This window comes from Euleptes europaea, chromosome 7, assembly GCF_029931775.1.
Source record: "Euleptes europaea isolate rEulEur1 chromosome 7, rEulEur1.hap1, whole genome shotgun sequence".
NCBI classification, from domain to species: domain Eukaryota; kingdom Metazoa; phylum Chordata; class Lepidosauria; order Squamata; family Sphaerodactylidae; genus Euleptes; species Euleptes europaea.
In genome coordinates this window covers 20,296,719-20,585,076 of record NC_079318.1, presented here as the reverse complement: position 1 = coordinate 20,585,076, position 288,358 = coordinate 20,296,719, and the positions used below count along the sequence as shown (strand labels likewise).

The 288,358-nt window shown below is 42.4% G+C and overlaps 4 protein-coding genes and 1 pseudogene across 5 annotated transcripts; all 5 read left to right on the top strand.

The window, feature by feature from the left end:
- The first annotated feature begins 66,688 nt into the window (after positions 1-66,688).
- On the top strand, positions 66,689-67,177 carry LOC130480692 (mediator of RNA polymerase II transcription subunit 20-like; annotated as a pseudogene).
- A 23,162-nt stretch (positions 67,178-90,339) lies between these two features.
- Positions 90,340-220,943, top strand: RPS6KA2 (ribosomal protein S6 kinase A2). The gene is made up of 21 exons (XM_056852341.1): positions 90,340-90,438; positions 130,578-130,694; positions 135,948-136,029; positions 152,565-152,645; positions 155,857-155,936; positions 161,786-161,892; positions 164,043-164,080; positions 165,547-165,689; positions 180,220-180,290; positions 183,678-183,766; positions 190,888-190,952; positions 199,743-199,845; positions 202,273-202,403; positions 204,926-205,051; positions 208,095-208,184; positions 211,229-211,387; positions 212,555-212,716; positions 214,660-214,736; positions 218,200-218,317; positions 219,872-220,009; positions 220,818-220,943. The coding sequence occupies exons 1-21, from the start codon at positions 90,340-90,342 to the stop codon at positions 220,941-220,943; spliced, it is 2,202 nt and encodes a 733-aa protein (XP_056708319.1).
- An 11,690-nt stretch (positions 220,944-232,633) lies between these two features.
- Positions 232,634-243,408, top strand: MPC1 (mitochondrial pyruvate carrier 1). 2 transcript variants are annotated; one of them, XM_056853123.1, is made up of 4 exons: positions 232,634-232,704; positions 233,715-233,718; positions 240,929-241,025; positions 243,272-243,408. In XM_056853123.1, exons 1-4 carry the CDS (start codon positions 232,634-232,636, stop codon positions 243,406-243,408), a joined length of 309 nt encoding a protein of 102 aa, XP_056709101.1. The 2 variants fall into 2 exon arrangements, with proteins under 2 accessions (XP_056709101.1, XP_056709100.1); XM_056853122.1 differs by lacking the exons at positions 232,634-232,704; positions 233,715-233,718 and adding an exon at positions 239,852-239,870.
- Positions 243,409-250,089: 6,681 nt separating this feature from the next.
- On the top strand, positions 250,090-265,943 carry SFT2D1 (SFT2 domain containing 1). Its single transcript, XM_056852947.1, has 8 exons — positions 250,090-250,176; positions 256,387-256,473; positions 259,081-259,166; positions 259,736-259,817; positions 263,388-263,423; positions 264,627-264,685; positions 265,134-265,163; positions 265,838-265,943. Exons 1-8 carry the CDS (start codon positions 250,114-250,116, stop codon positions 265,875-265,877), a joined length of 483 nt encoding a protein of 160 aa, XP_056708925.1. The 5' UTR covers positions 250,090-250,113; the 3' UTR covers positions 265,878-265,943.
- A 5,582-nt stretch (positions 265,944-271,525) lies between these two features.
- Positions 271,526-272,086, top strand: PRR18 (proline rich 18). Its single transcript, XM_056853316.1, has one exon. The coding sequence runs from the start codon at positions 271,526-271,528 to the stop codon at positions 272,084-272,086; it is 561 nt and encodes a 186-aa protein (XP_056709294.1).
- Positions 272,087-288,358: the final 16,272 nt, after the last annotated feature.

Sequence of the window (288,358 nt, the reverse complement as noted above, 5' to 3'; positions counted from 1 at the left end):
GTGGTCATAAGAACTGTGTTTATTTGAACATAACAGCCAACTAACAGAACAGCCAACTAAAAGAACAGGTCACAACTAGGCCTCAGTAACTCTAACTCCTCCTCCAGTTATGGTCATAAGACCTGATCCTCTCCTTTCTAGAGAGCCTCTGGGAGTTGTCCTTAAATCAATAATACCAATATACCACAATCATGAAGGGATGAGAATGGAGTACAAGAGAAATAGCCCCTGGCTTTTTGGCTGTCTTAGCCAAGTGGGACAGCAGCAATCCATCTTACATGGATTTTAAGCAAAGTCTTTGCTCCTAAAAGTGGCAGGCAGGAGATGGGGGGTGGGGGTTGAAGAAGGCTGAAAACCGTCCACTTGTATTAGGGGTGCCAGCTCTGGGTTGGGAAACACCTGGAGATTTTGGGGGTGGAGCCTGGGGAGGGCAGGGTTTGGGGAGGGCAGGGAACTCAACATGGTATAATGCCACTGAGCCCACCTTCCAAAGCAGCCATTTTCTCCAGGTGAACTGATCTCTGTCTCCTGGAGATCAGTTGTAAAAGTGGGAGATCTCCAGCCACTACCTGGAGGTTTGCAACCATAACTAGTATCCATCCATTCTACCTCTTCTCACAGAGGGAACAATCAAAGCATTCGCCAGTTCCTGCAATAAGGCTTGCATATAATGGTTGAAATGCCTCAGGCAAGCTTATAAAGAGTGATAAGCTCTCCTAGGGTTTCCAACTCTTGAGTTGGGAAATTCCTGGGTACTTGTGGGTGGAGACTGGGGAGTGGAGGGAGCTCAGCAACAGTGTGAAGTAGGGTTGCCAGGTCCTTCTTCACTACCGGCGGGTGGTTTTTTGGGTGGAGCCTGAGGAGGGCAGGGTTTGGGGAGGGGAGGGACTTCAATGCCATAGAGTCCAATTGCCAAAGCGGCCATTTTCCCCAGGTGAACTGATCTCTATAGGCTGGAGATCAATTGTAATAGCAGGAGATCTCCTGCTACTACCTGGAGGTTGGCAACCCTAGTGTGAAGCCATAGAGTCTATCCTCCGAATCTTCCATATCCTCCAGGGAAGCGGATCTCTGAAGTCTGGTGATCTTAAGTGCCCTCAAGCCAGTGAACTGGCAAAGTGATTAGAGGAAATGCTGTGTACAGAAATTCCAGTAAGGGATGATAATGTCAGTGCAAGCATTGGCTAGTGTTCTCGTTGGGTGACATACTTGTCAGACACATTTCCAGTGGATAAATTTCTCCCTTCGCCATTCTTTCCCTATACCTTGCTACCCCTGGGAAATGGAAATTTAAATACACTGCAGTGAAATGGAAAGAGGAGTGTAAGTGACTGCATCATGGCTCCTTTAGAAGAATGGCCAGATCTAGCCTTGTTGGTTCAGATCAAAAAGTTGGAGAAAATTTCATGAAAGATTAATTGCCCTTTTGAAAGTAGTAAAAATGGTATGTTCATCTTAGACTCTGATTACTTGCGTTCCAAATTCCCATTCTTTGAATTTGAGGCAATTTTGTGCTGGTGCTGATCAAGTATACAAGTGAATACACGAGGGAGGATCAAAATCCCACCATTAGGCCTAATGCCCACGAATTGAAGGTCCCATATGCACTAGGGTTGCCAACTGCCAGGTAGTTGCAGGAGATCTCCTGCTAATTCAACTGATCTCCAGCCGATAGAGATCAGATCACCTGGAGAAAAATGAACTCTATGGCATTGAAGTCCCTCCCCTCCCCAAACCCCGCCCTCCTCAGGCTCCCCCCCAAAAATCTCCCGCCGGTGGCAAAGAGGGACCTGGCAACGCTACATATGCACATATACTTAAACATATATAGGATCCCAAGGCATGTTCCATACCCTGAAAAACATTGTGTGCATAGGCCTCTCTGCAAATTGGGGGTGGGGTTTGAACACTTGGCGGTTCCGTTTATTCTTACCATGGATGACCAATTTCAGAAGATCAATACAAATATATAATGGGAACAACAAAGGGCAGAACAATAAATTATTTTTTAAAAACTTCCTTGAATGCATTAAAAATCAATTTTATATAAGTAGTAGATGAAATAGGAGTTCAGAATGGATCCTGATTGTAAAATAAATGTCCCTCTCTTATGAACAAAGGCCTAACCACTGACTTCTCATTCCTGTTGTCATGCCAACAATCATCTATCCAAAACAATTCTGTGCTTGTGTAATACTAAACTCACATAATAGAAATATCCTTGTGTAAAACTTAAGTTTTTTTTCATTTGTAAGAATAAGAAATCAACAAAAGCATATGCCTGCTCAGTTAAAATTGCCAATATCAAAGTATAATTACGCTTACCATAATGATAGTTTGATATTGGCATTTTTAAAATGCCTTAGGGATTAAACATGATAAACAGAATTGGTGTCCCGTAATCATTGTCCCTGCCCCCTTCCATGCTCACCACAAATAGTGGATATAGGTCAGGATATATTGAGTGCCTTCTAACTTATTGCCTACATACATTGTAATGTCAGATGTGGACATTTCCATTCAGTTCTCCATTGTTTTTTTGTGTGCTAAGATTACTTGGTGGTCTTGATTTGACATGTTGGAGTTTGTGCATTAATGTCATTTTGAACTGAATGGGCTTTTAATGCACATCCTGGTAAAAGTTGATCATACCTTTATCTCTCTGACTTCTACCCCTTGCTTTCTGCTTCTCATCCTGGTTTTAGCAGTTTTGGACCAAATTTCATTTTATAATCTATTCTTATTATTGTATCATGAATAATAGGACATGTCAGTTTTGTTTCAATTTAAGAAGGTTTTTTATTTAGCTGTGTGGTCTCTCTGCCAGCTCCTTCAACAACCACTTGTATGCAGGAGCCTTCAGGGCCAAAACTAAAAGACATGCAAGGCAGAAACTCGCCCCTAGAGGCTACTTGTATACATTACAGCAATTATCAATAAAAATGAAAACTGCAAATTGGACTAGTGACGTTGTATATTACTGTCAAGGAAGTGGTTCCTTTAAGCAGTTTCTTGTTCAATTCAAACAATGGTTCAGGCTAAGGCCTAGAAAAGAAGGAAGTTTATTTTCATGAAAACTTAGGTGAAGCTGCTTGTAGCTTCAAAGACTCAGATAGGGGAGATGGGAAGAAACCCAGGTGCCGGTTGCACCATTAGGCATCATAGTTTCAAGGCTGCAGAAGCCTGGGAGGGTACATTCCATCTCATTAACATGTGAACTCAGGGGTGGGAGAAGGTGTTTGAGTTGAAGATCATTTTCCACCAGCAGTAGGGCACTTTTTTTTGTTTGTTTTTTTACCAATTCTCTCTCCCATTGCTGAACTCCCACTTTGCTCCACCTGCTAATCCTGGGGTTCCTTGGTCACCCAAAAGCAGCATTTCTGGAAGCTTGATGGGCTGCAGTGAGAGAGGGGAAGCGTGAAATTTCCATTCCACTGGCAGAAGTCCGTGTCTACTGTTGTTGGGAAATAACTGTTGGATCAAGCCCAATTACCAGCTTAATAGTATGAGTTCTAATGTTGTGAGGAGAATATTAACGTAATTTAAAGCAGTTCATTAATTTCTCCAAAAAGACATTACAGTTGTGGGATGGTGGGAGAGACATGCCAGACAATTCAGAATATTTATATGAGCAGCTTCTGCTTCTACAAATGCTAGTGGGTGTGTTTTCCCCCTCCTCTTCTAGTGCACAGAAGAGAGTCATATTGGGTTAACTTTCGGTTGTATTGGCTTAGGAGTAGATAACATATGTCTTTGCTTCCATACATTGTGCTATTGTGAATATATATTAATTTGTAAATCCAGCATTGATGCAATTTTCAGAGGTCAAATAATATATATCACAAATTTTGTTATCTGTGGAGCGCTACATATAAATACTGAGCCTTATTATTATATACTGCAAGCTGATAGTGGCACTTTGCTATGAGATTTCATTTTCTTTATTACATTTTATTCTCTTGAATATTACTTTAAATGATCAAGATGAAATTAATGTTATTCTCAGTTAATAATTTATTTAAAAGCTTGAATTACATAAAGAGTTTGAAATTTTATGATATCATTGCGGTTTACCAATCCTAAATTGCATTTGAAATGATACTTTATAATGTTTTTCCTATTAATTTCCTTTGGGTTTTTTTTAATCATTTATTTTTTCTTGTTAGAGCAATTTTGAACTGTAACTTAGTTTATGAAGGTGTGACGAATAGCAGAGATATTGGTAAATAAAAAGGAACTAGTCATAGTTGTGGTTAAGCCACTGTAGAATCTGATGGTTATCTCAGCCAAACTAAACAGTGGCCTGGGTAGCTAAGAAAGAAATCAGGTATCATAGAGGCATGGGTACATCTTAGTTGTTTGTAACCTTAAATACTGATTTAATTTGTTTTTTCTTTCACTAATTAAATCTAGGTTTTGAACTACTTTTAATGGAGCAAGAGGCATTCCTAATCAATATAGAAATCCTGGAGTTGATTACATTCCTTCCCCTTTTAAGTACTGTATATGTTGTTCATTTATTGGCCATGGGAATGTCAATGTTATGGTAACATAGCACTTTCTAATTAGATACCTGCTAAATCAAATTCATTTTATCAGTAGTGAGTTGTTTATATTGCAGTGGTAACAACATATGCAGAAAACTCTGTTTTTAGTGTGCAAATAAATGGAAAGAGCATGAATATGGGTCCGGTTAACTTTTGTATGGAGTTTACATTACATTTTAAACACAAAAATTGTCTTCATTCTTGCAGATAATGGCAAGGGGGGCTTTTTCCAGGGCCCCTTTGGCCTCCCTGTCCACCCCTGCCTATTTCCCTGATACATGCTTGCCTTGTGCAGGGTGGTGCTGCTGATTCACACAGGTAGGGGACCGTTGGCTTGTGCTGCGAGCTACCCACAATTTTCACCAATTCTATGCTCCTGCTGCTGACCTCTGACCTTATGATGTTCTTGGGATAGCCCTATTCTCCTGGATCAGCATTTTGAGTGGGGCATTTTGGCCTGCAGCAAGATGATGAAGAAGAAGAATTGGTTTTTATATGCCGATTTTCTCTACCTTTTAAGGAGAATCAAACCGGTTTATAATCTCCTTCCCTTCCTCTCCCCACAACAGACACCCTGTGAGGTAGGTGAGGCTGAGAGAGCTCAGAGAACTGTGACTAGCCCAAGGTCGCCCAGCTGGCCTCATGTGTAGGAGTGGGGAAACCAACCTGGCTCAACAGATTAGAGTCCTCTGCTCATGTGGAGGAGTGGGGATTCAAACCTGGTCCTCCAGATTAGAGTCCACCGCTCCTAACCACTACACTGGCTCTCCAAGGAAGGTCTGCTCCACTGATTAAATCCAAGCTATTAAGTGGCTATGATCACTTCAATGGAATATAAAGAGTATTTGCTGGCAAACATGTATGTTGGATTTTAGTAGAGCTGATTTCAGCTGGCTTTGTGTGTAGGAGTGGGGACACCAACCCAGTTCACCAGATTAGCCTCCGCTGCTCACGTGGAGGAGTGGGGAATCAAACCCGGTTCTCCAGATCAGAGTCCACCGCTCCAAACCACCACTCTTAACCACTACACCACGCTGGCTCTCTTGAAGTCCCTCCCCTCCCCAAACCCCGCCCTTCTCAAGTTCCGCCCCAAAAACCTCCTGCCGGTAGCGAAGAGGGACCTGGCAACCCTGCAGGACAGGCATGGGTGAATCAAAGGGGGAGGTGGGAAGGAGTTCTTGCTTAGGCCCCAGGACAGGACAGTAAAAGAGCAGGAAGAGTATGGTAGTACCAGGCAGGGGCAGTGCCTGGTCCTCTTCCTTTGGTCACCTTGGGAAGGGATGATAGTGGGGCAGGATTGGCCCTAAAGCCAGAGGGGTGGGATCAGGGGTCATTAAAAGAGGCATCTCTGAACTGGCTGGGGAGGAACAGTGGACTGTGCTATAGTGGTGGCCAAGAGAGAGAGAGCCAGGAGATAACCAGCCCTGGGAAAGAAGAGGATTTGGGTGGCAGAACCCTCTCTCTTTCCCATTCTGCGGCCCATGGGGAAGTCTGCCCAACCCTGTACAGGAAGCCCACGGTGGGGCAGGAGGAGGCTCACACCATCTTAAGCCATGTGGAAAGGAGGGATAAAAATATTTTAATAAGTAAGTGAAATATAGCTACTTCCCTGCCTGTTAATATGTACATGCTAAATCATTTTTTCTTATGGTAACAAGCATGTTTCACTTAACTTGAAAAGTAGTGTCTGCTAGATAAGAAAGACCACTGGGCATTTAGTACCCAAGAAGAAAATCATTAACCTGTTTTTCCCCCGCTCAGCTCTTGTTCGTAAATGCAGCAAACACTGCCATCTAATGGAGTTTATTTTAGCTTTCACAAAAAATTCACAAATTGTTTACAACTATGCTGGTTCAAAAGTAAGATCCAAAAAGCCCAGAACATAATCCATGTTAACACCTTTTATTAGGGCCAGACCGGTGACACATAGCAGCGTAGAAGCTTTCAAGTTCCCCAGAACCCTTCAGGCCAAATGTTATAAAATAAATAAAGAGGGGGAAAGCAGATTTTTCAGGTCATCGTGATCTTAAGATGCTCTCATACTACAATATGATGGAATTTCTGGCAGGCAAAGGAAATTTAAGTTTTAGGTTGCAGCTGGCCAGTGGCCATAAAAGCAAGAGGCAATAAATCAATTAAACTCCACAGCAACAATTCCCTCAAATTTCAGAATATGCACAAAATATTATAGCACTTTTTCCAACAAAGGGCTTAATCACTGCATCAGAAAAAAGTTTGTGGAGTTTGCAAATATTTATAACCTGTTTTGCCCCTTAACAATTCAGTGTATTCCACAAAAAGAATACCTAATGGTATCAACATCACAAAAACAGAAAAATCCAAATGGTACATATCACTTAAAACACCCCAAAAGCCAAAACACCCCACCACAGACCACAAATTCCAATTCTCTGACTACTGACCTGGAAATCATTATTGAACAGCCTTGCCAAATACCATTGCTTTATACCTCATTTGAAAGGTCAGCACTGAAACCATTTCTACCTGCTCCAGCAGGACTTTCCAGTCTCAGACAGATCCTCCTGAGGGAGGGGATAAACAGTAGCCAGTTGAAGGAATGCAATTGATGCATAGGTTCATATAGGGAGAACAAGTCTATCAAATACATGGGCCCCAGAAAGGGCTTAAAGATAAGGATGCTTGCTGAATCTAGAAGGGAAGAAAGCTAACAAGACAACAGATAGAAAGCACTAATAGTGGCTATACCAACATACCTCTCAAACAATAAGGCTGGATCCAAAAGTACTCCCTCATTCTTTACCTGGATCGACAAATGATAAGCTTACCGTACATAGATTCCCCTCCCAAACTCAGCCTAACTGGCCAGCTTCAAGTTGTTCTATTTTAGCATCTTGACCCTAGCCTCAAGGAACAAATTCAGGATCAAAATAGCAGCTTCTGGAGGCTTAAATCTAGATGATCTCATTCAGAAGCTTGATGTAAATATTAACAAGTGTTGGTCACAACACTAAAGCCCGTGGATTAGGTTCCAAGCTGCTGATTTTGCATCTCCAATGAAAGGTCTCTGCATCTAGCTGGACAAACAGGTGTGAAATCATTAGAAAGGCATCCCTTTAATCCCCATGGATTTTGTAAACAACCTGACAAAATGGAGCAGTCATCCAAAGGTGCAAATAGGTCTAATAGGACCAACCAGAATGATAAAAATCTAAAACAAAGAGAAAGAAAATCAGGGAATTTCGTGCTATGAGATTTGGAGATGGATTAACATTTTTATTTTCTGTATTTGATTTATAGCCTGCCTTACAAACCACTGATGGTATTCTAATTTCCCACAAACAATTTTCAGGAATATTGTACATACCAATTTAATATTCTTTGTTTCTGTAGAGAGACACTTAAAGGCTCTTAAATGCTTAGTATTTATATGTTAATTAGTAATTAAATTGTAATGGCCAGAAATACATTTATGTTGTGTTGCTTAATGTCAAATTATTCTTTGGGGTAACAGGAATGAATGATTAAGCATTGCAGTATCTTTATCTGACAGTAGAGGTCTATCTTGTTTATCAAAAGAGAGTTTTCCTTATTGGACAAGAAAGTACTATATCTGTTCAGTTTTAGGGTTTGGCATAATTAAATCTTCAATCTGTCATTTAGAAACCTCACGCAGTGTCTTCTGTTAGAAATGCTTTCCCTAACGGCAAGTCTACGTTTTCTAGTCTTGCAGTGGTCACTGTTCCACATAAATGGTTTGGATCCTGTCTAAATTCCATGCATGAAAGCACAACTTCCATCTCCCAAATCAGCCCCAATGCCCCCTGAAATGCTGCTTTTGGTGGACCAGGGAACCTCAGGGCAAGGTGAGGGGGGAGTTGGAGGGCTGCTGCAGGAGGGAGAAACTGCCCACTCTTAAGTGTGAAGAGCTTTTTGATGGGATACAACCCATGGCATCATAGCATATAGAGTGGTTTACTTATATGGATCCAGGCTTTCCTGAAACACGAGATGGGTGCCATATTGGGGAATTGTGCTCAGAATAACCACTGATGGCTCCCAAACCACTGAAAGAGTATCACGGATCTGGACATTCACATTTAGCCACCATGGGAAGGGATGGAGCTCAGCTCTGTCTTCCAAATGGCTGAGTTAACCCTTTAAAGGTAACCTGCCGATGGGGGATCCTGCGCAATGCACAGGCATGATAGGGAACAGTGGGTAGTGAAGGGAAGCAGCAGATCAAATGGCATGACACTGGGGCATGTGGACACTTCCTGCCCATTCCCATGCTGCTGCGGCGGCAAAGTCACATTTTCATGCTCCCTTCTGAAGTAGCCAAGTGTTGATACTTTTGATGTATACTGAGATAGAGAACCATTGATAGTTACTGCTTAGTCTAACAGACTTAAACTCCTTGAAACAAAATTTCAAATGTTGGTGGGATCTGGAATAAAAATTTCCAGCTTTCTTCCTTAAAACTGGTTGGGGATCACCCTCACTTAGATGCTATGTCCCTTAGGGAAGGAAACTCAAATCACTTCCCTCACACACAGGATCCTTCTTGATCCTTCACAGTTGTTTCCCTTTCACTCCAGATGCCAACCTCAATTGTCAGCTTCCACATCAGTTCTCAACTCTCAGTTTCTAATGGTCTATCTCAACTGCCAATTGTAGAATTCTCAGGAGTTTTTTTCCCTCTTTTTGAACCTCCTGTCACTCAAGGTTTCATGACCGGGACAACTCATCATTATGCAGCTGTCTATCACACCAGCGGTGCAGTGATCTCTAGTATTTGGGCCAAAACACTATGGTAGAAGCCATTTTTACCATAGAGATTTTTTCCTAATACCAGAGCATCACCACGATGCTGGCTATGTGATAACGTATGTTCTGGTGCACATCCAAAGCAATGTCACTGCATCATTGGCGACGAGGCTTAGGCCACCCTCCCACTCCTGGTGAGGACCCCCCCAACTGGTTGCCATGTGGGACCTGCCAACCCTAGATAAGCTCCATGTAGTAGTGTGTAGACCTTGAAAGATGAAGGCCTGTATTTGAATTCCACTTCAAATACAAACTTGGGAGAGCTGTTATGTGAGTTCACCCTGTACAAAATGCGGGAGGGTGTGGTAAAGAGTATAGAAAGGATGATACAATTCATAAAGAGTTAATTTTTGGAGGAGAACCATCTGCCTCCTGGTGGTGGGAAAATGAGTGAATATGGAGTAATTTGTTAAGATGGCTGCTGGAGTTGTATAATATATAAATAGGCCTGCTCAGTTTTTTCACAAGTGGTTGGAATATACAGTTGGCAACTCTGGATTGGGAAAAAAACTGAGTTTGTAGGTGGTGCCTGGGGACAGCAGGGTCGGTGGAAGGGAGGAACCTCAGCAGGATATAATGACATAAATTCCACCCTCCAAAGCATCTGTTTCTCCAGGGGAACTGATCTCTGTAATCTGGAGATCAGTTGTAATTCTGAGAAATCTCCAGACCCTGTCTGAAGGTTAGCAACCCTTACTTGGGGAACCTGGAGGATCTTGAACACCTGAAGCTGCCTTATACTGAATCAAACCCTTGGTCCATCAAAGTCAGTACTGTCTACTCAGACCGGCAGCAGCTCTCCAGGGTCTCATGCTGAGGTCTTTCACATCACCTACTTGCCTAGTCCCTTTAACTGGAGATGCCGGGGATTGAACCTGGGATCTTCTGCATGCCAAGCAGATGTTCTACCACTGAGCCATGGCCCCTCTTCTTAAGCAACCTTCATTATCCTGGACAAGAGAGACATTTACTGTCCTGAGATCCTGGAACAAAGAGTGGGACATAAAGGATTTGAGAAAGTAATGGATGGTGCATGTAGAGAAAGAACCAATTACTGCCCTGTGCAATCCAGGACCGGGTAGGGATTCTCTTGGTGTACTGTCCACCCCTGAGCTGGCTGAGTTGGTCTCAGGTGTGCTGGTGGAGACCCCAAGACCTGGTGGACTTCAATATCCATGCTGAGACCAAGCTGCCAGGAGTGGCTTAAGATTTCATGGCTTCCATGACGAACATGGAAATGTCCCGAGTAATTACTGGCTCAACACATTTAGCAGGGCACACAGTGGATTTGGCCTACTGTACTGATGGGGAAGGTGATCTGGAAATGGGGGAGTTAAAGCTTACTCCCTTGTCATGGACAGATCATTACCTGGACAGATCATTACACACTACTACATGGAGTTTAGACTCACCGCCGCTTCTTCCCTCCACAGGGGTGGTGGACCCAATACGATGGCCTGCCCTAGGAGCTTCCTGACTGCTGACGATTCTGTTGAGGCCCTGAATGCTCTCTGGAATAGGGAAATGGCCCAGGCTGTTGAAATAAAACCCCCAAAGTGCCCTGTCCCCCCCCCAGACAAAGCCATGCAGTCTCTGTGGTTTACAGGGGAATTAATGGGAATGAAATGGGAGGGTCAACAGCTAGAGCATCACTGGCAGAAAACTCGATGCAAGGCTTCTTTACTGATGCTGCTTTAGTAAAGAGCATGTGGAAAATAAATAATGGAATATTTCACAAACTCAATCTGCTTTGCAGAGTTAGAACTTGGGGTGTTGTTTAATTGTCCCTTAGCTTTCTCAAGGTTCCTGTGAGAATCATTTTCATTCTATATTTGTGTTGTGTATATGTCCTTTGTGTAACATTCACTAGTTAATTCAAAGAAATTGTGTTAAGTGACCAGTTTTTTATTGTGCTTGGCTGACTCACAGAGGACACTCACCATTAACAGCTGCGCTGTGACTGACAAACTGTGTAGTTTGGTACCTTTTACATCTTAGGATACTGAAATAGATCATTCTGTTGCAAGAGATTTTAAGGAGTAGCCAGATGCTGACAGACGGCTCATCTTTTTCTTTTTCTTATGCGTCTCTTTCTAACAGACAAGAATGCTGGGCTTTATAACTTTGCATTTCCTCTAGATACCGACAAACCTAGGGGACTTTTTCTGCCTTCTCCTTGTCTTTGTCGGCAAACAGAATGCCAAAGCATCATCCGAACACAACACTCTACTGCATGTCTCCCTGGCATTTTATCTGAATCAAAGATTATATCCAGCCTAGTCTTTGGTTTGGAATCTCCAGCTGTTTTTTTTGGGTGGGGAATGTCTGCTATGATGTGCAAGGTTAAGCAGCTACAGGAAGATGACTGGAGAAGATGAAAGGTGGTGATCCCCAGCAGAATGGTTTGTTTTGTTTTGAAAATCTGACCACTCCTACTTTTATAAATGCTGAATAAAAATGATAAGGCTGCCTCATAGAAAACTCCAAAAATGGTTTCTTAAAAAGGTAAGATTTTCTTTATTTCTCTCCATAGATCTGTGAATTTGTCCTGCTTATGCATTAAAAGTTTTGACATTTTTTTTTAACTTCATTAAGTCCCCCCTGTCTCATACAGGCACACACCTATTCCATTAGAATGTATTCCATTCCTGGCATTTGAAATATGTTTGTTTGTTTTTAATCAGAAAGAGGGTATAAATGCTCATATCATAGTGATAGCTACCAAATGTTAGAAGGAAAATTGTATGGAAAATCTTCACTAGAAATAGCAAAGAAGATACTATTTTTACTGTTTCCTTAGAGTATACTTCCTTTCCAGTTAATGGGAATGCGGGAAGTAAAATTTGCAGCAATTATATCTAGTTCTGACTGATAATTGCAAGTAAATTAATAGATTAAAATTTACCTTTGAATTTTGGTTCTACAATGATTGCTCTTTGAAATGCTTTAGATCTGATGAAGAGAGAGGAGCACACTATTACTGTATAAGATTGTATAGTGTGGACAATAAGTTCTTCTCACTGCTTTCTTCTTTCTGTATCTAGTTTTTCATATTTTTTTCCAAAACCAGTGATAACCATGACAAGGCAGGGAAGCTATAAGAAACTGGCAGAAGGCATGAAAGCTTGAACTAGGTTAGGGGAATGTTCAAATATATCATAGAGTAAGCAGGATAAGCAGTGGCAGATGAACAAAGGCTACCACCCTTGCCTCTATCCACCTGAGCCCATGACCTCACACTCCTTCCCTCCTTATGTATGCTGTTTTTAAAGACACTGGGAATTGCGGGGCAGGGAGGAGTGTTGGTTGATCAGACTCCTGATTCATGACAATAAGGCCAGAGCGATGGCGGTAGCAGAGAATTCACCCCTCAAAATTTACCACCCAAGGTTGCTTCATCATCTTACATTATTGTAGAATCAGTCAAGTATGGGAGCCTTGGTGGTGTTCTTCAAAATGACATTTTGTGTCCCAGTCAGGGTTGCCAATCTCCAGGTGGTAGCTGGAGATCTCCCACTATTACAACTGATCTCCAGGCGACATAGATCAGTTCTCCTGGAGAAAATGGCCCTCCTCTGGCTCCACCCCCAAAATCTCCAGGCATTTCCCAACCTGGCGCTGGCAACCCTAGTCCCAGTTGTCTGGCATCGTCTGTTATCTTAGTGTCCTCTCTTAATATCTGTTCATATCCAACTTGGGAAATTCCTGGAGATTGTGGGGCAGTGCCTGGGGAGGGTGGAATTTGGGGAGGGAAAGGAGCTTTTCAGGGATGTGATGTCACTCTAGGACAGTGATGGCGAACCTTTTAGAGACCGAGTGCCCAAACTGCAACCCAAAACCCACTTATTTATCGCCGAGGTCCAATGCGCACCACGGCAACACGGCACAGCCCTAGGCCAGTGGTCGGCAAACTCATTGGTCAACAGAGCCAAATATCAACAGTACAATGATTGAGATTTCTTTTGAGAGCCAAATTTCTTAAACTTAAACTATCGGTAAGTACACTGAATAAACTTGATATCATACTTAATAATGATCTTATTTATTGATAAAAATTAAATTGTAAGTTCGGGGAAGGTGGAAGGGGCGGGAAGCGCTTCAAACCCCCGCCGGCCAGCTGGGTGGCGGTGAGTCAGGGAAGGGGGGGCGCTGCCGGCGTGCCCACAGAGATGGCTCCGCGTGCCAAGTCCAGCACGCGTGCCATAGGTTCGCCAACACAGCTCTAGGACTTCCATTTCTTTTAACTGTATGGTATACCATAGAGTCTGCCTTCTGAAGCTGCCCCTTCATCCAGAGGAACTGATTTTCAGTCTGGATAGTAACTGTAATTCTAGGAGGACTCCAGGCCCCACCTTGAGGCTCGTAACTCTAGTTCATGCCTTCTGGAAAAGGAAGTGTGTTTCCGATTAAGTGCATAGTTGATGTATGTATGTGCGTGTGCCAAGAAATAATATGTAAGGAGGTGAGCCCAAACCACAGAAAGAAGGGGCAATGAATAAACAGAGAAATGCTAAAGACAGTGGGGCTGCACCAGTATTATCAGTCACTGAATTATTCTCCCTTGCTGTAGCTAAGATGTTGCCATTAATTATAGACTTTAACCTGCAATTGCATATTGTGTTGATCAGTCTGTATTTTTATTATAAAACTTCAAATACATATTCATATATTCTCTTGCACCAGCGTGGTGTAGTGGCTAAGAGCGGTGGTTTGGAGCGGTGGCGTCTGATCTGGAGAACTGGGTTTGATTCCCCACTCCTCCACATGAGCGGTGGAAGCTAATCTGGTGAACTGGATTTGTTTCTTCACTCTTACACACGAAGCCAGCTGGGTGACCTTAGGCAAGTTACAGCTCTGTTAGAGCTCTCTCAGCCCCACCTACATCACAGGGTGTCTGTTGTGGGGAGGGGAGGGGAAGGGAAGCCGGTTTGAGTCTCCCTTAAGTGGTAGAGAAAGTCAGCATATAAAAACCAATACTTCTTCTTCATGTTGTGAGATTTTCTTCCTAAACTAGGAGAACATTGCCCCCATAGATACATTATTATGTAAATGTATGTAATTTGTCTAGTTATTTGTTTGTATAGCTTATACTATTCCCATATCTCAAGTGGTGCAATAACTTTTTTGTTGTTCATCCGTCATCATGAGTACATGGAATATATTACTATTGCTTTCATTAATCAAAGGACCAAGACTGAGAGTAGATCATTAGCACAATTTCTTGCAGTTGGGCTGGGTCACCGAAGCCCAAGACCACCATGTTTATGGTTTGATTTGCACTGGCTTTCCATAATATGCACATGAGATCCCAAAAAAGTTTGTGCATCTTTCTCTCTTACTACTGAAAAATTTCCAAGTTTTCTTTTCAAAATCTGTTCTTTCTCCAAAAATTTCCAAATTGCTGTTAAAACTCCACCAACCTCCCACGTGTTTGGAGATCAAGTGCAAGTAGGGCTTCCAGGTTTCCACCAGGGGCGGGGGGTCCACACACACACCCACAGGCTCCCATTTCCTGTTGTCGTTCTGATGGCGGGTGGAAGAAAAACGTTTTTAAAACTGCAATTGGCCGATGGTGTTAGGTCACTGTTTGGGAAAACTAGGAAGTGATGTCAGTCTGCTCCAGGAATCATCGGAAACCCAATGGTAAAGTTTCTGGTGATTCTTAGAGTTGTGTGATGTTACTTCTGGGTTTTCCCTGGAAGTGATGTAATATCATAATCCGATGGCAAGCCCCTCCCCCCACGTCCCTGCCCCTCCAGACTCCTGCCAGTTGTCAGCCGGCAACCTTCAGTGCAAGAATAATTTTGAATGGAATTCTAAGCAGAAATATCCACACACATTTGTGGCATCTGCCACTTAAGTTGCAATGTGGCTAATCAATAGATAGCATTTGGAAAAGCAGAGAACAGTTTCATGTTCTGATGTGGGGAGGGATAGAGGTAAAACAGGGATGCAGGAAAAAAATCAACTGGATGTGCTGAACAAACATGTGCACACCTTTGGATCCAGGGCTTATCGTTAGCGTGCAAGATACGATATTCACACATTTCTGTGTTGCTATTTACAGTCTTCATCCTCCGAAATAATTTTTTCCCAGGGAAAAGGCCTGAAAGATTTAATTCTTAAAAAAAAAAAAAAAAGTGCAGTCTCAGAATATGTGCTGTTCGTGTCATTGTTGCTCGTTGATGAGCAAATGTTTTGAACTGATGAAGTTGAAGGTGGATGTAACTTCAAAAAACCTTAGCATAATTCAGAGTGGGGGGAAAACAGCCACAGCACTGGTGATGCTTGGTGTCCCATAGCAACCTGTTCTCTTGAGAAAAATACATTTCTGGGATACCTCAAAATTCTACATTCATCTCTCTGTCCTCAGTTTATGGCTTTAAAAAAAACAACCACAACAGACACTTCAGAGAAATAACAATTTTCTTTCACAAGAAAGGCTTAATTATAGGTTAGGCTAATGTGAAAAAGGTATGAATATCCTTGATAGCAACTTGTTATGATGGATTAGACTGAACATTCTCTAAACGCCAGATAATTAACTGCAGAAAAAGTTCTGCCTATTATACACACACAGAGACCGACTTTATAGTTTGTATAGACATAACATTTTAAAGAAATGTGTTCAGTACCACCCTGTTAGCTTTAGTCCCAATCTGTTTTGGAAGTAGGTAACCATACTAACTTAAGTAGAGGACCAGTTGGGAATAGCTCTGGTATGAGACACTCCAAACAAATATTTGGATCTTAGGATTTCAGTTGCCTTAATATTCAAGAAAGTTTTCTCCTATCCACAGCTGCTGCTGTCCCCAAGTATACTTGGGTTCTGGGCTAGCTCTTGTGTCAAAGAGACATGGTAGTACCAGAAATGATACACTGCATTCATAGGATCATGCCTGTGGACCTTTCCATGATTCAGAATGGTAGCTGTTTTGGACCACAGGGATGGTTCTGTACTCTTAGAAGAGTATGTGAGTATACATACAGATGAAATGAAAGCATTACTTATAAGTGAAGCTTTTTAATATAAACTATAACCTGATAATAGGGAAGTAACAAAGCTAGGGAAGTAATGAAGCTAACAAAGCCCAGAGAGTCATGACGAATAATGGAAAACTATTGAAAAAATATATTTGCATTTATGGAAAGATGTGTTTGTAAGTTACAATTTTTAGCTGCCATTTCTCTTTTACATCCATGTATTACAATTTATGAAAATGCATGTATGCATCTTTTCTCTGGGGTGAGAGAATCTGTTTTTTTAAAAAGCACTATTTGATAAGACTTGCTGGAATATCGCTTTGCAATAGCTTGTAGAAAACATCTCTCTCTGATCTGACTACTACCACCAATAGAAGTTTTTGTCCTTAGAGAACATATAATTGAGTCATGAATACAAAGGAAGGAGGAATGAAGAGAGCGATAAGATTTCAGTTTCCTTCAGCTTATACATCTGTTAGACATCGTGAGTGTTCACCCACATGCGAATTGTGTTCATGGGCAAGGTAATTCTGTAATAGTTAAACTGAACCTTATTATTTTATACAATAGCATGAATGTAGTCTAATTTTTAAAAATGTATTGATTTATGCTTGGATCTGTGATATGTTTTTCTCTTCCTTTTGCTGCTTTTCAGCATGGCCAGAGACCCCTCAATTGTCCTCATCTGCATAAAAGATGTTTATGTTTAGGAGATGGTCTTGAAACAGTTTGTAAAGTTCTTGTATGTGTGTGTGTGTGGGGGACTAATATGGAAGGTCAGAGCTTGTGTGATCCTGATGCAACAGTACAATAGGAGCAATAGGAGCAATATACAACAATACATATATAACATACACAACATATATAAAATGTAGTAAGAACTGGGTTTCAAAATTAGAGAATGCCCTGGAAAAACTGGACCAGAATTACAAAACTGAATGATGCAATTATCAATGCCAGAGTAGTTAACTCTCCAGTCTAATTCCTTGAGATCAATGTTAAGGCTCTGGGGGAGTGTTGATTTTAAGATTGAGCTCTTTACAGGGTTGCATTTCTGAGGTCACGTATATACTAAAGCTTGGACAAATGGGAATATATTGAAATATCTTTAGTTTTATGGTTAGTGTAGGATAATAAAAGTTTTCTGTTTCTTACCCACAGCATGTACGTAGCTTTTGGCTTTATGAAATCCCCTGGCCCCTTTAGGATTTGGAATGCCTCATGGCAAACATATGCTTTTTAATGCAAACATCTGTAAAGCAGGTTGCTAATTGTCCCATTAACCTAGCCATAGAGGCAAACTAGGCAGCTGCCTAGGGTACTGCAATTTGAAGAGTGCCCGCCTCAGCTGTTCAAATACCTTGCGGATCTAACCAGTACCAGTATTTCTGAGAGGCAGCATAGGAGCCAGGGCAGCTAATTCCAGGTGTGGCTGATTAAGGGGAAGAGGCTACCTGGTGGATGAACGCCTACTGTATTTCAAGATCAGACGCCTTCTAGTCTCCATTAGCTCCAAGGACAAGTATGACAAGAAGTAAAAATGTGAGCATCATTAAAAAAAAAAAAAGAAAATGGGAAAATAATATCTTGGTCACCTACCGATCATTTTTCCTTTAAACAGTCTTAAACATCATAATTAAACCACTAAAATGCTTAAAGGCCAATCTAAAATCGCAACATGCAATATATACATTAAAACAGCAGCAGTCAAAGTTCAGATCAGGATCAGACTGAAATTATGTAGCAGTCTGAAAGGCTTGGCAGAATAAACATCTTAAGTGCTTCCACAAGGTGAGCCTCTGGAGGTAGATGCCAATATTGCATCTGAGGGCTGGCTCCATAATGAGGTGAAGGCTTCAGGTGATGTATCTGAGCAGATGGCAGATTCCACTGCCATTACCATGCCTGCTTTGTTTCCCTAACTTTGTCATCCCCTCCCACCTGGGATCCAGAGCTGTAAACACTACTTCCTGTTTTGCTTCCCGAGGCATAGTTAAACACATTGCAGCAAACCATACATGCCCAATAGGGCTTCCCAGTGTTGTGAGAATTGTTGTGAGGGAAGTATTTGTTAGTCTTTCTCTGCCTTGGTCTTAGGCACCCTGTCTGTTGCCCATTGTTCAGACAAAGTCTGATTGCTCAGTGAAAATCATTGTCATTCATTACAGCAAATATACATTTAGAGACAGACTGTATGTGCACTCGTATCAATAACACAAAAAAAACTTGAGTATTGGTGTGCACTGCAAATAGTCATACTAGCATAGCAGGTGGGGACATTAACACACTTTGTATTTCAACATGTTTTATTCTGTTGATTGGAAAGTTTCCCTGTCAATTTTATTATCTCCCAACTTCCTCCACCCTCTGAACTTAGCTTGAATTCCTTAAACTGGATACTCACTAGTTCTTCCATTTGATTTTTAATACAGTCATGAATGGGGCTTCTTCATTTTCTGAATTAGTAAGTGATTGCACATTCCTATGATTTATTTTCAGAGACTAGTCTATGATCATCTGCACCCATGAAGGCAACCACATACAGCCATTATTATTGCTTTCCCACCAGTCAGCAAATATCTGATGTTCATGTGAATAGGCACTAAGAAATCAAGGAGTTTGAATCGGTTTCAGTTCCACTAATGGTAGAACCTTCTTCTGATTCGAGGAATATTCCACTGGCACAAGTAACTTGTGGTGGTGAGATGGGCCTCTTCTGCCAGTTGCATCAGAGGAAAGCTCCATCATTATCATAACCGGTTCTATTCATCCCACTATATTTGAACAGTGGATAAATAATCTTGAATGGAAATGTCATTCTTCTTGCTTTGTAGTCATGGTATCACCACTATGGAAGAAAATATAGGCCATGTATTTTGAATGTGCCAGGAAATTTTTGTTGCACACGGTTCTACTTTTTTCTGCACCTGTATCTTTCTTTCAAAGACATAATTTTGTCCCTGGCAGATTTGATCATTGGGCTATCATTTCCAACCCACCTTTGTATATGTGTGGCTTATTACATTGGGCTGAGTTCTTCAGGAAAAGGCTTCTTATTAAGAGCATCTGGTCTCCTTTGCATCATAGTATGCTTTCACACTAACTTTCCTAATGTTCTGTAGAGGTTTATGGGGAATTTATTTTAATGTGAGCAATTCAGGTTCTTTTAGATTCCTTTTAGCTAACTCCAGTGTGGCAGCCACTATTCTGCCAACAAAATGTCTCAGACATATAATACATTAGATCCATGGAACATGGTGGTCTAAGTGACAAGCACCATTAAAAAAATATTTAAAAGGTTTTGCTTTTCAACCAGACAATAATAGTAAGCGGTTGCAGTAGTTGGACGTGTCTTTTACAAATCTCAGTCTCCACAAGAGCTACAGAAAATTGAGATAGCCTTCTTTTCATCAACTCATTTTCCTGTCCGCATTTCAATGCACTTCTTTAGAATGCTGATATTTTTATGAAATATTAACACTATCAACTGTGTTCACTTGCCAGAGGAATCTTATAGAAGGCCCAGCACAGCATATCAGAGGTCATGTACAACTGCCTCAGACTGCTGTTCGTTTTGCTTAGTACTTCCCTCTCTCCAGCTGTACTTCTCCCATGTTTGGGATGTCCATATTCTTTCCACCCACCTTCAGGCCATGCAGTTATACTGCACGGTTTATCACACCACAGTGATCAGAAGGATTTCAAATCCCCTGCCCCATTTTCCCAACCCCAAATGGCCCCCAAAACAATATCGTTGGCAACCTCACAGCAGAGCAGGTATTTTATTTATTTACATTATTTATAGGCCACCTTTCTCCCAGGGACTCAAGGTGAGTTACACAGAGTGAGTCAATACAGTCAACAAAATGGGACATTCAATAAACAATGCGTCAGGATTGTAGAAGTTTGGAACCAATCAGAAATCTAAAAAAATAGAACTGAAGCATAACATAATTTTATTTATTTATTATTTATATTTAGACTTCTAGTTCACCTTCCATCCCTGGCCAAGGCCGGGCTCAGAGCAGGTTACACCAATTAAAACAATAATACATTCAATAAAAACCACAACAATTCAATCTTATTAAAATAATGATTCAATCTAAAGCAGTAGGTGTTCAGTGTTTCCCACAGAACCAGCAAGAGGAAAGTAATCCGAGTCCCCTAGAAATCCAATGAAAAGAAAAAGAAAAGGGGGGGGGGAGGCCAGACATGATGGAAACCATTGCTGCCTTCAACCATAGGTCTGGCAGAACATTTTGGTCTTACAGACCTTGTGAAACTGTATCAGATCCCGCAGAGCCCTGGTCTCATTAGAGAGGGAGTTACACCAGGTCAGAAGTATTAACATGACACATTAAGTGGTGCAAAAATTTCATAATAGGTTCCTACTTATAGTAAACTATACACAGGAAAAGAGGAAGACCCAACAAGAGATGGATTGACTCAATAAAGGAGTCTTCAATTTGCAAGATCTGAGCAAGGCTGTCAAAGATAGGACATTTTGGAGGACTTTCGTTCATAGGGTCACCATGAGTCGGAAGCGACTTGACAGCACTTAACACACACACACATACACAACCCCATTACCTGTGCAGAAAACCCTCTTGAATAATTCAGTTCTGCACAGTTTGAGGAAAGCCAGGGGAGTGAAAGCCTTCTTGACCTCCTTGGGCAGGCCATTCCATAGGGCAGGAGCTACAATAGAGAAAGCACATGTATGGGCAGTTGTTGGATTGCCAGGTCCCTCTTCACCACTGGTAGGAGTTTTTTTGGGGTGGAGCCTGAGGGCGGGGTTTGGGGAGGGGAGGGACTTCAATGCCATATAGTCCAATTGCCAAAGCGGCCATTTTCTCCAGGGGAACTGATATCTATCTGCTGGAGATCAGTTGTAATAGCAGGAGATCTCCAGCTACTACCTGGAGACTGGCAACCCTAGCTGTTGCTGATCTTGTCTGTTTGCAGGTTAGCACTCGCAGAAGGCCCTGCTGACATGAGTGAAGCTGTTGTGGCAGTGCATGGGGGAGGGGCTGTCCCACAGATATGAGGGACCATGAAGGGCTTTGTATGTGATAGCCAATAGTTTAAACTGAGCCTGGTAACAAATGGGCAGCCAATGGGGCTTCTGCAGAATCGGAGTAATGTAATATGCATGCTCCGTCTACCTCCCGATAATAGCCAAGCAGCATACTGCACCAGCTGGAGTTTCCAAATTGATTTTGAGGGGAGACCAATGTACAGTGCATTACAGTAGTCTAGTCTTGATTGTACTGTGGCATGGATCCAGGTGGCCAGATCAACCATATCTTACAAGCTAGGCAGAGTTGGTTGAAAGCATATTTATGCAGCTGCATTAACTTGTAGAAGGTAGAAGTATGCTGGTCACTGTAGGTGTTCGTTTTGCAGCAAGCCTCACTTGGGATTGGCATTGTACTGGGAATGGGGACCATCTTTGTCCCTGTACCTTTTGGAGGGCTGCCTGGAAAGAGCCAAACAAGACACAGGAACACTAGTGAATAGTAACGAGCATCTACAGTTGACTCACAGGCAATCCATAAGTGATGGTGAGAACCTATGGAGGCTTGTTGCTCATGGAAGGCGGGATGTTTTTCACTAATTTCCCCCCTCCCACTGAGGATCTCTGATTCTCATCTCATGTTGTTTGGGGAGGTACTGGGAAACATTTGAAGAAGACAGAGGTAGAGGCATGGAATATCCCCCCCCCCCATACGTTTAACATCATAGGATGCAGTGAACCTGCATGTCCAGCTGGAGCAGATGTTCCTGTAGAAGTTTGAGTTTTGGGGTAGAATACTGTAAAGGTTCTGAGAAGGCAAGCAGTGGCATACTATGATGTAAAACATCATAGAAAAAGAGCCATGCTCCTCCCCTGCCACACCCTCTTCTCCACCATGCCTTCCCCCTATAACATAAGGATTGGCTGGTAGTGGCAGCTGCAGGCAACTTACCCAGGGGCTGGGCATAGGGTTGCCAGGTCCCTCTTCGCCACTGGTGGGAGGTTTTTGGGGTGGAGCTTGAGGAGGGTGGGGTTTAGGAGGGGAGGAAGTTCAATGCCCTAGAGCCCAATTGCCAAAGTGGCCATTTTCTCCAGGGGAACTGATCTCTATCAGCTGGAGATCAGTTGTGATAGGAGGAGGTTGGCAACCCTAGCTGGAGGTTGGCAACCCTAGCTGGGCAGTGTACACAAGATGGGACTCTCCTTGCCTAGGGGGTGGGGTGGCCCAGAGCAGGCCGAGGCAGGTGTTGTCTCATGTGGAGCTGCCCTGGGCAAGGTAGGTGTCATCTTGCATGGGCTCGCTCCAGATGAGGCGTTGAGACTCATTTCACACGGGGCTACCAAACATACAACATGCTGAGGGGTAGGACTGTGGTTTGAGGGGGTTTAGGATTCCAGTGATATCCGGCCCCCTGCCATGCTCTTCCAACTGCTTCTTTCTGTCTCCTGTGCTGGCAAAGTACACCAATGTAATCAGTGCAGGACCATAGGTCTGGACTGTAAATGTTCTTTTTATTGTTTGAGTTGTGGAAGGATAGAGATTATTGGATCAGTTGGTAATAATTTCCTTCATGCCATATATAAATAATCTTACTTTATAATTTTACTTGCACGCTACTGAAATGAATGATAGCTGATTTAATACTAGGCCTTAATTTACATAATGATATGTAAATAATATCATTTTTCCTTTCCCTATTTTTTCCTTCACTCTACAAGGTGGTAGTGCTAGATATACTAAAACGGTATAATATTTATGTATTTATTTACTTTGTGATTTTCCCTACGTTTATTCCCCTACCCCTTTTTCCTTCTGTATCCCACTTATAATTTTAAATTAATAAAAATATTTATTAAAAAAAATACTAGGCCTTAATTTAAAAAAAAATGCACACACACACACTACCATTTTTTAGAAACATTTTCACTTAAAAGACAAGATTCTCATTGTGTTACTTTATTCCGATCTGCACAGCACTATGTTAGATTTTGTTATATCCACAGCACCTGTATCTACAAGGGTAGGATATTTTCTTCAGTTCTTTCAAATGAAAACGTGTCCCATTATTGTAATTAAGGTGTTCTGCCTCATTTTATCTTAGCTCACAGAATTGTATTTCATTGCTACTCTTTTTTTCTTCCATGGATTAATATTTTTTCCATTACAGAAAAGTACACTTGTCATTTTATGCAATCTAGCACAATAATGCTCTGCTGGGCTTTTACAGTAGCCAACTTCTTTTTTCAAGGACTTGTTTTTCTGGTGGCTCTTCACAATAATTTCTGGCACTTGCAAAGAATATAGCTTGCTATAAAGGTGAAGGTGTAATTAAACTCTGTTCTTCCATGTCTGTTGCACTGTAACTTGTAAACAGGGCTAGAGTTGTTCTGTGGACAGAACCTTGGTGTTAAGATTATAGCTGAAAGAAATTGGATTGGGGTGGAGATTCTCAAGTAATTTATTCCTACTCCACACCTAACCCTTTAAATTTATATTTATGGTGTGTGTGTGTGTGTGTGTGTGTGTGTGTGTGTGTAGGACTTGCCTTTTCTGTTGCCCTTGCCCATAATCATAATCAATACAAGCTCCAGCTCACAATTACTACTACTGCTAATTTATACAACACCAACAATGTCCTGTGAATAATTATTTTAATTCATAAAGGTGCAATGTGAGGTTTTGTATTGCCCCCCCCCCCAGTAAATTATGGTCACATTGTTACTGTAATTACTGAAATTACTACACATTATCTGATGCATAATCAAAACACAATGGTGCAGCCAAGTACCTCAGGAAGTCATTCTAATGACTTCAAAATAACACAAAAATTTCAAAGAATTCCCCCCCCCAGTTTCGATATGATTAGTTCTTTAGAAAGAACGTATTTATAGACATTTTAAAGGGCTACATCTCATGTTAAAGGCATAGGTGCATTACTATCGTGAGCCAGATTCATACTTGAAAGTAGAATTATAATGATGGTAATATTCACAGACTCATTGATTAACAAACTACCTTGACAAGTTCATTGAAGAATAAACACCTTGGAATAATAAACACAACTCTTCTTGTGGGTCTTCTCCCTAAGTTTTCTCAAATTCCATTTTCATTGATTCTCCAAAATATGTTATATGTAACTCCCAAGGAAATAGCTCTGTGTTTAAATGAGAAGTGAGAAGTTGTATACAAATAAAAAGAACAGGGATGGTAGCTGATCCTAATAATAATTTGCTAACCATTCTCAGGATAAATGAAGTAAGATAGACTCTTTGATGGGGGGGGGGCTGGAAATCCACCTTGGATCAGGATGTTTTTCATTGCATGAATAGGGCGCTTCTAAGATATAAAGAGTTACTTGCTTGATTAAATGTTGCTTGTCTGGCTTGATTAGTTTTATGACGTTGTCCTAAGAGATTGCCCTGACCTGGATGGCCCAGGCTAGCCTGATCTTGTCAAATCTCAGAAGATAAGCAGGGTCAGCCCTAATTAGTATTTGGATGGGATTCCACCAAGGAATTCCAGGGTCACTATGCAGAGGAAGGGAATGGCAAACCACATCTGAATGTTTCTTGCCTTGAAAACCCTACAGAGTTGCTATAAGTTGGCTGTAACTTTACACACACACACAGCTAAGAGATGTAACAGTTTTGTAGAGGTCCCTTCCGTTATTAGCAAGGAATATAACTTTATAATCAGCAGTTCTTGTGGGTTATCCGGGCTGTGTAACCGTGGTCTTGGTATTTTCTTTCCTGACGTTTCGCCAGCAGCTGTGGCAGGCATCTTCAGAGGAGTAACACTGAAGGACAGTGTCTCTCAGTGTCAAGTGTGTAGGAAGAGTAATATATACAGCTGCTGGCGAAACGTCAGGAAAGAAAATACCAAGACCACTGTTACACAGCCCGGATAACCCACAAGAACCAATGAACTCTGGCTGTGAAAGCCTTCGACAATATTTATAATCAGCATTTTCAAATTCAGGTTGTGACATATCTTTGACTTGCTGTGATACAAGGGGAGCCAATCATTATCTCAAAGGCAAATATGGCTTTATGTAATGAAAGACGATATCAGAGACTGTTAGCATAGGTCAGTAAGTTGATAAAGCCCAGCATTCAAATTTTCTGCAAAGAGATAAGACCAGCTTTAATACGTGACCCAATGAAATTATTCTGACGATTTGATTAATTTTGAGAATTGCAATGTAATTGAAACCTTGAGGGTGTAATTATTAATGTTAGTTTGTACCCCTTTTTTGGAGTGTGTTTATAACAGTTATGACAGTTGACTTGGGCTTGCCTCTATCTCCAAACTGTGAGTGATAAAATATAAGTGCTCAATGTCTATATGGTTTCTGAAGAGTATGAAAACTGTTTTACATATGTGTATTACATATTTGTGATTGTTTGGTAATACCTAAGAGCACCTTTAGAAATGTAAACTTGAAGCAATACTAGATATGGTATACAGGTAGGCAGTTTTACAGAATTATATTAACTGTGCACCAGAATGAAGATCCATCCCCAAACATCTAAAATCCCTTAATTCTCTTTAATTCAGACTAATCTATATGACTGTGGGTAATCCTTTAAATCTGCATCAGTAGAGACACATGGATTATTGTCAGCTTGATAATACTTCGTGGAGTTTTTGCTCTTCTGTTCTTTCCTATCAACCAAAACATTAAAGTGGCATTCCTTTTATTGCTGATTTTCTCATCGTTAATTGATATAAACCCAGACCTCAAAATTACTACAAAAAATGTCTAGGTTGGCAAAGATGAGAACTAAATTAAACTGTGTCCTTGTACCTGTAGCTGCCTGGCAGACAGAGGGAGAACAGGTGCAGTTTCCCCTGCATTTTTATTGCACTTTTGTGAAGGATAAAGCTGCACCTGTCTGTTGAGCAGCTTTCAATGGCACAGGAACTTTGTCAGAACAAAAAGATGGACAGCACTATACAGGAACTGCTGCCTTCTCACTGGTCTGTGCTGCAGCTCTGTAGGTTTCATTTACCATCATGTGTAGGGGACATCCTTTCCTCTGTGCATGTTGAATGGTTTCCTGGTTCCTTGCGGAGAGGTAACTGAAACATGGAAAGAGTGGGTAGGAAAAAGCTCCAGTCAGGGCAGAGGGAAACCAGCTGCTCAGCACCTCCCTCCTCTGTGCCTGAGGCCCTGAAAGAGCTTTTAGTTTAGGGGAAATGACTGTGACTCACTTGATCTATATCACCTGAGCTTTTGGTGCTGTTTGTTGTATGGTAGAGTTGTTTAGCAATTTTTACTGTTAGCTGCCCTTGGCATTGCTTTGCAGGAGAAAGGAGGAGTAAAAATAAATAAATATTTGAGAAAGGATACTATCACCTAGGTGTCTTTCCATTCTGCGTGATAGGATTCCCAGCTCCCAAAGAACTCTCATGGCAATCTCCCTGATGTTTAAATTTGGGGATTCACCTCGTCATCGAGACAGCACATCGTTGAGCCCTAACTTGTATCTAGTTATTGCAGTTCTCTGGTTCTGTTACTCCGGCTCTACTGCCATGTCTCCCGGGTGTAATCCTGCAAGAAAAAAATATGCCACAAATGTTTTGCCAGCTAGAACAATAGAAAGAGTGAAGGATTTGGTGTTCTAGAGACGATTCTTTACTGTTTGATTGAGCATTACTGTAGCTCCTTTTTAATTGGGTTTTTTAGATAGTACATAGTAAAGAGGGGGGAAAGGGTTGGGAACAATTGTCTTAACATATCATAATGGGTTAGCATTCAGAACAGGTCTTCACCATTCCCGTCTTTATCGATCCTATTTCTATTCTTGTCTACTGTCTATTTTCACTTCACTTCTCTAAAGTCGTTTATATAATTCATATAAGTCAGACAGTTACTCTAACATTTCTCATTTTCTACTATTCTAACTCATATCTTTGGTCATAACAATATTTACATTGTTTTTATCTTTAGTTCACAGTATATCTTTCATAGAATGCTTGCCATTTCTGTTTATGTTCATCCGGTGGTTTTTTCTTTGTCCAATTGGAGAGTCTTGCCATGTCTGCATATTCATACATTTTTGTAATCCACTCGTTTAGTGATGGTATTCTTTTTTCTTTCCAGTATCTAGCATAAAGTGTTCTTGCTGCAGTCATCCCATATAAAAAAAGTTCTTTGTGTAGAGGCTTTAGTTGTGTTGGAATCATTCCTAACAGGAAGTGTTTAGGTTGGAAGTCAAAGTTCAGATGTAAAATCTCTTGTAGTTCTCCGTGCATTTCTTTCCAGTATTTCTGTGCCTTTCTGCAACACCATTGATGAAAAAAGTTGCCGTCAGTCTCTGAGCATTTCTAGCAGTTGGCTTGATTTGATTTGTACATTTTTTTGAAGGTCTTTTGGGGCAAAATGCCATCTGTAGAACATCTTATACCAATTTTCTCTGTTTGAGAACTTGAAAATTTGATGTCTTGCTGCCACATTTTTTCCCATGCCTGCAATATCATTTCTCCAAAGTTCTGCATCCATTTCACCATACCAACTTTTACTTGTTCCGAGGCTGTTTCTATTGCCAATAACATTTTATAGATTTTTGATAATAAGTGATCTTGGAATTTATTTATTATGGATTCAAACTCAGTCAGTTTTCTTGTTTTCCTTTTCTGTAAATATTCAGTTCTTAATGCGTGGATGATTTGCATTTAGGGAAACCATGATATCTTGACCTTCTCATCGTTTAATTCTTGAAAGGTTTTAACATTGCCTTGTTTGTTAATGAGATCTTTAAAGGTTAGAAAGTTGTATTTTGACCTAGTTTTCTAATCCCAATAGGCTTCTGTGGGAGACATCATCTCTGGTGGTGATGGACTGATAATTTCTTTTAGTTCTTGCCAACTTTTAAGTAGTTGAAACGTCAGGTTCTCTTGGTTGTTTTCTTTTGGAATTGTCATTTTCTCTCCTGGTTGCTGGAGTAGCTCCTATATATTATTGGAGGAAGTGGTATCACTCCATTCTTCTACTTTGCAAACTGCATTCCCATCATTTTTATAGTTATATGTGAAATTTCTGCTTTTCTGTACAACCGTCCCTGAGTTGCTTTAGATATCACAGTGTAGTATAGGCTGTGATCAAAACACCACACATCTAATTGCTATCCTACTGAGGATTTGATAAAAAGCTGAATTAAGTGCCATTGAGCCAAACAGTCTTTCCTGGTTTTTACCTTTAAAGTCCTTTATGACTTGGGACCAACGTATAGAATTGCCATCCTCCAAGTTGGAGGGATGGAGATCTCCTGGGATTACAGCTGATCTCCAGATGATAGAGATCAGTTCCTCTGGAGAAAATAGCTGCTTTGAGGGGTGGGTTTTATGGCATTATACCCCACTGAGGCCCCCCCTTTCCTCAAACCCCCCTTTCCTCAGGCTCCTCCTCCAAATCTCCAGGCATTTACCAACCCTGAGCTGGCATCCCTACCAACCTACCTTAAGCACTGCCTACTCCCATATCCTACCTGACTATTGTGGTCATCCCCAGGGGCCCTCATTTGGCTGCCCTCACTGTTTGAGGCTTGATGGGTGGCAACCCAATAAAAGATCTCAGTCGTGGCTCCAAAAGTATGGAATTCCCTTCCCACAGAGATCCACCTCTATCAATGATCCCCCTCTATCATTGTCTTCCTCCGAAAGGTAAACACTTATCTGTTTCATCTGGTGTTCCCTCACTAACCCTCCTTACTTTGTATGTGTTTTAATTGTGTGTATTTTATTTTTAATTGTTTTAAAATATATATTCCAAAAGCTTGTTTTAATGTTTTTGATAGTTCACTGCCTTGGGGACTTTCAGCTGGATAGTGAGGTGACATTTAAATGTCTTAAATAAAATAAAGACATACAAACATAAATTCCTTGAGATTTACTTTTAAGATGAATAGTTAATTTTGTTTAACTGCCAGTTATAGCATTGCTATACAATCTAATTGTTCATGGGTTCATAGCCTGATTTGTTGTTGCGTACAAAATTATTGCTCTGTTTGACTGACAATGAATCTGTAAAATGTTTGTGTTGAATTTGAAAAAAACACTTAACATTTCTAAAACAAACTACTTTTTTCTCATTGCCTTCTTTTTCCACATTTACCCCTTAGCTAGTGATCATCAACACCTTCCTTGTGCTCAGCAATTCTGTGCTTTAACATTTCTATTCTCTTTGCTTGTTTTTAAGGACAGATCAAATAGGTGTTTCAAAGCCTGTTTTATTTTAGTACTATGTGTGATGTCCTTCAGCCATCAAAGACAGATTTAGCAGGTGGTCCTATTTTAAGATATGATTTGTAACACAATTAGAAAGGATAATCACTCTGTGTCTCTCTCCTCTTTTCTCCTCTCCCCCCACACTCCCATTGCCTACTGCTGCTCAGAGCGGTGGTGGGAGAATTAATAAAAATGACACCAGCTGCACCGTCATGTCTCTTCCAGTTTTTAAAAAAAGTGACATGTGGTAGCTCTAGGAATCGTCAGAAACTCTATGGTAAAACCTCAGTTAGTGTTGCAGCTCCCCCTCCCAATTGTTTCAAGCATTTGTACTTTTACTATAGATATCAAGTTGGCTAAGGGCATATCTGCACTACAGGTTTAAACTAGTTTAATAATCACTCTCTCTCCCCAAGGATCCTTTAATGATGTTAGCAGGAGACCTGTAACAGAAAATTGTCAGCATTCTCACCAAACAGCATTTCCAGGTTCTTGTGGGTTATCCGGGCTGTGTAACCGTGGTCTTGGTATTTTAATACCAAGCCCGGATAACCCACAAGAACCAAGAACTCTGACCGTGAAAGCCTTCGACAGCATTTCCAGGATTCTTTGGAAGAAGCCCTGATGTGGCACTTAGTTTACTGTATTGTAAGTTATTTTTTGCATTTTTTGTGGCATGGAGAAAACCACCAAATCCACAACACATGAATGATTCACCAATTCAATTCAATAACATTTAATAGGCATAGTACAAAAGACAGTTCATACAGATTCTCATGATCAAAAGCAGATCACACAAATCGCTGATGATCAAACCAGGGCCCCTACAGAGTATACAATACAATTAAGTATGAAATATATAAAATGTACCATATTTTGGGATTAAACAAAAGGTTAAAATAAAGGATTAAAATAATCTAACCATCCAGCCAGACTGTGATATACTAAACAATGATAATCATAATCATTGACCAGTCTCTAGATAAACATCACAGCAGCAACTTGAAATATTAGGCAGGCTTCAAAGATCCCCGTCTCAGTAACGTTACCAATTTTTTTGCAATTGAGGCAGTTGTTTCAGGCTTGACATCGGACAGTAGAGCAGTTAACATTTGGCTTTTATTATTTACTAAATCAGTATCAAGCAAATCTAATAGACAGTCATTACGAAGGCCCTCACCCAGGCGACATTCCAACATAATATGCATAAGCGAGTCTGGAGATCCTGAACCACAGGGGCAGAGTCTCAATGATTCACCAAGTCACATGATAACAGCTGCCACATGGAGCAATTTAAAATATAATGTGTATATAAAGCCTTAATATAGTATATCAAGTAATTTAGGCCCCTGTTCTGTTGTGGTAACTTATTTTCCTGGTCTTAGGTGATCAAAAAAATTAAGTGAAAGACTGCAATCCCATGCAGAGTTGGTGTAACTCTGCATAGGATTGCAGTATCTGATTTAGTTCTCATGAAGGTAGTAAACCTGTATGTGACCCATACCACTAATATGTTTGACAATCAAACTTACCATGTTTGAATGTGACAATCAGACATGAGCTGATCACCCAGTCTGTTTAGTTTACATTGAATGACTCAAATTCCAGCTGAACAAATTTGCACTTTTTTTTCCAAAACTGAGCTGCTGATCCAAACAAATGAGTATCCATTAACGTTGCTAAGGACTACCTAAACATCAAAGAGTATTTTTTTTTTAGAACATAGCATTTATGGCTGAATTATAAGATTTTTGAACTAATTTAACAGTCAATGGCTGCATCCAAAACAGCAAGCCACCATTTCCCCTTCATTCCCCCCCTGCCATGCTACCAGGTTTTTTTTAAAAATGATAACTGCTATTGGAAATATGCATGCTAACGTTATAAACCCCCCTCAAGCTCTCAGGTTGCACAGCAGGGAAAATGGCAGCCATGGCTACAGAAAAAGCTGATTGTGCTGTACTGGACTATTAGGAAAGAACAATGAGGCAACCCACTGGATAGATAAAAATGATTCAACAAACAGTCAAATTAATAATCACAGAATTAGCTCCCTGTTCACGACTGGCAGACAGGAAGTGAGGCAAACTGGGAGAGGTGTTCAATAGTGTTGGCAACCTTCAGGTACTAGCTGGAGATCCCCTGCTATTACAAGTGATCTCCAGCAGATAGAGATCAGTTCACCTGGAGAAAATGGCTGCTTTGGCAATTGGATTCTATGACATTGAAGTCCCTCCCCTCCCCACACCCTGCCCTCCTCAGGCTCCGCCCCAAAAACCTCCCGCCAGTGGCAAAGAGGGACCTGGCAGCCCTAGTGTTCAAGGATCCCTATACCACTTCAGACTGCAGTTGAGGGCTGCCATGACTGATTGCTCTTCCACATCACAACATTCTCTCCATGCCACACATCTTTTTGCTGTGTTTTTTTTTTGTGTGTGTGTGGGGGGGGGTTCTTTTTGGGGAGAAACATTCAACAATGTGACCCCCCCCCCAACTGCAGTCTGAAGCAAATAAAAAAAAACCCTATTTTTCTCTGATGAAAAGTATTTGTCAAAGGAATTGAGCTGTCCCCCCCTCCTACTGCGGTCCACTGCGCCCCATGAGATACTGCTCCTAGGAGATAAAAACAGCTTGGGGGAATTGGGAGTCTATTTTGGAAGAATTGGCAAAAAATCTCCTCCTTCTGCTGCTGGAAAATGATCTTTGCTTATTATTATTATTTAATTGCCCTGTATGGATCAGAAGTAAACCCATTGTGTCAAATGGAGCTAACTGACAAGTAGATATTCATAGAGTTTATTTGGATAAGATTATTATATGTAGACATTTTCTGTTTTGCATATGGTGGTATGTTCCATTGATCTCCCCACAATGATGCTCCTGTGGGACAGGAACCCTCAAGAGTAGCATGTGGTGCAAATTAGGGGCCTGCAGTAGGAATGGGAAATCGGTGGAAGTTACACCTCCCTTATTGTTAGTGGAAAATGTAGTCTGGTTCCAACCAAATATTTAAAAATAAAAGTCTTCAGGTGTTTTTGAAATCCTTCTGCATAAGCTGCAGCATACTAATCATATTCATTTCATCTTCCAGTCGCATAAAATATTCTTCATAAACTAAAGAGATGCGCACGTTGCTTGCTAACGAAGGATGGGTGATAATTGCCTTGTACTGCTAGAGTGGCTTATAATTAAGTTTGTTGCAGTTTTTAGCAATTTTCCAAAGTACTGCACTTGGGATTGCTGGTGCAGAATGTGCACTTCTCCGGAATGGATGTTTCATGGTTTAAAATACTTGCTATCCTTTTCCTTATGGAAGTAGACGGTTTCTCCCCATGTCAGTGCTTACTAGGTACAAACAAATGTGCAGCCATTTCAGTACAGAGTGGCAGAAAAGATTTCTGCTCCTGTAAGAAAAATGCTCCCACATAGAGCACCCACACACTGAATTTTCAAAAATATCTTTTGTTTGCTTTTATGCTGTGACTTGGTCAGAAACCATAACAATTATTTCTAGTACTCCACCACCATTAAAGAAAAAATGCTAATGGAGGAGTGTTTATCCTATTAGGAGTGTTATTATCCTGTTATCACTGATACACAATTTCAGGGAATAAACCATTTCACTCTCATACCAAGAGTATGTAAAAGACTTTGATTTTAGGATTAATGCTTTAATTCTGTTCACCAGGAAAGTTTAATGAATATTGCTTTATTAAACAAAATGGGTTTGATTTGATGTTGCCAACTCTGGGTTGGAATATCACCATTTATTTATTTATTTTTATTTATTTATTTAGTTAGTTATTGCTACCCCACTCTCCCCAACTTGAAGGTCGGGCTCAGAGCAGCTGAGATTTGGGAGTGGAGCCTGGAGAGCATGGGGTTTGGGGAGGGGAGAGATTACATTAGGGTATAATGCCTTAGAGTTCACTCTCCAAAGCTGCTATTTTCTACAGGGGAAGCTGTAGTCTGGAGATCAGTTTTAATTCCAGGAGATGTCCAGGCCTCACCTGGAAGTTGGCAAGCTTAGTTGTAGTATTCCATAGAAATATATTTCTCAAGTAGAATTAATTTTTATTTACTAAGGCCAAAGGAACCAAGAAGACATCTCAAATCAGACATTTCTATAGCTTCTGCTCGATGTTGTAAGGAAAACAAAAGCAACACAATCCTACGCCAAGAAAGAAAACATATGTTAGGATGGAGAAAAATAAAATTGACTGATCAAGAGAGGCCAGAACCAACCTAGAATATCTCAACATGGTTCAGTTGTCTTGGCAAGCGTTATGAACTAAGTTGGAACAACATGTTACATGTTATTCTGTCATCTATCTTTTCAGTGGACTCTATACAGTGCAGCGGCTGAGGCTTCAGTTTAAAGGAGGAGACCAATATAAGAAGAAGAGGTGTGGTTTGACTGTTCACCCATAACCCTGCTTTTCCTTTGAAAATTTCTCCTCAGATGCTTTCTCCTACTGGAGAAAGTTTGAGTACACCTAACAATCCCTTAAGTGTGGTACTTTTCACCACATCCCCATACTGCAGTCCCCAAACCCATGTGGCTATCACTCCTTGCTACCTAAGGATAAACTTTCCCAGGGTCAAAAATGGCTGTTGAAGGGAAGATCCAGGAAGACCTGCTACCATCAATACTTTCCACCAGTGGATCTCTGGATCAAACCTATTTTTAAGTCAACCCCTACATAGAGCGCGCAAGTATATTAATTACCACACTACATTAATATCTGCCAAGGAGAACCTCCAGGGGTTACAGACCTTGTTACAGGGGTGGTGGCTTTAGGCAACACCCCTTTTTGAACCACCACTGGATATTTCCACCAGAGAATTTGGATTAAAGTGTTTTTTTAAAAGGGAGCAGAAGAGAAAGTTAGTGAAGCATATTCTATAGCAGGGGTGGGGAACCTCAGGCCCGGGGGCCGTATGCGGCCCCTGAGGACATTTTTTGTGGCCCTCGGGAGCTCCGTGGCCCTGCTGCAGAGGCGGGGCGCAGGGCGGCCCTCCCAGAGGGTGTTCCTGGCACCACGGCTCACAGCGGCGCTGCGGTGCCCTTTGGACCTCCTCTCGCCGACTGTCGGCTGTTGAGCAGCGAGAGGGAGGGGGAAAGAGGCTGGCAGCTCCTGGCAGCAGAGCATGCATGCAGGAGCCAATCGGGCTTCAGGGGGGCCCATTTGTGGACTCTGGGGAGGAGAGGGCATGGAGACTGGGGCCCGGTTGCGTGGGGCTCTGTGCGCCGCCGTGTGTGTGTGTGTGTGTGGGCAGGGGAGGCTGGGGCCCGGTCGCACGGGGCCAGCGTGCGCGGGTGTGTGTGTGTGGGGGGAGGCTTTTCTCTCTTTTCTTCCTCTTTTTCTGTCACTCTCCCTCTTTCTTTGTCTCCCTCCGTCCTTTTCTTTGTCTCCCTCCATCCTTTCCTTTCTTTCTCCCTTTCTCTCCTTTCCTCCTTCCCTCCCTTTTCCTCTTTCTCTGTTTTCCTTCCTCCCTTGCCGATTGACTGTGGGATGCACCCCCCTGGGCACCTCGTTTCCTCGGGCCCACTGCTGGCTGCGCTTCCGCCTGGGAGTGGGGAGTGGGGGCACCCTGCAGGCCTTCTCTGTGTGGCCTCCCCTGGGTTGCCAACCTCCAGGTGGTGGCTGGAGACCTGGCAACCCTAGCCTCTTCCCCCCCCCCCCACCGGGAGATCTACACCTGGTATGGCCCCTGAATGATGTCATAAATGTGCAAATGGCCCTTGGCAGGAAAAAGGTTCCCCACCCCTGTTCTATAGGATTTAAGCCACACGTGGCTGAACATCTGACAACAGTTTGAACAGACAATTAATTGCTTTCTTTTTGGATGACATTTGCAAGCGGTGCTGTTTATTTACCACTTGACATGTAGGAGACTTTTGGGCAGAAGATGCTGGCAAAACTACTGCTTCAGTAAATGTTATGCAAAATGTACAAGTTTACATGAGCAATAATCCTAAACTTGAATTGTGAGGTGAAAAATCATTCCCTATCATTGCTGCAGACTATTTAAAATTATTCACGATTTCTGCGTAAAATAAATGTGCATACATTTTCAGTTTGCTAGTGTGCTGTCATAATCTATTTAGAAAATAAAAAGAAAACACTTTCAAAGGGTAAGTTTCCTTTGGAATGCATAGTAGAAAAAGATACAGACATGTGATGGGCTTTCCACTCCAAGCAGCAAGCATTTTTAATGATGTGTTGATAAAATCCATTGTATTTAGTCTAACTTGAAAGCCACCATCAAGACACAGTCCAGTGCCGAGATGTCAGTTGTACCCATTTGATACTTCTCCTTGGATCACTTTCAGGTCCAAACCAGATGAGATGCTGGAAGATCCACAAATGGATCTCTAGCTAATTTTGTTCTTGGTAAAAAAGCAAGGCCCTGAGGGCCTTGATTCAGATCAATGCTATGGTACCCGTGTTTAGCACCCACCCACGCCACTTTCCTCACCTTAGATATTCCCCCCCTCACTTCTGCTAGCTCTGTTATGTGAAATGTACAAGCAACATAACACAGCCTGGGCTGATTCCACATGAGTGTGGTTTTCCATGCTGGTGTTGCTGCCAGTGTGATTGCTGGTCAGTTTGCACTTGCAATGGAGATTCCAGACAGCACAGAGTAATCTGTTTTCCCCCCACCATTATTAGCCTTGGTTTCCTTTTTACACCAGATGTGCATCCCCCTCCGCTGTTATCATGGTACCGTCATGATTCTCCACCCCCTCTTTTTAAACATTTTTGTACATGCATACCACTGCTCAAGAATAGTGTGATTTTAAACCACTTAAAAAAAAAAAGACTGCATTTGCTTAGTTGCAGTACTGAACAGGACACTGGGGCAGATCCCCCCCCCCCAATCGCACTTTGTAGTGAATTTGTTTCTCCTATAAATTTGGGCTCTATTGCAGTGCTGAACAGTGCTGGTTCCTCCCCCCCCCCCCCGTCTCTCCATATTTGGGCTCCATTTTGGCTCTGGGCTAAACAAAACACTGGCGCTGCTTCTCTCCACTGCAATTTCCCTGGTTTTGTATTGTGGTATATTAGTAACTGTGCTATGATGTCCCCCCGCCAATAAAAAAAGCTGGTAGTTTGCAAAGGAAGGGGATATTTCCTCCCATTCAAAATACAAGATCTACCTTCTTTTTCAGACACATGAAAAAGATTGCCCTGACAACATCAAGCTGGAAAACATCTTTTTAAAAAATCATGTTTAAAAATAGTGGAGAATGGGGTGTTCACTTGTGTAAAAATGCAGGATGAAGTCATGTAGGGGGGAAAAAGGCACGCAAGTTGAGTGGCTGAAATGAGGGAAGTCTTCTGTGTAGAATCTGCCCTGCACATTTCTCTTAACAGCGCAAACAGTAACTGAAAAGACATTTGAAATCGGGTTAAATCACATGGGAGAATCAGCTAATGTGCAAGAGAGGGTAATACCATCTGCAAAGTACCCACTTGGGTTGGTCCAGCCGGAGGGCTTTGGGCACTCTAAGCCTGCCAGGCATCCCCCTACTGGATGGGCTAGGTGTGTCCCACACCAGGTAGGGCACCCCCCTGCCAGGCTGAACATGTGATCGGAGCCATCAGCCTACAGCACTGAGCAGAGGATGCCATGGGGCTATTTGCCTTTGGTGCCCCTGGTGCTCCGGCCCTCTGGCACCCTAGAGCTGCCGAGTAGATGGGCCATCCCTGCACTCAGGCAAAAGGGAGGAAGTGATTGAAAGAAGGGGGAAAGACAGGGAGCTTCTAGCGGGAGACCCAGGTCAGTGAAGAGTTTAGGGCCACAGAAGAAAATCTAGTTAGCAAATAAAAACTCAGGAGAGGGGAGCAACAGAGCAGGATATCATGCACCAGATGTGGCTATGAGAGAGACCAAACACAAGCACACACTTCGTGAAAGTGTTCTTTAACTGCTTACAGGGACTTAATGGCAGCTTCATTGTCCAGCAATTCCTGGCTACCATATCATATCATACCATACCCTATCCCTTTTCTTACAACATGAAAGTATGGTTTTTGTTGGGATATGACTTTGATTCATATACATCCGCTTCCTTATTAGGGTTGCCAGGTCCCTCTTCGCCACCAGCGGGAGATTTTTGGGTTGGAGCCTGAGGAGGGCAGGGTTTGGAGAGGGGAGGGACTTCAATGCCATTGAGTCCAGTTGCCAAAGCAGCCATTTTCTCCAGGTGAACTGATCTCTACTAGCTGGAGATCAGTTGTAATAACAGGAGATCTCCAGCTAGTATTTTCATTTCATTTCATTAACCTTTATTGGCATACCAAAAGACAGAGATAGAAAAAACAATATACCTCCAAAGGGCAATACATATAAGTTACAGTCTGGTTAATAAAACTTTTCTTGTTCTTTAAGAACTCCTGTAAGAAATTCAGCCACTGTAGCCGTAATTTTAGGATCATGGTCACTCAAAAGAAATTTGCATTTCACTTCATTACTCCTGTATATCTTGTACTGAAGCAAAGTAGATAGCAGTTTATCCCGCAGAGTCACATAGAAGGGGCAATCTAAAAGGATGTGGTCAATTGTATCTAACAAGTTTAAACCGCATGTGCATAGGCGTTCATGTCTAGGGATCTGGAGGTATCGGCCTAAGAGCATCCTAGATGGGAATGCATTAACTCTAGCTAATAGAAAAGTGCGGCGTTGAGAAGGTATCTCTAGGTTATCTAGATACCTAGCCATTTTACCCGATCCATTATTAAGGCCTAGGGCCGCCGGAGAGCAGATGGGGGGAAGAGCTGGGTTAAAATTCTGCAATTCTACATCAAGGAGACGTTGCTTGATTCTTTTAAAGATGTAAGATTCATTGGCCAGAGCAAGATTATCTAAATCAATTCCAATTTGACAGAGTCTAGATCTAATCAATATGTCCCATGAGAAATAATGAAGTTCACTTTTCAAGAAATATAAAAGGGAACCTGGCTCAGTTTGAAAATATAATTTGAGCCAATATCTTATTGTTTGAATCCAGGCTTTGGTGGCAATCAAGTTTTGCCCAGTTTCATGACAAATTGTGAAATGTGAGACACATTTAGGTATCCCCAATATTTGTCTAAGAAATACGGCTTGGATGTTCTCCACTTCTTGATTAAGAGTTCCAAGCCATAAGGGAACTCCAAACAGAAGTTGGGGGAATATTTTCAAATTCAGGATTTTGATCACTGCAGGAACACACTGATTCCCCTTCGCGTAGAAAAACTGCTTGAGTTGATTTAAGGAAATCCTGGTGGTTTTAATAGTATTTTGTCGATGTATAGACCAATTGAGATTATAGTTATAAGTAATTCCCAAATACTTATAGCTTTTAACTTGTTCAATTGAATCCTTCCCAATGTGCCATTTGTATGAGGACCATTTTTTGGAAAATACCACTATTTTTGATTTGGAGGAGTTAATAGAAAGTAAATTAAAATGGCAATAATTATTAAAAGCATCTAGATATCGTTGGAGGCCTACTTTAGTGAAAGAAAGAATGACGGTGTCGTCCGCATAAAGAAGTAGAGGTAAAGACTGGGACCCTAATTTAGGTGGATGACCATTAACTGAACCCAGTGACTGCACTAGATCAGAAAGAAAAATATTAAAAAGTAGTGGAGCTAAAACACACCCTTGTTTAACGCCTCTTTGAATTAAGATTTTCTTAGTCAGTCCACCATTAGGTGAGTATTTAACTTGGCAGGTGGTATTTAAGTGTAATTTCTTTAAAAGTATTAGCAGCCTGGGGTCAATTCCTAGATTTGACAATTTTCCCCACAGTTTCTCTCTAGGAATAGAGTCAAAAGCACTTTTTAGGTCTATGAAAGCTGCAAACAATTTCCCCCCACCTATCTTCATGTATTTTTCCACAAGAAAGGATAAAACGATACAGTGATCTAAAGATGATTTGTTCTTAGTGAATCCTATTTGCTCTGGGCCAATAATGGATTTAGCTTGAGACCACTCCGAAAGGCGGGTCTCAAGGTGTCTAGCATATAACTTGCCCAGTACTGATAGCAAGCTAATAGGACGATAATTTCCCGGTAGATTGGGGTCTCCCTTTTTATAGATTGGCATTAATATTGAGTTCAGCCATGAATCAGGAAGGATACCATAATGATCAATTGATGTAAAAAGACTGGCTAGTAGTGGAGCCCACCAGTCAGCATATTTCTTAAAAAGTTCGACAGGGAGCCCATCAGGACCTGGTGCTCGACCGTTTTTTAGTTTAGAAATTAGGGTCATAATTTCTTCCCTACTTACTGCATGCCATGGAGGGATATTTGAGGGAATAATTTCCTCATTATCAGATGGAGGGACCACAGCATGGCCAAAGACGTTAGAAAAATAATCAACCCATACTTGAGGCATAATACCTGAGTCAGGAGAGGGTTTGTTGTTTAATAGACAAGAAATTGTTCTCCAAAAGATTTTACTGTCACTTGATTTCAGAGATAAAAAGAACTGGTCCCATCTTTTTTGATAATAGGCTTTCTTTTTATTAACCACTAATTCCTGATAAACTTTTTTGGACGATAAATATTGCTCCATATCAATTGTTTGGCCTCCTTTCCTAGATTTCCCAAAAACCGATCGCAAATTCCTTTTTTGAGTTAAACATTCATGATCAAACCAGGTCGATGTTTCAAAAGTAGTTTTACTTATCGGTTTGGCTATAGAGCTACATTGCTCTATAACTTGAGAAAAGGCTATTAGTGCCTCCTCATGAGAGGAAGAGCCAATTATGGACATCTTTAGTTTGGACAATAAGTCAGATTGGAGGATATTGAACAATTCAATTTCTGTAGATTCTGACCATTTAATCCTTGTCAGGATTAGAGCATCTCCAGCTAGTACCTGGAGGTTGGCAACCCTATTCCTTATATAAAATGAAATTCAGTTGGTCCGTTTTGATTTGGCTCATAAACTGATTCCTGTTCAATAATGTATTGTTATATAGGAAATGACAAGTGTGGGCCTGTAAGACTCACATGGGGAAGTCCCATCTCCCCTCCCACTTTCTTGTTGGGCCAGCTGCAGCTCCTGGGGTTTGCTGTAGCTGCCACCATGCCCACTGCAGCTCCCGGGCTTCCAGGCTTTGATGCCGCTGCCACCAGGCCCACCACAGCTCCTAGGCTCCGCCGCAGCCAGGCCCTCTGCAGCTCCCAGGCCCAACAAAGCCGCTGTTGGGCCATGACTCCCTGGCTCCAACACAGCTGCTGCTGGGCCTGCCACGGCTCCTGGACTCCAACTCAGCCTCCACAGCTCCACCACAGCTGCCACCAGGCCCAGCACCGCTCATGGCTCCATTCAGCCACCAATGATTGTGCCAGGTGCTTTCTCTGCATTTGCATAGAGAACGATCTTTTACTGGGGGTGATTTAACCCTAGGGCTGCTAGGTCCCCTCTCTCCTCCGGCGAGAGGCTCTGGGCTGTGGCCGGGTTTGTGTGCGCGCGGCACTTCCGGTTTACAACTGGAAGTGCTGCCTCGTGAGGGGCCTTTTCCTTGTAGTTTGAGTGGTAAAGCGGCCCTTTCCCACTCAAACTAAGAGGAAAAGGCCCCTTGTGCACGTTTGCCCGCCGATCCTCAGGTGGTCAGCGGGCAGAGGGGCAAATTGCTGGGGGGTTCCCCCCCCACACCGGGGACCTGGCAACCCTATTTAACCCCCCCAATGTATTTTTTTAGCATGTCAGATTTTTCTGCAAAATGAAGGGATCCCCCAAGTGTGTAGGACAATCTGTTTAGTGTCAGTGTGGCTCCAAACCACGGATGTAGGTATCTGCAGATGGGGGCCACACTTGAGAAACAGATATATGCATAGATGGTTGTCATTTAAAAATCTATTAAAAAGAATTGGAGAAAATAATTCAAAAGTTTCCATTTTGACTTATCTCTGATTTTCAATTATCCTATAAATGAAAAGATATAGGAAATTAGGAAATTTTCAGTAGTGAATGACTTCTAGGCAGAGTCAACCTCAAGAGGATGTGAGGGTGGGTGAGAGTTTTCAGTACAAATGTAAGATTCACAGCAACGTTTAAAGATTAATTTTCAAAATTCTGTTCTTTAAAATTATTTGTTATGGTGACTTTTCTGTACTGCATTTCAACCAGCATTCTTGAGGAGATTTTGGGATGGCGGTGGGGATGCCAGGTCACCTTCTATGGCAAGAAACCTCCTGGTCATCCCATTGATAGCCCACCAGTAACTCAAAGACCAGCAGGGGAAAAATGAGGGAGAATGAGGAGTACTTTGCAATGGAAGTGACATCATAATATCAGGAGCGATGATCTGGGATTTGCCAAAAACGATCTAGGATTTTACCACAGAGTTTTGGTGAACCCTAGAGCATCAACCCTGACATCATTTCTGGTTTTCTACCATCCTATTGTTTTGCCTGTCTCCACCTTCCAAATCCTCCTGGGGGCACCAGGCATGTCTGGCATCCTTAGATGGTGGTAATGATGTGACTGGCCCTCCACTTCCCATAAATCATGCCTCTGAAAGGGAAAATAGACTGCAAGAAGAATTTCTTGCCCTGTATCAACTGTATCCCTTGGGGGGGGGCTGGTGTTGAGCAGAAGCTGCAATTTCATACACAGCAGCTATTGGCTAAATGGTTGAGAAAGAGAAACAGAGTGAAAGGACATACAAACAACTTAGAAAAGAGTAGTACTGTCTCACAGCCAGCCTCCTGCTGCTAGAAAGCTCTCTAATAATCCTGAAATTGGTTGCCTTGTCTTGCTTTCATTCTGGACACACAGAATAGAACATTGTGTCTCTCAATAAAAATCCATGCCAGAAACTGTGGTTAGTCAAACTCAGCGATAGTGATATTTTTATCCTTTATTTGTATTACATCCCAGTAATTTTCTACAGCAGCATGTGGGCTTTCCTTCCAAACTATAGATAGGATTTTTTTCAGTTCATGTCATAGTGTTTGATGATTAGGACATCACTTGCTCTATTGCTGCTGTAAAATTAATATCATCTATATATTAATAGCAAAGTTGACCAAATCTGAGGATACTTAAATCTGGTGACTGGAGCTGTGAATGGGCAAGACTGATCTTTCTACAAACCTGATAAGGGCCCCAGGTTTGCAGGAAAAAATGTGACATCTAAAAAAAAATCGGGTGTTTAACAAATCCCAAAACGAAAAATGGAGCCTGTAGCTTTAAGCAATGGATTCCCTCAGGGGCATTACTAGGCAACCACAGTATTCCTAGTTTGGTTCTGTCAGAAAAACTCAGGGAGAGGGGGCAGGGCCCTTTCCAGGCATATTTTGGTCTTTGAGGGAGGACTCATTGGGGCCAGGCCTGGCTGGGGTTGCCAGCTTCAGATTGGGAAATTCCTGGCAATTTTGGGGTGGAACCTGAGGAGGGCAGGGTTTGGGGAGGGGAGCAGCCTCACCAACAACAATCCTGTGAGGTGGGTTAGGATGAAAGTATGTGACTGACTCAAAATCACCCAGTGACCTTCCACAGTAAGAAGGGATTCGAACCTGGGTAGGGTTGCCAGGTCCCTCTTCACCATTGGCAGGAGATTTTGGGGGCAGAGCCTGAGGGGGCTTGGTTTGGAGAGGGAAGGGACTTCAATGCCATAGAGTCCAATTGCCTAAGTAGCCATTTTCACCAGGGGAACTGATCTCTATCAGCTGGAGATCAGTTGTAATAGCAGGAGATCTCCAGCTAGTACCTGCTGGTTGACAATCGTAGTCCCTATATTGGATAAAGTTATTGATTTCCAACTATGTTTGAAGCAATTATTGCTGATCTCAGTTCTCCCCGGAGTTTTTTGGGTTGAGTGCAACTTACATGAGGATTATAGCAAATAATTCAAATGCAGAGTCCATGACAAAATAGATAAATAGGCTTGAAAGGGGCATAGAGTAACTGGGTCCCTTTTATTTATATCCAGAATTTATAAACCACATTATTAGCCCAAATGAACTCATAAAGAGCTTTGTATGAAAAATAAACATCACAATAAGAGAAATGTAAATTAAAACAAAACTCTAGTAAGACACTGTTTGAGAGATCTTCCTCACTCCTGGCCCTATTGACAATGGTTATGGGGTTCAAGCTGGAATTCATACTTGAAAGGGAAGAGAACATTGTTTCCATTCATTTTTACAATTATTCCAGAAAAGAAAACCCAAAGAATAACATTAGATGTATTGTGGACTGTAATTATGTAGGGAGGTTATTACTTCCATAAAATTTTCTTGTACCGTATCTATGCTCAACTGCCATCTACCTGGTTCAAATTAATGCCTTGCATATGCAATTAATGCATTTAATTTTTGTAAAGGAAACTTGTTTTACTTTTGACATCATGCATAACTGGGTATCTTCAACTGCAATAAAATTTATATAAAGGATGTTTTCCTTCATTTTCACATTTTGATAGAATCCATAGCTTTGATTCTCTGTGGTTTGATGGAGCTAAATAGAGTATGTCCTAATAAGACTGATTTTTAGAGTGTTACTATATATCACTTGGTCTCTCATCACTTGATTATGAAGTGTTTGATGACTCTCTTAATTTTCCCCTTTAAAATTGTTTGAGTTGATACTGAAGGACATGAAAGTTCTAGTGATTAATCTGCAGTGACTCATTCACACATCCAAGTTATCAGTCAATACAACAACTGCTGAACATGCATCTGTGAACTAGGCCTTGGTGAGAAATTAAAAAGTAATATAATATAAAAGATCAACTCCACCACTGATATATAAAGGTCATATGTGGCCTATATATCATGTTTGGCCTATATACTATGTAAGATTACATGGACAGTGTATGACTGACTACAAGCCTATTTTTATTGCTATCTTCCAGCTATTCTTGCTATAAGCATATTAGGTTTACTGATTTTTCATGCTGTTAATTATACCCCACTGCATCAGCTTCCATGGGTGTAAACGTCAGTAGGGACGGTAGAGATTGAGCCCCCTCTGGGTTACTAAGCAATGCCCCTGCTTTCTCTTGCTTGGGCTGAGAGAACACAAGATGTGATCCTACCATCACCTCCCATTATCATTTCCTTCTTTTGGCCAGGTCTAGAATTTTTCATTTTCTCTTTTATTCTGTCTAACCAATGTAATATAATTGTGTTCCTTTAAGCATTGCAGATTACACAAGAATTTGCTTAGGAATACTTCCTTTAAATGATTTTTTAATGTTTCCTTCCCATCTCTCATCCACACTTTCAAGAAAAAGAAGAGTTTGTTTTTATACCCCACTTTTCTCTACCTGTAAGGAGTCTCAAAGCAGCTTACAGTCACCTTCCCTTCCTTTCCCCACAACAGACACCTTGTGAGGTAGGTGAGGCTGAGAGAGTTCTGAGAGAACTGTGACTAGCTCAAGGTCAACCCAACAGGCTTAATGTGGAGGAGTGGGGAATCAAACCTGATTCTCCAGATTAGAGTCCACCACTCCTAACCACTTCATTACACTGGCTCTCAAATTCAGAACAGTTTCCTTAATTACCAGAAGCTTGTCTTCTGTTTTCTCTTGTTCTTTCTCTCAGACCCATCTGCACTCCGGTATGGCACCATTTCCTTAACAATGTCCTTTTGTTTATGCTGTTAAATGTTTTATACAACACAGTGCTGTGAATTGTAAAACTACAACTCCACAGTTGATTGCTTCCTTTTTCCTGGCTATGTCCTATGGTGGGTGAGACTTTCAGCACTAATTGGATCTTGTTTTAAACCAGCATCTCCTTCTAACACCCTCCCTTCATTTTGTTCCTATTTACCCCAGCCAGATGAGTGTGTATTTCTATGCCCTTTTTTCTGTTTTGAAAGGTGTACTCGATCACTTTTAATCTTCCTCTTGCCAGATGCCATGCTCAGTGCTTTCATGGGGCACCAAAGCTTTCTGACATCCTCATGGACTTCAGGCTTTTATAAAGGAAGAGGAGCCAAAAACACTATATATTCACTATTTAGCACATGTAGTGAACTTGGTAGTGCAAGATTAATTTTTAAAAGTTGGCATGTATAGAAAATCTCTGGGTGAAATAGCTGATCTGATCTCTGTAAAAAGTCCACCCAAATGCCTTGTTTGGGTTAAACATTTCCAACAGGGAGAGGAGAACATAACTCTGAGGCCATTTTGGCCAAAAGGTAGACCATTAGAGCAGTTTCCTTAACAGCCAGTTGCTTCTAATTAATAGGGAATTGTCTGAGTTGCTTGAGGATGTGTTATCTGAAGAGAGAGAAGATCCTGGGGACAAAGTAGATGGATACGTGCAAAACCTGCAGAGCCTTGCATCCTATTTTATACTACAATTATTGTTGCTGGTGTTCGGCTCTTTGTAACCTACAGTTCCACGAAGCAGAGCATCTTTTTTGCTTCTGCCAAGGAGAATGTAAAGCAACTGCAGAAGAACTTTGAACAGTTCTTATCAAAGACTATAATGACAGCAAAATGCTTAGATTTGGACAGTTCAAAACTTCCTAGGCAGGGAATGCCTCCAAAGCATCATGACGCTGAGTACGAACCTCACCTGTTTGATTTTCCTAAGAAATCTTTGTAATCATCGATAATATCAGCAGCAGTTCACACAGTAGCTTTTTCCTCAGATGTGTGCCAACATCTCTTCTGTCAGGGGATGGTTTACACCTCACGAGGGTAGGAAAACATGTGTTTGTTGAGAGCCTTGCAAACCTGATCAGGAGGGCTTTAAACTAAATCTTATGGGGGAGCGAGACAACAACTTAAAGCCTAGTATGCTGACAATACCTGGAGACGAGAACAATAAAGATTTGCAGGGAGTGGCATGTATGCAAGGAAACATAAAATCACAGGTAAGGACAGAAACAAAAACCATGGGGCACATAAACCATGGATTCCGATGTCTGTACACTAATGCGCAGAGTATGGGAAACAAGCAGGAAGAACTTGAAGCCCTAATACAGGAAGGGGATTTTGACCTTATAGGCATTTCTGAAACTTGGTGGGATGTCACTCATGATTGGGATATTAAGATTGAGGGGTACAACTTGTTTAAAAGGGATAGACAGATAAGGAAGGTGGGAAGAGTAGCACTGTATGTCAAAGATGTGTACACTTGTGAAGAAGTACATGAATCTGAGCATGGTAGTGCAGTTGAGACTCTATGGGTAAACATAAAAGGAATAAGAAATAATTGTGATATTCTGGTGGGGGTCTGTTATCGACCGCCAAACCAGGCAGAGGACTTGGATGGGATGCTCCTAGACCGGATCACAAAGTCCTCAAAGAGAAGGGACATGGTGGTCATGGGAGATTTTAATTTCCGGGATATCTGTTGGAAGTCCAACACTGCTAAAAATGCAAGATCCAATAAATTCCTGACTTGTCTTGCTGACGACTTCCTATTCCAGAAGGTGGACAGGGAAACAAGGGGGTCTGCTATCTTAGACTTGATTCCCACCAACGGGGAAGAAATGGTTGATGAGGTTAAAGTAGTAGGCACCCTGGGTAGTAGTGACCACGTACTCTTGGAATTTACAATCTTGGGGAAAGGAAAACCTGTATGTAGTCAGACATATATGTTAGACTTTAAAAGAGCAAATTTTAACAAACTTAACCTTATGCTAGGTAGAATCCCATGGTCGGAAATACTTAAGGAGAAGGGAGTTCAAGAAGGGTGGGCGTTTCTTAAAAATGAAATACTGAAGGCGCAATCCCAAACCATTCCTATGAGAAGGAAAAATGGGAGGAGCCTAAAGAGGCCAGGGTGGCTCCATAAACAGCTTTTTAAAGAGTTGAGAAATAAAAAAGACTCATTTAGGAAGTGGAAGGAGGGCCTTATAACCAAAGAGGAATATAAACAAATAACTAGTGCTTGTAGGGAGAGTGTTAGGAAAGCTAAAGCTCAGTATGAACTTAGGCTAGAGAGAGATGCTAAACGCAACAAAAAAAGGGTTCTTTTCCTATGTACAGAGTAGGAGTAAGAACAAGGACAAGATAAGCCCATTACGTGGAACGGAAAGTGAAATTGTAACAGGAGATGAAGAGAGGGCAGAACTCCTCAATTCCTACTTTTCCTTAGTCTTTTCTCGTGAGGGAAGTGGTGCTCAACATGGCATAAACAGAACATGTGATGAGGGAAGGGATTTGCAGCCTAGAATTGGCATTGGGGTAGTGAACAAACACCTGGTTTCTTTAAATGAAACAAAATCCTCTGGGCCAGATGAATTGCACCCAAGGGTACTCAAAGAACTTGCAGATGCAATTTCTGAACCTCTGTCCATTATTTTTGAGAAGACTTGGCAAACAGGTGAGGTACCAGAAGATTGGAGGCAGGCAAATGTTGTCCCCATCTTCAAGAAGGGGAAAAAGGAGGATCCGGGTAACTACCGACCCATCAGCTTGACTTCTATACCAGGAAAAGTGTTCGAACAAATCATCAAACAGTCAGTCCTTGAGCATTTAGAAAGGATGGATCTGATCACTAAGAGCCAGCATGGGTTTCTCAAGAATAAGTCATGTCACATGAACAATATTAGATAAGATAAGAAGAGATAAATATATATTTATTAAATAATATGGGGATTAGTTTAATCAGCAAAAGTATATACACTTTATTTGGAGGTGGAAGAGAGTGAGGGGGAAGTCACTATATACTTATTACAGATTTTTTATTACTCTTATTAACTCTTAGTGTTGAATGTTGACTTTTACATGGATGTATTAAATTAAGGAAAACAATAAAAAACAATAAAAAATTAAAAAGAATAAGTTTATCTAGATTGCAGTAATGCTTTTGATAAGGTTCCACATAGTATTCTAGTTGACAAATTGGGAAAATGTGGTTTAGATCCTATTATTGTTAGGTGGATCTGCAACTGGTTGACAGATTGTACCCAAAGAGTGCTAGTTAATGGTTCCTCGTCCACTTGGAGAGAAGTGACTAGTGGAGTTCCTCAGGGATCTGTGCTGGGCCCTGTGTTGTTCAACATCTTTATAAATGATTTGGATGAAGGAATAGAGGGGATGCTTATTAAATTTGCAGATTATACTAAATTGGGAGGGGTAGCAAATACGGTAGAAGACAGAGCCAAGATGCAGGATGATCTTGACAGGTTGGAGAAGTGGGCTAGAACTAATAAAATGTGCTTCAACAAAGACAAATGTAGAGTTCTGCATTTAGGTAGGAAAAATCAAATGCATAATTATAGGATGGGGGAGACTTGTCTGAGCAGTAGTGTGTGTGAAAAGGATCTTGGGGTCTTAGTAGACCAAACACTGAACATGAGTCAGCAGTGTGATGCGGTAGCTAAAAAGGCAAATGCAGTCTTGGGCTGCATCAACAGAAGTATAGTGTCCAGATCACGTGAAGTGATGGTATCGCTTTACTCCGCTCTAGTTAGACCTCAACTAGAGTACTGTGTTCAGTTTTGGGCACCACAATTTAAAAAAGATGTAGACAAGCTGGAACGTGTCCAGAGGAGGGCAACAAAGATGGTGAGGGGTCTGGAGACCAAGTCCTATGAGGAAAGGTTGAAGGAGCTGGGTATGTTTAGCCTGAAGAGGAGAAGACTGAGAGGGGATATGATAACCATGTTCAAGTATTTGAGGGGCTGTCATATTGAGGATGGTGCTGAGTTGTTTTCTGTTGCCCAAGAAGGTCGGACCAGAACCAACGGGTTGAAATTAAATCAAAAGAGTTTCCGTCTAGACATTAGGAAGAATTTTCTAACAGAGCGGTTCCTCAGTGGAACAGGCTTCCTCGGGAGGTGGTAAGCTCTCCTTCCCTGGAGGTTTTTAAGAAGAGGTTAGATGGCCATCTGTCAGCAATGCTGATTCTGTGACCTTAGGCAGATGATGAGAGGGAGGCCATCTTGGCCATCTTCTGGTCACTAGGTGTGGGGGGGAGGTAGTTGTGAATTTCCTGCATTGTGCAGGGAGTTGGACTAGATGACCCTGGTGGTCCCTTCCAACTCTATGATTCTATGTGAGAAAATAACGAGAAGTTCCTTATGGAAGAAGGTGATAGTGTTGGAATAAGCAATGCCTGGGGAACAAAAAGAAGGGAAGAAGACTGCAGGGGGCAGCAAGAAGAAAGGCAAGTTAGTTAGGATAGTGAGTTAACATCTATATGCTCCCTTTTGCCCAGCTGATCTGGAGTTTCAGGCTGGGTTACCATCATTTTGCTATGTTTGCTGATGGGGGACCATCTGAATGCCGCCCTGGATATTTTGGCCAGATGTCTGGATGCCGTGGTGGAGTGGTTAAAGCAGAGCCGACTGAAACTGAATCAATTGAAAACTGGGCCAGGCTGGGCCGGGGAGATGGGGGTGTGGGAGGCCAGCTCCTGGCTCTTGGCGGTGTACAATTAACATCAGCTGCATCCATCAAGAGCCTGGGGGTGACCCTGGATGCCCTATCAATTGGAGGCACAGGTCACCAATATAGCCAGGGTGGCATTTTACCAACTCCATGGACTCTAATCTGGACAACCGGGTTTGATTCCCCACTCCTCCACATGAAGCCTGCTGGGTAACTTATAGTGCAATCCTAAGGATACTTTTCCAGGAGTAAGCCGCATTGAATAAGCCTAAATAGGTTGCTGAGTAGATCTGTTTAGGATAGCTCTCTTAGGTCCAGTCACAGTTCTCTCAGAACTTTCTCAGCCCCACCTACTTACTTCAAAAAGTGCCTGTTATGGGGAGAGGAAGGGAATGTGTTTGCAAGCCACTTTGAGACTCATTAAGATACAAAAAAGTGGGATATAAAAACCTACTCTTCTTCAACAGCTGTTACTCACCAGTAAGGTGTTCTGGAAGTCAGTTCACAGATCTTCTAGCATCTCATCTACTTAAGGCTGTGTTCTTATGCAAGCTTACCAGTGCTGAATTTTGCAAGCATTTTTTTTTTTGCCATCAAGTCACAGCTGACTTATGGTGACCCCGTGGAGTTTTCAAGGCTAGAAATGTTCAGAGGTGGTTTGCCATTGTCTGCCTCTGCATCACGACCCTGATATTCCTTGGAGGTCTCCTATCCAAATACTAGCCAGGGTCAGGGCTGAGAGTGTGTGACTGGCCCGAGGTCACCCAGTAAGCTTCCATGGCATGAGTGGGGATTTGAACCAGGGTTTCCCTGGTTGTAGTCTGACACCTTAACCACTACACCATGCGGGCTCCCTTTTGCACCTGACCTCACGTGAAGCCGTTGGCCAATGAAGGAGCTCCATTGCCAGATGCCATGAAGCTTGTGCTGGTGAGAATGAGCGCACCAGCTCCTGTTGAAGGGGAGAGCAGTTTAGCGGGGCAGCATGTGGCAGCTGCAGTGCGGAGAAACCGGCGTATGTGTTTTGGAAACCGTCGTTAGCTACAGCAGGTCCTGCCGCCCTTCCTGCTCCGGTGGTGTTTTAGCCATGAGGTGGGCTGCACCTGCTTATGACGACGTCACCCTCCTGTCTCTCCAGCGCGTCTCGAGGAGGTCGCAACTCTGCTGAGGCTGATGTGTTGCTGTTGTGTTTTCGTTATAGAGTGTGTGACTGTATTCTGAGATGGATGAAATGGCTGTGTTTGCTTTTGAAGCCTTCATGGCAGAAGACTGTTATTCTAAATGAAGAACTGACCTCATGTTGGAATCCAGTAAGCAAACAGTCCAGATGTTGCTGAACAGCCCTCTATAATGAATCCTGCATCTCTCTACTAGATAAGAAAAAAAAAATGAGGAACAGCATAGGAAACCCGCGAAAGGAACGGTTTCCATAATTGTTGACCACCCCCAACCTGCCAGATAAGATTTTGCCAAAACCATTAGTATCAATAAATGTGAATGCGGAACCCCAAATGATTATAAGCACACCACAAATATTGACCAATTCAGGAAGTGTTTTGATTGGAAATTTGTATACCACAGTGCCAGCCATGGTCACTCAGCCATGGTCTGTCTCTCTGTTGATAAGGATTTTACTGCATCGAACTGTAAATGTACCATAATAACTTTTAATGCAATTCGACTCTCAGAGCAAATTCTATCAGTAATATACATTTCAAAGGCACATTTCGAATCTGAATGTGGAAACCACAGAATGCATGTAACCTTTTTGGCAATATCAAAGGGTTTTTGCCTTTGAAATAGTTATCCTACTTTTGCTAGTTATCATGGTATGGCGTTTTTGATTTTGCTTCCGTGACAGAAGCTGAAAGTCTTCCTTCATGCAACGAGTGCTGTGGGAACTAACTTTCTGATAGAAGAAATGGCAAACCCCCCTTCCGTTTAACTGACTGATGCTAGATGACACTCAGTGAACCAATGGAGAGGCTGGCAAATCCAAGTCATCCAGATCAAAATCCAGCTCTTTTTCATTCAAATAGATACAGAGTGGGAACTCACGGTAAATGATTGATTGGATTTTTTTGACATATCTTTTTGCAGTGAAAGTTTCAAAATGTAAAAATTATGGGGGAAAGTCACCTTGTGGCAGCTTTACGACATCAGTAGTCCATGTGTTCAAGGAAAATGAACTCTAAACTCTTGTTCGTTTGATAGAGTGGAGGGAGGGGATGTGCTGGATGAGGTACAGAATCCTTCCATTTCCTATGACCACCTGATGCACTGAATGCCCATGCAGGCCTTCCTGTGGGCCTGCTTTGAGAGGGAAGGGGTGGGAAACAAGGTTTATTATTTACTTCTGCTGTTCAAATAAACAATGTGTCACAGGGATCTCCTCTGCAGAGTCTTATATCATAATTTGCAATACAAGCAATACAAGCAATGTAATTTCATAAAGGTATTTAACAGGAACATTAAAAATTACTTTAAACTTAAGGAGGATTAAAATAGCTTCTTATGATACACTTTGCACTTAGCCTCTAGTACCCAAATACAAAATATATATTTATCACGTTAGTTACGGAGAATGAATGAACATATGATTCACATTTCCTCTGTAAAACACTCACAGGTAGGGGCTCCATTACTTTTCCAGTTAATACTGATGACTGTTTTCTAAGGGGAATAGGTGAATTATACATGCACATTTCCTTCACAATGGATGCAATGTGCATATATTTTGTACTCAAGCACTGAAACCAAGAACACAGTGTTTTGTAAGAAGCTGGTCTCAGCTGAGGTTTATTTCGGTCAGTTTTTGAAATAACCCTAGAACAAAAATGTGCACTTTTGTGTGGGTGTATGCATCAAACAAGAAAGAGAATAAAATATGAATGACTAGGGGTTTTTTTCTGCAGCGGTTCAGCATAAATCCAGCAAGTAAAGCTTTTTTCCACCTGTGCATTTCCTTGTCAAGAAAAGCTTAATCTGTAGCATTACTTCCTATTGTACAGTTAGAAAAGGCATAGGAACCCTGTCATAAAAAAGGCAGCAACCTTAGACATACCTTTTTCTAATTCTGTATTACTTGGCTCAAAAGAGATAATAGAATATTTTCTTTGGTGGGTGGTTATATAATGAAGTATGTCAGTTGTTGCTTTAGCAGGTAGTGGCGAAAAGTCTGTGTGGTCCATTGATTCTCTTATTCTGAGACACCCGAAGTGAGACAGAGCAAAATGAAATCAACAGTGAATCACCATGTTGCCTCATGCAAAGTTTCCTGTTGAACTTGTAAGGAGTCTTGCTGGTAGTGATAAAGTTCAAAGTACCTCTGGATGTGTAAGTCAATAACATTGACATGGCAAAGTTTAGAATAGGATGGATTAATCAAACCACCATTTTAACATTTTTGGTGATTTTACATGGGTTGCATCGCTACATTAACTGCAGGAAAGTGCTTTTTTAAAACGAAGTTTTAAAAATCCATTCCTGACACTGACTATTTTATATCTACATGCCATAGTGCCTAGGGCTCTCTGAAACCTCTTTCTTTAACCCTTCTTCCTCTTTATGCTCTCGCACTCTGTTTCTTCTCTTTGCACCTCTGCAGGACACCACCTACATCATAGGCTGCATCCATATAGTAAGGATTCTGTTTTTCATGCATCATTGATGCAGATTCAGAAGCAATGGAGCTTCTACTTGGATTTTGTCTATGTACTTTCCTCCTTCCGCTGACAGTTTCACTGCCTTTTATCTCCTTCTGATGTCCTACTGGAGGGTTTTTGAGGGCTTTTAAAAACAATAATTGTTATAGTACTGTAGCATTTTTTTTTTGCTGTCAAGTCATAGCTGTCTTATGATGACCCTGTAGGGTTTTCAAGACAAGAGACTAGAGGTGGTTTGCCATTGCTTGCCTCTGAGTCCTCCTGGTATTCCTTGGAGGCCTCCCATCCAAATACTAGTCAGGGCTGAGAGTGTGTGACTGGCCCAAGGTCACCCAACAAGCTTCCATGGCATGAGTGGGGATTCAAACCTGGTTTTCCCAGGTCCTAGTCAGACACCTTAACCACTAAACCACACTGGTTTCGTTGCTGGAGCATTTACTGATGTAAAGAAAACACCTTCAAAATATTAAAAAATGGCAGCCACAAGGGGCTTACAGAAGGAAAATGACACTGATGTGGGTGGGTCTGTGGGTCAGTGGAACTAAAACCTACTGCCTTCCACATCTTACTTTGCTCAATTTAAGTGGTTGAATAATCTTTCGCCTAGCCCAAGCCCAATACCAGAAATGTGGTTTTAGAATCGACACTTTGAATAGGTGGGATTTTACAAATACACAAAGATCCCTCTGTCACATCTAATGTTCCTTTTGTGCTAAGTAAATTTTGGGTCTTCGGAGCATTCCTCTGAGCTGTCCTACCTCTCAGGAGTGGCCTGTGGGGGGCGGACCCACCAGCTAACACTGCTATCCAAGGAGGATTCTCCTAGAGGTCAAATTACACAGCATCTCTGTCAGAGAGTGGGACTTTAAGACCCTCTCGGAGAGGGCAGGATCATGCACTGTCAGGGAATGCCCACTCCCCCACTCCACCCAGAGAGTCTCACAAGCAAGTTCACAATTAAAGCACAGTTTATTAAGTAAAAGAAAGACAGAGCACTGTTCACAAGTCCCCTGCCACCTCCCAGAGGCAAGAGAACAATGCAACAGACTCTCACTCACACAGAGAGAAGGTATACCTGACTACGCACTTAAGATGCCCCAGGGTCTTGATGATAAGCCAGCAGAAACTCCTCTTACCAAAAGGAGGGTCGACCTCGTTCTGCTTTAGTAAAGGCTCCCGTTTTATTGGACGTTCAAAATAATGGTACATTCCACCTTCATTATATCACCCTAGTCTAGGGTTGCCAGCCTCCAGGTGGTGGCTGGAGATCTCCTGCTATTACAACTGGCTTCCCCAAGTCAGTGAGTCAACAATGGGATTAGTAGAAACAACACATTGAGAAGAGGCATATTTGCACAATCCTCTTTGGTCGCAAAGATATGCATATAAATCTGTGATTGGAAAACATCTCTAGAAGTTACTTATCTGATTATCTGATGACTCACTCTCCATTTGATCTTCTTGACCATAAGCCAGACTGACAGGTGCCCAAATAACAGAATAATGCAGCCAATGTTGTTATTTTTGTTTGTTTGAGCTAGTTATAATAACTGTATTAGCTGTAACGGCATTTATCAGTTAATATTTTTATGAATTATAGCCAAATGTACAGCCCTAGGAGGTATTAATTGCTGGAGGGATTTGCAGTCAATATGGGAACACTTAAGTCTGTTAGGATTAATTGCATTACTTGTTTAATAGAAGCACAAATATCACAAGGGACTATATTAATCAGTTCAGATTGTTTGCAGATGGAAATAAATGGCCTTTAAATAACAAGTGAGGGCAATAACTGGGGATTTGCTGGCCACATTTGCAAGCTTGGAGCAGGACTGAATGTAAACTTTTAAAATGCTACATAAGACTACATTGTTTTGGCATGTGTTTTCAGCACAGCCATTCAATATGAATCCTGGGCACATGGAGAATGAATAAAGAAGAGGATGTATTTGACCATATGCAGAGGCAGGGGGACTTCTTTGGTATTACTCAGTCTGGAAGTCAAGTATTGGTGTTAGATTTAAGCAAGTGCTTTCTTTTTGAAGCTGTAATATTAGATGGCTCTGGGTAGGGATTTGGGGTTGGTCTGATTAGGTTTGCCAACTTTGGGTTGGAAAATTCCTGGAGATCTGGAGGTGGAACCTGGGGAGGGGAGAGTTTGGGGAGAAGAGGGACCCTCAGCAGGATATAATGCCACACGTCCACCCTCCAAAGCAGCCATTTTCTCCAAGGGAACTGGTCTCTGTAGTCTGCAGATCAGTTGTAATTCCGGGAGATCTCCAGGCACCACTTGAAGGCTAGCAACCATATAGTGGATTCTATCCAGCCTTGGTTCTCTACACTATGTATTGTAGAAACCCTATGGTTATTTTTGTGAAGCTAGCTTGAATTTATCTAAAGGAGGCACTATAAATGCATTTACCAGTCAATCATCTTTAGTGTATTGGATGATAGATAATGTTTGACTATGCTACTAATTTTCGTTTTGGTTTGATTTCTCATAGAGAAAAGTAGCAAATCATTGTGAGCATCGTGGTGTTAGAGCTGCATATTAGTCTGATTTGCCTCTTTCCTTGTTGATTTTAGTGTATGCATTTGAGATGTATATACATGCTGGCTGGAAACTATTTGGCTAGTTCTTTAAGAATTCATTGAAAATAACCTGTATATAACACAGTTATAGCAGCATCTGTATATAATTAGTATTCCTAGATGTGACTGGAGAAAAATGCCTTAATGAGTGTAGATCCTGGAAAGATGGTAACTGCTATCTAATTTAAATGCTTAAGAATTAAATTAAAAATGTGACCTTTCTCTCTTCATCTGGATCTAAATCTCTCTCCTCCAATCTCATTATTTGCTTAGCTAGGACATCTGTCCCCTGTATGTATATGAAGAATGGCTGAAGAGTCTGAGACTTTTCAGTTTAGAAAAGAGATTACTAAGGGGGGCATAATAAAGGTTTATAAAATTATGCACGCTTGACAGATAAATTTTTCTCCCTTTCCCAAAATACTAGAACTTGAGGGCATCCGATGAAGCTGATGGGCAGTAGATTCAGGATGGACAAAAGGAAATACTTCTTTATACAGCAAGTGATTAAAATGTGGAATTTGCTGCCAGAGGATGTAGTGATGGGTTTAGGCACAGACAGCTTTAAAAGGGGATAAGGCAGATTCATGGAGGATAGGTCTATCAGTGGATACTAGCCATGGTGACTACAGGGAACTTGCACATGCAGTAAAACCTCTCAATCAGGGGTAGGCCTCAGCCTCTATTCCCTGATGTTGCCCCTCCAGAGAAACACGTTGGTGACAGTGTGAGCAGGACGTTGGACTAGATGGACCACTGGTTTGATTCGTCAAGGCTCTTCGTATGTGGTTATTAATGTATCTTAGGGTTGCCAACCTGCAGGTACTAGCTGGATATCTCCTGCTATTACAACTGATCTCCAGCCGATAGAGATCAGTTCACCTGGAGAAAATGGCTGCTTTGGCAATTGGACTCTATGACATTGAAGTCCCTCCCCTCCCCAAACCCCGCCCTCCTCACGCTCGGCCCCAAAAACCTCCTGTTGGTGGCAAAGAGGGACCTGCAACCCTAGTTTTTTAGCATCACCAGAATCTGACAAAAGCTGGAAATTGGCAAGGAAAAAACACCGAATCTAATAAAAAGGCCACAGTAGACAACTTTTTAGCTTAAATGTTTTTGGTAATATTACTTTACTTTTATTTATATGGTAGAATACTGTGTTCTGTGATCCTAGGGAAATTAATAAGATGTTGCTGCCTGATGTGTGTGGGATCTTCTTTTCTGAAGGTCCCAGCCTCAACAATAAAAATAAAAGCTTGATACCCAATAGCATTTTTCTACATTTGAAAAATCTCACCAGCTACTCCAGAAAGATGCTGCCAAGGCCTGCTACTGCACCAGCTATTCAGCATCTTATTCTTAGTTGATATTCTGTGGTCTGTGCTACCTTGATGTTAATTTGGGGGTGGGTGGAGGGGGGAAGGGCTTTTGGTCAGTATGTTTTCTCTTATTTTTGTCCCCTTTTGTGGGCATTTGCATGCCAGTGAGGTGGGTGCTCTGACTTCCTATTATGTCACTGTTAGGGATGCCAACCTCCAGGTAATAGCTGGAGATCTCCTGCTATTACAACTGATCTCCAGCCGATAGAGATCAGTTTACCTGGAGAAAATGGCTGCTTTGGCAATTGGACTCTATGGCATTGAAGTCCCTCCCCTCCCCAAGCCCCGCCCTCCTCAGGCTCCACCCCAAAACCTCCTGCTGGTGGTGAAGAGGGACCTGGCAACCCTAGTCACTGTATTGTTTGTGTGACATTGTCACATGTGTCCACCCAGGCTGTTGTTTGGTCTTTGGCTATTGACACTTGGTACTCATGGTTGCAGCCAACATTGCAGTGGAGCGACGTGAGCTATCTCTTGAATTGCTGATAAGGATAAGATTCGGCTTAGTTTCACTATTCTTCTATCCTACCTCTGCTTTGGTCCCGTCTCTGCCCTCATCTGATGTATTCACCTCAATTGCTGTACTGGTACAGCATCCTTAATATTGCTGCACCATGACTCACCGCAATGACCTGGTACAAAAACCTGATCTTATCTTTTTTGTTTGCTTGCTTATTTTGAACAGCCAGCTTTAACATCAAAGTCAAAATACTATATCTAAACTAGATATTTCCTGCAGGACAATGTAATTTTTATGTGCCCCGAATACACTCACACTGCAGTTGTGTTCTACTGGATACCCATGCGACATTCATTCGCAATACAGTCAGTCTTTTGCTAGCAGCTCACCAACTTTATATGCATTAACCTATATAGTTCTAGAAAGAAGGCTGTACATACATTGAAGACTAAACTGTGTGCAAAAAAGTTGGATTTTAAAATCTTGAATCAACTCTGGAATGGCAGGATTAAAGGTAATTGCATTAGGAAATAATGCAAAACACATTCACAGGCATAACTTCCCAGACATCATTGGAGGTAATTCTCAGAAACTGCACCTCTCACCCAAATGATCTTCCCTTCCAATTTCTAACAGTTTAGAGATGGGGGAAATTTTCTCTTAATTAAATTTCTCACTCATTCAACAAGCCTGGGAATGCCCCTCCCTCAGTCATCTTTTTTTTAAACTGAAAAGTTCTAGTCTCTGTAGCTTTTTTATCAAAGGAAAGGGGCTCCAACCCCTTAATTATCTTTGATGCTCTCTTCCGTACATTTTCCAGCTCTGGAATGTCCTTTTTGAGATAGAGCAACCAGCACAGCACATAGTATTCCAAACCAGGCTGCACCATGGATCTCTGTGTGTGTAAAGTGCCGTCAAGTCGCAGCCGACTTATGGCGACCCCTTTTTGGGGTTTTCATGGCAAGAGACTAACAGAGGTGGTTTTTCCAGTGCCTTCCTCTGCACAGCAACCCTGGCATTCCTTGGTGGTCTCCCATCCAGTTACTAACCAGGGCTGACCCTGCTTAGTTTCTGAGATCTGACGAGATCAGGCTAGCCTGGGCCATCCAGGTCAGGGCACCATAGATCTATACAGGGGCATTATAATTCTCAACCTAAAGTTTGCCTTTTTCATTGCTGCCACACACTGAGTTGACATTTTCATCGATGTATCCGGTATCATCACACAGTCTCTTTTCCCCTCAGTTGCAGCAAGCTCAGACACCATTACCATATACTTAGAGTAGGGCTTTTTTTTGGTTCCAATATGCATCATGTATACCTTTCCTGCGTTGAACTATATTTGCCACTTTGTGCCCACTTATCCAATTTGGAGAAATCCTCCTTGAGCTCTTCACAGTCAGACTTGGTTTTCACTGTCCTCAATAATTTTATGTCATCAACAGACTTGGTCACTATGTTGTTCACCCCCCGTTCCAGATCGTTAATGAACAAATTATGCAGCACTAGACCCAGTACTAATCTTTGTAGGACCACATTGCTCACTTCCCTCCACTGAAAAAAATATTCCTATTTCCTGTCATTTAACTAGGGTTGCTAACTCTGGGTTGGAAAATTTGGGGGTGTGGCCGAGGTATATTTTATTTATTTATTTAATTTATATTAATATTAATTTCTCCACGGCCCGGATAGGAAAGGGTTAACACAGTTAACGGGTCCATAGCTAATGACTCTTCTGCAAGGGGGGAAAAGGTTCCTTTTCTCGGCAAAACAAACTCACATCTGCCTTGAATAGAGGCTATTCCTGGCTGCAGGAGGGGATGGGTCGGCAGTCTTAGATCCTTCTGAGCAAGAGATCTGCCAGGACCCACGAAGGGCCAGAACAAATGATTTCATGGGCCTTAAATGGCATCCGGGCCTGACATTCCCCACCCCTGGTGTAAGCTTTTGAGAGTCAAAGCTCCCTTCATCAGAACTGACCAAAGACTCTTTGACTCTCAAAAGCTTAAACCCTGAAAATCTTGTTGGTCGCCAGGGTGCTGCTGGACTTGAATCTTGCTATTCTATTGCAGACCAACACAACTACTCTCTGAAACGATAAAACATCATACACTGTAGCGTCTTCTCAATCTGTGCAACCTGTTTCTTGCTAGAAGACCAAGTGGTTCTCATAAAATCCATGCCTCTCTTTGCCTTCCAGACTGCCAGCTGCGAGAGAAGTTTAGAGACAAAGCATTCCACATTGCATTTCAAAGTGCGCAAGAACCTGTTCCAGGGTCTGGTGGGAGCAAACGGATAAATGCTTCAAAGAGCAGCCGTTGTGTCGGCACATGACAGTCAAAGCCCCTAAAGCAGCAGTGGGTGATCAAATGTATTGCCTAGATGGCATGAATTTAATATGACACACAGAGAGTGGTTGATGAGGAGAATGCAGCGAACGAGGTAAAAAGAGAATACACCATAGGCAGAACTTTTCAGGGTGGATGTGAGATACAGAAACAAGAATGAAGCAGTAAACAAACAAAGGAGAAATATATGGTGTCAAAGGAAAGCTAGCATATCCAGAGACAACAATACATAAGAACATAAGAAAGGCCCTGCTGGATCAGACCAAGGCCCATCATGTCCAGCAGTCTGTTCACACAGTTGCCAAACCAGGTGCCTCTAGGAAGCCACAAACAAGACGACTGCAGCAGCAGCATCCTGCCTGTGTTCCACAGCACCTAAGATAATAGGCATGCTCCTCTGATACTAGAGAGAATTAGTATGCAACATGACTAGTATCCATTTTAACTAATAGCCATGAATACCCCTTTCCTCCATGAACATGTCCCCTCTTAAAGCCTTCCAAGTTGGCAGCCATCACCACATCCTGGGGCAGGGAGATCCACAATTTAAATATACAAAAGGCAGATCTTAAACATCCTTATGCAGCAATGACAGACCTTGTTGGAGGAACGAAATCACAACAGATGGCATCCACCAGACATTTCTGCTGAGCACTAAACACAAAAAGAGCAAGCAAGTCCAACTGCAAGATTATGTCATTTCTGCTCCATATTAAATTGTCTAGAGCAATACCAAAAATTGTGCATAAACTCAAGGACAGTAATACTAAGAGGACACATACAGATGGAGAATCTCTTCTGAAATGACAAGTGAGGACCCACAAGAAACTTGTGGGAGCAGCTACCCCATTCCTCCCACCTCTGTTTCCTCCCCTCTCCCCATACTTTTCTCACTCTCACTCTTTCTCCCTCCTGCCACCCCTTTTATTTCTCTTTCCTCCATGCCTGTCACTTTCTCTCCCTTTCTTCCCCCAACCCATCACTCTTTTTTCTTCCTCCCATCACCCTCCCACCTGCTTCCTCCCTCCCACATAGCACAAGTGGCAGCAGCGGCTCTCCTGGAATCACAGCAGATCAGCCAACTACAGAGATCACTTAGGGTTGCCAGCTCCAGGTTGGGAAATTCCTGGAGATTTGGGGGTGGAGCCTGGGGAGGGCAATGTTTGGAGAGGGAAGCAACCATAGACTCCACCCTCCAAAGCAGCCATTTTCTCCAGGGGAACTGAGCTCTGTCATCTGGAGAGCAGTTGTAATTCCAGATGATCTTCAGCTCCCACCTAGAAGTTGGCAACTCTAGTTCCCCTGGAAGAAATGGCTGCTTTGGAGGGTGGTGTCTATGGTATTATACCCCTCTGAGGTCCTTCCCCTCCTCAAACCGCACCCTTCCAAGGCTCCACCACCCCCAATCTCCAGGAATTTCCTAACCTGGAGTTGGCAACCCTAGCTCCTTCCCACCCAACAGCCAACCTACCTTTATCTGTTCTTCTGTCTTAAGCTTTTGTTCTACCTCTCCCCTAGCAGCAGCTACCTAGGAAAACTATGGTCCAGTTGTGTGGAGCCAGCCACTGTGTCAGGCCTATTTGCATGGTAGAGAACCCTCAAGATTTGAGGGTTGGCATCTCGCTTTCCCCTGTATCCCATTCCCTGCACTATTTCCTCTTTCCTTTCCCCTGGCAACCCCCATATCCTCTCCCATTTCCCTGCCTCACTCACTTCTTCTCAGCCATACACCAGTCTACTTTTTATCTGCCTCCCATCTTCAGCTATATTTATTATGTATTTACTTCATTTGTACCCTATCTTTCTCCACATTGGGGAACCAAAGCAGCTTACATTATTCTCCTCTCCTTTTTTATCCTCACAATAACCCTGTGAGATAGGTTATGCTAAAAGTATATGACTGGCCTAAAATCACCCAGTGAGCTACCACAGCAATTTGGAAATTTGAACCTAGGTTTCCCAGACCCTACTCTGAAAATCTAACTGGTGCACCACACTGGCTCTTTTAGAGTGGCTGCTGTTTAAAAGTTGCAAGAAGCCAGGCCTAGTTAAGTCACGGAGGTCAGTAGTATCAAGTCACCCAATGGTTGTTTCCAGGCCTAGGTTGCCAACCTCCAAGTGTGACCTGGAGATCTTCCACCATTACAACTGAACTAGAGACAACAAAGATCTGTCCCCCTGGAGAAAAAGACAGCTTTGTGGGGGGATTCTATGGTATTATATTCAACTGAGTCCTCTCCTCTCCCCAAACCCTGCCCTCCTCAGACTCCAACACAAAATCTCCAGGAATATCCCAAACTGGATCTGGCAACCCTAGCCCCAGGCTCAGCCCCAATAAGTCATCCCTCAAAGGGCAAAATGGGCCTGGAAAAGACCCCGCCCTCTCTCCCTGCCTTTTCCCCCTCAGAAAGCCAGCCTGGAATTCTATGGTTGCCTAGCAACAGCCACTGAGGGAATCTGTTACTTAAAGCCACATGTGCTCCTTTCATCATTTTTTAATTGTTTAAAACCCATGATGTTTTGTTTTGTTTTGTTTTTAGATTTCACATTTTTCGGCAAACCTGGGGCCCTTTTCAGGTTTGTAGAAAGATCTATCTTGCCTGTTCACAAGTCCAGTCACCAGAATTAAGTATCCTCAGATTTGGCCCCCTTCACTATTAGAATATAAGATTATATTTCGATATTTATGCCTTGCTTTCCCCCCCCCCCCATTGGGGACCCAAAGCAGTTTACAAATTTATTTCTCCCTTCTCTGTCTTGGTCCCCAACGATAACCATGTAAGTTAGGTTAGACTGATGGAGAGTAACTGGCCCAAGGATACACAGTGAACTTCCTTGCATGAGAACTCAATCTGATGGGGACTGAAACCTGGATATTGCAGATCATAGTTAGACACTAAACTATGATGGCTCTTTCACGATCACCTCACATCTTTAAAAGAGTGTTGTCCCTTAGGCTGACAAAAGCTAAACAGCAGTGCTAGAAGATGAAGGTGAACTCTTGACACGCTTTTACACATCCTTAATAATGCACTTTCAATCCACTTACAATGCACTTCGGCAATCATTTGCAAGTGGATTTTGCTATTTCACACAGGGGGTTACCGCACTTGTATTCCCAGCTATGTATTAAGAGTTTGAAAACATTATAAAAAATACTCTTCGCACTTTGGCCCCTTTAGCTGTGAAGACGTCTTCCAAACATTTATAAGCCGTAACCCTCACAACAGTAAATTCCAGCAGCAAAGTGCATTAGTTGGCATGTGTGAAAGCGGCCTTGGTGTCAAAATTAACTATTAGCAGATTGTTGGAGGATGTGTGGCAGTATGGCCATAAGATGGGTTGTAGTTTCAAGAGTTGGAGAGAGCTATCAGCACTTTTCCTCCTGAACTGGCCTTTCCCCCTACCCTTCTGTTCTTTGGTCTCTAAGGGGGTTACCGTACTTTGTATTTCCAGCGATGTATTAAGAGTTTGAAAATGTTATAAAAAACATCGCTTTAAAAGGGGTTTTGGATACTACAGCTTATAAATGGTTGGAAGACGTCTTCACAGTTAAAGGGGCCAAACAAAGTGCGAACAGTATTTTTTATAACGGGTTCTTGTAGGTTATCCGGGCTGTGTAACCGTGGTCTTGGAATTTTCTTTCCTGACGTTTTGCCAGCAGCTGTGGCAGGCATCTTCAGAGGATTAACACTGAAGGACAGTGTCTCTCAGTGTCAAGTGTGCAGGAAGAGCAATATATAGTCAGAAAGGGGTTGGGTTTGAGCTGAGTACTGTCCTGCAAAAGTAATGTGCTAATCATTGTCCTGTAAGTATCAAGATAATGTGCTAATGAGGGTATGGTATGTTAATATGGAACCATTGTATCCTGAAGTGATCTGTTAATGTGTGTAATCCAAAGCTAATCTGCATGGCTACTGTTGAATGTTGTCTTTGTTAGTCTGGAGGTTTTCAGAACAGGAAGCCAAGCCTTATTCATTCTAAAACTCTCCTCTTTTCTGTTAAAGTTGTGCTGATGTTTATGAATTTCAATGGCTTCTCTGTGCAATCTGACAAAATAGTTGGTAGAATTGTCCAGTCTTTCAGTGTCTTGGAATAAGACCCTGTGTCCTGTTTGTGTCAGTCCATGTTCAGCCACTGCTGATTTCTCAGGTTGGCCAAGTCTGCAGTATCTTTCATGTTCTTTTATCCTTGTTTGTATGCTGCGTTTTGTGGTCCCGATGTAAACTTCTCCACAGCTGCAAGGTATACGATATACTCCTGCAGAGGTGAGGGGGTCTCTTTTGTCTTTTGCTGATCGTAGCATTTGTTGTATTTTCTTGGTGGGTTTAAACACTGTTTGTAGGTTATGTTTTTTCAAAAGTTTCTCCATCCTATCAGTGACTCCTTTAATAAATGGCAGGAATACCTTTCCTATTTTTTATAACGTTTTCAAACTCTTAATACATCGGTGGGAATACATAGAAAGTGCGAACAGTATTTTTTATAACATTTTCAAACTCTTAATACATTGCTGGGGATACAAGTGCAGTAACCCCCTAAGTCTTGTGTGTGTAAAGTGCCTTCAAGTCGCAGCCGACTTATGGTGACCCCTTTTGGGGTTTTCATGGCATGAGACTAACAGAGGTGGTTTGCCAGTGCCTTCCTCTGCACAACAACCCTGGTATTCCTTGATGGTCTCCCATCCAAATACTAACCAGGGCTGATCCTGCTTAGCTTCTGAGATCTGACGAGATCAGGCTAGCCTGGGCCATCCAGGTCAGGGCCTTCTGTCTGCCCATCTGTTTCTTCTGGCCCAGCTGCCTGGAGAAAAGAATGTCCTTCCCTTTAACAGAAGCTGAATGTGTTGTTATTTACAAGGTGATGTTATTTACCTTGATGCCATGAATAGGTTCAGCTGCTGATTTAAATTGCTGTTAGAGGGACAGGATATTTTTGTAACAGTATGCTAATGTTATAAAGGCACAGATACCTTTATAAGGTAGGGGAAAGTAATGATATTTCATTATGTAGTTTCTTGGGGGAAGCCTTTTGGGGGCTGTCTCCCAGGTGAAAGGTAGCAGGATTGCTAACACCTTCTCCTCTGTCTCATATGCCCCACCTATGATGACTAAGCATTTCTGAAGGAGAAAGTAAACAGGCAGAAACAGGGGCATAATTATAGAGTGTAATAATTAATATCAACATCAAATAATAGTTATATTAGGCATTTATATTAACTATGTAATTATTGTTACAATGCAGCACACTAATAAGTACTAATATTCCTGGAGTAATCATTCTTTATTTTATAGTGCATTGTGATTGATTATATTAATTATAGTTAATATAATAGTAAAACAATAGGAAAATACTGGAGATACCAAAAAAGGGTGAGATACTGAAGATAGACTATTACCAAAAAAAGAGTATGTGACCTAGCATAGTTGGGTTTTTTTAGATATTCTGTGCAAAACACATCCTAAGCAGCTGTCATTATTTTAAATTTATTCTAAAGAAGGCAGAAACACTCAAGACAGCAAAGATCAGAAATAGCCTGCAACCAATTGTACAAATTGCAGAAGTCAGGGAAATTATTTCAGTACATTGCAACCAAATATTTTTATGATGCATGAAAAATACAACATAATATAGGCACAATATCTATTACCAACATTTTAAAATTAGCCAGATTCCTTATTGAATTGCTAACAAGTATAAACTGTATAAAGCAACTGAGGAATTAAGGCTGATTGGAAATGCTGGTTGCATTATTCGTGCTTTACAATTGCTTTATTTGTGTGTTATCCATGGATTTCTTTGCTATTCTTTAATTGATATTTTATTTTTATCTGGTTTTGTAAAATCCCACTCATTTCGTTAAGGGCTCAAGATGGCATACATAGTCCCCTGCCTTATTTTATCTTCACAACAGGATACAGTACCTGGTCTCCACAGTCATAGTCTAATGCACTGTTTTTATCCCACCTGGATCCAAATACCATACTGGTATTGGGATCCCGAAAAATTGGGAATAACAATATTTTTTTACTCCCAATATACCCAAATCTGAAAAATACCATTTTTTTAATGCACACCCCTAGTTACTGATACAAATTAAGCGGTTCGTTGGAAGGCACTAGTGCACAATACAGTACAAATTCAAATTGCAAGCTGCAAGCTGAATCAGATGCTTGATACATGAATACGTATGAAAAAGGCAGGGATACAAAACCATCAGAAAGATGCACATAGCTACAGAAAATAACATGGACTATATAAACAGAGAAACAGGCAGCGACAAAGCATGAGCAAATAAAACAAAATTCTAAATCAGTTCTAAACCAGTAGGAGACTTGGAAACATGGGAGTCACCTGTGTTTCTCAGATGCCAGTGGCAGAAGGAAAGAGAGTCCAGCAGACAGTGGAAATCCTAATGAAAAAAAACTGGAACTACTTGGAGCAGAGAAACAGGGAACTTTTGGTGTGGACTGTGAAACCTACCACACGGCACCCTCCACAATGGGCAACCAAGGCTGCCAAGCTGATGTACATGATGCACAATTCTGAATATCCCCTCAGCTGTTTCGGTCTCTATGAAAATGGCCCCTGCTTCATAGCAGGTGCCAACTTCGACGTCCTTATGGTGAAACTGAAAGGCTTCTTTTAAAACGCTAAAGGGAACAAGATAGAAAGCCGGGGTACCCAGTACCAGTACTGTGAATTCTTGGTGAAGATTGGCACTGTTACCATGGGTCCCAGTGCCCAAGGAATATCTGTGGAGGTGGAATACTGTCCGACTTTTGCCCTGTCCCCTCAGTTTCCTTGCAAGCAAGTTGATTCAGTTTCATAGCAATCTATTTAAGGATCCAAGAAGGTTGAAGAGACAGGATCTTCATTGGCTTGTGGGCCTCTCAACCCTCAAACGTCTGAAAATTAGGAGGAGCTAGGGTTGCCAAGTGCCTCTTTGCCACCAGCGGGAGGTTTTGGGGGCAGATCCTGAGGAGGGTGGGGTTTGGGGAGGGGAGGGACTTCAATGCCATAATGGCCAATTGCCAAAGCGGTCATTTTCTCCAGGTGAACTGATCTCTATCAGCTGGGGATAAGTTGTAATAGCAGGCTATCTCCAGCTAGTACCTGGAGGTTGGCAACCCTAGGAGGAGAGGAGTAAGGGTGAGGATAGGCCTGTAGAGGCCTCGAGACTTCCTCAAAGCAGGTGTACCCTAAAAAGCAAAAGGCTACTACTGCTGAAAAAGAAAATGCTGTTTCTGACTTAAAAGGGAAGCTGCTGCCAATCCTCCTTCCTCCTGGTCTCTTCTACGTTTGCCTTGGGCAGGGTTGGTACCATGGTGGCAAACCACTCCTTAGAGGTGGAGACAGAAGCATGGAATTAATTTTCCCCTCATTTATTGTGTACTTTGGCACCAAATTAGGGTTGCCAGGTTCCTATTTGCCACCGACGGGAGGTTTTTGGGGTGGAGCCTGAGGAGGGCAGGGTTTGGGGGGAGGGACTTCAATGCCGTACAGTCCAATTGCCAAAGCGGCCGTTTCCTCCAGGTGAACTGATTCTCTATCAGTTGGAGATCAGTTTTAATAGCAGGAGATTGCCAGCTAGAAGCTGGAGGTTGGCAACCCTATAAAGTTACTATATCACTTTTAAGCACTTAGCTATGCTTATAGTAATACGAGGGTTCTCTCCCTCACCCCCGATACACGCCCTTGAGTAGGGATTCCTATCTCCCTCACATGCTGTTTTCTTGACCAGAATTGGGCCCCATGACACTTCTAAATTAAGTTGCCACGGAGAACTCACAGCTGGCATTCTGCTGAAAGTCCCCAGGGTTACCACGTGTTAAAAATAACATGTAGTCTGACCATTAGTGTCTGATATTATTAACGGACAACTCATTTCCATAGGGCTTACTTTCAGATAAGTATGTTTTAATTTGCAGCCTTTCTCTTACAGTGATCACTGGTATGAGTTTTCACGCATACTGTTTTAAAGAGAAACAAGGTCACAATCCAACACAGACTTTCAGCATGGGTTGAGGGAGGCACCTTTACTCATACGGATGTCTGGGTTTAAATCTGGGGTAAGTTTACATAGGATTGCTTTTTAAGTATGCTTAATTCTATGTTGGATTGTGCCACTTAAAGCATCTTTCAGCCACCTTTCTCTTTTAGGAAGCCATGTATGAAAGGCCAAAAGGCATTTCTAAAAACACATTATCGGATTCTGAACTGATTGATGCCCTGCAGGAAGGTTTATTGACTTATCAGCATTCTGTGCTATATATAGTGCACATGTAATTTCAGTCGTAGTCATGTGTCTGGAAACACTAATAAATTGCAGCAGGAAAAAAAATGCAATGAGGTAGGCTGTTACTGTTCTCAGGCAACCTTGTAGCAGAAAACCTCATTAATTACAGTTTATGCACAGATGGCTTGGAAGACATTCTGGAGTTCTAAATAGAATAGCAAGAGTATTTTCATACCACGTTCTTATCTACTAATGAGTAATGAAGCCCTCCCTTTAATTAAAAAAAAATCTAACTTTTCCTGCAACTACTAGTGCTGGGCAATGATTGCAGCAACATATTTAGTCCTATATAGTTCTGAAATTTACTGCCCTGGATGTTTGTAGTTCCATGATTTAAAAAACCTTACATTTGATATTAATTGAAACGTGATCATAAACAGAACTAAATTTTCTCATTATATTTCATTTCATTTATTGGACCTATACCCCACCCTCTATTTTGGGGCGGAGCCTGAGGAGGGCGGGGTTTGGGGAGGGGAAGGGACTTCGATGCCATAGAGTTCAATTGCCAAAGCGGCCATTTTCTCCAGGTGGACTGAACTCTATCGGCTGGAGATCAGTTGTAATAGCAGGAGATCTTCTGCTACTACCAGGAGGTTGGCAACCCTATCAATATATCTTGTTCTTAACATGACCCCACCTGTGGATACTTCAGTCTGGAGACTGGAGCCATGGACAGACAAGCCCTATCTTTCTACAAACCTAAAAAAAGCCCCAGGTTTGTGGAACAATCTGATTTTTTTTTAAAGTACACTTGGGGGTTAAAACCACCCAAAATTCTGTTCAACAGCAGCCACTGTATAAAATCCATTGTTGTGTAGTGGTTAGAATTTCAGGCTAGGTTAGCAAAGCTTCATAACAGGAATGTGGTTTGTAACAGAACAGCAGAACTGAAGAACTTATGATGGTTATATGCAAGTAATATATTGTAATTCCAAATGTATCAAGGTGGTTCACATACAAGTGTTTAAACTTATTTTTTCTACTGAGAGTGATTTTTTTTGGCAATCACTGGTTTGTTTCTTAAACTTAAGCTTCTTATATACAGTAGTTCTTTAGTTGGAGGAATTAGGAACCGTTAACATACTTCCCCAGTTTCCCTTTTAAACTGGCCTGGGATCACTCCTTTCACCAGAGCAATTTCCGATTAAACTCTTAGGGATCACTCTGTCAAACTTAGAGCAATGTCCTTAGATCATTGGTTATGGATCCTTCCTGATCCAAAACCCAAATGTTTTCTTTTTCACTCCAAAGGAGAATCCTCCACCCAACATCTTGTAGCTCACACTGCTGTCTCCAGACTGTCTGTTAACTTCCCTCTCAATCAGCTGTCAGTTCTCAGCTGTCAGAACAGCCATTCTCAGAATTCTGTTCAGATTCCCTGCCAATCACAGGGGTTCTATGATCAGGACAACTCTTTAGAATGCAACTGTCCATCACAATTAGATTAATTAATGTTTTTGGCTTCATGTATAGTAACTCTGTTAATAATTGCAGCGATTTGAACTCATATACCTAATTCAAGCATGCAAGTAGTTGTATTGAATTAACGGTGTTCTCAGCAAGCTTTACATTGTCGAGTTTAATGAAACTGCACAGTGAGCAGCAGCTTATACCCAGAAAGCAAGTGCATTATCCTAGATACTATTCAAAAGCTTCCACCCCTGTGTCTTCCTTACCTTTATCAAACAGCTGCTGTTTTCAATCCCCTTGTAATTATTTTCTCAGAAAATACTTTCATCAGGGAACTAGAGAGATCATTAGTGTTTCATGAACAGCATCTAGGGTAAAAAAAGATGCTATGAAGGTGCATGTAAAATGTCCCCAAGAGGAGGGGAGAGGAGGGACGTTGAGGCTCTGCCGCATGGGACTCAGAGGAGGGGCTGCCAGAGCAGATGTGGGAAGCTGGGCTTGGGTGAAGAAAGTTGGAGAGGGAAGGGAAAGACAATAAAGACAGATGAGCAGAGATTAATGTAGGGAAGAGGAAAGATTAATACAATGCCTAGTTCCTGTAGCATGAGCATGGCCTCAGAGTTCTGGTGGTACACCATGATGTCGCTTCCAGTATAAACCTGGAAGTGATGTCACTGTGTCAGGGTGATGCTCTAGGATTTGCTCCAAATCTATGGTTTTATCATAGAGCTTTTGGTGAATCCTAGAGCGTTGCCCCAACATGAGCTATTACTGCACTTGTATTCCCACCGATGTATTAAGAGTTTGAAAATGTTATAAAAAATACTGTTCGCGCTTTCTATGTATTCCCACCAATGTATTAAGAGTTTGAAAATGTTATAAAAATACTGTTCGCACTTTGTTTGGCCCCTTTAGCTGTGAAGACGTCTTCCAACCATTTATAAGCCGTGATATCCAAAAACCCTTTTAAAGCGATGTTTTTTATAACATTTTCAAACTCTTAATACATCGCTGGGAATACAAAATGTGGTAACCCCCATGGTGATGTCACTTCTGGGGGTGCACCAGAAGTGATATGTCTGACACTGATCTCCCCTACATTTTGCTCCCACTGCTCTATTGAGCAGCAGAAAGGGCCTGGGGGTATGGAGCAGGAGGGTTCCCATCAAAGCAGGAGACCTGGCAAGCCTAAGAACAGAACCTTTCCCCGTTGTAGTGGTGGATGAGCAGCCTGATGGTATAACTGGACTGGACCTAAAATGTGCTCCTTATATACTAAAAGCAATGTCCTTTTTTGACCTTTGTGGAGGAGCAAAACTCAGGGTACTGATGTTCCTATGAGAGGGATCTTAATAAGGTAGGAAATGAAAGTATCCTCTTGAATGAATGGCTTAATTAGCTTACTGGACTAGCTTACTCTATTGTGAAGGTTGCTCTTGATGAGAAAAAATGTATGGTTATTGCCTCACAAACACTGGTTCTGGCATGGTTGAGAGGGTTCCCACAGAGTGGAAAGCACAGAGGGTTCCCACAGAGTCGAAGTTGAGGCATGGGACAGCTTTCCTGTGAGAAGCTGGCTGGCTTATCAAGAGCTGCACTTAACTGAACAGAAGCCTGATCATGATGCCGTGGTCTGATACAAGATAAGAGTTTCTCTGTATCTCTGGGCCAAACTAGATGAGATGGCATCCATTAATTCACTCCTGGGACACACTGCCATTTTGTTGAGTGAGTTCCCAATTGGGGAACTCCTTTTAATATTGCCATAGGTGCCTGATTCTGGTTGGGAACACTATGGCATGGGGGGGAGGGGCTCCAGCCTTCCCCATGTGTCATTTTTGACATCTAAAATGGTGCCATGAAGTGTAATTTACTAATCCTTCTGGAATAATTTTGGGTTGGAAAAACAACATGCACCACAGTGGTCCAAACCAGAATTGACTCCCTGTAGTGCTGTTAAAAGAAATTTCTCAGTAGGAACTCAGTGTGCTGGCCCACCAGGGCGGGGTGCCTCTGCGGCAGGGTGGTGCTAGGAAGAGGGCTGCAGCAGGTGTGGCAGCAGGCGGGGGTCTCTGAAGCCGGGGCTTCTATAGTTGGCAGCTGTACTAGCTTGGAATGGGTGTGGCAACACAGTCCAGTACACAGTCCAAAAGTCAGTCCAGGAACAAAGTCAGTCAAGGCAAGAGGCAGGTGCGAGGTCAAGCCTGTCTGAAGTCAGGTCAGGGGTCCAGAAAGTCACAAGGTCGAGGTACAGTCCAGTTCAATACACAACAGGCCAGAGTGGCCAGGGCCGGATTTAGGTTTGATGAGGCCCTAAGCTATTGAAGATAATGGGGCCCTTTATATGTCCAGCTGTCCTTGGTCAACAACAAATTGTCGCTGTTTTTTGTGTTGAATATATGCTATATGGTAATTTATGGACCTAATAGGTATCTAAAGCCATTTGCACATAACAAAATATGTATTTTATCAAAGTAATTGTTGAACTGAAACACAATTAGGGCCCATTACTTACATCATAGGAGCCTACACAACACAAAACACTGTTGCTGTATGTAGGTTTTATTTTATTATTTTTTATCTTATATTTTGGAAATGTACATCCAGTTTTTTTTCCTTTAAATTTTTTGGGGGCCCCCAAGAGAGTGGGGCCCTAAGCTATACCTTGTTTAGCTTATACGTAAATCCGGCACTGAGAGTGGCGCTTTAGCAGGTTTGTACCGTGTTGCTTCCGCATCTTCCGACTGCCTCAGCCTTCCTTAAATACCTACAGCTGTCTGGGAGAGACCACTCCTGCAAACACTCAATCACTGTCACCAGCGTCAGCCGGGTTCCTTCTCTGCTGCTGCAGTCTAGCCGAACGCCGGCGTTGCTCTAACTGGGCCCTGCCCAATCTCCTCCGACGAGTCCCAGGAGACAGCTGTTCCTCACTGTCTTCCGGCTCTCGTGGCATCTCTCTGGATGTTCCAGGGTCGGGTGGCATCTGGTCTTCCCCCGGCTGCTCTTCAGTGCGTGCCTGTAAGGTCGGGCTAGGTAATGAATCCCCTTCAGCTGCTTCCTCTGTCAGTGCGGTGGGGGAGGCGAAACCTGACACGGGCTCTGTTCATTGTCCCTCTCTGAGTCCGTCGATGGGCCGACCCTGACACTCAGTCTACAAAATGATGGCATGTCCCCAAAGACAAACTTGGGGATGCTGTGGCCCTGGGATCTATGGAAGTTCTGGGGTGAATGGCTCTCAGCAAAGAGGGGTTTGTGGGTAAGAATACTGTGCCAGTTTCCATGAGGTGCCAACGTCAGGGTCTAATGACTGGACTATGAATAATGGAGGCAGAATTTTTGGAGGCATCTGTTCTTTATTAATATTATTATTGTTTTTACAGTATTACAGATATATTGCAGCACTGTTAATATTGCATTTCTGTTGCTTGAAGAAACAAATACTAAGGTAGCATATGGAAATATTATTGATGTTTTCGTTAAAAGTATACAGGTTCATTCTGTAACATTATCACAGTCTAATGGCTCCCATTGGGATTTTTGTTACTCTGGTGAAATTTACAAGAGTATGCTTTAATTTATTTGAAAAGTGTCAAAGGCTGTCCTGAACTCAATATGATGTGCTGTCAGTTTTGTGTGTGTGTGTGTATTAAATAGACACTTGGAAGGGTAATCAGACATCTGGATATTGTATATTCTGCCCTATACTCCTCACAAGCAATTTCTTCAGGCAGTTGGATGATGAGGCAGACATATACCATATGATAAAATGTCCTGCAGGTATTAACTGAAATGAAAATGTTCACACAACTCCATTCAATGGGTAAGAATAGGTTTTTGATAAAAGGATGATGCCTGGTTTATCACATTGGTTTAAGCAAGATGAGGATAGGTTTTGTGCCTGATTAGTTTCAAACTGGCATGATCCTATTTCATATCTCCTACCCATTTGTGAACCATTATGTCATATTTCTCCACAGTGTCTCTTTCTAAGGATGCATAGGTAAAGATGGACATTGGGTGGCTAAATATGTTATCTTAAAAGCCCCAAAGGAATACACACTTCCAAATGAAGGTATACCTTGGAAGGGTGTTTTTCTACATAAATGCTTCTAGGTCTTGGATGTGGCTATTAGCACACCCAAAATCTGTTATACATTATTTATCTTACAAATCATGCCTTAAAATAAACACTTTCAGAACTAGCATGCTGAATAGCACACATGAGAAATCCTAGGTTGTATTCAGTAGGGGCATTGGAGGGGGAAAGTCAGATATGGAATAGAGCCATATGTCATTTTAAACATTTGAGACAGATTCTTAAATATTGGAGTTAAAGCTAGTAGTATTAGGAAATCAGTCTAATAGTTTTTTTTCCTGTGGGCAATATATTTCTGAGTGCAAAACCACCACCCCCATTAATGGGGTGAAATTCTCAGGGATTTCACCCCTCACTCCTTCCTAAATTTCAGGCAGAGAAAGCCTCCCTGTTCTATAAGCAATTTTTCAGTTGCAGAGTAAGCATGAGAATTTATGAAGTGAATGTGAGGATCCTCCTTTCACAGGATCCTGAATTGGGGCTGTGGGGGTCTGTTTTTATACAAAAATGAAGTAAATGGGGTGAGATGAGCAGAGTCTGCTTTCCACTTCCCTTCACTGTACTCTACTTTGTCCAGCATTTTCCTCCCAATCTAGTTCTGGATGACAGTTGAACTAGGAAAAAATATTTTGAGCACCTAAGTAAGATGTGGGAGGAGGCAGAGTTTTGGTCATCTGACCCATGCATGCTAGTTTTGTCCAAAAATACACCCCACTCTTTGAATGGATGAGAAATGTGTGCCTCCCACCTCCAGTGCTAGTATTAGCTGGGGTGTGCATGGTGTACCTTTATGTGAAATTACAGATGAAGAGATTTCTTTTCCTACATCTGCAGTTCTTTTCCAGAAGTGATCTGATCCTTCCTCATCACTGATTGCTCACATCTCATAGATGTTGCCTCCAAATACTAGCGCAGGCATTCCTTTCAAGAATGCACTGTAAGTCTCCCAACACACATCAGGGAAATTAAAATCACCCATAGCCACTGGAACATACTGTTTGGACACATTGGACAGTTGTTCCAAGAGGAGAGCATCCATCTCTTCTCCCTGCTTAGGCAGTCTGTAACAACCTGCAGCCGCAATACCTTTCATCCATCCATTCGTTGTTTTCACTCAGATACTTTCTACAAGACCATGACATTCATCATCCAGTATTTCCTGAGAATCATACCCCTTTTCTACCACACAAAGCCACAGCTCGTCCTGTCTGACCCTTGCAGTTCTTTTTAAACAATATCCCTTCACTACCACCCTCACCTGGTTTGGGGTGTATGCCTCTCTGCCTCCCAGTATGTCTGGTGGGCGGGCAGGTTGCCTATTCCAGACAAAGCAAAGCCTGTATTCCCTTGTCTCCACAGCTCTGCTGGCCTACCAGCTAGTACAAGTAAAGTGTTTCCCTCTATCTTTTGCAGGCTATAGGCAGGTTGCCTGGCACTGCGCATTGATTTGGGAGTGGGTGGCAAGCCACAGCACCTATTCCCCCTCCCCAAGTCTGTAAACTGTATCCTCTTCCTTTATCCTACATCTCTGACTCTCCTGGCTTGTTTCTGTGCAGATTCAAGCAAAGCTTTCCTCTTCCCTGCCTACCACATGCACAGCCAAAGATAAAGAAATACATCAGGCAAATGAGATGTATTGGTGTAGAATCTAAAACCCCTCGCCGAATCACCTAAAGCTAGCAGAAAAATACAAGTGCTAATTAAAAAAATAGCCTGGGTGATCTTGTTCCAGTGACCCTCCTTGTTTGTGTGCATATGTGCTGTTGATGAGTCACTTTTTTCTTTCACTTCCCCTCTGCGTCCCAGAAAACTGAACCACACAGCATGGCTCTGGAATAATAGCCAGGTTGGAAGATTTCTGACTGCTCCTGAATGGTAGAAATAATTTCCAGTATTTACAGATAGGTATTTCTGTCAGATGTTGATTAGCAAGTTTCTGGTTCCACTTCACCAGTATTGTGATTTGGGCATGGAAATGTGCGGTGTTGGTCCAAAGAACATTGCACCTTTCCCCCTGGGATCACTTACCACATTTTCAGTTATGCAGCGTATCAAAAACCAGGATGATCCTTGGGAGGTAGGTGTCCTGTCCATCTGAGGCACAAGCCCGCAGGGTAACGGCAAAGATTTGCTAGAATAACTTAGCAGCAGCACCTTGGAAAAGTCCAAGGCTGACATCTTGACCCATCATAAGATCAGGGCCAGGGAGAACACTTAACTGAGTGAAGCAGCCCTTGACGGCACCATCTCCCCAGGCTAAAGAGTGTCTCTTTAAAGGGTCTATGCTTGTGATTGGAACCTGGTACTCCTGTTGGCACAGAGAAATCTCTCAGTGGGCCCCAGTGTATCTGGTGAGCATTACTAGGGAGCAGGCCCCACTGAGCTCAATTAAACTTACTTTTGAGTAAGGCAGTTCAAAGAAAGAAATATGCATTTCTGTTATTTGCTACAGAAATGTTCCGTCTTTGGCTTTAGGGGAAAGGGTAAACTCCCCCTCCACACACACATCAATTTAACCCATACTGATTTAGTGTGTTTTCTTTTTAATATAAGCTCAGAAAAACCAAAGAAGTAATCTGCAATAAATCTTGCTGCCTAAGAGCTTTCAACCAAGTTGATTAAATTAGGTCCTTTTTAGACTAAGAATCATCCAATAAACCAATACAGATATGTGCAATCAAAGTGCTATTTTGCTGAGGAAATATCTGGTGCAAATTTTAGACTGTTGGTGGGACTTTTCATACATTATCCCTTTTATACAGTTTCTTTTGAATAACTCCAGAGGTACTGAACTAACTTTTAAGGCCAGTTTTCCCCACAACACAAAAGGAATAATTTCCCACTATTTGATTTAAATGATTTGGTGGTTGTTCCAGGCCAGAGATTGTTTTGCACCACTAAAACTGTACTGGTATTATTATTGCATACGTCTGAGGGTTTTATGCCTTTCAGTGGGGCATGTTTGGATCTCTGCAGCCCTTGCAGTTTTTGGGAGTGGCTGAAGAGGATGAAGTTCAGTGTTGGTGTTAGCTGTGCTCTGAAACAATAAACATAGTGATATGTTCTACATTTCTTACCACTACCAGATCCAGCAGTTATGTTTGCAGAGGTTCTTCCTAACATGACCAGTGCTATCAGATGTTTTGTGAATTGGACCATTGCTTTTGGTCCTCTGTTCTATTACAGTGAAGGAACTTATGAAAGCTTTATAAATATTTTTTCTCAAGTTGTCTACATTTATTTCAGACTTTGTTACAAAAAGCAAACAAATATATTCCATATTATGCCTATCAAATGCTGTGTAGCCTCCAAGTAATTGTAAATAACAGGGCCCTCCATCCCACAAACAGATTGCAGAAACTCACACTGTTCTACTCCTGTTGTGCCCCACTTGGCAGGCTACACAAGGATGTCTGTTCAGTCTTGGACATATCCAAGAAGAGCATACTCCTGCATGTTTCTGTACTGGCTATGCCATTTTTCCTTTCCTCCACTTCCTCTGCCAGACTACTAGGTACAGCACTTAATTAATTTATGGAACTCACTATCACAGGATGCAGTGATGGGATTAGATGAGTTCACTGAGGATAGATATATCTTATACTCTAATAGTCAAGTTTGGCTAATCTGTGGATACTTAAATTTGCAGATTGGGGCCACACTGACATAAACCAAATAGTTCTGCAAACCTGGTGACTGCCCCCCACCCAGATTTGCAGAAAAATCTGAAATCATTAAAAATTATATTGTTGGAGTTGAAATCCCACCTAAAAACAAAAGCATTGTCTGTGCATGGGCATACAATGCACCTAACCTCTTCCTCTTTCAGCAGGCCTGGAAGCATAGCTGATGGTGGGGAGGGGGGTGGCCAAGAGCCACAACAGGCCCAGCAGAGTTGCTGGTGGTGGTGGGTGGCTGGGAACTGTGATGGGCCCAGCCATGTTGCCACTGGCAGTGGTGGGTGGCTGTGAGCCATGGTGGACATGGCAGCATGGCTGATAATGGGGTGGTGGTGGCTGGAAGCTATGGTGGGCTTGGCTGTGTCATCATTAGTGGTGGTGGTGGCCAGGAGCTACATCAGGTCCAGCTGTGTTGCTGTTGGTGGAGGGTGGCCAGGAGCCTTGGCAGGCCCAGCAGTGTGGCTCATGGTGATGGAGGGTGGCTGGGAAGTGCAGTGGGCCCAGAAATGTCACTGATGGTGGTGGGGACTAGCTGGGAGCCACAGGGGGCCTAGCAGTGTGGCTGATGGTGGTGGTGGGCGGCCAGGAGCTGCAGCAGGCCCTGGGGCAACAGAGGGGGAAGATAATACTAAGAAGGGAGAGAGATACCCCTGTGAGTATTGCCCCCCTTTCAATTACTATTAGCCATGATTGCTAAATTGACCTCTGTGTTCAAAGGTCACAAAAGCTGAATACCTGTTGCTGGGAGTCAACCACAGGGAAGGTTTTGACCTCTATATCCTGCTTGTGGGCTGTCTGAGACATCTGATTGGTCACTGTGAGAAACAGGATGCTGGGCTAGATGGACCATTGATCTGATCCAGCAGGGCTCTTCTTATATTGCTGACATCTAATGGTAGAATTAGAAGCCCCGTGGCGCAGAGTGGTAAGCTGCAATACTGCAGTCCAAGCTCTGCTCATGACTTAAGTTCGATCCCGATGGAAGTTGGTTTCAGGCAGCCGGCTCAAGGTTGACTCAGCCATTCATCCTTCCGAGGTCGGTAAAATGAGTACCCCGCTTGCTGAGGGTAAAGAGAAGATGACTGGGGAAGGCACTGGCAAACCACCCCGTAAACAAAGTCTGCCTCGTAAACGTTTGGATGTGACGTCACCCCATGGGTCAGGAATGACCTGGTGCCTGCACAGGGGACCTTTACCTTTTTTTAAATGGTAGAATTGGTTCTTTTTAATAATGTACCTTAGAAAAGCATTTCACTTCTTCCTTCTATTGCATTGTGTATACTGCTATGCCATTTTTTGTCTTTTTATTAATTTTGGAATAAGGAAATGAGATCTTTTTGAATTCTGGTCCACTGAAAATTGCTTATGTCCCTTCCAAGTTTTGTTCCATCTGGATGTAATTATGTTTTATTTATTGACAACATTTCTAAATGCATATTTCGCTCAGCACAGCTGGAGCCCAAGGCAAGTAACACCTAAAAGATAACAATAAAATATCTAATTGATATAACAACTAAAACATTCTAAATATAAACTGTGAAATATCCACTCTGGGAGCTTTTTACTTTTTTAGATGATGCACACTATGGTGTACAATGACTTCTGCTTTAAAGGATGTCAGATTGTAGAGAAGTATTTACAAAGTAGTGGAAACACTTTGTATTATTGTAGTGTTGTGGCTTTGTATGAGCATATGTCATTAACAGTACAGCAGCTACATGATTTGGGGAAGGGATGTGGTTTGGTGGAAGAACATCTGTTTTGCATTCAGAAGGTCCCAAATTCAATTCCCAGCATCTCTGGTTTAAAGGGTCAGGAGATAAGTTGAAGTAAAAAACAGTGGAGAGCCAGTGTCAATCAGAGTGACCTTGATAGACCGATGGTCTAACTCCGTATGTCCGTTTCATGATTCATATATAAAGGGTTTGTAGATTCTAAGGGCACTTTTGTGTAGGAAATCTGTGGTATAAATCTTAACATAGAATCTCATCTTGAACATCTCATTTATGTGTCTTGATTTAGAGTTGCCAACAGTCCTGGAGAAAAATGCCCTGTCCCTTTAATAGAGTCTTAATGTGTGGAAATAAGCAACTGACATCCTATTAAAGGGGCAGGACTTTTGTATAGGCCATTAGAATGCTCAACGCACTTCACATATGTTTAATGATGTGGCCACCACTTCATTATAAGTCTTCCTTATAATCTTTCTTGTTGAAAAAGGAGCAGTACTTAGTCCAATGAGTAAACTGTACAGGGCTTATTGTGTTAGGCTGGACTGAATTACTGTGCACTGGAGTTAATGCTGGATGCAGCTCGCTGGTCTGCAGTGAACAGTTCCATTCTCAGATTGCTAAGTGAATTACCTTCTACTGCATGATTCTGAGAAAGGCATTATTCTTCATTCTATGTTGTGTTTAAGTGCTCAGTGCAAATGTCCTGGATTCAGAAACTCACATGTGCTTACATCTTGATAATTTTGTAATCAAGAATTTCCAGCAAGGGTCAAAATGTTCTGTGGTACATTTGTTTGTGCATACACATGATTTCCAGTATATTAATTAAGATGTCATCTCTTTGTAAATTTCTGAGGCTGCATTGTCTGTGGACTTATAAAGATTTGTCCATAACTCTGTTTGCACTTGATATTGGTAGGAAATCCTTACAGCCTGAAGGGCTAAAAATGTTGTATGGTGAGCACATATAAGACAGCCCAAGAACAAGAATGGGAAAGGGGAATTTGGAGTGGGGAAGCAGCAGGAGGAAGAGGTGCTTAGCTCTTTCCCAGTTGTTGTTGTTTTTTACTCCAAATTGCTCCCCAGGTTGTTTCCCATCCTCTCAAAACAACATCAGGTTGCAGAATATGGTTGGAAGATGCATGATACAGCAATTTTGCTAAAGCTAAGCAGGTCTGAATTTGATCAAAACCTGAATGGGAGAACTCCTTGGAATCCTGTGCATGCCCCCTTGAGTACTATGGTGGAAGAAAGGCAGGATGTAAATGTAATAATTGATCAGCTCTTATATGATGCATTGTATAATTTGCTCCTGTAATATTCCAATGCTGCTGCTGCTGCTACTTGTAGGCATAGCTTCTTATTTAGCCCTGATTTTTCTTGAGTAGATCTCACCCCCTGCACAGCCATTTTGTTGATGTCTTTTCCATCAGCTTCTGCCCAGGAAATGTTCCACTGAAGGGAGTCAATGCATTATTTACTATCATGAATTCCTAATATGAGTTTTTCACATGGTAAATTGATCTGACAGCAGGACCATTTCCAATTTAATTTATTGCTTCACTGACACCATTTTATTGTAGTCACTGAGTAAATCAACTGCTGTCTATCTTAGTTGTTTTATGTTGTCAGTTCAGTCTTACATACATACATCTTTACTTGGATGGACTGTGGATTTTCTAAGGCATAAATTGGGGGGACAAGATCACCTGGTGCTGCCACAGCAACACATTTTAAACATCTAAGTTTCCTTCTAAAATGGCACCAGCTGCCATGGGTTGGACCCATGTTGGCCATTACATGTAGTTTGGCCCTCAGTTTTTTGTTTCTGGAATTTAAACATCATATGCAGTCCAATCATGTTCTTATATGCACAGACAATACAGTGACCATCATTGCATTGTAAACAACCATGACAGAACAACATTTAAGAAGAGTTGGTTTTTATACCCCGCTTTTCTCTACCGAAAGGAGTATCAAAGTAGCTTACAATTAGGGCTGTTGAAAAAAAAATTAGGTAAAATTCGGATTCGGCAAAATTTGGCCCGTTTTGATTCGAAAAATGCCGATGCCCGAACTCCCCCCGATTTGGATCCGTGGAATTCGGCGTGAGATTCGGAGTTCGGGGGAAAAATTGGCTGTTTAAAGCCATTAAAAACACATTTGTGCCTTTCCGCGGCTCGGGGGGGGGCATTTTTGAAGGTAGAGGTCCCAAAATTTCCGCGTAGCTTGAGGGGACCCTTCTTGCAAGAACCCCCAAGTTTTGTAATGATTGGGTCAGGGGGTCCCGAGATATGGGGCCCGGAAGGGGTCCCCCCCCAAAATCGCCAATTGGAATGAAGGCATTAAAAACACATTCGCACCTTTCCGTGGCTCTGGGGGGCATGTTTGGAGGTAGAGGTCCCAAAATTTCAGCGTAACTTGAGGGGACCCTTCTTGCAAGAACCCCCAAGTTTTGTAAACATTGGGTCGGGGTCCCGAGATATGGGGCCCGGAAGGGGTCACCCCCATCTGCCCATTGGAATAAAGCCATTAAAAGGGATGTACTAAAATGAATGACAAGTCAGCCCATTGGAAGCTTTACTTTTGTGTTAACTTATTTTCAGGAAAGGTTTTATGTGGGAGTACATTCAAAATGACAGCTTTCACCTTATGTCTGAAATGGCATGGGCATTCTAGTATTTCAGGATTATACTACCTCATTCTGCCGCCTTTTCAAACCAAGTTTTTTGGAAAGGCTTCTTTGGGGGTTAGCTGTGACTGTTACAACCAGTATAAAATGGATGCAGTTTTATCTTTAGCTTCTGTGTCAGTATTCTGTGAAGTGGTGCCACAACATGATGGATAGGAGGAAAAATCTAACATGGTATTTTATGAGACTATAATCTCAGTTCTATCTATCTATCTATCTATCTATCTATCTATCTATCTATCTATCTATCTATCTATCAATCATCTTTATATATACGTATATAATTGTATAATATATAATATACATATATAATCAACAACTCTTTTAAATGACAGAATAAATTGTGTTGACCTCTATGAATTGTTAAGGAATAATTGCACTTTTACATTATCTTATCTATCTATCATCTACGAATTCCTCTTAGAATGGCACCCCCCTCTGCCTGCCACCTGGGCGGCTGCCCCCTTTGACCCCCTAGATCCAGCCCTGCCTTCCACCCCCTGCCAGCCCTTTCCACTGCTCAGCTAGGTGGCAGGAGAAAAATGGGGAGAAATGGGAGCCTATTGTAATCAGTGTCACTATAATGACATCACTTCTGGAGTGACTGGAGGGGACATCATTACATCACCTGCAAGGCCCCCCCCCCCAGTGCTGGCAACCCTATTTACAGCTAGTAGAATCAAGTAATGCCCTGATCAAGTGCAAATCAGTATCAGTAGAATAGGTGGGCAGCCCATTCCTGAGCTGAGGCGTACGGGGACGGCGGGGAAGAGGCGCAGCAGCCGTTTCCCTGGTGCCGTTAAACAAAAAAAAGCCGTTTCGCAGCTTTTTTTTTGCTTAACTGGGGCTTTTTGCCCCATTGAAAACAGCGAGGCTGCGCCTGCTAAATAGCAGGCACAGCAACGCTGTTCCGTCCACCGGCACAAGTGGCCGAAAGGGGATAGGGAGAGACTAGCCACCGGCTCCTCCCCCCGGCCTCCCCCGACACACCCCTGGCATGCCCCCCTGTGCCGGCGTGGACTCACCTGCCGCCGGGACTGGCCTCGCCGCCAGCGTAAGTACGTGTAAACACGCGATTACACGTACTTACGCTGGCGGCCAAGTCATGCCGCCTCCTATTGACTTTCGGCCCAATTCTCAGCAATAATTAGTATTCGTTATATGATCTCATTAGGCTGACTGATCGGTGTCAGTGGTATCAGGTGGCCTCTGAGGACTGTCTTCAGACTGGTGTTGTCATCCTTGTCTCAAACCATCTCAGCAGAGTAATGCATAAGTCATCAGAGAGGTTCTGTTTCAGTGGAAGAGAAAGACGTTTTCATATTTATCAGCCTTTTGGGATGGAAAGGAAATGTTAGCAAAAGTGAAAAGCTTCATGGAACAAAAAAAAAAGCTTTGGGGTTTTGTGTGTATGAATCATACTAAATTCAAAAGCACTGAAGAGATTTCCCATCTAATGTAAAGAGAACTGTTCCCATGGGAAACAGCTGGAACAGATGTCACAGAGAGACTAAGTTAAGAATATTATGTGCTAACTGGAATCAATCCATCTTCCTCCATTAGTCTGTATTGGAAGTGGTCAATTTGCAACCATTTCTAAGGGACAGATTTGCATAATATGCACTGAATGTACAGGGACTGAGACTAACCCAGACTTGCCTGAGCAAGCCCAGGCCTTATATCCTGTGCTAGGAAACATTCCATTATCAGGTTATTTCTTTTCAAAAGTACTACCTTTTGCCACAAGATATAATCAAGCTGCCCATTAATATCAACCAGGGCAAGGATATATTATTTAAAAAACATTTATAACCTGAGTACCCTCAATATGGCTCAAGTCATCACAGAATCTCTGCTACAATACTTAATAGAAGCATTAAAAATACACCAATGTAGTAATAAAAACAGAGAGCCAGTGTGGCATAGTGGCTAAGAGCGGCAAACTCTAATCTAGAGAACCGGGTCTGATTTCCCCGCTCCTCCACATGCAGCATGCTGGGTGACCTTGGGCCAGTCACAGTTCTCTCAGAACTCCCTCAGCCCCACCTGCCTCACAAGGTGTTTGCTTTGTTTGTTTGTTGGATTTATACACCAGCGTGGTGCAGTGGTTTGGAGCAGTGGACTCTGATACGGAGAACCAGGTTCAATTCCCCACTCCTCCTCATGTACAGCAGAGGCTAATCTGGTGAACTGGATTTGTTTCCCCACTCCACCACATGAAGCCAGCTGGGTGACCTTGTGCTAGTCACAGTTTTCTCAACGCTCTCTCAGCCCCACCTACCTCACAAGATGTCTGTTGTGGGGAGGGGAAGGGAGGGTGATTGTAAGCCGGTTTGATCCCCCCTTAAGTGGTAGAGAAAGTCGGCAAATAAAAACCAACTCTTCTTCTTCCTGACCAGGTCAGGCTCAGAGCAGCTCACAACCGTTTAAAAACAATTTAAACCCAATCTACAAATTAAAATTAAAACATAATAAAATCCAGGGGCCTTCAAACCATAGCGCCATCAAATACAGTGATAATAGTATAACAGTAACAATAATAACAATAGCAGAAACCGTACAGAGGGAGGATAAGGAATAAATAAATTCCAATAGAAGATAAGTAAATAAAGATTCAGTAATAAAGGAAGGGAGGAGCAGGGAAGGGAAAATGGAGGGGAGGCCAGCCAGGTGGAAACTGCTGCTTCTGTTGTGGGGAGGGGAAGGGAAGGCGATTGTAAGCCGCTTTGAGACTCCTTAAAGGTAGAGAAAAGCAGGGTATAAAAACCAACTCTTTTTCTTCTGATTAGAAGACTAGATCAGCTATCAGAGATCAGAACAAAGCAAAAAGACCTGAAGAAACAGATTCCATCATCAGTCCCATCCAGCAATTAAACATTTATATGCTAACCTAAAGCTCTGCAAGTTAAAAGGGAGGGTGCCAAAGTCGACTCACACAAGACGGTGTTCCAGAGCTTCATTGCTGCCAAGGCCCTGTCATATTTTGCAATCTGCTGAACCTCCAAATAGCAGCTGTGTGCAATTGATAGGGTTGCCAACCTCCAGGTAATTATTTATAAAAAATACTCGGATTGCACAAATAGTTAGTCAAGGAGAGCAATCACTATGGCCATCTCAAACGAAACTTACCGTTTAGTCAATTGTTAAGGTTAAAAAGGAACTCAACTAAAGGAGAAGATTTTAATAATGCTGCTAACTCATTGAAAAGTGCTTTAACTCGTAGAGGGTATCCGACTCAAGTGATTGATTCTGCTAAGAAACGAGCGGACGCACAGATACGTGAACAGATGTTTTCCCGCTCTGTAAAACAAACATCCAAACTGACTGCCTCTTTTCAGTACACCCCACTGGTGGGTGGAATTCATAAAATTATTAATAAACATTGGCATATCCTTAGATCTATACCCGATTGCTCTGAACCACCCCTCTTGGGATATAGGAGAACTCGATCTCTCAAGGATGAGCTGGTGCATACAGATAGGATAGATCGACCATTTACAAGCACCAGAAGGGGACACTTTCGTTGTGGCTCTTGCATCATGTGCCCTTTTGCACTCCCTGTAAAAAGCTTTACCTAGCTTAAGACTGGCTTTACTTTTGAAATTCAATCCTGTACAGATTGTACTTCAGAAAATGTGATCTACGCCGTCCTATGTTCTTGCCAACTTCTCTACATAGGCAAAACCAATCGATCATTGAAAATACGGATCGGTGAGCACCGATCGAGGATTCGGAATTCTATTTTAGAAGCCCCGATTGTCACGCATTTTCATCAAGCTAAACATCGTGACACTGACTTGAGGTTTTTTGCCCTTTGGCAATTTCATAAGAAACGTTTCCATAGAGAAAATATAGATAAGATTCTTCTCCAAAAAGAGGCTTACTTCATCTCACTTTTCAATACGGTTGCGCCAAATGGATTGAACTCGGCATGCGATTATTCTGCCTTTTTGTAAGTTTTTGTAATGATTCATCATGAATACTTGGCGTTTTCTATAAATACTGTAGTCACCCACCCCACTGTATCCCATCATGATATAGATACCATAAGCTGTTATATCAGCTATTATTTACAAGACGTGGAAAGTAGTCTGTAAGTAATTTATTTATTTATTCATTGTATAATTTGGCAAACTATTTGTACTTGCACTTTGGTTCTATTATATATGATTTTTGGCTATAATGCTGTTTAGGTCTGTGAAACACCGTGGGATCGCCACTGTGCATTCAAATCCTCAATTTCTCCAGCAAGAAATCTGGAAACAAAAAGAAGAGGATTAAATAATTATATGAACTTATACTTACTATCTGAATACTTACCAACTGATGAAAGTATTTACATGAAACAGGACAGTTACCGGAAGCCTGTCTTGATCTATATTAATTTTGTATACTTTGAAATTTATTGTATTGACATCCAAGTTTGGATATATATTGTTTTGTGAAGAAACAAAGCACTAATAAGAAATTCATTTTGTGTAATTTTGGTCTCATATGGGTTTTGTATATAGCCATAGTGATTGCTCTCCTTGACTAACCTCCAGGTAATAGCAGACGATCTCCTGCTATTACAACTGATCTCCAGCCGATAGAGATCAGTTCACCTGGAGAAAATGGCTGCTTTGGCAATTGGACTCTATGGCATTGAAGTCCCTCCCCTCCCCAAACCCCACCCTCCTCAGGCTCCGCCCCAAAAATCTCCCCCTGAGAGCAAAGAGGGACCTGGCAACCCTAGCAATTGAGGACCCCAGCATCTGGGTAGGTCATGCTGGAAAAGGCAAGTACCCTGGTCCCAAATTATTTAGCATTTCGAAGCTGAAAACCAGCACGTTGAAATGGGTCCAAAACAAATGGAAGCCAGTTTTCTTAATATTTTTTTTATTTTTCAAGTTAATTCAAATTCAGTTACAAAAATCCATTAACATATTGTGTAATCTAATAAATTCTATCCTATCATTTAACACACATATATATCTTTGACTTCCCCTCTCCCTTCCTCTGTCCATTTGTTGTCATTGTCATTCTTTTTGTATTTATTGTCTAATTCTTTATAATAAATCACCTGTGTCTCTATCATATATATCTAGTTAACTATTGTCACCTCTTAATTATCTCAACCAATCCGAATTAGATCAAAACATATCCTTTGATATCACATTTAAATTCATTCATACAATATATTGTCCATGCCTCCCATTCTACCACAAATTCAGTGTCTTCTTTTTGATTTATTAATGCTGTGAGTTTTGCCATTTCAGGTAGTTCCATCATTTTATCTATCCAATCGGTCTTATCAGGTACCTCCGACGTTTTCCATTTCTTGGCATAAACCAATCTAGCAGCGGTAGTGGCATGTATCAAAAAAGATCTCTGAGTCACTATAGAGTCTGGCATTATACTTAACAGCATCATCTCCGGTGTTTTAGGGATATTTTGTTGTAACATCAACCTCAGTTCATTATAGATCATACCCCAAAAGTTTTTTGCCTTCTCACATAGCCACCAAATGTGATGAAAAGAACCCAGTTCAAATGGAAGCCAGTGAAGGTGAATTAAGGCTGGCATAATATGGCCACAATGACTTGCCCTGGACAGTGACTGCATGGGCTGCATTTTAATTCAGTTGAGGTTTCCAAGAACTTTTCAAACCGATCTATGTACAGCACATTACAGTAGTCAAATGTGGAAATTCCCTGAGCAGGTGTGGCTACTAGAACTATTTTGCTGCTTTTATTTCCTTTATTGCAAATTCTTGACTTGGTTAATAAACTTTTGTTTTGTTGGACAAATATGTACATTCTGATCTGGTGAAATTTGTTGAGGAGTGTACTCTAACCTAGTGGTTCCCAACCTTTCTGAGTATGAGAACCCCCTTTTAACATCAAAAAATGTCATGGACCCCCACCCCACATGATTAGTAGTTTTATCCTTGGGCTAAGAGAAAACATAATGACAAAAAGATCAAAATGACAAAACTTAGTGCTCATATGGATTTGTAGACTGGCTGTAATAACTCCATCTCTCCCCCCATGCCAGTCCCTGTCCCCCACCCCCAGGTTGGGAACTGGCACTGTATCCCTTTGGGTGAGAAGGGTACTCAGAGACTGGAAGCTGGCAGAATTGTAACTTGGTCTCTCCCCTGTAAAGAGTCCTACTGCCCTTTACCTTGTGTGTGTGTGTTAAGTGCCATCAAGTCACTTCCGACTCATGGCGACCCTATGAATGAAAGTCCTCCAAAATGTCCTATCTTTGACAGCCTTGCTCAGATCTTCCAAATTGAGGGCTGTGGCTTTCTTTATTGAATCAGTCCACCTCTTGTTGGGTCTTCCTTTACCTTAACCACTGATATATTGTATTTTAGTGTGGAGTCGTCTCAGCAGTAAATCTGGAGCTGCTAGATTTCCACCTAAATGGATTAACTCAGCTTCTTGGGGTTTCCAGGGAAGGAGAAGGGTAAAAGGACCTCAAGAACATTAGAACAGGCTTCGGGTAAATCTTAAGTCAGAATTCTTATCCAGAAGGTAAGCTCCCCAATTCAGTGGGAGTGGCCATTGGATAACAACCTGATTTAACCTGATTTACACCTTTAAAATCTTCTGACCATCCTGGTTATCAGGGGGCCAAGGAGCAAGAGAAGGATGGATTTCCCACCCCACACTGCATTTTAACGGGTGACATGAGGATTCTAATAAATTAGGGAGTGGGGGAGCAGAATCTCTTGCATGTGATAGGCATACAAAGTTCTGTTGTAGTTCTTGTAGGTTATCCAGGCTGTGTGACCGTGGTCTTGGTATTTTCTTTCCTGACGTCTCGCCAGCAGCTGTGGCAGGCATCTTCAGAGGAGTAACACTGAACCTTCAGTGTTACTCCTCTGAAGCTGCCTGCCACAGCTGCTAGCGAAACGTCAGGAAAGAAAATACCAAGACCACGGTCACACAGCCCGGATAACCTACAAGAACCTATGAACTCTGACCGTGAAAGCCTTCGACAATATTCTGTTGTAGTGCTTCACTTTATCAAAGATCTGTATCATAGAATGGATTGGTTTGATGTTGTAGAGCAGTGGTTCCCAACCTTTTTTTGACCAGGGACCACTAGGACTTTTTTGTTCGGTGCAGGGGCCCCAAGGTTCAAAATAAAAATTCCGGGAATTTGAAAATAAACTTTAATCCTAACTGTTAGTTAAACATTAAACTTAGAATTATATTTGAATATATATATATTTTATAATAGAGAACTTTTAATTGAAAATATTAATTTATTATGGGTTTATAACTTTGTTTCGCGGACCTTAATTTAGTTCTCGCGGACCCCTGGTTGGGAACCAGTGTTGTAGAGTATTCGATGTTCTTTGGGTTGGGCTCAGTTTTTTTTTAAGTGGGGGGGGGGAGAACTCTAGAAAAGTAATGGGGAGGGGGCGGCATTCACAGCAGCTCCACGAGGTGTAGTTGCAGAGGCCTGAGGTGATGGTCTGGGGCGGTGGGTGGAGCATCTCCTCTGTGCCAGCTCTTCTCTTCCCAAGTCGGACCCAGATAATTATAGCTCTCTCCGCGCCGCAGTTTCCCAAGCTGCTTAAAACCGAAGTGCAGCCGGGCGCTGGGAAGGCAGGAAATTGACCAAGACCTGCTCTCCAGAAGGGCGGGGGGAAGGACCTGCAAGAGCGGGGCATCTAATATTGATGCGAGATCTGCGGGGCTGGGAGCTGGCATGCACGGCGGCTTTTTAGGCAGGCGGGAGCCGCCGACTCCGATTGGGCACAGTGGGGCTGGAGGCGAGGGAGGGACGGAAAGAGGGCGGGGAGGGGGAGAGTTGGGCTGGCGGCGATGACCTGTAAACCCGAGCGAGGGAGACCCGGCGAGGGGGTAGGGTGGGGGGCTCCTGAGATGCGCCTTGCATGCGTTTAGCTGCTCCCTCCGAGGGCTGGATGCATGGTGAAAGGGGCCTTCCCCCCCTGCCCGGGAAGGCTGGTCCTCCGTCGCGGCCTCGGATGGATTGCGCGCCGGGGGCTGGCGGCGCGCCCTAGCGCGGCTCGGCCGCTGCGGACCCCGCGCTCCCGTCGCCCTGCCGCGCTGAACGGGGCGATGGAAACGAGCATGAAGAAGTTCACCGTGCGCCGGTTCTTCTCTTTGTATCTCCGCAAGAAGTCTCGCTCAAAGAGCTCAAGTCTAAGCAGATTTGAGGTAAACACAAGTCACTTCAGTTTTATCTAAAATAGCCGACGTGTTTGCTCCTCAAGCTGTAGAAGCTTTCTTTCTTTCTTCCTTTCTTCCTTCCTTCCTTCCTTCCTTTCTTCCTTCCTTTCTTCCTTCCTTCTTTTTCTTTCTCTTTTCTTTTTCTTTTTTTTCCTTTTTTCTTCTTTCTCTTCTTTCTTTCTCTTTTTCTTCTTTTTCTTCTTTTTTTTCTTTTTCTTTCTTTTTTCTTTTTTCTTGTTCTTTCTCCTTTATTTTTCTTTTTTCTTCTTTCTTTCTCTTCTTTCTCTACTTTCTCTACTTTCTTTTTCTTCCTTCCTTCCTTCCTTCTTTTTCTTTCTCTTTTTTCTTATTTCTTTTTTCTTTTTCTTTCTTTCTCTTTCTTTTTTCTTTTTCTTTTTTCTTCTTTCTCTTCTTTCTTTCTTTTCTTCTTTTTTCTTTTTCTTTCTTTCTTTTTTTCTTATTCTTTCTTCTTTTTTTCTCTTTCTTTTTATTTCTCCTTTCTTTTTCTTTTTTCTTCTTTTTCTTCTTTTTCTTCTTTCTCTTCTTTCTCTTTTTTCTTTTTCTTTTTCTTTTTCTTTTTCTTTTTTCCCTTCCTTCCTTCCTTCCTTCCTTCCTTCCTTCCTTCCTTCCTTCCTTCCTTCGAAAATGTGCCGTTTTAAGTTGGCATTGGCAATTCAAGAGTCCTGGGATACTGGTCCAATTGATTTGCTTAATTAAAAATTTTTTTGTACCTTTGTAACAGAAATGAATAAAAGAGGATGTAGGAGACAAATAATTTTCATAACTTTACTTTTATTTCTCCGTGTGTTAAACTCGGTGCCCCCAAATTTGACCCTGCAGGATCACATACAGACCTTGTCTCCCAAGATCCTTTTTTGCAAGACAGGGATTCTTCAAGCTTTTGTGTGACTCAGGGGTTTCTTAGGTAGTAACTGTATTATCTGAAATAAACAGCAATGTTATGGCTCCCCAAAAACTAACAAAATTTTATTCAGCATGAACTTTTGTGGACAAGAGCTGACATCCTCAGATGCAAAGTAAGCTTCAAAAGTGACCTCTTGTCTACAAAAGCTTCTGCTGGGCTAGAATTTTGTTAGTTTTTCCAGTGTAACAAGGCTCTTGTTTATTCTTTGCCGCAACAGAGTTAACATAGCCGTTCCTCTGGATTTGTTATCTAATACTCTTGCAGCTCTAGTGAATCAGGAGCCTTTTGGAGCATGTCTGTTTTTGTGGGCCTGCCTAATGTTGCAACCTGCTTGCCTCTGTTGTGAAAAGGAGTCTGATACAAGACATTGGCAAGGGTTTCTGAGAACTGCAGTATCACTTATATTAACACAAGTGATGCTAAAATGTAGTCAGCTTTCCTGTTTTGCTCTTCCACTTCCTGCTCCTATTTGCAACTTCTGCTGCTGAATTAATTGTGCAGGATCCTGAGGGGATATTCCCTGTTAGTATTTTATATTGCATTTTCCTTTACCTGTTCTGTAAGTACTGGCAGCCTTGGCCAAAATTGGCATTCAGTGGATGTGCTGCTCGCATTTTTGCCTGATCAGAAACTGTTCTTCCAAAGGGGCTGACAAGACAGTTGAAGAAATGTGTTGGACTGGACAATTAAAGCAAGAAACTGTGTGAAAATAGCATCCCCATACATCTTCCTCCCTTGTACTAATGCAATAGCTCCACTATTTCTGTATTTTAAGCAAGATTAATTAAAACAGTGTTCTGTGTTTTTGTTGCACATGAGATAAGTAGCATTTCATAATTTTTTGGTCCTCCTCCCTAAACTCTTCTCCACTTCACCACACAGAAGTAGTTCCACAGCCCTCAGTGGCATGAATTCTTGAGGATGAGAAAAGGAGGTTGTCACTTAATTGAATTTGGGGGGTAAGGACTACCAAGGTTTACAGAAAATGTTTCATGTGTCATTCTTAGACAGGAAGATGCCTGCCTGCCTGAAGTTTAATTTAAAACAGTTTCCTGAGCAAGATGTATGTATATTTTTATGGGGTGCTTCATGTCGAATTGCTGACTTATTCTACAATAAAACATGCAGATTTGAATAATCACTACCACCAGCATCTTCTTTGTCAGTCAAGGATCACAAATCCTTGCTGTATTCAACAGGGAAATCATAAGCCCTTGAAGTCGATGGTCTTAGAAGGGTATAACTCTGCACAGATTTGCACTATTTGCCCAAATTGTAAAGAAGCTTAATGCAATGGATTCTAAGTGAACAGCTTGCAGGTTTCTGAAGTGGGCTTGTTCTACTAAGAAGGTCTACTCTATGGTTTTCCAGCAAGCAAAATGGCAACTGATCAAGTATCTTAGCACCTTGTGTGTTTTTAGAGGGGCCTTTAAAAAATTAAGCTCCACAGGTGATGATTTAAGGATGCATTTTTAACAAAAGCCATGAGTATGAATTTTCCTCTTGCAGTACAAGAAACAGTTCAAACAAGTGAAGAGTTTGGGCACTGCTGTGTTGTTGTATAGGAAAAGCTTCAATGTCATGTTTCATGGCAAGATTCGACCAAAAACTAGAGTCAGGAGATACATGACTGACTGTGAGATGGCCTACATTTTGTCCATCCGTAGTACATGGAGTGTCAAAAGGCCTCTGGTGTTGTTAATCCTTACTACAATGTTCAGAATAATGAGCAAAAAAGACATTTTCAGTACTTGAAATATTAAGTACTGAAAGACAATTTTGTTATGGCCTCTCTTTCTTTACATCTTGAGTTTTTTGTTTTGGTGTACATTTCAGCCATTCTTTCAAAGCCATTTCTCCTGCAACCAGGGCCCAACGCTCTCTGAGATATGTCCAAGCCCTTCGTGGGACATGTCCCCCTAACTGCAGCTCTTTGTGTTGCATCAGCTGTTGCTCCCCAAGTTTGGATGGGCAGCGCAGGGGCTGCTTCCAGAGGAGGATGTCTCAGAGCTAAACTATATATTGTGTTGAGAGATCTGTGATTGGATTTGCCAATATTTTCTTTAACCTTTAAGAGCAGCTGCAGGGAAGGAAGGTGGGGGATCTGTTTATGATAGTGGAATGCGATCTGGGTTGGGCTTCTGTTCCTCCTGTTTCAAGGTAATGAAGCCTGGTCAAGGTAGAATTGTAATGAGAGCTGTAAAAGCTGTCACTTAAATCAAGTTAGCAAATTAACGCTGAAATTAAATGGGACTGAAGAAGACTTGAAACGATCGTATCCCTTTCTACTCATTCTTCGTTTAAAGACGTCGAACTTGGATTGATTGTTACTGTATTACTATTTTGAATTACTTGTATCTTACCTTGTACATACTTACCTTTAAGATAGTTTGTTATACACATTGTTGTTTATTCTGTGTTTAATATATTTCACTGTTAAGCCATACTAGCTTCAGTCTTTCCTGTGCTAAGTTTCTAACCCTTGACAATAGTGCAGAGGTGTTTATTTTTGGTTACTCAACCTCCAAGTACTAGCTGGAGATCTCCTGCTATTGCAGCTGATCTCCAGCCAATAGAGATCAGTTCCCCTGGAGAAAATGGCCGCTTTGGCAATTGGACTCTATGGCATTGAAGTCCCTCCCCAAACCCCGCCCTCCTCAGGCTCCTCCCCAAAAACCTCCTGCCGGTGGCAAAGAGGGACCTGGCAACTCTAAGGTAAAGGCTCTCTTGACTCTTGGCGCTCAGCCTAAGTGAACTGGGCCAGAAGGGCTCAATTTAGATCAGGACCACAGCATGGGGGAGGAGGGGCTCCTGCCTTCCCTCCTGCACAGTCTTCCCAACCCAAAATGGTCCCATGGCGCTATTTGACCCAGAAGTTTGGGAAAATGGCATGGGGGAATGCAGGAGTCCCTCCACCCCATTTGCGGTCTGGTCTTAATCAGGCTCCTCTATGCTTCTAAACTGAGCTCCCATGGGGAACTCAGAGCAGAAAACATGCTGATTGGTTGCTGGGAATCAATAACTTAGCCCTAGCAACTCTAACTGTTCAGTAGCACCAAGAAGTTACAGTTCTAATACAGTCATCATGGCTATTTATGGTATAAAATAGAACCTGTTCTCACTCTGCTTTCCCATGCAAAGGATTTTAGCATACAGATACCACTCTGCATCTACCTGTACATCAGAACAGGTTTTGTGTTATGCTGATCTTTTTCGTATTTCTTTAAGTAGCTTTTAAAGTTTTTCCTGGCCCTTTCTCACCCGTTTAGCTGCCCTCTCTCCAGAAGCTACTAATCAATATGGAAGTTTGTTTACAATCTGCAGTGGCCATTCCAATCAATGGGTGAGATTGATTACAATTTGGGCCAGGGTTTTTTGAGTTTGTGCTGCACAGAATCAGCTAACCTGTAAGGCCTGGCCTTGTAGGTCATATACCAACAATAATACACTATTGTTAAACGTAGTTTTAATGTATAGCTGATAAGTGTCTCACTATTTTGTTTAGAGTACATGCAAGGGTGGAAGCCTTCATGCGCCATGTGCAGCTTGCCAAAAATTCACTGAAAAGGGGTGGGTGGGCATGTGCTGGTGAGGGAGGAGCAGAGACATTGGGAATGTAAGAATTTTTTTAATGTAAAGAGAAGGTGTTGAAGTAGCCCTAATGTAGCACTTTAAAAACCCACGCATTTTAGAATGATTAATTTAGTTTGTCTCCATAGAAACACATGAAGTCAGTCATTAGTATATTGCTGTTTTACAGATGAGAAACTGTGGTTGAGAGAGAGAGACTTGAACAAAGTCAGCCAGAGTCCAGGATTCAACTTTCTATCCCTCACCCCTAGTATGAGTTGTCAGTATATTTATATATACACAAGGTAGAGGGAAACACTCCCTTCTGGCAGCTAGTGCCTCATGTGGAGCTGGACGATCTCTGGCCTTGAGGACAATTTTTGGAGTTGATGGGGCTGCAATCTGGAAGCAAGAGCATTTGCAAACATCCATTCATGTGCAGAATATTACATGTGGCACTTGGGAACTGAAACCCATGTTCTTCTGATCAAAGATTAATATGGCAGTTGCTAAGCTATGCTGATTCTGGGCACCAAACCACCCAGATTAGTGTAGTGCATTTTATATCTGTTTACTGAACTTTTTTCTGTTCTCGTTAATAACATGAGGGCTACTTTTCAGTTTATATATATATATATATATATATATATATATATATATATATATATATATATATATATATATTCAGTGTCAGATCAAACCAACTATACAGTGGCAAATGAAAGATCAATTGCATTTTTATTTACACAGAGAAATACGTTAAAATCAAGTTTATACTTTATTTTAAGTGCTTTTGTGCTACCACCCCCAAATTCTTGTTATTCATTTGGAAAGCTCCTCATTCAGTTTAAGTCAAAATGAAGTCCATGAGCTTTGTTTCACCCTATCTGTGTTGTAGACATGCCAATAGATTTTCCTTCCCTGTTAGCTGGCAGCAATAGCAGACTTTATGCAAAATGACTCAGTATTATAATGCAACAGGGAGCATGGGTTATTCCAGTGCAAAAGGAAAAAAACGATTCACAAAACTTGTGTTACTCTTGAAGTGCGGAAATCTTTGAGACTGTTGAAAATGTGTGCACATTCATGATTGTGAATCCTGTGTTTTCGTACCTTTCTGTGTGTAGCTGAAGAAAATTCTTCACTGAAGTATAAGCAATATAATACCTTAGTATTAAGGGAAAGTGTTTTTTCTTGAACAGAAAAAAAGTTTTAAAGGCAGTAGGCTGTCCACAAACGGGAGACATGTGTTGATGGAAGGAAAAACTATACTAGTGTAAGGAATTTATGGTGGCATTGATAGTACTAATAGCAGTCTATTGGCATTACCCCCTATGCCAATGGGACCATGCCAGCACAAGAAGAAATTCTGACTGGAATTAATATAAAAGGGAGGAATGGGGTTTAGTCAGTCCCATCCCTGAAAATGTTGCAGTTGCAAAAGAGTCAGTATAAGCAAAAAAAATCCACATTATAGTCAGTAACAAGCACAAAGAACTGTCCAAAGACCTCCTTTCTGTCCACCCGCATAGCTGCTTTAGAGGATAGGATTCTAAGGAGCCATACAAAACTCACACAAAATGGAAATACATCACTCTGCCCCAAGTATGCAAGTACAGGTGTAAAACTTCTTTCTTACAGTTAACGTAATTCAATGTTAATAACTGAATAGAAGGGAATGCTTTAATCAGTGCCGTTTTTCTTATTATACTGCTGAAAAAAGCTGCAGCTGCTAAAATTATCCCTTCTGTACAACTGTTACAATCTGTCTTGAAACAAAACTGGCAAGGAAAGTCTCACATTTGTCTTATAGTAAATTTGACAGGCCAAAATTGCTGGAAATGTAAGATGAGAAAGAACTGGAAGATGAATAGCACTGAACAGAGAGCTAAGAAATGTATCGCCTCATACTTACATGTGTCTATCTTTTTCTGTTTTCAATGTGTAGCTCAATAAATTCCTCTAAAGATATCAGTGAATAATAGACTGGATCCAGGTTACATTTCAACTAGTTCTGCGTGTCTACAGGGATTTCAGACCACATGTTCCTCAAACAGGTGCCTCTCCCTCCTCCATGACACAGTGCTTGAAATTTAAGGGATTTTCATGAGGTGTTCATGAGGTACAGGAAATGTTATATGGAAAACTTAGAACATGCCTAAACTAAGTCTTTTGTTCTGGAGAGAGAAGCCTGGTTTTCTGCCTCTGCCCCCTTCAATGTAACCCTGCCCAAGAGTAGTAGAAAAGAGCAAGAGTCCAGTAGCACCTTAAAGACTAACAAAATTTCTGGCAGGGTATTAGCTTTACCAGAAATTTTGTTAGTCTTTAAGGTGCTACTGGACTCCTGCGCTTTCTACCGCTATTGACAGACTAATATGGCTACCTGTGATGATCTATCTGCCCAAGAGTATAAGCAAAATGTTTGTCGTCCTTACAGGTTGAGCAGGCTGCCTATTGCAGGGAAGGGGAAAGCACAGCCCTGGTTGTTGGCAGCAGTTATGGGGGGGGGGGGGGAAAACACGCACACAATCTTGATCAGCTTCTTCTGCCCAATAACTGATGGAAAGTGAAAATGCTGAGCACAGAAGTACCCACTGGGATGATCCAATTCACCAGGGATATCTACTGACTATTTTATTTGGTTCTATTTGCTAGAATAATAGTCAAATACTGGATGTCAGATTTATTGCAATCAGTTGAGTTATTTTAACTGTATTAATGAATAGGTGTGAGAATCAGATCTTGATTAATTATTATTGCCTGAATCCCTAGTGTCTACAAAAAGTGGTTCACTGCTTCCTAAAACTCAGCTAAAACTGGGACTTGTGTAGACCTTCTTGTGTATGTTAAGCAGGAGATCTCCAGCTAGTACCTGGAGGTTGGCAACCCTAAGTTCACATCAGGATAAATTATTTTGCATGTGCCATGAATTATTGCAGAATGACAGCAAAACCCTATCTCAATAGCTTTAGTTAGATTCTTAGCATTGTATGACTGATATTCATACTTTGTGCTACTTGGTGCAATACTTGCATGGTTTGTCACAAATGTAACACTGAAATGTGCAGTCAGAAGTGTTGTTTCTTAAATGGCTTGTGTCTCTGCATATCCAGTTGTGAGGCTAAGCCTCTGCAGAACTGTTTATAAATAGACTTCTTTGGAAGGAAACCTCCTCTGCTAAGTCTGCTGTGATAACCATATTTAAAATGAATAACTGTGTGGGAGGTGTACGCACATCAGCAAATATTGGTAAATCACTATTCGTAGTAGATTCAGTTTTAGCTCTGGCACATGATCAGCCTGCTGATTTTGAGAACTGCTCCAACAAAGATTTATTTGTGCAGGCACGTATTTGCCGATATTATTAATGTTTAGGTTTAGCTCAGGAGTGTCGAGCTCAATTGTTACGAGGGCTGGATTTGACATAAATGTCACTTGGTCAGCCCGGGCCATGCCCCGCCAGCCCAGATTGAGAGTCGGGGGGTGGGGGGTGGCTGCCTTGTGGGCCGGATAAGAACTCACAAGGGGCCGGATCCGGCCCTTGGGCCTTATGTTTGACACCCTTGGTTTAGCTGGTCTTTCTGCTCAACAAGGCTTTCATATCTCTCCACAATCTACAGCTTTCTTGTCTATGTTCCTGCAGATTAGCCCATGTTTTAACTCTTCATAGTCTATGGAGATAGTGTGTCTCCGTCTTCTGTGCTGCTCTGCACAAAGCATAAATGGAGAAAGTACATTATAGCCCTCCCCCAGTCCTGGTGTTGGAGGCAGATTTGAGGGACAAACTACAGGTTAACTTGCAACATGCAATTTGTTTAGGATCAAGCTGTAAAACAATACATTAGACGGTCATCAATACAGGGTTTGAACTAGCATCTACAAGCCCCAGATTTTCTAACTCCCGATTTACACTGGCTGAATCTGATGATTTGTACAAGATAAGAGTCCCTCCACCTTCCCTGGATGCAGTTGCCTGGAAAGCATGCAGGAACATTGTCTGGCTTCTGACCAAGCCATGCTCTTGTAGAGGTGCTGTTTGTGTGAGTTGCCAGGTCATTGTGGGTGATAACATATGCAGCTGCCAATATTCCCATGCTGCCAGCATCATATTTTTGACACGCATGTACTCATGACCTGCTAGATTTTTATGTGTAGGTGTTGTATTTAGGATTAATCCTTTTAAGTGCTATATAAAGTAAGAACTATTATTAAGCTGTCATTCGAAAATAAATTGCTTCTTTCCTTTGTAAAATTGTGTTCCCTGAAGGCGATGGTGGCTAATTGAATCTTTAGAGTGCCAGAACAATGGCTCTGAAAGACAGTAGTTCTCAGAGATGTGATGTGTCCCAGTGATCTCAATAGACTTAACTAAATCTTCCAGCTAAGGAGGGAAGGGCTGATTAGCAAGTGAGAGCCAGAACTTCCTTAAACTGATTAGGTACAGCTAAACTGGCAGCAACTTTCCAATATCTAAGGCAGAGATTATTTTTCTAGTCTTCCTTCCAGAGATGCTAGATAGTTCTCCCACCTTACTGAAGATGCTGGGGATTGGGAGGGGCTGTGGCTCAGTGGTAGAGCATCTGCTTGGCACGCAGAAGGTCCCAGGTTCAATCCCCGATATCTTCAGTGAAAGGGACCAGACAAGTAGGTGATGTAAAAGACCTCTGCCTGAGACCCTAGAGAGGCGCTGCCGGTCTGAGTAGACAATACTGACTTTGATGGGCCATGGGTCTGATTCAGTATAAGGCAGCTTCATGGGTAAAATTGAAACCATGTATATGCAAAGAATGTGTTCAGTCACTGAGCTGCCCCATAGTATGTGTAACTGTGCAAGCAGTTCTAAAATGACATCTCACGTTTTCAAAATACTGTCCTCTCTGAATAAGGTGGGGATAAAAATGTAGTTCTGTGAATGTGTACATTTCTTGCTCTTGCTCTCTCTAATGATTGTGATAGCAGAACCAGTCCTGTAATGGCAGTAGTCCTCTGAGCTTCCATTGTCTCTTCATGCATTGGACACACCTAGGACTGGCTGCCTCTGGTTGACTCCAGGCAGTGGGACTTTATAAAAATCATGCAGACCTACCCTTGAACTGAAATGTCTTCCTTCTTCCTTCCTTCCTTCCTTCCTTCCTTCCTTCCTTCCTTCCTTCCTTCCTTCCTTCCTTCCTTCCTTCCTTCCTTCCTTCCTTCCTTCCTTCCTTCCTTCCTTCCTTTTCCTGGCTCTCCTCTTGGTTCAAATGGAATAGCTGCATTGTTCATAGCAATATGATACCACAGCCTAGTGCATGTGAAGAGCCCCATGGCGCAGAGTGTTAAACTGCAGTACTGGAGTCCAAGCTCTACTCACGACCTGAGTTTGATCCCGACGGAAGTTGGTTTCAGGTAGCCGGCTCAAGGTTGACTCAGCCTTCCATCCTTCTGAGGTCGGTAAAATAAGTACCCAGCTTGCTGGGGGTAAAGGGAAGATGACTGGGGAAGGCACTGGCAAACCACCCCATAAACAAAGTCTGCCTAGTAAACGTCAGGATGTGATGTCACCCCTTGGGTCAGGAATGACCCGGTGCTTGCACAGGGGACCTTTAGCTTACCTTTACCTAGTGCATGTATATGTTCACTATTACACCTTGTTCATCTTCGGATAGGGTTGCCAGGTCCCTCTTCCCCACAGGAAGGGTATTTTTGAGGGGGAGCCTGAGGAGGGCAGGGTTTGGGTAGGGGAGGGACTTCAGTGCCGTAGAGTCCAGTTGCCAAAGTGGCCATTTTCTCCAGGTGAACTGATCTCAGTCGGCTGAAGATCAGTTGTAATAGCAGGAGATCTCCAGCTACTACCTGGATGTTAGGAAATCAGTACAGGGGCGACAAAAATCTACAATAACAATTACTGTTAAGTGCAACCAATGTTTATCCTATGGTGTCTAAATACAACTATACATATAAACATACAGTGTTATGTACAAGCATACAAAAATAACAAGCACAACCAAACAAGTCCACATGGATGGTGACACAGACACTAACAAAATTCACAAAAATGCAAGGTCTTTGGCAAGGTGCTGCATTCTTCTATAAGTCCCATGCAGGTAAGTGTGCAATTACCATAGGATAAACATTGGTTGCACTTAACAGTAATTGTTATTGTACATTTTTGTCGCCCCTGTACTGATTTCCTAATCTCCTGATAGTAGTACAGTGGTGTCTTTTTCTCCTACTACCTGGATGTTGGCAACCCTAGCTTCAGAGTCTGGACTGGTGTCATTTCACCTGTCAGGAATTTCAGGGACCCTTGCTCTTCCTGAAAAGTAAGAGGGAACAGCAGAGGGATCACAGACAACTGGTGTGGTGTAATAGTTAAGAGTGTTGGGGTAGTATCCGAGAGACCAAGTTTTGGGTGACATTGACTCAATCACTCACTCAGTCCAACTTACCTCACATGATTATTGTGAGGTTAAAGTGAGGAATGTAATTTACAGTGGGCATAGGTTTGCCAATTCTGGGTTGGGAAATTCCTGGCTATTTGGGGGCAGAGTCTGGAGAAAGCAGGAGTTTGGATAGGAGAGGGACCTCAGAGCGGTATAATGTCATGTAGTCCACCCTCTGAAGCTGCAATTTGCTCCGGGGTACTGACCTTTTTAGTTTTCAGATCAGTTGTAATTCCAGGAGATTGCCAGACCCCACCTGGAGGTTAGCAGTGTTAAGAATGTTCAGAATACAAACATGCTTTCCTATTATTTTTTTCTCTAGGATCTTCTTACACTGTTTTTGTTTAGTAATTTAAAAATAACAAAATGGATCAACGTGGAGGATTACTAGGATGCTGTTGCAATACTGAAATTGTAAAGATGAAACAAAGAATGTTGATATTATTAAGGCTTCTTGGCCCACCTAGGTGCAGCATAATGTAACACCATTATAAGTGTAGAGGGTTTGAGGGTAAGCATTTGTTCTGTGGGTATACATGAAAGTAAGTGGGGGAAATATTGCTCAGCTGGTAAATTTTGCATAAAACAACTATAATTGCCCAAGTTGAAAAGCAGTAAGTGAAGTTTATATTCCAAATTACTGTAGCGATAGTTCACTGGACAGGATTTATGCAAATATAAAGATGTCTTATGCTGAATCAGACCCATGGTACATCTAGCTGAATATTGCATACTCTGATTGAAAGTGGCTCTCTGACAGATAAGCACCTGCTGTGCTATCTGAGATATGACTGGGTTTGAACCTGGGACCTTCTGCTTGCAAGATGTATGCTCTACTTCTGAGTTTTGTGATCCATCCAATTTGCAGCTAGGGTTACCAGGTTACCGCTGCTGGCGGGAGATTTCCCACCAGGGCTGGATCTACATTTTTAAGGGGGGGGGGCAAGAGTACAAAATGATTCCTATATATAATATGTAATATACATATATAATCTACACCTCTTTTAAATGACAGAATAAATTGTGTTGACCTCTATGAATTGTTAAGGAATAATTGCACTTTTACATTATCTTATCTCTCTATTATCTACGAATTCCTCCTAGAATGGTGCCTCCCTCTGCCTGCCACCCTGGCGGCTGCCCCCTTTGACCCCCTAGATCCAGCCCTGCCTTCCACCCCCTGCCAGCCCTTTCCACTGCTCAGCTAGGTGGCAGGAGAAAAATGGGGAGAAATGGGAGCCTATTGTAATCAGTGTCACTATAATGACATCACTTCTGGAGTGACTGGAGGGGACATCATTACATCACCTGCAAGCTTCCCCCCGCCCCTAGTGCTGGCAACCCTATTTACAGCTAGTAGAATCAAGTAATGCCCTGACCTGGATGGCCCAAGCTAGCCCAATCTCATTAGATCTCAGAAGCTAATCAGGGTTGTCCTTGGTTATTTGGCTGGGAGACCACCAAGGAATACCAGGCCGCTATGCAGAGGAAGGCCATGGCAAACTGCCTCTGTTAGTCTCCTGCCTTTAAAAATCCTTCAGGGTTGCCATAAGTCAGCTGTGTCTTGATGGCACTTTACATACCCACACACAGAATCTAGAAATGCTGAACCAAACTCTGTTCCCAAATAATTAGTATGTGATGTAGAGATGTAAAGGCCTGGGGAAGAAATTGGGGGGCATCCATTTTTTCCAGAACTTTTTTTCAGTTTTTCTGATACAAAGCTGAGAAAATTGGTGGAACACACATACACACCTCCTATGGATTGTTTTTACTTTTGGAATGAGTGAAATCCTTTTGAAGACAAGGTTTCACTCACTCAAACTGTTCAGCCTGAGCAAACTAATGTAAAATTTCCTTTACTATTAGACAGTGACAAGTAGGGGACCCACAAAGATTTACAGGACACATCTAATTTGCCCCTGAATCCTCACAATTTTTTCTTTCCCTTCCCTGAAACCCTCCATACCGTCTCCCCTTCTTGCTTCCTGGTGTCTCTCCCACCCACCAGTCAAAATGTCCTCCTTGGCCAGTTTCCCTTTGCTTCATGAAGGGGCTGGCTCGTCCTGGGGCCAGCATTTTTGGAAGCTCCATTTAGGAGTCCCAGTTGTCCAATAATGGCAGGCAATTGCCTGCCAATTCATGCAGTTGCACGCCAACCCTCAGCTGGTTGGTGGGTGGAAGTAGGCCAGGAGAAGTGGCGAAGCGATCTGCGTGCCCAGCATCATGACATCACTTCTGGGTTGATGCGGAAGCACCGGCATCGTGCCAGGGGACTCTCTAGCACTCTTCCCTATAGAGTTTTTGGTGAGCTAGAGCATCCCCTGCACGATGCTGGTGCTTCCATGTCAACCCAGAAGTGATGTCATCACACTGGGCGAACAGATCGCCACCCCCGAACCTGCCTCCGTGAAGCTCCCGCCGGTTGCCAGGAAGGACCTGGCAACCCTCGCTACACACTCTGAAACTCCCATAGGATCTGAGTAATTCCTGTGGGAAGCTGTTGCCACCCCCACATCCTAGTTATAACTCATCTCCTTGTTTCTCCACCCCTGGCTCAAGGCTGCCTCCCAGCTGATCATGAGGCAGTGGGCTGTTGAAGGGCCAGCCCTTATCAAGCAATGGAGCACCTGGGTTTGCCTTAAAGGTGCCACGTGTGTTGCCACTTTGGTGCATGGACACTGAGGGTGGGTCCTGGGGTTTGCTCAAATCCCTGACATTCACCATGGCAACAACATTCCTGAAAATTTTATATCTCTGATGTGAGTCCATAATCTAGACTACTCAGGCTTTAAAGGCATGCTCTGGAGCTGTGAAAACAGTTTACAACATAGATATTAAGCAGGTGATTGGGATGATATAACATTTCCCCATAAAATGTACATTTAGCTCAGCATTTTGGGAAGCTGCAAGGTGAAGCCTATTTGCTCCATACATAGATGTTCATTTACAGTAATAAGAGGTCACTGACGGTTTCTAGTCAATAGAATACTGGATTTTGTCTGAGCAGTAGATGCCAGAAAGGGCTATACTGGCAAGTTAACAAAACACACTGGTGTCATAGCAGCCACAATACATAATTTTGAATTATTTACGATTACTTAGTTTTGATTCTGCAGCCAAGTTATGGGGGGAAGTGATCATGGGGTTTTCCTACTGATTAATGGGATTTTCTTTTGAGCAGCATGAACCAAATTAAAAATAAGAAATTCCATAATTTTCTATCCATTAATCATCAGCCAAAGACCTTGGCTTTTAGTGAAATTGCATTGGAGAGGAAAAAGTGCCCTTTGGTGTTACTATTCTGTTGTTTATAAAGAATTCTTTAACTTTTTTTGTGTCATTAAGAAATTAAATGCCTCAGGAAATACTTTGGCCAGATTCTACACCATGCCGTGGGGTGATCTATTTTACTTAAATGTTTTGTTTAGCAAGAACAGCTACAAAAACTGCAATTGACTAAAATGAGATATTGGATGTCTTTGGGTATGCCATATTTCCCACCAGTTCACTGTGAAAAAAAATTTCACTTAGTTGCTGGAAGATTCACCAGTTGGTGAAGACTTGTTTGTTCTGTTTGGCACATCCCCACTAACTGTGACTGACCTCCTCTCTGGTTTTTGGTATTAAGTGTGTTTATATATTTTATATATTGATATATATTATATTAAGATATATTTTATATTTTATTTTTATTAATATACATTATATATTTTATTATATATTAATAATTTTTGATGACAGAGGGCAACTGCCTCAACTTCCTCCTTCCAGTGTAGCTCAAAATAAAGAACCCCCAGTAACAGGGCCTTGGAGGTCAGCAGCAGAAGAAGGGAGTCAGCAAAAACCATCCTCCTTCTGTTTGTAGAAATTCTGCAGTTGATCTATGTCACTGGGTTATGTATATTTGGAAATTGGTTTTTAAAGGGATCCTAAATTGAATTTTAAAGGGGTTTTAATTCTTTATTTTATATAAATTCCTTTTTTCCATCATGGAACTTACAGAGGCATGCATAGGGTTCCCAAGAGGCTCTTATCCAGATACTGGCAAGGACTAGATCCCCCTCAGCTTCAGCAAAGTTACTTTGTCATCTGCTGGTTCCAACTATACCATGTAATTCTGGCAAAACGTGATTTTGTATGGAGTTTTTATTGTTGTTAGCTGCCTCAGGGACACAGAAATTTTGGCCATCATGTTTCATACTCAAGAAAATGTGAGATGAGATTATTGATCCTGGAATATTAAATAAAATGCCAAATAGCTCTCAATTTCTAAGTACTTTCTGTAAACTTGTAGCACTCTTTCCATTCTTGACCTGACATCTGTATCAGTTGTGCTGTCAAAATCAGAGCCATGTATATGCATACATACCATTGACTTGTATGGAACCATAGCCAGAAATTTTATGGAGAGTAGGCATAGATACACAGAATGGGGTAGGCTTGTTAGATCCCATCATCCCAAACCTGAGACTCGTTGGGCAGGTCTGATGAAGCCATGGAATGGGATCTGGTGATCCCATGATGTATAGCAGTATTAACTGTGTATACTTCCACACACCACTAAGAAAGTTACACATGGTATCTGCGTAATCACAATGATGTAACTTTGATGAAATGCATTGTTTAGAAGATGGGGCTGGGTACAGATTTCCTGTCATATAGAAAAGTAACACGGAAATTAACTATGTGCTAAATGTGAGATGTAGTTGAGTTGTCAGTGTTGGATTAATGCCTCCCATCTCCAGTGTACATGCACAAGAATTGCCACAAGCAGGCATGCACAGAGAAATACATCTGTAATATGGTATGTCATCAGCTATCCAGATAAAAGTAATTTGCATGCCCTTTGTTGATTTGGTCAGTGTACCTATAGTCTTCTCTCAAGAGATATTGTAGGCATAAGACTGTGGAGTAGAATTCAGTACTGTTTAGGGAAAGCCAAGGGATGAGGGAGATGGCTATTAATCAGTATTTTATTTGCTATAATAAAGATTCCTAAAATACATCTTCCTGCAAATAAGTCCCATCCAACCTAGAAATTGCTCCATAATACCAGGTTAATAAATATGTGTAGTTACTGTGTACTCAGATACCAGCACATTGTACTTGTACAGTCTGTCTGCAGTGTTGACATTCATAGAAGGGGTTATTCTTGGCTTGAATTTATTTAGAACCTCTCAAAGATCTTTTCTTCTTCTTCAGTGAGAGGTGGTGAGGCTTAACACTATTATGATCCCTCAGCCCTTTAATATTTCTTTCTCTGTGGTGAACGGTTCTAGAATTTAAACCTGCCTTAGCATTTTGTCACTTCAGTCCTTAAACCTTTATCTTAAATTATGAGGGAGGTGAACACAGGAGTTTAACTATGTTGTTGTTTTGCCGTCAAGTCACAGCTGACTTACAGTGATCCCGTAGGGTTTTCATGGCAAGAGAGGTTCTGAGGTGGTTTGCCATTGCCTTCCTCTGCGTCACATAACTCTGGCTATCCATTGGTTAATAAAGAGCATTCTGCACATGCTCAGAAAGAAAGAACCTCATAGGCAAGGCAGAGCAAGGAGGCTTGCAACTAAAGATTAAAAACTAGATTGAGTGAAACTGGGAATTGATTTTTCTGCTCCTCTCCAACTTTCCAGTGGCCCCACCATTGGCCCCACCAATGGCTCCAGGCAAATTTCCAATTGCATACTGTGGAGGCAACCCAAAAAACAATATAAATCATACTTCAATTTTCTAGTGTCATTGTGGTTATTGAAAAGGAGAGAGAGAAAAAACTATAAAGAAGCAAAAGGATAGGGTTGCCAAGTCCCTCTTCTCTACTGGCGGGAGGTTTTCTGGGCAGAGCCTGAGGAGGATGGGATTTGGAGAGGGAGGGACTTCAATGTCATAGAGTCCAATGGCCAAAGTGGCCATTTTCTCCAGGTGTCTATCGGCTGGATATCAGTTGTAATAGCAGGTGATCTCCAGCTAGTACCTGGAGGTTGGCAACCCTACAAAAGGCCCTGGAGAAAAAGCTATGTGACACAGCAGATAAGAATGAATTTTATCAGGAAGGGGTTAATTACCTCAGTGCCAGCTTTCTTCACCCCATTCCTTACAGGCAAACCAGACATTTTTTTCACATTTCCTCTGTTTTACCTAGGGTTGCCAAGTCCCTCTTCGCCACCGGTGGGAGGTTTTTTGGGCGGGGCCTGAGGAGGGCGGGGTTTGGGGAGCGGAAGGACTTCAATGCCATAGAGTCCAATTGCCAAAGCAGCCATTTTCTTCAGGTGAACTGATCTCTATCTACTGGATATAAGTTGTAATAGCAGGAGATCTCCAGGTAGTACTTGGAGGTTGGCAACGCTAGTTATATCCACATTGAAAAGGACTAGAGATGTACTTTTTAAAATGAAGTCTAGGAATTCAGTGAGGTGCAGGGCATATTTCTAGGTGGCATTGCCTACTTATAACCCCTGTGGCTGTAGGCCTGTGTATAGATTTTCTGTCGTGAGTCTTAGAGATATCTGTGAAAAAGCAAAGGCAATTTCCTTGTGTCAGCTAAACCAGGGCAAGGATGGAAAGCTTGGCTGAACACAAAAGAAGCCTTTCTTGTTTTAAATCTCCACTTTATATTTTTAAGATCTCCTGCTATAACATTTTTCATGTTATTGTAATTTAAAGTACAACTGGTCCTTCTTTGAAAAACTGCCCCATCAGTCACTGATGTACAATTGAAGCACAAAATCTAAAAACACAATTCTCTTGTATTCCAAGATAAAAGTGTCATGTAGCTTCTAGTTTCAGTTCAAATTCTCATCTGGATTGCTATCAAATATAAATTGTTCCCTCTTAGCCACATGAATTCAATCTGATTAAAGACTAAATGAACCTTTAACAAAGCAACGTTATGTAGGAGGGCTATGTATTATTTGCTGCATTTTACGATCACACTTTCGTTGTTCCTTGGAAGCATGGTTCCATAAATACATTTGCAGGGAAATGTATTATTGGCTACTTTTCTTTTCGGATGCAAGTGCCTCTCTCCAACCTAGTTTGCAATACAATGATTAATGTAAATACATATGACGCACAACAGCACATGCTCTGGTCAAATAAGGTTAAATTCAGAAAGCCATGAAATGCCAACACAAGGCTTAAATTGTGCCTTTAATCCACTCTTGCGACTGTGCCTACCAAAGGTATTAAGCGGCTGCACATATAGCAATCTATAGTGGCATTTTCAGAATCAGTCTGGGAGTAGTTTTAATGTTTATATCAAAGCATTTTTGTCTGTATGAATACAGATTTTGTCTGTATGCATACCTAGCAGGGCTGCAATGTTAAATGCTTTAAAAAATACAATCAACTAATAAATTTCCCTAATCAACTGAGCAGAAGAAATTTATTTAAAAAAAATCTAGATGGCAAGAACCATTTGAAAAAGAGGTGCCTACACCAGTGACAGCTAACAATGAGGCCATGGTAATGAATTTTGTAGTGACGTTGGAATACTGGGTAAATTTAAATAGACATTATACAGATCTCAACTTGCCCTTTTCGTAGCAGCCCTTTGTCACGTGCTGTTCTGTCCGCAAAGTGCTAAAAGTGGGTTTATATGACGTGTACTCTATTGTGATGTTGCGTTTCAAATCCCTCATAATGGGGGAGGGAAAGGGATATGAAACTTGCGAGGAAAATATTGGCATATTATATTGTATCTATATTCATTACATTAAGCTGGAATCATGTAATAGAACGGCCATAGTTAGATGTGAAATTCTCTGAGGAGTTATTGTGCAGCTTTTCTTGAGGTTCTGAGTTGCAGACAAGGATAGTGATAGTTGGTTATAGATTCCTTGTGCCAAGAGGCTTGTCTAAGTGGAGAAGGAGAACCAATTACTGATTAAAGCTATTTAATTATCTCACTTCTGTACAGTTGAAATAACAGGTTCCTTGATTACTTCGGTCAAAGCAGATATACCCACAATGATGAGAGTAGCTGACTCAGCACAACTGCAAATGTGCCAGTGATGCGGACTGAAACAGCACGCGAGGATTTAAAGGGCAATCGTTTTGCATTATTTAAACTAAGCTGGCATTGTCCATTCAAACAAGTAAGGCGGATGATATTTGGCTTTACGGTCTTTGTTGTGCCTAAACTGCATGCTTGTATCCTATCCCCAAATCTTTTAACAATTTAAAGACTAAAAGATTTATTGTGGTTATCAAATGAATTGTTTCATAAACCCAACAGTTAATGCCACGATAAATCTGTTTGTTTTTAAGATGCTCTGTCAAATCTTTCTTGCTGCAGTCCAGAATGTCAGCCAAAATGCTACACCTGAGGGAGAGGAGGCCCTACAGAACATTTCAGGGGGGTATTTTTGGCTGCAGAAGGAAGGGGGAGGTGAGTAGGGTCACACACCAGTGGGTTGAAGCCATTGTCTGAGGCAACTTGGGATCATCCCATGGGTATGGAAGGAGCAACAGGATGATCCTAATTTCTGCCATGCTGAAGGATTTATGAATAATCCTCTTCCATTCAGAACACTCATTTGGTGGTAGACACTCATATTTCTCAACCACACCCCGGTATGTTTTCTGAAATAGCCAAGCAAAGAACGCAATCTGTATGAAACATGATGACAGTTTCATTTGGAATGTATCCTTACTTCATAGAGGTTGTCCTATGGGTGGAGGCTTAACAACCCAGAGTAAGGACACCTGAATTAACCTGTTTCTGATTACCAGTTTCTGTTTAAACCTTTTTCCACCCAAAGGAGAGATGTTGTGCTGTGAACATATGCCCTGCCCAGGCAGGAGCAGCTAAACACATTTCCTCTTCATTCCCCCTTGCATCTGAAGAGATAAGCTGTGTGTGCCCAATAAGGCTTCAAAATCTTTTGCAAGCAAACTCTCGTGAGAGTTCAGTAAGCTCTATTAAACACACGAGGCTCGCCATGCTGTTTAAAGGCACCTGGAGAACAAGAAAGGAAGCTGTTCTGGGTGGAAGCAGTAGGCAGAGGCAGGAAGAGGCACTGGGGTGGCAGCAGCTGGGGACATCTTCCCTTGTTGATAGGGTTGCCAACCTCCAGGTAATGCTACTGACTGCACATAATAACAATACTGTATTTACACTAATAATACGCTACAAGCCAAATGAATTACATGAAAATAGCAATTTAACATTTAAGCTGCTTCGCTGTGGAGTTCATTCACTACACCTTGTATCCTGTGTGGGAACGTTATACTGTGAACATGTCTGAGCAACTGTATGAATTGGATATCCTATTATTGGAATCATTAATGTAAAGCTATATGTGGTTGCTACTTGTATCCCGTGAAGGGACTAAGATTTGAATGAAGCAAATAATAAAAATTGAAGCTATATGAGCTTACATTGAATAATAACCAACACAGATGATTGTAAGAAAATATTTTTATTAATAGCACCTTGATATGATTGTTAAGATTAGTTGATAAGAGTTATTATGATGTATCACCTTTTACATGTTGTACAGAAACGGGACCGAGGAAGACTTCAAAGAATTGAAACGATCGTATCCCAGTTTACTTTTCTGCAAATTGAAGACTTCAACCTTGGAGTGATTGTAACTGTACTTAGAAATTGCTATTTTCATGTAATTCATTTGTCTTGTAGCATATTATTAGTGTAAATACAGTATTGTTATTATGTGCAGTCAGTAGCATTGTTCTGTACTTTCTTTCTAACCTTAGGTATAGGTACAGAGGTGTTGAATTGGATTGCTTAAGCTCCAGGTAATAGCAGAAGATCTCCTGTTATTACAACTGATCTCCAGTAGATAGAGATCAGTTCCCCTGGTGAAAATGGTCGCTTTGGCCATTGGACTCTATGGCATTGAAGCCCCTCCCCTCTCCAAACCCTGCCCTCCTCAGGCTCTGCCCCCAAAACCTCCTGCCTATGTAGGATTGCCAACCTCCAGGTCAGGGGTCTCAAAACTGCGGCTCCAGAGCCGCATGCGGCTCTTTGGAGTGTTGAGTGCGGCTCTCCGAACTTGGTTCGGAGCCCCTGCTCTTGCACCCGCTCGCGCCGGCAGCCGGGCTGCGGAGCCAGCGCGCCTGAGAGCGAGCATGCTGTCTCTCCCCTCCCCCCCCCCACCGTGGAGAATGGCCGGGTCCCCCTTTCCCTTGCCCTCAATGGTTGGGAGGCTAAAGCCTCCCCTCCCCTCTAGCCGTGTGATTGCTGGGCGGGCAGCTCGGCGGTTCCTGCCCCCCCGCCTATCAGCTGTTGGGCGGGGCGGGCTTCCTTTGGTAGACCTGGCTTCCGGCTGAGTCCTATTGGGAGGCCATGTCTACCCACTGGCTTTCTTGGCGGTAGACCTGGACTCCGAGGAGGGGAAAAAGTCCCCCTTCAGAGGCCAGGTCTACCAATTGGCTTCTATGGGCCTCCGGAGGCCAGGTCTACTGCCAAGAAAGCCAATGAGTAGACCTGGCCTCCCAATGGGACTCAGCCTGAGGCCAGGTCTACCAAAAGGCTTTTATGGCGGTAGACCAGGCCTCCAGACGAGGACTCCTAACGGGGAGGGGGAAATGGCAGGGACTTATAATTTAATTTTTATCAATAAATAAGATCACTATTAAGTATGATATCAAGTTTTATTCAGTGTACCTATAGTTTAATTAAGACTTAAAACTTAATTAAAGTTTATTAAGTTAATAAACAGTGTACCTACCTATATAGTTTAAGTTTAAGAAATTTGGCTCTCAAAAGAAATATCAATCGTTGTACTGTTGATATTTGGCTCTTTTGACTAATGAGTTTGCCGACCCCTGCTCCAGGTAATAGCAGAAGCTCTCCTGCTATTACAACTAATCTCCAGCCGACAGAGATCAGTTCACCTGGAGAAAATGGCCGCTTTGGCAATTGGACTCTATGGCATTTAAGTACTTCTCCTCCCAAACCCCGCCCTCCTCAGGCTCCGCCCCAAAAATCTTCCACCGATAGCAAAGAGGGACCTGGCAACCCTACGCTGATGGCAAAGAGGGACCTGGCAACCCTACTTGTTGAACTGCCATTGCCGTAAAATAGAACTATTGAAGAGAGCGCATGGAGCAGATAGAAGGTTATAGATGTGGGCTCTGACATATCTGTTTCAATGATGCATTTTGATGATTTTAATAGATCATTTACTGTTGTTGCCTGCTTAGAGAAAGGAAGAATATAAAAATAACTTAAATAAATAAATGCTACTCCTGAGGACTAAAAATCATAAATAAGAATCACTATTTTAAAATTATAAGTTTTTCCTCCTGAGACTAACACATATTTTTACAAAAATGTTTGTATTCTGGGATTCTAATACTAATTCTAAGTTTGGCATTTGCCTAGTATGATGTTTCACTATATCAATTTTTTTAGTTAGGAACATCTTTATGTAATCAAAGCGCTAGTTGTGCATCTTACCCAGCACTTCAAAAAGGCATTATAGCACATTGTATATTGAGTCAGAGCCTTCAGAGTAGCAAGACGCATCGCTCAGCAAATATTTGTTGCAAAATGTGTGTTGTGAACATGTTTCTGTTGGTTCTCCAGGATTTCTCAGTAGACTTTAATGCCATCAACAATTATATCCTTATGGTAGGGTTGTACAGTTGGGATGATAACTAACCCTAGGTTTGTAAATGACAGGGATACTTTCCAAGTAGTAGAATTACAGGCAGATCCTGCCATGAAGAATCTTGTGCTGATCAGTCTGTCTTTCCACACTGTTGTTTTTGCCAATAACTGGTTTGCGTGAAAGTCTGTCATTTGATTCAGTAGAAGTATAGTGCTTTTTGTTTTCTTGGTGTCGTTTCCTATTGCTGCACTTGCTAGTAGGCATGGTACTGTCAAAAACAGTTTGTTTGCACACCCCAGTGTATAGGTAGTAGTGCCAATGAGGGTAAGAGGCAAATTCTATACTGAGCCCTGGAAACAGGCAGCATTTGCATTTTGCATGCAGGCTGACAGGTGGTATAGAGGTGGAGATGTAAGCAAATGTCACATAATGCCCCATATGTACTGGGCAGCATCTTCCCTTCTGTTTTAGTATGTGTGCTGTCAGCATTAGAATCGGCACCTTACAAACCTACAGTCTGGTTCAGGTTCGTAGATGACACATTTACTATTTGGTGCCATGGTGAAGAAAAATTAGTGGACTTTCGAAACCATCTTAATAATATCCATTCAAACATTCAGTTTACCATGGAAAAGGAAATTGAGGGTAAACTCCCATTTCTTGATACCCTTGTCACCCGTAAAACAAACTTTCAGTTAGGTCACAAGGTCTACCGGAAACCAACTCACACAGATTGCTACTTACACAAAAACTCCAACCACCACCCCCGACAGAAAAGAGGAATAATCAAAACATTAATGGACCGTGCAAGACGGATCTGTGAACCACAGTTTCTCAAGGAAGAAACTAATCATCTAAATCACGCACTGCTAGCAAACGGCTACTCCAAGAATGAAATCAGAAGGGCTATTAAACCAAACAAAAATCAGAAAACTCAGGAAAAACAGTCTCCCATAGGAAAGGTATTCTTGCCATTTATTAAAGGAGTCACTGATAGGATGGAGAAACTTTTGAAAAAACATAACCTACAAACAGTGTTTAAACCCACCAAGAAAATACAACAAATGCTACGATCAGCAAAAGACAAAAGAGACCCCCTCACCTCTGCAGGAGTATATCGTATACCTTGCAGCTGTGGAGAAGCTTACATCGGGACAACAAAACGCAGCATACAAACAAGGATAAAAGAACATGAAAGATACTGCAGACTGGGCCAACCTGAGAAATCAGCAGTGGCTGAACATGGACTGACCCAAACAGGACACAGGGTCTTATTCCAAGACACTGAAAGACTGGACAATTCTACCAACTATTTTGTCAGATTGCACAGAGAAGCCATTGAAATTCATAAACATCAGCACAACTTTAACAGAAAAGAAGAGAGTTTAAGAATGAATAAGGCTTGGCTTCCTGCCCTGAAAAACCTCCAGACTAACAAAGACTACAGTCCACAATAGCCATGCAGATTAGCTTTGGATTTCACACATTAACAGATCACTTCAGGATACAATGGTTCCATATTAACATACCTCACCCTCATTAGCACATTATCTTGATACTTACAGGACAATGGTTAGCACATTACCTTGTTACTTTTTGCAGGACAATGATTCAGTTCAAACCCAACCCCTTTCTGACTATATATTACTCTTCCTACACACTTGACACTGAGAGACACTGTTCTTCAGCGTTACTCCTCTGAAGATGCCGGCCACAGCTGCTGGCGAAACGTCAGGAAAGAAAATACCAAGACCACGGTTACACAGCCCGGATAACCTACGAGAACCAATGCCTTTCTGCTATTTCCCTGAACCATGAAGGTTGGCATCCGTAGGGGTGAGGGGTCTGAGTAGATGGACAGACTATGAGGTAAGCCTTGGAGTGTTTTGGTCACTACCACTGGTGGAGAACATTCACAATCACAGGCTAGATAGTATTTATAAAACACAGGAGACTTGTTTCTTTGCTAGTGTTGATCTGGGTGGTTTTAATTACTATGTTGGGCCGAAAACAAAAACTAGTGTTTTTCTCAAACTATAAAATGTTCTAACTCCTTAGTGCAGAAGCACAGGTATATCTTCAAAATAATTACTCTCCAGTCCTCTTTAAGGTATTGCTGCAATTTATGCAATATCTACCTGGCCGTGCACATATGCTGCTCAGCTAGTGGAGAGCCAAGCTTAGAGAAAAGGAACCTTGGGCTACTTTGCGCAGCCTTTTCTCTTTTCGCTCAGTTCACTTACATAAGCCTCCCCCCTCCTTTACGCTCCTTTGCACTGAGTCCCTTATGTCTCTGCTGAATAAAACTCATTGTACGTAGTTACCCATTATGACTCACTTAACCTGTGTTTTAAGGCCTCTCAATTTGTTTCCCACCCCTCACAATCTTCCTTCAGGGACTGTTCTGTATTTATTCTAATCCAAAAGTGGATGATCTTCAACCTCATGAAGGATTAAAAAAAGAGGACAGCTTTGTCCTGCTTGTGTTCTGAGTCACTTCACAGCTGTGAACTGGTCCTTCAACAGAGATATTTGTCACTGTGCAAATGTCAAGCAGGGGGCATATGGTGAACTCGGGGGTGGGGGCTACGTGGGGTTTTTTTGTGAGAAAGGTCCCTGCATGATTCATTTCACAGATAAATATTTGTAACTCAGCAGTAGCTAATTTTTATCAGTGTGATATATTGGGTTAACATTTGCTGTCTATGAATGGTTGTGCTCTGTTTGAGTTACTCATTTGACCTGTCCAGTAATGTAGTGCAGTTCTTGAAGCAGTTTTCTACTTGTGGCTTCTTCCTCGTTTATTTTGGCTTAGTACTTTCTTTAATACCCAAAAACCCACGAAAGCAGTGTATCTGGAAATGCTATCTATATCTGTAGCTACAGTGCAAGCTGGTAACAGTTTGTGGCATTCATCTTATGTATGGCAGGTGAGGTGGCTTCTGCTCCCCTGCTCCTACAAAACCTATGAAATTCTGATGTGCCAGAGCAAACATTTATTTATATATATTTATATACTTAATTTATACTCTATCTTTCTCCCCAATGGGGTCCGAAAGCGGCTTACATTGTTCTCCTCTCCTCCATTATACCCTCACAACAACCCTTATGAGGTAGGTTAGGCTGAGAGAGTGTGACTGGCCCAAGGTCACCAAGCAAGCTTCCATGGCAGAGTGGGGTTCGCACTGGGGTCTTTGAGATCCTAGTCTGACCCTCTAACCACTATACCACACTGGCTCTGGGGAGAGGATCATGCTTGGACCTTTTTGGGTTCAGTACAAGATGCCACAGTCTGTGCAGTACACCTGCCCCTCAGACTATCTCAGATATTGCTTTGTCATTCTCCAGCAAGTGGAGGAGAAAGGCAAAAGGCAAAATCGATACGTTAGAGGATAAGAAAAGGCTGGAAATTTTAAAAGATAGCACATGCCTCAAATGCGAACTTTGCAATGTGGTTAGAAATGTCCTTCAAACATGTTTATGCTTATAGGTATGTAATTTCTGTCCTTCTCAGATTCCCCCTTCTGTATTATATTTCAGTATTTGCCTAGCTCAAAGGGCATTATGAGGCTTTTTAGTTATTTCTGTTGCTGTTATTGGGGAGGAGTGGATGTGGCTTTTCTTATTCCTAAAGGGAGAATTTTGAAAGCGCTTATAACTTAATTATAGTCTCCAAATGCAAAAGGTACATTCTGAGCAAGTCTTTTTAAATTGTGGAGCAATGCACTTAGTAACAGTTAGCAGCTAGCAAAAATGTGCATGACAGACATCTGGTGCACTTCGCCATTCTTATTTTGGTATTGTGACTAAGCCCTGTCTTCCCACTTCCTGAACTAGGTCAGAACAATGAATGCTGAGAAACTGTCCACTAGAAAACTGCAGCCACAGAGACCCTAGTTGGGAGTGGGGAATGCTATACAAAAGAGTCCCTTCTTTGGCACTGAGAAGACAAAGAACCCATCAATTTTTCATTGCTTTATTGATGTAGTAGCACTTAGTTCTAAATTATTTTGAAACCATTGCTCATATTGGTCATATCACTGCCTACACACTGTAGTCTTTCAATAATCACAAAAATATGGGGGGAGGGTAGACTGAGAAAGGAAAACTGAGCATAGAAAATCTTATTTTGTAAGGTGTATTTGGGGGTCAAATCAGCCATCACGACAGCAGGCCTGAGTGTCAGAACTGGGTCACTGCCAATTTAGTATTAATCGGGGGTGTGTGTGTGTTTAAAACAGTGCATTGGTGGATAGGCAGGAACCCTGAATCCTCTCCTGTTCGTGTATTTCCACCCCAAACACCTTAGCCTTTTCCCTCCTGGGTAAAATTGTTACAGGTATCAGAGCCCAGCAGAAGAAAAGCAACTGGAAGATCACTTTTGTGACAGGGGGATGGCTTTCAGCACCACTTGCCATCCGTGCTGTTCTTCAATTTGACCCATTTCCTGCTACCCCCCTCTTAGGGTTACCACGTCCGCCTTTGCCAACGGCGGGAGGTTTTTGAGGCAGAGCCTGAGGAGGGCGGGGTTTGGGGAGGGGAGGGACTTCAATGCCATAGAGTCCAATAGCCAAAGTGGCCATTTTCTCCAGGTGAACTGATCTCTATCGGCTGGAGATCAGTTGTAATAGCAGGAGATCTCCTGCCACTACCTGGAGGTTGGCAACCCTAACTTGGATTACAGTGCCTTACATGTTGTTGGAATATACTGTTTATAGTAATAGGTAGTGCCTTATTAACTTAGTTTATGGGGAAAACATATATTCTTTCACATATATGTATATTCATATAGCATGAGACACACACACACACATATATATATATATTCTTATGTACAGATCTAGAATCACTATGCATGATGGGTAAAGTAGCAATCTTTGGTCAAAGAGATTCACTATTGTGAGGCCTGGGTCAGGTTGACCCAGCAAGCAGTTTGCAAGTCAGCTGATCTCACTTGGTACAGGCAGGTTCCCTAATTAAGCCTGGAGCTTTGATTTAAGACAAGAAGTGTCATCCTGGAATGTAAACTTGTGTTTCCTCATTAACCATTAGGGAACGCCTTGAAGAGCATTTTCTATTGGATATGCAAATAGTTGCTTATACGTCTATAAGGGTTTATTGGGCAGTTGAGTCTTACGTGTGTATTATGCCTCTGTAACCACCCATTATCAAAGTCTATATCCATGCTTGCAACCCTTTGATGTGTGTGGAAATTGCTCTGTGCTTTAGGCAATTTTCACCAGGCTTTTTGTGTATTGGCCAATAAAAACAAACTGCTTTGAATCTTCAACTTCCAACTGTTTTATTGTGATTGAATATTGATACAATACAACAGGCTTATCAGTTCTGCTGCGTGTTGCATTTTGTGTTGAAGTTTATTCTTGTAATGTTTTACTTTTCCAGTGGTTTCGCAGTGTATAGTTAGTTGGAGCCAGCATGCTGATTAGTTTGCTTGCACAGCTTATTTGTTTCAGCATAGGGTTTGTTTGTTTGTTTGTTGTTGGCTACTACCTGGAGGTTGGCAACCCTACCCCCTCTACAGAAAACACACAGCAGCCCAGCTGTGACACAAAAGCATGCTGCTGTCTCATCTGATTTGCTCCTTAAGTTTGAGAGTTTGAAAAGTCTAATAACCTGGGTTTCCTGATGAACTAGGGTTAGGTACATTTGTTGAGACTGTTATTAGTCCAACTGTATGAATGGTATAGCCTCAGAACTGGAATCTACAAGATTAACTGGAATGTGTCAAAATTTCATGTTTTGAAAAAATCTCAAGCTGTTGCATACCATCTGTCAGGCCTTTGCCCTTTAGCTGGAGCAAAGGCTCTTGACATGAGTTAGGCCAGGTTCTGGCCACACATCAAGTCCTTGGCTCTCATGCCTATGAACATCTGTGTACAGTTTCGCTCATCCTGTTTTCTGCAGCTGCGATAATGTTTAGTCTGTCTTCCTGGGAACCCCTTATCTCGGGGTTGCCTAGCAATGTTTACCTTTTCAGTCCGTAGTGTCTTAAGCATGTAACCTGCCTGTGTTCACCATTACTAGCCTCACCTGCCTGTAGGCAGTCAGTCCTTTAATCTGTCTTTTTGCTCCTAATAAAGTATTACTGCTTCTGAGCTACCTGCCTGGATGAGTTTGCTTATGGGGTGCTAGGGACAGACCCCTGATCCTGACACCATCTGCATGAGGGTCTTGCAGGTCAAGATGACGTTAAAGTGCCTCAGCACAAGGGAAACACTTAATGTTATGCTCCCCCCTCCCCTGTTACTTCTGAAGATGATAGTATCAAGGCAGCAAGTGGGTGAGCAGGAGCTATGCTGAGGGGTGTCCTTCCTGGCACTTGGGCTGAGAAGAGGGCAGTCCTAGTACAGAGAGTTAGGGGAACTCCAGGAAAGAGATTTATAGTGCCACTGAAGATGATGGGTGCAGCTCTGCTTTGGATTGTACTGTTGGGGTCAGTAGCAACTAGAGGCCCCTGGATCAGTTCTGATTTCCTGAGAGGCAGTACTTTAGCTCAGAGGCTAAAGGAAAAGGTGCAACAGGACAGGCCACTTTACAAAAGTTGAGCTTTTAACACTGACCCCTCACTCCCTTCTCACAGTGTCCCTCCAGAAAAGCTAGTTGCCAACCTATGCCCAAAGGACCAAATGGGTATAGTGCCAGTGTCCTTCAGCTTTTACCTTACATACAACTTAATTCAGAGTCCACTAAAATCAGCCAGATATTTGTTTTTATTTCTGCTAGCTGAAATTTTTTTCCATGTTCATTGCTAAATACTCAGCAAAAACAAGTCTAGCAGCTCCATCTCTACAAAAGAGGTGACAGACAGGTTTGGATGATTAAGAGAAGAGAATTATTGCCAGCACGTTATCTCATCGTGTTGATTAGCCACAGCAGATAGCGATACCCAATTTTCACTTTAGATCTGTCAGTGCGGGCATATATTTGACATTTGCTCTTCCACTTGTGTGTCATCAACAAGCATAATGCAATAAGCACCTGCCCTTGCAATAATTAAAATATGAGGTGTTTTCATTAGTTTAATCAGTCCAGCATTCCATATAAGGTTTATTTTAATAAATGAGAAGAATGAACGTCACCAAGTAGATTGACCACAGCATCAGTCTTGGGAAGATGGCGGGGATAAGACAGGGGTGAAATCCCGCTTATCTCCCACCTTATATACGTGGATGCTGGGTATGAATAAGCAGTGGGCCAACTCAAAGCAGCCCAGTCGTGACATGAAGGCATGCTGCTATCTCATCTCTTCTTGACAAATAATTTTTTTCGAAATAATAAATAATTTGGTTGAAACAAGGGCTCTTTTACTGCCCCGTAGGCAAATGCTGGGCTAGTAAAGAGCACAAAAAAGACTCCATGGCTTAACTGAAATGAATTAAATAATTTATTGATAAAAATTTAAAAACATGAAAGTAATAAGAAGAATAAAAAGGGACTTCAAACACTTTACTGAATGTGCTGGAAATAAAACCAAAAGAAAATCCTATAGTAAGATAAAATAGAAGCAGTGAAGTAATAAAAAGCTAATGGTTATACAGTAATGCAGTTGAATTGAACCAAAAAAATTCTAGCCTTTGGCCTCCCTAAAAACACCCTCCTGCTCATTCTAGTTTAAAGCTGAGTCCCTATTGTTCTCAGCCTATAAAACATAGTTACCTATGAGAACGAATGCATAACTTGGACTTTATAAGCACCACAAAGAGAGCCTGCAGGGTACACTCCACTTTATTCTTAGGGTGGTCTTACTCAAAGGTACCCTTACCATATTTAGATTTTTAAAAAAATGTTCCTCAATATAGGAGAGCATTTATGCTTGCAAGATTAATCCCTGTCCTTTTCAAGTAATGCAGAGTCGAATGCAAAGGACTGCATACTCAGATAGACTTTGTGACTGTGCTTCTGGACAGCTAGAAACTTTGGAGCCTTACTTACTGGAATGCAGTACCTTTTGCAGTATTAGGGATTTGTGTATCACTCCTTTTCTGCAATAGAGAAGGTTGAAGGAGGTGGGTATGTTTAGCCTGGAGAGGATATGACTAAAAGGTGATATGATAGCCATCTTCAAGTATTTGACACTTTACTAAATACTTACTTCTGAGTAAACATGCTAGGGATTGGGATGACAATCTGAAATGGAAGTGTTCTACTTTCTCAACGGCATATAAAATCAATGTGCAGGTCCCGCTGAGTTCTAGTAAGGCTTCTTAAGACAGCAGCTGTGCTGCTGCTGTTTTAAAAAATAGTTAATCCTGGTTTATTCAGACATTGGAGGGGAGTTATTTTACTGGATTATTTACAGTGCCATCCTAAATAAAAATCCCACTACTCTGAGCACATTGACTTTGATGGACTTAAAAGGGTGTAACTCTATTAAGGATCACACTTTCAGTAACCCACTTACCCTAGAGATGTCCCACTGTGGAGAAATAAAATAAAATGTGGAGAAATAAAATCAGAACACCTTGTATACACATCTGCCCCCTCATCTATCCATGTATGAGGAATTAACTTCCACCATTATTTCAAAGTATCTTTTGTGCTTTCAAGCAGTTGAAAAAGTGTCTCGTCTCATGATCTCAGAGAGCCTTGTGCAGAAGGGTCATCCTTCGACAAGGAGGCAGAGTCATCAGACCCCCAGCATTTAGCAAGGACCTGTGTCGTCTCCGTTACCTGTGGGGAGCCACAAGGCATCACCATTCTCTGAGAAAGCCACCAGGGAATTGGCACTAATGGACCCTGCTAAATATTTGGTGCGTGAGGCATGATCATTGTCTCATGCTTGGATTCACTTCCACTGCATGTGACCCCCCCATAAGCACCCCATACTCCAATGTCAGAGAAGGTGGTGAGCCCATTGAAGCCCATACAGAAGTCCGAGTGGGAGGGGTGGGCATTTGTTCTGGGTCTCTAGCTGGCCTTGCTGGCTACCAGGCATGGATGCAAGAGGTGCTGTGTCCAGGGTGGCTCCTGGCCATGTGACAAGGGAAGGGTGAGAGTTGGGGGAGCAGTCCCTGGCTTACCTGCCAGCATGAATCCGCCCACGTTGAGTCCCAGCTGAGAAGCTGGAGTACCTGTAAGAGTACCTGGGGCCTTTCTATTGGTCCCTCACTTGGTCGGCATCCTAGACAGTTTTGAACAATGTGGGTGGGGCTGCTGTGGTGGGAGTCATTGAAAAATCTCTTGAGGCCTATGGGCTGTTCTGCCGTTTTTGACTGTGCAATGTTGCACTGGAAAAAGGGGGGCAACCCCAGTCCCAGTGGGCACAGGGAACTGACTGATATTGGTCCCGCCCCTTTTATACCAACGCAGCATCCTGTGCTGCAGCCATGCGCAAAAGATGCGCAGCTGCACTGGTGCTCTGTGCCGGCATCAATGGCCCTTATGCCGGCATGTCAGCTAGATATGCTGGTTTAGGGGTTAGTCCACCCCCGAAGCCCCTTTGCCCCCCCTTAGTATTGCACTGATAGCTTACAATACATGATAAGGCAATACTCTTCTCGTGGCACATTTTCAGTGGCAGAACCACCAAGTTATGGCAGTTAGCTAAGTGGTATGACAAAGAACAACCGTGTAATTCAGCTGAGTTAAATAAACACATTGAAGTATTTAGGCTTCCCCTCTTAGAATATTCATGACACTCTAGTTCTAAACTTTACACTGCACTAGATATTCTTACAAGCATACTCTTAAGCTATGCAACCTGATTTGTTCTCTAGGCTTTTCTATGGTTTTATTCCTGAATGGCCTCTGATGGCTGGTGGTTACTTTAAGCCACTAAAGACCATGTTTAGCCTTGCCTCTGGGTAAGAGCAAAAGGAAACAGTTTCTCCACTTCTGTTTATATAGAAAAGGAAAATAAATTGAATTTCTGCAGTTGGTCGCTAAAGAGTCTTGAGGGGCTACTGTGTTTGGGGGTTCGGTGCTGTTATGGGAACTAACACTGCCTGTTTGCATGCCCTCTGCTCTATATTAACATATAAAGAGATTTCAAATCAACACAAGCCTGTAGCACTTTCTCCTCATAAGAGACCTGAATCAGTAAAAGGCTCCCCCGATGCTTGTTGGAAGTGATGAATGCAAAATGATGTTTACCAACCCGTTTTAAAAGGCATCTAAAGCTGATTACTTGTACTGAAACTGGGAACTGGTATAAGCTTGGTACCCCATGCTTAAAATAGTATTTCTCTGTAGAAGATTCCACCCCCCATCCCCAAGTTTTTAAGTTTCCTGTACCACAGAAATGTACATGACTCTGCAGTCCTCTTTGATCTAAGCTGCTTAGGGCAGCATAATGTCCTGAGATACCCTTTCTTTTAAGTGTACTCAGAATAATCGTCTGTGCATAACTTTGGTTTATAAATTGACCAGTACTAGAAGTTGGCAGACCAATCTCATTGGGTATAGCAATGAGAAACAAGTATAGCGCAGATAACCTTTGGCACAGATACGGTACAATGTTGGTTCACTAGGTGAGATGTTTGAAGGATGTCCCATAAGGAAGTCCTCTTTCCACAGGGGAACATTTTCAATAAATGTGCTAAAATCTGTTGCACTGAACTATGTCTGCAAATTGAAAGTATGAACATGTTTTAGCAATGCAGATTGCATTAAGCCATAATTGCAACTGCAACAGGTCTAATATCCTGTTCTTTTTCTGTGGTGTAGATGAATGTAGTCAAAGGATGTATATGTGATCTGGGGAATGGTTTGGCATTTCTTCTCTTTATGGAAGACACTGGCCAAGAAAACTATATTACTATTTGTTACCTAGTAGGATATTATCTAGGTATTATGGATCTGCCTTGACCTGGATGGCCCAGGCTAGCCTAATCTGTCAGATCTCAGAAACTATGCAGGGTCAGCCCTGGTTAGTACTGTGATGGGAGACCGTCAAGGAATAACAGGGTCAATATGCAGAGGAAGGCAATGGTAAACCACCTCTGTTAGTCTCTTGCTTTGAAAACCCTTTGGGGTCACCATAAGGTGGCACTTTACACACATCGTGGACCTAGATATTCCTCCCTAAGGTAGCAATGCTAAACTCAAACACTGAAGCATTTTTATCCCTGCCTGGCTTCTAAATCGTATAATCTGTTCTTGGAAGGGTATGTGTGTGGAAGATGACAAAAGAGAGTGCCCGCAAGAACTTGCAGGTAAAACAGTTCGCTCAGTTCACTCACAGGCAAGGTTATTTTCATTTGATCACCACGTTGCTGGGACTTGCCAGTGAAAGTGGTGGTGCCTACTCATGCTTGGTGTTACCCTGTCTAATTTGCATCAAGCCTTACTCACTTGTGACATGATGCTTTAAGTGCAATGATATCACCAGCTCAGCCTGGCTGGAAAGATCCCCAGCTTTTCGCTGCTGCCTGTTCACTGTTCCAAAAAGCCTCCTACAATGTTTATGAGCATCAGCATGTTTTTCAGTTGTGGCATGATGACAGATGGGTTATGGACTCATGGTCCATCTGGATTGTGGGGCTGTTGGGTGCTTCTCTGTTGGCTAATCCAGGAATACTTTCCTGATGTGTAAATGTGTCATTCAGGTCTTGAAATAATCTTAAATTCTTCTTGATGAGGCTTGAGTTTCTTCTTGATGTAAATTTTGATGATTTAGATTTCAATATACATTACACATTCTGACAGAGTGGTTCCTCAGTGGAACAGCCTTCCTCAGGAGGTGGTGGGCTGTTCTTCCTTGGAGGTTTTTAAACAGATGCTAGATGGCCATCTGTCAGCAATGCTGATTCTGTGAAGTTAGGCAGATCAAGAGAGGGAGGGCAGGAAGGGTGTTCGGCTCTTGTGGCCCTTTCTTACATGATCCCCACTTTGGAGTCAGGAAGCAATTTTCCTCCAGGCCAGATTGGCCAGTGATCCTGGAGGGTTTTTTCCCCATCTTCTGGGCATGAGGTTGGGATCACTGGGAGTGTGGGGGGGGGGGCAGGTAGTTGTGAATTTCCTGCATTGTGCAGGGGGTTAGACTAGATGCCCCTGGTGGTCCCTTCCAACTCTATGATTCCATAATTCTATGATTATTAAAGGATGCACTGCAGATTTGTAGAGATAATGGAATACAAAAAAACCTCGGCTTGACTGACCATTCAACTAAGCATGTGACAGACAGGCCAGGTAGTATATAAGAGAGGAAAACTTTAATGGTGCATCATATTATGCAAATTGACACTGTTGGACTGATTCTGTACAAATTATGAATTGGCGACTTGCTTAAAAACAATGTGCTTAAATATGAAGGCTTAAAAAAGAGGTTAGATTTCTGGAGCCTTTTACAGCCAACATATTGATAAACACATTTATGTAATCTGTAAAAGAATCTTGATTTTTTTAGACAAGGTTGAAGTTGAGATTCTCTGACTCTGTACCAGATGTGCAGTTTTACCGAATTTTGCACAACGTCCCATGTGCAAACTATGAGCTTAGAACCTACTACCTCACCATGAAACAGTGCAATAACATGAGTGATCTTAGCAGTGGGGATTTAAAAAAAAAAATCTGTGAGGAACCAGCATATGTGGAAGCTCTGTATTTGGGGGCTGTGCAGTTAAAGAGAAAATGACGGCAAAGCCAATAAAGATAATTTTTTAAATAATGAGATTTTAATTTTTTAGTTAAAATTATGTTTTAAACAAATTCCTAACCCATTTCAGAAATATTCCTCTGTAAAACTATACAATACCAAGTAAATAAAATGGTGTAATATATGAATGAATAACACACTCCTCAAACCTTAAATGAGGAAACGCCTTCCGGTAGAGAAGCTGGTCTGGGAGCCACGTTCCTCGGGAGCTCCCGAGGGACCCAAGAAACGTTTGAATTTCGGGTGCAACTCTGTACCCCACCCTGTTCCTAAATTGTGGACTGGGAAGCAGGAATACCCCTGCAGCCGAGAAGAGCGGTTTGGCCCCCGCTTTCTCTGAGAGAACTCAGGAAGTCTCTCAGAAACTTGGGTGCAGTCCCGCAGGCATCGAGGGGAATACAACGCAGCGAACGTTTTCTTGGCATAAGGCTCAGATCTCCTCTATTACCATCTAAGCAACTTCATGGAAGCAAGAATGCCTACTCTTCTAAAATCTGAGTAAGTTACAAGAACTCTTTCGTTTTACCTGGATTTTGAAGTTCTGAACAATTGTTAAATACATCTATTAAATCCGCGTTTCCCCACCTAATCTATAAATGACTCTTTGAAAATAAGAAAACAATTGATAAATCGGCAGGAACCTTATCAATTTGATCGGTGGGTAGACATAACAAACAGGATCTTTTGAAAGACGCTACAACTACCAATCAGATACTACGACGCAGAAAGGGGACGGAGGAGGAGATATCCCCCCACCCCAGTGGTGATATCTTTCCAACTTAAGTAGGTCCTCCAGCCATGTTTTCCCTGGAAGCGACTCACTTTGGAGAACCGGAAGATAGTAAGAAATTCGTTGCTCTCAAAGGCGTTTAATACCATCATAGAATAATCGATCGTGGGACCGGAAGTGTGTCTCCCTTGTGCAACTGGCAAATATTTCCCAAGTTCCTGGATCAAGAGGAGGTAATGGAAGGTCCACGATCCTGCAACTTCCTGTGTATATCCTGTTTCCTGCAGTATTTCCGTTCTAGAGTGTCTTCAACTCGATGGTATTCTAATATTAAAGCACTACCCACAAAACAAGAATCCCGCCAAACTATTTACAACTTTTTTGTGTGTGTGTGTATCTGTCTGGACTCTACCAACGAAGCTTTAACAGAATTTTTAAAAGCAGCAACCATAGAACGTGTGATTAATCAGCCGGATCAACTAATTGCTATGATAAACTTTCAATATCAATCTATCAATCAAAAATAGGATATAATCATAGATGAACTTAAAGATACAAACAACCAAGCTATTACGATGAAGCCAGATGTGGGAGCAGTGGACTTTCTAACTGAGAAGACGACTGAAGAACAGAAAAGTCCTACAAAAGAACTGGAAAGCCATGATAAGCAACCAGAGGCTGCATATCTTCAAGAAGAAACTGCAATAGATCAGCTGGCTACAATGGATCTGAATGTGAAAGATTTTGATTTCTGTCTTTGCAATTTGCCTGGAGAACTCTTTAATGTTAGCATGGAGGATTTGAAGGGTGGAAAAGCTGGAGTTACTGGGATCTCTCTTTACAACCTTGGAATGGAAGAAATTACAATGCAGATTTATTATGAGAATCCCATGGCTGCAGAGGGATTTTTACGAACAAACTGAAAGGAAGCTCTTCAACGCTTAGTGTTAAAGAGGAAAAGTGGGAGACGCTGGAAATTCCGGACAAAGGGACTGGTTAAAAGAGTTTAGTCTTTCTGGAACAAAAAAGGAACTGGTTAAAGGGCTTAGCTTTAGTGGAAATGGAACAATCTACTATATTAATATACTAGAAAGAACACTTGCAATTATGGGTGATTGGGAGACATGGAGGGTTTACAGAGAAATTGATTTTTAAAAGAGGTAATAAATATTACCTATTCTAATCTATTTACTATTAATGAGATCTCTTAATTTTTTCTTTGTTAGTATCAATTAATTTTAATGAATATATTCATTGCTTTATTTTTAAAATTGCATGTGATTTAGCTTAATGAATATAATTAAAAAGATTAGGATTGGAATTATCTATACTAAAGAGTATACAGGCTTATTGATAGATGGAGGAAGATGTAGGGGAAGTCCTTTTTCTTCTTTTTCTTTCTTTTTATATTGGATGTACTTTCAACAATAATATAACATGATCTCTTTTGATGATTGTTAGCAATTGTAGAAATGTATGTGTTTATCTGACTTTAAAAAATAATTAAAAAAATATTATGAAAAAAAACCTTAAATGAGGAAACAAAACCCAGCTTATTCCCATTATAATCAAAGTTCCTGTTTTTTTAATGTACTTTTAAAAACCACAGATTTCTACAGAAATTGTGGTTTGTTAAAAAAATAAACATGAACTTAAAAAAAAGAACAAAATTACATAGAGGAAACCTCTTTAAAAGACATATGGAAATGGCAATGTTCTAGTTCACACTAAGAACTGTATCTGTACAATATGGCTAAAAAACCAAAACAAAACCCACAAATCTAAACTGAGAATGAACAACCAACTTGCTTGTAAGATCAGACACGTGTAGTTTCTCCTTCACCAGAGGAGTCGGTTGCCTTGAATAACTATGTCTGTGGCTAGCTAAGGGTCAAAACATCCATTATCAGGCCTTCCAGTATCCTTTAAAGCTCAGCTACAGCTACATGGGGTGGGAAGGAAGGAGACACCCCCACAGAGTACTACGAATTCCTGTACTTATTGTAGAGCTTCAAATAAAGGAGGGCAAAAACGAGGCACCCGTCTTTCTCCTAATAAAAAGGCTAATAGTACCAAGTGGGCAGACTTGATTAGTGAAAATGTGTGTGAATGAAAAGGTTAAATCCCTTTCCACAAATTCCTAAACTGATGGTGCTGCAATATTTCATTTTTCATATAAGTACATTTTTCCCTTCCTGATAAAACTAGTAGACTTTTTATTCGTAATCCTTTGAAATGCAATCACATTGCATTTAAATGTTTCTGTTCTTACTTATGGTGACCCTATACATTAATGACCCCCCAAAATGTCCTATCATTAGCAGACTTGCTGAGGTCTTTTTAACCCCCACATGATAGTAGTTCTGCTGGTAGTTTCAGGTGGGTAGCCTTCATTCAAGACATGGGCATTTCCAAGCTGTCAGCGAAGATGGGAGGGGATGGGCGATTAAAGCCAATGTGCCCCATCCAAGCCTCTCACAAGGTGCAGTTCTCCTCACAAGTAGGAAAGCAGCCCTTGACTAGGCCAGTGCACACTTTGGGGCCTCTGGTTGCTGCGTCCCGGAGCAAGCCACCTGGCAGATGAAGTTGAGCTGGCAGCCAGATTGACACCCCGGTGGGGTGGCCGGGATGGCTGCCCTTGAACAAGCCTGGGAGGAAGGTGGGCGAAGGCAAAAACCTGCCCAAGCTGGATGGATTCATGGACCCCTTGCAATAATTACAGATCTGTGCCCCAAAGGCTGGGAACCAGTGGTCTAATTGATGCTGGTTCTGAGCTACCTAGTCTTTAAGCAGTCTTTAAGCAGAGGCTGGACAAACAGGGATGCTTTAGTCTGATCCTGCATTGAGCAGGGGGTTGGACTAGATGGCCTGTATTGCCCCTTCCAACTCTATGATCTATGATTCTATGTATGCTTCTCCAATGTCCATGCTATCATAAATCAGGCTACAATCCCTTTCTTTTCCTTCTTCTCAACTAAACCCAGTTTGATCTTGCATGTCGTCTGTGGAACATCAGATGGATAGCCTCTAGAAGGCAAATTATAGTGTAGGATGGAGGCTTCCTTTTCGACATCATCAGATTTGGAACAATTTCTCTTCAGTTGTAAAATCTAACAATGTGGGAAGAAGCCTGTTTCTGTGTATTCCTTTGTGTGTTGTGAATGCAAGCAGAAGACAGACAGTGGTGCCCTCCTTGTTTGCCTGATGACCTATATAACGTGCACATCGCTCAGTATATAGAAGATGGCTTTAGGCAATGTCTCATTTCTCTTTCAGGACACCATTCAGAGGTATGGCAATCAGTGTTTTCTCTCCATTGCTTTCCTACAGTTAGGGGTTTTGCTGTAAAACCAGATGTATGAACGTCATGATGCTTATGGACAGACTATGTAGGGAAACGTGCTCTTAGGATATAGTAGCATATAACATAGCTATCCTTCCTTACCTTCTCTGTCTAACAGATAATAGAACAAGAGGTTAAGAATCGTCTTTGCTGGGCTAATGTGATCTGAAACAGATTGGTTTGTGGAACAGAGCAACTGTGGGAACTGACTACTGCGCTTCAATTTACAGATTTTATTTTTTTGCTAGTAATGATATATTCTTGGAATTCATAGACAGAAACAGGTCAGAATCTATTGTCTCACACTTAGGGAGGAGGAGGAAGAAGAGGAAGAAGAAGAGTTGGTTTTCATATGCCCACTTTCTCTACCACTTAAGGGAGACTCAAACCGGCTTACAATCACCTTCCCTCCCCCTCCCCACAACAGACACCCTGTGAGATAGGTGGGGCCGAGAGAGCTCTACCTGAGCTGTAACTTGCCCAAGGTCACCCAGCTGGCTTCATGTGTAGGAGTGGGGAAACAAATCCAGTTCACCAGATTAGCCTCCGCCACTCATGTGGAGGAGTAGGGAATCAAACCCGGTTTTCCAGATCAGACTCCACCGCTCCAAACCACTGCTCTTAACTACTACACCACGCTGGCTCCTGCTCCCTAGCAGCTCAGGTTCCCAATTCACTTGAGGATGCTGTTCTGATTACATGATCTAGAACCATGTTCTACGCCTCCTTTCCTCTCAATGTATCACGGCCAGTGAACTGGAACCCAGTATGTTCACAGAAGGAAAGAAAATAATGTGTGCAGTGAAGTTAATCATTCTGCGACTACAACTCATGCTTTCAAAGTGACAGATGAATATGTTAAATAAGTGTTATAATAAGTTATGTACTATTTATTTATGCTAACAAGTGTGCTTTGGTTTGTTTTCCTCTGATTCACAGGAAGAAGGAATTGTGAAGGAGATAGACATCAGTCATCATGTCAAGGAAGGTTTTGAAAAAGCAGACCCATCGCAGTTTGAGCTGCTGAAAGTGTTAGGGCAAGGCTCCTATGGAAAGGTAATATTTTACAATATGTCATCTGTATAATGGCATCTGGAACTAATACTGAATTAAAGTAGCAACTTGGTGACTAACCAAAAAGCTGTTCCTTTCAAAGAAGCAATGAACAAGGAAGACTTGAACTCCTCCCCCACACTTCGGGGTCTTTCCAAATGTGGGGAGATAAAATTTCTGACCCTGCACTTAGGGGCTATGTTTCTATCATCTCTTTCCCAATAACTAATATTCAACTGGAATCAGTAAGAGGTATAGACCCTCCACACCAATGTGATTAGGCCACTTCGGCTGGAACTGGGTGTTACAGGCAGCATGTGGCTACCCCTGAAAGTAGCATCCCTAACGCTTCCTTCTCCAAGCTCCATTGGTAACATTCAGCAAAACATTGCAAGTTTCCCTGCCCACGTAAGCAGTGCACAATGAAATGGACTGGGGCAACGAAAATCACAACGTGGTGATGATACACCACATATATTGTTATTTAATGTTGTGGAGGAGAACAGAAGGTAGAAGAGACATGTGGGTCATGAAATGTATTTCTGATCTCAGTTGCCAGTTTCAGATGGATAGCTGTGTTAGTCTAGAGAAGCAAAATTTTTATCCCAGTGGCACTACATTTGTTTAGTTTTTTAAAGTGCTACTAGACTCCCGTTTTATTTGATCTCAGCTGGGCATCTGAACAGGCATTTATATACTCATAGAATTGATAAGGACAGACTGGCTGAGATCCAGACGGTTACATACATGTTATCTCTGTGCACATCTGTTGTTTCCCCCATACAAATTTCCCATTCAAAAGCTTTGAAGGTAAGTACTCTTCAGCAGGCACACCAGTTTTCCATGTGACCTAAACTATGATCCCTAATGCCAAACTAACACACTGTGTTGGATCTGAGGTCAGTTTCCGTTAACTGATTTCCCCCTCTCATCCCAATTCCTGATTTTCTATAATTTGCATTGAATGCTGTTTTGGAGGGTCTGCAGTCTCCCAGGAGCAGTATTTTGGGAATCTCAGGGGGAGGGTAGAGGCAGAAAAGATGGAATTGAACTTTGGATCCAATCCACTGTTGTCATTTTCTTAATATCTTTTGATTTAAGAGATCAAAATTATTTCAGGGGGGCTTTCTAAAATCGACAGTTGCATATTGCTACATCAGTACATCATTATGCCAATATATTGTTGAAGGCTTTCACGGTCAGAGTTCATTGGTTCTTGTAGGTTATCCGGGCTGTGTAACCGTGGTCTTGGAATTTTCTTTCCTGACGTTTCGCCAGCAACTGTGGCAGGCATCTTCAGAGTAGTAACACTGAAGGACAGTGTCTCTCAGTGTCAAGGGTGTAGGAAGAGTAATATATAGTCAGAAAGGGGTTGGGTTTGAGCTGAGTATTGTCCTGCAAAAGTATTGTCCTGTAAGTATCAAGATAATGTGCTAATGAGGGTATGGTATGTTAATATGGAACCATTGTATCCTGAAGTGATCTGTTAATGTGTGTAATCCAAAGCTAATCTGTATGGCTATTGTTGAATGTTGTCTTTGTCTGGAGGTTTTTCAGGGCAGGAAGCCAAGCCTTATTCATTCTTAAACATTCTTAACAGAAAAGAGGAGAGTTTAAGAATGAATAAGGCTTGGCTTCCTGCCCTGAAAAACCTCCAGCATTCCCTGTTGACTCATCTGTTTTGAGGGGAATGCATCCAAATGCAATATTACTCAGTATTACATGGAATCACTGACAAATGGCTAGTAACTTAAATTGGTAGCTTTGCTGTCTGCAGCTATGTGCCCAGCAAGGCTATGAAAAACTATAAGGCATATACTGATTTCTCCCTTCCCCAGATAGCCATATAGTTCCATGTGTCATAAACACCATGTCCCATTTTTGAAACCATAGTTCCCTTTTATTAAATGCTAAAGTTGACTGTCATCCTCTTTATTTGATGTTTGAAGATCCCCCAGGCAGCTTAAAGCTTGAACATGAAACCTGCTTGATAAAAGTTTAATGTATTTCTGTCTCTATACAGTCTGCTTTTCAGTAGCATCAACTGAAGAATGAATCAAAAATACCTTGTGAATTGTTAGGGTTGCCAGCTCAGAGTTGGGAAATACCTGGAGATTTTGGGGGTAGAGCCTGGGGAAGGCGGGGTTTGGGGAGGGGAGGGACCTCAGTAAGGTATAATGCCATAGGGACCACCCTCCAAAGCAGCCATTTTCTCCAGGGGAACTGATCTTGGTCACCTGGAGATCAAATTCAATAGTGGGAGATCTCCAGGTGCCACCTGGAGGCTGGCATGCCTATGAAATATTCTCTTAAAAATCAATGACAGTGCTTATTTTAGTCTTCTTACATTTTGGGTTCAGTAGTAAGCAAAATATGAAATCAGTACTTCTTTTCTTTTGGAAATAATAGCTAGACATTGTCATTTTATTAGGGTTGCCAGCTCCCTCTTCGCCACCGGCAGGAGGTTTTTGGGGTGGAGCCTGAGGAGGGGAGGGTTTGGGGAGGGGAGGGACTTCAATGCCATAGAGTCCAATTGCCAAAGCAGCCATTTTTTCCAGGGGAACTGATCTCTGTCGGCTGGAGATCAGTTGTAATAGCAGGAGATTACCAGTTATTACCTGGAGGTTGCCAACCCTACATTTTATAAGGATTCGATACATATGCAATAAGAAGTGGAAGTAGAGCTATGTTTATTTATATCCCTGTCTTTAGTACCTTATTGGCTCCCGATGTAAGTATTTGCAATTTATCTGTGATACCAGAGGTTTATAATCTGTATATTATAGCTGGAAGAACTCCAGGCCTTAAAGATACAATTAAAATCTTTCACATACCCAAATGGCTGCCAAGCACTCCTTCTCTATTTCGGCATAACAGGTCTCCGGGTCTGTTAGTGTCCTCGAACATAATGCCACAGGTTTCAACTCTCCCTCGTGCTTCTGGAATAGCACCCCTCCTAATCCATAGCTGCTAGCATCAGATGTAACAACAGTGTGGTGTTTATCATAAAATGCCAGGTACCTTTGTCAAAAGTTGTTTTGTCTTTAGGAAGGCTTCATCTTGTTTCGAGTCTGAATGCCAAATGATGTTTGCTTGTAACAGTTTGTTCAGTGGGTGCAATGCTCTGCCAAGTTTGACAAAAATCTGCCTAAATAGTGTACCATGCCCCAAACCTTTCCAATTCTGTAATGGATCTCAAGGGGTCAGTTTCTGAAATGGCCTTTACCTTTTTTGGGTCAAGGCTTTTCACACGCTCATCTATATGATGTCCAAGGTCAGTAAGCTTTTTCTGGCAAAGGAGACACTTGCTTTCATTCAGTTTTAAGCCTGCTGCTTTTATGGTTGCTAGGACTTTGTCTGGTCCAGGGGTGGGGAACATCAGGGCCGGGGGCCATTTAAGGCCCGCAAAATCATTTGGTCTGGCCCTTTGTGGGTCCTGGCAGATCTCTAGCTCAGACGGATCTAAGAGTGGTGATCCGCCCCCTCCTGCGGACAGGAATAGCCTCTATTCAAGGCGGATGTGAGTTTGTTTTGCAGAGAAAAGGAACCTTTTCCCCCCTTTGCAGAAGAGTCATTAGCTATGGAGCTGCTAGGACCACCCAAGAAACTATGTTAACCCTTTACCACCCAGGCATGGAGAAACATATTCCCTCTGTACTACAAGAGGGCAGGGGGCAGAAGTAGCGACAATGGAAGGGTTAAAGGAGGCAGGGCCAGAATGCGAGGGGTGGCGAGTTCTTAGCCAGTGTGTCCTCATTTCATCCCTGCAGGTAGAGGTAGCAGGAGCCGGCTGTAGAATCTGGCCCCGACCATGCGGAGCAGGAGCAACTCCAGTGTGCGGCTGGATGGCTACGCCCAGCTGGTGCTACAGACCATCCTGTGCCACCAGGTGGGCAAATGCGCCACCGGTTGGATGCCTACCTGCTTGCCCGCACCAGGGGGGGTCATCTGGGGCAGCTGCCTGCTTGGGGCTTGGTCAGCTAATTTTTAAGCTGATAATTTTGTATGGCCCGCAAATGATGTTATAAATATCCAAATGGCCCTTGGCGGAAAAAAGGTTCCCCACCCCTGGTCTAGTCTTTCACTGTGTTCTTCATCAGTATAGCCATACACCTGAATGTCATCCAGAACACAAATGAGCCTTCCAGGTGTTGCAACAGTTCCATCATTACACTTTGAACAACTCCAGGGTGCTAGATATTCCAAAAGGTAACCTGTGGGAAAAAATCTCCCAAATGGAGTGTTGAATGTGGTTAATCTAGTGCTGTCTGGATCCAACTGGATCTTCCAGAATCCACTGGCAGCATCCAGCAGTGAAAACATGCAAGCATCTGCTACTCTTTGGAATGGGAAGAATGTATCTCTCTCTTTTTACTGCTTTATTAAGCTCAAGTCTACACATATACATACAATGCCATCCTTTTTTAGCTCCATTAGGGTACACCAGTCTGTAGGTTCAGTCATTGGTTCTATAACACCACATCTGACCATCCTGTCAAGTTCTGCTTTTACTTTCAGAAGTAAGAGGGTTGATACTGCTCTGGCAGTATAGACAGACTAGGGTACAGCCCCCCCCCCTTTAGCCTTATCTGTATTGGTGCATATGTGGATTTGTGCATTTTTCTTTTGGGCTGACTCAGTGGATGGCCTGTTATTCTTGCCACATTTAGAATCAGGGTGGTATATTCTTTCCCAGAAAGCAAGATTTTGCATTTAGTGTGTAATCTAGAGTTTTATTATTTAGCATAAAAATAATCTGGATTAGGTAGATTAATGGTTAAAGTAAAGTGACAGGATATGGGTTTGTACTTTTTCTTTTGGGCTGACTCAGTGGATGGCCTGTTATTCTTGCCACATTTAGAATCAGGGTGGTATATTCTTTCCCAGAAAGCAAGATTTTGCATTTAGTGTGTAATCTAGAGTTTTATTATTTAGCATAAAAATAATCTGGATTAGGTAGATTAATGGTTAAGGTAAAGTGACAGGATATGGGTTTGTACTTTTTATGTGTGTGTTTGTGAATTTAAGTATGATGGATAAATTGTTTATGCTAAAGCTGTATCATTTGAGGGAACACTTTGGGTTTTGAATGACATCTTCCCTGTCCAGGGCCTGATAAAGGGGACAAAGATAATGGAAAAACATAAATATTTACCTGAACTTTAACTAGAACTCTTGCATCATAACTGTTTATTATGCAAATGTTACAAATACCCTTAATTCAAAAGTACATTAATTGATTGCTTTGTTCTACAGGTATTTCTAGTGAGGAAAATCAAAGGATCAGATGCTGGGCAGCTATATGCAATGAAGGTACTTAAGAAAGCGACTCTGAAAGGTGAGAAATAAAATTGGAGTCAAAGTATATGATCCACTCAGTTATTATGAATAGGAAAAAGGCTTTGTTGAGTTTGATGTTGTACACATTTCAGTATATCAAGTGAGGGATTAGATTCTGCCTTAAAATATTATACTTTTTATTATATATTTTCTGAATAAAAAAATGTGTCCAGGAATAAAAGCAGACAAGCCACTGTAGCCTTCATTAGCTAGAACTAAAGGAAATGGAAATTTGAACATTTAGCATGCATTTTCCTCTTTCATCTCCCCTTTATAGTCTAAATGCTGTCCTTTTGTGCTTATCTTGCCTGCCAGGTGAACAAACACTCATTAGTGGTATGTTAATTTGTGCATTTCCTCTTTCCTGTTGAGGGTAGGTTCACTGTTTGATTCCCTTAGCCCCCTTATTGTGTTTAAGTAATTAACTGTATCCTCCATAATCCATAGAAGCACTGCTAACACTGACAGACAAACAAAGTTTGTTTATTGCAGTTGTGGAGGACAGAGCTTGACATGATGGAGAACATGGTGTTTCAGCCAAAAAAGTGTGCTTATAGAAATGTTGTCATATTGTTGTCCTATTGTCGTCTCATTCATCTCCAGCCTCCCCTCCTCAAGTAATAGAATGATGTCCCCCCCTCCCTGACTGCACCCACAATCAATAACAGAGCTGCTGCTCATTGCTCAGTTGGAAGGTTGAAGGGTGTGTGTGTAGCTGGTACAGTCGTTACTGTTCCAAAATCAGCACAGTGATTCCCAAAATCACTTCAGAGGACATTTTTGCCCCTGACAACTCATCTTTTTTTTACCGTTTATCCCCTTGCCTTCCTCCCTTCCTCTGCAATCAGCTGCAGGGTGGTCGGAGCCCTGCTCTCTAGCCTCCATCCCTCACACTTGTTGCCTCTACAGTCACACCAGTGATTCCTGCCAGAACGCCCCTGCCATTCCAACGCCAGAAGCTACAAGGGCAAAAGGTGGGGTTTGGGGAATTGCTTTGAATCATGCTGTCAGGCCTTTGCCTTTTAGCTGGAGCAAAGGCTCTTGACATGAGTTAGGCCAGGTTCTGGCCACACGTCAAGTCCTTGGTTCTCATGCCTATGAACGTCTGTGTACAGTTTCGTTCATCCTCTTTTCTGCAGCTGTGGTAATGTTTAGTCTGTCTTCCTGGGAACCGCTTATCTTGGGGTTGCCTAGCAATGTTTACCTTTTCAGTCCGTAGTGTCTTAAGCATGTAACCTGTCTGTGTTCACCATTACTAGCCTTATCTGCCTGTAGGCAGTGAGGCCTTTAATGTCTTTTTGCTCCTAATAAAGTATTACTGCTTCTGAGCTACCTGCCTGGATGAGTTTGCTTATGGGATGCTAGGGACAGACGCCTGATCCTGACACATGCGTCTTAATGGTTTAAATATTTACTTCATTTATAATCCGATTTTTGCTCCTATCTTCTCCATATTATCCTCACAACAGGAAGGTTAAAATTAGTGGGTTGGGTAGGAATAAACAGAGGGTATCCTTAACTTGTATCGAAGGCCCCAGAATCTCTAAGACTATTCTTGCTTATACGCTACCCTTCCTTTGCTCAGGGCAGCTCACCTACAGCATAAAAGAACGAATCCAATAATTCAGTAATAAAAATTACATTCAGTTTAATAATTTACTATACAATAAAATCAATAATAATAAAATTATACAGTTCAAATTCCTAAAACACCTCTCTATCTACTTTAGAGGTCAACAGCCTGTTAAAAAGGAAACTTGTCAAAGAAATGGCTTTCTGTATTAATTCCAAATATCAGTAGAGCCACAGGAAAAAAATCCTGTTCTTATAAACACTGATTCAGTTTGGTGATGGGAAGGAATTACTAGCAACACCTGATGAGATCTCTCAGTAGGCAAGTGGGCTCGTGGGGAGACTAGTGGAGTTAGAAAACAGATGGCCCACATTTATTTTATTTATTTACTTCATTTATATCTGCCTTTCTCCCCAGTGGGAACCTGAAGTGGCTTGCATCATTCTCCACTCCTCCATTTTATCTTCCCAACAAACCTGTGAACTAAGTTAGATTGAGCATAGGTGACTGGTCCAAGGTTACCCAGCAGGCTTCCATGGCAGAGAAGGGATTTGAACCTGGATCTCCTAGATCCAGCAGCCTGGATAGCCTAGCTTAACCCAAGCTAGTCAGAGCTTGGGAGCTATGAAGGGTCAGCTATGGTTAGTATTTTGATGAGAGATCATCAATGAAGCCTGGGGTTGCTACATGAAGGAAGGCAATGGAAAACCACCTTATGATGGAGGGGGTTATTTTGTATAATACGATGGTCAGAAATATTTGGCACTCGAGAGGATTTTTGAAAATACAACTTTAAAATAGTTTTATTTTATCTCTCAGAATTCCGTTTGGACTCCCTGTCAATCATGGGGTTCTATGACCGGGACAACTCTTTAGAATGCAGCTGTCCGTCACACACCTCTGTTCCCCTCTTGCCTGGAATGCGCTGGGGTTGGGGCTTCCATGAGTCAGTTGTGACTCGAGGACACATTCTTGTGTTCCCAGGTTCTAGTCTGACACTCAAACCTCTGTACTACTCTGTCTCCCCATCTACCTTCACATTATATGGCAAAGCCAGTCTGCATTGGGTTAGTCATCATTTCCCTTGTTGGGTGTACAAAAGTGTATGACAAGCCTAGAAGTATAGTTGGGGGGGGGGGGCTAAATTTTTTGCTCCAGGTGGATCCCTCTATTAACAACTGCCCACCTCTTGGAGACATCTACAATTCAGTACCAGTTGAAGAGTTTCTGTATTAATAGTCACCGTACTTCAGAAGTTGCATGTTAAAGCCTCCTTCTTTGCCTCAGCACAAAAGAAATACATTTCATGACCAGTTCAGTGTAATTCAAGGAGTTATAAGTCAGCCTTTTGTGTTGATTGCCAGGTCTGGCAGTAAAGAGAACAGCCCAGTAGTTTTCCTGCTTCCAAGGCGATGCATATCCTATACCTTTAGAAAATATATATTTATTTAGAATATGCATATACCCCACCTCCCCACACAGTTTGCAACAAAATCATAAGTAACAGTAAAACATTAATAATATCCTAAAAACATGAACAATAATGAATAATAAAATGTAGGAGATTAAAAGGAGGTCTTCTTCCTAACATCAGTATTAAAGTCAGCCTAAAACCCACAGCCTAAAATATATGTAACAAGGGAAGTGGTGAGTTCCCCCTCACCGGCAGTCTTTAAGCAGAGGATGGACAAGCTCTTGTAAGGGATACTCTAGGCTGATTAAACAGGGGGTTGGACTAGATGGCCTGTATGGCCCCTTCCAACTCTATGATACTATAAGGGCAAAACCAACTATAAAGGATCTAAAACTCTTGGGAGAATACTGAAATCTCCCATGTGTGTCTTGACTTTCTTTTCCTTTAAGATGAGAACTACAATGAGTCCAACCCCCCCATTATCATCGATCTTTGTTTCCTTTTAATTAAACCTAGATCTGCTCAAGAACTTATTTTCTTAATGAATACCAATTATTGGGAAGTGCCACGCTTTTAGCACAGTACTGGATCTGTAAATAATTGGCTCCTTGTATAAACAGATTCTAAAGTGTATGTAAATTACAGTACATGTAAATTAGCCAAGAAATACCTACATTTTTGGGGGCCATCCATAAATTGCAGTTTGAATTATTTTGGTGCTAAACTGCAAGCCTGCTGTTAAAAAACACACACAAAACACTGATTTTCTTTGATAAAAGAATAAGCATCTCATGATTTTTTGCCACTGTTGCCTCTATTGCCTGAAGATATAGTTGCTCTATGTATTAATAATAGGTAAACAACATAGCCAAGGAAAGCCACCCACTGACTGTTCTGCTGGGAAACTGAATACTGAAGAAAAATAGAGTTCGGCTGGGTTTGCAGTAGATACCGTAACTCAGTCTGAGTAACAAAGATAATAGTGTATGCCCTTAACAGAAGATAAAATGTTGTTCTGTTTCCCATTGTATTCCTCAGGTTCAGAGAAAGGTCATTAAGTTTGATTCACTCATTTTATCTTTTGTCACCATGGAACATATGAATTAAAAAAAAAAACACCAATTTGCTAACTGCTTGATTAGTGCAAAATTAATAAGATTTATTGATAGCACTAAAGAGATTAGCATGCAGCTGCAGGGGGGGAATATGTATTTCTGCACAACAAAGAAACATAGTCTGTCACTAGCATATGAACTAATCAAATGCTGTTATGTAATTTTTGCCCCCCCCCATTTACCTTTCTGTGATTTATAATATTTTTAGGAGATAGAAGTTTAGCCATAGTGGCTGCAATATTCTTTACCAATACTACATTGGCAGCCCAAGTGTGCAGTTGTTTTGACTAAGTACCTGGAGGTTGGCAACCCTAGTGCTTGTGGAACTGGGGAGTGCAGAATCAGGGCTACCAGCTAGGGTTTCCAGATCCCTCTTTGCCACTGGTGGGAGGTTTTTGGGGTGGAACCTGAGGAGGGTGGGGTTTGGGGAGGCGAGGGACTTCAATGCCATAGAGTCCAATGGCCAAAGCGGCCATTTTCTCCAGGTGAACTGATCTCTTATTGGCTGGAGATCAGTTGTAATAGCAGGAGGTCTCCAGCTAGTACCTGGAGGCTGGCAACCCTACTACCAGTGCCGGACAACATTACCAATAAAAGGCATCACTTTATAGGTAACAAAAGCTGAAGTGCAAAATACTGATACATGCATATGATAAACAGAAACTTTGTAGACCTTTTATGGGCTCTAAATTAGTCCTATTTCATTGAATTTGTTTGGAGATTCTTTTATAGTTAAAACACTTTGTCATTCATAATAGCTCTGGCACAAAGTTAGCTATAGAAGAACAACTAATGATGGATACTCATTACTCTCAAAAGTCTAAGAACAGTTGAGGGTCAGGTAAGGTGGGAAGCGGCCTTTTATTATCCCAGAGGAAGTTGTTTTGGTAGGGAGAATTTTCCAGTCCCTTATCCCTTCCTCAAGCATTTTATAGTTGGCCCCTAACCAGCCCAGTTCTATTTTAATGACATTTTGTGATATACAAAGGGTTTGTATGTAGGGCTGCCAACCTCCAGGTGGCATCTGGAGATCTCTTGCTATAACAATTGATCTCCAGACAACCAAGATGTTCACCTGGAGAAAATGGCTGCTTTGGAAGGTGCACTCTATGGCATTATACCCCATTGAAGTCCCTCTCCTCCCCAAACCCCACCCCTAAAATCTCCAGGTATTTCCCAATCCAGAGCTGGCAACCCTGATAGAGTAATCTCCAGTAATATTCTTTCAATAAATAATTTAATCAATGCAGCAATAGAATTTCTGCTATAGCTCTTTTGCTGTACCATTCAGATTGCTTGCATGCTGAATATTCCACTATTGACACTGAGAATGCTTAGCAATGAAACAGAATTTTTTTTAAAAAGCAACCATCAGATTTCATGGTTACACAGCCCGGATAACCCACAAGAACCAATGAACTCTGACCGTGAAAGCCTTCGACAAGATTTCATGTTGTTTAATTATTGGCATCATAAAGCAGCTGAAGTCAGTCTTTAAGTAAGTGTTCTGAATTGTTCACTTCTACCAGCACTAAGCTGATCTGTAAATCAGACCAGAGTTGCAAAATTAATTAACATGTCAGAAGCTCAGTGGAAATGGTTTTGTCTGCAAAACTGGCAAGAGCGCTGCTGCTTGTTCTAATCTGAGAGATTTTCCTTCCTCGGTCTCCTGCTTCCTGTAATCTGTTGGGAAAGAGTGTGGCTACGGAAAAGGCCTCCCTCTTGAGACTAGGATGAGTTCCTCCCTGACAACCTTCCGAATGGACTGTCAAGACCTACTGGAGGCTGACGTGATAAACATCTGCTCTAAAACACTCACTATTTATTCTTTAATATCTTCTTTTGGGGTTTAGTGCTGTTGTTTTTAATCTACTTCATCGGCTTTTTTCATCTGTGCCTGAAATGATTTCAGTATGACTCAATCCAGATGCACATTTCTGATGTGGATTTACTTATACCTCCAGAACATTACTAAGTGATATCATTCATAGGATGAATTAAAATGTAGATAACAACCAATTTTTAAAGTTATAATAATGCATTCTAAGCAACACATGGTTTTTGTGGGAGCTATCTTTTCCTGTGCAAGGCAGCTGGGAAGTTTCATTGTTGAAGTTTATGATAAGGCTACAAAACCTTCTCACATTTCTAAAAATATCATTGTTGAGAGCCTGTAATTGATGAGAGGCAGAAGGAATTCATACCATAAATGAATTTAATATTTGTGCATAGCTGTCAAGATGCACAATAGTAGATGTCTTACAGTCACAAACGATGGATGACAGGCTGAGTATTATACAAAGGATTTATCCTAAAGGGCAGAAGTGCTTGAGCTTTATGGTCATCAGTTTTACTTTACCCAATTCCTGGCCTACATCTTTTCCTGGCTCACAAAGTCTCACTGAATGGTTCTTGCCCTCATATTCTCTACTGTCTGTTCTTTTCACTTCCCCATAACTAGTTTCTTCGTACCCCCTCTTCGACATAATTTCTGTCCCTCACATAGGGTTCCCAACTGCCCGCTCATGGCGGGCAATCTACTGCCCATTGTTCCTGTTACCAGTCCACTCTGGTAACGCACAGGTTCAGGACTTGGAAGAGTCCCCCAAAAAAGTACTGCTAGTACCAGTGAGTATCATCTCACACACAAAAAATCCCTGTGTAGGAGGTATGTCTTACAGTAGTAAGCAGAGTTACACTTTTCTGAGCCATTGACTTTTATGGTATAACAGGTTGATCATCCCTTATCCAAAATGCTTAGGACCAGAAGTGTTTCATATTTCGGATCTTTCCATTTTTGGAATAATTGCATATAAATAATGACATATTTTGAGGAGGGGACCCAAGTCTAAACACGAAATTCATTTATGTTTTATATACACTTTATACACATAGCCTGACGGTAATTTTATACAATATTTTTAGTAATTTTGTGCATGTGGGGCATTGTGGGGAACCTGCCGTTGTGGCGACCAGCCTGCACACGTGCCATTTTATTACACTTTGTGGGCACTCAAAAAGTTTTGGATTTTGGATCATTTTGGATATTGGATTTCCAGATAAGGGATAATCAACCTGTATGTTCCCATAAGGATGTTTCTCTAAATTATAACAATCACTACATCTCCCCTCTTTTAACCCTAAAGCAATATCAAACATTCAACATAAAACCACAGTTAACAATTTATAATAAAATTGCTGCAGAGGAGAGGTTACTAGCATGTCACTCTGGCATGAGTATTTACCACTCACTTCCCTTCTCTATTCCAAGCTGTTTGCACCTTCGTCCCTGACCGCAGCTATTGATCCCTATAATCTTCAGATGGGCTTGTTCAGCCTCAGCATGGTGTATTCCTTGTCCCTGCAAAGATATCAATGGTGTTGCTTGGGAACGCACATTATCCTTATGTATCAACATATCTTACAGACTGGGAGTACTTTTAGGTCCCTATGATTATGACGAAAGGTGTTTCCCTGGTCTGTCTGAACTAGGCAGCACCTTAGGGACAAGTTTCTATACCAAATCTGCCATACTGCCAGCTTTCTTTGGGTGTAAAACATTTCCCTCTACCTCCTCTGTAATTCTGACTGTTTCCTTGGGTGATAAGCGTCAGCCTCTATGTCTGCTGTGTAACTTTGCCTCTAGTTGTAGTACTGAAAGCCTCCTTATGTGTCCACCTCTTGATGGTGCTATGTGTTTGCCTCTGCCATGCTTCAAGTGAGAATTTTAATTGCCTATAAAACTGGTATTCTTTCTCCTCTCTGCCTGAAACTTAGTAGGAAGGAACCTTTCTATGAGAGGAATAGTATCTTAAAAAATCATCCCGATGAGATGGAAAAGAGTTTAATTTAACAGTCAGTGGTAACTAATAACTATTTCTTTCTCAGTGTATACCCAGTATCTTTAGAGTAAATCAAACTGCATCACCTTTTTGAACCTATCTTTGAAAAGCAAGACAGCTTTTTCACAGTGGGACAATGCTGTGGTTTTATATAAGCTCAGTATTGCTGAAGTTAAGAGCAAATAAGCATCATAAGAATGCCACTGCTCAGGCTGTTCTGAAGAAATTTGATACTGTTGTTTAAGAAGGTTATTACAGGGGGGGAAACTACCTTTACGTGAACCTGAGTTCATAAATGATGGCCTTCAGTATATAATTGTTTTTTCTCTGAATGCCCTTTGAAGAGAGGGTATTATATGAATCTAAGTTCTTGTGAAGTTACTTCCCTGAAATTTAGTATCCTGTAATCATGATTCCCTCTAATAGCAAACTTCATGGTCTAGTGTCTATTGCGGAAGCAGCGAAAGAGGCCCACCCACAGACAAGGTCAGGAATTCTGCTTGTTCAGAGGACTCCCTAAGAATCCTAAAAGAAACATCTGCTTGGGGTAAATGTGCCCCTTATCTGTGGATTTAAGTATCCGAAGATAGAGGGCGCAGTTGGGAATTCGATATACAGATATTTCTGCAATCAATTAGATAGAATGCTGCAGCAATTGGTAGTGTATAATACAGAGGGATGACTTCAGTGCTATGAGCAGACTTTAATCTAATAATCCCAAATGAAAATTCGATTCACATGGCCTCAGCCTTTAATGCTTAATAAACAGTTAATGCTGATACATGAGGGAAACATTTTAACTCTTTTACAAGCTTTCCATCAATGTGCTGTTTTCGCTGTGAGTATTCATGAGGATTGGCCAAACTTTCTCCTCAATTAGCAGGCTTGTCGTGATTCCTGCAGAAACAACAGTCCATATATTATCATCATTCAGACAGCACAGAGAGTCCGTTCCTTTTTTTCCTTTTTAAAAATGGAAGGCATCTGGCCAGAGGGCGCATCTGCTGTTAATTAATTCTCATTTCTTGTGTAAATTCTTTCTATAAGTTGGTGTTAGGAAATCATTACAGAAACAGAGAAGTACAATTTCTTTGTGTACAGTTTTAGTGTAAACTGAACTACGTCTGCATCACCCTTCCCTGATCATCTTTCCTGGCAGAACTGCCACAGAATCTCTGAGCCATTTATTCAACTTCCACCATATTTCCTGTGTTATGCTTTCTTCCACTAAAGGTAAAGGTCCCCTGTGCAAGCACGGGGTCATTCCTGACCCATGGGGTGACGTCACATCCCGACGTTTCCTAGGCAGACTTTGTTTACGGCTTTTTTTGCCAGTGCCTTCCCCAGTCATCTTCCCTTTACCCCCAGCACGCTGGGGACTCATTTTACCGACCTTGGAAGGATGGAAGGCTGAGTCAACCTTGAGCCGGCTACCTGAAACCAACTTCCGTTGGGATCGAACGCAGGTCGTGAGCAGAGCTTGGACTGCCGTACTGCAGCTTACCACTCTGCGCCACGGGGCTCCTTTTCTTCCACTACTTAGCTGTTTTTGCCACTATCATTATGTGAAATTTTTCTATGGCCCAGTGTTCTGTTTCAGAATCCAATGGGATGAGACACTGGGATGTCTATGACTGGATCTTGCTCTCTCTCTCTCCCCCCCCCCCAGTTTAAAGCAGCTGAAGGATGGGAGGAAATCATTTTGGGGACGTTTACTCCCTCTTGATGTGGAGGTTCCCTGTAACCATCGCGGCTAGTAGCCATTGCTGGTCCTCTCCTCCATTAATTTGTCTGATTTCCTTTTAAAAGCCATCTATGCTAGTGGCCATCACTCCCATCGCTGGAAACGACGACTCAGTGTGTGGAGGCAGTGAAAAAGGCAAATGAAAATGCAACCACCAATGTTGTAAAATGTATCTATAAAACCATGGTGCAGCCTCATGTGGAATGCGTTTCTGTATTTCTATATCAGAAAGGATATTGCGGAGTTGGGAAAAAGTTGAGCAGTGCTTTGGAGAGGTGGCATAAAAATATCCTAAATAAATAAATAAAACTAGAAGAGGGCAGCCAAACTGATGAAAGGGCTGGAAAAGCTGAAGAGTTTATCCTTTCAGTTTAGAAAAAGACAAACTGGGCGGGGGGCTTGATAGAGGATTATAAAGTCCTCGGGGTAGAGAAAGTGGATAGAAAGCTTTTTCTCCCTCTCCCATGATACTAGAACTTGGGAGCACCCAATGAAATTGATGGGCAATAGTTTCAGGATGGATAAAAGGAAGTAACTTTACTCAAGAGTAATTAAATTGTGGTATTTACTGCCAGTGAGCAGTCCTCTTTCCCTGATGCTCCTCTGAGCAGTGACAGGAGAAAAAGAAAAACAGCAATGTCAGCAATATTGTTACATCGCTTCTGGGAAGAACCTGGAAGTGATATAGATAACTCTAGGAAGCACTGATTTACCATAGAGTTTCCAGTGCTTTCTAGAGCTACCCTACATAATTTCCAGGTTCTGCCTGGAAGTGACATAGTGATGCCACTGTCACTCCCCCTTTCTGGGTCTCGTAACCCTAGAAAGTAATGATGACTTTAAAAGGAGATTAGACAGATTTGTGAAGAATAAATCCAAAAATTTCCATGAATTCCACATAAAGGTGTTTAGTGGGATTCTTTATACATTTTTTGCCAAGGTAGTAGGATCAAACAATAATCTGTTGTCCTTTCCTGAAGCTCACTTGTTCTGGGTGAATGACCTTTGTTAGTCTGCTCCCACTCCTCCAGCTGATTGTGAAGGTTGGAATGAAGATCCTGCCTATTGCCCACCTGAGCCAAGGACCCAGAAAGCTGACTGTAATGAAAGTGCCAGTCTTTAGCTAAAATCTGCGCTTCCAGTAATGGTGATGCTTTATCCTTGCCAGTAGAAAGTAAATCCCAGAACCACATTTTTTTTTCTTTCTCGTACTGCTACCACTAGCTCTTGCCAATGGGTTTTGGAAAATGCTAGCTTCTTCTGCTTTAAGAGTTTCTTATAACCAGACTTTAAGGATATGAGAGAATTTGTAAATGAGTCACGCTTATGATACTGTACTTGACTAGTGTACATCATTAGCTTTTTTTCTGGCTTGTCTACATTCCTGGTCAAACCAGCCCTCAAAACGAGTCCCTTTAGGCTTTAGTGGTTTGTCCCAGATCAGGTAAGGTCTATATCCTCATTAAAATTTCAGGACTTCAGAGCCATCCTTTAAGATTTCTTGATGTAGGGACCTGAAAGTTTTGTTCTCCATAATCTGTGCTATATTTGGTAGACCACTTGATTCTCCTTTGCTCGAACTGTACACCATCTTGGTTTTGCACAGCATTGGAGAAGATTGCATCAGAAAATCCTAGCTATACAATTAGTAGGCTTTTATCGCTCTCGACTCTATCACATACCTCAAAGTGATGGATAAGAGAGATAAGTGAGGAACAAACCAAGATTTAACTGATTGTGCTGGCTCCCCTAGAGGAAAGATATGTATAAGTACCTTGGGAGGTATCAGAATTGCTACCATGAAGATTATATAGTTGGTAAAGAGATAAACATTCCATAAATTTAAGACGTGCTTTATTGATCACCAAGTCTTGGGGTATTCTATCCAGATAACTGGCTTGTAGTGCAATCTGGTTATTGACACCACCCAGGGGACGGGCAATTCCTGCTCCTATCCTTGCATTGAAATCTCCATGTAACATGACGGGACGTGGAGAATTGGTGTTCTGTCATCCAGGGTAGCAGGAGTTTGTCTCAGATATTTTTGGGGTCCTGGTGTTTAGAATTTTTTGGTGGAATCCACGTAAGTGAAAACTATGCTAAACTCCTTAGATTTCCTACAGACATGAAACAACTTGCTCACTACCACATTGAAGCCCTGTTCAGACACCCTCCCCAAACATTGATGCTGGCCGCACCCCCTGCCTTCACATGGTTGCCCGGTCATCTGCAGAATGCGACTGTGCGGAGAAAGTGGCTGTGCTCACACTTCTTCCCTGTGATCAGCAATGTTCTGGTCGTGTGGCTGATAATGGGGAGGGGGTATGTGTATGGTCACTTCCTCTTCGTAGTTGCACTCTGCAGACAACCAGGAAATTGCATGAAGGAAGGGGGTGGGCCAATGTGCTGTTCCCCTCTTCCCCTCCCTGCATGGTGAGTCAATGTCTTCACCATTACATTACAGATAGGGACCCCCCAAGGGCTTGTGGGGATCACTTCATTTCCCCCTGTATCTCCTTTCCTACATAATTTCCTCTTTCTCTTCTTCTGGAAGCCCTCTTCTCTCTTTCCCACTCACCAACCAACTTTCTTTTATCTGCTCCCCTGCCCAGTCTTCAGCATTATTTATTTACTTCATTTATACCTTTCTAACCAGTGGGACCCAATGGAGATTACATCATTCTTTTCTCATCCATTTTATCCTCACAACTACCCTGTGAGGTAGATTAGGCTGAGAGAGAATGACTGGTCCAAGGTCAGCCCACAAGCTTCCCTGCCAGAGTAGGGATCTGATGCTGAATCTCCCAGATCCCAGTCTGACACTCTAGCCACTATACTGGCTTTCAACTTTCCCTCCTTCCCTGCCCCTGGCAGCCTCTCCCTGGGAAAAAGTCTGGTCAAGTTGCAAAAGTCATGTGGTAGCAAGTCACTCAGGTGAGTAGTGTAGTTGCCACCCCAGCAGGGTGATCTGGGAGGCCCAAATAGCCCTGGAAAGAGTTCTCCCCCTCCCCCTGCTTTTAAATACAGAAACCAAGGTTTGAAGGATGACAATATTGTTGTCTGCATAGCAACCCCCACAATGGCCCCTGAGATCTCAGAGGGTGTCCATTTCTTGAAGGTACAGGCCCTGCTTCTATTTGTGGAGAGGTGGTTAACCCACCAATGTATTTTTGTTTGGATTTCAGATTTTTCTGCAAACCAGTAGCTTTTCTTAGGTTTGTAGAAAGATCTGCCTTGTCTGTTCATGGGTCTCTCTCTCTATTTAAGTACCCACTGATGGATCATGCTAACTATTAGATATATTGATGACTGAATGTGTTGTTTCTACTGACCTTACTACAATAATAGGATCTCAGGACGCAGTTATAGGATCTATTATTAGTGTTATCTGATGTGTGTGAGAGATGATACACTTTGATATGAACTTGTATGGATGATAGGTCGAACGTTTCCCTCATCTGCGCAGGAAAACGTTAAATTGCACCACTTAGTACGGTAAGTGAGTATGCAAGTCTATCCTTCGCCAAACTCTGATTAAAAGAATACATTTTTGTGGTCAAATTATATAATCTAATGACTAGAATTTCGCAAATTAGTTTGACATAAAGTTGGGCATGTGTCTTCTGTGATTTCTTAAAATTAGTTTGAACCCAACAGACATTCCCTAATTATAGTTCTTTTTTTAATCTCTGTTCATTTGATCCATATTAATCATTATGCCTGTGACATACAGTAATTACATAAAAATAAGATCAGTCTCCTCTATCTTAGTCTCTGACTTTTCTCCTTTACTGACTGTTTTCATTAGGAACACACAATGGTTTTTATCAAAACTGTATCCAGGAAGTGGTATTTAGTGAGTCATCCTTACCAGTAACATTAGATCAGCAAACTTATCGAAATGCACTTAGGACTGATCTCTGGTTGGTACCTGCTATTATGATTATATATTGTGTTGGATCCAGCAATGTGCAAGTAGAAAGAAAAATGTACTTAGTGCAGTTCTGCTTTTGCTCGCAATAGAGCAATGACTTAACAACAGATAGCGCATTAATATAATTCTAAACAAAATAATTCTAAACAAAATATGGAACAATGGAATGTGCAACAAATGGTTCACATGAATACATTTAATTTGGTTTTGAAATTGTATTAGAAGTAATGCACACATAGAAAAATCATTTTCAATTTGTGGTGAGCAGACAACATGGAGCAATTTTAGCAATTACCCTGGTTCAGGGACTGTTTTGCACGATAATATGCCATGGGATCCAGCTCATTGTTATGTGCTCTTTACTACTTTGGTGAGAAATTCTAGGGCAGGGGTCCCCAATGGGGTACTTGTGGGTGCCATGGTGCCCGCCAACACCTTTTCTGGTGCCCGCCCACTGTTTTTAGGAAGTGGGCGGGGCCAGGTAGTTCTTTTGTCCAGCAAGGCTTCTGATTGACTGTTGGAGATTTGATTGGCTGTGCAGTTTCTTTTAGATGTTGCTTTGGCAGCAGCTACCACCATAGCCCGAGTCTGCACTGTTAATGAAGTCAAGCTGTGGCAATCATTTTGTGGCCGGCTTCACCTCCTGTGGCAGCCATCTTGTGGCACCTATTTTGTTGCTATACCCATTGTGCTATGTCAAAATTCCAAATGTGTTCACAGGCTCGAAAAAGTTGGGAGCCCTTGTTCTAGGGGTAGTGCTGCAGGTTTTAGTTCCCTTGGTCTGAAATAATACTGTTGTTAGGTTGCCAATCTCCAGGTGAGTCTATCAAAAAAAGAAAACACAGCACGGTGGCTAAGTTGATTAAATTTACTATGCTAATATAAAGTCATATACATGCATAAGAATAACAAAGGTATGAACAGCAACATACAAATGCAGCTGTGATATAAATTCAAATCCCACAAAATGACAAGACACGAAATGTAATGGCATTCAAGGGGACAAATATTAAGTAGAAACAGTGCAGCACGTGCAGAAAAGGCGTGCAGTTCCAGCCATCGTATAAGTCCCACGAAATTAACAAGGCACCGTCCCAGTGTGATGGCACTTAAAGGGACAGATACAAATGAGAACAATACAGAACATTTGAAATAGCATGGGCAATTTAACCAAGGCCGCGCAAGGGCGAAGGGTCCATTACAGACGCAAAAGGGTAAGGGCCGGCTTCTAGGTCCCTTTCGAGCCACCAAGCTCCCTTCTTCAGTTGCTTGAGAAATAAGCCTTGTGCATGTTCTTATTCATAAGAACGATGTTCATAAATTTTACAATTGTAGGCACTCAATGCCAAGAGCCATTTCAACAGAGGTACTGCTAGTAACCTTTCTGTCAGCTGATTGCTAGAATGTCTTGTGAAGCCTGGAGCTCTCCTGGAATTACAATTGTTCTCCAGACTAAAGAGATCAGTTCCCGTATAGAAAATTGGCTGCCTTGGAGTGTAGATTCCATGGTATTACTCCCTGCTGAGGTCCCTCCCTTCTCCAAACCCCATCCTCCCCAGTTTCTATCATCAAATCTCCAGAAATTACCCAGCCTGTAGGTGGCAACCCTGCACTGGAAGCGTATGGTATCTCTGTAATATTTCCTTTATTGACAAATACATAGTCAAAGTATGGTGGTAGCAAGCAGATTCCTAAAAATAGGCAGCAGTTCCACAAATTGAAACTTTCATCCTATGGCTGCAGCCCGATCGCCACATCCCTACTTCCAGCTAACTCGGCTAGAAATTCTCAGATCTGTCTGCCCTGCCTCTTCATTCAAGCTGCAAATTGTTGTTGTTTGCAGTATCTCTGTTGCGTTCCCCACCCCCCCAACAGAGTTATGTCACCCAAGTTCTGATAGGTATTCCATTCTAAAAGAAAAAGAGCAGTTCCCAGCGATCAGGAGGCCATCTCTCTTATTATTTCCTACTGTGGAAACAATAACTGACTACTGTAGGTAGGGTTGCCAGCCCCGGGTTGGGAAATACCTGGAGATTTTTGGGGCAGAGCCTACAGAGGGCAGGGTTTGGGGAGGGGAGGGACTTTAATGCCATAGGGTCCAATTGCCAAAGCTGCCATTTTCTCTTGGTGAACTGATCTCTGTCATCTGGAGATCAGTTGTAATAGGAGGAGATCTCCAGCTAGTACCTGGAAGGTGGCAACCCCTAACTGTAGGCAAACATTATGAAAGGATGGTCAGCCCACACTAGGCTTGCCAGGCCCCATAGCTCCACTGGGTTTGCCCGGAAGCGACACGGATGCTCTAGCAATCTCGGCCAAAACTCTATGGGTAAACCCAAAAGTGAAGCATGCGTGTGCGGGCAGCCCGGTGGATTGGCGGGATTTTATCCGCCACCACTGGGCACTTGGCAACCATTGTCCACAGTGATGCACCAAATACACATGAAGGAGAATTCTATTCATTGTTCTACCACTGCTTCTCTAAGTACACCTAGTAAAAAAACCACCATTTATACTCCTTGTTTATCTTCTACTTAAGCATGTAGGAAAGCAGAGGCCACCACCTGGCATACAAAGAAGGGGCATGCGCCCGCAGGACAGAATAGCGTGGGCTAGCAGAGTTGTGCTTGCTGTTTTTACTGGAACAGTTCCTGCTGTTCAGTTTTAAAAGTGGCTTGGCTCTTCAGCAGAGGGAGTTGCTGCCATGAAAGCCGCAAACAAAACTCCAGCTGCGTGCACTGCACACGTCTTCCTTTGATTCCTGGTTTTTTGTGTTCTAATAAAGGACGTCAGCATACAAAAATAAAATGGGTTATGCAGGGCTATACAGCAATACAGCAGCAGATCTAACAGTGCGAAAAGGGTCTCTTGAAGCTTAGAATTTTCTTGTGTCTCATTCTGTCTTTTATAGTTCGAGATCGTGTACGATCAAAAATGGAAAGAGATATCTTGGCAGAAGTGAATCACCCTTTCATTGTAAAACTTCATTATGGTAAGATTTTTCTAACAGTTAATTTATGGAAATTCTAAATTACAATTTACAGAGGAGGTTGCATACACGAAATTACAATGCTTCGAAGAAAGCATGGGTCAAATATACCATTCTTGTGCTTCCCGAACATAATAAACAAGGCCTAAGGATGGAACTTGGCATATTTTCTTTGAAGTGTTGTACTTTGGTTGTTAAACGAACCCCTCTGTTACTTTCTAAAAGTTAATTCATGTAAAGCTATGCACATATTATACTGCATGTATCAGAACACTATCTTGCTTTTCCGATTCATTGTCCGTAGGTGGATTTAGCATATTTATTCCAGTGCTGATTATTGTTACATTTGCCTCAGTACCATGGACTTCTTTGCTTCAGAGATGGCCCGCCAAGATGGGGGGCAGTTCATTGTTCGGTTCTTACCTGTCTGACTGATAACAAAAGGTAGCACCAGAGAATAGCTGGTTGATCCTGTGGCACTAGTGCTGTAAAGCCCCACAAAGGGCCGTAACTGCGTGGGGCGGGGGGCGAGGAGGGCAGCCACCGACCCTGTGGCATGCAGAGAGGGTGGCAGAACTGCCTCTCCTACAGGAGGAGCCAGTGCCTCTGGGCCAGGTAGTTCTACTGCCCTCTCTGCATGCCGCAGAGGCGGTGGCTGCCCTCCTCGCCCCCCTCCCCAGTTACGGCCCTGGCCCCACGTCCTTCATGCTTAATATCTCACTGCTGTGAGAACGTAGTAACATTATCCTGATGGCACAAAACTTTACTTCTTCTTTTCAGCAAAGTGAGAGCGTCACCGACATGCTATATTTCCTCCTTGTTCCTTTTAAATTAATTTAAATTTTAAATTAAAGTTTGCCAAGATGTTTGTTACAGTTGCTTTATCAAGAAAGAAAAAGGGTATGGGAAGAGGGAAGCTTTAATGCTTTCCTCACCTGCCATTTTTTTGTTGGAAAAAAAAAGTCACCCCAGAATCATTGGTATATCTGCTAGGGGAAACTTACAGGTACCCATCCCCCCCCCAGTGCAATTAAAAGCATGGCTTTGCCAGTGAGAAAGTGGTAGGGGAAGGGCTTAAGTTTCCCCTTCTCCCCCTGCTCCTTGATCGAGCAATCCTCTGGGGAAGGGGAGACAGAGGCAGACAAAAATGGCCAGAGAAACAAAAAGGGAGGTAAATGACCCTCTGTCTGTGAACAAATTTCCAACATTATTTGAATAACGTCTTTGCAGAGCTCTCTCTTGTTCTGTGTCTTTTCTCAACTCAGCTCAGGCCCAACTGAAAAGAACCAGAAAATGCCTAATTCTTGACTCCTCCCAGGAACTACAGCATAACCAGTCTAAACCACATTGCTACAGTAAACATCAAACTGATACCCACATGGGGAATTATTGGTTGAAATAATATTGTGTAGTGCATTTTTAGAAAATGTAGAATGGGCAACAATGACAAGTTCTCCTCTTTCAAAGGGTGCTTCCTCAGGGCCAAAGTAGACATTACAGCAGCCACAGATCCAATCCAATGTGATCCAACAAGGCAATCTTGGGCATGGAGGAGGGGGATGACAAGATCACCTGGTGCCTCTGTGCTAAAGCCCAATCAAGACTGGACCCTCACTGCATTTTGAAATGGTCAAAATCTTTTCTAATATGGCAACGATGGCCATGGATTGGACCTGTGCCTGCCATAAGGTTTACTTTGGCCCTCAGAGGTTTAGTTCACACAGGATATTCCTCAAGGAAGTCTTAGGAACACCTTTTGAGACAGGAGAATTTGTATAATCTCTGAGGAAGACATTTTGTCAGAATATGCTGGAAATTCCTTTTCATGCAAAAAGCTGTTTGAAAACTAGCCAGTATAGGTTTGCCAGGTCGGCATTGCCCTGGGGGGATGCTCTAGCACTTTGGGGAGAGTCAACGAAGGTCCCTCCAGTGTGATGCTGGCGCTTCTGCATCGCTCTGCAAGTGATGTCATTGTGCAGGGATGCAGATCGCCCCATCCCTTTTGGCTGGCCTGCTTTCGCCCTGAGTGGCAGGAAGCACCGGGAGACTGCCCGCCATTAGTGGGCACCTAGGAACCCTAAGCACATATCATTAAGGATTTTTGCAGATTCAAGAAGTATAATTCACACCCTTGTATATCCACAAAAATGTGGTGTGCAAATAAGAAACATTTAGATTACATCTGTGGTTAGACCATATGCTCTAAGGCTCTCAACCTTTCATATCTTACATCCCACCAATCACTCTATCAAAGAACCTGAGCCCCACCATGATAGAAACAAAGAGCCCACTTTCCTAAAATGGACGTTTGTATGTTTACAGTCATTCTATCACTACTAGCATGCCAAAGGCCAGGGATGGTAATCTGTCACAGATACAATCTGCAAGTAATGGCACATCACACTTGCAAGTGGACACAGGAATTCAAGGGGAACAAATTGTTAGTAATTGTTGTGAAAACCCAGCTTCCCGTCTGGACTACTTTTGCATTCCACCTGTACAGATTCTGCTAGCTGAACACCACTGCTCTAAGGTACATTTAAAAACATTTAACAATTAACATACTTCAGTCACGGCTGTGCTTTCAAAAATTACATTTGGATGGTTCCTCAGCTGGGCAACAATTTCAAATGTTCTATATTATGTTTTTATCCGCTCTGTCCCACAAGGAGCTCAAGTGTCTTTCTTCCTCCATTTCATCCTCATAACCCTATGAAATAGATTAAGGAGAGCAAGAGAGAGAGTGGCCCAAGATCATATAGTGAGTTTCATGATGAGCAGGGATCTGAACCTCGATCTCTCCAGTCCTGGTCCATTCCTCTATACTATAGAGACTATAGGGTTGCCAACCTCCAGGTGGTGGCTGGAGATCTCCCACTATTACAACTGATCTCCAGGCAACAGAGATCAGTTCCCTGGAGAAAATGGCCACTTTGGCCATGGGACTCTATGGCATTGAACTCCCTCCCCCCTCCAAACCCCACCCTCCTCAGGCTTCACCCCCAAAATCTCCAGATTTCCCAACCCAGAGCTGGCAACACTATTCCTCTAACTACTGCTCTGGCAGTGGCCCCTATGATATAATATTAATCTTCAGAAAAGAAGAAAAGAATAACCTTATCAGAGAATGGTACAACATGGGTGGAAAAAATTAATTATTTGTGGAGATCTTTTATTATTAAAAATGCAGCATTACCATCTTTTTCTATTGCAGCGTTTCAAACAGAAGGAAAGTTATATCTTATTCTAGATTTCCTACGAGGAGGAGACCTTTTCACTAGACTTTCCAAAGAGGTAAACCCAACCAATTCATGAATTGTGTGTGAAAAACTAACCAATATATATATATTATATGTATTTAATACAGCATGTACTCTAGATTGTGAACCTTTTAGGAATTTAAATGCATCTGAAAAACTGCAGTAGGCCTTTCTCTGAATCTGCAGGATTGAGCAGGATGAAAGCAACTAAATATAATTTATCTTATTGTTTCCCATAGATTTACTGTACGCAAAGTCTGTGCTTCCATAAACCATTTTGAAAGCATTCAATAGTATTTTATTATTTACCTGAAACATCTTTAAACCTTGCTTGTCTTTTAAAAAATACTTTAAAAAAATAATATCTGATAGTTTACAGACATAATATAATCCTGTTTATGTGCTACATATAGGTTTATCATTGTGTTTATCTTCTGTATTACCGATTTTAATAAAAGCAATACAGACAGTAGCAACACACAATACTAATTATAGATGCACTAATAATGGTATCTGACACTCATTAGTCATGTTTTTGCACTTTTTTATTCTGAGTAATCAGTTTTCTGTAGAGAGACCATGTGAAAGATTTATGGTGTGCATGATGAATAAGCATTACAAGGGTACAGAAGCAAGCTTAGAGTCCAGTATTGCTAGTCCCAAAAAAGCAGCATCAGTTGCCTGAGTGCCAAAAACTGCTTTTCTTTGAGCTTTCCTTGTACATACTCCCTATGATCTGGCTGGAAACATAATTTTCAGCATCCTCCAGCTCTGCGGGTCATAGTTTCTCTAGGTGGTTTGCTGTCAAAATAGGCTGGGGTGATCTTGGCACTAATTAATGATTGCTCATTAATTAATATGGCCACACAAAGCAGTCCATCTGTTTACTTTGTACAACAAAACATCATGACTACACCAATATAATAATCTAAGACAGAACGATACCAGAATAGTCTTCCTTTGTGACATGAGTTGACAATTAATAGGACAGAATATAATAGAATTTGTTTGTTTGTGTATTTTCTCATGGATAAATGAAATGTATGAACTAGGAAATCATAGATGTAATATGATGTCCTAGTTCGTACATTTCATTTATCCATGAGAAAATACACAAGCAAACAAATTCTGTTAAGGTATATTCTATCACAAGCAAACAATTTCTGTTATATTCTGCCCTATCATAGATGTAATAAGGAGGAGGACAGGGAAGGGGAAGGATTAGGGTTTTGTTTTGTTTTTTGCTTTGTCCAATTACTGGTTTGTAGTTTTATGTTTTAAAATTAGAACTATACTTTGGGGAGTTTTTTTATTGTTTTAACAGGTTAGCAGCTTTTAAAACTAGTTTTTCATATGGAGAACTCAGCTACTATATGGAGAACTCAACTATCACATGGAGTTATGGTGTTTTACAAGATTTGTCAGTAGGGCATTTTAATAATTCTAGTTTTGTAAAGCTGTAATACAGCCAGAGCCTTCAAAAAGACTGTAATAATAATAAAGCTTATTGACTGGATTGCCTGAAGCCTAGATGAAAAGGGGGATTTTCTTCCTGTTAGAAGGGGCTGTAATTCCCGAGCCTTATGAACAGGTAGGAAAAGGGCCATCTTCTCACAGATGCACACATCCATCCATGCACACATTGGCAAAGCCACAAAATGTAGGTGATAATGTCAGACAAGGCGCGTAGGAGACAATGGCTACTTGTAACACTGCCTGCAGTATCAGAAGTACATTCTTTAATTCTAAGGCGGAATTTTACTATCGAATTAGTACTGATTTTGATCGGTACTGTATTATATTATGTTATTCCGCTCTTCTCTTTGTTTTTATGCCATTAAAGGTTTTGAAATTGAAATTGAAATTAATTCTAAGGCCATTTATGCTTGGTAATTAGCAACGTGTTCAGGGCTGCATTGCCCTGCATATTTTTTGTTTACTTTTTCACCCTGAACCCTCATTCAGGAAGTGACTGCGAAGCCGGTGCATACCTGCTTCGCATAGTTTAAGAGCCCTTTAATGCAACCTTTTGTGTTTGCTCCGCCCCTGCCATGAAGAATCCCCTCAAGGAATTATGCAAAATCACAGCCGTGTGTTAGCTATGCACATGGTGGTTGCTAATGGCTATGCAAACAGGAACGAACGAGCAGGTGAGTGTGTGTGTGGGGGGTAGAATTTCTCCTTTTGCGCCGGGACCATGAATACGCATTTTAAAGATCGCATTTTTAAAAAGTGCTTTTAGCGAGCATCAAAACTGACCCTGCATAAATGGCCTAACCCTATTCTAAATTAAACAAGCCTAAGAAATAAACTGCCCTGACCTGGATGGCCCAGGCTAGCTGGATCTCATCAGATCTCAGAAGCTAAGCAAGGTCGACTCCGGCAAGTACTTGGATGGGAGACCTCCAAGGAATACCAGGGTCATGATGCGGACGCATGCAATGGCAAGCCACCTCTGAACGTCTCTTGCCTTGAAAAGCCCACCGGGGTCGCCATAAGTCAGATGTGACTTGATGGCAACAAAAAAAGGACTAACTACACATTATATGTGGCGCCATTCCTCTTTTTAAAGATGGTTCTTATTATTGACATAATGTATTAGAACACATACAGCTATTAAAAAAACCAAAACAATAAAGCATGTTTCCACAGGCAATTATTGTATACCACATGTAGCTATTCAACATTTGTGTTGTTACACTACAAATAGCAATATGGATAAATGGTGAAGACTATGTTTCCATTAATTTTTTTCTGCTTCACATTGAATCTTAAATGAATGGTCAATTTTGCAGTTGTTAACAAATTCCAGATCTTATACAATCATTCTTGCTCAGTAGGGATTTTTAACCCTTTCCAATATTTGCCATGTACAATCCCTGCTGCAGGTACTGCATATAGAATCAATTCTTGAATTTCTGCAGGAATTACATGCTTTATATAATTCAGTAGACAAAATCTAGAGGGAGCAAGGACATCATTAATAATACCTTTAATTGTCTTCCAAAACCTAACAGCTCTTGTGCACAACCATCACATAAGACAAAACACCTCCTCTCTTTTGGTGGTAGCAGTGAGACAGATGGTGATAACTTACATTGGTGTTTATCCTACAAAGCTAAAAGAGTATTGATAACAACATTATCATTCAGCCAGTATTCTCTTCTTATTGTTTTTCTCATTTTAAGTATTGATTTCAATGAAATACTAACATGGGATACAATTGTAGGAGATGGACATTTTAATCAGGGATATAGCCCTCTCCTCACTGTTCTTCCCCTAAAAATTGATGCACCACCAGCAGCATGTTGAAAGTCCTGAGGATCATAGAGCACATAGTATATAGTACCAAACTTAGGAAGGAAGTGTGGTAGACAAGTTCTGATTTCTGGAAAAACCCCTCAGTGAGTCAGCCTCTGGTGTGAAGAATGGTTATCAAAGCACCATCTGCAGAGCAATGGAACAGCTAGAGGGAGGATTCATGCCTGTTACTAAAATATTCATTAGTAGCAGAAATGGAGCTCACGGGCCATATTTCACTCATAGCCACATCTTTATTTTAGCACTGAAATACATTTTAAACTGAAAAATACCTTGGCATCTGTTGGAGAGATAAATTGTACTTCGTTTTTCACTGCTGAAATAGAAATCCCTGGCTTCCAGGATTATTAGATAATGATACCAAAACTAGGAAGTTAGCCTCAACGTTGACTTTTGGCGCAAAAGCTTCTGCTTTGGCAGAAAAATGCTATTCAAATGACGTTTGCTTTGCTGGACCTAACAGGAGATAATTCTGTTCATTTTCAAATTGTACAAAACTAAACTTTTAGTTCCAAGCTGGATTTTAGATTACACTTTGTTCCAGCCTTAACTTCTACCTTTCTTCATCCTAGCAGTGTCTAATATCAGGGCCGTGCTGTTACTCTCTAACCCTGACTTTCTTTCCCCTCTATGTTGGGTCTGCCTCATTCTTTCTGTGGTCCCCAAGGGCTGATTGACATATTGCCCGTGGTAGTTGCTGCTGAAAACCTTTTCCCCATGCAGGTGATCCATACAGCGGGGAGTCGTATTTAAATGCCTGTAGCAAATGCTAATGTGCGAACCATATGGCTGTACACATAGGGCAGATGTTTCCAGAGGCAGCTACAAGCGGAGATTAATATGTAAACAAGCCCCTGTTAATTCTTCTTGTACCCTTGAGTAGGGAAGTTTAAGGCTGTCGTAATGACCTGAGCCCACCAGTACAAGGTGAATAAAGCGCACAGAGTTGGCACCACCCATTGCTCACAATACAGTGTCCTTTCTTGCACCTGCACACGCAGCATTTCAGAGTCTGCTGTCTGGATAAGCTGCAGCAACTGCTAAATTTTCCATTAACAGCTGTGCCAACAGCAAGTGGATGTAGCTGTTGCCTCAGAGCAGATGGGCTTTTAAGTCTCTTCTGGGGAGTAATTTCCTTGACCGCAGGTGAACTGCCTCTCAGTTCTCTTCCTGTGGCTTTCAGTGTAACTTGGGTCATAAAAGTGTTAATGCGCAGTCATCCTACCACTCTCCCCTGAACACACAAATATAATCTTTGTCTTTCTGTGTGAAAAGTCACAGGGCAAGCAGCAGATTGAAAGTGACAAGATTTCTCAAAGTACTTCAAATGTAGGTCTCTACTGATAGATAGATTGTTTATTTACGGCCCTTGGCCAGATAAAACAAAATACATGGACTAAAATAGTCTTACAGACAAAGGTTTACAGTCCAAGTCTTACATCACTTAAAAAAATAAAAAATAAATAAAAATAGTAAAATAAATAACATCCAAGTTACATCTGCCATTTGGACTAAGAATCTACTCTATGGCAACGAATTTTCATTGCTGCCGTACAAAATTTTGCTACCTGAGAGGTGATTGAAGGATATCTCCTTGTAGGAGCTTTTCGGTCTTTTCTCTTTCCCTGTCAGGTAGGTCTCTACTGGTTGCTGCTTCCTTTACATATTTAGCCATTGTTTTTAAAGTAATGAGAAAAGTAAAGAGATCCGCACTTGTTAGTGTGTAGAAGATCAATCCTCGATAAACATAAAACTGGGCCAAAAGACATTATGCATACCCTTGACGCACAGTTTCGTAAAGAACACGGTATGAGATGTAAGCTGATGTTTTGTAAGGTATGTCTCTTTCTTGTCATGGCTGTTTGAAATTGTTCCTGCTACTTGATGTTTTCCGTATTTGGTGGACAGAGAGATTACCTTGGTCCAGAGGAGAAGCCAAAATAGCACAAAATAGTGTGAAAGGTTTCAAGTGCTCCAGAACCCTTCCTCAGACTTGATACTTAAAATATTCCAAAAGCCCCACCCAGCACCATCTAACCTGTTTAAGTTCAAATATTCAGACAATAAGCCTTATGATTAAGACCCAAAGCATCCTTTTTTCTGCCTCCCCTCCCCTTGGTTTTTCTGTGATCAAAGCCTTTTTTGAGGATATAAGCTCCAGATGGAGCCTGGAGATCTCCTGGAATTACAGTTGATCTCCAGACTATACAGATCAGTTCCCCTGGAGAAAATGGCTTCTTTGGAAGATGAACTGTATAGCATTATACCCAGCTGAGGTTTCTCATCTCCTCAAAGCCTGCCCACCCCAAGCTCCACTCACCAAATCTCTAGGAATTTCTCAATCCAGAGCTGGCAACACTACAGATATAATTGGATCTCCTTTCCAGTTCTTTGGTTTTGGAGGAAATAAACTGTTAACTTCCTTGTTGTGTAAATAATAATTTGCTGTTTAGTTGTAGAGTATGCTGGGCCAATGTATCATCATTTCCAGTAGAAAAATCAATAAAAATAAACACCCGCACATTCTTACATTAAACAATCTTGTTTTCTGTTTCTTCTTAGGTAATGTTTACAGAAGAAGATGTTAAGTTCTACTTAGCTGAGCTGGCCTTGGCTTTAGATCATCTCCATGGTCTTGGTATAATTTACAGGGATTTGAAACCAGAAAAGTAAGTTTGACAAAATATACGTGCAACACTTTTAAATTAAATACCCGTGAAAGCCTCTACCAATTTCCTCCTACAGTTGATGTCTCAAGGATTATAAAATTTCATTTATTGGAATGTCTTGGGGAGCCTCTTTGAAGGTTCAGATAATGAGAAACCTTGGGTACAATTGGAAGCAAGGGAGAGGGGTACGGGAGAGTCAGGCATGCTGAACTGGGATTTTTATATTTGGAAATAAATATGTTTAGCCTGCCTTCCCAGATTAGTTTAAGAGATTATAATCAGGAGACAAAGCTCCTATTAGGAGAAGACCCTCATCTTACGCTCCAAACTGCCAAGTTCTGCGCTGTTGCTATTAAAATACACAGAGCTTTATTAGAGAATGATTGCTAGAATATTTTACAATTTTATCAATTTTAATGTGATAATTTTAACCAAGGGTTGCTTTTATTGACCTTACATCTTTATATGTACGGGCAGTCTGTGATTCTGCGGTGCAAAACTATTGTATCTGGAAATTTTGATGTGTTGGCACGTGATTGGTCAGTCGACCGTATTAATAAACTTGACTAATCAGGAGACATTAAAAAAGATAAATTAGCCAGTACTAACTGCTAATTTAGGAGCCCCGTGGCGCAGAGTGTTAAGCTGCAGTACTGCAGTCAAAAGCTCTACTCACGACCTGAGTTCAATCCCGACAGAAGTCGGTTTCAGGTAGCCTGCTCAAGGTTGACTCAGCCTTCCATCCTTCCGAGGTTGGTCAAATGAGTACCCAGCTTGCTGGAGGTAAAGGGAAGATGACTGGGGAAGGCACTGGCAAACCACCCCGTAAACAAAGTCTGCCTTGGAAATGTCAGGATGTGACGTCACCCCATGGGTCAGGAATGAGCCGGTGCTTGCACAGGGGACCTTTACCTTTACCTAACTGCTATCTGTATATGTCTGCAGGGCCAATTTTTGACAGCCCCTAGCCCATAATGTCTTCGAGAAGGGGACAAAATAAAACAAAAATCCAGTGGCACCTTAAAGACAAACAGCATTTATTCCAGCATAAGCTTTCATGAGTCAAAGCTCAGTACTTCTTCAGATGTGCACTGAGACAACATTACATTCTAGGACTTTAAAAATATTGAAAGAGAAATGACAGAGCCTTCTATACTATCTCTGGAAGCCCAGTCCTCAAAGATGGGTGCTATATTAGAGGCAGCACAAGAACGGTCGGAGGAGGAGCATGCCAGCCATCATAAAGACACACAATTGTAAGAATTGCTGGACAGAATACAAAAGGCACATGGGTTTATACTGGGAGAGGTGGTGCATCCGAGATGGATGAACACAGGATACAATAGTGTTGATTAACTGAGTTGAAATAATTGGCATCAGAGTGCAGAGACACTAGCGCTGGGGCTGCTGAGTCAACTGTATCCAGCACATAAGAAGGGAAAACCACATCTAGCATGTTGAATAAAATCATGGGTGAATGGCTCAACACAGAAGGCAACGCGGGTCAGTCCTCCTGTGTGTGTTTTTGGCATTGCTGGCGGGGAGTGTAGGTATTGCATATCCCAGCTAGCTTGGAGAGGAAGGTCAAAAGTTATTTTCAGCCTTTCCATATTGTTAGTTCTTTATGCATTAAATGTATTTCTGTTTCTGATTTGTATGCAGATTATCATCCGCATCTCTGCTCCTCCATGCTAGATACTACCAGAGGATTACAGCTTTGTTAAATGAAATCATGTTAAGAAGCAAAGATTGTATATATAAACACTGTATAGTTATTATTTTTACAAGCAAACCTCATCAGAAAGATAAGAGAGAAAGGGAAGATCCATTATTACTTAATGATAGTTGTGACGAATGTCAGAATTAATTGTTCACTTGCCACTTTAAGGAAGGCCTGTAAGACTGTGCTGTTCCAGAGGGCATTTGTTGGAGGGTAAACTGTTTGGGCTGCATTTCTAACTGCATGAACTGGTTTTCAGCTGTGCATTTTAATGACATATTGGCTTCAACGTTACTGAATATTTATGATGTTTATATCCTTGCAGCATTTGCTGTTTCCTTTGTTGTCTTGAATAAATAAATATAGTTCTGTTCTTCTTTGCTCAAAACATCTGACATTCGTCTTAAACTTTTCACTGTATTGTCTCTAGCATTCTTCTGGATGAAGAAGGACACATTAAGATTACAGGTATGTAACACGCAGAAGTTTCCCACTATTACATTCTACCCATTGTGCACTTCTGTGACAGGGATGGGACCCTAGAATCACTGTCCGCACTGGCTGCCTGTTCTCTTTTGCACACAATTCAAGGTTCTGGTTCCAAAGACCTGAATGGCTTTAACTTGACATAATGAAGAGTCTGCTCCTTCCCCTGTATCCAAAATTCCCCAAGGGTGCCACCTCAATGACATAATCTGTGAATCAGGTTCAGATAGCAGGGCCATGAATACAGACATTCTTGGGCACTGCCTCTGAATTACAGAATTCCCTCCTGTTGAAAAATCGCCAAATTTCAAACCTGAGCATTGTTGCAATACTCCTCCAGGTCCAGCTGAACTTAAAATCCTCTTCATAAGCCATGAACACATGTCACTGCCTTATACTGAGTCAGTATACTGAGTCAGACTATTGGTTTAGCAGAGTATTACCTGCTCTGACTGACAGACCCTCCCCAGGGTCTCAGGCAGAAGCCTTTCACCATCACCGACTACATTATTTTTTAAACTGGTGATGCCAGGGACTGAACCTGGTAACTTCTGCATGAAAAGCAGATGCTGTGGTACCACTGAAGCACAGCCTCTTCCTCAAGCCTCTGTAGTCAAGCCTGCAGAAGTGAGGAAGGTGGCTGGCAACTAGAGACAGAGCTTTTTCAGAGGTAGCAACTCACCTGTGGAATTCCCTCCCCCTTAAGGTTCACCTGGTGTCGACCTTACTCTTTTTTAGGCAGCAGGCTCAACATTTCTTTTCACCCAGGCTCTTAATTGGGAGTCTGATCTTTTTTACTTGTTACAATCTGCTTCTAGCCTGAGGACTGTTATGAAGACCCTGTAGTCTGCAAAATGTTTGGTTTTTTTTGTTGGCTGGGTTTTAATGGCTTGTTAATTGTTATGGTTTTACATTTTTATTATTTTATTTTGTGAGCTGCCTTCAGCAATCTCTGAAGTGTGGCATATATATGTTCGAAATAAATAATGATTGTGTTTCTGAATACGTAATCTAGAGCTGTGCATTGTTCTCATACCTATGTTTAGTAGTGCTTAACATTTTAAAAAGGGGAAAGCACTTGAATTTTAACCTCACAGATTTTCTGTGTGAGTTTTGCTTTTTAAATTCTGATATTTTTAAACATCACTTTGAACACAGTTCTTCTGGGGGGGGGAAGCTACTTATGAATTATATGTATAAACAAGCAAAAATAAATAAATAGAGCTGGGATAAGGCCTTTGTCTCCTAGCCAGAGAGTGGCTGTCACATACAGTGCAGTCCTATGCAGTGTTACTCCAGACCATTGCTATCAATAAATTGCAGTAACTACATTAGATTATACTGTTAGTTTGCTGACTGATTAGAGGACAAAATGCTGCATGGAATTCATGGTGATTCTGATGATTGTTATATTACATGTTTCATTTGTCTTCATTTGATTTATTTAGACTTTGGCCTGAGCAAGGAAGCCATTGATCATGACAAGAGAGCTTATTCGTTCTGTGGGACGATAGAGTACATGGCCCCAGAGGTGGTCAACCGGCGAGGGCATACACAAAGTGCAGACTGGTGGTCTTTTGGTGTCCTAATGGTAATAGAGGCAAATCTTTTTTAGGGTTTGATGGTGGGTGGGTGTGCTGTTTATTTGATAGCTTTGATGAGACATTCCTCATCAAGAAGTGACTGAGCTTCAAAGGAGCATGTTTATTGTTTTGGGTTTCTTGACCATTTGCATTACATCTGCTGTGAGAAACAGTTTCTACCTGAAATATGTAATCATGATGAAGCTGAGTTACAACATGTGAAGTGGCCCTGGCAGCTGATTATATTTCATATTTGAATACAGATTTTGAGTACAAAATAAACATATCTGTTGTCAAGGGTGAAGGGTGTACATGGATAAATCTGTCATATGTCCCTCAAAATACTCAGAGCTGAGGGGCAGGAAACGATCAGACCTTAGGGAATATTTACTTGCCCCACATTACATCATCCTGAATCCACACTAGCTGCACACTAACAGCCTGCCTACCAGTGCTATTGTATTTTCCGGACTTTTTCTGTTTAGTAGTTATGAAACATGATATCCCTGTGGGTTTTTTGGAGGAGGAGATTGTATATGAATGTGTAGCTCTGTGTTCCCATTCCATCACACCTGTCCTCTAAGGAGCTCAGGATGGCATACATGGTTCTCCTGTCCTCTGTTTTATCCACAAAATTGCCCTGTGAGAGCTAAGATATTTCAGGACATATCCCTCAGAGCAATCTCTAGTCTTCCAGGTGAGACTTCTTACTAGGTCTGTTCTTTCAGATATCCTTTTTTTCTGCCTTGACAAACTCATAAGAACATAAGAAAAGCCATGCTGGATCAGACCAAGGCCCATCAAGTCCAGCAGTCTGTTCACACAGTGGCCAACCAGGTGCCTCTAGGAAGCCCCCAAACAAGATGACTGCAGCATCGTCCTGCCTGTGTTCCATGGCAGCTAATATAACAGGCATGCTCCTCACCTCTATCTCAAATGATCTTGACAAGTAGACAGGGAGTGCTTTAACTGTCACTCTCTTGTGACCAGGCAATTATTCCCTGCCCCTCCTTCCAACTTCCATGAAGTTTTTCCATGGACTTCCTCAGACTTAAACTGACATGCAGTCCTAAGCAGAGTTACACCATTCTAAGCTTATTTATACTTGGAAAGGTGTAACTCTGTTTAGGATTGCACTGTCAAGGAAACCCACGCTTGAAGCACATTTTCCCATTCTGCCATCTGTTGAGTTTTTCCATCATTCCAAACCTTTACGGTTGCATACTTAATATCTGATCCATTCCAGAGGACAAGAGGGAAAATACTTCTGCTTCTGATACAGCTATAATTCATTAGATGAATGAAACCTCACAATCTATAACACGCTGTTGCTAGGAAACTAGGGAGCCTTGGTTTACAGACAGCTGAATTGGTGGGGGCAGAGAGGGCAAGAGAAAGAGGGAAATAAGTAGCCCTTGTCTCCTTCGAATTATTATTGGTTATTCTGAAATTGGTAGTTTATGTGATGGAACTGAAGACATCTGAGAAGGAAACAAGGCTTCTGAGTCTCTGGAAGAGTAAAAGTAGATGGACCACCAAGGTCAAGCTAGGAAGAAGTACAGTCTGGTGTCCACCACAGTGGTTCCAAATCTTGAAAATGTCAGCATATTTACACTGATACTTGCTCCCTTAACAGTGGTTACAGCAGCAATATCCTATAATATCATAGATCTGTTAACACTGTCATCTGTGTCACTGTTAAAAAGCAAAGAAACACACATAAAATAACATGGCTGCAAAGTAGGGTTGCCAGTTGGCAGAGAGAGAGCTCCTGCTCCTACTACTATTACCTACCATCACTCACCTGAGTGGCAGGAGGAAATTCCAGGGAGAAAGGGGGGGCAATCAGCATCCTCAGTGTGATGACACTGCTTCTGGCATACCCCAGGAGTGACATCGTATCAGGTGACGCTCTAGCAAAACTCTGTGGTTATGGTGTGATGTGACATCACTTCCAGGTCACACCGGAAGTGACGCCATTGCATTAGGGCTGCAGATCTGTATCCCTCCCAATTGTAAGTCCTCACCTCCCCTATCTTCGCCCCCTTACTGCAAGGATTGGCTTCTTTATCTTTGCCAAGGGAATTAACACATACATTTTCTGTCCTGAGTCTGCTCAGCAGGGCTACAGTTTGAGGTTATTGAAGCATCCAGCTCTGCAGAACTCATTCATCACAGAAACATATATGCCTTGTATGTCATGGCATCCATAATGCTCATGAGGGTACCAGTTCTTGCAAATGATGCTCCTGTATGAGTGTTGATTGACATCAAGCTCCTTGGCAACCACTGTGTAAGTGAATCACATCGGAGTTCTCTTTAGTGAACTCCTTCGTCCCCAGCAAATGTCACAAGGCCCTGGTTGGTTCTGATGTTGCTGGTCCCACTTTTCAGTCATGTAACTAACGAACGTGCTAGTATTTATAACATGAGCTCATTATAATAGCAAAAAGTCTTCTTTCTAATTATGTCTATTAGTGCTGTTCTGAAGTGAAACTTTTTTACATCTATTATCACCTCACCTTTTGTTCTTACATTAACCTAAAAATATGTCAGCAACTGTTTTACCAAAATTAATTTTCTGCAGTTATAATGACAGTGGGTTCCCCCTTCTTAAAAAAGGTAAAGGTCCCCTGTGCAAGCACCAAGTCATTCCTGACCCATGGGGTGACGTCACATCCTGACGTTTCCTAGGCAAGCTTTGTTTACGGGGTGGTTTGCCAGTGCCTTCCCCAGTCATCTTCCCTTTACCCCCAGCAAGCTGGGTACTCGTTTTACCGACCGCGGAAGGATGGAAGGATGAGTCGACCTTGAGCCAGCTACCTGAAACCAACTTCCGTTGGGATCGAACTCAGGTCGTGAGCAGAGCTTGGACTGCAGTACTGCAGCTTATCACTCTGTGCCACGGGGCTCTCCCTTCTTACATTTCTTTTATTTTTTCTTTGAAATTACAGAGGCAGTAATAAGTTAAATCTCACTGGGAGAAATCTTTCATCTTTTCCATGGACATTTTCATCCAGTTTTTGCTTGGATCCCTGCTGCCTTTAAATCCTTTCTTGGTTTGCAGCATTTTAAAATGTCCTTACAAAACAAAATGCTTGATGAGTTTTACTCAATAAACTGAATAAATGGTTGTATCAGATACAGAATGATAACATAAAAAAGTACATAACATAATAACTAAATGGCGACAAAGGAATGTGAGATTTGAAAAAAAATCAATCCCACTGTTCATCCAAGGAGATCAGAGGAAAGGGGGAAAACAATGGCCTTTTATGCATGGCTGTTTCCCTCGTGGTCACCGTCCCCCCCCCCAACTAGTTTGGGGCTTTGTTTTGATGATGCATGCCTTTTCCGACCATCAGAGATTGCCTCATTCTCCCCTTGCGTATCCGTGCATTTTGCCCATGTTTTCTGGATGCTGACTAAACGGCATCCAGAAAAGCCGGAGAAAATGCGCAGGGAGAGTGAGGTGACTTCTGAAGGTCGGAAAATGCATGCATGCATACAAATCCCAAAAGTAGTTGGGGGAGGTGACCGCAAGGGAAACAGCCATGCATAAAAAGCCAATGTGACAAATACAGAAAGTAAATTTTGGTAAAATAGTTGCTTACATCCTTTGTTTGACCCTCATACCTTGTGAGGTAGGCTAGACTGAGAGAGAATTACTGGCCCAGGGCTGAGTGGGAATTTGAATCTGGGCCTTCCTAATACTACTTTGACACTTGCCACTCTATCACTGGTGGTGTTTAAAAAATCATTTTGGATTCTTGTTACTGTTAGTGAACACGAGAACATATTTTAGGACGATGTGGCTCCCAGCAGTATCTCCCTTGGCATCTGCCAAGCTGTTCAGAAAGTGGACAAAGCCATTGTAAGGCAGGGCTTGTTATTGTCTGCTCTCATTCAAATGAAAAGGTTTTCAACTGGAGGATGATGGGCTTTCATTAGTCACTGTGTGGTTCCATTCGCCCCTTCAAGACTTCCTTCTTCCAAGGAGGTGGGAAGAGGGAGGTATTTCATTTGGCTCCACCTCCTGTGGCAGCCAGTTTGGGGTGCTGCTCACCACCCCCTCTCAACATTACACAGGTGCTCTCAGGCTCAAAAAGGTTAGGATGATTCATTCACTGGATCTCACAGAAAGTGCTACCGTCAACACAAATTATTTTGTGAATTGAATCCAGCAAGCTTTTCCTTCACTTTCATCCAGTTCCCCTCTTTTTCCTTGGTAATATGTACCCCACTGGACTAGTCTGGACCATACAACTTGAAAAAAATTAGCAACAAAGTTCTAGTAGTTGAGGCTGCAGCAAATGTTTTCCTGTTGTGCCTGAAGTTTTGCTTTTTTATGCAAGTCATGAAGTACCCTTTTCAAAGGACGTGGTGTTCTGACCTGTTGCCTGCAGGTTGCCGGTTCCCTCTGTGCACACACAGCTTCCTGTGGTATTTCTTTCTAGCAGAAACTTCACTCGCCTACCTGTGTGAATCCTGATGCAGCTGTCAATGACTCCCATGCCCTCAAGCCTCAAAGAACTGAACAAAGCGATCTTAAAATCAAAGTGACCTTACAAAGTATCAAACAGTACCTGGCTGGCAGCACATTTAATCAATGTGGCCATTGCTTTTGCGTTCTCTGAACATAAGGGGTAAAAAACACTGGACTGAAAAATGTCTTACATAATTTTTAAATAGACTTCTCTCCCTGCTGTATCTGAGGAGGTGTCAGTATATTCTTATTTATTGGGTTGATTTCAAAGAGGACTTCCTCTGATGCCACCAGTGAAATATGCCTCTTCTATCTAGGGATGCCAGTGATCTGTTGAGACCTGGGGATCCCCTGGAATTACAGCTCCTCTCCAGACTCAGAGATCAGTTTCCCAGAGAATATAGATGCTTTGGAGGGTGGACTCTATGGCATTGTACCTCACTGAGGCCCTTGTCCTCTCCAGGCTCCATCCCCAAATCCCCAGGAATTTCCCAACCTGGAGCTGGGAATCGTACCTTCCCATCCTCTGCCAGTGGCCAAGGGGGACGTGGCTACCCTACTTCTATCAGAGGAAGGCTCTTTGCATATGAAGAAGGTTCCATCATTAGTGGAACAGAACTAGGGTTTCCAGGTCCGTCCGTCCCTCTCGATCAATGGGAAGTTTAAGGGGCGGGGCTGGGGTGATCACATGAGCGCTCAGACACGATCATGCCTTTTCCAGGTTTACCCCCAGAAGCACTGCATCACCACAGCCACAGTGCTTCGGCTCTTCCAGGGTAAACCTGGAAGTGACATAATTGCATCTCACACGATCGTCTCTCCAGAGGAGCCAGGTGGATTGGCGGGAAATTGCCCACCAAAACCACCCACATGGCAACCCTACCGGCATCCCTTTCCCCCAGTGGTGCTGAACACAGCCTATGAATGGGAGGGCTGCCCCCATGCACCACCCACATGCCCCCCCCACATGTGAGCAGGAACACTGGTGGTGAGGGTTGCTGGTGGGAAGGGTATGTAGGGGCAGTAGACCCTGGGCCCCAGCAGCGGCTCCACTTCAGGAGACGCTGACAGTGGCCCTGACTACAAAAGCTAGGCATTTTGCAGTGAGTGGGTTTAGAAATATAAATCTTGTTTACAATCTAAAAATGGAAGACCATAAGAAAAAGGGAAGGTAACTAATGTATAAGCCAGTGAAAGACCAGTGTAACTAATGTATAAGCCAGTGTGGTGTTGTGGTGTCAGACTAGCATCTAGGAGACCCCAATTTGCATCTCCATCATACCATGGAAGCTTGCTGGGTAACCTTAGGCCACTCACACATTCTCAGCCTAATCTACACCACAGGGTTGTTGTGAAGAGAAAATGGAGGAGAATTATGTAAGCCACTTTGGGTCCCCATTGGGACTCAGATAAATAAATTAATAACCTTGCTTGGTTCTTATTGGACAAATGTCATGTTTTCCTCTAATTTTCCTGATGAAATGAATGCTTCCTTTCCATTTGTCATTCATAGTTCCATCACAGATCATATCAAACCTTTCTGGTTACCATAATCTCCTTCTCCCTCCCTCCTTGTGAATATTGTTCTTGTTCTATTGTATTTATCGATCCACAGAATTAGGCCATCTGTATTTCATACTCTGATAGGGTTCTGGTTGGCCCCTTCAGGCGTTCTACCCTGCCCTATCAGCAAGGATGGTATGTTCTCACAGTCTAGGTCTGACTCACATCCCCTAGGGCAGTGATGGCGAACCTTTTAGAGACCGAGTGCCCAAACTGCAACCAAAAACCCACTTATTTATCGCCGAGTGCCAATGCGGCAATTTAACCTGAATACCACCCCCAGAGGGGGCCCAGAGGGAGAGGCTAGGGTTGCCAAGTTCCTCTTCGCCATGAGTGGGAGGTTTTTGGGGTGGCGCCTGAGGAGGGCGGGGTTTGGGGAAGGACTTCAGTGCCATAGAGTCCAATTGCCAAAGTGGCAATTTTTTCCAGGGGAACTGATCTCTATTGGTTGGAGATCACCTGTAATAGCAGATCTCCAGCTAGTACCTGGAGATTGGCAACTAGTTCCTTAGTGTTTTCTCTCTACATATCAAGACAAATGGAAAGGTGTTTGGAGGATAGCTTGTGGGCACTTCAAAGGTGGAATAGGACTACACGCCCCTCCGCCCGCACAGACCCAGAGGGTGCCGGAGAAGCCGCTGGAGGGAAAGAAGGAAGGAAGGAAGGAAAGAAGGGAAGGGAGGGGGAAAGGGAAGGAAGGGAGGGAGAGAAAGAAAGAAAAAGAGAGAGAAAGGGAGAAAGAAATGGAGCAAGGGAGAGAAAGAAAAGGACAGAGGGAGACAGAAAAAGAAAGAGGCCATTTATGCATGGGAGGTTTTGTCTTGGATTTGCCACTCGGTGGGGCTCGGCGGCAGGCTTGTGAGAGGCGAGCAGGGTGGGGCAGAGGGCGCCTCCTTCGCACCCACCGACCAGCCATGCCCCTCCGCCCGCACAGGCCCAGAGGGCGCCGAAGAAGCCGCCGGCCATGCCGAGTGTGAGCGCTCGGCTTCTGTTCCCCGCTCTCCCACCCGCCTGGCCGGCTGCGCACGCTCCAGCGGCGGCAATGGCGGCAGCTTCTGTGGGAGAGTCTGGGGGCCACAGCCAATGATGTCGGAGGTTCCCCACCCCTGGGCTACAGCCTCCCCCATCCGGGGTGGGGCAGAGCCGGAAAGGCCAGCGGCTTGGAGGAACAGTGAGTGCCGGCAGAAAGGGCTACGCGTGCCGGAAGTGGCACCCGTGCCATAGGTTCGCCAACACGGCCCTAGGGATTCCTCCTCTTAAAAGGACCCACAAGCAGGCCAGCAAACCCTTCAGATGCTCATTGTGGTTCATAACAAAACCTGGTCAGATTCGTAAAGGCAGGCAATGAATAATGTCCCATGTTTTTGCACCATTTTATTTATAATCCTTGTGTATAGGTCAGCTGTCTAGATTATGTATTAAATTAAACACATGACCTTGCAGGAAACAGCCGTCGAATGCAAGGAACTAATAGTTATCAAATAACAAATAAAAAGCACACTATTAAGCACAAATCCAGACCCGTGTTTTTTTCTTCTTTACCTTTTCAGCTGAGGATGTAGTAGAAGGGTCTTCACCTCTTTAATAAACTGAGAGAATAAGGAAAATAGTCTGGTTTCACTGGGTATGATCGTAAAAGAAGCTTCCCCCCCCCCCCGCTTCACAATAATAACTTCAGCTAGAACAGCAATAATAATCCTCTTTAGGCAATCATTTTCCAAGCTAAAGCAGACTTTTCCCAGCTAAAGCAAGCTAGGGATCTTGTATGCAAGGCAAATACTACAACTTTAGCATTCTATAAGCCTTTTCTGACAAGCCTGGGTATTATTCATATGTAGTTAAAATTATTATTTCTCCAACACTGAAAAATCGGCAAACATTGCCAGGGAAATATTAGGCTTTGCTGGTAAGCACTGTTATCCTGTGGTGAAAGATGGCACTGTACCTTTTATGAAACTGCATTTGTAAAGAATAGTTTCTGTATTTGCTTCTACCTGTGCCATTGATTCAGTCTGGAATTGTCATGATTCATCCACTTGATTTTTTCCAGAGAATCCAAGCATCATTGTTAGCAGCCCACTGCATGTTTTCCTGGTTATCCATCCCTTATCTGAGATCTGATTTGTGACAATTTTTTTAAAAAATTAACAGTTGCAGCACCAGGGAGAAGTGGGACCTTTTCTGAACAGAACTTATTTTAACTAAACATACATATGGAATGACTAGATTTTTATGGAGACGATAGCTATAGGTTAAGTGTTGTTTGGAATTAAGTCCTGTTTGGATTCTGTTTGCAGCTGATTGTAGAAAAGTTTACAAATGAGCAGCACAAAAGTATCCTGCTGTGGAGGCAGCCTATCTTGGGTTTCCAAAATGGAAGCTGGAGCAAAGCCACAGTGTGGAAGCAATCTTTATTTTCTTCTTCCTAAAGAGATTATTGTCTTTCATTTCTGCTCTCGCTCCTAGCCATGTATCCATTTGATACTTTGACTACCTCAAAGGGGCTTCATAGTAGTGACCCACTTAGCAACAAGTTCAGTAAATGCTTTGGGGGGAACAGTCCTCCTAGCTTGCCTTCAGGGGGCTTGTCAGGGTGACTAGGCTTGAACACATGAAGCTGCCTTATACTGAATCAGACCCTTGGTCCATCAAAATCAGTATTGGCCACTCAGACCAGCAGCGGCTCTCCAGGATCTCAGGCAGGGGTCTTTCACATCACCTACCTGCCTCGTCCCTTTAACTGGAGTTGCCGGGGATTGAGCCTGGGACCTTCTGCATGCCAAGCAGAGGCTCTACCACTGAGCCACAGCCCTCCCCGAAGGGTTAGAAAGGTTTGTGTTACCTTCATGTGCAAACCTCATTGACATGAACTCTCGGCCAGCTGCTATTCATCTTAAGGGACTTGTGTAAAAAATTATAAAAAAACAAAAATTAAGGTTGTGCTTCTGATCCAGACCAATATCCTAGAGAATTTCCTTTTCTACCTTATGAAAACATTTGTCTTATTATATATATATATTTTCCCTCTGGCATTGCGAAATCCCCCTCTCAAGATTAAAAGTTAATTTTAATGTTTCTGCTAGTAATTCATAGTCTTTTAATATCAACAGATGTAGCATTAGATTCAGACTACTTGTTGTACAGAGTAAATTATATTTTGAGATCATCTCCTCTTGTTTTAAAAAAATAACAGTTCCTTTAAAACTCATGATGCTTCTTGCCAAGCATTTTTTTACTTTCGTGCTGCTTTTTAAAAATCCATTTATCTATGGAAGCAAATGTACAGCAACTCTTCCTTGGGGGGCTCATATTTCTGCTTTTATTACTTGCGCTTACCAAAATGGAACTGAGAGATGTTCTCTAAGCTATTTAAATTAAATTTAGTATCTAATTATGATTTGTTTTAATCAGAGCAGAGCAGATGTTCACACAGCACTAACAATGCTTAGACCGGCATTTAGAAAAAAGGGTTCTGAAAGAAAGAACTGGAAGAGAAAGGAAAAGAAATAGGTCAGGAAGAATGTTTGAAGGCCAATGTGGTAAATCTAACTGCATATCGCTTTATAGTGTGGAAGCCAGCAAAAGGACTCCCCAGTAAATAATAATGAGATTATACGTCATATATACCATTTTGTTAACCGTTTTAAGAAATAAATGGGTTGATATGGTATAAAGATCTCCTCTTATACATGAACTTAATAAGTGGGTCAGACAAATAGTCTTTTCAGCCAGAATTCTATCCCAAAAAGAGGTCAGATTTGGATGTTTTAAGAGTCTTCTATCTGCTCCCAGCATGCAGCAATTTACATTACTAGGAGTTTCCTGAAGTTGAGCAGTATAATGGGTTTGCTAAGCTTGCCCACGTAATCGTTGTTGATATACTTTCCTTCCATTAATTTGTACAGAACGTCTTCAATCTCAGTTATAATTTTGACAGGTGCTGTTTCAAATTACAGAGTTCTCAAAATTAACTGTCCAGAGCCACCCCCACACTCATTTAAAAATCATCTCCAAATTTTCCCTCCCAATAATATATAGTATATCATGGGAGAGGCACATGGTGAAACTGTTTCTTTAACTGTTTTCTGTTTTTTTGTTAAGCTGTCTCTGTGTTAATTTCAGCAAATACCTTTCTGAATACCTACCTTTAGGGTTGCCAGGTCCCTCTTCGCCACCGGCAGGAGATTTTTGGGGTGGAGCCTGAGGAAGGCGGGGTTTGGGAAGGGGAGGAACTTCAATGCCATAGAGTCCAATTGCCAAACTGGCCATTTTCTGCAGGTGAATTGATCTCTATCAGCTGGAGATCAGCTGTAATAGCAGGAGATCTCCAGCTAGTACCCGGAGGTTGACAATCCTACTGACCTTCATATTTTTTTTAATTAGTAACTGTAATAAAGTTTTATTGTATAGCCATAGGCCGTCACAATATTCAATACAAAACAATAAAATGATAAAACACAGATAACTTTCACCTTTAAGAAATAAAATATAAAACATTGAAACATCAATATCAGTAAAACGGACTAAAACATTAATCCATGGAGGCTCTAAATATTTGCTCTCTGTAAAACCTCTTTAAGCCTGATTTTCTTTGCTGCAAGTGCAAACTGTGCAACCCGATAGGAAATATGTGTGTCACAGTCAGACAGCAAAAATTTATTTTTTTCAATATCCGACAAAGTACTCATCCCAGCCAAAAAGGCTGCAAGAAATCTACTCCTGGGATGAGCATACAGCGAGCAAGTAAGGATATAGTGTGGTAAATCCTCCAAAACAGGGGCACCACATATACAGATCCGCTGATCTAAAGATGTTTGAGAATTGCGCCCCAGAAGCACTGCTGTTGTCATTGTTTGAAAACGTAGGGAAGTGAAATTTGCTCTAAGATTTTGATTGGTAATATTGGCTAAGTAAGGGCTTCTGCACTTACCTTCATATGGCCCATTGGTCATTTCAGCAAAAGCTGACTCTAATTAGTTATAAGAACATAAGAAGAACATCACTGGTTCATATCAGTTTAGTACAACATCCTGTTTCCAACAATGGCAGGCAGATATTTCCAGGAAGCCAGTGGCTCACCCCATCACTAAATGACAAGTAGTGGCAACTTCTGTGACTTAGGCTGCTTCCACATGGGAATTCCCCCTCCTCCATGAAATGTGGGAATCCTCTCAATTAAACGGGCATGTCTACATGACATGCTGATTTTGAGCACACCTTGTTGCCCTCCTTGGGCTTTCCTTCCCCTTTAAATCAGATAAAAGAGAAACCTCCTGTGATTTGGTTCTGGCTGGAGCCAGAGCTGGACACGGGCTCTGATACTGGTCCTGCAACCACCGCAAAGGGAGGGCGAGAGGGCCAGGCCAAGAAGGGGGCACAGGGCTTACCTACGACTCCAGAGGCATAGCTGCTAGTCAGTGTAACTGCAGAGCCAGGTTTCCTCAGGGTGGCAGAAGTGGGTGGCAGGCTGCCAATATTGTGGCTTCAAGCCCTGGCAGGCCAGAAATCAAAGACAAGCCTCTGCAACCCAGCAACAGCCTGAGTGATGGGGTCAGGCCAGGTGTAGTGGAAACTGCGGAAGATCATTGTATTACGAGGAGGTAGATGGTGATCAATGCAGCCCTTCCCCATGTGAGAGCAATCTCAGGTCATTAGGGAGTTAACTTTCACACAGCACTGTAAATGATGAGCACCTGGTGATGGGGGAAAAGGTTCGTTTTCACTCTCTGTTAAAAGAAGGAGAGGGCTTCAGATAAGGAGCCAGCCAGCCAGGAGGAGGGCGTCTGGACGGCTGCCAGAGAAGAAGCGGCTTGCTTGCCTCCCAGGAGACAACATCCCATCCTTATTTCGGATTCAGCCTGGATAAAGGGTATTTTTTGTTAAAAGATTACTTAGCCTGGGTAAAAGGCTAAGTAAGTGCATTTTTTGTTTAATAAAACTGCGTACTTTGTTTTCCCCCAACACCTGCCTGTTGGAATCATTTCCTTACCTAACCATGGGTAATACAATAGGGAAGACACCAAAGGTGGCCACAAGGGTGCGCAGAACATTCCCAAGCCATTTCCAGGGATGGAAGGCAACATTCCAGATTGTCTGGTTCCCTATGAACCAGGGGAAGAAGCAGGGACTTGCAGGGACTGTGAGGAGCTATTTAAACTCCCCCCAGCTCAGACTCTAGACCAGTGGTTCCCAAAGTGGACAGTACCACCCCCTGAGGGGGCGGTGGGATTACCTAGGGGAACACTAAGAGGCAAGGGAGCAGCAGGGGGCGCTAGAGGTGGGCCCCTTCAACTGTGTTGTTCACTAATTTTCAGTAGATCAAGCCATGGCACCATGCTGGCAAATTTGGTGGAAACAATCAGAATTGTTTTACAGACTTTGAAGAGCTGGTACCACTGGATCAAGTTCATCAGTTCTGTTGAATACATTTCAACTAAAAGGTTTTCATTTGATTTTGAATAGGTGTGCAATTAATTGTTACTGTTTTGAAATTTTATCATTATTATCTTCTTCAGTGCGTCATGCTAACCCCTTATTTTGAATAATGCTTTTTATAGGGTAGGGTAGGGGGCACTGGGGTTGAGTTTGTGGAACCAAGGGGACGGTGGCCGAAAAAGTTTGGGAACCACTGCTCTCAACTGTTGGGGCTACTTCTCTTTCCATGTTGGGGCTACTTCTCTTTCCATGTTGGGGCTACTTCTCTTTCCATGGAGCTAGCTCAGAAAGAAAGGCGGGAGAGCAAAGGGAGGGTTCTAATGGGAAGAGGTGGACCAGGGTGAAGATTCAACCCCCTCCTCTCCCAGTCCGAGGCCTCTGCAGGGGTGGCCACATCTCCAAGGAGGTGGATGTGCAACCCTTTCACTCCATGACCTTTCAGCCACGGATTATGGGACAGCCTTCCCTTCACCCCTCTAGAGCCAGCCTACCTCCTCATAAGTTCAAAGAGCAAACTGTGGCACGGCTGCAGGTGGAGTGTCCATGTGCATGCTCCACCTGCAACCACTGGGAGGAGAAGGTGGAGCTAAGCCCTGCTTCCAAAATGATAGAGTTAAGCTATACATTTCCTCCCTTCCCCTATATGACATTTTAAAAGCTATAGGGAAAGGAAATGGGGAAAGGGTGTGTATTGGGCTGCAGGCAGGCCTAGCATTATCGCTGTTGAGTCTCTGCTTTTGCACAGACATGACTGAGGAAAAGAGGAGAGGTTGGGGTGGCAGCACTAACAAATGGCATGGGTATGGAGGGTGGGGACTCCATTCTTGGGCCCCTTGCTTCTGCCGTCGTCGTGGTGGGGGTGCATTTTCACACACTCATGTGGAAGCAACCACATGAGTGGTATTTTTGTTTTTTGTTTTTACTGATTCTACTGTTAATTTCATTTAGTGACTGTTCTAGTGTGAAAGATGGAGAAGGTGCTCTCTCCCCTTGACTGATTGTTTTCTTCCTTACATACAAAATATACACGTTGAGAAGGGGCTTAACTCCTTGATCTTTTCGGTTGCCCTTTTCCTCATATTTTCTAGCTCTCTGTGTGTGTAAAGTGCCGTCAAGTCGCAGCCGAATCATGGCGACCCCTTTTGGGGTTTTCAAGGCAAGAGGCTAACAGAGATGGTTTGCCAGTGCCTTCCTCTGCACAGCAGCCCTGGTCTTCCTCGGTGGTCTCCCATCCAAATACTAACCAGGGCTGACCCCGCTTAGCTGCTGAGATCTGATGAGATCAGGCTAGCCTGGGCCATCCAGGTCAGGGCTTTCTAGCTCTACAACATCCTTATTGAGATGGAGAGAACAGAACTGTACATAGTACAAAAATTGGAGGAGAGAATGATATAAGCGGCTTTGGGTCCTCGTTGGGGAGAAAGGCAGGTTATAAATGAATTAAACAAACAAATGAACAAATGGTATTCCAATGCAATCACACCAGATATTTATAAAAAGACACCATGGAGACTGGCCATTTCATTGCCAGCCCCTTTCCGGGTAATCTGAGTTTACCTTTTTATCCAGTGCTACTGTGTACTGAATTGATGTTTTAATTAAACTGTCCAAGATTACTATGATCTATGTCCTGTGTAGTCACAGCCAGTTCACATTTATCAGTGTCTTTAAGAAGTTATATTTATGTACACAGAACTCCATTTGCCATTTTGTTGTCCATCCTGTTTATAATTAATCAAAATGGTACATTCTAGCCATTATCCCTGGCTGACGAATACCGCATTTAAAGACTTCTCTGTACTTTGTCCTTTCCCTGTGTTTTTTTGCAACGATTTATGTTTTTCTCTGATTTCCTCTGTCAAAATATATTTCTTGTGGTAACAGTTCCTGTGACTTGTCTGTGGTTGTTTGGACGTCTTTAACTTTCTTGATACAGTTTAAGTAGAGCGCTCATTTGTTTCGGGAATGAACTGAACAGAAATCATTTTAAGAAAAGAATCAGAATGCATGCTGCTGTTAGATTCATAATTGACTGTTTCTTTGTTCATTTACAGTTTGAAATGTTGACGGGATCGCTACCATTCCAGGGGAAAGACAGGAAGGAGACTATGGCTCTCATTCTCAAGTGAGTTGTAAATTCCAACTTTCTTGCTAGGTGTTCTTTTGCTCTGAATAAACTATTTGAACTAAGCATATTTACGTATATAAAATATGTAGGAGACATTCACAGAGAAATTAAGAATTTCAGATGCTCATTACACAGAGAAGTGAGTGTGAGAGGGAATGTGAAAATTCTGGCTCAGTAATTTTGAAATGTGCCAGACTCAGGACCCAGTTTTAATCCCAAAACTCAACATGGAACCCAGTTTAAGATATTTACTGTATAGTTCCATCAGTCCTGTTTGGACTGAGGATCTGTGATGTTGCCCCAATATTGTCTGCCTATTCACCAGCACCACCATAGTCTGATATGTGTGTGTGTAAAGTGCCGTCAAGTCGCAGCCGACTTATGGCGACCCCTTTTGAGGTTTTCCTGGCAAGAGGCTAACAGAGGTGGTTTGCTTGTGCCTTCCTCTGCACAGCAACCCTGGTATTTCTTGGTGGTCTCCCATCCAAATATTAACCAGGGCCTACCCTGATTAGCTTCTGAGATCTGACGAGATCATAGTCTGATATACCATATGTAAAACATAGTTTTGAAAATTAGTTCTGCAGTCTTACATAATTCTGGCCTTTTTTTCCCTTCCCTTAGTTGGAACCAGAAAAAAAGAAACTTCCAGATGTTGTGGGTGTAGTGCTTTTGCAAATTGGAGATGTGGGCCATGGAGTTGCCCCCATAGGACATTACAAAGAACCCCCCAAAAACCACTCCCCCTTCCCATGACTTTACAAGCGGTGCACCCAGAACACTCTATGAGGGTGACCATACGAAAAGAGGGCTTCGTGTGGACATGCGCCCCCTTCTCCATCCATGTCCCTACAGATTGGAATCCACACAGCCTGGCCATAGTCACCTGGACATGTTTGGGGGAGTGGGGAAGCCATGATCCATGGCACTGACTTCTTCAGCAGAATGCTGCGGCTAAGGCAGATGCCAGACGACCAGAGGGATGGCCATGTGGACCCATGGGGTCAGAGAGAGGAGCCTTCCAAGGCTCCCTTCAGAGTGTTGTGTTCTGCCTTTGACCATTGCTATGGTCCCCTGAAAAGGGGAAGGGGCTTCTTTGACTTCAGAGCTAGGAATGCCCACATCTTGTGAGTAACATATTTAATGGGCATGTAGAGGGCTCTGACCTGGATGGCCCAGGCTAGCCTGATCTCGTCAGATCTCAGAAGCTAATCAGGGTCAGCCATGGTTAGTATTTGGATGGGAGACCACCAAGGAATGCCAGGGTTGCTGTGCAGAGGAAGGCACTGGCAAACCACCTCTGTTAGTCTCTTGCCATGAAACCCCCCCAAAAAAGGGGTCGCCATAAGTCAGCTGCAACTTGAAGGCACTTTACACACACACAGAGGGAACTGTGTGTTCAGATGGTTGTTCTCTCCATGGAGCATTCCCCTGTGAACCCACCTCACTGTTAGTGGGTTCTCCTACCTTTGAGGGCACTGGGCCCTGAGATGAAAAGGAGGTGGCTGAAAACTTGCAGACCACCCATTTTATCGTTAGGGTGGCATTTTATCCAACATGGCCAGCCAGAAGCCTGGCGCGCGCAATGGGTGCAACCCTGATCCCTTTTGTAAACAACCCCCTATGAAGGCCTGTCTCCGTGGCTTTATCTCAGGTTGGCCCTTCAATAACATTCCTAGGAGCTGCTTGGCCCCTCCAGGCCTCCATATTGCTAGACCCTTTGAAATTTACTGGCGTAACTTCCCAGTGCTGAAAGACAGCCTATCAATGCTTAAGGCAACTGGGAGCCTTTCCTGGCTGGCTGCTCACTCCCCCCCCAACTCTCTGCACTTTCCTACCCGGCACCCAGGACCCATAGAGGCCATTCCCAATGTTCCCCAAGTCTGCTGGACACGTCTGTCAGCGAGTCTGACAACGTCTGACCAACCTTCATCATAGCCTTCCAATCCCTCTACACAGCGGCTCAGGCCCCTATACCACTGCGTTGTCTGTACATATAACACTCCACACCCTGCAGGAGCTCCAGGCACTGTTTGCACTTTAGGCTGAGAGCCCTCGGTTCTGTGGCAGAGAACTTGGCACCCCAAGGTCTGTCCACACAAAAGGTCCACCATCTTTTGGATGATGAGCTCCATCCGCTCTGCAGGGCTGACAGGACAGTGCAGAGCCAGCCACTTGGAAAAGCCCCCCCCCCCGCAGCTGTTCTGCCCCAGCCCCCATGCACTGAACCCCCTTGTACATGGGGGCAACGTTGGGGGGTTGTTCTAGGGCTCCTGCCGGCCCCACTGGCTTCCAGGGATGGATGCGAGAGGCGCCATGTCTGGGTGGCTTCGGCCAGGCGAGAAGGGGAGGGGGGAAGGAGGTTGGGGGTGCAGCTGCTGGCTTACCTGTCAGTGCATGTATGCCCCGTCGAGTCCCGGCTGAAAAGCTGTGGTACCTGTAAGAATTCTGAACTGGGAGAGCTGTGATACAGAGTTTGTGGAATATGCTCACCATGGGTGTTGGGGCAAAGTGCTCGCCCCCTGGTGAAAAGTGCTCTCTCTGTGCTTTTCCCACCACCTAGGTGCTGCACCACTCGCCCTAAGCCCACACGGCAGGAAGCTTCGGACAGTGTCCCGTGCTGCACACCCTACTTTCTGAGGTGTGCGCTGTCTTGTCCAGAGATTATAAAGGGTGTGGGTTCATCATTTGTTCCTGGGGAGGGGGCTTGGCCAGGACCTGAGAGCCTTTCCATTGGTCACTCCCTTAGTTGGCATCTTGAGCAGTTTTCACCCATGGTGGTGGGGCTGCGCTGGTGGGGGGCATTTTAAAAACCCTTATCATGGAGCCCTATGGGCTGCGCCGCTATTTTTGATGGCGCAACTTTGCACCATAAAAAGGGGGCATTCCCAGTCCCAAAGGGCACAGGGAACTGACTAATGTGGGTCCCACCCCTTGAACCGCCCCTTTTTATGCCGGTGCAGTGCCCTGCACTGCAGATGTGCCAGTGTGCAACAGCAGCACAGCGGCACTGTGCTCTGCACTGGCATATCTGCCAGATATGCTGGCATAGGGGTCACTCTGCCCCCTATGCCCCTTCAGCCCTTAGGATGGCGCTGTAAGCAACTTAAAACAAGTGATGGGCATTAAAAAAAACTTCATCCATTTTAATAGCTATCTTTTCTGCAAAGTGCCAATTTTATTATATTGGGTTTTGGTTTTTTGTTTGTTTTAAATTGTATACCATCTTGGTATTCTTAAATATATAATTTTAAATGAATAAATTAAAACAATATCTAATATGTTAGGAAACTCCTTTGTGATTCAGGGTATGTATGCTTGTGTATCTGTATTAATTCTCACCATCTCACAATTATCACATTTTCAAATATTATTTTCTTTCAGAGCGAAGCTAGGAATGCCTCAGTTTTTGAGTATAGAAGCCCAGAGTTTGCTGCGAGCTCTTTTCAAAAGAAACCCATCCAACAGATTAGGTATGGGGATTTGTTTTATGTCTGTTCCGCATAATGTACTGACAAATTTCAGTCAAATGTTAATATGTAGTTTGTTTTCCATGGCAGTTCATTTACGTTTGTTATAATGTATAAATAATGAAGCCAAACAGTGTGCTGGAAAGTATTGCAAGGAAATCAAGAATGAATTTATGAAGAGTTCGGCTTCCCCCCCCCCCTTTTTTTTTTTTGAAGAATAAGACTTGATTCAAAGAGAACAGGTGCATGAGGGGTTGTTAAGCTCCATGCAGCACAAATGAGTGGCCCCGGGATGGGCTGTGCGGACTCCATTCCCATGCCACTTGCTTCTGCTGTGGCAGGGATGCATTTTCACACGTCAATGTGGAAGCAACCAAGTGCATTGCATGCATCTCAAACAATCATGTGCAGAGAACAGACTACAGGAAAGACCCTCACCCTTATTTCCTGCTCATGAGTTTCTAGACGTATCTTGTTGGCCCCTGCTGGATGGACTTGGCCTGATACAGCAGATTTTTCTGTTCTTTCATAGTACCTTAATAAATGAAGCTTGCATGTTGCAAGAATAAAGATACGCTCCCTGGCTGGTACTTGAATTTCTCCTGTTCCTGAATCATAGTTTGAAACGTATGAAGATAACTTCACTAGAGCTCTCCCAACCCAATTTTTGTCCAATGTGTTTTATCCATGCATGAGATTTTGATGCTTAGAGATAAAATAACATGACAGAGGGTTTAATCTTGGATCCCCAATACAGTGTGCAGGGTGACCCAAAAGAATCCAGTGTGGTTTGGCAGAGTGATACGCTGCAGATAGTCAATCTGTTCTGCAGACTGGCTCCTCGTCTTGCAGTGCAGATGTGAACATGAATGCACAGCACTATTTTGTGCATAGGTAACTTCGTACACAGCTGAGCATGTTCAGTAACAAACACATGGCTTATGTGTAATATACACTTTATCTTAGCATAGTCCAATGTCCTTTTTAAAAGTTCATTTATATTTGTACTGCAAACAATATAGTGCTTCAGAACCTTAAAACAGAAAAGTCTCATGAAGAGAGCTTTGATTCTCGAAAGCTTATACCCTGAAAATCTGGTTGGTCTCTGAAGTGCTACTGGTCTCCAGTCTAGCTGTTCTACTGCAGACCGACACGGCTACCCTCTGAAACCAAAAACAGAAAAGAGAATACTTAACCAAGAAAAGGAAAAGTGAAACTTGGCTTTTGTTAAGATACGGCAAGGGAATAAAAATAGCTGTTTAGCATTCGTTGGATATGGAGTTAACTGGAATCAGCATCCCTGGAGATTTTGGCATCTAATTACACTTTGTTTGGAGAATCAGATGCAGGACAGTGTGACTGTGGGAAGACATGAAAATTGGCTAACATACCTAAGCCATATTACCACTTTCTGACTGAGGGGCTTACCGCAATTTGTATTTCCAGCGATGTATTAAGAGTTTGGAAATGTTGTAAACAAATCTGTTCCCACTTTCAGTGTTTTCCCACTGATTTATTAAGAGTTTGAAAGTGTTTTAAAAAATGGTGTTCGCACTTCAGCTGTGAAGACGTCTTCCAACCGTTTATTTTCCGTGGTATCCAAAAACCCTTTACAAGCGGTGTATTGGTTTGCTCCGTTTAAGTGACGTCACTAATAATGGGGTCTACTCCCACTTTTCCCATGTGCCCCGTGTAATGACCCGAGGCGCTTCTCGGCGCGGCGGCAGGACCCGCGAGTCCGGCGAGAAGCCCTCACCCCCCCCAGCCCAGCCCAGCCAGCCTCCCTTCTTTGGGGTGCTTCTTGGTGCAGCGGCGGCGGGCCCCGGGAGTCTGGCGAGAAGCCCTCCCGCACCCCCCTTCTCCGGGGCATCTGGGGGTGAGGCGGGGCAGTCTACCCCAGAGAGTATCTCCCCTTCGCCCGTCCCCCCCTCCCTGGGCTTCTTGGCGCGGCGGCGGTGGGCCCCGTGAGTCCGGCGACAAGCCCTTCCGCTGTCCAACTTTAAAAAATCCCCTGGAAGGCTGAGTGCAGTAAGGCTCTGAGAGTGGAAACAAACATGCAAAGCTACATTAAGTAGATAATGTGATCCGGTCTGAGCCAAAAGGAAAGTCAGATAGGAAAGATGATTTTTTTTTTGCTGGCTTACATCCTGTAGCTGCTTCACCACTTGAAATGGCGTGACAAAGGCCTACTACATAGCAACGTTGATCCCCACACCCACCCAACAGACCTTGCTTGAGTATGCTGGCAAACAGTTGTTAATGGGATTCTTGGCAGTCTAATTTCACTACCATCTGGCTGAGCTGTTGATCTTGCATTCCTTAATGACATGAATCCTGAGGAGCAGGAAAGCTCTCAGATTTTGGTTCCCTTTGCTCCTGCATAATTCTGTACCATTTTGTTAGAAATGACAGTGCAGAGGGGGGAAATAATAAATGTTTGTCTACAAAAATTGTTTTTATAATGTTGTTATGTTTTATATAAATTGTGTATCTCAATTTCTGAAAGTCATGAAGGCCAACATGTGGTTCTTGAATGCAAAGCTAAAATAATTTATTCTGAACTGGAGGGGTATTCAGCCACAATTAAACTGTCATTTGCCTTGATGGTTATGACTAACTCCATTGAAATTGGGTCCAGTAGAGATGACTCTACCAAGCTATTTTTAATACTGTCAATTTACCATAAACTATCTTTTTTAAAAAGACTCTCTCCTAGTATAACATCCTAGGGATGTTTATGAAAATATTCATATGAGTTCATGTAGAAAAGATTTCATGAAATTTATGATCCATGTGGATTTTGTTTAAGAAATCTCTATGAGCAAGTGTGATAAAGAACCTGGTAACTTGCTCTTCACTTTGCTTTGAAAAACATACATATCTTTCATTATCTTGTATCTGTGTCATGTATGCACACCAGGTAATAGATGAGCCCAACATGGAGGAAATTTCATGGGCCAATTTCAGATCCACTTGAGACCACTGATTGGCTAGTCAGGGGCTATTCTGGGATTTCTTTACTTATTTAAATGTTGTTACTCTGCTTTTCTCTCAAAAGGTGGATTTAACATGGCTTACAAAATGAAGCTGGTTTCTGCCAGCATGACTATTTAGCTATAATTAATGGATGTTCTCTACTGAGATGGGACCTTGCTAACATGTTATTTGATCTTTCTGGATTGGGGAAAAGACATCTTCTGGCAGCTCTTGTTCAGTACTGGCAACAGATGGAGATAGCAATGAAGCTGTTACCCCCATTTAGTATGGTTGAGCAGATTTAGGTTCTCTCAGACCTTGCTCTGTCCTTTCTCATCCCAGTGTTTGCCAGTTCAATAGAGTACTTCAGGCCATATCCATCCAACAGGGTCCTTCCTCCTCAGGTAGTCAGTTTCAGATGGTAGCCTTGTTGGTCTGCAGTAGAAGAGCTAGATTCAAGTCCAGTAACACCTCAGAGACCAACAAGATTTTCATGGCATAAGCTTTCATGAGTCAAAGCTCCCTTTGCTGGGTATTCCACAGGTAGTCAGGTGAATGAAGATGGTGAGGTGAGGTTCATTCTGAGGTACATGTATCTCTGCCCTACTTGCTACTTCAAATCTCTAATGGTGCTGCCTCCATGCAGTTGATTCTGTGCTTATATACTCTGGATCCAGTTCCAAGAGATCATGTGTAGTCTTATGAGAACCTCATGCTGATCAGGTTGCCCCATTAATGCAAGGAGCCAAGGTTTAACCCATATGTTTTAACCCATAAGCTTCCTCAGTACTGTTAATTGGAGTGTTAATTTTCATAGAAGTGTCTATGCTTAGACTATTATATAGTAAAATATGGCAATATTCTGGAATGGTGAATGCAGGATAATTACATTAACAATATAACAGAGAAGAAGTTATGGATCAAATATTTGCTTTTGCTTGCTGAGTAGGCAGCTTACTGAGCATTAAAAAAGTGCACTTTTTCTCAGTTAATTTTTTGCCTTTTCACTAGAATGATGATAGATTTTACAATGGAAAACCACTTATTCTAATTAACACTATTCTCATTTAAGGACTGTATATAATATTTTAGAAAAATACTAAAGATGAAGCCATTAAGGTACAAAAGTAATTTAACTAGAAGGTCCTATGAAAATTCCCAGATCATTTCTCTGTTCTTCCTTAGGGGAATTTGTTTACTTGTGATGTTTGGGGTCCTAGCTTTTCTGTATAAATCTTATAATATGTGTCTAATTAAATGTTAAACAATTTTTCTTGATGGAGGATGGAGATCGAGAATTTTATATGGGAATTTTAATTACGTAGCTTTTGCCCATTAATAACATCACCTTAGCATATGGGAGTATTGTGCACCCTCTTTTGATATCTAATATTTGAATCAATATTCTTTCATGAATTATTTCAATTAGATTTCAGTGCTCAACATTAAATTACTGCTAAAAGCACCAGAGCAGTTTTTGATAGGGCGGGTGTCATTTACAGTAGTCAATAGAAGTTAGGGACAGAAAAGAAATATTTTTTTCTGATTTCAGTTTTTAAAAAGCTTTGATACCTTGTGTGTGTGTGTGTTAAGTGCTGTCAAGTCACTTCCGACTCATGGCGACCCTATGAATCAATGTCCTCCAAAATGTCCTATCTTTGACAGCCTTGCTCAGATCTTGCAAATTGAGGGCTGTGGCTTCCTTTATTGAGTCCGTCCATCTCTTGTTGGGTCTTCCTCTTTTCCTGCTGCCCTCAACTTTTCCTAGCATGACTGTCTTCTCCAGTGACTCTTCTCATAATGTGACCAAAATACCTTGTAGTGTACTTAAAATAACTGTCCTGCACTGTCCTAACCATTGGTATAGTTCCACAGGGCGAGTATTGTGGTTACTGTTTCTCTACCAGCTTTATTCTGATTGGTGCTTGTTCTGGGACATGATGAGGGTTTTTTTAAACCCCACTATTCCCTGACAGAATAGAATGGACAAAGTTTCTTTCTGTATTTGGTTTTAAGTGTGGTGTGACCTCAAAGCTTAGTGTGAGCTAGTTTTAACCAGGTTCAAGACCTTGGTTACTGTAAATAAGGAATTGTTCTGGCTTTAGGAAAATGGGCTTCATTCCCTGGTTTGTGGTTAGGATTGCTAGGTCCCTCTTTGCCACCAGCGGGAAGTTTTGGGGGCAGAGCCTGAGGAGGGCGGGGTTTGGGGAGGGGAGGGACTTCAATGCCATAGAGTCCAATTGCCAAAGCGGCCATTTTCTCCAGGGGAACTGATCTCTATCTGCTTGAGATCAGCTGTAATAGCAGGAGATCTCCAGCTAGTACCTGGAGGTAGGCAACTCTATATGGTGGCAAGTAAAACTGGAATTTACATACAGGAGACAATTCAGTTGACCAGTTTGCCATGAATGTAGTTAAATCCATGAAGGGAAAGAAGCACCCATCATGATCAAAGTGATTGTTTGAACAAGCCCCTCCCTCTATTGTGCTAACAGGTTTGAGTACACACTGAACATGGAGGGTATTTAAAGTTTCCTAAGTATAAAGCTATGGACCAAAATGTCCAGTTGCGAACTCTGTTGTCTTCATTTGTATCTGTTCAGTTTACTCTGCATTTAAAATACCAAGAAACACAAAACCCAGAATTAAAACGATATATCTCACAAATCTAGCTACCATATATACACAAGACTGACAGTCAGTCACACACATAAAATAGAAACAGTATTTTTGTTTGGAGCTGGAAAATGATGAACAGATGGTGGGAAGCCGTTCCTGATCACTGCACTAGCAAACACAGCTAACATCTTATATGCGGGAAAAGCAGATGTCATCCTTTACAAAGCCGTTAGTCGACAAGACCTCTAACAAAACAGTCTGCTTCTTTTCCAGTAAGAACAAATATTACAAAGAAACCGGCTGATATTCTGAAGGGTTTCATGCCTTCTGCAAGCAGCTGGCTGTCTTTTAACTACAGTGAAGAAAGTGGAAAGTGCTGGGAAGAAACACACAGCATCTAACAGGAATGGCCCCCAAATTGCAGTGCAGCACCTTCATTTTCCAGGTGTTTCTTTCTTAGCAGGATAATGGATAACACTATTTAGTGAAAACAAATCAACCAAAATATATGGCACTCTCAATCAAATCAAAGTTGGTTAATTATTACTGATTTTCTTGACGTGCTGAAATCAAACAAGCTAAATATACTGAAAGCGACCATAAAAGGAGACGTACATGGAATACTTGTCAAATGGAATGAAAGAAGTAGATGTGCAGTGATAAACACAAACATGCCTACAGGGAAAATCAGCATATCTTATACAATACAAAGTACTTGTGTCCAACATGTACTGAGCGTGTATCTGAGCATGGAAGTTTTTTTGTGGATTTTAGATTAAGGTGGTTTTTAACAGTATAAGCCACTTTGAGTCCTGTTGAGCTGGAGAGATAGGACATACTTGGTGAGATGGATCGGTAGTCTGACTTTATATAAGACAATTTAAAGGAAGGGACACATCATATGGCCACTACTTATGATTTCTTTCTAGGGCTTTAAAATATGGCTTCAGCTTGCAGGTGACTCTTACTATGGAGCAGGGGTCCTCAATGTGGTGCCCGTGGGTGCCATAGCACCTGCTAACGCCTTTTCTGGTGCCCGCTAAATGCTTTTAGAAAGTACGCAAGGCTAGGTAGGGGTTTTGCCTAGCAGGGCTTCTGATTGGCTGTGCAGATTAAAAGGCATCCTGTTAAACAGAACTTCTGCTTGAAATGCTGAAGAGGTACGATTAGACTTATCTATAACTGCCCTCCCTTCCATTTTGTGGTTGGCTCTGCCTCTTGCAACAACCATTTTCTGATTGTGCCCACCACCCTGGGTCAGAATTGCAAAGGTCTCCTGGGCTCAAAGGGTTGGGGACTCATGCTATGGAGAGACCCCTGGACAAAAATACCTGCTGTTTTCAAAGGGCTATAATCCCATGATGGTAGGATGATGGGGTTTCTTGGAAGAAGGCAGAAAGGCATCATTTCAGTATTGGTGGTTATGGCTTCTGGTGCTGCTGCTGTTACTGTACTCTTTGTTTTAACATATATTCAGTACCAACATAGCTATTTTAACTCCACTCCTCTCTTTTTTATTGCTTTTGCAGGTGCTGGGCTTGATGGTGTTGAAGAAATTAAACGGCATCCTTTCTTTGCCACCATAGACTGGAATGTATGTAACTAAATAGAAAAAATAACTGTGTTATATAATTAGTTAGACATGAAGCCCCAAATTTAGCATTTGTCCTGGCACAGGAAAACTGATCACTAGCACAACTTTCTCAGTTTTCTGAACATTATGGGCATTGTGCCCATTCCCATCTCCAAGTGGTTTAGCAGCTGTCTATTTGAGTTGCTATTTGTGCCATCTATTTATCTGAGTTTTTCTGAAAATATCTTGATTCTCAAGATTCCATATATATTTTGCCCCCTGTTGAGTCTGTAAATTGGAGCAGCTGGAGTGCACAAAATGTGAGAGTCACACATCAGGGCTTTGATCATGATGAGCAATAGAAAAAGTGAACAGGATAGCTTATGAAAAGGAATACTTCTTCTCTGTACATATTCTTTTATGGACCATGTGGTCAGAGATACCAGGTAAATGGCGTGACAACACAAACTTTGAATTCCTGTAGTCTATCAAAACAGTGCTGTATCAGCTTGGGAGAAATGACATGTAGAGAACACTTTTAACAAGATGTGCAGAAACATGTCCTACTCACGCTGACTTACTCACTGCATATGACTTACTCACTGGGCATATGAACAGAACTCTCTCTCTCTTTCTCTCCCCCCCACCCAAAAAAAGCTTTTGATCTCCATTCTGATTGAAGAAGCTCCCATTATATTCCCTGCTTTGTAACACCCTCTCTTCTGAAACATCTGAACCATTGTCATAGAAACCTCAAGAAATAAGGGCAAAATATTCACAGAACGTTAACAGAGACACGAAGAAGCTAGCCCACACCATGTAACTCACACCAGAGTTTTTCTCCATTTTTTGCTTTAGCTGTAGATCTAGGTATTAATGAAGTTCAGCTGTAAGCAGGACAAAAAGTAGATAGAAGCTGTCATAAACTGATAACTGACAATATGGCTGGCATCCTCAGCTATCTCACAGATGTATAAAATATTCTTTATCGTTTTAATTCGGAAAAAAATCTATCCTACACTTTGATGAAATAAGAAACTATTGATCATACCCTGAACTTAAAAACATTGTGTGGACCCCTGTTTCTATGCAATTAAATGAGTTGATCTCTACATAATGAGCACAAAATCTGGAGGACATTTCTCTGAGATACATCCAGTATAATTAAGATCCTGGTCCTAACGTTGATATTTTAGCCTGGTTGTTTTTGTACTGAAGAGCAGTTTTCATTCCTACCATAGTTTGGCTATGCCATTTTTGGGGGGTCATGAATGTACCTTGCAGGGGGGAAATAACAGCAGATGTTCTGTTTGACTTTATGCTTTCCAGAATATGAATCAGCATGAGGTATAGCCCTTTGTGTTTTATTATAATGATGCATCCGGCTGTTAAACAAGACTTTGTGGATAGGGAAAGGATTAGAGAAGAAGAATTGAGCTAGCTTAGTTGCTTTGTTCTGATTGCTATTGTTACAGAAAAGGTCAGTGATGAGCTCAGTTTATTCTTTGACTGAGTATCTTGGACTTTTTCTTCCCCTCTCTCAGCAGTTAGCCTTCATCAGTACCAAAGAGCCAGGCCATGAATATTAATATATTTTTAATTAAAGAAAAGAAAGTTTTCTTGCATTCCCCATTGAATATGTTCAAAAAGTATTCAGACTGCTTTTCTTCCACAAAAGTAAGAAAAGTAATGTCTAACTATCCTGTACCATGTTGGGGAGGGGGACATAGCTTGTTGGTAGAGCACCTGCTTGACATGCAGAAGGTTTTGTGTGCAATCCTTCGCATCTCCTGTTAAAAGGATCAGGTGGTAGGTGATATGAAAGATCTCTTCCTGAGACCCTGGAGAGCCACTGCCAGACTGAGTAGCCAGTCTTGACGGACCAATGGTCTGATTCAGTATAAGGCAGTTTCATATATGTACACTCTTAATCCATGTATATGTATGTTACTTCTGAGGAGGGAAAGTGGCATGGTATAGCTGGACCTTGTCAGTTTTTGCAAGCTAAACAGGGTTGGATGGGAGATGACCACGGAAGACTCTGAAGAGGAAGGTAATGGAAAACCAGATCTCTTCCCACCTGCCTTGAAAGTCTCTTGCTGGGGTCGCCATAAGTCAGCTGCAAGTTGATAACACTTTACATACGTATGTTATTTCTGGAACATTTCATACATGATATAAATGTTGTTTCAGCACACACAAAAACATAACATACAAAATAGTAGCCAAATAAAATTCTCTTTATTAACTTAAATATGTATTTTATGGCTGCCAGCCAATTAGCAGCACAATTGTAAGCTCTGTCAACGAACAGTTTAAGATACTAAGTAAACCCTACACCAACATAATGTATGCAGCGGTTGGCTGCTTCCATGTGTGGTTGACATGAGAGTGTCTTCCACGTGCTGCTCCATGATTGTTGGGTTGCAACAGAGTGGCTATGGACTCTAGTGCAATTGCTACGCTCTCCAAACATTGGAGTTGGGGGGGTTTCTATATATTTCTCCGCTGCTAAGCAAGCATAGGATACCAACCAGTGGCACTGGTGCCTGTTCTGCATTTACAAATACAAAGCATTTAAGAAAAATATTTATTAAAATAATCATTACAGTATTTCACTTGTGGGAATATTTGGAGGATATTTAATTCAGATAACTGTTTAACTGGATTAAGTCAATCCGAGTTTGTTTGTTTTATAATTGAGAAGAATCCCCTTAAATGTTGGCTTTTATCTTGCATTACCTTGCATGATATTGGGATTGCAATGCACATCTGGACCCCTGACCATAACGCTTGCCCCACTCACATCTGTGGGAGGGGAGTGCTCAATGTGGTGCAGACTCAGAGTTCTAGATTTGGCTGGCCATCTGAAAAAAAAGAGACATCTTTAGCACATAGCACCCCCCTCAGCAATTAAAACCTTCTTGAAAGAAAGTGCTACCACTGTTTTATCTTTCCCTGCTAAATTCTTCACCCATTTCAGTTTTGACTTTGACATGCCCATGATAGAAATGGTGTTTTTAATCAAATCCCCTTGAGCTGTGCCTTGACAGTGTGGGGGCCTCTCTTGCTGCTGGTTCAGCATGTTAGCAGTAAACTAGTAGTTTTGGAGATGCCCACTGAAAAAGAAGGTATGCGGGCATTGTCCTTTGGATTGTGTGGGCACTGCATCCAAGGCAGCTTCATTTTTGGCCTTTAAAAATTGTTTATTTACCATATAGTCTTCCTTTCTCACTGAGACTCAAAATGGAGAATGCACCTTAAGTTAATACAATCAATATGATGAGACAGCTAATAAGAAATATACTAGGACTAGGATTACAGAAATCAGAATATGCAGAGGATCTTATACATGCTACAGAGTGTAGGTTAGGGTTGCCAACCTCCAAGTGATCAAAAAAAACCTCTTGTGGGACTGCTTTGACCACTGGGCGTTTTGGGGTTACGTTCACAGTTTGGTGTTGTTAGAACCTTTGTAATATTGTAACATTGTTGGAACCTTAGCAATAGTAGTAGATATAATTTGTTTTGATAGAATATATTTTTGATAATGGAATGATTTGGTCATAAGTGCTGTTTGTTTGGCTAACCTCCAAGTGATAGTTGGAGATCTCCCGCCATTACAACTAATCTCCAGGTAATAGAGATCAGTTCACTTGGAATAAATGGCTTCTTTAGAAGATGGACTCAATGGCATCATACCCCATTGACATCCCTCCCCTCCCCAAACCCCACCCTTCTCAGGCTCCACCCCCAAAGTCTCCAGGTATTTCCCAACCAGAGCTGACAACCCTGGTGCAGATACAACGCAGAACATGGTTTTACATCAGTAGAAATCAGTGATATGACAGCAGGGTGTTATGTGCAGGAAACAGAAGTCCTGTACACAGTGGTGTAGCCCACAGTCTCTTTTTCTTTACAAAGTGCCTTCCTGTTATAGTATAGTCCTATTACCTTTATAGAAACACCCTCCTGAACAACTCCTTATCCATGGTGTGGATGGGCAGGAGACCAGCACAAGTTGCATACTCATGACCGGATATGATACAGTGAAGGAGCACATCTCGTCCGGCAGACATACCCTGCTGCAAAGGAGGAAGCTTTCTTCCCAGTTTTGCTGCCTGAGAGATATAACCATCATCAATATCAACCTAGATTAAAAATAGAAATGATTTAATACGTGCTTATTAACACAGAAATGGAAAAGTGATTCATAGCTCTAAACTGATGCCATTTTTGTTGCCTGCTGACAGTAGCACTTTGTCAGTGCAGTAGTTCAGAGACGACTTTTTAGAAGTGAATTCATTGTTTTGTCTGTATTTTGGATTGGAGGGGGAACATTTGGTTCATGGAAATCCATTTGTGTGTCATTGACCTGAACAGCTTTCTTGCATCACTGGCCTGAGCACCATTTTTCCCCTATGTATCACTGGCCTGAGCACTGACCGTCTTTTAAATGCTATACATAAAGATCCCCATGAGGGCCTGGGGGCTGAATGGTCATTTGACCCCACTTTTTTCTTCTTACTGTAGTATTAGTGCCTTCTTAAATAAATTATCCATATAATATCCATATCCATTAAATAATTATCCATATAAACTTTTCAAAAGACTATATTTTAACACCAGAATATTATAAAGCACTGTATTGCGTCTCAGAAACGAAAACATCAACAACAACAAAAAATAGTAATGGATTCACTAGCAAAGTACAATACTTCTTCAGATAGGATTTTCTCATTGTTAAATGGTTGGGGAACCTTAACTTAATTTGTTTTTCAAAAACAGCTGGCAGTACTGCCTATTGTGAACTTCAGCTGAGCCAACAAGTATTCTTTGCACTATTGGTTTTAGGTAGTGGTTAGGAGTGGAGGACTCTAATCTGGAGAACGGGATTCAATTCCCCACTCCTCCACATGAAGCCTGATGGGTGACCTTGGGCTAGTCACAGTTCTTTCAGAACTCTCTCAGCCCATGCAGAGGCAGAAAACCACCTCTGAAAGTCTCTCAAAAACCGTATGGGGTTGCCATAAGTCAGCTGTGATTTGACAGTGCGCACGTGCACACACACACAATGTCTTCATCAGACACATCATCAAACAATTAAGAGCAAATCCCTCTGCTGAAGTCAGTGACCCAGTAACTGGTACATGGTGCAAATCCTAACTACTAAAATAACTCAGCCTTAGGGTTTCTATTTCCTGGTATTACGACTGATCTTCAGACTACAGAGATCAGATCCCCTGGAGGAAATGGCAGCATCAGAGGATGCACTGTATGGTATTACATGCCCGCCAAGCTGCCTCCCAAGGCACCACCCTCAAATCTCCAGGAATTTCCCAAGCTGAAGTTGGCAAGCCTACTCAGCCCTAGGGTTACTATTTCACTGAATGGTGTTATTGTCTTAGAAAGAAAAAGATTCAGGTGCTGAAATACAGAACTGTTTGTCAGTGTTGGTGTGGCCCTCTCCGTGTTTGAGGCCTGGGGCAATTACTCCCTCTTAAAAAAGGTCTTGGTGACACAGCAATTCCCTCCCCAAGAAAACTATCCCTTCTATCATTTAACTGTGCTTCACCACTATTACCATTGAATTGGGCCTTGTAGGAATATTATTCCAAAGGTAAAATGTGGTCAAAGAGCCCAGTGGCGCAGAGTGGTCAGCTGCAGTACTGTAATCCAAGCTCTGCTCACGACCTGAGTTCGATCCCAATGGAAGTTGGTTTCAGGTAGCCGGCTCAAGGTTGACTCAGCCTTCCATCCTTCCGAGGTCGGTGAATGAGTACCCAGCTTGCTGGGGGTAAAGGGAAGATGACTGGGGAAGGCACTGGCAAACCACCCCGTAAACAAAGTCTGCCTAGAAAACTTCGGGATGTGATGTCACCCCATGGGTCAGGAATGACCCGGTGCCTGCACAGGGGACCTTTACCTTTACCTTTTAAAATGTGGTCAGGCACATTTTAATTATATGAAAGACTCTTTATCCCTGTATCTATGAAACACTGGGTAAACTACTCAAATAGAACAAAATCAGCAATTATTTTTCAAAATAATTTCATATACAACTAAACAAATCAAAACTTTCTTTGACTTGTACAGTTCTGCTAAGCTCAAAGGAAAGGGGTTTTAACACTGGCTTATAAATGGCAGTCCTCTCATCTTCTCCTATGAAAAAAGAACTAAGGAACAACTTACGCAATTTATATTAGGGGTATATTCACTAGCCATGCCAAATTTCATTGTATGTTGGGGCAGTGAAATGTGGCCAAATAAAACCTGTGTTTATGGTGATCAAAATCAGTGTTGCACAACAGTCTGTTTCATACATGTATCTTTATTAATAATGTGAAGTTATTTTTTGATCCCAAGCACTTACAGTGAGGGAAAAAAGTATTTGATCCCCTGCTAAATTTGCCCGTTTGCCCTCTGACGAAGAAATGACCAGTCCATAATTTTAATGGTCGGTTTATTGTAGCTGTGAGAGACAGAATAACAACAGGAAAACCCCCAGAAACCCAGAAGACAAAAGTCAGAGATTGATGTGCATTATAATGAGTGAAATAAGTATTTGATCCCCTATCAACCAGCCAGATTAGGGTTAGGGTTCTGCTGTCGACAGAAGCAATCAATCCATCAGATTCCAAACTAGCCACCATGACCAAGACCAAAGAGCTGTCCAAGGATGTCAGGGACAAGATTGTAGACCTGCACAAAGCTGGACTGGGCTACAAGACTATTGCCAAGCAGCTTGGTGAGAAGGTGACAACCCTAACCCTAACCCTAACTGTCAGCCTCCCTCGGTCTGGGGCTCCATGCAAGATCTCATCTCTTGGAGTTGCAATGATCATGAGAATGGTGATGAAGCAGCCCAGAACTACACGGGGGGAACTTGTCAATGATCTCAGGGCAGCTGGGACCATAGTCACCATGAAAACAGTTGGTAACACACTATGCCGTGAAGGACTGAGATCTTGCAGAGCCCGCAAGGTCCCCTTGCTCAAGACAGCACATGTACAGGCCCGTCTGCAGTTTGCCAATGCACATCTGAATGACCCAGAGGAGAACTGGGTGAAAGTGTTGTGGTCAGATGAGACCAAAATCGAGCTCTTTGGCATCAACTCAACTCGCCAAGTTTGGAGGAGGAGGAATGCTGCCTACGACCCCAAGAATCCCCACTGTCAAACATGGAGGGGGACATATTATGCTTTGGGGGTGTTTTTCTGCTAAGGGGACAGGACACCTTAACCGCATCGAAGGAACGATGGACGGGACCATGTATCGTCAAATCTTGGGTGAGCACCTCCTTCCCTCAGCCAGGGCATTGAAAATGGGTCGAGGATAGGTATTCCAGCATGACAATGACCCAAAACACACGGCCAAGGCAACAAAGGAGTGGCTCAAGAAGAAGCACATTAAGGTCCTGGAGTGGCCTAGCCAGTCTCCAGACCTTAATTCCATCAAAAATCTGTGGAGGGAGCTGGTCAGCTAGGCTCTCTGTCGGCTCCAGGTAAAAACAAGATGGTTCCCCGCACAGACAAAATGGAGTTTTTGTACACTCCGTCTCCCCCCCCCCCCCGTTTTGCACTCGGTCTCCCACCCGACATCTGCACCTCAATGGAGACCCGCCCGAGTAATCGCTGATCTGATACCAGGTCCCGCGGAACAATGCCGGGAGCTCGGGAAGATCAGCCAGTTATTGCACACGTTAATTTCCTGTATGGTTGTCTTAAGTCGTTACCGGCAGTTAACTTCTATATTGTTTCTTTGTATCTAAAACCTAATCAACCCCATTGTATTTACCCTATATATGTACCGAGTTTTCCCCATGCCTGTATTCTAGCCTTAAGTTTCTATGACTTGCTGAACTCGCTGACTTTCTGAATAAAACTTTTAACTCGCTGCAACGTCTAGAATAAAGTTCCTTTACAAGAAATGCAATGTGTTGCTGAGGTCTGACAGAGCTGAAGGTTCGAGTAGCTACACATCAGCCTCGAAATCTTACTGACTTGGAGAGGATCTGCAAAGAGGAGTGGGACAAAATACCTCCTGAGATGTGTGCAAACCTGGTGGCCACCTACAAGAAACGTCTGACCTCTGTAATTGCCAACAAGGGTTTTGCCACCAAGTACTAAGTCATCTTTTGCAAAGGGATCAAATACTTATTTCACTCATATAATGCACATAAATCTCTGACTTTTGTCTTCTGGGTTTCTGGGGTTTTTCCTGTTGTTATTCTGTCTCTCACAGCTACAATAGACCTACCATTAAAATTATGGACTGGTCATTTCTTCGTCAGAGGGCAAACGGGCAAATTTAGCAGGGGATCAAATACTTTTTTCCCTCACTGTATCTGCCTGTGGTATGTTAAATGTTTTCCATTGACACCCACTTAACTGCAGCGCTTCCCTGGATCAGTTTTCCTTTGCAAAATTAATGATCCTTCTTTTTTTTAAATCCCAGTATGTTAAGGATGGTGGGGGCAATAAAGCACCCCACTAGCACACTAGTGCTTAGCTGTTATTTCATTTCCCAAGTGCTTTTCTATGTACAGAAAGAATACTGTAAGTGGTAAATGGCTGTATTTCTGGTCACTGTTTACTAATGGACAAGGGACATTATTCTGAAAGGACAAAGCTGTTGATGCCCTTCTGTATACCAAAAAAAAGCAAATCCAAGGTGACTTTTTATCTTGGAGTTGTTCTTAAGGGTTTTTATTTTCAGGATACAGTGGATATATTTAAAAGATTTTTTTTTGAGGCTTGGTTAATTTTGTGCAGGCTGTTGACCATTCTACCTTTTTTTTTTTTTGGTCAGAAGCTCTATAGGAGAGAAATCAAGCCACCATTTAAACCTGCTGTGGGAAGGCCAGAGGACACCTTTCATTTTGACCCTGAATTCACCTCAAGGACACCAACAGGTAACCACAAAATGTGACAGAAAAGGAAAGAAAAACACATTGGTAGATTCACTCAGTCTTCCCATCAAATGTGCATATAGTTTTGTGGGATATGAATGCAAACTGTGAATTTTAAGATAACTATGGAATGTCTAGATGTGTTTTGAAAACAATGGTGCCTTCCTGTCAGTCATTCATTTAAAACCAAGAGATAAAAGGAAATGCCAATCTGTTCCAAAGAGTATTATGACTTGATGACTCTGGGGTTGTTGTTTTTAAATAGTCCTTTAGGATACTGTCAAACAGTTTTTAGTTCATTCTAAACTCAAAATGACACTGGGTCTTTCTAGAACTCAAGTATCAACTCAGCAGGTATATTGTTCTTCCACAGATGCCTCAGAGACTAAATTTAGACACAGGAAACTCAGGCCCAAACTACACAGTGCGCTGGGAATACCATGTACACAGCACCCAGCATTGTTGTTTTTTGGGGGTGGAGGGTGGGGTTGGATTTTTAAACATACCATGTATGCAGGGACCCATGTCAGATTGGGTAGGGGGATTTTAATCCTTTAGCCCTACGCCATTTTTTCCAGTGCTGTTTGCCCTGCTGCAAAACTGCACGTGCACCTGATACTGATATAAGTGTATTTTTACAAGGCAAATAGCATTCCTCTGGGGCTGGTTTTGATTAGGAAAATGGTGTGGGACAAAGGTTTTAAAGCCCCCTACTCTTTCACCATGGTCCTAATCTGTACTACGCTCACACATGATTAAAAAAAAAAAGTGGCTGCTCCTTACTCAGAACTCCTAGAATATTATGTATGCCCAGTTGTGTATATTCTTTGGCTTCCTGTAATCCAAATAGTTTACACATAACTGGAAATATTAAAGTTCTAAGGAAAAATAAAACACCGGCCTGTTTTCCTCTCCAGAAGTATCCCAGGTTCAATCTCAGCATCTGCAGTTAAAAGAAGAAGGCAGTAGATAATTTGAAAGACTTCTGCCTGAAACACTGGAGAGCTGCTGCCAGTCTGAGTAGACAGTATAAGGCAGCTTCATGTGGTAATGGGGCCTTGCTTCCTCCCTCCCAATGCAGTCCACAGATCTCCATGAAATACTGCTCCTGGAGGGTAGGATGCTCTGAGAAATAACACAAGGGGGTCTGAACTTGAAGTGGGAAGGAAGTCTCAGTCGAAATTGCCAATTTAGTCTGGATACCTGTGCTCTTTTCCTGTATGGATTTCTGACATGGTGGTGGTACAAAAACATGGTGGTGGTACAAAAACCAGATTCACACATTAGGTCAGTTATACCTAAATGCAGATTTCTCAGATTTCTATGACCAGTCATCACTCCTACCACCTGAGACAACTATAGTAATAGAGGTCAAATTAAAATTTATAGAGGTTCTTATTTCACTGTACTCCCATGCTATAGAGCGGATGCCACAAACCATATTTGAGGAGCCCATGCTGTAGAATGGGACCCCACTAATATCAGCCCAACAGAAACTGGGGTAATGTTGGCATGGAGGGTGGTTCTTCGTATTTAGTACAGGGCTTATCACATTACTCTGGCATTGTAGGAAAGTGTGTGTGTGTGTGTGTGTGTGTGTGTGTGTGTGTGTGTGTGTGTGTGTGTGTAAAGTGCCGTCAAGTCGCAGCCGACTTATGGCGACCCCTTATGGGGTTTTCAAGTCAAGAGACTAACAGAGGTGGTTTGCCAGTGCCTTCCTCTGCACAGCAACCCTGGTCTTCCTTGGTGGTCTCCCATCCAAATACTAACCAGGGCTGACCCTGCTTAGCTTCTGAGATCTGACAAGATCAGGCTAGCCTGGGCAGTGCAGAGCTGCATTTGTTCACTAATTGTGAGAGTCAGAACCGACTTCTAATAGGTGACGGATCTATCACTGTTGGCTACCAGGTATCATGTGATGGCTATCACTAACACTGAACATGTAAACATCCCTAAAAGGTCCTCCCAGGGGATGAATACAGTTTACCAAGTGGTACTTTATTTACTGTGGTGGGAGTATAACCAGATAGTGAGCTTTCATCTGTGTTGTACACCCAAGTGGTGAGAAATTTCAACACATCTGCACCCATTTGGAAATCTAGGAAACCAGCGGAGTGATAGAATCCACCTCACACTCTGGAAGGATGCCAAAGATTGCCAGCTTCCAACATAATTATGTTTCTGGCAATAAAAGTTATCACAAGCTTGGGGAGTGGTGTTAGTATGGTATTATTTTAAATTACATTATTCTTTGCTTCAAAGGTGCATTTTGTACCTTCACTGCTGAGCCCACTGTTCTGTGAGAGTTGCTATTCCATGATGTGATTGCTATTCCCTAGCATGGCCTTCCAACAAAGGCAACATGGGAGTACAGCTTGTACTTTCCTTGTCCTGACTCCAGTGGCCCCCTGCTTCTCACTCTCCCTGCAGATTCCCCAGGAGTCCCCGCAAGTGCTAATGCTCATCACCTCTTCAGAGGATTCAGCTTCGTCGCCTCCGGCTTGGTGCAGGAGCCTGCTCAGCAAGAGCCGCACAAAATCACAGTCCACCCCATTGTCCAGGTAAGGGAGGTATCCAATGAACAGATAAACATAGGTGTATGGTAGTTGCATCCAATCTCAGAATTTGTCCAGCTTTTGTAAAACTACATCTCATAAAGGCATTCATTCTCTCTTTCACTCTTGCACAAACTCATACTCTAGGGTTGCCAGGTCCCTCTTCGCCACCGGTGGGAGGATTTTGGGATGGAGCCTGAGGAAGGTGAGGTTTGGGGCGGGGAGGAACTTCAGTGCCATAGAGTCCAATTGCCAAAGCGGCCAATTTCTCCAGGTGAACTGATCTCTATCAGCTGGAGATCAGTTGTAATAGCAGCTACTACCTGGAGGTTGGCAACCCTATCATACTGTTTCTCTTACTCTCTCTTATTCAGGCTTTGATTTGTTTTTGGAATGTAGTGATCCATGACTGCTTTCAATGTTATGATTGCAATATATAATCCCATTTATATAGGGTTGCCAGCCTCCAAGTACTAGCTGGAGATCTCCTGCTATTACAACTGATCTCCAGCTGATAGAGATCAGTTTGCCTGGACAAAATGGCTGCTTTGGCAATTGGACTCTAGAGCATTGAAGTCCCTCTCCTCCCCAAACTCCACCCTCCGCAGGCTTCGCCCCAAAAACCTCCCACCAGTGGCAAAGAGGGACCTGGCAACCCTACATTTGTGTCATATATTCTATATTCTATCATATATATTCTAGCAAACCCATGCATGTAAAAAGAGAGTGTATTTAATTGCAAAGTATTATGTTTCTCTGCTCAGAGCTACATCGCAACCTCCAGTAGGACCCCTGTAATTGAGGTCTGGCTGCCCAGTATCAAGAGCAATGGACAAATTTTGCCATCCACTACAGCAACACCCCCACTTGCAGGGTTTCTCCTGCCATAGGAGTGAATGGCAGCCAAACACTATTACAAGAGACAGAAAAGAGGCACTTGTGGGAGCACCTTTGTGGTAGGAGCTTAATCTGTTCCAGGCCCCGTTCCAGTCACAGGACAAAGGTGATCTGCAATACAACCGTCACCTTCACTAGAATAAACATACAAAGTAGGGCTGCTAAGCCCCTGGTGGGGGCGGGAAATCCCCTGCCCCCATGTCCCAATGCCTGCTGCCATTTGGAGCAGTGGCAGGATTTTTTTTTTTTAATGCAGCCCTGTGTACTTATCAGAAGTTCTTCTTGGAGGTGACAAAGGGTAGGTCTAGGAATCGCCGAAACTCCAAAGCAGCAATTCCTAGAAATACCATTGGTTCTTGTAGGTTATCCGGGCTGTTTCGCCAGCAGCTGTGGCAGGCATCTGAAGATGCCTGCCACAGCTGCTGGCGAAACGTCAGGAAAGAAAATACCAAGACCACGGTTACACAGCCCGGATAACCTACAAGAACCAATGAACTCTGACCGTGAAAGCCTTCGACAATACCTAGAAATACCCTTTGTCACTTCTGGTAAGTACATGAGGCTGCATTTTTTTCAAAGATATTTCTCCTGTGATGCTGTACCCCCTCCCTCAGCCCTCCTGCCGTTGCCATGCACTGCCCGGCAATCCTAATACAAGAAATAAGACAGTAGCTAAGCAATTATTCCGACACAAGGTGTAGCATCCCAATGAAAGAGATAATCACACTTTCATCTTTATTTTCTAAATTATATGTTACTGTTCGAGAATTTCAAGGCTTCTTTTCTGCTGTATGGCAGTCAAGGAAGCTTTCAAACGTAAATATAAAAGTGCACATTGCAAATGGTTGCACAGTGTGCTAAACTACTGAAAGCACATCCATATAGCAATTACTCATGTTTCTAGTTTTAATACTGTAATGTGCAAATGTCTCTGTGTAGAACCCCTTTGCCCCATAAAACCCACACAGAGACACACACACACCACTCCTACAAAGCTGATCTCCTGCATAAGAACTGTATGGACTTATGGGAAATCACTATACCACAGAATCAGTGGGACCAGAATCATATCCAAAGAGAATGCTCCAAGAGGTAGTTCATGACATTATATAGCCATTTTCTTAATTTTTTTATGGATACCTCCCAGTGTTTGTAATTAGCCACCTTTAGGGAGAGGGCCAGACTGTGGTATGCAAATTGATTCCCCAGTTTAAAGAAACTGAGGTAGCAGTACCAGAAGCTAAGTCTCTTCCATGCCTTTTATTTCTTTAATTATAGAGAAGACATAAAGCAATGATGTTTAAAAAACACCTTTATCCTAACAGACACAGTGGAAGAATGCTGATAGCCACAGAAATACGTTATTTATTTTTAAAACATTACTTCAGCAGGGCCTAATCTCAAATAAACACAACTAAGATTGTTTTAGGATGGTAGCCATGTTGGTCTGCAGTAGAAGAGCTAGATATGAGTCCTAGACTTGTTGCTAAGATTGTGGCCTAAATTTGACTAGAATAACGTGATTAATAAGTGGTGCAGTTGCCATTTAATGGTCAGTGTCCCAGAATCTTCTGATGATTGGTACCAGAAGTCCTGCCTTCTTATTGCTATTCTTTTGTTTTCCTCTATAGCAGTTACATGGGAACAATATTCACTTTACGGATGGATATGAGATCAGGGAGGACATAGGCATTGGCTCTTACTCAGTATGCAAGAGGTGTATACACAAAGCCACAGAAGCGGAGTTTGCAGTGAAGGTAAGAAATCACTGTCTCATGTGGCTGCATGTGACCGAGGCTGTTCTTTATCATCTGGTTGCAGTCTGCCAAGTTCAGTTGGGGACATTTTTGACGGTGTGATGCAGAGGTATACAATAACCAAGGATGTAAGAAGTGCAAAGTTCACCACCGCTGCCTTTTTTATTGTAAATTCTTGATCATTATAACTTGGACAGATGTAAAGAATGGGTTTTGTTAATATACTCAAAGCTCACAGCTCAAGTTTTTATTAAGGTGGGATCTTGAGATCATTTTGTTAAAATAAAGGGATCTGCCAAGGTTATTCCTTATCACCACTTCTGATGGCACTCTTTGTAGAACCATTAGCAGTAGTAATATGAGAATATCCAGGTATACATTGTGTTGATATTAGATCATTTGATATACACAATTATGATTCATCCTGATGATACAGCATTAGCATTAACGGATTCCTAGGATTCAACATTAATATAGTTGAGGTGTTAAAAACTTCCACAAAACTGTCAGGCTACAAAATAAATATCAAGAAATTTGAATTGATGGAATGCAGTCTATCCCTAAAAATAATTTAATCCATGATTTGAGTGGGATTCCCCTGGAAGACATCCATGAAATACTTAGAACAGATGGAAAATACCAATCATAAAAAGTAATTTGAAGAAGTAACAAAGTCAGGTTATTAAAATGAATTTCTTTCTTAAAATATTATTTGTATGTATAAATCTTTCTTTGACTATTAATGTATCAAAATTGAATGCCTGGAAAACATTTGTACCCAAATTCAAACAGAAAGGGCAGGGAGATCTAGGGACTCCCAACTACTTAATTATATTTTCTAGCAGACAAATTGGCTGAAATGAGGAAATGGAAAAGTGAGGACAAACACACAATAGGATCACAGAAAAGCTTAAGCCAGACCTTAACACACCTTGCTCGGAATTAGGAAAGGGAGTGGAAAAGAAAAACAGAGGATCCCTTTCCTCCTTTATGGTCTGGTATAAATGGAAATCAAGATTATCTCCTCGACTTTCTCTCTTAACCTCAGTATTTTATAATGCTGGCTGCAAGCACTGAATAACCCCACCCCCCAAGCATTCAACATAGTTAGAGTAAACGTACAATGATTTTAAACATCAAAGGAGATTTGTTTTAATTAAGCCCTGACAATTACAGCCTACTTATAAAGGTACTCTGGGCAAACCACACTAATTTAATATTTACAAAACCATTTGAGACTTGCTTACTCAACCCGTTGATAAGGTAACATCTTTGTGCAGAACCGTTATTACAGACTGCTGCCTCATGTGGTAGACAGTTATTACATGAAAAATTGTACATCCTTTCTGTCAACAGTGTAAAAGACTGAGCATGTCCTGCCTGCAAAGATCATGGCCCACTCTGTTATGATGGCTGAGCCACATTTTTACAAATCTGCCACTAATTAACAGTGCAATCATAAGCAGAACTACTCCCTTCTAAGTCCATTGAAATCAATGGGCTTAGGAAGGTGTAACTCTGCTTAGTATGTGGCACTGCAAGATTGCCTCTCCCTCCCTCCCTCCCTCTCTCTCTCATATTATAATTTAATGAAAGCTCCAACCATAGGGGGAAAGAACCACTAAATCTCATCGAGCCCAACTGTGCAGAAAATGATCCCTTGGCAACAATGACAGTTCTAATACATCTCATAAGAGACATCTTAAAAGTAGAATTATACCATGCCCTTTTTAAATAATGTTAGCAATCCTGTCATCATTTTCATGCAGCCTTGGTAATCATCATAAAAAAAAAGCTAAATTAAAACAGAAGTGAGACATAAAGAGGACCTATTTTTAGAAGGTGATGTGGCTGTAATTGAAACCTCGGTGTTTCTCAGCAGCAAAGACCTCCAGTATTTTTCCCTGGTAATTTCTCTGAATTCAAATTAATCTTGCAGTTGAAAACTGTTGGTTTCAAATTCCTGCATGCCATGGCTGTTGATGCCTGTTATTTTTTAGGGGGCTATATTTATCCTATCTATAGTTAGTGGCACTGTTCACTCTTGAGGAATGACTTGAATATGAAATGAGTCACAGAATTTATGAATGAATTAAGTTTTCTCCCTGTGATACAGAACTACAAACAATGTGTCATGGTGGCATTTAGTAACTTGTTATCACCCCAAAGACTGCAATCTAAAGCACATTATATGCAATATGTTAGTTTAAGCAGTGGCAATTATGCTTCCTTTATACCACTGACATTTCTTTAGCCTCCTCAGAAACCCCTGTGCCAGGTATAAATATTTTAAATAAACATTGGCGATAGCCAGGGGGAAGGTTTCCCCCCCGATTGCTGCTCCTTATCCCTTTCCTTTACTCATTTCTGCTATTGTACTGTGTTGTGTGTTAAGTCCCGTCAGGTCGCTTCAGGACTCATGGCGACCCTATGAATCAGTGTCCTCCAAAATGTCCTATCTTTGACAGCCTTGCTCAGATCTTGCAAATTGAGGGCTGTGGCTTCCTTTATTGAGTCCATCCATCTTTTGTCGGGTCTCCCTCTTTTCCTGCTGCCCTCAACTTTCCCTAGCATGACTGTCTTTTCTAGTGACTCTTGTCTTCTCATAATGTGACCAAAATACGATAGCCTCAGTTTAGTCAGTTTGGAGTAGTACAGTTTAGTTAATGTATTGTGTGTGTGTTAAGTGCCATCAAGTTGCAGCCGACTTATGGCGACCCCTTATGGGGTTTTCAAGGCAAGAGACTAACAAAGGTGGTTTGCCAGTGCCTTCCTCTGCACATCAACCCTGGACTTCCTTGGTGGTCTCCCATCCAAATACTAACCAGGGCTGACCCTGCTTAGCTTCTGAGATCTGACGAGATCAGGCTAGCCTGGGCCATCCAGGTCAGGGCAGCTACTGTACTACTGATCTATATATCTTGTGTATACCTCTGAAAGTTTACTTTTTTGTGAATATACATAAAAGGCTTCTGGGTGTCCGTGGCCCCTCCCCCACTTGCATGCTGTCAGCTTATTGCTGTGCTCATCATTTTTTTTCCAGATAATTGATAAGAGTAAAAGGGATCCCTCAGAAGAAATTGAGATTCTGCTGAGATATGGACAGCACCCAAACATCATCACTCTCAAAGATGTAAGTGGTCTTTAGTATATCATATATTCTGATAGGGAACTGTGGCTCCGTTGGTGGATATCTAAATCCGTGGATTGGAGCCAGTGAGAAAGAAAACAGATAGTTCTACAAACTTGCCCCCTCCCAGGTTTGCAGAAAAATCTGAAAATGTTTAAAAAATACATTGGGGCTTTTTAACTCCTCCAAAACCAAGAGCGTTGTCTGCGCACCTGCAAGCAAAGCTCTAATACTCCTCTACCCACCATGCCAATGCAACAGCACAGCTACAGGCAGATGGGGGAAGAGGTGCTGCTGCCGTTGAGGCAGTGAAGAGGCTGGTATCACAAATCACACGTTGAGATCTAACAAGAAAAATTATCAGTATGAAAAGACAGGAAAAAGAAGAAGCAAGGGGGGGGGGAAATACCATAATCAAGGAGTAGCAGAAAACTCTTCCAGATCTTGTAGAATGGATCCATCAGACAGCTTCTATGCAAATGTGCTCCCTGATTTGCAGCTGTACATGAAGAAGGTTTTGCACCTTTGCCTTGTGAAAGAAGGCAACGCAAGGCTTAAGGGGCCATACAGCACAAAGAATGTCATGTGACCCAGCCAATAGGAATGAGTAGAAGATGTTATATTTAAACATGCCCTCCACTCCCAGGAGCAGGCTTTTACTTTCCCTTCCCATTGATTCTACAGTGTAGAATCTGCTTATTTTCACTGATGCCGGAACAGGGTTTGGGATAGGGTTGCCAACCTCCAGGTAGTAGCTGGAAATCTCCTGCTATTACAGCTGATCTCCAACTGATAGAGTTCAGTTCACTTGGAATAAATGGCCACTTTGGCAATTGGACTCTATGGCATTGAAGTCTCTCCCCTCCCCAAACCCTGCCCTCCTCAGGCTCCGCCCCCAAAAATCTCCAGGTATTTCCCAGCCCGGAGCTGGCAACCCTAGTTTGGGAAGGAGGGCTTTTATTTCCAGACTGACCAATGGAGTCTTTTTCTGTTGTGTATAATCTTTTAAAGAGGCTAACCCAGAAGGCCTCAGTGCAAGCAGGCTTTGTGGAGAGTAGGAGGAAACAGCTTAAGGTTGCTGAGCTCCAGGTGGGGCCTAGAATTCTCCCAGAATGACAACTGATCTCCCAACTACAGAGATCAATTCCCTTGGAGGAATCGGCAGTTTTGGAAGGTGGACTCCATGATATCATATCCCTGCTGAGCTCCCTTCCCAGGCACTGCCCCCAAATCGACAGGAGTGAAAGTTGAGGGGTGAAAGAGTAGAGTACAATGGAGAACATTTTGGGGGATCCAAACTGATCAAGGAATACTTACCCATACCAGTTTCTCATGACTGACTACTTATGGGGAAATGGAGAGGGGACTTCCTTGGGAGCTGGCATTATCACTGAACCCCAAGGTCAGCTGGTGTGGGGAAAAATAATGCAGTTTGGTCTTCAAGCATGCAGCTATGGAAAGGTGAGGCATAGCTCATAAGCTCTGCTGAGGCTTGAGGTTGGCCAAGCAAGAGAGACTGGAGGAAACTGTAACGTCTCTGAAGGTTCTTTGCAATGTAAGCGAACGAAGGATGCTGCAGACTTAGCACCAAACATGTTCAACAAGCGAGCATTCAATTTTTGACAACCGCAATCCCTTGTGAACCAAGCTTCAAATCTTGCCTCACTGCCTTCCAAATCAAGCAGCTGCTAAACAGCTTTGAGGCTGCACAGGAGCTATGTTGGAGTTTAATTTCCTTCTGCCTGGGGGCTACTTTTGAATCTGCTCAGTAGGTGAAATCGATTGTCCCCCAAGGTCATGGATGGTTGGGTCAGATGATTAAATGATGCTGGGAGGGGGGATTGTGACTCAGTTCCCATAAGACTGTCCAAAAATACACAAGCACAAAATAACAATGATCACATGAACTTAGATGGATGACAAATGGTAAGAGTTTTTTTTTTTAAAGCCTCAGTGTTTGCTCACTATTTAAGCAGTTAGGTGCAGAGCAGCATACAGCAAAAACAGGTGTGTGTGAGAGAGAGAGGGGGGGATTAGGACTCCATCTGGTTTTGTGCACATGTGTGAAGTGCCGTTGAGCACACTGTTTGATATTGTTTGAATATATAGAAAGTAAACCCACTGAACTTGCTCACGATCAGCGAACAGAATATAAACTGACCTGGCAAGTCCTTGAGCATCCCTCCTGCAAATACCATCAAACATCAAGCTCAAGAGGACCCTGCGCCGCTGTTATTCTTCAAAAGCAATCGTCCCTGGGTTTTTTTTCTTTCTTGTAGCCACATCGGGATAATACCAGAGTGCCTTATGAATAATAACAGATTGCTAATCTCAGATATCTCATTGTCCACCTGGACTAGTAGGATAGACAAAAGATTTTCCCTCCCAATAGAGCGAAGGAAAGCTGCAAGGAATAGTATTTGGAAAGCAAGCTGTAAACAGCTGTAAAATTAGTTCTTACATGAGGATTGGTCCTTAGTGTTTAAGGATGCAAATCGTAAATGTTCACCTCTCTTCTTCCAGATACCCTTTAATTGTTCTTTTTCCTTGCCAGACTATTTCCACTGGTTAGAAATACGTAGGTTTAGATGATCTTTTTTATTGGCAAGGTGTAATGATTTAGACTCAGCCGAGATGCGAGGGAGATACAATAAAATGATTGCAGAAGAATGCAAATGCCCATTTTGTCCTGATCAAGTAGACTCCCTAGCCCACATTGTTTTAGCAGGTTCATAAAATAAAAGTGCACAAAATAAATATATTTATTTAGCTGGATAAAACAGTTTAATTAGCTGGATAAAACAGCTAATTACACTTTCTGAGACACGTATACTGCGTTATCTGCTATCAAGTAGATCAGTTAATTGCGTGTGAGATGTGGCAACTTTTCTCTTTATAGTGTCCAGAAGAAATTAATCTTCATTCCCCCCTTTTTTAAAAATTGTGAAATGGCAGATGAATAGCTAACGACTGTTAAGTCTAGGGAAAGGACAATAATAACAGAGAGCCTCATGAATAAAAGTATGATTTCTTTACTGCACTTGTAGGTCTATGATGATGGGAAATATGTATACCTTGTGATGGAGCTGATGCGAGGAGGAGAACTCTTAGACCGGATACTGCGACAAAAGTGCTTTTCTGAACAAGAAGCTAGTGATGTCCTTTGTACCATCACCAAGACAGTGGATTATTTGCATTCCCAGGGAGTGAGTACCATTTCCTGTGTATCCAGCAAACTTTCTTAAAACATTATCTTGATTTGCTTTCTTAGAAATGTTGATTGATGAGAAGCATTACCTAAAACAGATACTAAAATGCAGATAAACTTTAAGGTGATTAACTTGCTATTGAAAAACAAATGTCAATAATATGAAATGGAATTTCTTCCTATTATTTTCGAATACGCCGATCTCACTCTTACATGATATCCTCCAGACTGAAGAGTTAATTAATTAACAGTGCAGTCCTAAACAGAGTTATTCCTTTCCACTGAACTTATATACCCCTGAAGTCCACTGAAGTGAATGCGCTTAGTAGGACATTACTCTGCTTGGGACTGAACTGTAAGCCACTAACACAAGGCATTTATTTGTTAAGAAAGCTTGCTTAAACTTGTTCCTATCTGTTGGAAATTTCTCTTTCCAAGTGTTAGGGCTGGTATATATTTGGTAATTTTAGATATCCAATATACCAGAAGATACGGCTTGTCATGTCAGGGGTTCCAAGGATTGGGGAAGTTGCACCTGCCTGGGTTAGTATACACTTCATATGTTACCTGCAGTTGTGTGTCTGCTACCGTTGCAACCCATACTCCTCTGGATAAAAACTGTAGTGTATACACATTTGGTTAACACAGGTTGTATATGATATGTATATGATGCAATGTCACCAGTGTGAATCAACCTTTAACCACAAATGTAGAAGTTGCAGACCTTACTAGAAGTGGTATGGAAACAACTATAGCAGCCACACAGCTCTGAGCACCACTGAAGTGGGCCTTTATCTGGTGCTTCGAGTCCACCTCCCCTGCAGCATTAGTTATCTATAGAACAATGTTTAAAAAATAGCAGAAGTTTGGTTAATATTGCTGTTTACTGGATGTTCTTAATATTTTGGAAAGTCAGTGGTAATCAAGAATTGCCCGTTTATACCTAAAATGCATACTCATTTTCATCACTGCTTGGCAAACATCTGTATTACGCGGCTCCAAATGTCTAAAACAAGAAACAAAGTAACAAATATACTTGCTGCCATAATTTCTGCCAGTTATTAGTAAATCTTACAAATTTTTCAATTGTCATCAAAATTGTGTTTAACACTGATTATTCAGCAACAATATTATTTTATATAATAACAGTTCACTTGATTTCTAGGTTGTCCATCGAGATCTGAAGCCTAGTAATATCCTTTATATGGATGAGTCAGGAAATCCAGATTCAATCAGGATCTGTGATTTTGGATTTGCCAAACAACTGAGAGCTGAGAATGGCCTGCTGATGACTCCCTGCTATACAGCCAATTTTGTAGCACCTGAGGTAAGATGCAGGAGCCATGTTTCATAATGCACAGAGAAAGATGGTTTACCAAAAATATTTATTTATTTATGTTTTACTCTTTTCCAAATTGGAAGAAGTAAAAACACCCAGAACAACTCTGACTTCTACCTTGGCCCAAGCTCCGCTTCATTCCATGCCACTGATATTCTTATCCAGTTAAGTATGATGTTAGAAAGGCAGCCACATGTGATATACAATGGGGTTGCAGAGGTGAAATTCCACGAACGTCCATTAACATTTTATATTAGGTGGCAATGTATTAAGTTCTCTCTCTACCCATGTGGAGGCAGGCAATGGCACCTCCAGACATCCCTGGCCTAGAAAACCCTATGAGGTTGCCGTAAGTTAGCCATGACTTGATGGCACTTTGTACCACCAATGTAGTAATTGCAGCATGATACGTATTGTGCATGGTTAAAGATATCTGTAAAAAGGGGGATTTGCATGCCACCTAGTGGGAGTAATAGTCTTTGTGCCTTATATAGTGCTGGCAGGAAAACAAATTACATGTTGCAAAGGCACAGTGGTTGTGTGTCAAAGTCAATTTAATGATATAAAAACCTGTATTTTCCCAGTTTTCACCTGAGTTTAGGCATTACCATTATTTGTGCTGTTAAAGAATGCTGGGCAAGAAGTCACAGTTCTGGTGCCAAAGGACATTCATTATATTTTCAAATGGGTCAAATAACGTTTGGTTCAGTAAGCAGAAAGTATTGTGCCCTGTGCAGTCATAATAACGTGTGGTTACTGCTTCTGATGAGGAATTTCTTGTCCCTCTCATAAGAACATAAGAAGTGTCTTGCTGGATCAGACCAATGCCTGTCTACTGTAACAGCCCATCTCTCATATCAGCTGATCCAATGCCTTAGAAGGCTCACAGCAGAAGCGCGAAGCTCTAAGTGTTCCTCTGATTTCGTTCCCCCAAGACCTGTAATTCTGAGGTGTACTGCCTCCAGACGTGGATGTTCCTTCAGCTATCATTGATAAACCTCTCCTCCATGAATTTTTCTAACTCCCTTTTAAAGCCATCTAAGCCAGCAGCATTCACCACGTCTCACAGTGGTGAGTTCTTAAGTTTATTATAAATTGTAAGAAAAAGTACTTTCCTTTCCCTCTTCTGAATCTACTGCCTATCAATTTTATTGGATGCTGATAATTTGAGAAAGTTCTTTCTAACTACTTAAAAGGGTTGTGGCTCAGTGGAAGAACATCTGCTTAGCATGTAGAAGGCCCCAGGTTCAATCTCCAGCACCTCCAGTTAAGGACCAGGCAGTAGGTGATGGGAAAGACGTCTATCTGAGACCCTGGAGAGCTGCTGCCAGTCTGAGTAGACAAAAATGACCTTGACAGACCAATGGTCTGACTCAGCATTAAGGCAGCTTTATATGTTGACTTGCTCTACGCTGTGCATAATTTTATAAATATCTAGTGTGTTCCCTCTTTGCTGTTTTTTTTTCTATACAGAAAAGTCTCAAACTCTTCACCTTTCCATTATAGAGAAAGTGTCCTTGATCATTTTGGTTACCCCTTTCTGTATCTTTTTATACTCTATTACTCGATGAGTAATATTTAGTAAGACTATAAAGGGGAACATTGCTTTGTGACCAGGTCTGGTGTGTGGACCACCAGACAGCCATTCCTGATATCAGTTCCTTCCTCCTTCAGTGTATTTTCTGCCAGATGAGTCAAGCATATAGAATGAGAAAAATAGTACTTGTCAAAAACGGTTCATGCCCTCAGATAATGTTGTTAGGTCACTTTGCACAGGTACTGTATATTTTCCTATCCAAGCCAATAACCATTTCTGGTAAACTCAAGCAAATGTGAAGCAAGCAGTGTCATAAAATTTCTTTTTTATTGAGCCATTCTAGAAGCATTAGAATACAGTATCTGTTTTGTTCTTCAATGTTTCCTTCCTGCAGGTCCTAAAACGGCAAGGCTATGATGCAGCCTGTGATATTTGGAGCTTAGGGATTCTGTTGTACACCATGTTAGCAGGGTAAGTACAGGAGTTTCCCAGTATCTGTCCAGGAAAAGAGATCGAAAAGTATTAATGACAGAGAGAAAGCATAAAAAAAAACTTGGTCTTTTAATTTGAACTGAGGTTTTGCCATTGGTAACAAACTCGGCATACTTTTATTTCATGGAATCCAAAGCATATTATGTAGTTGTCATGTCTATTTAGTTCTTCCGGAGGAAAACTGGTTGCACGCTTAAATCTTTCAATGGGGCAAATAACCAGTCTGGGGAAGTAAAGCCAGCATGGTGTAGTGGTTAAGAATGGTGGTTTGGAGCGGTGGACTCTGATCTGGAGAACCAGGTTTGATTCTCCACTCCTCCACATGAGCGGCGGAGGCTAATCTGGTGAACTGGATTTGTTTCCCCATTCCTACACATGAAGCCAGCTGGGTGACCTTGGGCTAGTCACACTCTCTCGGCCCCACCTACCTCACAGGGTGTCTGTTGTGGGGAGGGGAAGGGAAGGTGATTGTAAGCTGGTTTGATTCTTCCTTAAGTGGAAGAGAAAGTCGACATATAAAAATCTTCTTCTTCCAAAGTCAGGGAAATGGCATGGGAAGGAAGGGCAAGCCAATTTGGAGCCCCATATGGCTGCTATGTAGCAATAATGTGTTGGATCTTCTTGTTTGATCGTCAGTTCCTCAGATGAGTTGACCACACCCACTAAAATGGGCAGCCACTGAGTGAGCACTTGAAGCTTTGGTCGATCGATCTAATTGTTAGAACTTGCTGACTTAGTTAATTTACACATCGTCAGAATTTGCATTACCATGGTAGATGTCAAGTTGTTGACACTCATAGAAGAGTGTTCCCTGTATTTGTTTGGTATAAGCAAATGTCTGAGGGGCTGTGGCTCAGTGGAAGAGTTTGGCATGCAGAAGGTCTCTGGTTGAATCCTCAGCATCTCCAGTTAAGGACGAGGCAGTAGGTGTTGGGAAGGACCTCAGCCTGAGACCCTGGAGAGCTGCTGCCAGTCTTAGTAGACAATTACTGTTTTAGATGCACCAAGGGTCTGATTCAGTAGAAGGCATATTCATGGGAGTTGTAGAGGGCTTATGATGCCAAACAAGCCATAAATGTGTGACTCTATGCATTTTGGGCTAATACCTTATTGAGGCTTTGTGGGTTTTGCTTCCATTAAAGCACTTCAAGCTGGTTATGCATTGGGAGAGTAGGGAAACCGTATGTTCCCAGACTAGCAAAAAAAAATTGGGCCAAGGAGACAATGAATTACATAATAGTGGTGCTGCAGTCCAAGGCATCTGACTTCACCATTCCTCTTTTCTAGTACTGTGGTGGAAACTTCTTGCAGGTTGTTTCTCCAAAAAAAACAAAAAAAAACACCTGGTTCAACATAACTGCCTATGTGGTGTTTTAAATTTTCTGTATGTGGTGGTGTTTTGGCTCATGGCTGTGGAGCTGAGATGAGGGGTGGGGGCAGAGACTGTTCTATACATGGTTTGCTAGCAGAAATTGACTTTGCTGGGTGGCTATTAAACCTATAAAGCAAAATAACAGGTGAATAAATACACAGAGACCCTGTCACATCCTCTTTGGCCCTCAGATATTTGCTTGTACTAAAAAGATACAGGAAACATTCTCCTATGAGTGACAACAACTGTGGCTTCTTATGCTATTTGTCTCTGAGGACAACTTCCTAGTTTTAATTTTCTTGTCAAGCTTTACGCTTAGTGGCATTTTCCCATATGATACTAAGGGTTCCTTTGAGCTTCTCTCAAGCTAGTTGCTTGTGTATATGAATGCTGTTAACACAGGAAAGAAGGGTAAAGGGAATACTTGTTCAATTGAGTGGCCATTCTAGCTAATAAAGATTTCACATTCACTTTACACCACCTGAAAAAGCAAAAAAAAGTTTTTTTAATGTCCTTGGTTAAGTACAGTGCTAACGCAAAGACCTTTTCCCTGGAATACAATGATCCATTCACCGTATCTGCTTCTTATAGTTTTGATGAGTATGTGCCTTCTTGTAGAAAACAGGGGTCAACTTTTTGTCTGCATTAGCCTCTTTTTGGAGACAGAATCTGCAGAGGGGTGATTCACTCATTATGGAGTTATACAGGTTGTATCTGGATCCGCCAACCTGTGTAACAGTACACAGATAAAGACTTGGATCCTATCTGGATTTTGATGAGAGCAGGGGTTTACAGTCTTCAGTGATCCCCCTCCTTTTGTGGACTACCTCTGATCCCTCCCCCAAGGTATTCTTGATGGTCCATCAGAAGGAGCATTTCAGAAGATGTTTTGGGCTCCTGGAGGAGGGGAGAACTGGTAAAAATCACCGCCCTTCTTGTGGAAATCTAGGTGGGATCCAACTCAGTATCTGTTTTCCTTTTGTTATAATTATCAGGATAGACACTTCCTTAACTATCACAATTTATTGAAGAAGCTTTCCATTTCCGGTGAATTTGGCAAGGTGGACAATATTGGGGATATGTATTGGTTAATGTAGCAAAATTGCACAGTTAGGAAAGTGTGGAACCACATGTGATTAAACACTCTTCAATCTTCAGCATTTTTGTAGCAGAAGAAACAGAATCCTAATCTAAATAATACTGTTCCCTATTACAAGTGGCTAGCTAATCCAGCGGCATGTATTTCCAAGTATGAGACCATGGGTGTGTCTTTGACTTGTTTGCACAGAAGAGACTTGCAGAAGTATCTTCCTTCCAGCAAGACCAGGAGGTAAAAGAACAAAGACGCAGAAAGAGAAGGAGGAAGTGTTAGAGAGAAGCTTCTAGCATAGACAAAGAAGGACATCACACATATACACAGTCTGGGTCTAGTGCAAAGGATATAGCACCCCCCCCCCCCAGTGTCCAGGCATGCTGAGTCGCCTTTACTCCAGCTAGGGTTGCCAGGTCCCTCTTCGCCATTGGCGGGAGATTTTTGGGGTGGAGCCTGAGGAGGGCGGGGTTTGGGTTGGGGAGGGACTTCCCCATAGACTCCAAATGCCATAGACTCCAATTGCCAAAGCGGCCATTTTTCTCCAGGTCATCTGATCTCTATTGGCTGGAGATCAGTTGCATTAGCAGATCTCCTTCTACTACCTGGCAGTTGGCAACCCTAACTCCAACAGATAAGACCTTACTATTTAAAGAAAAACAACAAAACTATTTGTATTTTTAAAGCAAAGCATTCTCCAACTACAAGGAAGGCATGGGAAAAGGGACATTTGTGGAATCAAACTCTGTGTTTTCCTTAGAGAATATTTCAAAGTGACGGATGCAATTTAAAAGACTATCAAGCAGCTGTGTTCATTAAAATGAAGGATATCATCTCCCAGTTCCTACTGTTATTTTCATCAGTCGTGCCATTATTGTTTCTGTCATGCTTATTTTCTTATGTCAGGGTACACAAAACAAATATATCTGGTAACTCTGCATGGTACAAATAAACTATTTAACATACCACTCATTTAACAGATTCACACCTTTTGCAAATGGTCCAGATGATACCCCAGAGGAAATACTGGCCAGAATTGGCAGTGGAAAATATGCACTTACAGGAGGAAACTGGGATTCAGTATCTGATGCTGCCAAGGTAAGCAGATACGTCAGAGCTTCCAGTGCTATCCTTCCATACTTTTCCAGTTATGAACATCTCTGTAAGGGTCAACCTGCATGTTTATGTGGGAAATGCATGAATGGATTGCCTGGCAATTGCATAAATGCTAAAAAGCTATGTGTGGAGGAAACATGGCACCGGTGAAAGAGAAGATTAACCCTTTCCCTTCTTGCGGTTTCCCCAATAAAAATCAGTCATACCTTCCGCTGTAACCTGCCATTCGTTCCAATTGGAAGTGGGGGGAGGTTGATACCTCCATCAGACCTGTGTGGTCCCCTGCCACTTGGAAGGAGGCCATTAGACAGCAAATGGCAAGGCATGCCCCCCTGACAACCCCCTGCTGTGGTTGTTCCTGGCAGCCCTCCATCTTGGCATGTCCCCTTCCGGCCTCTCCCAAAATCCCTTCTTGGGATCCTCCATGTTGGGGAAGGGCACACAGGCCAGCTTTCCCCCAAAACTGGATCCAGAAAATTATGCACAAAAGACAATATTCACAAAGCTCCTGTATCTCCTGTGTGATCCCAAAGCCCGAATGCTTGAGTGGTGTGGTAGTAGCTGCCCTGTGGTTAAGAACATAAGAAAGGCCCTGCTGGATCAGACCAAGGCCCATCAAGTCCAGCAGTCTGTTCACACAGTGGCCAACCAGGTGCCTCTAGGAAGCCACAAACGACTGCAGCAGCACCATCCTGCCTGTGTTCCACAGCACCCAATATAATAGGCATACTCCTCTGATCCTCGAGAGAATAGGTATGCAGCATGACTAGTATCCATTTTAACTAATAGCCGTGAATACCCCTTTCCTCCATGAATATGTTCACTCCCCTCTTAAAGCCTTCAAAGTTGGCAGCCATCACCACATCCTGGGGCAGGGAGTTCCACAATTTAACTATGCGTTGTGTGAAAAAATACTTCCTTTTATCTGTTTTGAATCTGTCACCCTCCAGCTTCAACAGATGACCTCGCGTTCTAGTATTATGGGAGAGGGAGAAAAACTTCTCCCTGTCCACTCTCTCCAAACCATGCATAATTTTATAGTCCTCTGTCATGTCTCCCCTTAGCCGCCTTCTTTCCAAGCTAAACAGCCTTAAGTGTCTTAACCGCTCCAACACTGCTCCAGTAAAATGAAATGTTTTAATCTACTTGGTTAGGATGGGATACATAGTTATTTGGGGGGGGGATGTACTTGCATGGTAGGACAGTTCCTTTGCATGCAGTGTATAAGTCAGCTCATTGATTCTCTGCTGCAGTATTTGCCTAAAATTTAACACCACATTTTCATTTCTAGAATAACACCCAAATAGGGAGTTTTTGTGTTTGGGGAGTGGGTTACTATCAAAGGTCCTTTTTGAGCTTCATCACAGTGGTGGCACATTAAAGGGATGCTTGACTATTTTTAAGATGATGGGTTCTTAATAGCATTTTCCACTTCAATGTTCTGTATTTTCACACATGGCGTTTTCGAACTGGAATTTATCCTGATGAAAACAAAAATCACATTTTCCCTTGCTTTCTGCAATCCCTTTTTCACAGGATATTGTGTCCAAGATGCTTCATGTAGACCCCCATCAGCGCTTAACAGCAGCCCAAGTTGTAAGGCACCCATGGATAGTGAACAGGGAATATCTGTCACAAAATCAGCTCAGCAGACAGGATGTTCACCTTGTTAAGGTAAGTAGAAAACCAGCTGTTTTGTATGTCTGCATTTAGAAAAGGCAGGTGATCACCTTTAGTGACTCAAAGCAAAATTCAATTAGTATGGTCGCTATTTCGTGTATCAGTTTAACAACTTTCTGTTCTGGTATAATGAATTGATAGGATGTGTGTATTTGTAACACTATTTTGTTGGAAGGGATCAGCTGAAGCAGTCTTGGGACTTAGAGGATCTAGAGAAAAGGAGACACTGATTACTTTCTCCCTTATGTGCCTGCACACATCTATGAACCAACAACTGTGCACTTGCTTACAAATCAACATATATTCACTTTCCTTAAAAGGTAAAGGTAGTCCCCTGTGCAAGCACCGGGTCATTCCTGACCCATGGGGTGATGTCACATCCCGATGTTTTCTAGGCAGACTTTGTTTACAGGGTGGTTTGCCAGCCCCTTCCCCAGTCATCTTCCCTTTACCCCCAGCAAGCTGGATACTCATTTGACTGACCTCGGAAGGATGGAAGGCTGAGTCAACCTTGAGCCGACTACCTGAAACCGACCCGTCAGGATCGAACTCAGGTCGTGAGCAGAGCGTTTGACTGCAGCACTGCAGCCTACCACTCTGCGCCACGGGGCTCTTATTCACTTTCCTTACACACATCCAAGGCCCCTAGGACAGCATTCTGAAGAAATAGATAGTAAAAAGCTTTCCCTCCCATTACTTGTTTTGTTGTAGAATGCTCCTTTTCAGTCACCTGTGGAGAACTAGGGAACGAGGATGCATAAAAGGCTAGTTTTTAAATGTCACGTGTATTTTTATTCTACAGGGCGCAATGGCAGCCACCTACTTTGCTTTAAACCGAACTCCTCAGGCACCAAGGCTGGAACCTGTGTTGTCCTCCAATTTAGCCCAGCGGAGGGGGATGAAGAGACTGACCTCAACGAGGTTGTAGTGGTCCCAAAGAATGCCAGTTTTTTTTTTTTAAAAAAAACCCACCTTATATTGATTTGAGGGGCTGATCTATATTACTAACCTTGCGGGGTAATTGACCTATAAACTGCTAGGGCTAGCAGAACTGCACCAGGGCGCAAAGGGATCCTTTGCTTTCAGTGGTTTTCTTTTTCTTTTTTTACATTACCACCAAGGTCCTGGGTTAGCAGCTACTCAAAAATGTGCCAATTTTTCACTTGCTGTATTCCTCCTTATTTATGTGTAAACTATTAAGGTATTGTTCCCACCATACCCATTCTCTTTTTCTCCAAAATGCAAATTTTGGAATCATTTAGGTGCTCTGTGTGGCCACATTTTGTAAGCATTTTTCCAACAAATAGTTTTGCGTTTAGAGGTCAGTTATACTAGGCTATGTGTCAGAGGTGTATTAGCACAGCTAGTCCATTGGTGCAGCAAAGCATCCTCAGCTGCAGGGAAGTTCATCTCCTACGAGGTGACTGCAGGGGAACCTACAATGACAGGAAATCAGTGGCCTACTAAAACTGGATTCAAGTGAAGTGAAAAAGAACTATTGTGTAGTAGCACTTGTTCTGCTTCTCAAAAAAGCCTTTTGTACATGTACGTATAGCAGTTAACACAAGAGGGAGAAATCAAGGTTGCATGTGCTGGGCCCACCCCCAGATCTCCACGTTTGTTCAGAGGCTACACACATACACCCAAATATGCATAGGCTTCTGTTCTTGCAGTCTGTATCCTGGACAAATAGAGGGTACGGATCACATACACCAGATTCTGCATGCACTCAATCGACATGCAAGAAGGTTCTGGGCAAATGGGACTCCTGAATGTGTGGAGGTTAGGGGTGTGGGCAGAGGGCTCAACCGCATTCTTCATTTCCAGGTCTACACAGATGAATGTATGAACAGGGCTGAAGACAGCATACTATATTGCAGACTCTCCAACCATCATGTAATTGAGATTCTTCTTTGCCTGTTCAGTTTTGGAATAAGAGTTCATCATGCCAGGCTATCATTTATAAGACAAAATCATCTAATCCCCAACTGGCAGCTGAGGAAGAAACTGTCACTACAGAAAGTTCAGAAAGCAAAATCTACACTATTTCCCAGTGTCAAAGAAAACCGGCATATGGTGATGTTTTCCATTGTCCATCCTGGCTTCTGTAGAGCCCAAGGGCCTGGCAAAATGGGTCAACGGCTTCCCATTGACATTGATGGCAAAATTATCGCTGGTCAGTCAACCCAACACAGACTTCAGCCCTTTGAAATCGGTGGGCTTTCAGAGCACTCCATGTTGTGCTGTGTGGTGGCAATTATTTTTAGCACTTTATTTTACTTTATTTTTTCAAAATGGATTTTGTCATCTTCTGAAACTTGACAGGAGAAACCAGCACACTACGTTCATTTCCTCTCATGAGGAAAACTTATGAAGACAGGATATCTTATCCTACAGAAGAAATTTGTCTTGCTGAGAAATTAGGCCATTCCATTGCTAACTGAAGTGAGAGGAAAGGAGTTGCATTAGCTACTGTTACGTGCTTTGGGTTTGTTTCTTCATTCACCTAAACGTTATATAACTTATTTCAGTGTATTTTGTCCTTTTTAAATTATATTTAATGTTTTGTTTTTATGTGCTGTGCACGCAAGACCGCCATAGGGCAGCTATTCTCTTGAAGTTTGATTTTTAGAATAAAACAATGCTGTGAAACTCATAAGATGAATGAAGTGGCTCAAGCATAGCAAGGGGCAAGATATGCGTATTATATCCATTACAGCTCTTGAGCACCTGGTCCTGCAACAAGATAGAGAAACGAAGATAGTGTGTGTATGCGAGAGGGTACATTCTCATCTTTCCCTTTCCCTTTCCATTCAAATAGAGCAGCCCAATGTCAAGATCTCTGGCTACATCCTACAAAAGTTAGGGCATTTTCACAAGTGACCAAAAAATTGCGTCCTCCATTTCTTGCACTTGCCTGCTGCCATAACTCCTTCTCTACCAAAGGTAAATTAGTCCTGTCTGCAAAGGACAACTGATCCACTGTAAAAAAGAAAAGAAAAAAAGACAAGATATTATGGTATTTTATGCATGGCTGTTTCATTCGCCATCACCCCTCCACTGACTTTGGGTCTTTGTTGTGACTATGCATGCCGTTTCTGACCATCAGAGGTCGCCTCACTGTCCCCCTGCGTTTCCCTGTGTTTTCAGAGACCTGTTTTATCTCGAATTTGAAAGTGCAAGCAAAACGCAGGGAAACACAGAAGGAGAGCGAGGCGACCTCTGATGGTCGGAAACAGCATGCATAATCAACGCAAAGACCTGAAGTTGTTGGAGGGGTGATGGCGAGTGAAACATCCATGCATAAAAGACCATTGTGTTTCACTAGTTCAGTTTACTTGCTGATTTAAATCTATAGACATGATGACAGTTGGGGGTAACATTGATGTGATTGGATGTAATGCATACTTTTGGAATACATGTGTCTTAATGCTGTGAAGGAGTCTTTCTTCCCCCCCCCTTCAAAGCATTGTGCAGGTCTCAGTTACTCCAATGGAATGTATTATGTGCCAGATGCTCAGCTGATGTTCAGCTCACTTGTAGCTCCTGGTCCATTGTCCATTGATATGCTGTTTCAGGGATGGGTTCTCAGAACTGCAAGGAGAGGTCTGCTGGTGGTACAGATGCTTTCCCACCCCCTCTAGTTTTCTGCACCCCCTCCTGTGCCACCCAAAAGCTGCTCCTGAAGGTCAGGGGACCTTTAGGAATAGTGCAGTGTGTAGCACACAGAGCAACGACTCAAGTGGAAAATCCTCAAAAATGATAGACGCTTCCCTTGCCTTCTGCTCAAAAGGCACCTTCAAATCAAACCCTCAGTAATCTCTGAATGTAAATTGACCAACACATTGTTGCTAGAGGGTCATCACGACTACAGATTTGAATAAAGTTACTCTTCCTTTCTTTTCGAAAATCCCCTTATTTGTACCCAAGGTATAGGAATATTGCTGGGCAACTGAATCCCCGGCACCCGAGATGCCTAAGCACACTTTTTAAAAAATTCTACCTGAACAAATATTTCAAGTGAACAGAGAATGAGAATGCATACATGGGTCTTTGTCTCCGAGTGTGTTTATTCCTTTCACAGAGGTAACTTTAGAACATGGTAAATTTAGGACTGCTGCTTTTTTGCAAGGGGAAAAATACAGTGACTGGGCCACTGCTCAGCTGCAGTTGATATGGTGCCAGCTCAGAATGTGAGTAGCATAGTTTCAAATCACTGCTCTGATTTCAAAAAATCACTGTCTTCAACCCCACTTATGGCGACCCCACTGTCTTCAACGCCGACTTATGGCGACCCCATAGGGTTTTCAAGGCAAGAGATGGTCAGAGGTGGTTTACCATTGACTGCCTCTGCATAGAAACCTTGGTATTCCTTGGTGGTCTCCCATACAAGTATTAACCAGGGCTGACCCTGCTTAGCTTCTGAGATCTGACGAGATCAGGCTAGCCTGGGCTATTCAGGTCAGGGCTTCTAAAGATTATAGAACCCTTAATAAACAAAGGTCATCCAAAGTTTACAGTTGTTGAACCAACAACCTTAAAACATACTATACCAAAACTCAGTTAAAATACAGGTCAGTAAAAATGGTTCAAAATGTTTGCAGGGAAGGTATAACTTGGATCTTAGTAAGCAATCAGTTCCAGAGGGATGAGGCCACTACAGAGAAGATCCCTTTCAGTCAGTGCTTTCAGAAGAGTAGGCGAGACCCTTGCCCAGTGGGCTTGTGCTTGGCAGATGTTTTTACCTAAAAACAGCTGCCACTTGAGGAATGGGTAACCTGCGAACCTCCCTGAAGTGCAGGCATCATTCCAGGGATGGAAATACAGGTAATACCAAATGTGGCCACAGGGTGAAAACCACTTGGCGTTGTCTATTATGGAAAGTAAAGGAGGGACCCATTCCTCCAGTGACAGCTGTTCCAAGGTGAAAACATCTGCCAGCTGGGCAAGGGCCTTGCCTCCTAACTGGGACCTGCCAGAACAATTCGAATTTTCGTGATTACAGTCTTTTCTATTCTCTTCCCTTTTTCTGTTGACAGAAATATTTTTTCTTCGCAAGTACGTTTTGGGAAGGTTAAACTCTTCTTCTTCTTTGTATTAGTTAGGGTATTTTTATCCTCCTGTTGGTTTCCCTGTAGTACTCTTGGTAGAAGCTAAAAGCCTCTACAGGTGGATCTGTTTCAAAATGTCTACCTGAGCAGAAGGAACATTCCCAGCAAGATGAATGTGCCATTTCTAGGCACAGGGTCACAACTGAAATACATCCCAACAAACCACTCTAATATAAGAAGATCCACAGATTCTGGTTGCCTGTCGTTGTACGCTTTCTTGTCAAACAGATGTGTGAGATGCCTTAAAGACTGGAACCATAAAAGTTATACAACCTGTCCCACGGTAAACAGTGGCACACATTTTTAGTGTGATGGGGCTTATTCAGGTTGTTGATGGTTACACATTAGTCTTTCCATGTCATAGTACAGTGGCTTTGAGCACCATGTTCCATGTTTAGTTTTATTTGTTTTTGGTAAGTCCTACGTTGGTGAATTGTTTGATTTGAAATGTCCATGCTGTAACGTTTCATGTTTGAAAGGGGCTGCCAGCGTACTCATATTTACTATCTGTATCTGAGTATTTTTTTAAATAACCCTGGGTTAATGAAGTGTAATTTTTATAGCACAATGATCGTTTTGGGACTTTGTACCTCGTTAGTCACAATTGTTTTTAGAGAAGCTTCTTGATCCTACGTTCTGTGCACTGTGTCTACTGCTGCTGCTGCTGCTTCTACAGCTGCTGGCTTCAGCTGCTGAGTGAATGGTGTTGTGCAATTGTCTGGACTGACCTTCAGAAGTCTACATGTCTGCGCTGAGGGATGCTGGCAGGAAAAAGCGACCATGTGTTTTTCAACAGGGCAAGAGTTTACTGTGACAGGCTCCTGGGAAGGAACCTCAGTATTGGCCTTCATCTGTACTTGTTTCTTTATAAAGAAATAAAAATGAAAATGACTGTACATTACTGGCTAAGCTGACTGATCTTCATCCTCTTCCTCCCTCCTCCTCCTTCCTCAGCCCTTGCCAGCGCTCCCTGGGTTGCCAAGAAGAAGAACAAGAGTTGGGTTTTTATGCCGACTTTCTCTACCACTTAGGGAAGACTCAAACCGGCTTACAATCACCTTCAATTTTCCTCCCCACAACAGATACCCTGTGAGGTAGGTGGGACTGAGAGAGCTCTAAGAGAGCTGTGACTAGCCCAAGGTCATCCAGCTGGCTTCATGTGTAGGAGTGGGGAAACTAATCCAGTTCACCAGATTAGCGTCTGCCACTCATGTGGAGGAGTGGGGAATCAAACCTGGTTCTCCAGATCAGACACCACCACTCCAGACCACCACTCTTAACCACTACACCACATCGGCTCCCGGCCTCTGGCTCACTGGGCTTTCATCCTAGCAGCCAGCCTCAGTCCCACAGGTCTCCTCCTCTGGCCCCTTCAAACCTTTCTGCAGGGCAGGGCATCTCATCATTTCCCATGGTCAGAGGGCCACTCCCTTCTCTGGTATTGTCCTGGCTACCCAGGATGTGTCTGGACACCTGCCTTTGTTGCCAAAATCTACAGCCACAGGAGCATCCACTAGTGCTGACTAGTGCTGACTGTGACAGCTGCCACCCATGAACCAATGGCCATAATCCAAACCCTCTGAGTGCACTGGCTCCCTCACTGCTTTGTCCTGGCCTCTGCATCTCTATCTCTTCACTGGCCTGTGCTCTCACCCGTTACACTGGAGCCTAGCGGAAATAATACACTTGCTTGAGATTGTGCTATGTCAGAAATTGATATTTTCAATCAGTTCTCACATAAGAATTTGAATTGATAAGCGGCCACACCGTGATGCTTTCCAGGATATCCACAAATTGTCAAGTGAATCAGCTCTTAAGTGGTAAGATCATGGATATGCCATATCCTGATAACATAATGTAAATGTCTGTATGATCAGTTCTTGAGGACATGCCACTTCACACGGACAACGGCTGCCCTCCAGTGTTCCTTTTTGACTCTCAAATTTCTGTTAATTGGCATTGATTGTCACAGATATAAGATAATCAAATCTAAGGTGGGGGGGGGAAGAAACACCATGGGAACTAGACAGAGGTAAGGCAATTTGGAAGCAGATGCTCTTCTTAAATAAATGTTCAAATTAGAGAGAAACAACAAGAAGGTCATAAACAGCTGCTGCAATTAACACATAATACTAAATGGATTTTGAAAGACACTGCACCACCACTCAGCAGCATTTGGCTGACCTATTACAACAACACACCTTTCTCCTCCTCCAGTAATAAAGCAGCAGGGTTTAAAGACTGGGCTATTTAAAATGGCATAGATATGGTTTGGGTAAATGATTGCTCTTAGTGCTTTAAAAAAATTGGTTAGCAGTTATTGGTTTTGTTGTTGTTGTTGTTTTTTGTAAATGCCATCCTCATCCTTGCTCTGTTTACCATCCTTATTGTGAGGATATCCCTAGAATGGAAATAATTTTCCTCCTCCGCTTCATGCATCCGTCTTCATGGAAGACTAGTGCAGGAAAACTCAAAAGCATATTTTGTTTATTTATTTACTTAATCATTTATAGTCCACTTTTTTCCCAAATGGGGACCCCAAGTAGCTTACAATATTCTTCCCTCCTCACATACGATTGCAATTATTAGGGGGAATGAGAAAAGAATTATGAAATAATACACAGGACAGGAAAAGCTAGAATACTAGAACTCAGAGGCACCCAATCAACAGTGCAAGCAGGTCAGTTGAGCTTATTCCCAGGAAGTGTTTTTAAGATCACACTGTAAGATTATTAAGTAAATTTACACTAACAAATACATGAAGCTGCCTTATACTGTGTCAGACAGACCACTAGATCTTTCAAAGTCAACATTGTCTGCTCTGAATGGCAGCATCTCTCCAGTGTATTTAAAATCACCTACCATCTGATTCTTTTAATTGGAGATGCTGGGGACTGAAGCTGAGAGCTTTGCATGTAAAGCAGATGCTCAACCACTAAACCATATCCCACCCCTTAATTCAAGAAATTAATCTTCACACAATTAATAAAAAGGGTTGCCAGCCTAAGGCTGGCCTCTGTTGGGAAATGGGGGTGGGGGAGCAGATCCACCCACCCAGCATTGTGATGTTAATACGTTGGGGCAATACTCTAGCTAAAGCATCACCCCAAAGTGTTGACATTGCTTCTAGTTTGCATAGGAATTGACATTGCGACACTGAGGGAGATGCTGATCCCCCCCCCCATTTTTCATCCTGCTTGCCTGTTGTGCCAGTGGGGAATGGGGGACCTGGCCAGGAAGGCCCTCCTAATGAGTGAGTAATTTATGGAATTCACTGACCCAGGATATAAGGGCAGCCACTACCATGGGTAATTTTAGAAAGGGAGTGGACAAATTCATGGAGAGGATGGGGCCACGATTCGCTATCTGCCATTGAATTCCAGAGGGCTATCTGTGTTAAGTTGATTGTAGCACAATAAAATTAAAGTCCTGTAGCAATTCATGTCTTCAAGGCGCCACAGCAAGGATGCAGAACCAGATACACCATTGGTCTGATCCAGCACAGCAGTTCTAATGTTCTTAAATTCCATGGAATTTCACACAGAAACTCTACCCCAGTGGTTTCAGATTGGTTACAATATATCCTTACCTCGTTTGTATCCTTACATGAACCCTGTAAATTATGACTGGCTGAGAGATTGTGGCTTGCCCAACACTTTCAGCCCAAATCTGCTTTTCGAAATCTAAATCCAGCACTCCCTCTGGTGCAGCAGGAAAGGACTAGGTAGAAGCTACACCACAGATTTGCCCCATGGTGTTATTCTTAAAATATTCATGAAGGAAGGGTTCTGTCACTGGCTGACAAATGCATACATACCCCAACTAGTCTGCACATGATCTTCAGAAAAACTTGGCAGTTCTGGCTTTACTTGATCAGCTGTCACTTTCCCTTTGACCCCACTATTTTGGAAAGGACTTTGGTGTTTACAGTTTTCAGGTCAGTTCTTCAGGGCATGAATTGTTTATTTGCTCATGGTTTATTGACCTGGAAATGGTCTTTTCAGATTGTCAAGAAAGTGGGCCAAAGGTGATGATGGGGGGGTGGAATTAGACCGAAGAGCTGTTTGCCTCTACCTTTGATTTAAATATCCAATGGAGCAGCACAGTTGCTGTGCAACTGAGATGTGCTGAGTGATCTCCAAGGAATGCCGACCCTGGATATGCTTTCTTCTTTTCTTAAAAAAAAAACCAGAAACCTATCATAGCAGGAAGAAGAAGAGTTGGCTTTTATATGCCGACTTTCTCTACCTTTTAAGGAGTCTCAAACCAGCTTCCAATCTCCTTCCTTTCCTCTCTCCACAACAAACACCTTGTGAGGTAGGTGGGGCTGAGAGCATAGAGAACTGTGACTGGGCCAAGGTCACCCAGTAGGCTCCATGTGTAGGAGTGGGGAAAACCAACCTGGTTCACCAGATTAGAGTCCACCGCTCATGTGGAGGAGAGGGGAATCAAACCTGGTTCTCCAGATTAGAGTCCACTGCTCCTAACCACTACACCACGCTGGCTCCTTTCCCTTGAATCTCCCTAGAACTCAATTCTCATAAAAAAGAACTACTACACTGGATGGAGATAGGAGCCAAGCATGAACCTGCCTATACCAAGTCATGTTTATAGCCTTCAGAATGCAATTTCCAAAGTCAAGGGGGGGAAATGCTGGTTTTCTTTATCTCTAAGCAAAGATAACAGCAGCAATCCAACTTGTTTGCCTGCTTTGTGAAAGCCTAAAAGGCAGCTTTAAAGGCAGCAGTAGCTGGGTTAGAAATAATCTTTTCAAGATAAATGCTCCCTTTATACTTTTGAAAACGAAATCTTTGAAGAGTCGTCAAGTAGCTACAGCAGACTACAGTATTTATTATCCCAATACTCTCCCAACCAAGATCATGGCAACACTACTGGAGACCACAGTGACACTACCAACATCCACCAATCATGAAGCGGTATGCCATCGACTACCGCACCGGTCAGGAGAGCATGCCTACGCACATACAACTCAATATGTGTGATTGCCATTTTGTCTGAATAAGGCAATGCACATATATTCCAGCTTCTGAACGTGCAAATGTGTACTCTGTTTCTGAGGGCATGTATCAACACCAGAACAGATGTGTTGCCCAGTTCATACAAAGTGGTGATCGTGCACAGTGAGATGATTGCATGTAGCATGCAGTCCCAGTACATGTGGTAGAAGTGCTGAAAAATTGTTTATTATTTATTTTATTCAATTGTACCCTGTCTTTCTCCCCAATGAGGACCCAAAGCAGCTTACATCATTCTTTTCTCATCCATTTTATCCTCACAACAACCCTGTGTGGTAGGTTAGGCTGAGAGAGTGTGTCAGGACTAAGGTTATCCCTCCTTAATGGCCAGGGAGGACCTGGCAACCTTATTACCCAGCAAGCTTCCATGGCATAAGTGGGGATTCAAACCTGGGTCTTGCAGATACTAGTCAGACATTCTTAACCACTACACCACACTGGCTCTTGACCCAATATACTTGTCACATGGAAGATGTTTAAAAATCCCAGTAGATTTAGATGTGATGGAATGGGGGGAAGAGAAGTGTAGTTCTCCGTGCCATTACCTATGGAGAAAAATGCAGATGTTGTAATTTGGGCAACCTGGAGACATGATTCCCTTCTAGATTTGTCCTTCCTCCCACACACTTTTCTTTAAATTCTGATGCTAAAAGTCATAAATGGACTGTTATTTCAAGTTACATTCAAATTCTAGGGTTGCAAACCTCCAGATAAGGCCTAGCATTCACCTGGAGTTACAACTGATTGCCAGACTAGAGATCAAATCCCCTGGAGGAAACGGCAGCTTTGGAAGATGGACTCTATGGCATCACATCCCTACTGAACTCCTTCCCTTCCCAAACATCTGCCCTCCCCAAGCTGTGCCCAAAAATCTTCAGGAATTTCCAACTTGGAGTTGGCAATCCTACATTCAACTGAAGGGGGGGAAACAGATTCACAAGAAAAGAGAATCTTTGTGGACAAATTTTTTTAGAGATTATTCATATTTTAAGAGATTAACTGCTTGCAACCAGCCCTTTCTGCCACATTGATCTGAAAGGTCTTGACTTGATCCCTCCAAATTGGGTGAACCAGCAACAAAATGGCAATTTCTTGAGTCAATAAATGTTAAATAGCACGCACCAGCACAAAACAATCTTCATATATACACTATTTGGATCTGAAGCAGGCAACTACCCAAGACAGAGATCTCATGGTTGTGGTGGATAGAACCAATAAATACAACATTTCACTTGACCCTGTGCTTGCACAGGGGACCTTCACCTTTTACCCCAGGCTTGGGTGTGTGCGGAAGGACAGACTAAAAATTACTTTAAAGTCTAGACTTTCTTGCTTGGGGACCTTGACCTTGAACGCTTCTAACAATTCGGAGAAGTGGGCTATTAATACTCTCAGCGCTGTTGCTTCACGCCCAATGGGGTGAGTGGAAAAAAAGCTCTGCGGGCCAAAGGCAAGTGGGAAATAAAGCCGCTTTCCAGCCGCCCCGACCTCTCCCCCTCTCCTTGCCCTTGGCAGTCACATCAAAGGCAAAGGGGGTAGGGACAATGGAACGCAAGACTATCTGCTCCGCCAATAGGGAACCAGCAGGTGCTCCCGTGCAACCAATAGCGGCTCAAGAAGCGACGCCAGCCCTTTCGTAAGAATGTTGGAACTAGCTACACTTACTGCATTAGTAAATCAAAAAGAAAATGTGGAATTTATGGGCGAATGGGAGGCATGGACAATAGACTGGGTTAATGAATTTAACTTGGCAAATATTAAACGTTGTGTTTTGATCTAATTCAAATGATTTAAGTAGAAAAAAATATTACTATTGAAATACAGTATTGAAATACTATATAAACATTACCATATAAGTATTTATATATTACTATATCCTACTGTATAAATAATATAAGTAGAAAAAATATTACTAATATTTCAACCCAGCTGGGATCACCCGACTTGTAAATATTTATATATGAAAAATTATAATGAATTAGAATTTAATTACAAAGGGAACCACGGATAGATAAAACAGACAGAGGAGGGTGGAGGGGGAAGTCAGACAGAATTGTTTGTAGCGATTAGACAAAGATTGTTGGCGTTAATTGAAAGATGAAACGAAATGCGATGTGAGTGGAAAATAATAATAATAATAAAAATTTAAAAAGAAAAGAAAAAGAAGCGACGCCAGCCTCTTCGTAAGATGCGCCGCCTGGCAGTATTTTTTTTTTTTTTTGCTTCAAGGTTTGCGACATACGTCCGCCGTCCAGCCCGCGCGCTTTACGACACACCGCCCTCCTTCCCCGCCCTCGCCAGAAGCGGTTCAGGCAGAGGGCGCGCCCGGCCGGTCGACCCAATGGGCCGCGGGGTTGCCAGGGAGACGGCGGCGCGGCCGTAAAGCGGGAGCCCGGGGCCCGGTGGTGGAGAGGCCGCTCGTCGCCGGCGGGAGTTTGTCATTGGCGGTGCCCTTGCCTTCCCTTGGCGCCATGGCGGCGGCGCTGGCTCGCAAGGCCGTGGACTATCTGCGCAGCAAGGACTTCAGGGACTACCTCATGAGGTGGGGGGACGACGGGGAGAAGCGGGGGTGGGGGGCTGCAAGAGAACCTGGTTTTCTGCCCCCCCTCCCTGTGCACGGCTTCTGCAGTGTGTGTTTGTGTGTGTGTGGGGGGGTCCTTCGTGGTCAGGAAAGGGGGCTGATGGACCTTATTGAGACGGCAAGGTAGACTTCCCCTGACTATGGAAGATCCACTGGTTTAGCAGTTTGTAATGATGTGGTAAACGGGGGTTCGTGGGGGGGGGAGAGAGAGAGAGAGACCTGAGATCGTTATTTCAAGAAAACAGTTTATTTGCAGCTGCTGACTCAGAGGCCCTAATGGGCAGAAATCTCTGAGCCCCCATTGCACTGAGGGAGAGATATTTATCCAAATTCAAGATGGGACAACCCATCGACATTCAGGGTAAAGCTGGTAGCACTACAGACATAGAGGCGGCAGCAGAGTAACAGTTTCACCCAGTAGTCAAAAAGGGCCAGAGTCCAGTAGCACCTTAAAGACTAACAAAAATATTTTCTGGTAGGGTATGAGCTTTCGTGAGCCACCCAGTTCTTGTTATGGTTTACTGTAACCCTCCATGACTCTTGCCCCAATTCCATAGCACACAGACATATACACACACAGAGATATCCTGCCCAGCAACATACTATTCCCTTGCTGTCCTAATACATTTCAATACATTTACAGAAAGGAAAAGAGATTATTGCCAATTGCTAAATCAGTGGATCTTCCATAGTCAGGGGAAGTCTACCTTGCTGTCTCAGTAATAATCTCTTTTCCTTTCTGTAAATGTATTAGGACAGCCAGGGAATAGCTTGTTGCTGGGCAGGGCATCTCTGTGTGTCTGTGTGCTAAGTAATTGGGGCAAGAGTCACGGAGGGTTACAGTAAACCATAACAAGAACTGGGGGAAGCTGTTACTTTACTGCCGCCTCTATGTCTGTAGTGCTATCAGCTTTACCCTGAATGTTGATGGGTTGTCATATCTTGAATTTGGATAAATATCTCTCCCTCAGTACAGTCAGTCGGGACAGGTCAGTTTTATTCATGGAAGGTTTTGCATTGGATTTGCCACTCTATAGATGCACTTTCCCCCCATCCATATTCTCAAAACTCAACAATAAGCTGCCATGCAGAGTTTTGAGAATTCAGTTTTGCATTGGATTTGCCACTCTATAGATGCCCTTTCCCCCCCATCCATATTCTCAAAACTCAACAATAAGCCGCCAGGCAGAGTTTTGAGAATTCAGATGGGGAAAAGGTGCATCTATAGAGTGGCAAATCCAATGCAAAACCTTCCATGAATAAATGGCCTCAGAGATTTCTGCCCATTAGGGCCTCTGGGTTGCAGCTGCTCCAAATAAATAGCTGTTTCTTGAAACAATTGTCTTTGGGTCTCTCCCCCCCCCAACCCCCGGTTTGTCACAACATTATCTCTAAGGCCGCTTATGCACGGGAGGTTTTGCTGTGGATTTGCCGCTCTCTAGATGCACATTTTCCCCATCTGAATTGTCAAAGCTCTGCATGGGAGGGGGGGCTTATTTTTGAGTTTTGAGAATCTGGATGGGGGAAATGTGCATCTGGAGAGGGGAGAAACCTCCCGAGCATAAATGGTGTAAGAGAGAGCAGAGGCTGCAGTCCTAGGGCGCTTTCACACACACCGAATAATGCACTTTCAATCCACTTTCAGTGCACTTTACCGCTGGATTTTACTGTGTGAAACGGCAAAATCCACTTGCAAACAATCGTTAAAGTGCATTGAAAGTGCATTATTTGGTGTGTGTGAAAGTGTCCCTAGGGCAGGGGTCGGCAAACTCATTAGTCAAAAGAGCCAAATATCAACAGTACAACGATTGAGATTTCTTTTGAGAGCCAAATTTCTTAAACTTAAACTATATAGGTAGGTACACTGTTTATTAACTTAATAAACTTTAATTAAAGTTTATTAAGTTAATAAACAGTGTATCTACCTATATAGTTTAAGTTTAAGAAAGTTTTAAGTTTTAATTAGTTTTAAGTTTTAATTAAACTATAGGTACACTGAATAAAACTTGATATCATACTTAATAGTGATCTTATTTATTGATAAAAATTAAATTGTAAGTCCCTGCCATTTCCCCCTCCCCGTCCAGAGTCCTCGTCTGGAGGCCTGGTCTACAGCCATAAAAGCCTATTGGTAGACCTGGACTCCGGCTGAGTCCCATTGGGAGGCCAGGTCTACCCATTGGCTTTCTTGGCAGTAGACCTGGCCTCCGGAGGCCCATAGAAGCCAATTGGTAGACCTGGCCTCTGAAGGGGGACTTTTCCCCCTCCTCGGAGTCCAGGTCTACCGCCAAGAAAGCCAGTGGGTAGACATGGCCTCCCAATGGGACTCAGCCGGAGGCCAGGTCTACCAAAGGAAGCCCACCCCGCCCAACAGCTGATAGGCGGGGGGGGGGGAGGAACCGCTGAGCCACCCAGCAATCGCGCGGCTAGAGGGGACGGGAGGCTTTAGCCTCCCAACCATTGAGGGCAAGGGAAAGGGGGACCCAGCCATTCTCCACGGCGGGTGGGGGGGAGAGACAGCGCGCCTGCTCACCCACTCTCTCTCTCTCAGGCGCGCCGGCTCCGCAGCCTGGCTGCTGACGCAAGCGGGCGCAAGAGCAGGGGCTCTGAACCAAGTTCCGAGAGCCGCACTCAACGGGCCAAAGAGCCACATGCGGCTCTGGAGCCGCAGTTTTGAGACCCCTGCCCTAGGGAGACTTGGGCGTAAGGCCCTTGAAACAGGGTTTCTCGACAAGGGGGGAATTCCCCCCCGGGGGGATTTTAGGGTTCCAAGGGGGGAATTGGGACTACTATTCAGCAAAGTGTGATGTCCTGCAGTGTAGATTATGTACAATCTGTAAAATTGTAGTTTGTTTTTTTCCGTTAGACTATCTTGGGAAGGGGGGGAATTATATTCTGAACAATGGTGAAAGGGGGACATGGAGCAAAAAAGGTTGAGAACCACTGCCTTAGAGGCTCTGGGGATCCGGCTCTCCGAAGTGTGCTGGCAGTTGAACTCCAATTTGAACTTTTCGTATAGATTAATTATGTGATGTGTAATTCTCGATGGTTATTACATATCCGTTAAGCGGTGGGAGAGGGGACTGGTTGCCCAAGGATGTAACCTGGAGAGGTTATTTACGAGGAGTAATCAGAGACACCTCTCGTCTATCGGTAGTCTGTACCCACACACAGCCACTCACTGGATCCAGGGGTGGGGGGGCGTGTTTCGTCTCCTGAAACAGCGGGATGGGACAGACTTCGATCCCTCCTTCTGACTCAGGCCTCAGAATTAATTGCTTGGGAGCTCAGAAACTCCTTGCTCACGTCAACTTTGGCCATTCATGATGACTTCAGTGTAATTACACTAAGTGAAAAGAATTGCCCTGTTTTCTGTGGGGTGGGGGGAGTTGCAAGGACTGTCCTGTAGTGGCTGCAGTAGGGGTTACCCATTCATGCACCGTTGCCCTTGTCCTCGTGTCTTCCTGGTGATGAGAGAATGGATTTGCAGGAAGGCGTTCAACCACAAAGGGATCCATTCTGCTCCTCCACCTCAAACCAGCCCAAAGGTGTAGAAACTGTACAACCTTTCACAAAATCTGTGTGTACCTGGTCAGGCTGTAGGAGGAACAGAACATCTTAACCTTTTGGAGGAACAGAGCATCTTTCCCTTTAAAACAGATTCCATAAGTGCAAACAGAGATTAAAACTGCCCCTGCTGAGTGTTGTACTGGGACCAGATGCTGGAAGTTCTGTGATTGGATTTTCCTAATGTACTTTGAGCTGTGTGGGTGGTTGATTTGGATTGGAACTGCATGGAGAAGGGAGAGATGGGGTAATGTTTTTTACTCTCTCACAATAACTAGCCAAAACTAGTTTTCCTGTGTTGCTACAGCGGTTAAAGAACAGGAGGTGGACAGAAGATTTAAAGATCTAGTATCAGCTCTGGTAGTCCAGTTTCAGCTAGCAAGACCACTTTTCCCATGGGGTCCTGATATGACCCTAAAACTGCTTATGTACCTGAGAATAAGTTCTCAGTAAGGGATTCTTTTGAAAATAGGCTGTGACTTTGGTAGTCAGATTAGAGAGTTGCTTGCTCTTTAGCAACTTATTGTTCTCCGAATAGTCCACAAAACAAACATTGCGACTTTTGGGGACTTTATTTTTGATTGGTTCTTGTAGGTTATCCGGGCTGTGTGACCGTGGTCTTGGTATTTTCTTTCCTGGCATATGCTGTGTGACCGTGGTCTTGGTATTTTCTTTCCTGACAATTGCAGGACAATGATTCAGCTCAAACCCAACCCCTTTCTGACTATATATTACTCTTCCTACACACTTGACACTGAGAGACACTGTCCTTCAGTGTTACTCCTCTGAAGATGCCTGCCACAGCTGCTGGCAAAACGTCAGGAAAGAAAATACCTAGACCACGGTCACACAGGCCGGATAACCTACAAGAACCAATGAACTCTGACCGTGAAAGCCTTCGACAATATTTTTATTTTTGATGTTTTGAAGTAACAAGTGTTCTATTTAAGAGGCAAAAACAACAATCATGTAAATACTAATAAGACATAGAAATCTATAGCAATTGTCCCAGAGGGCCAGAGAGAGGTAATTGCCATGCATATATCTCCCCCCATCCTGTAGTTGATGTTGGATAAAGCCAGTGGTAGACATGGTAGTTTATTACTGAATATTAATTTTAGACATTTGGTTCTGTTAATTGTAAGTTTGGTTTCATGCATGTAGCAACATGACAGAAAGCGCTTTATGCCAGTTTACGCAATTACCGTGTTTGTGTTGATGTTACACAAGATTGAAACAGCTTGCACAGCAGAGATCTCTTACAGTCACTTGAAATGGCATTTCACTTAGCAAACTAGCATTTCCATTCACATCAGTATTTATTTAATTGCCTTGGTTTTTCTTTCTACTATGCTACTTGATTTGTCTGTTACTAAGATACTTCCTAGCAAGGGTAATGGAAGCTTGCTTCAGCCACCTACCTCCATGTAAACATATATCTCTGGGATCTTCTATGCAGGGCTACCAATTTATTAAATCTTAGAGCTTCAGAACTGAAAAGATTCTATGGCTATTGTACAAACATCTGGTAACCATAAGGGATAGATTTTTGTAATGCTAATTGTAAGCATATTTTGTTTTTTGGCAAAAGAGGTTTGCACAAGTTTTTTAGGTCATCTGTCCTACAGGTAACTCACTTGATTCTGGTGCCTCTCAGACTTGCATTGATTAGACACTGCATTTTTTTTCAGTCAGTCCCCTCATTCCTGTTCAGTTCTTTCTTCATCTGTAGTTAGGCTGCTTTTGATGTGCTCTAGGTTTACTTTCCCCCCACCTTCCTGGATTATTCTTTCAATCTCCTAGCATTGTGCAATTGCACATTCCTGCTGTGCTGAAAGCATAATTGTAAAATAAAGCTCATGCTGTGAATCTGTATGGGTAATCCAGCACAGCCTTTACAAACATACAAATGCCTGCATTTTCAGAATCTTTCAGAATTGGCCCTGGATCCCTTCCAGTCCAGCTTCTTACCCGGCCATGGGATGGAGACGGCTCTGGTCGCCCTGACAGATGATCTCCGGCATCAGCTGGATTGAGACGGGTCAGGGCTGCTGATTTTGCTAGATCTGTCAGCAGCCTTTGACATTTTCAATCATGAGCTGTTAGACCACCGCCTCGCCGACGTGGGGATTCGGGGCACAGCCCTTCAATGGCTGCGCTCCTTTCTCCAAGGTTGGGGACAGAGTGGCGCTGGGGGAGGTGATGTCGCAGTGGCACCCCTTGGTGTGTGGGGTGCCGCAAGGAGCGATTCTCTCCCCTATGTTATTTAATATCTACATGCGCCCTCTTGCCCAGCTGGTTCGGAGTTTCGGGCTGGGGTGTCATCAGTACGCTGATGACACCCCAGCTTTATCTGCTTATGGATGGCCATCCGGACTCTTCCCCGGACACGCTGGTTGGGTGTTTGGATGCTGTGACTGGTTGGTTGAGAAAAAGTCGGCTGAAGCTGAATTCAACGAAGACGAAGGTCCTGTGGCTAGGTCGGGGCGGCTTGGGTGTGGGATGCCAGCTCCTGAATCTTGATGGTGTGCCATTAACACCTGCACCTACCGTCAAGAGCCTGGGTGTAATCTTGGATGCCTCCCTGTCTATGGAGGCCCAGGTTGCAGCCGTGGTCAAAATAGCGTTTCTTCATCTATGCCAGGCCCGGCAGCTGGCCCCCTATCTCTCCCACCCTGACCTAGCCACGGTGATCCTTGCAACGATCACCTCTAGGCTAGACTACTGTAACTCGCTCTACATAGGGCTGCCCTTGAGACTGATCCGGCGGCTCCAGCTGGTACAGAATGCGGCAGCGAGACTCCTTACAGGGGTCTCGCCCCTAGAGCATATAAAGCCAGTGCTCCGTCAACTGCACTGGCTCCAGCTGGAATACCGGATCAGGTTCAAGGTGCTGGTTTTGACCTTTAAAGCCTTACACGGCCTGGGACCTTCATATCTGTGGGACCGCCTCTCCTGGTATACCCCCCCCCCCCGAAGATATAGCTTTTCTTCGATTCTCAAAACCTTAGATATTGTGTATATTTGGGACTGAACAGTATAATTGTTTTAAGCTGCGACTTGACGGCGCTTTACACACACACATTCAGGTTATAAACCCAAATTACTGATAGATTTTTCAAAGCAGCATTGATAACACAAGAATTCTGTTTATAAATTTCATGTTATCATTTTTTGGTTACCACTCAGAGGTACTTTACCACAGTGGATTTTGCAGCTTCCTTACCTTAATGTAGTGGTCCTGCTCAGATAAAGTTAGTGACAGTAAATTCTTTTGCAGTCAATGGGCTTTAAGGAAGTTGCGGTTAATTTAAGTTTTATTGACTTCAACAGAAACATTGCTTGCTACCATTATGTGAATCAGGGATAATATTTCTTGATTACAATGGTTATGTTTTAAAATTTAAAAATCAACTCCTTTTAGCAGTTGGTGGTTTGGAGTTGAATGTATTCATCTCCTCTGATTTATCACAATTTATTTGATTAAGGCAATTGACTTTCATCTTCTCTTTCATATGTCCACTCAACTGGTGAATCATGGCCGCTCATAAAACAGTACGGTAAGAAATTCTCTGCTTTCTTTCAACATCTTATGAGTGTTCTCTAGCATAGTTATAAACAATGCTCCAAATCTACTGAAGTTAAACGACTGCTCTTCTCTAAATAAAATTAAATAAAATTTTAATCCTTTTGCTGCATTTGTATTTTGTGCACAGTCCTCTGATCTAATAAGACCTCTACAGCATGTTGCCTAAAAAATATATGGGAAGGCTTTCTTTGCAGCCATTCTGTTATGAAGAAAGCAACCTCTAAAATTGTCTGTGGCAGTCTTTCTCTGCTACCCATTGGTACAAGAAAAAGGAGCAAAAGGGTACTTTGGGCCACAGTAGAACACAATAATCTGCATTTCTGCTGTCCTTTTGTAATTCCATCCTGCTTTCCTACATATAGCAACAGTTCTGTGTAGTAAGGATTAGCACCTGGCTTTTGCATTCCTTAGCCTGAAGTCAATGATGCTGTTGTAGTTCTCCTGTGATGGTTACAAAGTCAGTCTGTGACTGCCTTCAGCAAAACAATATGGAGCCATTGTTAGGTAGAGCAATGATAGAATTGCTCTACTTTGTAACCAGCTGTGCTACATTATTGAAAACACAATATAGGAGCAAAAAGAGCTCTAGCAGAAGCAGTAAATTATTCCTTTTGTGAGTTTCAGGCTGGTAATTAATTTTTTTAAAATTAATATTGACATCCCAATGAAGACAAAAATTAGTCACGGGGCTCGGAAAGACCTCTGCCATGGGCCCTGGAGGGCTGCTTCTAGTTGGCACAAACAGTATACAACTGGATGATCAGTCATCTGACTTGGTATAGCATAGCTTTGTGTATTAACCTCTTTGTCTTGGAGGAAAATGTAATTGTACTATGTTAGTATTTGTTTAACAGTACAGGGGAAAAAGAATCCTTGCAGGCATGTCTCTTCTAGTATATAAAAAAGCCATCTTTGTTAAAGACACAAGATGGCATGGATTCAGCACTATACTTAGGAGTCCTGCTATAATAATAAATATGAATGAATGAGAGGATATATTTCCTTTTCTCTGTTTTTCTTTTGTTAAAGCACTTTTGGGGGCCGGTAGCCAACTGGGGGCTCCCTATTGCTGCTATAAATGACATGAAGAAATCGCCAGAGATCATCAGTGGTCGAATGACATTTGGTAAGTAGTAAAATGCAGTCTTAGGATAAAACTAAACAGTTCCCTAATGGGCCATCAGACTACTTAAACACATGTTCTGCATTGAGTACATCTCACACATGGTTGGATTTTGCATACAGTCAGGCCCAGACATTGGAAAGTAACTGAAGCCGCACCCAAAATATTCTTCATCACTCTTAAACGAGTGGAAACAATCTTGGGTTTTGATATAACATGTCAAGACCATGGCAGGAGTTCAGTGAAGCACTTAACGAGCTTCATGAGTGCAAGGAAGAAAGGGTGTTTGGACTTGTCTTTCATAAACAACTTCTTTACATGCTGCATGACCAACCATTTTTGGATTCAGTTCCAAAAACATGTTATTATGTGACATTGGGCTGTTCAAAGAGGGGGAATTGCACTGAGGTTGTAAACACAGGAAACCATTACACCTTTTCCTGTGCAAAAGAAATGGCAATTGAGAGTATAATTTTCAAAATATGGTTGAGTTTACTTTTTAAAAATGCTCGCTAGTAATTTTCTGGATCCCAGAATGGCCTGGATTGCAACCCATTTATCTAACACATTTGGGAAGGGATATTTGCAATCCTGTAAGGAACCTGGAGTCCTGTTTAGAAAGTATTAGAAAATAAATGGTGATATACATTGACTAACTATTATAATAAGGCTAAACATAAATTTGTTAAAATAATTTCCGGATATTAGAAAATAAGTCCATTTTTAATTGTCGCCTACTTGCTATTCATTTACACTTAAATGCGTTTTGATATTATATAGCAAAGAAACTTAAACCAATACATGAAATATATATCAATTCAGCTACTTCCTCCTACACTCCATATTTTACAGGAATAATATGAATAATATGCTTTCCATTTATCTAGACATTCTGTGGTTGGTCTATTATTCACACAGTTTGTTAATTTCACCATTACTGCATACTCTGCTTGTTTACTTTCTCAGTCTTCCTACTGTGGACAATCTTCTGCTTTCCGTTTTGTTGCAGATGTAATTCTGGCCACTGTTATCGTATATCTAAATAATTCTTCTAAGATTTTTGTAATATTTTTGGGCAAGATGTCCAATAGTATACTCACGCAGCCCAATCCTAACAGGGGGAGCATTTACGACAGGCTCAGGGACGGCCCCCCCCAAGCCCCATGAAACTTCTCCATAGAGGATGCCGACGCGAGGCCTTGCGCTGGGGAAATGCTGCCAGCGAGGCTGTGCCAGTGCTCGTGGCTCGCACTACTGCATGGCTCCCCAACACTGGCGTAAATGCTCCACCGCCGGCACAAGTGGCACTAATGCTGACAGAGGGGGTCACTCTGGCTTCTACCCCCCTCCCCTGTTGTTATTACACGGTTCGTGTCCATCACAAATTTGAATTTCTAAATACTTTTATAAAACTTTTTGTAAGTACCATCCAACTCCTTGCATTTCCAACATTTCCCTTTATAACTCTTATCCATTTTTCAATATCCTTTGGGTAATATACCATTGATAAAACATCTTGTACCAATTTTCTCTTAATGTTTGGCTTGCTATGATTTTTATATCTTTCATCCATAAAGTTTCCCATTGTTGAAGAGATATCTTTCTCAAAATTTTGCATCCATGTGATCATGCATGTGTTAACTTGTTCTGTTGCTGTTACAAATTGAAGTAATATCTTATAAATTAATATCTTATAAATTAATCTTAACAAGTGTTTTTGCTGCGATCACATTTTCAAATTCTGTCAACTCCCTTATTGTACTTCTTTCTGTGTCCTTTTTAAATCTTGAGACTAGTTGAAAGTATAGTAACCATTGTACATTTTTGCTTTTGTCTTTCATCTTTTGCCAAGATTTAATTTCTCCTTGAGGATTTATCATATCTCCAGGTTTCAAAATCATTATTCTTTCTCATATTTTTATCAACATATGCTTCCATGAGAGACATTAATGGGGATAACGGAGAACTGAGTCTTCAGGAAGATTCCCAAATTCTCAGGAGTCCATCTGTAATTACATGTCATTGAGGAATTAAGCAGTAGTTCTGAATGTTTTTAATGTAATAGATTGTAGTTGGTCTGGGAACTTAATTTGAACACATGTAATTGTGAAATATAGCTATGTCTGCAGTGAGGGTGACGTGAAGGTAATTTTAAATGTTTTACAGTACTATTTGCAGAAATTATGGGAAAGTATCCTTTTATGACAGCGTTCCTCAGTCCACTGACTTGTTTGTTTTTGCTTTTATAGCACTTTGCTGTTACTCACTGACGTTCATGAGGTTTGCATATAAGGTGCAGCCCAGAAACTGGTTGCTGTTTGCTTGCCACTTTACCAATGAAGGCGCACAACTTATCCAAGGAGGGAGATTGTTCAAATACAAGTGAGTGAAATGAGGATCTTTCATTACAATGGGGGAGAAATAAGGAGACTTTCACAAGAACTTTATCCCATGCTTTTTCTTCATAAGTCAAGGCAACATATTGATTAGTACTTTCACTGAATCTGTTCTGTTCTTATTTTTTCTTGGCAGTCTTGAAAAAAAGAACTGAGTATCTATTTAATGGGGGGAAAACAAGGTGCTCCTCTTCACAGATGACAACTGAGGAAAGTCTTTGCCATCCAGAATTGCTGTCTCCTACTGTTGCATTCTCATTGTTATGAACACATTCACGCCAACAATGTCATCCAAGCACTAAATTTTGTAACCTGCCTTTTTAAAAGTACTTAGCAGTTGAAAAATGTTACATTGAACAATTTGCCTTACAAGTACTACATTTTTATTTTTCTGGTCATGAAATTTTTCTGTTTATACGCACATCAGTTTGTTTGTGAAGGATAAGATTTGCTATTTGTTAAAAAAAAACCCTGAAAAAACCTGTCATTGATAATTAATTTGTGCAGCTTGTTAAAACCTGGAAAATCATTGTGTGCATTTGGCAGTTGTGTGTACAGATTCAAGAATGGAGGTTCTGTCTCCTTAAGTGCATTGGAATTACCCTCCTTGCATTCAGGAACACCCATTCCTGGCTTTTGGTGCAGTTAAATATGTAACAGGCTGCCAAACCATCAACCCAGCACTTACGGAAAGCAGGTATTTACCAACTAACTGCTCTCAGGTTGCTAGTTTGAATGCTGTGTGTCTACTTACCCACGTATCCCAGCTTTTAGTTCCGAGTCCCTAAGAGTCCCATAGCAATCTGAAAGAAGGCAACAATCTTCCTTATTGCTTATGGTTAAGACATACTCTGAAGTGGCACAGCCTTCAAGAAGAGTGGGAAGCAGGATCATAGCAGGGTATAGTCCTGCCTCAGGTGTGTTGGACATACTGTTTGTGTAAGGCCCACGGTATAAATTGCAGCATCTTGAGGCTTGAAACATGAAGCCATTTTTTGGATCTTGCGTGGATTGAAAACTGCATGGTTTGCAGCATTGTGCAATAGAATTTTTGTATTTTGGCTCACTATGTAAGGGCCATCCGTCAGTGCGACTATCTTGAGTTGTGTGCGCCCAGTAGGCAGAGCAGCCTAATCCTATGTCTCCTTCCTTAGAGTTCGTCTGACTGTCCCATTTATTCTCGAGTGTTGTAAATATGTCCTAATTCCACATTGTCTGCCTTGTGTAGATTTGCTAAAGATTTCTTGTGAACTGTAACTGAAACAAGAAACATAATAGACAAGACTGAGGTCTTTTGGGGAGAAAGATTCGGAGGTGTGGAACTTTTTACAGTTCTGGCAAATCGGCATCCTGATTACTTCTTTCCTGAAAACATGTGTCTAGCATCAGCAGCTGTAACACACCATGTACGGAATGTATTTAACAATTTTATTTTCAGTGCAACAACTTTGAGAGCAGTAAATAGTCCCATTGGGGAGAAGTTAAGATGTGAATTTTTTAATCAAACTAATGGCAATAAAATATTTTGAGGGAATTTTGTGATTTTCAACATGGTTAATGTTATTTAATTTTCATCATTGAATTGTACAGGAAAAAAGCTACAATTTTTGGAAAGTCTAGGCTTTCTTATGAGGTCCATTTCAATTATAATGGCCTCAGAATTATTAACAATACATTGGCAAAAATAAACAGATGTTTTCTCTTTATTTCTAGTGACTTGCTAATGTGGAGGTGAGTTCTACTGGCCTGCTGGTTGGAATAAAGATACCCACTTGGCAAGAACTTAGTCCTGTAGCCAGTGGCAGGGCCCAACAAGCATTTTCAAATATTGCCAATCACATATTTTGTATCTAGGAGTAGTCAGTTCATGACCCGCTTCTTGAGTTATTACTCATATGATGAAGACTGCTGGCATAAAATATGAAACTTTAAGATGAAACAAGTGGTATCAGGGTAACAGCAAGTAACAAAATTTGATGAAGGTGGCCTCTATCCCAGTAAGTCAGAAAATGGCAATTTGGCGCTTATAAAATTGGGTGTTAACTTTACCATATTTTGAAAATTATATATTTTGAATACTCTCAATTGCCATTTCTTTTGTCCAGGGAAAGATGAAATAGTTTCCTGTAAGAAGGTGATGAATGCAGGATTTGAATACCTTACTATTATGTAGAAATGCTTAGTGCTTTGGCTGTAGCAAGAACTATGATTGCCTATCACTCTTCATAATTTCCATGCCTGCTTATTTTGTAGGCAGAGTCTGCCACCATGTGGTCTGATAGCAACTCTTTTTGCCGTTGTGGCTGCACAGCTCTTCCTTAGTTATTTCACATATAGTGCAGCTTTGATTTTATTCCACTCAGACGTTGGTCTCCTGTGATAACGTGGTGTCTTTGTCATTTTTAAACAGCAAACCCCCCCAAATGAATGCGTGCCATAGAAGTCTTATGCATATAGAGATCATATAGTGAACTGGAAGACAACACTAACTAGTCAGTTGTCTTTGGCGATATGATGACAGTGCTGAATGCAAGTGAGACTAATGTAAACAAATAAGGAATCTTTTGCTAGGAATATAAAAAACTCGTGATAGTAAGAATGTTCAAGAAGTTTTGGCTGAGCTCTATAAATGCTAGTAATTTCCAGATAAAATAATGAAATAAAAACTTTCTGAAGATCATTGTTAGAGGGACCTCAGTAAAATGCTTGACTTCCTTCCCTCTTTCTCCCTTCTCAAACAATCTTCCCTGTCTTTCTCACCCCCTTCCCTTTTTCAATCTTCACTACCTCTTTATCCCCCCTCTCCCCTGCTGACAATCTTCCTCTCTATTTTTCCCTTTCCTCATAACTGTCAAGCTACCCCTCTATTTCACCAACTATCCCCTTTCTTCCCCAATGAACCATATTTCAGTCTACCCCTTTACCCCCTTCCTCTCTGCTAACCTACACCCCTATCTATTTCTCCCCCTTTCTCCTCATTCCCTTATCTGTCAACTTTCCCCTCCTCTTTTTTGCCCTCCACCCCTTCTCCATGTTTCTCCCCCTTCCCTTCTCTGTCAACCTACCCCCTCTCTATTTCTCCCCCCTCCCCTTCTGACAATCTGAGTTGGAGAATGGTGATCAGATTTAAGGTGATGTATAGTATCTGAGAGCCCTGACCTGAATAGCCCAGACTAGCCCAGTTTCATCAGTTCTTGGAAGCTGAGCAGGATCAGCCCTGGCTAGTATTTGTGTGGGGTTCCTCCAAGGAATACCAGGGTTGTGATGCAGAGGCAGGCAATGGCAAACCACCTCTGAACATCTCTTACCTTGGGGAAAAAAAACTCTACAGAGTCGCCAAGCTGTGGCTTGATGGCAAAAAAACCCCTGAGAAGTTTAAAACATGGCCAAATTTCCCCTTTTATCTTTTGATTACTGCTTTAAATCTTTTATATAGCTGTATTTGTTTAGCAGCTGCTGCTATCAACTACTTTTCTTGTCTGAAGGCCAATTGTATTGTAGGATTCTAGCATAACCTCATACCCCAGCACTGATAAAGAAATACATTCATGCCTGCCAGGGTTAAATTCATTGGCCATAGCTGCCTACTAAGGTGAGTATCACATGAACTGAGATGCAAGCTGACCAGATGGAAGGACATCAAGTGGGGCGGGTCACCTGATGATATCAGTCATCTTCTGGAACTCATTTGTTTGTTTATACCCTTCCCCCTTTTTCACAATGGGGACCCAAAGTGGTTTATATCCTTCTCTCCTGTGTTTTATCCTCACAACAACCTTATGATGTACACTAGGCTGAGAGTGTCTGGCTGTCCCAGGGTCACCCAGCAAGCTTCCACAGTAGAGAGAAGATTTGAATCGTCTCCAAGCTCCTAGTCTGGCACTCTTAACCACCACACTTGCTTTCAGGTTTGAAATCTGAATGTCTTTAAACCTATAGGTACCCTAAGAAGGCCCACATTTTATTAGATAAAAGCTTCCAAGCTGAATAAATTTCCACCTTGTCTCTCACCCAGGTTCCCTTCCCCCAGGTGCTTACCTTTTTCTTCATTACACATTTGGTAGGCCTCTCTCTGCTTTGCTTTTGCCTTTAATGGGAGTCAGTAGTCCTAATTTGGTTACCATGGAAACTGTTTAAATGCTAGTGAAATCAACATTGCAGCAAGTAAGATGGAGAAACTATGATTTGCCACTGCATTGTGGAAATGCATGCTAGCTGTTTTCAAAGTAGTTCTATTTAGATGAGTCTTGTTCAAGCTCACATATGTCATTGCTGACCTCTAGACAGATATTTATGCCTAGCTCGTATCCATTTTCATCTTGTACACCCTGCCCTTTTTAGCTGTGTTTTTCACATAACTATAGCAACAGAATAATTTCCACCTGATGCTAGTTTGTTTTCAGAACTGGATAATTAGATAGGTGGAAATTCAAACGCTTGTGTGATTCACTGAATTTAGGCTCTCTACTGGATGGCCCAGGCTAGTCTGATCTCGTCAGATCTCAGAAGCTAAGCAGGGAGAGCCCTGGTTAGTATTTGGATGGGGGACCACCAAGGAATACCAGGGTTGCTGTGCAGAGGAAGGCACTGGCAAACCACTTCTGTTAGTCTCTTGCCATGAAAAACCCCAAAAAGGGGTCGCCATAAGTCGGCTGCGACTTGACGGCACTTCACACGCACGCACACTGTTCTTTGCACTGACTGAATTTGGCTTCCTGGTACTGGAAAAACACAGAAAACCAGTACGCGGGGGGAAAAAACTGACAGCTGAAAGGGAAATGTGCTCCATTACAAGTAGTGAAAAGCACTTCTTCACAACTCCATAATGGAATCTTCGGACAATGGCCGTTCCTGCGCTAAGTTTTTGCAACCTCTAATGAAATGTTTCATTTTTCTCATGTCCGCACCATTTCCCCCCTCTTTTTGATGTGGGAAACGTCCTGTAATTGTTTTATGTCCATGTTATCGGCAAATACTTTTACGGCATCGTTTCCTTTTTCGCTGTTTTTGGGATGATCTCCCCCCTGAGGCGTGGACACGTTTAAGGCGCTGTTCCCTTCTCTGCCCCCTCTGTCGAACACACCCACTGCGTTGCTCAGCCCCCTCCCATTCCCCCTCCCCTTGTGTGTGTTAAGTGCCGTCAAGTTGCCTCCGACTCATGGCGACCCTATGAGTGAAAGTCCTCCAAAATGTCCTATCTTTGACAGCCTTGCTCAGATCTTGCAAATTGAAGGCCGTGGCTTCCTTTATTGAGTCAATCCACCTCTTGTTGGGTCTTCCTCTTTTCCTGCTGCTCTCACCTTTTCTTAGCATGATGGAGACAACTATATAAGGCAGAAAACTGGTGACTTCACAATGTTTTTTAAAAGAATGCTTTTAAATCTGAGAGCTGTGAATGCAGGCTACAAACCGGAGGAAGTCCATTTTAAAACAATGCACATTCTTGCAAATATACATTGTAGAATAAGTTGTGTGTGTTAAGTGCCGTCAAATCACTTCCGACACATGGCAACCCTATGAATCAATGTCCTCCAAAATGTCCTATCTTTGATCGCCTTGCTCAGATCTTGCAAATTGGGGGCTGAGGCTTCCTTTATTGAGTCCATCCATCTCTTGTTGGGTCTTCCTCTTTACTTGCTGCCCTCCACCTTTTCTAGCATGATGGTCTTTTCCAGTGGCTCTTGTCTTCTCACAATGTGACCAAAATACGATAGCCTCAGTTTAGTCATTTTAGCTTCTAGGGTCATTTCAGGCTTGATTTGATCTATATCCCACTGATTTGTTTTTTTGGCAGTCCAGGGTATCCGTAACACTCTCCTCCAACACCACATTTCAAAGGAATCTATTTTCTTCCTATCCGCTTTCTTCACTGTCCAGCTTTCACACCCATACGTAGTAATAGGGAATCCGATGGCATGAATTAATCTAGTCTTGGTGGCCAGTGTGACGCATCCTTCCACTTCAGGATCTTTTCTAGCTCCTTGATGGCTGCCCTTCCCAGTCTCAACCTCCTTCTGATTTCTTGGCTGCTGTCTCCCTTCTGGCTGATGGTGGAGCCAAGGAATAGAAAGCCTTGAACAATTTCAATTTCCTCATTGTCAACCTTAAAAGTTTGTGTAATTCTCCTGTAGTCATTACTTTTTGTCTTTTTGATGTTCAGTTGCAGTCCTGCTTTGGGTATTTTCTCTTATAGCTTTCAGCAGTAGTCGTTTCAAGTCCTCGCTATTTTCTCCCAGTAATGTAGTATCATCGGCATAGCTCAAATTGTTTTTTAATTAGCTGCGGTTGGATGAATGAAGGAACGCGCGTGCGTAAAATCAGGCGGCGGGCGCTTCCGCCTTGGCGCTCCTTATGGGCGGGGCAAGCCGAGCGGCGTGGGCGTGGCCTGGGGGGGGGTCGCTACTTTAGCCGCGGAAGAAAGGGCCAATGAGGTTCGGAGGGCAGGAGGTTCAGGCGCCGCCGAGCACCCAACGGCCGCTCGCTCGCGCGTGCGCCCCTGAGCCGACCCCGCGCGACTCCCTTGGCTCCGCCCCCGGAGGAACGGCCTACCCGGAAGTCACGAGGCCGCCGGGTAGGCCGTTCCTCCGGGGGCGGAGCCAAGGGAGTCGCGCGGGGTCGGCTGAGGGGCGCACGCGCGAGCGAGCGGCCGTTGGGTGCTCGGCGGCGGCGGCGGTTCGAGGCCCTCGGAAGCGGCCATGGACAAGCTCCGCCGGGTGCTGAGCGGGCAGGACGACGAGGAGCAGGGCCTGACGGCGCAGGTATGGGGTGGCTCGGGAGGGAGGCGTCGCGGGTCTCTCCAGAGTTTGCCTCCTGGCTCTCCCCGCTTTGGCTTACTCCCGAGTAAACGTGCAAGGGGTTTATTAGGCCGCGCCATCCTTGGGGCTTCTCTTTGCAAGTCATTCTTAACCGTCTTGGGTGAATCTCCCTTCCTTTTTTCTTTTTTTTTAAAATACATTTTATTATTTCATTTCATTTCATTAACCTTTATTGGCATACCAAAGGACAGAGATAGAAAACAACAACCATATACCTCCAAAGGGCAATACATAAAAGTTACAAGTCGGGTTAATAAAACTTTTCTTGTTCTTTAAGAACGCCTGTAAGAAATTCAGCCACGGTAGCTTATTTTTTTTTTTTTACATTTTATTAATTTTTAAAACATAAAACAAACAGATACAATAATAATAATATAAAAAATTTAAAAAAAGAAAATACAAAAGAGTATCTGTATATACTTATTAATGCATTAATACATTCATGGTTACAACATTATAAAGTCCAATAAGATGCCCCTTCGACCCACCACCCACCTTAAAAAAGTGACCCGTCACCCGACTTCCGAAGAAGTGTCGAAACAGTTTTAAAAATATCTATTAACAATAAAATATTAAAATATTAAAACTAGTTTCTAAAACTCACTAATTAAAGTAGTGAAATCCATTTTTGCCAGTTTATCCCAATATGTGACGGCCTTTGCCCAGGTTTTTTTAAATTCTTCCATATCTTTTCCATGTAGGAATTCCGTTAATTTGGCCATCCTCATATACAGCCATAATTTCTCTCATCATGAATTTAAGATTTATTCACTTGCTTCCAAACTTTAGCTATTACAATTCTTGCAGCAGCAAAACTATATTGACAAATAACCCTGTCATTGTTACTCATATTTTTTGTGGAATTCCCAATAAACAAAACGCAGGTTTTCTTTTTACTCTGCCATTAATCAAATTATTAGTTTCCCTAATAACTTTTTTCCAAAAGCTTTTAATTTTTTTACATATCCATCATACGTGCATAAAAGTGCCTCTTTCCTTTCCGCATTTCCCAACATAAATCCATATCTCCTTTTTTCATCTATCTGAATCTCCCTTTCTAACATGCGTGAACCAATGATGGTAGAAGTCCAACCAAGAAAATATTAACAAATATAGGTGAAATGTTGCCCTGATTTAGAACCGGGGGTGGGGGGAGGTTGTAGGGCTGATGGGATAAACTCCGAGAGGAGGGCAGCAAAGATGGTGAGGGGTCTGGGGACCAAGTCCTATGAGGAAAGGTTGAAGGAGCTGGGTATGTTTAGCCTGGAGAGGAGAAGACTGAGAGGGGACATGATGACATGATAACCCTCAGCAATGCTGATTCTATAACCTTGAGCAGATAATGAGAGGGAGGGCATCTTGGCCATCTTCTGGGCATGTAGGGGTCACTGCCCTGACCTGGATGGCCCAGGTTGGCCTGATCTCGTCAGATCTCAGAAGCCAAGCAGGGTCAACCCTGGTTAGTATTTGGATGGGAGACTACCAAGGAACACCAGGGTTGCTGTGCAGAGGAAGGCACTGGCAAACCACCTCTGTTAGTCTCTTGCCATGAAAACCCCAAAAAGGTGTCGCCATAAGTCGGCTGCGACTTGACGGCACTTTACACACACACACACACACAGAGGGGGCACTGGGGGTGTAGGGGGAGGTGGTTGTGAATTCCCTGCATTGTGCAGGGGGTTGGACTAGATGACCCTGGTGGTCCCTTCCAACTCAGATTCAACTTGAAGGGCTGTCATACAGAGGAGGGTGCCGGGTTGTTTTCTGTTGCCCAAGAAGGTTGGACCAGAACCAGCGGGTTGGAATTAAATCAACAGAGTTTCTGTCTAGACATTAGGAAGACTTTTCTAACAGAGCGGTTCCTCAGTGGAACAGGCTTCCTCGGGAGATGGTGAGCTCTCCTTCCCTGGAGATTTTTAAGAGGAGGTTAGATGGCCATCTGTCAGCAATGCTGATTCTGTGACCTTAGGGAGATGATAAGAGGGAAGGCATCTTGGACATATTCTGGTTACTGGGGGTGTGGGGTGGGGGAGGTAGATGTGAGTTTCCTGCATTGTGCAGGGGGTTGGACTAGATGACCCTGGTGGTTCCTTCCTACTCTGATTCTAATGCCAGAGAGATGTAGGCGCAAAGGAAGCAATACAGGTATTTTGGCTAGCCTTTTTTTTTTGTTAGTTGCCCTGTCCCTAGTCTTCTGGGACATGTATGGGGCTCAGGAGTGCGCTCAGTCTATGAGATCGTAGCAATACGTGAAAAAAGGTGGTGGGATTGGTCTGTCATATCATGTTGGTATTGAGGAGGAAGTATTTATTTGTGTTTTTATAGCGGATAGGAAGAAAGTAAATCCCTTAGAAATGTGGTGTTGGAGGGGAGTGTTACGAATACCGTTGACTGCCAAAAAAAAAAAAAATAAGTGGGTTATAGATCAAATCAAGCCTGAACTGACCTTGGAAGCTAAAATGGCTAAACTGAAGCTATTGTATTTTGGTCACATTATGAGAAGGCAAGAGTCACTAGAAAAGACAGTCATGCTAGGAAAAGTTGAACGCATCAGGAAAAGAGGAAGCCACCGCTCTCAGTTTGGAAGACCTGAGCAAGGCTGTCAAAGACAGGACATTTTGGAGAGCACTGATTAAAAGGGTCGCCATGAGTCGGAAGCGACTTGACGGCACTTAACACACATAGTCTACCTTTCTCACAGGGACTCGAGGATTACCCAGAATACAGTACAGTCAACAAAATGGGGCATTCAATAAACAATGCACTAGGATAGTAAAAGTCTGGAACCAACCAAAAGTCTAAAAGATAGAACTGAAGCATAGCATTAATGACACATTAAGCGATGCAAAAATTACATAATAGGATCCTACTTACAGTAAGATATACAGTCCTGAATCCAAGTAAGTTTGTAAACCATTTTGCACAGTGCAACCCTGTTGTGTGTGTAAAGTGCCATCAAGTTGCAGCTGTAATATGGAGGGTACATTTGTGCAGACCTGGCAAAAAAAAGTACAAAAGTTGCAAAGGAGTGGTGATTCTTCTTCCCTTCCTTGCCACTGGTGCATTTCTTTGTTAATGAAAGAAATTTTCCCTAGGGCTTTCTTATCATCTTCTCAGCAGTTTTCAGTAAGGTTTTGCTAGCACGATCAGTTAAGTAGTTACTGTGCTGTATCTTCCATATACCTTGTATGTAATGCTTGTACATTGTGGGTCCCAGATGCCTATCCAGAAGCCAGTTTACAGTTGGACTTCCTTTAAGCTCTGAATTAGTATCAAAGCTATTTTCCTCTTGGTTTGTCTTTAGATCTCCTCACAGTTTCTGTTGAATCTGGAGCCATTTGTTCAGCATTAGGTGTCATGTACAATACTCTTCCGAGTTGCTAAGCATGTGTGTCTCATTTTCAGGATGTCAGAGTAGTTTGTGGACGCAGTTAAGTTGCCTTGAAATTATCTTTCTATGAAAAACATCATGAACAGGAAGCTATGAGGAAGGTTGTGAAAGCTTCTGAGATGGAAATAATAATTTTGGCTGAAAAGCTTGTGTTCTTTGGTCCTTGTTTCTTCTGCATTTTTTTGAGTTTGGCTGAAAATCCATAAGAGCTAGAAACATCTTAAACCACAATTGGAATTTTAATGAGCCTGTGACCTGGAAGCATGGTTTTGCTAGCCCTTTATGGGTTAGCATCTGCATCCTTAAGTTTTGCCTTTCTGCAAAGGCTGATCTTCTGGAGGTCTGCTTGTTTGCCAGGGCTTTTTAGGGAGTTTGTATGACTGGCATCTTTTAAGTGGGGAAGGGAGGGAGAGATGTGGGGTTTATTTTATTTTGGTTCTAATTGAAAGCGTTTAACTGTTATTGTAAGCTGCCTTGAACCTTGAAAAAGGTGGGGTATAAATGTTTTAATAAATAATAAATTGTTGCTCTAGAAATATAAATTACAGATTCACAAAGCTGATAATCCTTTTAAACCCTCATGATCGCAAGCCGGCATTTTCTCTAATTTTTGCAATTATAGTGTAAGGAGCGACACAGTGGGTGTCCTATTGAATCAGAAATATTGATAACTGTATGGGATATCGAAGTAAATAAAATAAATAAAAGTAGTTCTTTGAAAAGTGTCGTACTTGTGAACTTACAGAAACTGACAGACCAAATGAAGCCAGTCTTCTAGCTGGGGGGGGGGAAGTGGGTGATTGTGCCTTTTCTGATTGTTTCTAAATGGAGTTTGGTACACAATGCATGTTTCCTCATGACAGTCAAAGGTATTTGAAGCCCTGTAGGTTCTAGAACTTCTCAACGCATAGCCCACTGGTATGTAACCTTGTCCCTATGTTTGCGAATCAATCTTTTGTATTACTCAGTAGGGTGATGGTTAAATTTTTAATGTCTTTTTCCCTGCTGCCTATATAAGGATAAAGATTTGGATTTGAAAAGGTAAGATATATGTATATATGCAGTTATATATCTAAAGCTATTGTTGCTTTGAAAAGGGGAGAAATGGTGGGAGATGGGCTGATTCGCAGAATAATGTGTCTGATAAGAAATGTGAGAAGAGGGATGTGTTAGAGCAACTACAGATACTATTGTTGGCCTTAGTGTGTCATGATCCCTTCAAGGTTAGAACAGACAGGCTGACAACTTAGTAGCGACAAGGAGACATTCAGGGAGTCCACAGATTTTATCTGGCTTGGTAGTTAGTCATTATTTGTAGTTGCTAACAGCCCATTTCCTTCTTGCAGTCCCCTGGAACAGGAGAAAAAAATTAGAGAAGCAGCATATTGTTTTTTTCTTCCTGCACTGCTCTCTAAAACTTGATATGAAGTGATCATTAATTTTTCCATGAGTTCTTTGCGTTTGCCAGGAACTTGAGGCACAAATGGGATCTATGTCTCTGATCTAGTGTGGTGATACGCACACCCCAAGCTCTCTGTAATGCGTTGAGAACTTGAGGGAGGCAGAGATCACACCTCTTGTGTTGGGCAGCTGCCAGAAAAAGATGCTTGGTGGGTGGCTTTGAGTGCTTAGTGACTGATTTGTATATCCTTGGACACAACTTAGGCAAAGAAGCGGGGGCTATGTGCGGATGACATAACACACCTCTGTGTGTGATGGGCATGCCCTCTGTTTTTGTGCACTTCCTCCCTTCACATATGGACCCCAATTGAAGACTGTCTGGTTTTAGAATCCTTAAATCAAGCTTCAGTTTCTCCTGGTGTCCAAATGCAGGCAGAGGTGTTATTTCACATTAGAGCTTGATTCAAGGCCTCTGGAACCAGGAAGTTTTCTGTTTTCCTCTGTGTGTGTTTGTGAGTGTGGAGAGGAAGAAGGAAACAAACTGGCACAAGAATAATGTGTGTTCATGCCAGTAACAGACAGGGGCCTAGTTGCATCTGAATGCAGTCAGCCGTCACCTATTTGAACAGTCTGGATTCCACCATCACCTTCATAGAGGAGAACTCAGGTTCTTGACAGAAAAGGTATCTGATGTAAACAAACTTCATGTAATTCTCGTTAACTAAATTAATGTCTCTGAAACAAATATACAGTGACCTGTTTTATGATTGAAAGATTGTCTTGACATTCAATAGTTTGTTTTATGTGTGTGTGTGGGGGGATTTTTTTGTCTCATTCTGTGATTGTCTGAAAACCTCAAATATCTTGTTGATTAGCATTTACTAGGTAGGGAACTGCTGAAATGTTTGGACCCGTTAATGCAACTTTTATTTCTGGACCTGTAATAGTCACTATAAAACAACATAACAGCAGATACAGTAGGTTGGATTGTGGCTAAAACATCTGCATTTGTGGGGGAGCACTTACTGATCCCCCCAGTATACCTGGGAATCTCCTTCCCAGAATAGTATCTTGCTGGTGGGCAGAATTTTGGGTTTCAGTGAGAAGAGGGAGATATGCTTCTGTGGGCAGGAATACATTTGTGGAAATTGTAGGGGTTGAAGCCAGTGTAAGCTCATACACTGCTCTCCAGCTGTCATCCAGCTAGCAAACAACCCTTCATTTATAACAGTATTGTGTGACTGGTTCTTAAATAACTGCAACCCATGTGTTATGATTCTTGAACAGGCAAAGATTTCTTCCTAAATGTCTTTGTCTTACAAAAATCTTTAACTTCTTTCTTGTTTTTTCTTTGCCCAAAGGTGCTGGATTCTTCATCTCTTAGTTTTAGTACTCGAGTGAAATGGTTCGCAATATGCTTCGTTGGTGGCATTTTGTGCTCTATTCTTGTAAGTAAATATAAAAATGGCTTTTTCATATGACCTACAATACTTGGAACTGTATGGGTTTCTTTCGACTTGGATCAAAGGTAGAGATTGGCCAGTCTTGCAAGTTCTGAAAAAGTACAACCTTAGCAAGTCTACCATTTCAGAATGATGGGATGCCCAGATGTACCTTATATTGCATGCAATGTAAAGTTATCAGATAGATGACCTTTCTCAGACTTAGCAGTTTCCTGTGTGCAAGGGGCTCATGACATGAGGAGAGAATGTTTGAATGCTTCCCCCTCAAAAGGTATATTTATGTAGGCAATATACATGAATGCAAATATGTGATCTGACTGGTACACTGTATCTATCCACAAAAAATTACCTCAGTGGTAAACTGGAACTATAGTTTATGTTAAAATATAGTAACAATAATTCATGTTACAATATAGTCAATAAAGGATCTATATCAATTTATCAGTTTTTAAATAATTTTTTATTAATTTGTATAACACAAAACAATACAATAAAAAAACAAAATACAAAAATTACAAAAGAGTATCTTGATATACTAATTATTACTTTCATTTTTACCAAACCATTAAATCCAAAAAGATACCCCTTCACCCTCCACCCGCCCAAAAAAGTGACCCATTTATCAATGTTAATCCAGACCGTGCGTGTGAAAAATGCTATCAAGTCACAGCTGACTTATGGCAACCCTATAGGGTTTTCAAGGCAACAGGAAAAAGAACAACTTGCATATTGGTAGATATTAGAGAGGTTGCCTAAAAGATTTCTCCGTGGAGGGAATTCCACAGTACTGGTGTTACCATGAAAAGACCCATCTGTGGGTCTTGGCCATTCTTCTTCTAAAAATTAGGAAATGCACAGAGACCTAATCGTAAATCTAAAACAGTGGGGGGGACTCTTCATGGAGGAAGAGTCTAACTAAAGTCGACTGGTAACTGATAGAGGAAAGAAATATTAGCTGTCATTTGTCTTCTCCTGGAGCTTTGTATACAAGATATGGATATTGTCCAATAATTTTGAAACCATGGGAGAAAAGGGAATGCATTCTATTTTTAAATGAAAGTTGGAAATAGAAACCATTCCTTTTGTAGTAAACAAAAGGTTGATTGTTTGGACTTAGAAACAGTCTTCCTACATTCAGAATATTAAGGACTGTTAGTGGATTTGGCTATTGAGTTAGACTAAACAACATGGTCCTCTTCAATACTGTAGTGCAGCGGTCCTCCGTAGATCATGGAGAGCCACGCTATCATTTCCCATCAACCAAAAGAACCACAGGACTACACTAGCCACAAACAATAATATATAACAAGAATATAACTTTTAATTATTATATTACCTCTGATCATTTTGAATTTTGCCTCCTTGGCACTGTTGAACCTTAGCCAGCCCTTGGATAGCTGGAGCGAGGGGAATGACTTGCAAGTCGGATTGTGACACAAAACCGTGTGCAAGCTTTCAAGTTCTTTAGAACTCTTTATCAGGTTGATGTTAAAAATGTTTCCTTATGTTAAGAGTTCCCTTAAGTTGAACTGTAGTGTTGCAGGAGACAGAGTGGTTAGAACCTCTCTCCATGCTAAGTTTTCTACTTGGAAGAAGTTCTGTTTTCAACAGTGGCATGCCGCACTCCACCACCTCATTCAGCTGCCTATGTTGGCCCAACCTCATATAAAGGAACCCTCATCTCCACACCCTTGATAGAATGATCATTGGCAAATTGTGTTGTAAAATGAAAGCTGTTAGTTTTAGATTGGTCCCATAATAGTAATGAATTTTTTAAAGAAATTGCCCACTTCCTAGGAACATGGGGCAGGTTTCATGAGGGGAACAGTGCTTACAAGAAGCACAGGTGGCATGTCAAAATGCTACACGTGGCTCTTGTACTACTGAATGAGCATTACTGGTGTAGTACGGCATATTGCGAACAAAACTAACACTTAAACTGTTAAATGTCTGCAGTATACATGAATTATCTAATGTTATATAAATATCTTTATACTGTATAGTTCTTAGCGTATTGAAGAACACCTCTTCTTAAAAAGTGTTTTCTTCATTCTAAAAGAGAATATTTCGTAGGACTTTTCTTCAGTATTTCCCAATTTTTAATTTTTTTCCAGCTTCTCTGCTAGGTACATGTAGCCCTGGAAAGCATAAACATCTCTGCTAGGTACATGTAACCCTGAACTTCAGTTCATGCTCTTATGGTAGAAACGCCCGTTTTGAAGATACTGTTCATAATATTCTTTTAAACAGTACTTTGAAACCTTGGAATATGTCATCTCCTGAAATGTACCTTTTCCCTGTAGTGATCCTTCATAGAGTAATTGACTGTAGAACTGCAGAGTCAATTTGCATTGGGTACTTTATCTGAAATATTTCTACTCTGCTTTCCATTAAACTTGCATATCTTGGCACTGCTAATACCTCCAGATTTTAAAGTCTGTCATGGTTAAATTTTTTATGGCTGTTAAAGAACTTCAGTACATCCAGTTGCAAGTAAAATATAGCAGTATGTGTGTTTATTTTAGTAAAAATCACAATTCTCATTTACTTCATTGCACAGTTATACTTTACAACTGGCTTTATTTTGCTTAGGGGACAGTGATGCTTTGGGTCCCACACAATGGCATGAAACTCTACGCTGTATTCTACACCTTAGGAAACATTTCTGCATTATCCAGGTATAGAAGAATGTCTTGTTCCTCTTTTTTAAAAGATGTTGGTTATATTTCCACTTCTTGGCGAGATCTCTGAATGTTCAAATGTGCTGAATGCTATATATTCCCTACACATTAATTCATAGAAATTTGTTAATTGGTTCACTACACATGGCAATTTAAAAACAAATAGAACACTTATTGGGATTAGAGGCAACCCTAATGGTTTGTCTTTTTTTTTGTAATAAAGCATGGGATTATGTACAATGAATCGGTATACTAAATATTTTCCTCTCTTCTTTCCAATGTTACTGCTTCTGGTTTCACTTCTGTTCCTTTTCTTATATCACATAACTCTCATGCCTTGCCCATCCCAAGCTGGACACAAAATTGCTAACAATCATATACACTTGGGGATGTCCCTTTCCAGTATCCCAGGAGAAAATAAGCATTTTCAGCAGGGTTGGTTCTGTAAAACTGATACCACACTTCTAGCATGAATATATGCTCATTTATGTAATAAGCAAATGTAATAAGCAAAGATCAAATCAATTAATAATAAACATTATTTTCCTCTTTTTATTCTAAACCAGTACTTGCTTCTTGATGGGTCCCGTGAAGCAGCTGAAAAAGATGTTTGAACCAACACGATTATTGGCGACGCTTGTTATGCTGGTAATTGCGTCTTTCTTTGCTTTTCAAATAGATAATATTAGCTTTCCATTTGGATTCACACAGGAACACATGAAGCTGCCTTATATTGAATCAGACCCTTGTTCCATCAAAGTCAGTATTGTCTATTCAGACTGGCAGAGGCTCTCCAGGGTCTCAGGCAGGGGTCTTTCACATCACCTACCCTTTAACTGGAGATGCTGGAGATTGAACCGGGACCTTCTGCATGCTAAGCAGACGCTCTACCACTGAGCTACAGCCCCTCCCTGGAAAAGATGTTTTGCTGGTACATTTGCTGGTGCATTTGCTGGCTGTGCTTGAAAATCTGCTTTCCTTCAATACTATTTCAGTCTATTATACAGTAATCAGATTGTTATCTGGCTGACCTATGTGTGACTCTGTAAAGGTCATCTGGGAAAATAGATGTACTTGACTGGACGTGGTTGAAGTTAGGTTAAATGTATAAAGGACAAACGTATAGAAAATTAAATAACAACTATTTGTGTATCTGACTTTATAAAATTATTGTGTTATAATAAGGTACAATATAGAAGTACATTGGGTTTATTCCAGCAGTTTTTTCATTATACAGTCTGTTTAAAGTGGTTCTGCTTGACAGTTTTTTATGACTTACAATTTTTTTTTATTCAGTGGGTATACACTTGTGTTAGCCCCATAAGTTAAACTTCTGTTCATAGAAAAAATATTGTTTCAGAATGTATCTAGTGTGTATTACTAATATATTAAGAAGCTCCCTTTTGTGCACAGTATTATGCAAGTGCTAACTATCGCTGTTTATATATTCGGGCCCTGGGTTGCCTTTTCTGAAGTTTTAATAATTGATAACTTGTCGGCAACATTCCCGTGGAATTTCAAACTACAAAAAACTTCTAACAATGCATTCCTGAAAGGAATGCCTGCGCCTGTCTTAGGAGGCAACCCAACGGCACTGCCGAAACCTCTACCCAGCGCCCAAAAGGGTTGCATGGGAGATACACCAGCAAAAACTGGCGTATCTTTGAAAAAACAAAAAGGGGCATTCTCGCACCGAAACGGCTTGGGAGGCCGACTAACATCGGCCCCACCCAGTGCCGGAACGCCCCGGAAACGCCTCCCGGCTCGCCGCCGCCTGTGCCAGCGTCTGGAGGCCGGTGGGAGCCTGCGGCGGCGGCCAAACCCAACACGGCCAGGGACCGGCTGCCGGGCCTGCATGCTGGCATGCGCCTTCCGGGCGCTGGTGGTGTGGGCCCCTGCTCTGTCCTCCTAAGGCCTTTCAGCCCGAATTTCAGGAATGGGCTGTTAGTTATATGACCACAAGGTTGAATTTTGAAAACAAATGCCTCATAACAGCAATGGAGTACTGTTTCTCAAACACCACCCATCCATTTTCTGCTAGTTGTTGTAACTGTTTGAAGGATGCTTGATCACCTGATGAGTGGGTTCACAAGTTGCAAACAGCTCAGTATTTGAACAGTTTGCATATGCTTGCATATGTGAGTTCTCATACTATTTCCTGCAGGTTCCCCACATCTTCCACAACCACCTCCCCTTCCCCATATGCTGTTCCTCAGACCTTTTCAGTACATAAGATATTTTCATTGCACAGAGAGTGACGTACAGGGGTGAAGTGTCTCCCTCTGTTATAGCTACTTGGTTCAGTGGTCATTAACAGGAAAGGCAAGGTAACTGCAGATCAGAATATTTCAGGTGTGTGTCTTCTCATACCACTTTGCTGTGGCTATCCTGTTCCCCCAAGCCAGTAATTTTTTTTTGTCGTGGTGGAACCACTTTACAGGGCAATTTGTCTCTTCATTGGGGCTGAACTCTGCACAGCCAGGAACCTTGTCTTTTTTTCTCTGATTCTGTATTTCTAATGATAAGGAAGGGATGATCAGTTTAATCTTCAGCACATCTAATGAGTAATCCTACAGTGCTATTCTAAGCAGAGTTATACCCTACAAAGCCCGTACATTTCAGTGGATTTAGAAGGGTGAAACTGTTCAGGATTACACTGTTAATGTATTAGTTTAGAGGCACACAGCTCTCAACCTGGGAACATGAAGTGGAATTGACTGGGCCTTTCTTAGCCAGAATAGTGTGTACCTCAGAGATGTATAGCACAAAATAATAAAGGTTTTTGACTGTGAAGTGGAAGAGAAGGGAATACTGTCACCTCTTCAGGCACAAAAGCAGCATGTATTACCTGCTTAGCTACTTTGGAAAGAAACAATCTATGAATACCTGGGCCATAGTAATTAGGCTTGCATAATGAGCAGTTTTCTGTCCCCATGCCCAATGTTACAACTGCACAGATGCAAAACTGCTTACAGTACTTGTGATCAGATCTTTGATGTGGTCAAAGAAGCAGTTTGATGACAAAGCAGGCTGTTTGAACAGGGTGAATCCCAATGATTCTTCCTCCCACCCTTTTCACTGTGCCGAGTGGCTCCTTCCTTCCTTCTCCCCAGATGATAAAAGGTTTATAGATGTATTCGGACCCAACCTAGGATGTGGAGTAACTGAAAACCTTTCATTGGCACATATTTAAATACGACACACATGAGGCTGATATGAATTCACTACATATAAACTGTTTTATTTCACACTTATGGGGAAATGGTCAAGTCAGACTGTCAGGGAGGTTTCAGTTTTAAACTTGGCAGGTGAAAAGACAACAGGAATGAGGGAAAATTTGTATCACTATATGCAATAGATAGTTTGTTGCTAAACTAGCTGTTTTCTACAGACAGGTGTTTGTAACAGTTGAATGAGATCAGGTTGCTTTCACTACTTAGATAAACAGGCACAAGCTTAGTTCACAGAAAAGTGCTAAAGTCTCTGGAGGCAGGTATATACAGTACATATAGATTCCAGTTTTCCATCTTTAACACTCTTCCTAGGAGCTGTTTCCCTCTGGGAAGGGATTCCACTTTCTTATTTCTGGATCCTCCCAGATCCTTTACTTTCCGCTCTACTCCCCCCACCCTCCTTCCTAACCGACAGTCTCAGCTGACGTCTCTCAGGTAAAACAGTAGCATTCTTCCTGAACCACCTGTCAATCAGTGTTTTCAGAAGGATTTAATGCATCTGCAGTTAGCTGTCCTTCACAAATTACATCCCTGAAGCATTCCCCCACCCATTTTCAGTGCTTAGATGATTTTGTGGAGGAAATGCCACAGCCATTCGCATCTTGAGAACCGTCTCTGTTCTTTTACCTTTACATTTGTTACAATGTAAAGTTTACACTGTTCACCAGCCGTATTACTGTGGTGTGTGGATAGCGGTCTATTCATTGTATATGTCCATGTATGGAACATTATCTTCAACCCTTTCTGCTTACATACACTGTGTATTCTGTATGATCCATTAGTTTTTAAACAAATGAGCATGCATGTTGCTTCTAAAGCCATCCTAAATAATAAGCTAAATAATAAACTAAATAATAATATTTCCTCAACAGTGCAGGGGGTTGAGGGAATTTGGTGTATTCTAGACCTTTCAGTATTCTGTTGGGAGAGTTTCCTAACTACCACCCTGTACACTGTTTAGTAATTGATTTTTTTCTTTCCCCAGTTTTCTTTTATCCTAACCCTGTGTGCTGTGTTCTGGGTAAGTAATATTGATTTAGCATTTTGGGTTTGGTGAGGATGAATGGAATTAATACAAAACTGATAGTAAAATTTTCTTCCTTAAGTTGCATTAGTCTTTTGTTTTAGGGCTGGTGTAACATCCACTAGGGGTGTGCCCCCCACCCCCAAATCAGTAAAATTTGGATTTGGGTCTAATGGACCTGAATTTTTTCCGGTAAACCTGGATATTCCCAGACCTCCATATCAGGAGTATCCGGATTCCCGAAAAAAATTGGGTCTATTAGACCCGAATCCAAATTTTGCCACCCCCACATTTCAACCTTCCCCTCCACTTACCTTCACTTCAGGGTGGCAGTGGCTCGCAGCTCTGCGCAGGCTACCTTCTCCGAGCCGAGTATGGAGGCAGCAATGGTGGCCTGTGCAGAGCTGCAAGCCAGAAGTGGCAGGGGAGTTATGTTTCAGCCAACTAGCAGGTAAGTAAGGGAGAGAGGAGGGGGGGTCTTTTCTTTTTTAATGGCAGTGGGGCCAAAGCGGCCCAAATTTGGCATTATTTGGGGATCTGCTTTTTGGCTCCCTTTACATTGCTGTCATTTTTCTTTGGGAGGAAAAAATCTGGACAATACCAATAAGGTGTTTTGGGGAGGTTATTTCAGTTTGGCTTTTCTCAATGCACAGCCTAGCATTGACCACTTACCATTTATAATTTATTTTGATGTAGTCAGGCCATGGATTTTTAAAAGAAAAACAGTGAAAATTTTGTATTCCCTATATACACTTGCGGAAGAATAAGCCTTATTGACCTTCATGGAAGTTATTTTTAGGTAATATGCTTAGAATAGGTATCCTGACCTGGATAGCTCTGGCTAGCCTGATCTTGTCAGATCTCAGAAGCTAAGTATGGTCAACCCTGGTATGTATTTGGATGGGAGACCTCCAAGGAATACCAGGCTCATGAGGCGGAGGCAGGCAATGGCAAACCACCTCTGAACATCTCTTGCCTTGAAAACCCCATCAGGGGGTCACCATAAGTCAGCTGTTACTTGATGGCAAAAAAAAGGCTGCATGTGCCACTGAAATATATAGCCACAAAGGATCTTGAATGTGCAGCAATGGCATTTGCTGTTTTTAGATGAAGGATGACTTGCATCTAAAATTCATTTTGATGTCTTAACTTTAAAAAGCACTCAAGTTCTATGCATGTTCCTTATCTCCCTTTCCTTAGTGGCATAAGAAAGGGTTGGCTGTTCTGTTCTGCATATTGCAGTTCTTGGCAATGACCTGGTAAGTAGTCTTGGTAAACCTTTATCTTGTACTACTGTTATAAATCTTTTCATGTAAAAGGTAGTTATGAGACTGTGTTAAAGGTTGGGCACTGAACTGATCTGCAGTGTCAAAAGACTAAATTCTTCCTTAAGATTCCTATTAAGATTCTTTTTATTTACCTGGTCTTCTTGTGTTGTGGGGCAGTTTACAGATAAAGTCTAATTTTATTGTGTTGCTTAAGTTCAGTCTATATACCAACTTGTTGATGGCTGAGTAACTACTTTCAGTAGACTCAGAGTAGAGAATTTTTTGGGCTGTACGCTGAGTTCATCCAGAAGCTGTTTTATTTTAAAGTGTGCTCAGTCAGTATAGGTAATCTTCAGTTACATTAGACAGACTTCCTTGAGGATTAATTAAAAGGGTGAGTCAACTAAACATTCTTGTGCTTTCTAACTTCTCTTTTCAGGTACAGTTTGTCATATATTCCTTATGCAAGGTGAGTCCCTTGGTTGTATTACTTTACAAAAATAAGGGCTTGTTCAATTATACCCAACTTTTAAAATGTGTGCCCTCATGAAAAACCAGCTCTTCATACTGTTTCTGTGTAATAGTGCCACTGTGAATTCTAACGCCTGTGAGAGATTGTGTGTGAGCACACCTTAAAATCACTAGGCATTTTTCTGGGCTTTCACTATCAGAGCAGAGGTTCCTTTGAACTTACTTTAACCTGTCACTTTTTAAGCCATGTGGAACATTTTATAATATTCGAGTTCTCTGGCTTTCATAATAATGTCTTAGGAGTCATCTTCTGATCTGGTAACTGTCACATTAGTAACAATGGGTGCTTTTTTTTTTTAAGCATGTGGGAATAATTCCTTTCCCCTGAATATTTGTGGGTAGCTGTTACTTCAAAGTAAACAGGCATTTGCTCAAGCTGCACAAATGGAAATCGTGCTGTAACTGTACTTCAGGTTGTAGCCCCCTTTTTTTAAAACTACTTAAAAACTATGTTGTTTGAAAATTATCGATCCTTTTGTCACACTCCCAACAGACTTCTTTGAACTGTTGGAATTCATAGATCCAGAGTGGGTAGACTTTGCTGTAATAATAATAATAGAAGTTGTGGCATGCTGCACATGATCAAATTCTAATTTTGTACTTCTTTACAAGGGATGCTGTAATGAAATGCTTCACGTCGTGCCTAAGTTAAAGTGAACAAACATGAATTCTTCTGGAAGCCAACTCCACTTACCTAAGTTTACTCCGATATTTTTCAGTTCCTGAAATAGGCATCCTCCTTTCAAAATGTTAGCAGAATCATTTTTTTAATCCCTGCTTGTCATTAATATTTAAATTATGATAGTCTTTAAAATTATTGCTGTCCTCACAAAATGGTCTTAACTCCATTTAGATTACATTGTGCTAATATAGCTTAGTTTCAAAAGTAGACGATCTTGGGGTTTCAGGAAAACATGTAAATACTTTGTCTTCAGTTTTCTATTTATCTTTATTGGTGCATTATTTGTTACATGCTTTTCCCAAAGACCTTCATAATCATTGTAAAGTGAAATATTTTACTAAATCTATATATAATGGGACTCCTGAAATGATATGGAAGAATTGTGAACGTATGAGAGTCTTTAAACATGTAAGCTATTAAACTCGTTTTAAATGTCATCTTTTTTTTACTGTGATACTTAAATTACACTTTAAAAATTCTTATGGATAATATATAAATAATTGTGAAAAATAAAAATTATTTTAAAATAATATTCTGGATAATTCATTTGAATATTGGGTAAGAAAGCGTGCTTTATGGAATACTTTTACTTTGGAATTGATGCCTATACAGATCTGCTGACTGTGCCGCCTGTTCTTTCCTGCAGTAGAGTAATGACCAAGCTTGTAACACTTGATCTTCCAATATAAACGGCCTGCTGGGATGGCCTGATCCCAAAGGATTTTGTGCAATCAGCCTTGTATGCACAGCGGGCTTTCTGAAGCTCCTTGCAGCAGCTCTTCTGCAGTGCTGAGTCCTGGGGTTTGCATGACCCAAATGTCTATTTGAGGGGCTTTAATGTTTCAGAGGTTAAGCTGTCTTTTTCTATGGGCATATCATCAGTCTAAAGGCTAACACTGCAAACTAGCCTTTCTCTTCATGTTGTGTGCATGTGTGTAAAGTGCCGTCAAGTCGCAGCCGACTTATGGCAACCCCTTTGGGGTTTTCGTGGCAAGAGACTAACAGAGGTGGTTTGCCAGTGCCTTCCTCTGCACAGCAACCCTGGTATTCCTTGATGGTCTCCCATCCAAATACTAACCAGGGCCAACCCTGCTTAGCTTCTGAGATCTGACGAGATCAGGCTAGCCTGGGCCATCCAGGTCAGGGCTCTCTTCATGTTACCCAACATCATTGTAAAAACTGTAATATTCATTTTTCATTTTGGTTCTTTCTGTCATCATTAGTAACATGGTTATCCAGTCTTCTTACTAGGTTTTCTGTTCTTGTTTAATGTTTTGCTTTTCTTTCATTCGCTTCCATTTCTTCGGCTGCTATGATGTAGGTTTTTTCTTGATGCTGAAATTTGTACGCTTCTCACCAGTTCTTCTAAGGCTATGGTCCCGACTTTTATCTCCATACCTTGATGATTGTAATATTCACTGGCTAGCCTTTCTCACTTAAAAACATTGTTGTGAAAGTTGCTGTTCGTGTTACCTTATTTTGTTAATCTCTTTGATCACATTTCTTATTCCCTTTGTTATCAGCCATGTGTGTTTTCATAAGGAAGCTGAAATTAATGCTTACCTTTGTATTTATTTATGTTGTTTATAGAAGTTTGAAACCACCAGAAAGAACTGAAGCATCACCTAAGTGTTAACATGACATATTAAATGGTAAAGAAATTACATAATAGGGTCCAACGTACAATAAGCTATATGCAACAATACAGACAACAGACTCAATCATTTATCCAAGTAAGTTTGTGAATAATTTTGTACAATGCAACCCTATGACCTGAAGCCTTCTTGCATAGTGCAGGTTTGCATAGTTTGCAGAAAGCCAGGAGAGTAAGAGCTTCCCTGACCGCCTCGGGTAGGCCATTCTACAAGCCAGGAGCCACAAAGGAGAAAGTATGTGTACAGCAGATGTTGATTTTGCCCATTTGCAGGTTGGCACCTGCAGAAGCCCCTGCTGACATGAGTGAAATCATGGTGGAGCACAGGGAGAGAGGCGGTCCCTTAATTAAGAGGGACCAAGGCCATGAAGGACTTTGTATGTGATAGCCACTACCTTAAATTGATCTAGGTAGAAAATGGGCAGCCAATGGCACATCCGCAGAATAGGACTAAAGTTTATTTATTGAGTGGTGGCATTCTGGACCAGTAGGAGTTTTAATTTTGAGGGGAGACCAATGTACAGTGCATGACAGTAGTCTAGTCTTGATGGGGCATAGCTCCAGATGGCCAGGTCAACCTTGTTTTAATTTTCTTGTGAAGCACTTAATTCATTGTAAGTACTATTTGAAAGAAATTGGAAGGGGGAATTCAGTAGGAAAAGTACAATTCTGTATCCTGTCTTAATTGCATCCTTTTCAGTTTGGGAGGGAGGAGCCTTTAACTGCTTCCGGAATCCTGGAAATATGTTGGGTGATCCAAGCCCAGGCTCTAAAAATACATAACACTATGTTCCCATTGTATACAAATTTGTTGTGGGACCTTGGATGTTGCCACAGTATAAAGACTGATACATCTGAACCAACATACTCCCTACTCGATTGTTTTGGTGTTAGTCTTCCATTTTCCCCTGAAAATGCAAGGGATAGGTGATGACTTGTATCACAAACTCACCAAAATTGTGGCATAATTTCTGTCTTTTGTTTTGCAGGAACACTGAGCTGTTCATAGTTCAGTTTATTTCAAAACGTTTTATCTACTCTGCAGTTTTGGTATTAGTAGCAAATGCAGCTGAACAGGGGCTTTGAGTTGAATCCTGGCAACACCCAAGCTTCAGCTTTTTGGAAATGATTAGATCAGCTCATGATCACCACAATTTCAGCCATCACACTAGCAAAAACTAGCTAGTAGAAAGGAGCAGAGGTAGAGTATTACTTGCCCTGGAGCTTCGCTACTTGCATGCGTAAGTTTAATGTAGAGAGTATTCAAAATAATATTCCGCTTCTGCACTCTGAAGCTAGGGGTTGTATTTCTTCATAGACTTGATGGCGCTTTCCACCACCATGCGTCTTGTCAATGAGTGGGAGACCAAAAATTAAAATGATGGGCTGATGCTGCTGTAACATTAACCCCCTTACTGAGCTAAGATTATGAGGCAAACGTGACCCTATGTACATTTTCTACTTTTGAATAAAACATGCATCGAGGAGTGAAAACTCTTAAAAGATAGGGCTGTGTAGTAAAACCTAAAACAGCAGCAGAGGCAGAGTGAAGAGGAAGCGTTGGTTTTTTATATGCTGACTTTCTCTACCACTTAAGAGAGACTCAAACCGGCTTACAATCACCTTCCCTTCCCCTCCCCACAACAGACAGCCGGTGAGGTAAGTGAAGCTGAGAGAATGTGACTTGCCCAAGGTCACCCAGCTGGTTTCGTGTGTAGGAGTGGGGAAACAAATCCAGTTCACCAGATTAGCATCCACCGCTCATGTGGAGGAGTGGGGAATCAAACCTGGTTCTCCAGATCAGACTCCACCACTCCAAACCACCGCTCTTAACCACTACACCACGCTGGCTTTACACAAACAGACATTGCGGGTGAATACTGGGTTACAGCAATGTACACATTTTGGTGATTTCATTCCTGGACTAATCTGAAGGTGAAAGGCCAAGGGCCCATAAAGGGCCATACAAATGCTTTACTTTAAAGGGAGACATGATATAGGTCTATAAAATTATGCATGGTTTGAAGAGTAGACAGGGAGAAACTTTTCTCCCTCTCATAATACTAGAACGTGGGGTCATCTGCTGAATCTGGAGGGTGAGATCCAAAACTGATAAAAGGGAGTATTTCTTCCTGCAACGCATACCGGTAGCTAAATTGTACAACTCCCTGCCCTGGGATGCGGTGATGGCTGCCAACCTGGGAGGCTTTAAGAGGGAAGTGGACACGTTCATGGAGGAGAGGGGTATTCATGGCTAGTAGTCAGGATGCATACCTATTCTCTCGAGGATCAGAGGAGCAGGCCTATTATCAGGTTCTGTGGAACACAGGCAGGATGGTGCTGGTGCTGCTGCAGCCCTCTTGTTTGGGGGCTTCCTAGAGGCACCTGGTTGGCCCCTGTGTGAACAGACTGCTGGACTTGATGGGCCTTGACCTGATCCAGCAGGGCTTATCTTATGTTCCCACTGCGGTATCAGCCCCTTTAGAGCCTATGCTCCAGCCATCCTCGCACATGGTCCCATCAGTAGAAAAGAGCAAGAGTCCAGTAGCACCTTAAAGACTAACAAAAATATTTTCTGGCAGGGTATGAGCTTTCGTGAGCCACAGCTCACTTCTTGAGATACAGCTAGAATGTGAATCCATCTGTCTAAGTAGAGGAGAGTGAAGTCAGACAAGCATTAGTATGTAAATGTTAACAGCATGTCAATGTGAATAGCAGGCATGATGGGATTAGGTGTGGTATGCAGAAGAGTCTGTGATGTCCAGGGGAGAGATGGGTGTGGAGAAATCAGCATTGGTCATGAGCCATGAATGCAAGGTCTTTACTCAGCCCAGGTAAATGCATTGTCCTTAGTTGGAATATCAACTGTAATTCAGCAGTTTCTCTTTCCAATCTCCCTTTGAAATTCCTTTGTAAGAGAACTGCTACTCTTAAATCTGCATTCATGGCTCATGACCAATGCTGATTTCTCCACACCCCTCTCTCCCCTGGACATCACAGACTCTTCTGCATACCACACCTCATCCCATCACGCCTGCTATTCACATTTACATACTGTTCACATTGACATACTAATGCTTGTCTGAATTCACTCTCCTCTACTTCAAGACAGATGGATTCACATTCTAGCTGTATCTGAAGAAGTGAGCTGTGGCTCACGGAAGCTCACACCCTGCCAGAAAACATTTTTGTTAGTCTTTAAGGTGTTCCTTGACTCTTGCTCTTTTCTACTAGAAAAATATTTTTGTTAGTCTTTAAGGTACCCTGACCTGGTTGGCCCAGGCTAGCCTGATCTCATCAGATCTCAAGCTAAGCAGGGTCAGCCCTGGTTAGTATTTGGATGGGAGACCACCAAGGAAGTCCAGGGTTGCTGTGCAGAGGAAGGCACTGGCAAACTACCTCTGTTAGTCACTTGCCATGAAAACCCCAAAAGGGGTCGCCATAAGTCGGCTGCGACTTGACGGCACCCACACACAAGGTGCTACTGGACTCTTGCCCTTTTCTACTAGAAAATATTTGCGTTAGTCTTTAAGGTGCTCCTGGACTCTTGCCCTTTTTTACTACTGCAGACAGACTAACACGGCTGCCCACTGCGAACGGTCCCATCAAGCCCGAGATAAAGGCTCTACAAAGGGGTCAAAATGAAAGTTGTAGCGTCGGGCTGTTTCCGGAGAGGTTGGCTGCAGGGAGGGAGGGGGGCGGGTGGTCGCCCCAGCAACAGCCGGCGGGCCGGCCCCGAAGGGAAAGCCCCCTCCTCTCCGCCCGCCGCGCCCCTTCGGCTCCTCCTCCCCCTCCCGGCGCCAGCCCGCCCGCCCGCCGCGCGCCTCATTCAATCCGCAGCGCCGCCGCGCAGCACTTGGAGGCGGGCTGCGAACCCCGATTCTGGGGGTGGGGAGGCAAAAGACGTGGAGCCGGCTTGCAGGCGGGGGTCGGAGGGGGGGTGACGCCCGCCGCCAGCCGTGCTATGTCCCTGCCCCCCCTCGCGCCGCCGCCCGCCGCCGCCCCGCGCTTGCAGCCCAGGCAGCAGCAGCAGCTGCAGCGCGCCCCGAGGCAGGCTTTGCGGTCTGCAAAGGGTGGCGGGGCGGCCTCCAGCTCCCGGCCCAGCGCTCCCCTGCCGCCGCGCCCCGGGAGCAGGGGCCGGGCGGCCGCCCGGGGACGCTCGGCCTTGGCGCGGCCGGGCTCCTGCGAGGCGCTGCGCTTCTCGCTCAGCCTCCCGCCCGAGGCGATCGGGGCGCTGCAGCGCCGCAGCCGGGAGAAGCCGCCGCCGCCGCCGCCGCCGCCCGGACGCGCCTCCCCGGACGCCGCGAAGCGCCCCCTGGCGGCCGCCTCGAAGGCCGGCGGCGACCCGCGCGCCCCGCTCCGGGGCTCCCTGCTCCGCTGCGACGACGTGGAGGACGAGGCGGCGGCGGCGGCGGAGGACGGGCTGGTGCGCAAGTGCACCGAGTGGCTCCGGGGCGTGGAGGGCGCCGCCGCCCGGGGCCGAGGCGACAAGCTGGGCACCCTGCCCCACCTGAGCACCCTCTGAAGGGCCCGCCGGCCTCGGGAGCAGACCCAGGGGCGGGCTGAGCTGGGAAACATGGCTTGCCAGGAGACGATGGGGGGGGGGGCACCGCTCCGCCCGCAACTACAAGGCCACCGTTTAATTTTTGTATCAATTTTTATTTTTGACATGTTGTCTAATGTTTTTTTTTTATATATATATATACTTTTTATTAATGCTTATAACATAAAACCAAACAAATACAATAATAATGTAAAAAAGTAAAAAATAGAAAATGCAAAAGAGTATCGATGCTTCTTAGTACGTTCGCGGTTGCAAAGTTATAAGATTCAAGAAAGATACCCCTTCGACCCTCCGCCCACCTTTAAAAAAGTGACCCGACTTCCGAAGAAGTGTCGAAACGGTTTTGAAAATATCTATTAACAGTAAAATATAAAAATCTTAAAACTAGTTTCCGTAACTCGCTAATTAAAGTAGTAAAATCCGTTTTTGCCCGTTTATCCCAATATGTGACGGCCTTTGCCCAGGTTTTTTTTAATTCTTCCACATCTTTTCCATGTAGGAATTCCGTTAATTTGGCCATCCTCGTATACATCCATAATTTCTGACATGTGGTCTAATGTTGAAGGGGCCCCGCTTGCCACCGGGCAAGCTGGCCCAATGGCCAGCCCGCCACTGAGCGTACCAATCCCGTCGCTCTCCATCTTGTTCCTGGGGTTTATATCTTCCTGGGTCCCTCCGCAGGGAAGACTTCATGCCCGTCATCACCTGTTGACCCCTGGCGGATTTTTCCCCCTGCTTCTCTCCACTTACAGCTTTTGCCTCTTCTGTGAATAAATAGATAACCCAGAACCCTGGCAGCCCTTTTATTAACCAGCCGCAAAAGCAAGCGGTCTTTTCTTTTTCTGGCCGGAATTGCTTGACCAAATGTTTGCAGTGGACCACAAATGGGGACTGGTTCCTATCCATCGTTTGCTGATACCACACCAAAAGGAATGGGCTTGAATTTTGCCCCTAAGGAATCTGCGGAGGAAAATGAGACTCCTTGAAAAGCAGTCTGGGGGGTCCTAGAAGGGGGATTTGTTTCACCTGCTGAATGGGAAAACTTTCTGCTGAAGTCCTGTAGCTGCACTGCTTTTAAAAAGAAAAAGAAAAAGTATGCTTAAAATTGTATGAAATTATGCTAGAAAGGACTAACCTGTTGTAGTAGTCTTGGCAGTACGCGTTTCTGAACACGAGAGGCATTAGCTTTAAGAGACTGGTGAGTGAAGTTCAGCCTCTTGTTCCATAGATTTTACCATGACTGGCCAAATATAAGTGTTACACTTTGTATTCTCATTGTCTTCTAACGAACTTATTATAAACGTGTGGGGTTTTTTTAAAGTGTTTTAGAGGCAGCCGAACCTATGTTGCCACATTTCTTGTGGTTTCTCCAACTATTCCTGGACCAGAGACTGCAAAGTTTATAAAAGAGCCTTTGATTATATAACAAAGTATGGTTGTAAAAAAGAAGAAGGCGTGTATACTATAAGAACTTAGCGTTCAGCACTGAAGATTAATGTTTTGAAAAAATGTACACTGTAAATTAGGAATAGCACAGTGATTTTGTAAATTTGTAGTATTTCTATTTCCTTCTATTCTCTGGGAGGAAATGTGTATGATGCTGTAATATGAATATCTTTTCTACAATTCAATAGTCATTAAAATGGAGTCGAAAATAAACAACATACCACTGGAAATACTGGGGCATTACTAAAAATTAAAGCATTTTAAATTGCAGTGCCTTTTTACCTGGATCTGAGCACCCTTCGGTAAAGTGGAATTTAACTTCTGAGTAAATATGCATAAGCTTCCACTGTTAAAGTGGGGTCACATTTCATCTATTGAAATGAATTGTCTTTAGAACATAAGCTTGTTAACTTTAGATTACTTTTGTCCACTGTTTTCGCCTAGGTAAGGGAAGAAGGGAAATAAAGTGCTTTTGACAAAGTAATTCAACTGGGATTATCACATGGACAAAAATAAATAAATCTTTTCTATAAAAACAACTTTGCTTATTGGCATAACTGGGCACTTGAGATCAGCACATAGGAAGTAAGCAGGAAGACACTATAAAAAGTAAAGATAAAATACTGTGAGTGAATTACATTCTGAAGAACAGTATAGTTTAGATCTATCCTATCTATCTATCTATCTATCTATCTATCTATCTATCTATCTATCTATCTATCTATCTATCTGCAATTACTTGGTTGTTTTATAAAACTTTCTTTTAAAACTGTGTGCCTGTCCTCAGAGAATGGTTGGTAGCATTATAACTGCCTATGATGCATCTGAAAGATCGGCAAATGTCTCTGCTTCTGTTAATCATTTCATAAAGTCTTATATGGGGTAACACTATAGCACATTAGGGTTCAGACTAAGGGGACTGGCTGGCATTGGTGCCCAAAGATTATCTATATAAGGGCAACAATCTGTTCTGAAGCAGAGAGTCCTGAATGTGCCAGATTATACTTGGCTGATTCAGCTTCTGAGTACATCTGCATATTATTCTAATTTTATTTATTATTTTAAATACAAGGAAGGTAGTCACAGAATAGCATTCAATGGAATAGATCACCCGTATTCTCCAAAATTAACAACATGGTAACTGCAGGAAACTAAGGTCAATTCCTGAAGTTATCTGAGTGGCGTACAAACTGCTTCTACTTGGCTAGAGCTCATGCTGCTTGGCATGAACAATTGGGGGGGAGGGACAGTTTATGTGGCTTTTGGCAGTTCCCATGCCAGCATTGCCCAGTCCACATGATTCCTCTTAGCAGAAGTGGCCAGAGTGTGTACCTAGTGTGGAAGTAGTCCATGGCTCAAGAGTTATAGATTCCATCAGTAACCTAGGAAAGTTCAAAATCATGGTAAAGATATGAACAAAAGTGATATAAAACGTGATGAGTTTTTTTGTATTAATACCTTAACAGGTTTTTTTGCATTCATATCAGACCAATATCCTTAACAATTTCATATCTACCCAATGAGCATAATCCTTGGCAGGTGTTCCCAGTCGTGACCAATGGGAGCTTGATCCTGGAAAGAAGGGAACTTCTAGGAGCAGATGGAGCTGAGGATGGCTTCAACCTCTTCCTCCTTTTAGTGTTGTGTCAGATACTCTGTACTCCTTGTGCTGTTTACATCATCGTGGAGAACGGATGAGGAGCCTTGAAGTTCACAAATGCTAATCTATATCACTTTTTTCTTGTACCCCCATTTATCTTTTGCATATTGGTACCAGTGCGGTGTACAGCATCAAGGTGGTGATGTCTGTGGGCTCCGAGTGGCATGTGACATAAGGTTGTAATAAGGTTGGCCCAGCTGCTTTGCAACAGAGAGGTTCTCAGATTTGATAGTACACGAGGAAATTCCAGAGGATTTATGGTGCAACAGTAGCAAGGTACATACTTACTGAGCTGGCATGTTTATCACTTGGTGACTGCACTATCCAATGGTGACATGCGTGTCTAAATGAGGCATCACGAATCAAATATCATAGATAGTAGTTTCATAGGACCTCCTATTCAGTGTTCTTTAAAGAGAACAAGTTCAGTATTCAGTGGATATAATGCCATATGATGACAAGAACATTTTTTTTAAAATGTGAACATATCCATGTTCAACAAGATTTGCTTCCATTTAAACTGTTTATAGGATTATAGAATCATAGAGTTGGAAGGGACCACCAGGGTCATCTAGTCCAACCCCCTGCACAATGCAAGAAACAATTACCTCCCCCCTACACCCCCAGTGACCCCCACTCCATGTCCAGAAGATGGCCAAGATGCCCTCCCTGTCATAATCTGCCTAAGATCATAGAATCAGCATTGCTGTGATGGCCATCTAACCCCTTCTTAAAAACCTCCAGAGAAGGAGGACTCACCACCTCCCGAGGAAGCCTGTTCCACTGAGGAACCACTCTTAACGGTTAGAAAATTCTTCCTAATGTCTAGATGGAAACTCTTGATTTAATTTCAACCCACTGGTTCTGGTCGGACCTTCTGGGGCAACAGAAAACAACTCAGCACCCAGCCAGCATGGTGTAGTGGCTAAGAGCGGTGGTTTGGAGCGGTGGAGTCTGATCTGGAGAACCGGGTTTGAGTTCCCTCTCCTACACATGAGCGACGGGGGCTAATCTGGTGAACTGGATTTGTTTCCCCACTCCTACACACGAAGCCAGCTGGGTGATCTTGGGCAAGTCATATTATCTCAGCCTCACCTACCTCACAGGGTGTCTGTTGTGTGGAGGGGAAGGGAAGGTGATTGTAAGCCGGTTTGAGTCTCCCTTAAGTGGTAGAGAAAGTCGGCATATAAAAACAAACTCTTCTAACTTCTCTATATGACAGCCCTTCAAGTACTTGAAGATGGTTATCATATCCCCTCTAAACATACCCAGCTCCTTCAACCTTTCCTCATAGGACTTGGTCTCCAGAACCCTCAGCATCTTTGCTCCCCTCCTCTGGACACGTTCTGGATCAGGTAGCATAAATTAATATGATATCATCAGCATTCATATGACCAGAGATGATGTTACATTATTTGTATCCATGTTAATCAGTTGAGAGTCCAGACAATCACTTTGTTGCTGTATATAGCATATGGGTTTTAATCATATTTTAATACTTGAAATACAGTAATTTCTCATTAATGCAGAATAAACTATGGGGATAAACATGGGATTGTGCAAGCATGCATTAAAATACAGAGATAATTTGTCCTAATATTAACCTACATCCTTTCTTATAAACACTTTAGAAAACAGTGTGTCTAAATCATGAATTGCCTGTTCGGGGAATTAACCTTGAAATATGTTATCAGGGATCAGATAATTTTGATTGAAAGGTAGGTGTTTTATGCATGGCTGTTTCACTCGCCATCACCCCTCCGATGACGTCGGGTCTTTGTGTTGATTATGCATGCTGTTTCCAATCATCAGAGGTCGCCTCACTCTCCCCCTGCATTTCCCTGCGTTTTCAGAGACCTGTTTTATCACAAATTTGAAAGCATGGGCAAAATGCAGCGGAACGCAGGGGGAGAGCAAGGCAACCTCTGATGGTCAGAAATGGCATGCATAATCGACACAAAGACCCGAAGACGAGATGACAGCGAGTGAAACAGCAATGCATAAAAAACCATAATGTGTGGAAATGTTTGTCACTTCTGTGGTTCTCTATTGAGATCACAGCAGTTTCAAAAAATGAGACTTGACCACACCAGTGTCAACACTTAGATGCTTAGTTTTCAGAAGGCTTATAGAAGTCAATAGGACTCCTTGTCCTCTTAAACAATTCCATGATCTCTGGGTGATAGCAACAGTTAGAAGTGGAGCTTTATAGTGAGTGTGACTGAGAAAGGTAGCAACAACTGCAGTATCAACAAATGAAGTCATTTGTGCTTCTAAATGTCAATTGCAGCAACCAAACTTAGCAACTATTCTCACCTATGCTAGAACAGAATATGTACAGATAAAGTGGAAATGGGAAAATTTCCACTACGTTCTTACTGTGGGTAAGACTATCATAAGGAGCTGGTGCAATACCTAGAAGTTCAGTGGTAAAATACTTGGTAGTATCTGACTGTCGCCACAGCCAGAGAAAAGAGCAAGAGTCTAGTAGTACCTTAAAGATGTAACAAAATTCCTGGCTGCCAGATTGAAAGGTAGGTTATACAAGTTTAAGCATAAGTAAACCCCATTGTAAGTAAACTGGGAAGGGCAGCCATGAAGGCGCTAGAAAAAATTCTTATGTGTAAGGATGTGTCACTGGCAACCAAGATCAAGTTAATTCCTGCCATTGTATTTCTTATTACTATGTATGGGTGTGAAAGCTGGACAATGAAGAAAGCTGATAGAAGAAAGTAGATTCCTTTGAAATGTGGCCTTGGAAGAGAGGGTTACATGGACTGCCAAAAAATAACAAAACAACAACAGTGAGTTATAGATCAAATCAAGCCTGAACTGACCCTAGAAGCGAAAATGACTAAACTGAGGCTGTCCTACTTTGGTCACATTATGAGAAGACAAGAGTCACTGGAAAAGACAATCATGCTAGGAAAAGTTGAAGGCAGCAGGAAAAGAGGAAGACCCAACAAGAGATGGATTGACTATAAAGGAAGCCACCACTCTCAGTTTAAAAGACATGAGCAAGGCTGTTGAAGATAGGACATTTTGGAGGACATCGATTCATAGGGTTGCCATGAGTGGGAAGCAATTTGAGGACACTTCAGTGGAAGATTCAGACTTTGTGCCCGCGGCTGGGACTAAAAGATTAAGAACTGCAAGGAGGAGGAGGGGGAGAAGGGAGGGGGTGGAAGGGGTTAAAAGGAAATATGAAATGTACGGGATAAAAGCAATAAGTAACATATATCAAAAACCTGTATAAAAAGAACTAATAATAAAAAAGGATGGCCTGGGCTGCACGTGGCGTGGTGGGAACGGGGTGTGTGTGTGTGCGCGCAGTCAGCTGCACCGCGCGGAAGCCGGAGCCGGAGCCTCCTGCGCCGAGTGCGGGGCCCGAGCAGAGGCGGGCGGTGCAGGAAAAGCCGCCCGGTGCTGAGCTGCGGCCGAGGAGACAGACGCCGCGTGACCGGGCCACGCCGCGGCAAGTTTAGGAAAGTTTCATGGCGTCACTTTCTGTCCCTTTGCTTGGGGGTAAGTCGATTTCGGCGGAGAGTTTCTCTTCTCCTGCTGCGCGGACGGAAACTAAGGCCGTTTGTGCAGGGGAGGTTTTGACTTGGATTTTTTTTTTTTTTTGGCTCTCTCTAGATGCACATTTTGCCCATCTGGATTCTTTTTTGCTCTCTCTAGATGCACATTTTCCCCATCCGAATTCTTCTTTGCTCTCTCTAGATGCACATTTTCCCCATCCGGATTCTTCTTTGCTCTCTCTAGATGCACATTTTCCCCATCCGGATTCTTCTTTGCTCTCACAGGCAGTTGTATCTCATAAGGTTGTTGCAGTGATAAAATAGAGGAGGGGGAATCATGGCTTGGATTCCATCAAACGTTTCCTTTCATAGGATTGGTGTCAGTGAAGTGCAGATTCCTCACTTCCTCCCTCCCTGCTGCAGCCCAAAATGCTGCCCCCCCCCCATTGCTACTCCTGGGGGACCACAGACATCCCCCCCCACGGGACAGCATGAGTCAGATATCTGCAGTGGGAGGGGAAAACTTGTTGAAAATCATCCCCCTTCATCTGCCTTTCCAGCTACAGAAATATTTTGTACAGTCCAATTCCATGCCACTCCTAATCGTGGCATTAGAAAATGCCTAGGACAGGTGAGCAGCTCATAGGCTTCTGTTCTCCTAAATCATGTGGGAATGATGACGTAATGGGGATATCCCTTGCAAGTTCAGTGTGTATTAGTGAAGGTGATCTGTTGGGAGTGCATTCAGCCTACCTAGGCCTTGGCTGGTGGGGGAAGAAGGTTATGTCCGTCTTAGGATCCTATCTTTTCAGCACATGTAATAGTGTGCAAAGAAGCAAAGTTATATCTTTTACATAAACCACTAGTATCTAACAATGTAAGGGCAGGAAGGTACACAAAATGTTCACAGGCATATCAATTGCAGTTGTCTAGGGTATACCTGGGAAAATGGCACGCTCTTCTTTCTTGAGTCCTCAAACCCTGCAGTTATTAAGAGGTAACAAGCACTATGTAGGCCAAGGGCCCCCAATGTGGTGTCTGTGGGTTCCATAGCTGCCACTATAGCATAAGGATCTTCACCACGTGACTGAAGGTAAGCCACGCCAGCCATCTTGTAGCTGGCTCTGCCTTCTGCGGCAGCTGTTCTGTGGCTGTGCCCACCACGCCGTGTCAGGCTTCCAAAGGTGCCCACCCGCTCAAAAAGGTCGAGGAACCACTAGTGTAAGCCGTCCCACCCTTTTGGTGCTGTTGCTCTTTTCCAGAGCCAGGCTGAACTTCTTAGGATTTTGAGTGCAGCCATGCCCATTTAGCGAAGGTTACATATCATGAATATGCTCCAGTTGTTAACTTTAACAAGAGAAAGAGATCTGTACTGTAACTCCCCTTTGATCTCTTTATGCTGCTGCTAATAAAATTAGAGTAACAGTCAGGGTTAAGGAATGTTACAGGTAGGAGATTTGCTGAAAATGAGAGAAACTTTGTCTGTTAGCGATGTATTCTTCAATTGCCAAATTTCCTCAGATATCCTTTTCCTAGAATACAAGTGCTTTCTATCCAGTCTCTCATTCTTCTTCATAGTAATAGCTAATGCCCTGGAAGAAGGAAAGGAGGACACCAACTTAAAACAAAACAAAAAAACCCTTCTGGAACATTGCAGCATGGCCAGTAACATTTAGTGAGCTTCTTTGGGCTGGAGGAACAATTTGAACTTGTGTCTTCTGTATCAGCCCAGACCTGGATGGCCCAGCCTAGCCCGATCTTGTCAGATCTCAGAAGCTAAGTAGAGTCAGCCCTGGTTAGTATTTGGATGGGAGACCGCCAAGGAATACCAGGGCTGCTATGCAGAGGAAGGCACTGGCAAACCACCTCTGTTAGTCTCCTGCCTTGAAAACCCCAGAAGGGGTTGCCATAAGTCAGCTGTGACTTGACGGCACGTTACACACACACACTTCTGTATCAAAAGCCAGCGGTGGAAGTATATAATTAGCTAGCATATGGATAATATTGCCCAGTGATTTTTAAAGTGCAACAGGGTGAAATTACGCTCTATGACCCAATTTTACTGATAACTTTGTATGTAGGATTCAGAAACATTTAACACCAATCCAGTGTATGTGAGTATTCCCAATAAGGTTAAGGAAGAAAAATAAAAATGGAAACACTTAACACGAGTTCGTTTTTTAAAATACCCAACTAATACTAGTGGGGTGGTGGGCATTAATAATGCATTGTACCGGAAACCCAAGGGCAGTCTTTGTGGCACAGAATATGCTTACCTTGATAAAGTTGGAGGTTAGTCCATTGAATAAACTTATTTGAACAAGAACTGTCATATGTCAAATTCTGCTTAGAGAAGAATAATCCTAAAGAGAGTTCAATATTTACTTTAAGGAAAATGTAATTTTATAAAGGGGGTTGGCTTATTTATTAACCAATGAGTAATTGCCTAGTAAAATCCGGGACTGTGATGCTCAGGTGACACCCTGTTTGTTTTTAAACTGGGCATCGGTTTGTGCTGGTGCAGTACTTTGAGGACTCAGTTGCTCAGGTAAATAAAAAGTCAGTTTAGAAGAGAAGCCTTTATCTATATCCTTCATGTTGGTGATTTAAGAGTTCTGCAGTTCTAACGTAATAAGATGTGGTAATGTTGTTCTTTCTGCAATGTATAAGCTTGTTTACCTTTTCTTTCACGTCACCTTACTAGCGAAACAGTAATGCGATATGGCAGCCAGCTTTCAGCTTTACAAGAAGAGTACTCTTCCTCCACTTCTTGATAATTACCTACCAGTTCATTGCAGGAATCAGGTAAGGAGTCAATAATGATGAACGTCTTTCAATGTAATCTTTGTAATAATTATATTTGAACGATGGGATAAGTCTGTGTTGTGGTTCCTTTTTTCTTCTCTTTTAATAAAGCTTCACTACGTAATAAGCATGTCCTTGTTTGCTACAAGTTCCACAGAGTATCCTGTTCTCATTGTGAATGAGCATTGTTAAAAGGTTTAGTACAGGGGTGTCGAACTCATTTGTTACGAGGGCCCGATATGACATAAACATCACGGGCCATGTGTGCATAAAATGTAATGCCAGGTACCAGATATACAAACTTTTTACAAGCAAAGCCGATTAATGATGTAATTTTTGGCTTTATTTTTTACTTAAAATACAAGCATGCTTTAAACAATAACACTCTACAGTATTTTCTTTTATTTAACAGTCTTTGATAATTGACACCTCGGGACTGGGAGAGGAGACTGCCCGCAGCAGGTTGACCAGGCCAGATTGGGACTGTGGGGGGTGGCTGCATCGGCTGGTGAGCCTGCGGAGAGCTGGCCAGCCCAGATTGGGAGCGGGGTGGTGGTGGCTGCCTCGGCTGGTGATCTTGCAGCAGGATGGCCAGTCCAGATTGGCAGTGGGAGGTGGAGTGGCTGCCTCAGCTGGCTCACAGGCCGGATAAGAGCCCTCAAGGGGCCAGATCTGGTCCCTGGACCTTATGTTTGACACCCATGGGTTTAGTATGTATCTAAGTTACAAAGCAAACAAGGGCTATTTCCACATGCATGTTTTTTCCACTTTGGCGTCCTTACGGTAGCGTTATTTTGGGGAGCATCCACATGATGTACTGTATTTGTTATGCTTCTGTGTTTTCTCTAAGCCTCTAGCTTAATCTCTTGCCGTTATTTGCTGTAGCATGCAGATTTACCTTTATAACTTTGTAATGAAAAGGGCCAGATAGGGCCTTTAAAAAAAGAAAAGCTGGGAATTGGTACATTGTTGCATTAGATTGCTGTAGTGTTATGGTTTTGTAATAATTTCTGCATTTTTAAGCCCTCCTGGGGCAGGAAATGGTGGCTATTGCAATACTCTCTACATGGGGCTGCCTTTGTCCAGAAACTTCAGTTGATTCAGAATGCTGCAGCTAGAATGGAGTGGGTCATAGGAACCAAATCACTCCAGTCGATTTCCATCTATACTGGCTTCCAATTTGCTTCTGGGCCCAATTTAAGATGCTGGTGTTGACCTTTAGGGCCCTATATGACTTGGGGCTAGCCTATTTGTCCACTCTGGTCATCTTTGGAAGCACTGCTTGGGTGCCTCTGCCATCTGAGGCTAGGTGGTGGCAACCAAATAAAGGCTTGAAGTGCCAAGACTTTGGAACTCCCAGCCCAGGGACATTCATCTGTCTCCCTTTTTCATTGTTTTCTGCCAGTGAGTAAAGATTTTTTGTTTTGTTTGTCATACTCCCAATAACTGTTATTGGCCTTCCTCCCTGGTTGTGGTGTTATGTCTGCTCATATGTTGTTATTGAATTGTTTGATATATCTTTTAGTTTACATGCTGTTTTAATGTTTTGATATTTGCTGCTTTTGGGGGCTTTGGGGGAAAGTGCCATGTGGATGCTCCATTGCCGCTGCAAATGAGTTTAAAGCAGCAATGGGGGCTGCACAGAGAATTGTCTCTATGGGTGAAAACGCATGGTCTCTTTATCCTCCTTTAATCCCTGTTTCAGCCAGGATTCAGCCAGGATGGAACGCATGCGTTTTGCCTAATGTGCGTTCGATCCTGGCTAAAACAGGGATTAAAGGAGGATAAAGCAACCATGCGTTTTCGCCCTGTGTGGAAGCAATCAAGGAATTGTTATAGAATTGCTTAAATTATTCTTGTGATATATGGCTTGATGTAACCATGCACACTGAAAACTGACTAGGGTGGGAAAAATTCAACTTTAAAAGGAAAATTTGAATAAAAGGTTCTCTTATCTTCCATCAATTCTTGAACACATGCCCTTTGTATAGCGTTTAGGGGTGTGTGTTTGGCAAAGCCAAACTGAACGCCCACCCTGAAAACGGAAAAAAAACCCTCCCAAATACAGATAAGGTATTTTTTGGAGTTCTTTCCTCCCGAAAAAAAGGGTGGCAGTTTAAAGGGAGCTGAAAAGTGGATCCCAGATTATGTTGAATTTTTTCGGCATGATTTGGGGCACTTCAGCCAGCGTGGTGTAGAGATTAAAAGCGGTGGTTTGGAGCAGTGGAGTCTGATCTCGAGAACAGGGTTTGATTCCCCACTCCTCCACATGAGCGGCAGAGGCTAATCTGGTGAACTGGATTTGTTTCCCCATTCCTACACATGAAGTCAGCTGGGTGACCTTGGGCCAGTCACAGTTCTGTTAAAAGCTCTCTCAGCCCCACCTACCTGACAGGGTGTCTGTTGTGGGGAGGGGAAGGGAAGGATATTGTAAGCCGGTTTGATTCTCCCTTACGTGGTAGACTCCAGATATCCCCGATATGGGAGTTCGAGAATATGTGGGTTTCCCAAAAAATTTCAGGTCCATTAGTCCCGAATCCAAAAGTTACTAATTGTGGGGGGGTGTTTATTGCACTCTCCTAACAGCATTACCATTTGCCCGTTGAGGGTGGGCAACCTCCCAGCAGTCTGGCCCTTCCACCTGCCCTTGTGTCCAGACTAGCAGGAAAAATGTGGGGGGGGGGGTGCATGGAAATGACATTTTGCTGTGCATTGACATTACTCTCAGGTGACATTACTCCCACATTACCTGGATGTAATGTCAGGTGACATTCTGGAATTCCCCCAAAACTCTGTGGTAAACCATACAATTTGGGGGGGGGGAGTTCCAGAGTGCCTGGTGTTTCAGGTATTAACCTCAAAGTGACGTCAATGTGTAGTGTGAAGTCTTTTCTGCCGTTGCCCTGCCTCCAAAGCTCCTGAGGGTGCCAGGAGATGGCCTGGCAACCCTGCCTTCATAACTGAAATATAACAGGGATATCAGCCATGTTTCATTTTCTGATGGTTTTCAAGAAGAGGGGCCATACAACTATCTATCAGGAATGGATTAGGTTTAGAATATCCTGTAAGTGCTTTTGGATTTGATGAACTTTGAGTTGTATTCCTGTTGTATGGATCAGTATCAGAACAGGCTACTTTTTGGTGTGATTTGATGACTGTACAAAAACCTTTAAAAATTTTTTTTAAAAAACAAGTTTAAGAAGCTGCAATGCAAATATCCTGGGATGGGGAATTCCTGTAATAAGGTGTTGCAAAGTAGATAGAATGGAGTTGTGTGGGGAAAAACTAAGGGGGAAAGGGGAATTTAGCCAATAGGGTTGGGACCAAAAATGAAGGGGAAATTATGGCTACAATAAAAACTACATAAATAAAATCAGAATCAAGAACTAACTACCATAAAGGAATTTGACACTACTTAAGTTAACAAGGTACAAAGCAATGTGTTTGTGTAACTTTTTACTCTTCTTAACTTTCTGGCATTAAATATCATGGATGGTCAGTTCTAGAGACAGTGATGCCATTAACTAAAATTGGTGTATGGAAAGGTTTAAAGGGAGGGCCGACTAGATTCTAATGTCATTAATAATACCTTTTTATAGTAGGCAATCTTCAAAGCTACAGACAGAAAGGCTTTGATGCAAGTACAAAAGGGGAGAATGAAAGCACCAACATAATGATATACGACATGCATAATATTGCCATAGTAACAAGGTGATAAATATAGCCTGGCATCACAAAGTGTGCAGGAAGGATGCACACAGGCCCCGTTTATTGTCACTGAAGGTAAATGTAGAGGCAGGTTCCTTATGAGCAACATAGAAGTAGTAGTACTTTCTCAAAGAGCACCTGTGAGCAGTCAGTCACGCCATTCACCACTCAATTTACATAACAAACCTTGGCTCTGGCTTCCACGTAGGCATGTTGCATTGCAGAGTTCAAAGCTACTGAACATGACAGAGCATACCCGTTCTTCCTATGGCATCATCTCTTCCCTTGTATCTGTTTCCACAATGTATACATGTGAGAGAGTGTGGTGCAGTGGTTAGAATGTCAGGTTGCAGCTGTGGAGACCTGAATTCAAGTCCCCTTTGGCATTGGATGTCCCGGGAAACTGATTGCTCTTTTGGACCCTGGCCTGCATCACAGAGTAAAGGATAAAATGGAGGAGAGGATCATGTATGCTGCTTTGAACTTCTCAGAGAATGGGTGGAATAAAAATCTAACAATATCATCTCACAGAAGTATATAGGCGTGAGAATCAATGAAGTAAACTATATGCATAGAGCAGTCTCCTAAAAATGGGTGGCTTCCAATTAGCAGTTACAGATTACAATTGGAAATAGTAGCAAATCTTGTCACTTTATCTCAGAGTGGTTTAAGTTGTGATGGAGAGAGGAACTGTGAATATCTTACCACATTTCTGTGCTTCACTTGAAGATCAGAGTTGCAGGTAATTTCCCCGGGAAGATGTGCATTGGTCTTCCCGCACACCAAGAATGCTTGTTTTTGAGCTTTGAACAAGACGTGGAACCATATTGCAAAGCAGCAATGTGAGTGATTTGCTTTTCTCCTCTGCATCTCATCTGAAGCCACCCATAATTACAGCCCTTAACACTCCAGGAAACGTGTTGAGGCCTCCCCCTGTAAAAGCTGCTTCTCCAGGTAGGAGAGTAATCTGTGACTGCTCAAAGTCGAAGGTTTCTGACATACTCCCTAGGAATAAAAGAGACTAATTTATGGGTGGTGCATTGCATGAAGGAAAGAATGAGAAGATTTCCCTTTTTTCTCAGTGTAGTAAGGAACTATGTGGCAACATGGTTCGAGTGCTGGGTCTGAGTATATATTTAACTCTGTGGGTGGCCCTGGGCAAGTCAATATCTCTTTGTATCACCTACTTGAAAGATGATAGAATGAGATAAAAACTGTATGCTTTTCGCTTTTTGGAAAATGACTGGGATATAATCAAACTAGTCATTTGGAATCTTTGGGCTGTTCTGGTTCCCAGCAAAGAGTACTATGTGGAGGCAGGAAGACAGAGGGAGCTCATGTTTCCCAAAAGCAGAGCTTTATAGGAAGGAATCTAGAGTTGGAAGGGGCCTTATGGCCCATCTTGTCCAACCCCATTTTCCCAATGCAGGAAATCTGAAGCTAGAATATTGCCAACAGATGGTTGTCCAGTCTCTGCCTGATAGACCTCTACCAAGAGAGAGCCCGCCTGCCCTTGGTAGTTGGTTCCATTGTTGAACTGCTCTTATATTAGTTCAGGGGTGGGGAACGTCAGGCCCGGGGGCCGTATAAGGCCCGCGAAGTCATTTGGTCTGGCCCTTCAAGGGTCCTGGCAGATCTCTAGCTCAGAAGGATTTAAGACTGGCGATCCGCCCCCTCCCGCAGACAGGAATAGCCTCTATTCAAGACAGATGTGAGTTTGTTTTGGCAAGAAAAGGAACCTTTTCCCCCCTTGCAGAAGAGTTGTTAGCTATGGAGCTGCTAGGACCGCCCAAGAAACTGTGTTAACCTTTTCCCACCCGGGCCATGGAGAAACGTATTCCCTCTGTACTACAAGAGGGCTGGGGGCGGAAGTGGCGAATGGCCTGCAAATAATGTTACAAATATCCAAATGGCCCTTGGTGGAAAAAAGGTTCCCCACCCGTGTATTAGTTGTTTGAGGGTTGACATCTGTCATGTATTCTCCGTAGGGTTGCCGGGTCCCTCTTCGCCACCAGTGAGAGGTTTTTGGGGCAGAGCCTGAGGAGGGTGGAATTTCACAACCTGGTATAGATGTCAAGAGATGCCAATGTTTTCTAACGATGTTGTTTATTTTATTATATCTTGAACTATATTCCAAGGTCCAGCAGATGTTAGGTTTATTGTAAGTATTATGACTTCTGGCTTGAAAAGAAAAAAGTGTGGAGCGATGGCATGCATCAGCTTTTTGTCTAGTACTTTGTAAAATATTCCTAGGGTAACCCCTCTGTGCTAGGGTTGCTTCATAACTGTCTGCTTCCCTATGGAAGTCATGACTGTTAGTGGCATTTCGTTTTAACCTCAAAAAATTACTGTAGGGAGATTGTTAATTAAATGTTTAGAATTATAAGATGAATAGTGCAAGCCTATATTGTTAGCATGAGGTTTAGAAAAAGGTCTGACAGAGAGTTTTCTCTCTTCAGAGATGAAAACCTCGAGATCAAGAAATGTTATATTCGTGGTACTGCAATGTCCTGTAAAAGAGAGGTTACTGTCACAACTATTGATCCAGTCTTTGAATTTAAAAAAAATATTCTTCCGAATCAAATGAAAAATAAAGATCATCAACATACCTCTTGAATGTGGTCATGTGTTCCTTGAAGGGGTTATTATTGAAAATGAATTAGTGCTCAAAATCTATCAAAATCTATCATAGCCATCTATAACCTTTGTATGATAGATAACTCTTTTTTCTTTTCAAGCCAGAAGTTCAAGATCTAATAAAATAAACAACATCGTTAGAAAACATTGGCATCTCTTGACATCTATACCAGGTTGTGAAATTCCACCCACCTGTGGCTTATGCAAATCCAGAGCCATTGGTAACATTCTCACTCACTCCGATAGCCTTCCCCCACACTTGGTTAACAATTCCATCCCTTTCGGGCACCCCAAATGTGGATCATGCTCTGTATGTTCAATGAGCTAGCCTATAAAAAATCTTAGTGCTACGAATACCAGCTTCACTTTTGAACTTAGACAATTTTCAAACTGCTCCTCAAAAGGGGTCGTTTACGCGATTCTTTGCAGCTGTCGTCTTCTTTACATGGGGTCTAC

Coding starts and splice junctions, on each gene's coding strand:
- RPS6KA2 (XM_056852341.1), top strand. CDS start 90,340: ATGGAAACGAGCATGAAGAAGTTCACCGTGCGCCGGTTCTTCTCTTTG. Junction 199,846..202,272: donor CACCTCAAGGACACCAACAG/GTAACCACAAAA, acceptor CTCTCCCTGCAG/ATTCCCCAGGAGTCCCCGCA. Junction 220,010..220,817: donor AGGATGTTCACCTTGTTAAG/GTAAGTAGAAAA, acceptor TTTATTCTACAG/GGCGCAATGGCAGCCACCTA.
- MPC1 (XM_056853123.1), top strand. CDS start 232,634: ATGGCGGCGGCGCTGGCTCGCAAGGCCGTGGACTATCTGCGCAGCAAG. Junction 241,026..243,271: donor CAGTGGTCGAATGACATTTG/GTAAGTAGTAAA, acceptor TTGCTTTTATAG/CACTTTGCTGTTACTCACTG.
- SFT2D1 (XM_056852947.1), top strand. CDS start 250,114: ATGGACAAGCTCCGCCGGGTGCTGAGCGGGCAGGACGACGAGGAGCAG. Junction 250,177..256,386: donor AGCAGGGCCTGACGGCGCAG/GTATGGGGTGGC, acceptor CTTTGCCCAAAG/GTGCTGGATTCTTCATCTCT. Junction 263,424..264,626: donor CCCTGTGTGCTGTGTTCTGG/GTAAGTAATATT, acceptor CCCTTTCCTTAG/TGGCATAAGAAAGGGTTGGC.
- PRR18 (XM_056853316.1), top strand. CDS start 271,526: ATGTCCCTGCCCCCCCTCGCGCCGCCGCCCGCCGCCGCCCCGCGCTTG.